Raw genomic sequence first — 288,358 nt, 5'->3', positions numbered from 1 at the left:
ATCATATACTACAGTTTATTCAGCCATTCCCCAGTTGATAAGCATCCCCTAGATTTCCAATTCTTTGTTAACACAAAAGGAGCTGCTATAAATACGTTTGCTTTTATATGTCTTGTTACTTTTTCTTTGATCTCTTTGGGATACAGACCTAGTAGTGGTATTGTTAAGTCAAAGGATATGCACAGTTTTACAGCCCTTTGGGCTTATTCTCAAATTTTTCTCCACATTGGTTGAACTACTTTACTATTCCACCAACAGTTCATTAGTATGCCTAGTATACCTTATCTCTTCACATTTGTCATTTGTTATAGAAGTGAATTGGTACCCAAGAATTGTTTTAATTTGCCTTTCTTAATTAAAAGTGATTTAGAGCATTTTTTCTGACTATAGAGAGCATTGATTTCTTCTCAAAACTGCCTGTTTGTATCCTTTCATCATCTATCAATAGGGGAATGGCTCTTTTTTAAATAAATTTTACTCATTACTTTTTTTCTTTTTAAATTTATTTTAGCTTTCAACATTCAATTCCACAAGATTTTATGTTCCAAATTTTCTCCCCCTCTCTCCCCTCTCCCACCTCGAAACCATGCCTGCTGAATACCCCTCCCTTCTATCACACCCCTCCCTTCCCTTCTCCCCATGTTCCCTCTTTTCTTGCAGGGGAAAATACATTTCTATATCACATTACCTATATTTCTTATTTTCCAGTTGCATACAAAAACAATTCTCAACATTCATTCCTAAAATTTTGAGTTCCAACTTCTCTACCTGCCTCCCTCCTCATACATCCCCACTATGAAGGTAAGCAATTCAATATAAGGCACACATTTATGCTTATGCAAAAGACTTCCACAATAATGTTGTGAAAGACCAACTATATTTCCCTCCATCCTATCCTGTCCCCTGTTTATTCTATTCTCTCTTTTGACCTTGCCCCTCCCCAAAAGTGTTTACTTCTAATTACTCCCTCTTCCCATTTGCCCTCCCTTCTTTCATCCCCCTATACCCCATTTATCTCGTTCACCCCTACTTTCCTATAGTGTAAGATAGATTTTCATACCAAATTGAGTGTGCATTTTATTCCCTCCTTAAGCCAAATGTGATGAGAGTAAGCCTCACCTTTTCCCTCTCACTTCCTCCCTTTTCCCCTCCACTGAAAAAGCTTTTCTTACCTCTTTTATGAGAGATAATTTGCCCCATTACATTTCTCCCTTTCTCCTCCCAATATATTCCTCTCTCACCCCTTAATTTTATTTTATTTAGATATCATCTCTTCCTATTCAACTCACCCTGTGCCCTCTGTCTATATTTATAATCCCTCTAACTACTCAAATACTGAGAAAAGTCTCCAGAGCTACAAATATTATCTTTCCATGTAGGAATGTAAACAGTTCAACTTTAATAAGTGCCTTAGGATTTCTCTTTCTTATTTACCTTTCCATGCTTCTCTTGATTCCTGTGTTTGAAAGTCAAATTTTCTATTCAGCTCTGGTCTTTTCATCAAAAATGTTTGAAAGTCCTCTATTTCATTGAATGACCTTTATACTCAGTTTTGCTGGGTAGGTGATTCTTGGTTTTAACCATAATTCCTTTGACTTCTAGAACATTATATTCCAAGCCCTCTGATTTCTTAATGTAGAAGCTGCTAGGTCTTGTGTTATCCTGAATGTATTTCCACAATACTCAAATTGTTTTTTCTGGCTGCTTGCAATATTTTTTCCTTGACCTGGGAATTCTGGAATCTGGTTACAATAGTCCTAGGAATTTTTCTTTTCAGATCTCTCAGGAGGTGATCTGTGGATTCTTTCAGTATTTATTTTGCCCTCTGACTCTAGAATATCAGGGCAGTTTTCCTTGATAATTTCATGAAAGATGATATCTAGGCTGTTTTTTTCATCATGAATTTCAGGTAGCCCCATGATTTTTAAATTGTCTCTCCTGGATCTATTTTCCAGGTCAGTTGTTTTTCCAATGAGATATTTCACATTGTCTTCAATTTTTTTATTCTCTTCATTTTGTTATGTAATTTCTTGGTTTCTCACAAAGTCATTAGCTTCCATCTACTCCTTTCTAATTTTTAAAGATCTGTTTTCTTCAGTGAGTTTTTGAACCTCTTTTTCCATTTGGCTAATTCTACTTTTTAAAGCATTCTTCTCCTCGTTGTCTTTTTGGACCTCTTTTGCCATTTGGGTTAGTCTATTTTTAAAGGTGTTATTTTCTTCAGTATCTTTTTGGTTCTCCTTTAGCAAACTGTTGACTAGTTTTTCATGATTTTCTTGCATCACTGTCATTTCTCTTCCCAATTTTTCCTGCATCTCTCTTATTTGATTTTCAAAATCTTTTTTGAATTCTTCCATGGCCTGAGACCATTGCAAATTTATTTTGGAGGTTTTGGATGAATAAGTCTTGACTTTGATGTTTTCCTCTAATGATATGTTTAGTTCTTTCTCATCCAAAAGGATGGAGGAAATTACTTGTTCACCAAGAAAGTAACCTTCTCTAGTCTTATTTCTTTCCCTTTTTGTGGCATTTTCCCAGTCAGTTACTTGACTTTTGAGTCCTTTGTCAAGTGGAGGGTATACTTTAGAGACCTGTAAATTCTCAGTTCCTTCAAGATGGCACAATCAAGGGAGAGGAGTTTATTCCATTGCTGGCCTTCACTCTGGTCTGGGAGCAACCACAAACTTTTCTGCCCAGGATCTGCAAGTAGGGTTCCCTCTCCACAATTGCCTCCAACTCTACCACTCCAGTGCTGTTTCTCACCCCAGGGCAGCCACGCAGGGCTGAGATCCAGATCAGCAGCTCAATTCCCCCAAGGTCTTTAGGGCTCCTAAAATTGAGGCTGTACTACAGTGATTTCTGCCACCTTGGCCCAAAGCTAGGGCCAAATCCTGTTCCCTTCTCTCCTTTCTCACTGACCTTTGAGGCTGTCTTTGGCATTTGTGAGGTGAGAAATCTGGGAACCACAGCTGCTGCCTGAGATTTCACCTGCTCCCATCCTGTCCCTGCCATGCAGCATGGCCAAGGCTGGGCTGTGCTCTGCTCTGTGGGCTGCACTCCACTCTGAGCCCAGGTGTGATAGACCTTTCTGGTCAGCATTCCAAGCTATCTTGGGCTGGAAATCTCTTTCACTCCATCGTTTTGTGGCTTCTGTTGCTCTAAAATTTGTTTAGAGTCATTTTTTACAGATATTTTATGGGCTTTGAGGGTAGAGCTAAGAGCAGATCTGTCTTTCTACTCCACCATCTTGGCTCTGCTCTCCTCCCCCCAATTTGACTCATTTCTATACTTAGTATATATTTGAGAAATGAGGCCTTTATCAGACAAACTTGCTATAATTTTTTTGAATATTGCTTCATCATCTATAATACCTTTAACAAACTGTAGTTCTCTTGATTATTCCTTTAAAAAAGGCTTATTTTTTTCCTATATATTAGCAACAAAGTTCAACAGCAAGAGATAGAAAGAGATATCCCATTTAAAGTTAGGGTAGACAGTATAAAATACTTAGGAGTCTACCTGCCAAAACAAACCCAGGGACTATATGAACACAATTACAAGACACTTTTTGCACAAATAAACTCAGATTTAAGTAAGTGGAAAAACATTAGTTGCTCATGGGTAGGCCATGCTAATATAATAAAAATGACAATTCTACCCAAATTAATATACTTATTTAGTGCCATACCAATTAAACTATCAGACAATTACTTTCTAGAGCTGGATAAAATAATATCAAAATTCATTTGGAAAAACAAAAGGTCCAGAATATCAAAGGGACTAATGAAAAGTGGAAGGTGGCCTAGCACTACCAGACCTTAAACTGTACTATAAAGCAGCAATTATCAAAACCACTTGGTATTGGCTAAGAAACAGAGAGGTAGACAAGTGGAATAGACTTGGCACTCAAGATGCAGTAGGCAAGGAATATAGCAACCTTCTGTTTGATAAACCCAAGGACCCCAGCTTCTGGGATAAGAACCCATTGTTTGACAAAAATTGCTGGGAAAACTGGATAACAGTGTGGCGGAAATTAGGCATAGACCCATACCTGACACCGTACACAAGAATAAAGTCCAAATGGGTACATGATTTAGGTATAAAGATTGATACCATGAACAAACTGGAGAAGCAAGGAATAGTGTATTTATCAGATCTATGGAGAAGGAAAGAATTCTTTACTAAAGGAGAGATAGAATGCATTATGAAATGCAAAATGGATAACTTTGAGTACATTAAACTGAGAAGTTTTTGCACAACCAAACCCAATGCAACCAAAATCCGGAGGGATGTAGTAAATTGGGAAAAAATTTTTACAGCTAAGCTCGGGGATAAAGGCCTCATTTCTAGAATATATAGAGAACTGACCCAAATGTATAATCATACAAGTCATTCCCCAATTGATAAATGGTCAAAGGATATGAACAGGCAATTTTCAGAGGAAGAAATTAAAACTATCTATAATCATATGAAAAAATGCTCTAAATCACTATTGGTTAGAGAGATGCAAATCAATACAACTCTGAGGTACCACATCACACCTATAAGATTGGCAAACATGACAGAACAAGAAAATGATAAATGCTGGAGAGGATGTGGGAGAGTTGGAACACTAATTCATTGTTGGTGGAGCTGTGAGCGCATCCAACCATTCTGGAGAGCAATTTGGAACTATGCCCAAAGGGCTACAAAAATGTGCATACCCTTTGACCCAGCAATATCGCTACTAGGACTATATCCCCAAGATATCATAAAAATGGGAAAGGGTCCCACATGTACAAAAATATTTATAGCAGCACTCTATGTAGTTGCCAAAAACTGGAAGTCAAGGGGATGTCCATCAATTGGGGAATGGCTGAATAAATTATGGTATATGAATGTAATGGAGTACTATTGTGCCATAAGAAATGATGAACAAGAAGACTTCAGAGAGGCCTGGAAGGACTTATATGACCTGATGCTGAGTGAAAGGAGCAGAACCAGGAGAACTTTATGCACAGCAACAACCACAGTGTGTGAGAGTTTTTTCTGGTAGACTTAGATTTTTGTAATAACACAAGAACTTCTGAAAAAAAAAAAAATCCCAATGGTGGACCTCAAGGCAAAATGCCTTCCACACTCAGAGAGAGAAATATGGAAGTCACTCACATAATGTAGCAGATCATGTTTGTGTATGTGTATCTGTTTGTGTATCATGTTCTGATTTGTTATACGGATTCTTTCATTTATCTTAGTCTGACTACATAGCATGACTATAGTGAAAATATACTCAATAGGAAAGTATATGTAGAATCTATACAGAATTGTATGCAGTCGTGGGGAGGGAGGGAGGTAGTGGGGGGTGGGTGGGGAGGGATAAAATCTCAATTGTATGGCAGTGATTGTTAAACATTAAAAAAATAAAAAAAAGAAAAAAAAAAAAAGAAAATTAAAAAAAAAAAGGCTTATTTTTGTTTCTACTTTATCTGAGATCATGATTGCTACCCTTACTTTTTTTGTTTGTTTACCTGAAGCATATTAGATTTTGCTCCTGCCCTTTGTTGTAACTCTGTGTGTCTTTCTGTTTCAAATATGTCTCTTGTAAACAATATACTGTTGAGTTCTGATTCTAATCCATTCTTTTATCTGCTTCTGTTTTATAGGTGAGCTGTTCCTATTCACATCTGCAGTTATGATTACTGATCATGTATTTCCTTCTATTTCATTTTCTTCTGGTTCTTCTCTTTCTCTTTTTATCCTTTCCCTTCTCAAAAGTTTAGTTTGCTCCTAACTACTGTCTCTCTTAGTCTGTTTTTCCTTTTGTCATTCCCCTTTCTGTTATCCCCTTTCCCTCCCATTGTCCTATTGGGAAAGTTACATTTTATATACCACTGAATGTATATATGTATACACATGAGTGCATGGATGTGTGTGTGTTTAGTCTTTCTTTGAATCAGTTCCCATGAGAGTGAGGTTCAGTATTGCCCACCATCCCTCTTCTTCACAGATCTTTCTTGTACACTTCATTTATATGAGAAAATTTCCTTTATTCTTCCTCTCCCTTCCACCTTCTCCTAGTACATTCCTCTTTCTCACTCTTCTAGTTTTTTGAGATCATTCCAATATAATAGACTCATTCCATGCCTTCTACCTATGCAAGGTCATTTTAACTTCCCTAATAAAGTTGTTAGGAGTTACATAGATTACCTTCCCATATAGGAATGTAAGCATTGTAGCTCCATGGAGTTATGATTACTCTTTCATGTTTACCTTTTTATGGTTCTCTTAAGCCTTCTTTTTGAATGCCAAATTTTCTATTCAGGCCTGGTCTGTTCATCAGAAATGCTTGGGAGTCATCTATTTCATTGAAAGCCTATTTTTTCTCAAAACAATTACACTCAGTTTTCCTACATAGGTTATTTTGGTTATAATCCTAGTTCTTTTGCCTTCCAGAATATCATATTCCAAGTCCTCCATTTCTTCAACATTAAAGCTACTAAATCTTATGTGATCCTGACTGTGGCTTGTTGGGGGTGGAAGCTCAATTCCATGTGGACAGTCTTGGGCGGGTAAAGGTGGGAACTTCTAAATCTTAGAGTTCTCATAAGGCCCCCCAGAAAACAGCAGGGAATCGAGGAGTGAGACCGAGCAATCTCGTGTATTTCCGCCTCTTCCCGTGAGAAACGTGATGGGAGGAGCATCCCCCTCGAGACTGTCCCGGATCTGGGCACACCTATTGTTATCTAACAGGCACAGTATTCAGGTGCAAACTATGCGGCCAGAGAGCTTAATTAGGATCAGGAAAGCCTGAAGGCTCTCTTAGCGCGGAGGGGCCCTGACAGGACAGAAGGCCCCGTTTTCCCTCTCTTCGCTCTCCCCTCCCCCTCTCTCCCCACTTACACTTCTGCTTCCAATCTCTTATTATAAGATCTTTGCCTCCTTGGGAGATTTTCTCTCTCCCTCCTAAGGAAGAATTCCCCCTGCACTTGTAACCAGGACCCTGAATAAAGCTTAACCCTTGTTCGACTCCGGGAAGTCTCTTCTCTCATACGTTTATCCGGTTTGGCCAGCCGAAGACCTGCGATAGAGGTAAGGTAAGACTCGGGTAGCCCTCAGGCCTCTAGGCCTGGCAGTGACTCTACAATATTTGATATTTTTTTTGCTTTCTGACTGCCTGAAGGGTCCCATCATATGCACCCCAGGAATCAACTATTCTTTTTCAGTGAGTATCAAGTTCAAAACAGAAGTTCCTTTTACTGATTTCTCTACTTAGGAGAACAAAATTACTATTAAAATAAGTCCAAAATTTCTCAGCTGTTCTTTTTTTGACACAGAAGAAGTTCTACTAGATACACCAAGAGTTGAAGTTCCACTTCAGTACAATATCCTATATGTACACTAGGCTTGTGACCTGATTCCCAAATTTCTCATCTAAATAATTCTGTCCAGGAATAATCCAAGTATAGTAGTATAATCCTATAGTAACATCACTTCTCTTTCATGTGCAATTGATCTTCACTCAAATATCCTCCACCATATCCTGTCTCACTTTTCTAGTCCCTGAGATCCTCACATGAATATTCTTATTATATAATCCTATTCCTCTACCCTTTCCTGTCCCTTTTATATTAGATATACATTTACCAAATATATTTACCAAATTAACCAGCATCAACTAGTTACTAACTGCCACATGCTTTAGGATTTGAAGAGAATTTTACAAAGACTATCTCATTTTATCTTTACAACTCTAGGAGGGAGATGGCATTATTATTCTCATTTTACAGATGAGGAAACTGATACAAAGAGAAGTTAAGTGATTTTCCCAGGTTCACATAACTGTTAAATAAAATCTGAAGTCAGATTTGAACTGAAGCTTTCCTGAATCCAGCTCCAATATTCTACCTACTGCACTATCTGACCTATATATTTTTTTTGGTTTCACCTGTTGTGTGCTTTATACATAGTTGTGGTTTAATCATGTTTGTTAAATGATTATATCACTATTTTGGATATTCTTCTCTAGAGTAAACTTGGGGAAGTTATTTCCTTTCTGAGTTTATTCACCCATTAAATGAGGTGTTGGGCTAGATGACCTCAAAGATTCCTTCCATTTTTAACCCCTTATAATTTCTAATAATCATTTCTAATCTTAGTTTTCTCAGAGAGAGAGAAGAGGGTTTTTTCCCATAAAGTTCCTTCTTTTTCTATTTCTATGTTACTGTAAAGATTTGTATTGTCCACTTTAAAAATGAAAGAAAAATCACATTCTTTATCCAGTCTTTTAGTGAAGTCTCTTAGTAGCTTTTTTTTTTCATTTTCAGAGTGAATGTGGCTAAAAAGATAGTAAGAATAATCAGTTGAAACATACAGATGAATCAAGGCAAGAGGTATTATAGAGGAGGCCAATGAAACCAGAGAGGAAAAATGCACACTCCTTTGGAATCTTTGTTGTATATGAAGATGACCCCATTATTAACTCTGCTTTCTGTGGACATGGAGATCTAAAATGAATAAAATATTTTTACTTTTTATACTGGTGATGAATGTAGATAATTCTTTCATTGGCAGTTGTACTGATTTTTGGAACTTAACCTTTGTTTCCTCATGGACCCTAAGCCTTGCAGCCAGCCTTGGTTCAAAAGCTGTCACTGGATTCCAAATTGTTCAATAACATCAGTCTACAGCAGTTATTTGAAGATTATCTTCAGAGTGACTTTGAGCACATTTTTCTCATTTCAGCTGGTTCCAAGAATTTTTTTGGAAGCCTTTGTACCATTCATTCTCCCTCATAATTCCCAAGTACAGAGCTTTTTGTTAAAATGAACATTCCTCTTTCAAGTAGTGTAGGATATATTCTAGGGCTTTTGAATCATAGCTTTTTAGCTAGAATTGACCTTACAGTCATTTAGTCCAATTCCACTTCATAGATTAGGAAGAGGGCCATACTTTCAGAGATAGACATAATCCTAGAGGTCATCTAGATCAACCAGCTCATTTACTAGATGAGGAAAACTGAAGTCCAAAGAGTGTCAATGATTTGCTCAAGCTTATAAGGCTGACAAATGACAGGGGCAAGATTCAAGCCCACATCCTCTGATTCCAAATTCAATGTTTGTTGATATTAGTGAAATTTCTAATTTGGAAAAGACTTCAGTGACCACCCAGTACAAGTCTTACCAATAAAAAGATTGACCTTGGCCATATGCCAAAGAGTTGTTATTCAGCCATTGCTTGAAGACCTCCAGGGAGGTTACTGCTGACCTAGTGAGCCCAGTGCACCTTTGAATGGTATTCATTACCTAGGAATTTTTCATTACATTAAGAAGCAAAAGAATGTTTTCACAACCACTGGATGAATGAATTTATAAAGTATTTATTAAATGCTTAGTGTGTATTAAGCACTGGGGATGCAAAGACAGATGGAGCTCACATTCTCAAGGATAACAATTAAAGCTATCAAACTTAAAAGAATTGTGTTGGGAGTTACTGGGCTCCCCCACACTACAGGTCTTCAATGAAAGATCACATGACTTCTAGTCTCTTTTGTCAGACATGAATGAAGGAATGAATGAATGAAAACAATGTATACTAAGTGCCTACTATGTGCCTGTTACTAATTTAGATACTAGGAATACAAATAAAAAGCATTCAATAGTTCCTACTTTTAAGGAATTTACATTCTACTGTGAGTATGCAAAATACAAACAGATAAGTGAAGACAAAATAGATGGTAATCATATGAAGTAATTTCAAGGGAATGGGATCATGCCAATAGCTGATAGGAAGGACCAAAAAAGTCATCGTGCAGAAGATGGTACCTGAGCTATGAATTATCCGGGGCTGAAATCAAAAGTAATTGTATTCCAGATGTAGGAGATGACATGTACAAAGTCATAGAGGCGGAGAATGGGATACAGGCCTTTTGACTCACCTCTGTCCTCTCTCTCAGAGTTTCCTCATCTGAAGTTGAGAGGTAGAGCAAGAGGCTGATTTAAGAGCCCTTTCAGCCTCTAATATTTGGTTTGCACTATATCATCCTTCAACCTGAAGGGAGAGATTTAGAGGGAAAGCTTGGCTATGACAGGGAGCAGAGAGAAGCCCTGATAGTGTTGGAATCATGTTGCCTATTCATCTTGAAGAAAGTCATAAATGTAGCAGTCAAGAAGGTCACAAACAGAAGATGAGGAAAGTTTGACTTGATAGAAGTTTGAAAAATCTAGTCATTGTGGTAGATAGGAAGTAAAATTGAATGAAACCCCCCTTGAGGGCAGGGCCTATGCTACTTCTATAGTCCTCTCCCTAGTACAGGGTCTGGCATATAGAAGGAATTTAATAAATGCTTATTGATAAGCTGATAGCTCTGAGCTTGTAGAGTGATATGGCAGCCAGAAATCTAATGCAATAGTGAACTTCACTACATAGCTCACAGGCATAAAGAAATCCTAATCCTGCAGTCTTTTGTCCTAATCAGACCACGCATCTTGAGCACTATGTTTCATTTGGGGCAATAGAAAATAGGAAGACCATTTATAAGCCTCTCAGTCAGAGTCAGAGTCAACAAACATTTAGTAAAGACCTACAATGTGCCAAGATCCCTGCTAAGTCTTGGAGATAAGTCCCTGCCCTCTAGGAGTTCTCAATTTAGCAGAATTACCCTGGGCTCTAATTGGTGAGTTTACATCGTATCTTATCATGGAGCAGGCCTCCATGTCACTTTCTAGCCAGACTTCTAAGTCAAGACTCCATGTGCATGATATATGTACACCAATCTGGTTCCCCTCTATATACTTTTTCACTCCCATTTGAATATAAGATCCTTTGAGAGTAAGGTCTCTCTTATTTGCTTGTGATAATACAATACCTGACACATGTTAAGTACCTAATAAATTATGCATCTCTCTATCTACTACCTACTTACCTACCTACTCATCCTCCTGCCTATGTAGTTATCATTTGGAGAGCATGCAAAAAAGGAGGGAGTAAATGAGGTAATCACTGTAAAGCACTTAGCACAATGCCTGGCACATAGTAGGTGCTTAAAAAGTGTTTGGAAAAATACCAGGATTTTGAAGGACCTTGAGTCCATGATATATGAGAATAGACTGAAGCAGTGGTTCCAGAAAAGGGAAGAAACAATGAGGACAGCCCTAGCACAGCGTCCTACCCAAAGCAGGCATTTGACTGATTAATGTGATAGTTGCCTTCACATATTTGAAAGGATGCCATGTGAAAGAGGGACTAGACTCATTTTGTTGGGCTGCAGATGAGAAAACAAGAAACAATTAGTAAAAGTTGGAAAGGAGCAAATTTAGGCTCAATGAGAAGAAGAAATTTCCTAATAACTGAGGCAATCCCCAAATGGAGCAAAATTCCCTCCTTCGAGAAGAGGCCAAATGACTGCTAGTCTAGCCCCATATAAAAGGAATACTTTTCCAGTCATGAACTGAAAGGTGAGGAAACTGAGGTCAAGAGAAATTAAACGACTTTACCATTCCTTGCCTTCAAGGAGCCTGCATGCTATTTATCTTACAGTCCAGTGAATTTCCTAGATGCTTCCCCCATCATCTACTTACTCTAATATTTGTGTGACCTTCTTCACTGTTCTGACTATTTCTTTTATCAAAAAGAATGAGCAAAAAGATTCCAGCTGTACTGGGGCCTCTCTCTGCTCTCTGGTGCTGGCAAAATATCCATTGACATTTCTATGTGGATTGCAGAGTAACCCAGTGCTCACAAAATGTTAAGACAGAAAGGTCCCTCAACATTATCTCCTTTCCCCCAGCTCTGTTTTCTGGAATGAGGACTCTGTCACAGGGATGTCACCAAGGACCCTTCCAACTCTAATATCTAGCAAAGTATTTACATGAAATTATAATTTATTAGATAATATCCTATCAGACATTTTCCTTTACCCCACCAATGCTGGTTTAAAGATCTGGACAGATTTCCAGGAAATTTCCACCTTTCCCTTGAAAAAAAATGCCTGTTGTTAAATATCATTCCAGTGGAGAGTGAGAGGAAATGGAGAGTCTGCCTCCCAGCTTGCTTGTCTCTCATCTGGCAGAGACAATTCATGAGCCAGTGCCCTCCCCCTGAGAAACTTGAGGCAAAGTAATAGGGCAGGAATCATTAAAACGCAAGACATTTCTTTACTCTCAGTTGTTATTGCTTCCACACTGATCTCATTCTCAGGCTTCGTGACATTTCAGAATACCAATAATTTACAGTAATAAATATGAAATATCACTGGGACTGCCTGGAAGGGTAGTGAGTAAATCCTCAGCAATGAGCATTAAATATTTTTTCCTCCCACATACCAACTGATACAAAGAGAAGTAATAAGTTAGGAAACTGCAAAAAAAATCATTCCTTCTCCTCTTCTATCTTTGCTTTTGCTAAGGTTATTTCTTTCATTACTTATGAGATCAGAGACAGCTAGAAAGTACTTCAGAAACCAACCTGTCCACCTACCTCATTTTACATATAAGGAAACTGAGGCTCTTGGGGGTTAAGTTACTTACCCAACATCACACAAGTAAGTGTTAGATACAGGATTTGAACTCACATTCTCTAACTCTAGAGTCAGTGCTGGTTCCATTGCCTTATGCTATGTCCCCTGAAACCACATTCTATCATTTGTACAGTGTTTGACTTTTAGATTATATTAGCTCATTTAATTAAATATGTAAAGTGCTACACAAACTTTTAAGCACTATCATTATTATTATTATTATTTATTACTGCCTTGATACCTGAGGGAAATGTTTCATCAAAGGTCCTAAGATTTCATTAGATGCTAAGAGTAGAATCATATTTTAAGAATTGGAAGGGGCCTTCTGGTCTGATCTATCCATTAAAGGAATCCCCACTGTACCTTACCCAACAAATGACCATCTACCCTTTGCTTAAAGAACTCCAATAGGAATAGCCCACCATGACCTAAGGCAACTTAGCCCACATCAGAAGAGTTCTAATGGCGGAGAAAGGGTTTTTTTCCCCTTTCCTGACACCAAGCCTAATTTTGATTCCTATTGGAAAGATTCAAGGCAAAAGGAAAAGGGGAAGACATACGATGAGATGGATAGAGAGTGTTATGAAAACAAAAAACATGAGCTTGGACAAACTTTTAAAGACAGTGGAGGATAAAAGAGACTGGTATGCTATGGTATGTGAGGTCAGAAAGAGTCAAACAGGACTCAATAACTGACGAACAGCAGCAAAGCAAGAAAACTCCCATTCGTTGCCTTCTAGGGAAAAATGGACCAAAGCCAGTCCCTATTCCATGTGACAGCCTTGCCAATACTAAATCCCAGCATTTGTTGCCTCCCAGAGTTTTCTCTTCTCCAGGCTAAATATTTCCAATATCTGAGTCAATTTCCACATAGCATGAACCTGAGACTCTTCTTGAGCTTTGTTTCTTTGACTCTCAGATGATCTACTTCTTCTTTTCAGCCCATACTCTGAATTTACTTCTATCATCCATGGCTAGCCATCTTCTTTATGATATTTAATTTAATTTTTGACAGATCTAATGAACACTGAAAGCTCAAAAATATCCTTCCCACCAAATGAAAAAAGCAAGGTAAAACAAGGGAATATGACTCAAAATTCTGTAACTTTTGAAAACCAAAGACTTTTCCTTCAGGACTCTCACAGACCCTTTGAATTACAGTGCAGCATCTTTTCATTTACTTCTCTGATCATGATTAATGCCTCTCACATACCTAATTACCCTGTGACAAGGTTCATTGTATTATCTGGGAAACAATGCCACTTGGGTGATGGCCTTCCAATTTAGAGAATGCTCTCCTCACAACAGCACTATGAAGAAGGTAATGCAAATATTGTCAGTTCTATTTCATAAATGTTTAATATGTAATTAAGAAAGGTTAAGTGAATTTTTCACAGTAATAGTTATCACAAGATCTTGAATCTCTGCTCATTTTCTGACACATTTCCCAACAGCCTGTAACTTTTCAATCACTATTCTATCTGCTTCCTCAATTAGTACAAGAATGCCCATGAGGACCCATATCATTTTCAGTGCTCTCCATTAGAGACCACTCCTCCTATTCTTAGACCTGCACCTCTGCTGCAGTCTCCCTTGACTCAGAGAGTCAAGAGGAGAGAGGGTCATATATACTGTATCACCTTTGCTTTCATTCATTCTTATTTGATGATTTTATCTCTTATGAGGTACATTAAATCCATTTATGTTAACTCCTAACCTCATTGCTGCTATCTAACAATTCAGTTAGCTTTTTCAATTACTTCATTCCCAGGTTAATGGACTTCCTATATCTCTTGTCCACTGACAATATCCTCAGTGTCATTAAAATTCATTTTGAGGAAAATTCTTATAAACTATCTGCATAATGTCTCAACGTCCTTAATTTTTTGGCTAATTTAAGTGAAAAGAGTACTGGAGTCAAAGGACCTGGATTCACATCCAAGAATTGATTTGTGTTACTTGAGTGAACTTGGATAAGTCTTTTCATGCCCTTAAGCTACAGTTTCCTAATCAGTAAAATTAGTTTCTTCAGGGTAGCCTGAAGTCTCCTCCAGGCCTAGATTAAGATTCTATAAACATGGTCATATCTTACATCTCACTGTATCTTGGAGAAGTACAGTCTCCCAGATCTGTAACTTTTCAAATCTACTCTCTAAACCTCAGGAATACCATTCTCTTTGCCCCACCACAAGGGCAACTTAGATCCCACAGGATAGGGATGAGGGAGATAGCAATGTGACTGGACACATTGCATGGATCATCTGGTTATTAACTATTCTAACCTTTCTGGTACGAGGGAGGACAGTCAGCTCTTAACATTTCCTCTCCAAATAGGTCTTAAAGTCCTCTGGGCTTTATCATTACTCTTGACACTAGGTCCTCCAGACCCATAGGCACCTTCATCCATCATGATGAGGTAACTTAAGAACTCAGGGCCTTTCCATTTACCTTGTTTAGGAACCCTTAGGGCTTCTTGGCTTTCCCATCTATCTTTCAGATAAACTCTCTTACATACTATCTCCTCTAATTAGAGAATAAACTCCTTAAAAGCAGGGACTGTCTCACTTTTCTTTTTGTATCTCTAGTATTTTGGAATGTGTTTTACACATTGCAAATGCTTCACAAATACGTTTTATTCATCCATTCATTTCTTCCTATTGTATTTCTCACCTTCTCTAATGGATTATTTTCTCCTTTACTGTGACCTTAACTTATCTCTATTCTCCCATTCCCATCTTCTACCACATCTTCAAACCCAGACTTGGCCCCATGGCCTTCCACCTTTGAGTATCTTTTCTTTTTAAATTTTTCACCACTCTATCTATCCAGTCTTGGTTCCAATTACTCTCTCCTACACGTATTCTACACTTTAGTAAAAATGCCTAAACTTACTGTACTGTTTTTGTCACTTTCACAGAAGTAATCATTGCTGATTATCTTCCCCCTTGAAATTTACAAAGCATTTTGTTTTATAACTCATTAATAAACTGTTTTAAATTTCTTTTTATTAAATAGGAACATGTTCTAATGTTTAGAGAACCAACTTTGAATCCAAGAATACTTGTGTTCAGATTCTATTTCTGTTCAACTCTAGCTATGTGTTACTGAGCAAATGACTTAATATTGCAGGGCTCTAGATAACTCTCTAAGGCCTTAAATTTGAAAAAAAAAAGAAGTAAAAATTTACATTAGTAAGAGTTTCCTCCTCTGCAAGTCCCTTATATCAATGAAATAATAGGTTTTGGTTTTGTCCTTTTATTGTAAATAATATTCATTTATGTCTAATAAACATTTTAGTTATAACTACCTGCGTCACTGCTTCTCATTGTGTGACCAAAACAAAACAATTTCTCTCTATTTAACTGTCTTCTTATCTATTTATCTGTCTATAAGTGCATGTATGTATATACACTCATATTCACATATATGAATGTGATACAAAACATTAATTAAAATATTTTTAAATTAAAATCTCAATAGAAATAAAATAAATTTTTAAAATGTTGGGTAGAGTAGTGCATGCTTATAACCTTCTCCCCTTGTAGGGAAGGTTGAGGCTGGGGCATCCTTTGAGTTTAAATGTTCTGACCTTCAGTAAAGTAAATCAGGTATCCACACTAAGACTGGTACCAATATGATACATCTCTAGGAAAAGGGGGACATCAAGCTGCCTAAGGAGGTTGGCAAAGCAACATGTTAAAACTTCTGTACCAATGAGCAATGGATTTGAACTCTTGAGGGGCTGTTGCATTGTTAGCCTGAGAGAAATAGGGAGAACCAGGCTCAAAAATAAATAGTAAGATAATACATAGAGATAGACAGACAGACAAATAGATAGATAGATAGACAGATAGACAGATAGAAAGAGACAGATAGATAATAGATGGTATTTATAGAGAGTGTTAAGGTTTACAAAGCACTTTATAAATGTTATCTCATTTAACCTTCACAACAACCATGTGATGTAGGTGCTATTATTTTCCCCTTTTGCACATGAAGAAACAGAGGCTGTTAGAGACTTAGTGACTTGCTCAGTCACACAGCTAGCAAGTAATTGAGGCAGGATTTGAATTCAGGTCTAACTGTGACATCCTCTAGTATTTTATGACATCACCTACCTAGTCAATTTCAATTTTTTTTATTTTATGCTTTTCTAAATTTATTTTAAGTTTTATTTACACAAAGTGTTGAGTTCCAAATTTTCGCCCCATCTCTCCTCTCCCACCCAAAACCCCGAGCATTTTAATTACCCCTATCACCAGTGTGCCCTCCTTTCTAATGCCCCTCCCTTCCCTTATCCCCATCTTCTCTCTTGTCCCGTAGGTCAAAATAAATTTCTATACCCCATTACCTGTATTTCTTATTTCCCAGTTGTACATAAAAACAATTCTCAACATTTGTTCCTAAAACTTTGAGTTTCAACTTTCTTCATTTGTCCCTCCCCAACCATCCCTACTGAGAAGGCAAGCAATTCAATGTAGGCTATATATGTGTAGTTTTGCAAGTGACTTTCCATAATAGTCATGTTGTGTAAGATTAACTATATTTCCCTCCATCCTATCCTGCCCCCATTTATCCTATTCTCTCTCTTGACCTTGTCCCTCCCCAAGAGTGTTTACTTCTAATTGCTCCCTCCTCCCATTTGCCCTCCCTTCCATCATCTCTCCTCCACCTTGCTTATCCTCTTCTCCCCTATTTTCCTGTAGTGTAAGATAGATTTTCATACCAAATTTAGTGTGCATGTTATTCCTTCCTTGAGCCAAATATGATGAGAGTAAGCTTCACTTTTTCCCTCTCTCATCTCCCCCTTTTTCCCCTCCATTGAAAAAGCTTTTTCCTGCCTCTTCTATGACAGATAATTTGCCTCATTCTAATTCTCCCTTTCACCTCCCAATATATTCCCTTCTTACTCCTTAATTTTATTTTTTTAGACATGATCCTTTCCAATTCAACTCACCTATGCTCTCTGTGTGTGTGTATGTTTGTGTGTGTGTGTGTGTGTGTGTGTGTGTGTGTGTGTGTGTAATCCCTCCAACTACCCAGATACTGGGAAAAGTTTCAAGAGTTACAAATATTATCTTTCCACGTAGGAATGCAAACAGTTCAACTTTAGTAAGTCCCTTATGATTTCTCCTTCCTTTTTACCTTTTCATGCTTCTCTTGATTCTTGTGTTTGAAAGTCAGATTTTCTATTCAGTTCTGGTCTTTTCATCAAGAATTCTTGACAGTCCACTATTTCATTGAATGACAATTTTTCCCCCTGAAGTATTATGCTCAGTTTTGCTGGGTAGGTGATTCTTGGTTTTAATCCTAGTTCCTTTGACTTCTGGAATATCATATTCCAAGCCCTTCAATCCCTTAATGTAGAAGCTGCCAGATTCTGTGTTATCCTGATTCTATTTCCACAATACTCAAATTGTTTCTTTCTAGCTGTTTGCAACATTTTCTCCTTGACCTGGGAACACTGGAATTTGGCCACAATATTCCTAGGAGTTTCTCTTTTTGGAACTCTTTCAGGAGGTGATCAGTGGATTTTTTCAATATTTATTTTGCCCTCTGGTTCTAGAATATCAAGGCAGTTTCCCTTGATAATTTCATGAAAGACGATGTCTAGGCTCTTCTTTTGGTCACGGTTTTCAGGTAGTACCATAATTTTTAAATTGGATCTATTAATTTAAATTGGATCTATTTTCTAGGTCAGTTGCTTTTCCAGTGACACATTTCACATTATCTTCTATTTTTTCATTCTTTTGATTTTGTTTTGTAATTTTTTGTTCTCATAAAGTCATTAGCTTCCATCTATTCCATTCAAATTTTTAAAAAACTATTTTCTTCAGTGAACTTTTGAACTTTCTTTTCCATTTGGCTAATTCTGTTTTATAAAGCATTCTTCTCCTCATTGACTTTTTGGACCCCTTTTGCCAATTGAGCTAGCCTATTTTTAAAGGTACTATTTTCTTCAGCATCTTTTTGGTTCTCCTTTAGCAAGCTGTTGATTCGGTTTTCATGATTTTCTTGCATTGCTCTCATTTCTCTTCCAAATTTTTCCACCGCCTCTTTTACTGGGACAATTGCATATTTATTTTGGAGGGTTTGGAAGCAGAAGCCTTGACTTTTATGTCTTCCCCTGATGGTAAACATTGTTCTTCCTCATCTGAAAGGGTGGGAGAGAATATCTGTTCACAAGAAAGTAACGTTCTGTAGTCTTAATTTTTTCCCCTTTTTTGGGCATTTTCCCAAGCAGTTACTTGACATTGGGTCCTTTGTCAAGAGTAGCTTTACTCTGGGACCTGTAAGGTCTCAGTCCCTCCAAGGTGGAACAATCAAGGGAGGGGAGCTTACTCCCCAGCTAGACTCAGGGCTGAGATTCAGGCCAGCTGCTCCATTCTCCCAGGGGCTTTATGCTGAGCACTCCAACAATAGAACAATGGATGCTGGCAGCCACCACAGCTGCTGTTGCTGCTGCTGCTACGTGGGGCCAGAGTTGCAGGGGGGACCTTGCTCCCTTGTCACGGAGGTGAAAAAGAGCTCTCATTGACCTTTGAAGTGTCTTTGGTGCCTGTGGGTAGGGGGATCTGTGAATCTGCCCCAGAGGCCTGTTCAAGTCCTCCTCCTCCCAGTGCCATGCAGACAATGCTAGGCTGAGGTCCACTCTGTGGCTGGTGCAACAGACTTTTCCAATCAGCCTTCCAGGTCACCCTGGGCTGGAAATCTCCTCCACTCTGTCATTCTGTGGCTTCTGCTGCTCTAGAATTTGTTGAGAGTCTTTCTTTATAGATATTTTATGGCCTGTGGGGGAAGAGTTAGAGTATATGCATCTTTCTACTCTGCCATCTTGGCTCCTCCCTCTCAATTTCATTTTTTAACATAATTTGATGCTTGTCATGTGCAGCAAATATTTTCTTGAGGAAAGTATCAACAATCCATTCTAATGTAAAATTGCAGAGCTTTTCAAGCTCTTCCTAAAATTTCTCTGCATCTTCATCTTGGGAAATAAATGTTGATACCCAAACTCTACTTATATTCTTGATGACTTCCTTTTTGTGGTCATTATAAATATAATAAAGTTAGATACTCCAATGCCACCATGAAATGAGGTTTTTTTACTTGTTTTGCAAAATATATTCAATTCTACTACCTGTTTTATTCACCTTTCAGAGAAGAACCTTTGTAACATACATTTAACTGGAATTTCTTTATGTCCCTTGGTACTGTATAAGCTAAGAATATTTTAAAATGAGTGTATTTCTGTTCCTGATAACATGGGAAAATTCACTGATAACTGGACAGAAAATATGCATTTTAACTAACTACCATTAAATAAATATTTAAAGGAAACTGAGAAAGTGTGGGAGAAAAGACCTACAGAGACATTGTGGTGACCTCATTGTTGTATGCCTGTGAAACCTATGCAGTATATCAGGGTTCAACTCCAATCAGCTGACCACATTGTTTAAATGCCAAAAGTATATTTGCCTAGAAGACTATTTTATGGAGAACTCACAGAAGGCAAACAGAAGAAATATTACAGGGACACTCTCAAGGTCTCTCAAGAACTTTTAAATGAATTATGAGACATGAGAGACACTGGCATAAGATTGTCCAGCATGGCATGCCTGCATCAAAAAAGACTTATACTTTGTGAAGAAAGCAGAATTGCAAAAGGTTAAAAGAAATGTGAGATGCACAAATTTAGAGACATCTCTGTTCCAAATATTCATAGAGACATTTTGTGCCTGACTTGTGGTATCTTCTGAGCTTGTATTAGTCTGATCAGTCACAGTTGGATGGACACATTTTACCTTGACCCCAACATAGTGATGCCATTTTGATCTTCTTCAGGAATAAAGGACAATAACCAAGGGAAAATGCATTATCCTCAGAGTCTTCTATCATCAATAACAATGGAGGTGGAAGAGTATTGCCCATTTCTGAAGAATATTTTGTATTATCAGTTTTCTAGTCAAAAATTAACGACCTACTGGGGTCTCTCATGATCAACTTCTCTGCCCTTATTTAGGTCGGGCTTTAGACTACAGACATAGTCTGTCTCTTATCTTGTACTCATAATCAAGCTAATATTTTGTTGTTGTTGTTGAGTCATTTCAGTTATGTCTGACTCTTCATGACCTAATGTGGGGTGTCTCAGGTCAGATTTGAGCTCAGGAAGATGATTCTTCCTGACTCCAGGCCCAGTACTCTATCCACTGTGCTACCTTACTTCCTCTAGTTATCATTATTCATTATATATTAATGTTTTGTTGTCTGTGTTTTTGTCTAAACACAATTTCATCACTATAAGGAACTCCCAAGGAGGAAATTCTCTCTCACAAGGCAGTTCCGCACATTCCCTACAACTTATAGCTTTAGAGAATTGTCTGGGGGTACTGAGAGGTTAAACAAATTGTCCAGAGTCTACGTGTCAGAAGTAAGACTTGAATCTTGGTCTTCCAGACTCCATGTTCAGTGTTCTATTCATTATGCCATATTTACATACACACACACACACACACACACAACTGGGCAATGCACAACTTTTTTTTTTTTTTACTAAGATCAAATATGGCTGTTGGCAAAATAATAAATGAAAGAAAGCTTCCCAAAATCTGATAAACAGAACATATTCCAACTTCAATGTAAGTGGGCTCACCAAGCTAATGTTACTTCATTCATTCTTCTATACTGCTTTTTCTCCCTACTGCTGAATTGTAGCTCCTCCTTCCTTGGCAAGGTTCTAAACTCTCATCCTTTGCCTGACTTCAGACATACATTTCTATCACTGTGACACTAAGCCTAAATACTTTTAAGAAAGGCGCTCTAAACACATATATACCCCTTTAATCTATTGCTCATATATTCCACTGGAGAACACCTAGTAATAACTCCCAATTATTTTGTACTTTAAAGTTTTCATAGCAATTGCTTTATAGAGTTACTGTGAGATAGATAATGCAGGTAATCTTAGTTTCATTTTACAGACTATCTCCCCAGAAACTAGGAAATAATCTATTGTCTTATACATGCTGCTGCCCAAATATTCTGCTGCTCCTATCAAGGCTTTTCTCTGTTACCCTTCAACAAATTATATACACTTTTAGTTAAAGCTAGGTTCCTTTGTCTGACATGTTACTTTATTCTAAGTCTTTGCTGTATTTGCCTCACAGTTATGGGAGTTTTGTATTTCTATGTCAGTAAGATATTCATTGTCCTGCTTCTTCAGACTGTTCATATTACTGACTTTGATGAATGACTAATGACATATTGAGATCACTGATACTAATGGCCACTCATTTGAAGTAAAATGGATGTGATTAGGAGGGATACAAGACCCCCTGAATATACACTGAGAGTACACTTCTCTCTTCTTTTAAGAAAATAATTTGTTATGAAGAATTTGGGAATATGACAATCTCTGGTGAATCAAAATGCAATAGACAAGGGAGCAATCTGTGAAGGTCAAAAATAGACTGCAGCATGCTACCAAAGATGGCCTATATCCAAAAAAAGGAGAAGGGAAGGAAGATATCACCCAAAGATGTATAAATGTAAAAGAAGTGGGGCCAGACATAGTAAAAGTTAGAGAAAACAGCTGGTTTCATTAGAAACCATGAAATTTGAAAATCCCTATGGACAGTCTTGAGTACTTTGGATTGGTGTTGTTTATCCTTCATTCTCAAAGAGGACCATGACATCAGGAAGACGACACCATGATTGCAAGTGAATTAGATTTAAGTGAGGAGGGGCTGTGCAAAGGTACCAGCCTCACCCACTTCTCTGGAGCCATCTGGGTTGAGTGGCAAGACATTGATCAGAATGACTAGAGATGGCCCCAGACATAGTGAAAGACTATAGCTTTATAAGCTAAGGTTTTCCCAGGTCTCAGTTTGCATAAGGCAATGATCATTCAGAGATTAAGGCCAGGTAAGAAATGAGGCAAAGAAAGGCCTCTTTTACCTAGTCAAAAAAAATCAATCTTGGAGGGGAAAACCCCCCAGGGTCTCTGACCAAAACAGAAACAATCACTATTTACACTCACTCTAAGCCATCAGGACCCAAATAATGACCAAGTGAGGTTTTAGGCAGCTTCCTAAGGAAGTGTGTAATGTTTCTTTCATAGCTCCTTCACTGATTTCCTCTAGCCCTGGAAGTTAAATCCCCCAATGATTCCTAACTATGCTCTCAAGGTCCTAGTTGTAACTATGGAGGCTTGGAATTTCTAGTACTGTCACTCATAAAACTCCACCAGATGTTTTTCCCAAAATCAAGCAGGTGATATCAATTAACTTTTACAAAAAAATTGATATTTACTTAGAAAGTATAGCAAGAAGAGTAGTTATAAAACAGTCCTCTATCCCAAATCAGAAGGATACTTTCTCTACCTAGGAAAAGTGGGATAAAATAGCATCTGGTTACTGGCAGTCTTTTTCTTCCTTTTTGAAAGTCTCATGAAATTTTCTTTATGTTTAACTCTTTGCTAAGCTCTAGAGGTTTGTGAACATGTAGATTCCTGAAAGCTGCATTTCCTCAGGTGCCTAATTTACCTTTGGTGTGCCTCTCAGATTCTAATTTGTATGCTGACATCAGCCACTATTGCTCCAGGGACCCTACCACAGGTTCAGATAGATACTGCCACAAACACAATGGAATTGCCTGGTCTAACTTTTTTAAAGTTCACAAGGTCATCATCTGGTCAATAGAGGCAAGGGAAGGAAAGAAAATGAAACCTCTCCTTGCCCAAGGGCAATCCTTTGGTCCATCATTCAACATTTCTACTGTTTTAATCATGAAGCTCCAGTTCTGACTTACTATTTTATCCAAATTCCTATGGGGAATCAGTGATTCTCATCATTCTCATCATATATTTCCTATGATGTACCTGTTTTCCCATAGTTCCACAATGACCTATTTTACCTTTTCTCATATTTTCCACTTTGATAGTTGGAAAAATGAAATTTCAGAGTTATTTTAATTTGTATTTCTCTTATTAATCATGCTATTAAACATTTTTAATATAGTTGACAACTTGAATTTTTTCTTTGGAAAATTGATTATATCCTTTGCCAACCTATCCAACAGTAAAAGGTTCTCACATGGACATCAGAAGAAATGATCTCAGGGTCTATCTGAAGAACTTTGGAATTGATTGGAAGACATGGGAGACACTGAAATAGAACCACCCAGAATGGCATGCCTGCATCAAAGAAAGCGCTGTGATCTGCGAGTAGAGTTGCAGTAGCTCAAAAGAAACATGAAATGCCTAAGTTAAGAGACATCTCTACTCAATACTCATGTGGACTATTTGTGACCAGCCTGTGGTAGAGCTTTCTGAGCTCCTTTTGATCTGATCAGCCACAGTCAGATACACTGTACATTGACCTAACGTAGTGATGTCATTTTGGTCTTCTTTGAGAACAAAGGACAACCGTCATACTCTCCTATTAAGTCTTACATTGTATCATCTACCTTTTCCAATAATTAAAGCACCTCACTCTTTACAAACTGAACAAGGATTTTGTTTTTACATTTTTGATGGATTTATTGATGCAATTGAAAAGGTTGGACCTTTTTGATGGATTTTACATTTTTGATGGATTTATTGATTCACTTGAAAAGGTTGGACCTTCTCTGTTTACACTGATTAATGTTGAGGTGGAAACTGCAAACTTTATAAATAGAAAACTATCATAAAGGGTCATATCAGATGAAAAGTCATGGGCATTGTCCTGACTGAGACAGAAATACTGTAGTGATGTCTCTGTATAAAAAGCTTTTTTCTGAACCTATCAATGTAATCATATAATTATATCATTGTTATTAATATTATTAAACATATTAGTTTTCCCAATAATCCTTGCAATTAGACCTATCATCCCAATCTCTGTTGTCAGTAAATGTGGGAGATTGCTTGAGATCAGTTCTTTGCACCATGGATGGAAACATACACATAAATAGCACAAAATTGACATGAGAATGGACAAGAGAAAACCCATAGATACTTTAGTCAATGAAAATTCTTCACCCCAAAACACATCTGTAACCCACAGAATTTGACAGTGCAATATATTCTGAGTGTATTTAATACACTCAGAATGTATTCAATTGGTAGGGAACATGGTTATGACACTTTCACTCCCATCTTTTCTCTTATTTTCCTTCCATGAGGAATCAGGTAGATACCACAGGAAAGGCTTTTGTATTACCACAGTTGGCAAGCCATGAGTGGCAAGTGTGAAGTACAAAGGTCTTGGTTCCTACAGTGGCATCAATCCAAGCAGAAATGATAAACAGCTTACAGAAGAGGTAACAGGTCTTAATGGGTAACATGCACACGACTAACATGACAAGCAAAGTGAAAATAGCTGAATAAAGAAACTCAACATGGAAGTAGCTTTAAGAGTGTCAAGACTTTTTGCAGCATCCACGATCTTCAGAAGTCTAGTAAGAAATTCCTGTGCATCTCTCAAACTGTTGCATATGGATCAGGACAGGTCTGTGGAAGTTGGGCCTCAGGTATCTCCAGGTTTCACATTATTTGCAGTGGTTCTCAAGATAATATTTCTAGGTCCTGCTAGTGACAAGTCTTTGCATAATTTAGTAAATTGCAACAAAATCTATTCAGATTGGTTTCTGAGTAATTAGTTCACATGGGATAAGAGCTAAGTCAAATTGCATGATCTAACTCTATTAACAACAGAGCTATAAGAAGAACAGCGAAGTAGGACCCCATAATTCACCTGAAACTTCAAAGAATTTCAGTTTTTGCATATCACTGACTCTTTATATCCTTACCCAAACCATGTACCCAATATGGACAATGTCATCCACAGGCAGAAGGGAAAGGGCCTGATTTGGAAAATGATCCCTTCTGTTCCTTAATATTATCCCACAAAAACCTGAAAATAAGAGAAAAAGACATGGTTTAAAATTTTTTTAATTATTCATACATATTGTACATATAAAATTGTACATATAAAAAATTTTAATCTAATTTTGAGAACTTAATACCCAAACGTACTCAAACCTGTATTTCCCATTAGACACTTTTGGAAGTTAATGATATAACTGTGTACACGTATGAGTGTGTGTGTATACATACACAGTATCTGTCTATACAGTATGTGTGTGCATATGTGTATATACACATACATACAGTATACATATATGTATACACACACATATAGTACATATGTATGCACATATCTATGTATATGTGTATATATACACACACGTATACAGTATATATATGTATATCTTAGTTATATACGTGTAGATTTAGTAGTAGTGCATTAATTGCAAAAATTACTGTTAGGTTTTTGTCTTATCCCTCCTTTTGATGACATACACACACACACACACACACACACACATATATATAATATAAGCATACATGCATATGTTTGTGCATGTAATCTTCATATTGTCTCAAAGGACCTGACCTTATACACCAATATATAACCATGAACCAAGGGATGGCAAGCCTAAGAAGTCATTTGCCTAGTGACATAGCATATGCAGTTGACCACAAATACAGATTTACAGTAATGAGCTCTCTCATATTTGTGTCCTATTATGGTAAATCAGATGTCTTAGCATTAATCTAGTAATTAATAGATTTCGTACTGCAGTGACAAATATCCATTGTTTTACTGCCCTGATTATAACAATTTTTGCAATGGAAAGTTAAAGGAGGAACACAGTTATGACAGTATCAAGACCATTCCTTCAAGGACACAGACTGATCTGACATAAGCTATAAAACTCTCTTAGCTCTGTTTAGTTCCAGGCAAGAGTCATATTTAACAGCCAATCACATGGTAAAGTCACTGAAAATATACCCTATTCTTAGTTTCTCATTTTATAAATAAAGATGATATGAACATTGTAGAAGGATATCTTTTTTCTCTTTTAAAAAAATCCCTAACCTATAATCTTATGTAATAGATAATTGGGATATATAAAACTACACTGGTTTTGTAACTCTAATTAAATAAGAGCTGACATTTATATACGACTTTAAGGTCTGCAAAGTACTTTTGTATCTGCATGTATATACATATATGTATGTGCATATGTACATAAATATATGCATATATAGAATCTCACTGGACTATCATAGCAGCCTTATGAGATAAATATCATAGGTATTATTGCTGGTATCTTTGTTTGTATTAGTATCATCATCTTCATCATCCCCATTAAGTAAGTAGCCATGGCTACACTACTATTACGCATCCAAGAAAGGATTGAATCCTGGATCTCCCCTGACTCTAGCCCAAGATCCTTTGCAGTGTATCACATGCTTAGCAAAAAGATTACAAGAATTCCTATCTCCACCATGAGAGCAATAGTCTTCCAGTCTCTACTACAACTTTGCCAACTTTAAATGTGATCATTTTAAACTATTTTTGACAAGTTGGTGGGTGTAAGGTGGCACCTAAGAGTTGTTTTATTTCTGTTCAGTTTTGAGAGTTTGAACAGTTATTCACATGTTTCTTGAGTTGAGCTATCTGTCCATAGACTTTTTTCATTCATCTGATAATAAATGGGTATATTTCTTATAATTGGGGGTTAATGACCTCATGTATTCTTCTAATTGGATTTGTATCAGCTAGGTTTACCATAAATGTTTTTCCCCAATCAGTTTCTTCCTTCTTATTTTAGATTCATTGACTTTTTTGTTTACTGGGCAAACCCATTTATGTCATCAAACCTATAGATTTCACCTCCAAAAATCTTCTTTAGTCATTCAGTACATAAGAATTTTTGTTCTCCTATGTTGGATTGCTTGCTTTTTGGGGAGGGAGGGAGAAAAACCTGAGGGAGACTTCAGTAGAATGAAATATAAATATAAAGAAAAAATATATTATTAAGTGGGGAGAAAGAATGTATCTTCCCACTAACACTAAAATATATGATTCCTTTCCCTCCTATTTTTTGATGGTTTATTAAAATGTATTTAGATGGCTGATCCTTTCCAAATTTATTCCAGTATGTGGTGTACAGTGGATCTAACCACAATTTTGTTTCACTATTATCCTTTTGTCCAAATAATTTAGCTAAAAACTCATTTGCTTCAAATTTTGAAAACTTAGGTTTATCAAACATTCATCTGGTTTATGACCTGAGTTCTAACTCTGGATCTTTCGTTCTATGCCATTGACCAATTTTTCTGCTCTGTCTTATTGTGTTTCGCTTAAATCTGGTACCAGAAAGGATGACTATTTCTTAAAGATATATGTTAAGATTTGGTGGTGTAGACACCCCATTTTCTATTTCTCTCATAATTTCTCTGGCTATTCTTATTTGATCTTCACTTCATATATCTGTGTATGCATAAATGTATGTGTGAATATGTATGTATTGTACACATACGCACTCATGTATGTGGGTTTCCGTGAGTGCAGGAAGTCATGAAAGTGTATGTTTGGGTGTATGTTCACACAATCTGCAATTTTATTGCCATGGAGAATTCCCAGAGAAAAAGTTCTGTCAAACAATGCATTTGCTCTGAAAATTGTAGCCTTTGAGATTCATTGGGGGCCTGGAGAGGTTAAGTCAGTGTCCCATGGTGACAGAGCCAGCAAGCATTGGAGGAAGCAATTAAACATAGCTCTTCCTGACCCCAAAGCCAGCACTCTATGTGTTACTCCATGCTGCCTGCTTCTTTTTTTTCATTACTCCTCCCCCTGGCTTTCATTTGAACAAATTGGCATTTTCATGGAATCATAGAGTTAGAAAATACCTCAGTGACCACCAGGTCCAGACCATTCCTGGCAAATAATTCCTACTAGAGCATACCCAACAAGGAGTCATCCAGTCTTATTCTAGAAGATGGCCAGAACATTTTAGAAGTTTTCTACTTTCTTCTTGAAGGCAATTGGAGTTTGGTGACTTGCCCAGGGTCACACAGCTAGTAGTATCTGAGGGTAGGATTTGAACTCAGGAGCTTCAGGGCTGATGCTATATCCACTGCATCACCTCATTGTTGTACGTCTGTGAAACCTGGACAGTATACCAGTGTCACGCCAGGAAACTGAATTGCTTCCATCTGAATTCTTAGGAAGACTCTGAAGATCACCTGGCAGGATAAGGTACCAGATACTGAGGTCTTTTCTCAAACTAAACTGCCAAGGAATCAAACTCAACTGCAGAGAGCACAACTCCGATGAACTGGCCACATTGTTCAAGTGCAGTATGTGTGTTTGCCAAAAAGGCTATTCTAAGGAGAACTCCCACAGGGCAAGTGCTCATATAGAGGTCAGGAGAAGTGATACAAGGACACTCCTAATGTCCCTCTTAAGAAGTTTGGTGTTGATTGTGTGACATGGGAGACACTGGCACAGGACTGCTCAGCATGGTATGCCTTCATCAGAGAAGGTGCTATGTTCTAGGAGCAAAGTAGAATTGAAGTAGCTCAAAAGAAACATAAGGTGCACAAATTTACAAAGTCTACCCAAAATATTCACATGTATTGTCTGTGTCTGACCTATGAAACATTCCAAGCTCATATTTATCTGATCAGTCACAGAGACGCATGGCAACTTCTCTGTAGCATAGTGATGCCATTTTGGTCCTCTTCAAGAACGAAGGACAACAACCAACCAAGTGGATTGCTAATGTGAGAGCGATGCGCCCCTCCATCTTAGGGGGAAGCCTATTCACTTTTAACTTGCTTTAGTTGTTAGAACCGATTTTCGCTAACATTAAGTCAGAATTTTCCTCTTTATTACCTCTGTTTATTCCTCTGAGTTTTGCCTTTTGGGACCAAACAATAAAAAGCTAATCTCTCTTCCATGCAATGGTCCTTCAAATGTGTGATTGCCTAATTAATATGAAACTGGATGTCTCATAAGCCTGTCAAACCCAGTACATCAAAAACTGAACTCATTTTTTTAACCACTAAAGCCACCTTTCATCCAAATATTTCTATGTATGACAAGAGCAACACTTTTTTTCTAGTCTTCATGGTTCACAGATTCAACTTCACCATGAAGTTCAAAATTAACTCTCAATCCACATATTGGATTGATTACCAAATCTTGTCAATTTTAATTCCGTAACATTTCTCACTTATGGCCTCTTCTCTCAATTTGCATAAGAAAGAATGAAGGGAAGGAAGGGGACACGCATTTATTAAGTGGTTATTATGAGGCAGTCACTGTATTAAGTGTTTTACAAATGTCTCATTTGACTTTCCAAAAATTCTGACCCACAATACTTCTCACTTGAATTATTTCAAGAGCCTCCTAACTGAGGGCCCTGCCTCGTCTCTGCTCTCTTAATCCACACAGCTGCCCAATTAATATTTTTCACTTTTTTATTTTTTTTGTTTATTTTAAACATTCTTTTTTTTAGAATTTTGAGTTCCAGATACTCTCCCTCCCTCTAATCTCTTCCTCACCAACTGAGAAGGCAAACAATATGATATCAATTATACATGTGAAATCATGAAAACATATCTCCATATTAACCATATTACAAAAAGTAAAGTGAGAAAATTATGTTTCATTTTGCTCTGAGTTCATCAGTTCTCTCTCTGGAAGTGGATAGCATAGTTGCATTGTGAATCCTTTGGAATTATCTTGGATCATTTTAATTCATCACTGTAGCAACACCATTCACCACTGGTCATCACTACCACATGGCTGTTACTGCGCACAGTGATCTCCTGGTTCTTCTCACTTCATTTTACATCAATTCATATGGTCTTCTTATTTTTGGGAACCACCCCCTTGCCATTTCTTATAGTATTACATCACAATCCCAAAACAAATATTGTTGGGTAATTTTCCAGTTGATGAGCATCATCTCAGTTTCTGACACTTTACCACCAAAAAAAGAGCTGTTATAATTGTTTTTGTACATATAGATCCTTTTCCTTTTTCTTTGATCTCCTTAGGGAACAGACCAAGCAATGGCATTGTAGGATAAAAGAGTGTATTTTACAGCCTTTGGGCATAGTTCCACATTGTTCTCCAGAATGGTTGGACCAGTTCACTACTCTAACTGCAGTTCACTAATGCACCTATTTTCTATCATCCCCTACGGCATTTGTCATTTCTGATAGGTATGAGATAGTACCGCAGAGTTGTTTTAATTTACCTTTCTCTAATCAATTGTGATTTAAAGCATTTTTCATGTGATTTTAGATAGCTTTGATTTCTTCATCTGAAAACTGCTTGTTCATAACCACTTATAAATTGAGGAATGTCTCTTATTTTTTTTTATAAATTTGATTCAGTTGCCCTAATAGCTGAGAAATGAGGTCTTTATCAGAGAAATTTGTTGCAAATTTTTATATTACTTAATTGTCCTTGGTCCCCCTTAGAAAAATGTAGTTTCCCTGATTATCTCTTCCAATGAAGTCTATATTTTACTTTGTCTGAGATCATGATTGCCAAGCCTGCTCTCTTCACTTCCCCTGAAGCATGATAGACTCTGATCCAGTTCTTTGTTTCTGTGTGTCTTTCTGTCCCAAATGGGTCTCTTGTACACAACTTATGGTTACATTCTGGTTTCTAATCCATTTTTCTCTCTGTTCCCATTCTTATGTGGTAGCTCATCCCATTCTCATTCATAGTTATGATTACTATGCATTTCCCTCCACCCTGTTTTCCTCTGTTTATCCTATCTAAGAAGAGCCAGAAAGAAAAATAACTGTCTGATGAGGCTTTATAAATAGCTGAAGAAAGAAGGAAAGGGAAAGGAGAAAGACATGCCCGACTGCATGCAGAACTCCAGAAAATATCAAGGAGAAATGAGGTTTCTTAAATGAGCAATGCAAAGCAGAAGAAAATAACAGAATGGGAAAGATAAGAGATCTCTTCCAAAAAATGAGATACCAAGGGAATATTTCATGCAAAAATGGGCATGATAAGACAATAATAGCAGATATTTAATAGAAGTAGAAGAAATTAAGAAGATTTGGCAAGAATATACAAAAGAACTGTACAAGAAAGATCTTCACATTACCAATAACCACAAGGTGTGGTTACTGATCTAGTCAGGATCCTGGAGAATAAAATCAATGGACCATAGGAAACATTGCTAACAATAAAACTAGTGGATGTGATGGAATTCCAGCTGAGCTATTTAAAACCCTAAAAGATCAAGCTGTTAAAGTGCTGCACTTAATATGCTGGCAAATATGGAAAACTCATAGTGGCCACTGGACTGGAAAAGATCAGTTTATGTCCTGGTACTGAAGAAGGGCAATGTCAAGGAATGTTCACAATTGTACTCATCTCACACACCAACATGCTTAAGATTCCGTAAGCTATGTTTTAGTAATATGTGACCCAAGAATTACCAGAAGAGCAAGCTGGTTTTTGAAGAGGCAGAGGAACAAGAGATCAAATTGCCAACTTTCACTGGATTATAGAGAAAGCAAGGGATCACAAAGATTCAGACATGACTGAACAATTGATCAACATAGCAACAATCCTTCTTTCTCTCGTTTTATCCTATACCTCATTAAAAGTTTGTTTTGCTTCTGACCATTCAAACTGTGGTGCTGGAGAAGACTTTTGAGAGTCCTTTGGATAGCAAGTTGATAAATCATTCAATTTTTAAAAAATTAATTCAAACTATTCACTGGAAGATCAAATACTGAATCTGAAGCTTAAATACTTTGGTAACATAATGAGAAGATCAGACTCATTGGAAAAGACCTTGACATTGGGAAAGAATGAAGGTAAAAGGAATGACAGACGATGAGATGGATAGTGTCATGTAAACAATGAACATGAACTTTGAAAGACACTGAATGTAGGATAGAATGGCCTAGCATGTTATGATCCCAGTGGTTACAAAGATTCAGAGGTGTCTGAACAATTGAGCAACAAAAACAACAATGATATTCCAATCTCTTTTTATCCTATCCCTCATGAAAAATTTGTTTTGCTTCTAACCATTGCCTCCCCAAATCTGACTCCTCTTACCATTCCCTTATCTTTTAATCTTTTATCCCCCTTACTCTTTTATCTCCCTAATGGGTAAGATAGAGTTCTGTACTCAATTCTGTGTGTATGTGTATTCCTCTCCCTTTGTACAAATTTCAACGACAATGAGGTTCAAGCACTGCCTATGACCCCCATTTTCTTCTACACTATAAAAACTTTCTTATGTGCCTCCTTTATGTGAGAAATTTTTCCCCATTCTATTCCTCCCTTCCCTTCTCCCAGTGCATCCCTCTTTTTCCTCATTGCATTGTTTTGGAGATAATTCCAACATAATCAAATCACATCCATGCCCTCTGTGTATGTAAACTTTTAACTGCCCTAATAATGATAAAGTTCTTAGGAGTTACATGTATTATCTTCACCTACAGGAAGGTAAACAGTTTAACTGCATTTAAGTCCTTATGATTACTCTTTCAGGTTTACCCTTTTATATTTCTCTTGAATATTCTGTTTGGATGCTAAATTTTCTATTCAGCTAGTATTTTCATCAGAAATGCTTGGAAGTGGCAGTTGGGGCAGCCCAGAGGTCAGAGCAGAAGTCGCACCACAAGCTGCCCTGCTGTGCATGAATGCCAGGGCTCCCAGAGCTCTCTGACTAAAGTCCTCCCTATGCTTTCTCCACTTCAAGCTGTTGCTGTCCTGCACCAGCAGTTTAGGCCAACAGCTCCAGGGAGAGGAATAATACTTTGCTGTCATCTCCTTGTGAGTGGGACTGGCAACCCAGCTGTACCTCCAGGCACAGATGCTCTACAAAATATCATAGACATGTGCCAATTGACAGACTGCCTTACCAGAGCAGCAGAAGCCACAGAACGACAGTGGAGGAGATTTCCAGCCTATAGTGACCTGGAAGGCCAACAGGAAAGGTCTGTTGCACCTGATGCAGAGTGGATTGCAGCCCAGCCTTGACCACGTGGCACTGAGAGGAGCAGAACCAAAGCAGGCCTTGGGGGCAGAATCCCCAGCAGCAGTGGAAGTTTACAGATCCTTCAACCCACAGGCACCAAAGGCAGCTTCAAAAATCAGTGAGAGGGCTTTTTCAGCTGGGCAAGAAGAGAACAGAGTCTCCCCCAAGCTCCACCCCAGGCAGCAGAGGCAGCAGGGGGCAGCAGTGGCTGTTGTGGGCACAGCAGGCAGCAGCTAGTGTCCATTGTTGGAGCCCTCAGCTTAAAGTCCCTAGGGGAATTGAGCAGCTGATCTGAATCTCAGCCCTCAGTCCTGGCATGGCAGAACTGCAGGTGGTTGTGAAGAGGAAATTCTACTACTTGCAGATTCTGAGCAGAAAAGTTTCTGGTTGCTCCCAGACCAGTGTGCAGCTTTGATTGTGCCACTGGGAGGAAGTGAGATCTTACAGGTTCCCAGAGTATACCATACTCTTGACAAAGGACTCAAAAGTCAAGCAACAGACTGGGAAAATGCCCCAAAAAGGGGAAAAAATAAGACCATAGAAGGTTACTTTCTTGGTTACTTTCTATCATCCTTTCAGATGAGGAAGAACAATGCTTACCATCAGGGAAAGACAAAAAAGTTATAGCTTCTGCATCCTGAACATCCAAAATAAATATGCAATGGTCTCAGACCATGGAAGAGCTCAAAAAGTATTTTGAAAGTCAAGTAAGAGAGATGGAGGAAAAATTGGGAAGAGAAATGAGAGCAATGCAAGAAAATCATGAAAAGCAAATCAAGAGCTTGCTAAAGGAGACCCAAAAAAATGCTGAAGAGAATAACATCTTTAAAAACAGGCTAACTCAATTGACAAAGAGGTTCAAAGAACCAAAGAGGAGAAGAATGCTTTCAAAAGCAGAATTAGCCAAATGAAAAAGGAGGTTCAAAAGCTCACTGAAGAAAATAGTTCTTTTAAAATTATAACGGAACAGATGGAAGCTAATGACTTTATGAGAAACCAAGAAATTACAAAACAAAACCAAAAGAATGAAAAAATGGAAGATAATGTGGAATATCTCATTGTAAAAACAACTGACCTGGAAAATCGATCCAGGAGAGACAATTTAAAAATTATGTGACTTCCCAAAAGCCATGATCAAAAAAAGAGCCTAGACATCATCTTTCCTGATATTATCAAGGAAAACTGCCCTGATATTCCAAAACCAGAAGGCAAAATAAATACTGAAAGAATCTACTGATCACTTAAAGATCCAAAAAGAGAAAGTCCTGGGAATATTGTAGCCAAATTCCAGAGTTCCCACGTCAAGGAGAAAATATCGCAAGCAACTAGAAAGAAACAATTTGAGTATTGTGGAAATACAATCACGATAACATAAGATCTAGCATCTTCTACATTAAAGAATTTAAGGGCTTGGAATATGATGTTCCAGAAGTCAAAGGAACTAGGATTAAAACCAAGAATCACCTACCCAGCAAAATTGAGTATAATACTTCAAGGGAAAAAATGGTCATTCAATGAAATAGAGGACTTTCAAGCATTCTTGATGAAAAGACCAGAGATGAAAAGAAAATTTGACTTTCAAACAGAAGAATCAAGAGAAGCATGAAAAGGTAAACAGGAAAGAGAAATCATAAGGGATTTATTAAAGTTGAACTATTTAACATTCCTACATGGAAAGATAATATTTGTAACTCTTGAAACTTTTCTCAGTATCTGGCTAGTGGGAGGGATTACACACACACACACACACACACACACACACAAACACACACACACACAAACACACACATATGTATATACAGACAGAGAGCACAGGGTGAGTTGAATAAGAATGGATGACATCTAAAAAAATAAAATTAAGTTGTGAGAGAGGAATATATTGGGAGGAGAAAGGGAGAAATGGAATGGGGCAAATTATCTCTCATAAAAGAGGCAAGAAAAAGTTTTTTCAATGGAGGGGAAAAGGGGGGTAGTTTAGAGGGAAAAAATGAGGCTTACTCTCATTACATTTGGCTCAAGGAAGGAATAACATGCACACTCAATTTGGTATGAAAACCTACCTTACACTACAGGAAAGTAGGGGAGAAGGGGACAAGCAAGGTGGGAGGGGAGTGATGGAAGGGAGTGCAAATGGGAGGAGAGTGTAATTAGAAGTAAACATTCTTGGGTAGGGATGAGGTCATAAGAGATAATAGAAGAAATGAGGGATAGGATAGGATGGAGGGAAATATAGTTAGTCTTTCACAACGTGACTATTATGGAAGTCTTTAGCAAAACTACACATATATCGCCTATATTGAATTGCTTGCCTTCTCAGTGGGGATGCATGGAGAGCGAGGAAGAAAGAGTAGTTGGAACCCAAAGTTTTAGTGGGAAATAAGAAATACAGGTAATGGGATATAGAAATTTATCTTGCCCTACAGGACAAAAGAAAAGAAGGGGATAAGGGAAGGGAGGGGCGAGGGGTGTTAGAAGGGAGAGTAGATTGGTGGAAGGGGTAATCAGAATGCTTGGTATTTTGGGGTGAGGAGAGTGGAGAGATGGGGAGAAAATTTGGAACTCAAAATTTTGTGGAAGTGAATGTTGAAAACAAAAGACATAAATAAAATGCAAAAATAAATAAAAATTAAGAAAAGAAATGGTTGGAAGTTCTCTATTTCATTAAATATTCATTTGTCCCAGAAAAATTATATTCGGTTTTGCTGGGTAAATTATTATTGGTAGTAATCCTAGCTCCTTTGTCCTCTGGAATATCATGTTCCAATTCCTCCATGAAAGCTGCTAAATCTTATATAATCTTGCACATGGCTCCACAATGTTTGATTTTTTTTCTTTCTGAATGCATGAAGTATTTTTTCTTTGACCTAGGCACTCTGAAATTTAACCATTATATTCCTGGAAGTTTTAATTTTGTGATCTCTTTCAGAAGATGATCAGCAGACTTTTCAATTTTTATCTTACCCTTTTTGTCTAAGACATCGGGACAGTACCCCTTGATAATTCGTTGAAATATGAAATCTAAGCTCTTTTTTATTGTGGCTTTCAAGTAATCCAATAATTTTTAATCATCTATCCTCAGACTGTTTTATAGTCCAGATGTTTTTCTGTTATGATATGTTACTTTTCTTCTACATCTTCATTGTTTTGACTTTGATTGTTCCTTAATATCTCATGGAGTCATTAGCTTCCACTTTCCCAATTCTAAAATGAATTCTTTTCTTCAGTGAACTTTTGGGTCTCTCTTACCAGTAGGCCAATTTTGTTTTTTATGGTGACATTATCTTCAGTATTTGTTATTCCTCTTTTGTCAAGTTTTTAATTCTCTTTTCCATAATGTTATTGCCTCACTCTCATTCCTTTTCAAATTTTTATCTACTACTCTTAATTCTTCTTTAAAGCTTCTAGAAATTCTTGTTGGTTTTGGCTCCTGTTTACATTTTTCTTTGAGATTTTTGATAGCTGTTTTCACATTGTTGTCTTTTCCATTTTTATCTTGCTCTTCCCTGCCACTGTAGTAACTTTGTATGGTCAAATTCTTTTGTTTTTGTTGTTATTTGCTAATTTTTCCAGTCTGGTCTTTAAATTTTGAATTTATGTTAAAGTTGAACTCTGCTCCCCTAAAGGTGGGGAGGCACTGTGCCAAGTTTCAGGCTTTTTTGTGTCACTATTTTCAGAGTTAATTTAGAGGAGTCTGCAAATTTTCAGTGCCTTTGTGGTGGTGTGATCTAAGCAGAGATATGATCACTGTTGTCCTGGTCTGTTCTCCAATCTTTATCAAAAATGAACTGCTGTTCCCCTAAGCCACAATTACTATTGTTATGGAACTGAGACCAGGTCCCCTGTTCCCCTATGACTGAAGAAAAGTACTCCTCTGTCCTGGCATTGTGATCCAGAACTGCTTATGGGCAATAGAGTTGCCAATCAGTACCAACTTCATCCAGTGCCAGCAAAGGATCCTCTATAATCTCTTTTTCAGTAGCTTCCCTTACTATCTTTGAACTCAGAGCTCCAAGCTGCTGCTGCTGTTGCTACAGCTACCTCCAAGACCCATCACTGGTGTTCCTTCTCCTCTCCAGGTATAAATCCACCTATGTTACAGACCTCTCCAGTGGACCTCTGAAGGTGTTTTGGAAAATGTCTCCTCTGAATTTTTGTTGGCTCAGCTGGTCCAAAATTTTATTTGAGATTTGTTTTGTTTTAGGATGGTTAGAGGGGAATGCTTGGAGAGTTGAGTTGGGTCTCCACCTGTACTTGGCCACCTTTGACTACCCCCTTCAACTTATATTTTTGTAGAGTATATTCATCATATCACATCCATGTCCAAAGAGTTCTAATGGATGCCTATGTTCAGAAGTGAATAGAAATGTCTCATTTAAGTATTTAAATCCTTTCACAACTTAATTGACCTTTAGAGTCTTTTTGCTATGCTTCACATATTTCTCTCATTTTCCCCTCTCTATACTTTTGCAGAAAATTTAAATCTTCTTTATTATCTCTTCCTCTTAGAATCTCTAGGTTTCCTCAAAGCAGAATCAACTCAAATACCATGTCCTACATGAGACTTTCTTGATTTCTTCAGCTGCTAGTGCCTCCCCACTCTAAATGACACTGACTCATTTTATATTTGCAAATAAAATCTTCTCACCTTGTACCTACATCCTCTCACAGGCCAACTTGTAGGTGAGGAGGCTTCCTCTTTAGGCCATCACCCTCTTTTTCTATCCATGCCCACTTATTTATCTCTTTTGTGAATGGACAGAGCCAGGAGGTGATAAACTTCAGGACCACATTATTCATTCTTCTGTGGTGGGGGGAGGGAGGGAAGAGAAGAAAAATCCTGAATTCATTTTAAAGTTCCGTGAGATTTTTGTTCAAATTTTTTATAAATTAGTATTACACTTTATCATACCCCCCAATTTGAAATCTTCTAATAATAATAAAGAGACTGGAATCTCTGCCTTAATCTAGAAAGGAACTTGTTGAGAAGCTCCATTTTATGAAATCAAAGATTGAAGCTTGCCCTGATTTCATTATTGGACAAAATTCAAAGCATGTAGAATTGTTTTTTTCATGACCTGTTATACTTTTACCCATCTGTTGTTCACTTTATGCAACCAGTGCAAGACCATCTTCAAAAAGAGGGATTTGGAGAACTTCAGCATCATAAAGACTCCGTCTTCTATTTCAATTATACACTGGGAGGAAGCATGGTAGAGTAGAAAGAATCCCATTTCTGAAGTTAGGAGAAATGGATTCAAGTCCTGCCTCCGATATTAACTGTATGACCTTGAGAAAATCACTTCAATTCACTGGGCCTCAGTTTCCTCAATTGTAAAATAAGTGCTTGATCAGATAGTCTCTGAGGTCCATTCCATAATGCTCCATGACAGTGGCAAACCCCTTTGGTAAGTACATATTTCTTTATTTTGTGGCTGCCATGTTATCAATGAACATAATGATACTGAACAAGGTTACCTTGGTTAATATATCTTTCAAGAAATCTTGCATAATTTTGATCTATGCAGGAGACATCTTGTTGGAAGAAAAGAACATGCTTAATTATCTTTGGGAACTCATCATTCCTTCAATAATTTCATCTCTCCCCCTGAAACGAAAGTTCACCTTTAAGAACAATGTTACTGGTTTTATTGTACTACTATAAATCATTAAAAAAATTGTATGATAGCTAAATAATTAAAGATGAATATCCCTCAGAAAGCCAGTGGAAAGAAGCATAGTGAGAGTCTGAGCAGGCTGCAACACCTATTAAGTAAGGGATGATGAAGAAAAACCAATATATAGGATGTTTCCCCCCCAAAAAAAAAGTATGAGCAAAAAAAGACCAAAACACTGGTCTGTTCACATGGGGAGAGTGAGGGAGTGACCACTTAACTGCCTATGCAACTCACTGATATCCTTCTAATGTGAAGAGAAAACAAAGAGGTCCCCAGAATGTTTGAGGGACCCCTGGTGGCAAATTTGGGTAGAAAAATGGACAAATCTGAACAAAAATAGACATGGATGGATCACGAGGTGTATGTTTGGGGAAAAAAAAACATTTATATCAGTGACATCACTGATCCATCTAGCTATTTTTGTCTATTGAGTATCTATCTGTACTTTTAGTTATATATGCCCTTTAACTATTCTTTCTCATTATTTATCTCCCAAAGCTCAAATGTATCAGCCAACAATTAATGAATAGAGTAGAACAATCATTTCTGTAACCTAGTGATTAGTCAATAAACTTTTATTAAGCACCATATGGCAGGCACTGTGCTAAGCATAGGAGATACAAATATGACAAAGAAAGACAGTCATATATTTCAAGGAGTTTCCTTAAAATATAGAAAGACAACATGCAAAAGAAACCTGAAAGGACAGAAAGAGGTCCTAACCTAGGGGAAATGGTGGAGAAGCCACAAAAGTTCCAAATGAGCAGCCAGCAGGGAAATGAGGAGCTGTCTAAGATGATAGTCTGTTCTCTTCCTTAAATGGAGCCACTCTCCAATCAGAGCATCTCAGGATACTGATGATGTGTGAGTATCAAGGCTGATAGGATCTTGTGAGATGATAACAGTTCCCAAAGATACTGGGTTCAGCATGCAGAAGCCAAAGAAGTCCACAATGCAGTCGGATGGCTACCTGAGCTCAGATTCACTAAATGTAGGCAAAGTTGACTGTGGATGATGCAGTTGTCAGCTATGGATTCCAATTGTTTAGCTTTTAAGATATATCTTGAGGGTTGCTCTAAGTTTCGTGGCTTCCTTTCCTTTTTGCCCTCATTCTTTTAAATTTAATTGATTTTATCATAGAATTCCCAAGTATCCACTTACGCTATAATCCAAAATTTCTTTTCTGTATGAGTTTTTCGAAGTTTTCTTGATTTTCCAACACCCACTTTTGTTTCAACATGCATTTTCAGATTTACTAGGAAACTCATTCTGGTGTTGCTATCTTTTTTTTTAATCTTATATGTGACATCCCAGCTGCTGATGTCATTTCTCATTCCTATAGAAAAATACAACATTCAAAAAATGATTTTTTAAAATAACTCCTATCTTTTCTTCTGGCAGTTTGAAGAAAGTTTTTAGCTGTCATGGTGGTTTTCAAGCTTGATAATGATGTGTCTGGGTGAGTGAATTTTAAAATTCTCCCTTGCCTAGAGAGTTTGATTTCCATTGTTGACATATGCCTTCTGTTTGTATCATGCCACTCATTTTTAAATACTTAGAAAGTTTTCTTATATAGCTTTCTTAAATATAGTGATCTGATCCTTTTCTTCAATATTTTCAAGAATCTCAATAATTCTGAGGCTCCTGCTTCCTAATTTGCAAAGCCACCACATCCATCTGTATTATTCTTCCATTCCTTTCCCAAATGTGTCATTGTCTGAGTTTGCTTTTTCTGTTTTGACTTGCTAGACAAAGTCTAGCACTAGCCAGTTCAAACCTCCCTATTGTTGCTTTGGTGCTTTTAAAAGCTTGTACTTATATCTGGAAGAGCTAAGTTAGAATCCTTTCCTTACTAGCTACTTAGTTGTGTAACCTTGGGCAACTCATTTAACTTCTGAACTTCTGTCTCCTCACCCATAAAATAGGGCTAATAATATGTCCTCTCAGTGCTCCTGGGAGGATCAAATGAGATATTTTCAAGTGCTTTATAAACAGTAAAACACTGTACAGATGCCAGTTGTTGTTGTTAATGCTAATTACCCAAATGTTGAGTTTTATCATTATGCTAACCCATAGTGCCTTGGATACACCCATTTTCTTTCAAACTCTATTGAATTTTGTTTGGTTATTTTGTTGATTGGATTTCCTCCTCTTAGCTGTAACAATGTTCTATGATCCAGTTTAGGGTGCCTTTAAGCAGTTCTTGTTTGTTTCTGATATAACTGTTAAAGTTTTGTTTTTGCATAGATTTCCTCTGATGATTTCGCTTCTGATTCTTTATTCCATAATTTTTTTCATTTTATTAGTGTTCATCTTCATTTTGCTTACTCATTTGTTGTTTTAAAATTTTTCTGGTAAGTTTTCCTGAATGGTTTTTATTTTTGTCATTTCTATTCCTATTGTTAGGAGGGATTTGAGATTATCCATTCCAATGAAACATGTCGCTGAGCCATCCTTTTTTGTAAGGCTGATTCATTAGCCTTCCATCAAAGGACAAGGAATTATTGTCAATGGAACTGATATTGCACGATGTGTGTTTTTCTTTTCTAGTACTTTTATTCATATGCTTTCTGTTAACATCTTAAGCATTTTCCAATTCCACCCCCTTCCCTCTTCCACAGACCCGCCTCATATCAAAAAACTAAAAATGGGAAAGTTCCCCCAAATTAGCCAACACATCAACAGAACACAATGATGTATATAGTGATCCACATCTATTTTGCCCATCAATGCAAAGAAGGAAAAGAGCAAATTCTCATGCCTTTCCTTGGGAGCCAAGTTTGATTATTATAATCTCACAGCATTCAGTCTCCATTATTTCTTCTTGTGTTTGTTTTTAACTATTTATATTCTTGTAGTCATTATGAATCTTATTTCCTGGTTCGGAAGGCTTCGTGTCAGTTCACATGTATTTTTCCATACTTCTCTGGACTCATTGCATTCATCATTTATTAGAGAATGGTTATATTATGTTCAGTTCATGTATTACAATATTTTTAGCTATTCCTCAGTCAATGGGCTTTTATTTTGTTTCCTGTTCTTTGCTGCCACAAAAGGTGCTGCTGCCTTCTGTCATGTATAAAGTTTTTAAATTATTTAATAACCTAATATGGAATTTTAAAGAAGGTCTTAAACCCAGAGTGTTCCCTAGGAAATAATAGGATACTTAGAAGTAGTGAGAAAAGGAAGCCTGAGGTCACATTACTCTATGAGGAAAGTCTGTTGATTTTGCTGAAACGGATGTATGTGAGTAGACAATTAGCTTCAATTAACTTCAATTAAGGGACTATCTATTTGAACAACAGATAAGACGATGTGTGCTGAATTCTACTGAGCTTGAGGGAAGCATCAAAGCGTAACTGGAGGATGCTATGTATCTGCTTGTCTGTATTTACTGAATGAAGGAGAGGAAAACGCATCTGTCTTATGTCTGATTGTTGCGGCACGAAATCCTTGGGGAAGAGCAGAAAAAATGTAGTGCCTGTGGACAAATGACATCTTTGTCCTTTGTACAAATGGTGCTCAGTGCTCCAGGGCATGGGTCACCATCCTTCTACCCCCAAAATGTCTTGAAGAAGCGGGTGGGATGGGAATGGACTCCCCTCAGTCCTCAAGGACCTTGACTGTGATGGGAGCTTCCACCTAGTAAGCAACCACATTGAGTTTCCTGATGAATCCCTTTAACTCTTCTGGGGCAAAGGATGGTGACTTTCCTCTAGAACTGAGTACTTCCTCTTATAGCAACCCCACCCAGATATGGTCATCAGGGAGAAGGGGTTGGAAAGATGGAGGGAAAAAAGGAAAGAAGAGATGGGAGAGAGGTGGGAAAGGAGCAAGAAAAATAATCCCTTATGGACTCGTAAATTTAATTCAATTGAATGAATAAATGAATGAAAAAAAGTATTAAACCCTTACAAAGTGCAAAGTACTTTAGAAGTAATATAGGCACTGATAAGAAACTAGCTTAGTGAAGATCAATGACCTTTATTATAATAATACTTGCTAAGGAGAAGTAGCATGGTATAATGCCCTGAGAGTCAACCTTGGAATTAGAAAGTCTCGAGTTCAAGTTCAGTCTGTGATACCTGCTAACTATGGGTCCTGGACAAGGAGCTTGATTTTCTTCCAGTGCACCACACAACTTTCCAAGACTAATCTGCATTGGTAAAGAAAGTTTCCTTATTGAGAGTTCCTTGCACCAATGATGTCATAGGTATAGTAAATAGATGTAGACATTATAGTGCTTTGTAGTAGAGAGATCTTCTTGGATCCCATTTCAGAGGAAGGCCCAAAGGATCTTATTATAAAGGGAAATCTGGTGCAATTAATAAGCATTCATTAAGGACTACGACAAGTATATAAAAACGCGAACCTCCAAGATATCAAGAACCTTCGGTAGCCCTGAATGTCATCAGATGAGGTTCATGGTTCAATGAGGCCCAACACTTAAAGGCCCCAATCTGTCATAATTTGGAAATGCAGTTATGAAGCATGGGATGGGCTCACGATGGTATTTCTGGTTGGAGAGAGAAAAATCTCCAACAAAGGGCTGGGAATGGGAATCCAGGATGGGGATCTCTCATGCAGGGCTCCCAGACCTGTTCTAATCCTTCATGCCTTTGTTCATGGGAACACAAGAAAATGTAGAGGGTTGACCACAGGGGCTGTGAGGAGTAAGATTAGATCAGTCGGATGGGTCTGTAACAAAATAAAAGGACCCAAGAAGCATCAGTTGACCCCTCACCAGGTCTTTCTCCACTACATTCCTCAATTCTCTAGCCACAGTTTAAAAGTAGGCTCACACCTTACCCCTTTTCTCCCTTAGTTTTTTTTTTTTTACTTCTTCAGGGTTTCAGGAGAAAATGTGCATTTAAGGAGGAAGGCTGCTGATGTCCCTGTAACTCTGATGCTTTCCATGTCTCAGGTGGAATAAGGTAGGGTGGGCAGAGGGAAGTATTTCTATCCCATCATCTCTCCTCTCAAGAATAAGATCTTTTAATAACTCCTCTGTAGAGAAAACAACTCCACCCCCAACTTGTGATCTCATGTTCCCTTCTTCTCTTCTGAGCTGGGAAGAATTCCCAGGGTCTTTATCAACTAAGTACCCCCTTTCTTTGCATGGAAGACAGTTCAATCTTGCCAGGCAGACTGGAGCAGTCACTGCCTAATGTGGGAGAGAGAGACAAGATGTACTCAGAAAGATAAATATAAAATATAGGCAAATTATATGTGCAGTAATTGGGGGAAGGAGCAGTAGCAGCTATGGGGATCTGGTAAGCCTTCCCCTGCAGGAGGTGGAAAGAGGTAAGCTCTGAAGGAACAAGGACTTCTGAGAGACAGAGATGAGGAAGGGTGGCATCCCAGGCATAGGAAGCACTAGAAAAAGGAAGGGAGATGGGAGATACAGTGAGAATGAGAGCAAATAGGTCATTTCAACTGGACTAGAGTGAATTAGAGTAGTGCCTAGTATATCTAAAAAGGTAGACAGGAGCCAGAGGTATGCTGGGAAATGTTTAACAACCACCTTCTTGGGGAAAACACTTTTTTCAAGACATTTTTAAATTGTATCATGATTATCAAGTACTTTCTTAAGTCCAACAATCAGCAAAACAGTGCATCCTAATTTGTGGCTTTGCCAATTTCTGGGGTACAAATGCTCCCACTGAAAACTTCACAACCTCATCTCAGGAGTTGGTTCGAGTTGGCTCCAGCACTTACTAGGTGGAATCAAGGCATGAATAATTTTAATGCCAAGGAAATAAAGAGCCACTGGAACATTTTTAAACAAAGTAATGTTGGTTGAGTAGTGAGAGGGTCTGGGTTCAAATCTTGGCTCTGCCATTTCTATACATGTGTTAAACACATGTTAGACACATGAAGTAGAGAAGATCAAAATAAATCTGAAAATTCAAGGAAGGGATAAATAGTAAAAGCTATTTCTTACAATAATATGTAAATATGCAAAACCTAGGCTCCAAGTGAGAGGAGGCAATGTAGTAAAGTGGAAACATTCTGGACTATATAGAGTCGTGGGCTATATAGGACCTGGGTTCAAATTCCAGAAGGAAGGAAAGAAGGAAAGAGGGAGGGAGGGAGGAAGGAAGAAAAGGAAGGAACAAATGAAAGAAAGAGAGAGAGAAAAATAAAGAGAGAGAAGGAACAAATGAAGGAAGAAAGGAAGGACAAGAAAGTCCACTACAAAACTTTGATGCACTCATATATGGGGGGAAAGGCACAGCAAATCTTGAGAGGTAGGATTGGAAGCCAGCTTCTCTGACATTAAAGTCAGTACTGTCTCCACTGTACCACACTGCCTCTTATTGTTTATTACCTAAGCTTTATGGTCAGAAAAGAGAGAAGGGACATGGCTGCTGATCCTGCAAAGAAGACTGAGAAGGATTAGTCATATAGGTACAGAAAAACCAAGAGAGGGTAGTTTGATGAATTTTGCCAAATACTGAGGTAAATGAGATGGATGAGGACTCTTTAGCAACAAAGAGATCACTGATGAGCTGATGAAAACTATGGAGAGAGAGGTTATTTACAGAGGATGCTCTTGGAGATGATAAGATAATAGGTGATCAAGGGCACAAATGGACTGAGTGGCAATGGCAAGAAGAAGGACCACCTCTTCTGAAACTAGAGCAAAGGAGGAGAGAATGGGAGTCATACTGAGTATATCAGAGACACATCACTGGGGAGAGGAGAAAAGTCATGATGGATGGCCTCATGTTTCTCAATAAAAAAACAAAAAGCAGAAAGAGGGAGGAATGATGGAGATGAATATAGAAGAGATTAGGAACAGCTGCTGTGGAGAGGGTGATAGAGATTACATCAAGAGTCAAAGGACTGATGAGAAACAGTGAAGCACCAACTGAAATTAGATCATAAAATGTTGTGTCAGTCCCCAGTAGCACAGTTATGACTTTTCCCAATGAATTTCAGCAGCATCAGTGGTAGAGCAGAGTGGGAGCTTGGAAAGAAAGAGGTAGGGATAAGACAGAGGGGCAAGAGACCTGAGAATCAAGGACTGTGAAAAGTGGAACTGCTGAACCCTAGGATCAAGAGTTGAAGGGAGAAAAAGTTGAGTTCCAAGAAAATTGAGGTGATGACCTGAGAAAACCAGTTAGAGATGGAGTGACTGAAGGTTGCAGTGACAATGGATAATGAGGGTTAGAGGGATAAGAAACGGAGAAAAGAGAATAAAAGGTCAAAGTCAGATAAAGGAACATCCACATTACCAATTGTAGAGGTAAAACACTTGTGGAGGATAATGAGATCTATGGCATAACTATCCCTGTGAGGAGCCAAGATGGGATGAAGGTACAAATCATGGGAATTAAGCGTGTTGTGAACTGAGAAGGAACAGTATTTTAAACAATAGCAATTATTTAAAAGAAAGCAGATGGGTAAATAATGATGGGTGGAAGCATTATATATTAAGAAGGTATATTCATGAGAATAAACCTAGGAAACAGGAGGAGCAAATACATTAGAAAACATTGGGGTGAAGGACAAAGGAGATCAAAACAGAAGTGATTTAATCAGAGTGTGCTATGAATAACCAGGAGAGAATGAGAAACGAGATGACGTGTTCAGGAAACATGTCACAAGTATGGTATAGAGGCATGATGTGACAGTGGGGAGGGAGGGACTTTTAATCTATCTCAAATGTGAGATCAGTAATGACTACAGTAGATAATAAGATTACACAATAAATGCGCTGAGCTGTTATCCAGAAATCTTGGGAAATCTAATTAATCTGTAATATTTCTTCACACAGAAAGTCTGAAATGGACATTTCTAAAGGAACACTAACAAGTCTTCTATTGAAATTTCTAAAATGCTTTGAACAAACAGATTACACAGACTTGCTGACATTTATAAAATAAATCCTGTCAAAACATGTTTGTCTTTTTAACGATTTATGTCAGCTAATAACAAGGGTAGGCTGACCCATCATAATTGTTAAAGATAGCATATATTTCTCTACATAAGTAAGAGACCTTTTCCCTAAGATTTTTACTTGTCAGTTTCTTACCTATTATTCTTGGGAAAACAGGAAGTTTTGAACAGAATGTACATAACAGGACACAGTGTGAATCTCACAATCTGTGCTCTTTTCTGTCAAATGCTGCCTTACTTTCTTTGTTTTTCTACCTCTTTCATGGTTTTAAAGAGCTACATAGCCAATGAGTCACTGAGGGATTGATTGTAGGCCAGGCCTCCGGATTCTATTTGCTGCTGTTGTTTAGCTATTTTGGTCATGTCTGACTCTTAGCCACCCCATTTGGTGTTGTCTTCACAAAGAGGTTGGAGTGGGTTTGCTGTTTCCTTTTCCAGCTCATTTTACAGAGAAGGAACCTGAGGAAAACGGTGTTAAGTGACTTGCTCAGGGTCACACAGCTAGTAGGTGCCCGAGGCCAGATTTGAACGCAAGATGAGTCTTCCTGACTCCAGACCCAACCCTCTATTCACTGTGCCACCTAGCTGCCCTCCACCCTTAGCTTCCATTAACTTACTTAAATAGCTCCTACTAAAAAAGTCAGTTCTATTTGCAATATTTAATGCTCTTAGTTTTGCTTGAGTCCATTCTGATTTGCAAATTGTTTTTAAAAAAATTATATTGATAAGCTCGAGAACATCCAGGGGACAGCAAATTCATTTGAATTCATGACACATGAGCATCTGTTGAAGGAGTTACTAATGGTTAGCACGGAGAAAATAAGAAACTAAGGAAAGAAGATAGCTATCTTCACATTCTTTGAAGGGCTGTCCAAGAGAGGGCTTCATGAAGGCATAGAGGTACAAGTTGCAAAGGGTAAATTTAAGTTCTATGCACGAAAAACTTATTAGTAAGTTAATTTTTCAAATTTAGAATGGGCCTCCTCAGGAGGGAGTAGGTCCCACCTCCTTTCAGTCTTCAAGAAATGGACAGATGGCTACTTGGGGCTGTGGGCAGATGCCATTCTTTCCTAGGTATGGGTTGAGCTGCATGGCTGCTGAAATCCCTGACCATGCTGAAGTTGGGATGAGATATTTATAAAGGTTTTATTTAACACAGTGCCTAGGACATAGTAGAGGCTCAATAAATTCTTGTTCTTTTGCCTTACTTCACCTTCATAAGTTCTTCTAACCTTAAGTTTCATCTTCTGTAAAATGACAGATGAGACCTAAGAACCTCTGAGATCCATTTGAGCTCTAAAGGGTGGTGGTGATGGATGAAAGTTGTGATGATGGTGGTGGTAATTGACAAAAGTGGTGATAGTGATGGTGGTGGAGTGGTGATAACATATATAGTCAGATCCCACTTCCTCAGATAACATTCTGAAGCACATGACTTCTGGCGGAGTGATCTCATTCCTCTTGAGATGGTTCTCAAAACATGAGAAGGTCATGTACATTCCCTCTTGGTTAGAAATGCATTGCCTATCACCATGCTCCTCCTGCTTTGTGTTCTGCTACATTTCCTAAAGCTTATATGTCTCTTTTGTTATGGAGGAAACACACCAATATTTTGTGATATACTTTGTGAATTGTTCTGATTCAGTGCAAATTTTCACTAAATATTTCTTCTTTTATTCTTAAAACCTCATTGTTTGAGAAGGAAAATTCTTACCATGAAGAAAAAACAGGTCCTATCTCTCTCATCATGAAGAGGCAGAATGCAAATAGTGATTGCTTAAAAATAAATCATGTGGTCATTGTTTAATTCATTTAAGGAAGACTTGTGGTACACAATGCTGATAATTGTTTCTACAGAGAAAAAACACTAGCGAATGAATGATTTACCAGTTTCTCAATTTTTGGTCTTTTTTTAACCTAAATAAATAGTAAAGCTGAATGCAATTCTTAAAAAAAAAAAGGCTCATAAAGAATAGTAAAGTATTAGGACAGGATAGTCAGTAATAACAGTAAGAACTTGGACTTCTATTAATATAGAATGTTATCAGGGAAACATGTTTTGGCAGTAAAAAGAAGAATAGTCAAAGATATGAAATACAGCTTTGTGATTTGGACAAATAAAACCACCTCTCTGATCCAGATGGGTAGCAACATGACTGCTCCCATCATCTGGATGAGCTGAGAGTCCCTGAGTGTGGTCAGGCGGACATTTTACCATCTGTCCTCCCGTTGGGTCTTAAGGTCCTCGAAGTCTTACTATCTTCCCAACATCTTTGTCCTCCCATTTTCCAGGCACTAGACAATGCACCCTTGGGGTGTTTATTGACCTTTATCCTACACTCTGAGGATTTAGGAAACTTTACATCTGCCTTGCAGCTGAACATTCATCTAAATATTGTCTACTCCAATTATAGTATTAAGAATAGAAATTCCATTTCTGGGTCTGTTTTTCTCTCCAAAGCTCACCACTTGTTGGCACAAGAGAGACACTTGACACATAGACATCAATGCCTTTTCCTTCATTCATTCAGTATAGGAACTTTAATCTCTTTCTTTCCTCTGGAGAAAGTATATAAGGATTCATAAAAGGTTACACAAACAGCTCACAAGCCTTTCTTTGATACATTAGCCTCATTTAAGACCCTCAGCGAGGTCTCAAAGAGATTAGAGTGAGAGAGCACAAGCTCTCATTAATTACACCAATTTGGCAGATTGTGTCTAATCTGAAAACCAGTCCAGGTATATATAGAGAGGTTCTCTGCTGGCAGGTTGGAAATTGATAATAAATTCTTTGACTAAAGCCACCCATGACACCAATAAAAATAGAGAATGCCCTTCATTCCTATGCAGCACTTGTCATTTCCATAATAATGGGAATAGAGTGGTAGAAGGGGGTGAAGAAAGTACTGTCATACCCTTACTGAGTTTGTAGATGTAGACCATTTACCAGCAAATGTTTCTAATAACTAACAAATTCTTATCAATTAACAATAATTAATTAAGCACCTACTATGTACCACTCACTCTGTCAGGTATTGAAGATACAAGAATAATGAACAAAAAAGACCTTTCTCTCATGGATACTATATTCTAATGAGAGAAACAGCAAGGACAAATAGAATTATATGTGGAATATAAAGAGAAAAACACAAATAATTAAATACAAATTGTTTTCAATCAAGCCAAGATGGTCATGGCTTCACAAACTCATATATAAGTGCAAATCAAGAAACGCAACCATCATGATTATGTAACCACTATGTTGTGATTACATAACATTTGCTATCAATAAAATATCAAAAGGCTCAGAGGTGCGCCTCCAGCACACCTTGGCAGTCCTCTGTAGAGGATTTAGAGGGAACACACAAATATTCAAAAGGCTCTATGATCTATTGAGAACCTAGAAAGTTTGGTTATTTGAGGAAGCATCTACGTGTAAACTGAAGTCTTCCGATATTAGGGAAGGAGGTGGGGAAAAGAAAAAGACTGTGAGTAGGCACTAAACTCACTGAGGAACAAAAGAGGATGTTCTGAGGGTCCATGTAAAATGGTCACCAGGATTTTGTTTGAGTGGCAATTTTGGATAATGCAAAACTCAAAAGAAGATGATAAGTTGATAATTGATGATGGTAAATGGAGACTCTGGAAATGGCAGAGGGATCAAAGAATATTCTGACTCCTCAACTATGAAAAGACAGTCTGGGGGTATGAGAAAAAGTATAGCCAATACTGGAAAGGGTAGCTGGGGCAACTGTGCCGTCAGGAGGGGGACGAGTCTACATGAGCTTCAGAAGATGGAGGAGTGAAAAATGTAACAGTTTAAAAAGAAAAGCAGCTTATTAATTATGGAATAGGCATTCCACAAGGAATAGTGTAAAAGAAGGAGTATCTTGAATGGAATATGGAGAGGGAGGATTGAGGTGAATGGGAACAGGTATGAGAAATGAAATCTGTATGGCTACAGTCATGAGTTTGTAATCACTGGGATGGGGAGAATAGAAGAGGTAGAAGTGTGTTATTCATTGAGCAGTACATACAAGCACAGTATTCGTAGTTATGGAGATGTCAAATGGACAATTCCCTTTTCTAGATGGCAGTCTTGCTTATGGTGTGAAAATAGTAAAATGACATCTAAGGGTGCCATGGCCAATCGTTCCAAAAGGTCAGTACAGACATCTCTGGTGGATTGCAGAGACATTGCCATGGCACTGGCTAGCCCAAGTGCCTAAATAAGTATTCAGAGTGTCTGAACCAAGCACAGAGAGCCATCTGCCACTTATCCCTACTGCTACTATTTGTGAGAATGAAAGCCCCTCCTGCCCTTCAATCCAGCTGAGCACACTCTGGCCCCCTGAATTCTTATCAGGATGCCTCTGAAAGAAGGGACAAAAGGCAGCATGGGATCATTATATTTCTGAGTCCTCTGTCTTCGGTACAGAATCACATCTCTTCTTTCCCCTATCTCACCTTTCTGGCTCAGATTCCAATACAGGGTGCCTCTGATGCTCATCACAGTGACACAGCCTCAGCTGAGTTTCTCCAAACTCTCTCTCATGGACAATAAGCTCATGCTGTCCTCATTTCCAGTGCACCAGCCCAGCTGGGCTCTCCCATTCCATGTTCATCACTAACAGTGCTCTCTGTTACCCATCGCTAACTGAACTTTAGGTAGGTACATTGCAGAGTAGGTAGTCACATAGCATGGGGTAGAGAGTGCTCCACTTGAAGTCAGAAATCAGATCTCAGACACTAGCTATAGGGCCCTGGGTGAACAGTTTCTTAATTGATTTTAGCTTCAGATTCCTCATCTGCAAAGGGGCTGGGGGAATGGGGTAATGATATCTCTCAGGGTTGTTGTGAGGATAAAATGAAGTGCTATTTCTAAAGCACATTGCAAACCTTCAAGTGCCATGTGAATGGTAGCTATTGCCACAATCATTACCATCCCAGTTTTTGCTTCTTATCGACCCCTCTGGGTCTCAGGTCTCACATGTATAGAATGCAAGAGTCAGACTGGAGAATGTCACTGGTTCCTTCTAGCTCTGAATCTATGAGACAAGACTGATAAAACAGCAAAGGGTCAAGATAACCCCTAAACTGGATGGAAACTAATAATTAACTAGATTCAGCTTCTAGATCATGTACAGATATATTGAGAAGATACTGAACACAAAAAGAATTGTGTCATTTGCAGGGAGTAAACACATCACAATCTATGACGCAACCTTGAGTATTAAATTATTGTAGAACCTGACAGTTGCTGCTGGACTCCTCAGGCAGGCTTGCTGATGGCAGAACTTGTTAGAAATTTGTTTCTTACAAATGGATTTTGTGTTTTCATATATCAACACATTTTGAAAGGGATTAAAAAGTATGTTTTTCCCCAAATAAGTGACATTCTTGCAATACTCTTTAAAGTAATGCTCATTTGTTTTTCTGTAAAATAGTTAAAATACAAGAAGGAATAATTCTATTATCTCCCTTTTTAAAAATATCATCATAGGATCATAGAATGAAAGCTGAAAGGGACCTTAGAGACAATTTAGTCTGACCTCTCATTTGACAAATAAGTAAACTGAGTCACAGGGTGCTTAAGTGACTTAGGGTCATAAGATCATACATACCCTAGAACAGGAAGATACCTCAGAGGCCATTTACTCTGAACCTTTCATTTTACACATAAAGAAACTGAGACCTCCCTTTGACATATATAAGTCTATAATTCAGATTATGTAACCTAGACCAAGACAATACCACTATCTAAAATATACTAACCGGGTTCAGTTCTTTGATTTAAAACTCCTCTCAAGCGATGATCTTGAAGATGGATACCCAAGCCAATAAAATGATGATGAATATCCCCTTTAGATACATATTTCAAACATATTACCTTCTGTCCTCCAAACATATTTCTGTATTACCTTCTACAAACACATTTCCTTCTGTCAGTCCATCTGTCCCAGAAAACACAAAACTAGATTATTCCATAGCTTAAGCTACATTTAAGGAGTAAATACGGCACTTTGAGAAAGCTAACATCCATTCAAGAACTAGAGTTTTGATGGTAAATTATGTGTCTGTAAGGGAATTCAAATACATAGGGGAAAAGCCTATATATACAGAAATATTGACCCCAGGATTTTGTTTTTATGTAGGCAACTGGAAACAAGATAGGAATCAATTGGTTGGGAAGTAGAAAAACAAATTGTGGTATATGGATGCAATGAAACATTATTGTACCATTTAAAAAAATAAAAAGAATTCAGAGAAACTTTGGGAGACAGCCAGCAATAGTGGCTTCAGTGCTGGTATTAGAGGCAAGAAGACCTGACTCCCATTCCAAGATTGACAGTGTCTGCATGATCTTGGGAAAGTCACTGGATCTTTTGTGCCTCACTTTCCTTATATGTAAAATGAGGGTGCTGGATTCAACGGCCTCTAAACTTTCAGCTTGAAATCCGTGATTCTGTACTATTTTGAACTGCAGTAGAAAGAAACATTCAATAGCCTCTAAACTTTCAGCTTGAAATCGGTGATTCTGTACTATTTTGAACTGCAGTAGAAAGAAACATAACTAGGGCGACAGTTTGTACAATCACTATAACGATGCAAAAGCAACAACTTTGAAAAGCTCCTGAAGATGAAGAACGCAGTGATGCACATTGACATTGGAGTGCTGAGGATGAAGGACATCTTTCTCAGTACTGATGGACGATAAGCGAGTAAGGAGGCATACATTGCTAGACATGGACAGTGGGCTGGCTTGTTTTATTCAAATATAATTATTGGTTACAAGAGAAGTTTGGTGGTAGAAGGATCATTGGCCAGTGATAATATCAAAAAAATCAGTAAATTATCTATTTTTCAATAAATTCCTGGTACACGGGGTAGAAGACAGAAAAAAATAAAAGAGAATTCTAGTATACCAAGGGGCAAGATAGTAAATTACAAATCATCTTTGCTCCTACAAGTGATAAATGACTATTTCTGAAAGCCCTGACATACTTTTAGAAAGTAATTTAAGTACTTGATGACTATACCTTATCAAATAGAAAATAGTGAGAGGTTCAGGGAGATTAAGCATTTGTATTAATTACCCAGTGAAGACCCTCCAATATTTAACTGGGACGCATTTATACTAAGATGATAACCTCTCATTGAGAATTTTAGGAAGATCCATCAAAATGAAAGTCACTTTAAAGCCTAACATTTAAATAAACTTCTCATATTCCCTTTACTTGAGCTCTGTACTGAAAGCTCATTTGACAGTCTGGGCTCCACCTTTGTCTTTTGCCATCTTATCCAAAGAAAGTCTCAGTTTATGTGGCTTCTTCATCAGTCTATGAGGCATCCTTATTATCTGAGTGCATCATGGAGTGACCAGTTAACACTGCCTGCACTGTCAAATGGGATATATACTACACAACAGCTAGAACATAAACTTTCAGTAGAATAAGCCAAACAACTAATTTATGTGAGTCTTGGGGGAAATAAAGTAAATAGTTCTCCAGGGTAGAACTGTTTAAAGTGGGAAATAAATCTGTGAGTTTGGAGTAAACATTATAATAAATCCTAAAGTCAACCCCCATCCCTCAACAAGTGTGGGATAAAGGCACTTAGCACTTAAGGCCTTGGCTAAGTCTAACTGAAGCACCTTCTGTCAAATTACATTCATTTCAGATGTCAATGTCTATTCTGCAGGCTAACAGGTACAGCCTGCCCCCTTGGAGGACTATAACTCTGGGTCACAAAACAAAGCTACATTAATGAACATAAAACCTAAAGAAGTGTCAACATGGGAGAGAAATGTGGCCAATTATTTTTGGCTGGATTTAGGAGGTTGACCAACATTCAATAGATTTAGGAAGGAATTAAAATAGATGAAATACTTGTCTTAACATCATTTTTACACAGTTCACTTTATTAGTTTATTAGTTTAGGAATGAAAACATGAAATATGCATAGTCTGATTCCCTCATAAAATGATCATCTTGCACATTTTTTTGAGATATAAAGACTTGTTTGGAAATAGAAGGGAAAAGCTATAGGGTGGTGTGTGTGTGTGTGTGTGAGCGCGCGCGTATGTGTGTGTGTTTTATTCCTTCTATCTGATGAAAACAAAAATAGAATAAAAATAAAAAGTTCTCAGAAGCAAGAATTTTTGAAATTATTTTCTTTTTTTATAATTAATTTGTTTTCAGTTTTCAACAATCACTTCTATAAGTTTTAAATTTTCCCCCCCTTTTCCCATGATGGACAATCTTAATGGGTTCTACATATATATTCTTATTAAACACGTTTTCACATTAGTTATGTTGCATAGAAGAATTAAAACGAATGGGAGAAACCATGAGAAAAACCAAACCAAACCAAAAGAGGAATAGTCTGCTTCATTCTGTGTTCTGACTCTATGGTTCTTACTCTAAAACAAAATAACTTTGCACCTTATTGAAATTTTGATTTAGGATTTATTCACCTTGAATCTATGTATATGAGCTCATATCACAGATTAGAACATTTTTTCAGACTCAAAATAAAAATAACATATCTTGATTCTACCAGTATTATTTGCGTAAATTATTAACATGTACAACTTTTTACATTTAATATTCTTGTGATTAATTCTTACAAGAGTGTGAGCTCTTTGAGTTTTTGATTCTGCTTTCACCTGTCAAAGAAGCTCATGGACATTATAAGTTTGAAAAAGAATGTTAGGTGATCTTGACAAAAAGGAAAACATATTAGAAAAAAGTGAAGTCCTTCAGAAAAATCTGGAAAGATTTATATGAACTGATGCTGAGTAAAGTGAGCAGAACCAGGAGAACATTATACACAGTAAGAGCCACAGTGGGCGAGACTGTATCTGATAAACTTAGCTCTTCACAGCAAGGCAAGAACCTAAAACATTTCCAAAGGACTCATGATGCAAAATGTCACCTACTTCAGAGACAGAACTATAGAGTCAGAACACAGAATGAAGCAGTCTAAATTATTTTCTAATTTGCATAGAGCATCACAATCCCCTCTCTAAAAATAAATCAGATAAGTATTTACTAAGTGTTTGCTATGTCTCAGGCTCTGCGCTAAACACTTTACAAATATTTCATTTAGCCTTCACAAAAGCACTCCAAGGTTGGTGCTATTATGCTCGCCATTTGACAATTGAAGAAACTGAGGCAGATGCAGGTTAAGTTATTTGCTCCAGGTCACAGAGTTGTGTCTAAGACTGGCTTGGAACTCGGGTCTTCTGGACCCCAGGACTAGACCTTTATCCACTGAGTCACCTAGTACAGGCTGGATGACCACAGAGGTCCTTAACATTTACAATTCCATAAGTTCCACGGCATTCTTTCTAGCTATAACACTTTTTAAACCCATGATTCTCTTCTTTTATCTTGTCCATGATCATAGTAACGATGTTTGAACTGACCTCCTTCTTTCTCCTCCCCCAAAACACTTCGAAATCTATATTGTCAGTGTCCTAAATACGCTCAACGCTCTTCTCCTTTAATTCCTAAAAAGGGGGAAATTTTCACGGAAGGGCAACAATTACAGAAGCATAGAATGTCACAATTGGACTATATCCCTAACTGAGAATTCTTTGCATACCATCCCTGGCAAGCAGTCATCCAGGCTTCTCTTTAGGACCTCCAACAAAGGTGAACCTCTTGAGGCAGTCCACTCCACTCATGGATAGTTTTAAGGAAGTTTTCTTTCTATTGGACTAGAATCTACTTCTTAGAAACATATCTTAAAAAATAAACAAGAGAAATACACTGAGGCAATTCAGGGGTTGTAGAGAGCCCAGAAATCTAGAAGGGATAGGGAGACATTTGGAGATAGTAGCAAGAGGAAATAAGGTAATGAATTGAATTTGATCACTGGATTTTTTTTTGTGGATGGACACCTGGGGATTCACAGGAATATGCCAGCTCAAAATGAAAGTGAGACAAACATATTTTTGTCTCATCACAAGGAAATGTGAGAAGTCCATCCAAAATAAAATATGCTTCACTCTGAAACTCCCAGTGAACAAATACAGTAAACAAGCAGAACACACAGGCAGTTTTCTCCCAGAATTAGCCACAAGGGACAGCCAAGGAGCTATCAAAAAGAAGACAATATATAAAAGATCTATCTTCAAACAAGTCTTGAAGGAAAAAGAATGTTCAAGTAAGCAGGATAGACAATGTCATGTTCTTATATCTGCCTATCAATCAAATGAGTATTTATTAAGCACCTATTGTGTACCAAGCACAGAGATCAAGGGAATGAAAATATGGCAAATAAAATTATCTCTACTCTCTTTTTTATTTTTAACATTATATTGACTTATTTTAATTTTGCTTTCCAAACACTTCCCACTTCCTGAGAAGGATCTTGCAACAAAGCAAAATAACTAAAGAAAATGAATAATATACTGTGATCTGATCTGTGCCTTGTACTATTTAACATTCTTATCAGTGATAAAAGCATAGATGGTATGTTAAGCCAAGTGGCAAATGACACAAAGCTGGGAGAGACAACTAACATACTGGCTGACAGAGGAACTTGATGGGCTAGAGCACTGACTGGAATCTAATAACATGAAAATACTCAAGAAGTTTTGAATCATGAGGAAAAACATGTGGGTGGATTTTTTCTGTTATAGATATTTAACAGTGATAAATGTAAAGCATTCCACTTTGATTCAGAAATTAGCTTCCCAAGTAGAAGAAGTAGGGTTAGACAGCAGTTCTTATAAATACCTGGGGCGGGGGGAGAGGAGTGGAAATCAAGCTCAATACCAATCATCAGTGTCATGTGGGAGCCAAAAAAAGCTAGTGTGATTTTATCCTGCTTTGGGAAGGGCAAAGTTTCCAGGAACAGAGAGATGATCATGTCACTCTACTCTACCCTAGTAAGACCTCAACTGACCATGCTTATTTCTGGGTTCAAAAGATCATTGAAATATCCCAAGAAGGACAACAAAGATGAGAAGAGACCCTGAGTCTATGTCTTAGTGGAATCAGCTGAAGGGATGGAACGTTTAATGTAGTGATATGACAGTTGTCTTCAAGTACTTGAAGAACTGTCATGTGAAGGAGTGAGTCTATTTCACCTGGGTCTGTTTCGCCCTAGAAGGTGGAACCAAGAACAATGGGAGGAAGTGGTAAAGAAGCAAATTTGGACTTGATACGGAAAAGAACTGGGCACTGGACCCAGAGTCAGAAAAACCCAAGTTCAAATTTGACCTCAGATGTAATGCCTGTGTGATCCTGGACAAGTCACTTAACTTGTTTGCCTCAAGGTTTTTTTTCATCTGTAAAATGAGGATGATAATAGTACCTATATCCCAGGTTGTTATGAGAATCAAATGAGGTAACTGTAAAGCACTTTGCATAGTGCCTGACACAGATATAAATGTTAGTTATTGTTACTGTTATTGTTGTCTTATATTATAGCTGTCAAAAAATAAATGACATACCTTAAGATGGACAGAATTCCATATCCTTGAAAGTCTTCAACTTGAGGCTGGTCAAGCACTTGTCAGATGTGTGATAGTAGGAATTCATTTTGAGTATGGGTTGAACCACATGGCCACTGAGGTCCCTTCTAACACATAAATTTGTTTATTATAATTCTTTACTTGATCAGAAACATTTAAGAACTAGGTTCCAAATATGCATAAACCATTTGTTGTCCATGTCATGATAATGTCCTGACAATCTCCTGTAGCCTTGGATGTTGGCAGTGCTAGGGGTGGAAGTAAATCACTACTAAAGGACTTTTACACATAGAAACTATATCTTCTATCTTCTATAGCATCTTTTATTCATGTCCTTTCTTCCCCTACACTCAGCAACAGGGATGTCCAAAAGGGAATTAATATGATCCTCCACTCATACCTAATGCTTTCTCCAGTACTCTAATGGCTATTTTTGGCTTTCATCAAGAGTTTAAAAAGATGCAGTGACTGAGGCCAGCCAAACTTTACTATCTCAGAACAGCAAGAATAAGCAAATAAAGGAAAAGAAAAACAAAAATGAATGGAAAGGAAACCTCTACAGGAAAACTACCAGAGAGATGAAAGAAAAAGCAAGAAGAAAACCCGATACAACAGTATCAGGGTTTTGCTTGTGTGACACAAAGGAGATATTTTGATAGCACTTTTTCTCCTTAAATTGCTTTGTATTTTTCTCCATACTTATCTATGTACAAACTGTTTCCCCAACATAATGTAAGCTTCTTGAGGAAGACTGCTTCATTTTTTTTTACTTTGTTCTTAGAACATTAGCTTCCACATTTTAGAGCTTAATAAGTGTTTGTTTACTTGATGAAATAGTGCAGGGTGAAATATATATATGTGTGTGTGTGTGTGTGTGTGTGTGTGCATGCACGTATGATACATACACACACACACACACACACACACACAGAAGAAAGGAATAATCATGCAAAATCCACAAAAAAAAAGAGCCATACAGGAGAATGGAATAGCCACAAGAAAGTATGAAGTGATTGAAAAATTAAATAAAATGACTGAAGAGAGAGATATGGAACTTTCAAACAAAAGCATGGATCGTAGAGTTTTTTAAAGAGCAAAGTCAGTAGACAGAAAAATTGGAGCAACATATGTAGAAGATAAAGTTAAGGACTTAAAGCAATCTAATACTTATTGATAAAACAAAAAAAATCATATGTTGTATTTTATAAAATTGCAAGATAGATTTGCCCAGTGCTGGTACTTAAGAACAAATTTGTAGGGCAAAAGAATCTATAAGACACTAATAGTAACGAACTTTACATTTGTTTCTTTGAGAAATGTAGTCACCAAGATCCAGAAGTTCTACATGAAAGATAAAGCTGTTGCTTATCCCTAGTTTTCAAAGAGGACCTATTACATCTCAGGGTGATGGATTAGATTTAAGTGACGTAGAGTTACACAAAGTTGTCACTCTCACTCTGTCTTCCAGAGTCATGTAAGTCCAGTGGCAAGACAATAGTCAAGATGACTGATGCCATTGCCAAAGAGAAAATATTACAAGTTGGCATACACACGTTCATATACCAAGTAATTCCAGTCCATATCCAGCAAGTCTTCTCAATTAAGAAAAAAATGAAAAGAAGTCCTGGAATGTAATACACAGAACAAAACAAACAAGAAAGAAAAATGGTTTGCATACAACTTTACCTGGGGTGTGCTCCCTTCCTCTAAAGCCAATTTGAAAAGTTTACAGTGCCCTAGGGATCCCATAATTCCCCCAGTGGTTATGTTACTATCTCTTGCTCCCTTTCCTCAGAAACCTAGAAAGAGTAAAACTTTATCCCAGGGTTTCCTCACTCCAACAGAAACACTCCAGAACAACCCAATTCTATTGGCCATCCATTTGGCCTAGGGGCTACATTTCTGGTTAAGCTTGGGTGGGGACAGAAGGGAGGAAAAATGAATCAAGCTGTAGATATATAACACATTGTCTTCCTTTTTTTCTTCCTTCGTTTTTTCTTTCCTTCCTTCCTTTCTTCCTTCCCTTCTCTTTCTTTTTTCCTTCTTTTTGTCTCACATATTCTATCATTCTTACTTTCTTTTTGTTCTTGTGTTTATTTTATTTTCTTATTCTTTCATTCATGTTAAAATAAAATATATCAACAAATATTTATTTTAAAATGTATTAAATGAGATCGACCAAAGAACAAGTCCAACATTTTTTTTTCGTCTTCTAGAATTTAGCAGGACACTGTTTACAAAGTATCCTCTCTTAACACAGTCTTTGGCCCATAGTAAGGATTTAATAAATGCTAATTGACTCTACAGTAATTTCTGGTCCTGAACATGTATAATATTTCTCTATATTGTTTTTCCTCTCAACAACTAGCCTGCTTGGGAAGAAAAACAAGTAGTGAGCTATATGGTCAAATATATTGTCAAAGCAACTATGAATAATTGGTTTCATGATCAACAGATATGTGGTGATTTTTCATTTTATTACCAAGCTAAACATGAGTGGAGAGAGAAATAAAAGTACAGAAGGTCAAGAAGATACATATACAGGAAAAAAATTTTGGTATATTTCTGTGGTGAGGAAAATTCATTCATTATGTATGGACTATAGATGGTATATAGAAAGGCAGAATGATGTAGTGGACAAAAGACTAGCCTTGGAGTGAAGTCCAAGGCCTGTCTTTGAAACCCAAAGGTTGTGTGTCTGAAGACCCCCATGTCACCTCTCAATGAGCTAGGTTCTCCCATCATAAATTAAAGAGTAGTGTGGATTTTCATTGGTAGAAGGAATTGCCCTATTTCAGGTCTAGACCAAAAACTGCAGCAACAAGAACAAAAAGTACTGAAATGCCATTTGGAAACGTTGGTTGAACTGCTTAGAGTCTCGAACTTCTACTTTCTCAACCTTGCGTAAGCCCAAGGTAACAAGAGGAGGTTTCTGTTAATAAACTCAGCTCCGTGGCACTGTATTGGAAGATGAAATCTTCCAATTGCAATTCTCTTCATCCCAGGAAAGGGAAGTATACATGAGGATGGAGGCACTGTAGACCTCTGTTGAAGTTGCACTGAGCTTCAATAGACCAGAGAATGAGGCATAAGGGGCCACACTTGAATCTGAAGATGATTTACCAAAGGGCCCTTCCTACTCTCTGAGCTGGTGGGAAACTATTTATCAGCCAAAAAAAGTTTTCCTCAACCCTATCTCATTTGCAGTAAGATTTCAGAGTGGGTCAAAGGTTTTGGAGTCAGAAGGATTGAGGTCCCTGTGATCCTTTGATAGCATCATAAAACTAAATGCAGAAGGAACATTGTTCTTCAGTCAAGTTCTCCACTCTTCATGACCCCAATTGGGGTCTTCTTAGCAATGATACTGGAGTGATTTGCCATTTCCTTCTCCAGTTCATTTTACAGATGAGGAAACTCAAGCAAACATGGTTAAGCTACTTGCCAAGGGTCACATAGGTATTAAGTGTCTGTGGCCATATTTGAATTTGGGAAGATGAGTTTTCTCTATCCATTGTGACAACTAGCTGCCCTGGAAGGAACATTAGAAGTCCTCTAATCCAATTTCTTCATCCTAAAAATGAGAAAGCTAATTAAGTGACTTTCTTATTATCTAGTCCAAATCCAGTTTCTTTCTCCAGTGGATTAAGGCTGACAGAGATTAAGTGACTTGCCCAGGGTCATATAGCTAGTAAGTGTCTGAAGACACATTTAAATTCAGATCTTCCTAACTACAGGTCCAAAGTATATAGGGTGTTCAAGGAGTACTAGCATCTCTGGTACAAGGGCTTGCTGAACCCCTTTCAGGATTGCTCATCTACCTTTGGTGTCCACCTAGCTATGTCTTCAAAATGCTATAGCAAATAGGCTTAACCAGGTTGGGGGTAACCAATAGGTGTCAAACCCATTGATGAGTTGTAGGATGTTGACCCTAAGCATGTAAAGACTTCCCCAGGCAGAACGGGAAGCTGAGAACTATTTGTACAAATAGCCATGAAAGTGGCTAAAGCAGGGGCTGTGGAGTGCTTAGAACTTGGTCAGACATGGAAGACACCAAGGTCATCCACCGCATCCTGGGTTTTCGCCAGGCATCTTGACTTTTGTCTTGCCACTAGACTTCAATGGCTCTGGAAGAGAGGGTGAGGCTGATGCTTCATTTAAATCCAATCACCCATGAGTCAAGGCATCACCATGTGATATCATTGGTCCTCTTAGAAAACGAATGACAAAACAAGTTCAAATTCATCATTTAAATGAGCAATAAAAGTGAAACTGAGGTCACAGTGTAGTGAATAACAGTGCTATAATGTAGCTTTATACATGACACTTTAAGTGATGCATAATGCTTTCAAATATTATTTGTATATCCCAACATCTCTGGGAAGTAGATGTTATTATTATCCCTATTTTATACATGAGGAAACTGAGGCAGATAATTTAGTGCCCGCCCAGGGTCACACAGCTAAGAAGCATCTGAGGCAGAATTTGAACTTAAGAGAAGAAGGAGGAGGAGGAGAAAGAAGAGGAGAAAATATTATTATCATAAACATCGATATAGAGCTTTAAGTTTTGCAAAGTACTATACATACTATCTTATTTGAACCTCACAACAACCTTATGAGTCAAGTACTATTATTATCCTGGTTTTACAGATGAAGAAAGTGAGGCTAAAAGAGATTAAATGACTTACCCAAGGTCCCAATAATTATTTTTTAAGGTGGGATCTGAACTCATTATTTTTACCATTTTCTATAGTAAGTGGGCTTGCCTTCACTATAGGTCTTTACACAAGAGGTAGCTGACCACTCACTACATGATGTAGAGGGGATTCTCGTTCCTGGAGATTTGGTACAGCTAATTTCTGAGATTCTTCACAAACCTAAGAATTAGTGACTATGGTTAGAAAACTGTTTATCACAATTCATCAGATTTGAGTTAGTTTGTGATGACCCTTGAACTTTCCTTTAGAATACCTGCCAACCAGAAGGCTAGGAAACAGTGCTAAGTACTTACTTCCTGGCCCTTCTCTTTCATTTCCTGCCCTGACTCCTCCCTTTCCTTCTCAATCAACCACTTCTGTCTAATAAATTGCCAAGGTCAATTCTAAATCAACACATGTCTTTCATCCTCCCCCTCCATTAATTCACATAACCACTCAGTTATTTGACAGTAATAATGATGTTTCCTTACTTTTGATGTTCTTATGATGGCATTAGATTGGTCAGCATTCAAATTGTCTTCTGTCTTATCTTGTAGAAATTCATGATTTTCTGTAAACATCCAATGAGAGTCTAGCCAAAATGCTAGACAACTTCCTCTCACTTTTTTCATATTTCACAGAAAGGAATGAAGCACTTGGTCTGTCCATCTGTCATCTTCCACTTTTGAAATCTGGATGGCCTATTCATCTTGCCAATTGCACATGCCCTTGATAATGTCCTTTCTCTACTTGTCCTATATAAGTCATTATTGATCACATACTGACCTGGTACAAATGTATCTAAAAAATGCCTCTGCTCAGAAAACTTCATTTATCCCCCAGTGCTTGCCTAACAAAGTTCAAAGTCATCTACCTTGCATTCAAAGCCCTCCACAATCCTGGGCCACCTCAAATATACAGTTAGGGTCTACTTTAGGGAGAGGACTTAACTAGTGGCTGTCATGTGTAGGGATGTATATGTGTATATATTATAAACCTGAGTAGAGTAGTTCACAGTGGTAAGTCTGAAAGTGATTCACATTGACATGAATAAATATCTCTAGAATCTCCTCTGCCTACCCTTCTCCAAAAGATACTTGGATTATCAGGAGGGAAGTGGATATTGATGTCAAAAAGCTGGCCACTCTACTCTTCTCAGAGAAAAGGTGCTGGGCTAGAATTTTATATATACCCATACCCATTTATACATCTACACATACACATATATACACACATGCATATATACATACACACATATACATATACACATGTACATAATTAGAATTTGTGTGTGTGTTCATCCTTCATTGCCAAAGAAGACCATGCCATCAGAGAAATAATGACATGACTTGCACTTGACTTTGTTTTGAGTGAGGGAGGGCTGTGCAGGTCACCAGCCTCACTTCTCCTCCAGAGCCATCTGAATCCAGTGACCAGATATTCATCAGGATGACTGGAGATGAACCAGGATGAGGCAAGTGGGGTTAAGTGACTTGTCCAAAGTCACACAGCTAGTGAGTGTCAAGTGTCCGAGGTGAGATCTGAACTCAGATCCTCCTGACTCCTGCACTGCTCTATCCACTGTACCACCTAGCTGCCCAAGTAGAATTTATTTACACCCACATACATATACATATTGAGTCCCTGAGTATTATTAGCCTAGCTCACATAATTTTTAGATTTAAGCTGAGCTCCTGATTGCTGTCTCTTAGTGGGGAAGAAATGCCCCTAAGCTGTAAGCCTTGTTTCTCTTCTCACCAAACACCAGTTATACAAAGATGAATGTTAAGTAAACTCATTTATCAAAACTAATAGGAAACAGGAATAAGAGAAACTGTACACAGGAGACTATGGCAGACAATATACAGAGTGAGTGAGTTCTTCCAATAGGAGTGCAATATCTTAGTTCAAACAAGATATACAATCCCAGACCTCACTAAAAGAGAAATTACCTCAAGTCTTTAGAGAAGTAAGCTGTGGACAGAGACCACATGGAGGGGCTAGCTCCTCTGAATGTCGATCTAATTTTCCAGGGACCTGTGTACTGAGTAGGATGTTAGTAGTGAAGAGTATTTGGAGAATATTGATTTCAAGAGGGAATTTTTTAAATTGGCCTTTATATAGAATGTTCAAGATCCAAAGAAAGAGTCTAGGGCAGCAATTTTTAAAAACATCAGATTGACCATAATGATGGGTTTAGTTCTTTTCCTTTTTTTTCTTTTTTCATAAAAAAGACAAAAAATAATCTAATAGTTCTTTGACTTCTTTATCCCTTCCCACTTTCACAGTGATGGTGGTGAAGTGATAGAAATTCTTATTTCATAATCACTTGTAAATTGCTGTGTGTGTGTCTGTGTGTGTTTCCCTCCATTGGTTAGAGACAAGTTCTCAAAAGATGAAGAGATCCATCATTCCTGGGACTAGGGAGATCATCCTCCTACTTCGCTTGAACTTGGTAAAGTCCAATCTGCTCTATGATACTCAATTCTGGAGGACACATTTTAGTGAAGACATTAGTATGCTAGAAAGCACTCAGGGTAGGGATATCAGGATTGTGAAGGGCATCAGTAGAATACAAAGCAAAATAAGCTCCAAGTGAAAATAAACATTAATAACTGGGAATAGGAGGAAAAGCTTTTGGAAGGAGGTTGTTTTTAAAGTTGCAACCTGACCTGAAAGACAGATATTAATTCAACTAAAGAGGAAGAAGATGGAAGGAACACTGGAATGTTCAAGTGATGTACATAAATACTGGGAGTTTAGAGGAGAGAGGTCATTGTGCATTCCTGAATGAATTCAGATTTGAGCCTCATTCAGTTTCAATAGCGCAGAAGTGAACAGGCTATGGAATGACCTCTTGCCACCAGGATACGTCAGCAATGGATGAGGCTGACTCAGTCAGTACTTGGATGCTTCCCCTATCTGTCATCATTTCCTCAGTTTGAAAAACACCCATGCCTCTTCTTTCTGGGGGTCTTGACCAAAATCTGGGTAATCCTGAGTACTCACTGCCTCCCTATCTACCACCTTCTCAGTAGAAGGAAGCAGTGTGGTCTAGTGGGAAAAGCACCCAATTTAGATTTAAGAAAACCTAGACCTGGGTTTGAATCCTGACTCAGTCACTTACCTCATATATGACTATGGGCAAGTCACTTTATTTCTTCTACAAAGTGATGAATTTGGACTAAATGGCCTCTGAGGTCCTTTCCATTTTAAATCTTTGATTCTACAAAGTAGAAGGAGATCCATGAAGGATTGAAGGTTATTTTTCATCCTTTCATCATCTGCCATGGTCCTTTGACCCATCATCACCTCCTAACCTTGATTTTCAACATTCTGTATAAAGGACAATTCAAAGAATTCCCTCTTGAAATCAATGTCTCCTCAAGGCAAGACCATAATCTCACAGATTTAGAGGTAGCAGTCATGGCAGAATTTAAGTAGTACAATGCTCTCCTTTATAGAAGAGGAAATTGAGGCCAGGAGAGGCTACATTTCTTATCCAAGTTCTCCAAGAGATCAGAAGAGTGAAGGTCCAACTTCATTCTTCTTGGAGATCGTCTCTTCCTGTGACTTCTATGACATGCCCTCTCCTCTTCTCTTATCTGTCTGGTTCCTTCTTTTCAGTCTCCTTTGCAGGATCAATCCCCATTCTGCCTTGGATCAGCATGGCAATGCTCAATACTCCATAGGGATCATTTTTTTCCCTCTGTACTCTGCTTAGGGTGTCTCCTGACCAATTCTAAGGAATAAAAGCTACCAATTACATAGCAATTTAAAGTTTCCAAAGTACTTTACATTTGTAATCTCCTTTGATCCTGACAACAGGAAAACATGTTGAAGGCAGACAGGCTAAACCAGCTTGAGGGTAACTGATAGACCTCAAACTTATCAGTGAGTCAGGAAGATACCTACCACAAGCATGTGAAGACTTCCCACGCAGAATGGGCAGATGAAAACAATTTGTTCCAACAGTCATGAAGGCAGGTAAAGCAGGTGCTATGAGAAAGCTTAGAACTGGGTCTAAAATCATCCACTGCATTCCAGTGGATTTTGAGGATAACTCTAGAGGAAAGAGTGAGACTGATGACTTCGTGCAACTCTGCTTCAATTAAATCCAAAGGATATGCAAAAGTCACATGACTAATACTCATTGAGATGTAGCATTGTATAAAGAGGTTATGTTAGTCATTCTGTGAGAGTTCAGAGCTAGGTTGTGACTGGGTAAATATACAAATACACACCACCCTAGACATTGAGTTCACTGCTTTCTAGTGAAAGGTAAAGCTGAGAAATGGAAAGTTATAGACTCACTGGTAACCAAAAAGAACATGACACTCAGCTATCTGTCTATCAGTGAGATAGATGTTCACAACTCACTGGAGTAAGTAAATCAGGGATTCTCATTGCTACTCAGTTGTTACAACTCCTGTGAGCCTTTTTCCTTCTCCATTGTAGCAAAATCTTTTATTATTATTATTTTTTTATTTCCTCACAATCTATGTATGTTCTGGGCATTAGCATACTTGAAATATATTTTCATAAGATGCTATTTTATATTTTACATAAATTTTATGTTTATGTTCCATTTCCTTTTATGCATTTTCTGATTATGCCTTTGTCAAAATATTTTGGAGACATTCTGCTTCCCAGAGCTAAGACTCAGCAAGTAGGCTGTGCCCTGAGCTTGGCATAACAACAATCCTCTGCACTCTGGGTGAAAAGTGTATTGCTTTTATTAGGTGTTCACTGAGGAATTTATGTTTGGAGCTCCCTCTATTTACCAGGGACCTGAGAAGCATTCATGATGCCTTTTGGCATGCTCGCAATCCCTGCTTCTTATAGCAGTTAAGTGAACTGAACCAGGTACTACACTCCTGTTACCACCACACTAATTCCAGTTCTGTACCCTGCTGAGACAATCAACTTGGATACGGTTCCCACAGGAATCAACAATGCCTGCATTGTCCATGTGTGAGCCTGCCATGAGAACAGCTAAAAATGATTTTGTCATGGTCCAGCCCACTCATGGTATTTTATGTGTATAAAGCATTGCTGTGCCCCAGCATGTTCAGCCTTCCTCAGGATATATTTTTCTTCTTGGGAATTGTTTCCACTGTGCTTTTAGAATTTCATTTTCATTACATATTCAATTCCCTTGAAGAATTTTAAACTGTGGGATATTATTTATCCTTTCTTGAACATTTTCATATCTGTTCTTCTAAATCTTTAGTATATCCTACATTCTGCCCAGCTTCTTCTCTTTCTCTGTCACACCATCTAAGGTAGAGTTCTCATCTACCCCCAAGTTTTCCATCATTCTACTCCAGTGAGATTAAGGACCATAATAATGTTTCACCTCATTAGTTTCTCTACATTTTCAAGTATAAGACCCTCTCTGGGCTACTTCTTAATTTACATTAACATGCACAGGCTGGGCCCCTAGAGGCATGACTACTACCTTAAATTCCAGGAGTAACCATGTAGATGACTACCCTACTATTGTAGGTCACAAGCTCTCACAGGCATACTTCTCATTAAAAATCAGCCCATAGATTCAATCAAACTCTTAACAAAGTTATACATGAATAGAGTTTTTTAAAAGTACAAGTCATTACCAGATGAACCAAGGGATATAACTTTATTCACTCTCAGTAAGTGCCTATTGAGTGATTTAATTTGACTTTCCCACAAATATACAGTGTCCATGGAAAGAATGGGCTCCAAGTGAAGCACCTATGTAAAGAATACATGTAGCAAAATGTAACTCACAATTCCTGGCACTGGAAGTCCTTTCTAAAGGGTCCTCCTACAAATCTCCTTGGGTATTGCTCTTTGGTAATAGAGTAGCTCATCTGGGCTCCAAGAACTGGCTTCTTTCTTGAAATCGTAGCTGGTATTTTTAACCATCACAAGAGGTCAAGTGTCTTGAAACTTTCTCTCTCGGGTATGAGGTATCTTTGGTGTGTCTCTCTGCTACCTGCTAGTTATCCTGTCTTAGTCATCCAGTCTCTCTGACAGTGTATGGTCAATGGGAAAAGAGTCAGAGAGGTATGATAACACCCCTTCTGAGCTTATCTCCCCCCCCCTTCTTGCTCCCCTTTGGAATAGGTGCAAGGGTCTGTGGCCACAAACATGTGGAATCTTCCACCGCTAGAAGGGTAAACTGCCAAAAATATAGCTTATTTGCTCGTCCAATCAGCTGTTTACTTCTTGAAGCAATCAAAAAAGTTCATACCTAAAAGTTATCACAAGGCATAGACAAATCCTGCTTACAGATTAAAACTACACCATGTGTTATTATACTGTTTTAGGGATATAAGAAAATGCCTTAACCCCTACTACTCTGCTGATTGATTGAATTAAGATACCTGCACCTTCTGAGCTTATGTTACTACAAGTGAAAGCCAGACAACACCTCCTTTCCAGATTGACAGAAAGATGAAATTATAACTATTATTATTATGGAATAAACAATTCCATGGCACCTACTGTATATGCCAAACCTGCTACATGCTTTACAGATATCTCATTTGATCCTCACAACAATTCTTCAATATAGGTACTATTATTATTCCCACTTTCCAGTAGAGGAAACTGAGGTGAACAAATCTAGCAACTTACACAAAATCACATAGCTAGTAATTATCTGAGGATGGACTTGAAATCAGGTCTCCCTGCCCTCTCCACTGTGCCATCTACTTGCCATGGTTATTATTATTCATACTAATGAGAATCAGCATGGCTTAATGGGAAGAGTGCTGTTCTTTTAGTCAGGAATATAGGAGTTCAAATCCTGCCTTTAACACTGAGCAAGTCATTTAAGCTCTCAGTGCCTCAGGTAATTTTCTAAGACCAGAAGTTCAATAACAGTTGACTCACTGCTCTAGTAGAGTGAGAACCCAGTTCATTACACCAGTGAAATCACATATGTGAACCAAAACTAGTAGTATGATTAGCACCATTACAGCATGGTATTTATATCACACTTCAACATTTTCAAAGCATCTTCCATAACTCATGTGACTTGAGCCTCCCAACAAATCTACAATTGATTCTTGTTGTTGTTCAGATGTTTCAGTTGTGTGCAACTCTTTATGATCCCATTTAGGGTTTTCTTGGCAAAGGTACTGTAGTGGTTGCCATTTCCTTCTCCAGCACATTCTACATACGAAAAACTGAAGCAAACAGAGTAAAGTGAGTTGCTCAGGGTGACACAGCCATTAAGTGTCTGGGGCCACTGGGTAATGCTACAAATATTACTTCCTTCATGAAAAAACTCAAGTTTAGAGAATTTCAGTGAGTGTCTCATGGGACTATGCAGTAGCAGAGGGAAAATTTGAACCTTGATTCTTGTGTCTGCAAGTCTAGCACTGTTTACTCTCTATCACACTGCTAAGAAATTCCTTCCTACTTTGAAATAAACTGTTTCTGTTTTCTGAATCTTGGCAACAAAACAGCTGAGAGCTATTTTCTCTCTTTTATTTATCCTAAGGGTCTCTGAACCAATAAATTAATCACAGTTAAGTGTCCATTGAACTATGTAAACCTCAGGGGAATGGGGCAGCAGCTGAGCTCTGTTGACAGCACATTAGGAAATATTTTTTTTAAACGTTATCAAGGTCTTTAGCTAATAAGTCTTTCAGTTGTATAATAAAAGTATCTTGAAAAATTATTATTGCTTAAAGATATTCCCTGTATCTCATGCAGGGACTTAGTGGGAAAGAAGTTCTATTCCAGGGATGGGGAGCCTGTGGTCTCAAAGCCACATGCAGCCTTCTAAATTCTTAAGTGCGTCCTGTTGACTGAATTCAAATTTTACATTATGTTTGTACAATGCAACATTTTACAAACATTCTGTAAAATTTGGATTCAGTCAAAAGGCCACACTTAAGAATCTAGAAGATCACATGTGGTCTTAAAGCTGCGGGTTCCCCACCCCTATAGACCCTGGTGGACCCATAAAACATGCCCCCTTTTCAAGACTATTCCTCTGACCAATACGGAAATTCATAGACCAATGGCTATGTTTCATCCACCACACCTGGACTTTCACAGATACTCCACGCTGTCTTCATCAGCAATGTCTCCTATCCCCATGTCTGAGGCCTCTATGTGGTTAAATGGTAAGATAGGCTCTATGGCAAGGCAGGCCTGGACCACTGAGCCAGTCATGAAGTATGGCTGCTCTCATTGCAAGTTCAGTGGGCTGGAAAATTCATTTTCTCCAAGCTACTACTGGATTTGGAGCTAAAACAGGCTGCCACAAGAACCGAAGGAAACAAAAATAATATCAGCATTCCCTGGAGTACAACTCAACAAACACTCACTCTGGATGGCCCACTAAGAAGCAGTTCCGAAGATGTCTCAAGCAGAATACCTCTTTTGGAACAAAAGCTCTGAGTCCAAGGAGTGTAGTAGTGAACCAAACATGGGGCTACAAACAATGACTTCTCTCCCCTTCCCTCCAGTTAATCTGCCATGCTGCCTGTCCATAATACACAGGAACTTGGAGTGAGGAAGACCTTCATTCTAATCTGCCCAATCCTGGGCAAATTCTTTAGTTCCTTAGCCTTTCATCTGTAAAATGAAAATAATAATAACAGCTATTCCAAAGGGCTGTTGTGGGGATCAAAAGATATTACAAATGCAAAGCACTCTGCAAACCTTAACACACTATATAAGCCGTAGCTATCTTTATTGGGAGTCAGTTTGGAGACCCTCTACAAGAAGAGTGTAGAGAAGAGAAATCACCTCAGAGTACAGAGTTTTGTCATGGTGATCCGAGGGCAAATGGGGAATGATCCTGCCAAGGAGACTGAAAGGGAAGGACCAGGCAGATAGGAGAACCAGGAGAGGGCAGTGTCTTAGAAACTACAGGAAAAGAAGGTTTTCAAGAAGAAAGAAGTTGAACCTTGGCTCTTCTGATCTCTTGGTGACCTTGGATAAAAATTTAGCCTCTCTAGGTCTCAATTTCCTTTTTTTGTAAAGAAGGCCATTGGACAAAATGGTCTCTATGGTCACTTCAAGCTCTAACTCTATGACATTATAATCTCACCTTGAAGAGAGAATGGCCTCTAGGTAATGACTGATCAAAGGACCATCACACACCATGAAATCAAGAAAAAATAGTCCTTGATCCTTCATGGGTCTCCATCTACTTCATAGAATCAAAGTTTTAGAAATGGAAAGCACCTTGAAGGCCATTTAATCCAAATCTATCACTTTACAGATGAGGTAAAGTGAATGATTGTCTCAGTGACTGAGCCAGGTTTCAAATTCACACCCACAGTGCCATACTACCTCCTTCTGTTGAGATGGTGGCACAAAAAAAAGGCAGTGGGTATTCAGGATTACATAATTTTGGGACCAGAGACCTATAGGAAGAAGGCTCCTGGATGTTTTACTAACCTGAAGCTTTGGAGGAATTGCCATCAAAATTCAACTCACAGATCCATGGTAGAATCCAAGTGTTACTTGTGATGATGTGTGTGATGAGATTAAAGGTAGAATGGTCAGCTTATTGCCTTGCCAAAACAGCACAGAGTATTTCTTCTGCCTTTAATAATGATTGGTTTGGCCTCATCCAGTACTGATGCAGCCTGTGGTTCTGCCATAGCCTGTCTGGTCAATTCTATGTTATTGAAATTAAATGAATACCAAAATTAAATTTACTAAAGAGCACACAGTTATCTCGATCCTTTACACTCTCATTATTTACCTAAAAATGCCACTTTGCAATCGATCATTTTGGATATTCTATTTTGTCATTCATTATGCTATTATCACACTTTTCATAGGCACTTGCCATGTCTCCTCAACTAGACTGTAAGCTCCTTGGGCTATCCTCCTATGGATTCTGCCAACCCCTGCAGCCTCTTTCACTATACCCTGTACCCAGCAGCTGTTCAATAAATGCGTGCTGATTGATTTTCTGTTTACGGGAACAGTGTGTTGCAATTCAAAACAACAATTATTTATTGAGTGTCTATTATGTGATCTGAATTGCAGGGCATAGAAAAAGAAGTTTGAAACACAGCCTCTGTCTTAAGAGGAATTTAAAGGCACAAAATTACATAATCAGAGAACCTCTGAACTGGAACAATCCTCAGAGACCACTTAGTCCAACCAGTACCCAAACAAGGATCCCATCTCCAACCCATACAACCAGGTTCAAACTTGATCATCCAGGCTTTGTTCAAGTGAGAGCAAGGTCACTCTTCCAAGGTTGTCTCTTTCCTTTTGGGATAGGCCTAATTGTTGTAAGGATTTTTCTTACTTCAAGTATAAATTTGAATTTTTACAACTTCCACCCATTATCCCTAGTAATACTGCCTAAAGTCAATCACAAATGGCAATCTAACAAAAAAGGTCATATTTGAATTCCTCATGATAGCCCTGAAAACAGCTCTCATGCCTTCTCCTCCAAGCCTTTTCTTCTGTAGACAGAGCATCTCTAGTTCCAATAGATAACAGATATAGCATGATGTTAAAGTCCTTCATTTTCCCAATATCCCTACCCTGATTGTTGCTTTCTTTTTAATTTTTTGGTTATTTCTAACATTTGAGTTTTTTTTTAATTTTTGAATTTCAAATTCTCTTTCTTCATCCTACCTCTATCCCACCCATTGTGAAGGTAGGAAATGTGATATCAATAATATGTAGCTCCAAATTGCTCTCCAGAATGGTTGGAGCAGTTCATAATTCCGCCAAGCATGAATTAGTGTCTCAATTTTCCCATATCCCTTCTAACATTTATCATTTTCCTTTTCTGTCATATTAAACAATCTGAAAGGCATAAGGTAGTACCTCAGAACTGTTTTAATTTACATTTCTCTAATCAGTAGTGATTTAGACCATTTTCCCATATAACTAAAGATAGTTTCAATTTCTTCTGAAAACTGACTCTTCATATCCTTTGGTCGTTTATCAATTAAGGAATGAGTCACTTTCTCAGTTTTCTACATATTTGAGAAATCAGAGAAATTTGTGTAAACTTTTCCCAGTTTCATGCTTTCCTTCTAATCTTGACTGCATTAGTTTTGTTTATGACAAAGCTTTTTAATTTCATGCAATCAGAATTATGTATTTTACTTCCTATGATCCTCTCTATCTCTTGTTTGATCACAAATTTTTCTCTTAGCCACAGATCTGACAGGAGAAATTTTCCATGTTCTCCCAATTTGCTCATCATATCACCCTTAATGTCTTTATTCACGTACCCATTTTGATTTTTATCTTGGCATGTGTTGTAAGATGGCGGCCTATATCTAGTTTCTACCAAACTGATATCCAGTTTCTCGAGAAATTTTTTTTTTCAAATAGTGAGTTCTTGTTCCAAATGTTTGGATCTTTGGGTTTGTCAAATATGAGATTACTATGGTAATTTACTACTATTTATTGTGCACTTAATCTATTCCATGAATCCAGACCTCTACTTCTTAGCCAGTACCAGATTGTTTTGATAATTACTATGTTGTAATACAGTTTGAGATCTAGTACTTCTAGGCTACCATCCTTCACATTTTTTTCCACTTATTCCCTTAATATTCTGGTCCTTTTCTTTGTCCAGATGAATTTTGAATTTTTTGACTCTATAAAATAATTTCTGGTAATTTGATTGGTAGTGTACAGAATAAGTAAACCAGTTTAGCTAGAATTGTCATTTTGATTATATCCGTTCAGTCTATCTATGAGCAATTGATATTTCTCCAATTGTTTAGATGTGACTTTGTTTGTGTGAAAAGTATTTTGTATTTGTGTTCATATAGTTCCTAGGTTTGTCTTGGCAAATAGAGGCCTAGGTATTTTATATTGTCTAAGTTGTTTTAAATGAATTTTCTCATTCTATCTTTTCCTGCTGAACTTTGTTGGTAACGTACAGAAATGCTGATGATTTCTGTGGATTTATTTTATATCCTGCAACTTTGCAAATATTGTTAATTAATTCAACTAGGTGTGTGGTTAATTCTATATAATTCTCTCATTATATCATCTACAAAGAGTGATGGTTTTATTATTTCATTGCCTTTTCTATTTCTTTCCATTTCTTTTTCTTCTACTATTGCTATCGCCAGAATTTCTAGTACAGTGTTCAACAATAGTGGTGATAATGGGCATCTGTGCATCAGCCTTGATGTTAATGGGCAGGCTTCTAGCTTATCTCCATTATAGATAATGTTTCTGATGGTTATAGATAATTGCTATTTATCATTTTAAGAAAAGTTCCAGAGAGACAGAGTCAAGATGGTGGAGAGAAACCAGGAAATTGCCTGAGCTCTCCCCACTTTCCCTTGGAAGCAATATTAAATCAGAACTCTAAAAGAATTCTGGGGTGACAAAATCCACAAAGAAAGACACAGTGAAACAATTTCCAGAGCAACATAATCATTTGGTTAAAAGAGGAAGGGAGTCCTGTACTGGCAGTGTCTGGGCAAGCCAGTAAGAGTCTCTTAGCCATGGCACAGATCAACAATCAAGGTCCTGAAGTCCTGCAGGCCAGTAGCACACCAGGTCACCTGTGAAGACTCTAGTCCCAGTTCAGGAGGAGAACTGCCAACCTTGGAACTCAGGGCAAAGTAGACATGACAAGGCCTGGCCACCCTAGTGAAGTGGGAAAGCCAAGAGGCCCTGTGGTAGAAAGCCAGTGTAACAGTAAGCACCCCAACATACATAGCGGGAATTGTTATCACAAGTTCTTAGATCTGCATTCATAAAAGGAAAGCAACTCTCAAGGGGTCAAGAATCACTTTAATCAAGCACAAGTATCAGAGAAAATCAAAATCAATCAAAATTTCAGAGAAAATACAGAGAAATCAAAAGTCAACAGACGTGCTTCCAAAATGTCTGACCATTGCATACATTCCGAGTTACCAGAGAGGGAAGCATCAACTTTTGGGGTTTAGCCTGGGGGCTCCTTAGCAGCTTCCCAGAGTCTCTCTAGCCAAAGAAATACTTCCACTCAGTAAGCCCCAAAGTAAAATCTCAAAGTATTTATACACTTTTTAGAGCCAGAGGGCATAATCCTCTGACCCAGTGCCTCAATAGAAAAAAAAAGGTACTTGGAACCCTCCTATAAAACATCTCCCCTAATCAAACTTCCCACAATGGGCAGATCCATCAATGGGTGAGAAAGCTCTTCCTTAATCACATTATTCAATCAGAGGTACTTTTAGTAAAATAAAAACAGCAGAAGATCCTATTTTACTTGCCATAACACCAGACCACTGGCCCCCAGTGCAAGAAGCTTAACCTATTGCACCCCAGAAGCAGAGCTCAACTTTTAAAAATTAACAAAAACCAAATACCCCTGACCATAGAAAGCTTGCAAATGCAGAAGAGGAAAATAATGTCAAAATGCCAACATACAAAGTCTCAAAAGAGAATTGATCTCAAGTCCAAAAAGTCCTCTAGGAAGAGCTCAAAAAAGGATTTTAAAAATCAAGTAAGAGGTGGAAGAAAAATCAGGAAAACAAATGAGAGTTATGCAAAAGAATTATGGAATAAAGAGTCAAAAGCATGGGAAAGGAAGCATAGAAATTGACTGAAGAAAACAATTCCTTAAAAAATAGATTTGGTCAGATAGGAAAAAAGTACACTGAAGAAGACAACTCCTTTAAAAGTAGAATTGGACCAATGGAAAAAGAGGTACAAAAGCTGAAGAAAAAAATCGCTTAAAAGCTAGAATTGGGCAAGCCTGGACAACGTTGTTCAAGAAATTATTAAGGAAAACTGCCCTGAAATCCTAGAACCAGATTAATTGCAATAAATTGCAATAAAAATAGTAATTACAAGAATCCCCCAATCATCCCAAATGAAAACTGCAAGGAATATGGTAGCCAAATTCCAGAACTATGAGGTCAAGGAGAAAATAATTGAAAGAAGAAACAATTCAAACAACAAGGAACACAGTCAGGATGACACAGGAGTTAGCAACTTCTACATTAAAAGATCGGAGGGCTTGGAATGCGATAGCCTAGAAGGAAAAGGAGCTTGGATTACAACTAAGAATCAACTACCCAGCAAAACTGAGCATAATCTTTTTAGGGGAAAATCATTTTGCTAAATCATTTTGCTATTCACTTCTGTTTCATGGGCAAGTTCATCATATTCACATTTTCACATTTATGATTACTCATTATGTATTTCCCTCCATCCTATTTTCCTTTGTTTATCCACTTTTCTCTTTTTATCCTTCCTTTCCTCCAAAGTTAGTTTTGCTTCCAACCACTGCTTTTGCTTCCAACCATAATCTTCCGTCCCTTCTATCAGCTTCACCTCCAACTTCTTTTATCTTCTTTCCCTCCTAGTTCCCTGTTGGGTAAGATAGATGTCTATACCCAGTTGAAATGTATATATTATCCCATCACTGAACAACTGTGAGGAGGGCTAGGTTCAAACATTGCCTGCCACATAACCCCCTATTTTCCCTTCCACTGTAAAATCTCTTCCTTGTGTACCTCTTTAATGGTTGAAAATTTTCTCCATTTTTCTCCTTTTTCCCCCTTCTCCCAGTTCATCCTTTGTTCTTAGTCCATTTTTTGGAGATTTATCTCACCAGAGTTAACTTACACTGGTGTCCTCTACGTAAATTCTTCTAGCTGCCTGAATAATGATAAAGTTCTTAGAAATTACAAGTACCATATTCCTATATAGGAACGTAAACAGTTTAAGCCTAGTGAGGTACTTATGATTTCTCTTCAATGTTTACATTTTTATGCTTTTCTTGAATCTTGCATTTGAAATTCAAATTTTCTATGCAGCTCTGATCTTTTCATTAGAAATACCTAAAAGCCTTCTATTTCATTAAATACCCAATTTTCCCCTGAAGGATTTTATTCAGTTTTGCTGAATAGTTGATTCTTGGCTGTAGCCCTAGCTCCTTTGCCTTCCAGAGTATCATATTCCAAGTCCTCCAATTCTTTAATATAGAAATTGTTTAATCTTGTGGTATTCTTATTGTTGTTTCATGATATTTGAATTGTTCCTTTCTGGCTTCCTGCAATATTTTCTCCTGGAGATCAGAGCTCTGGAATTTGGATATAATATTCTAGGAGTTTTCATTTGGGGTTCATTTTCAGGAGGTTATCATTGAAGTCTTTTGATTTCTATTTTACCCTCTGCATCTAGAATATCAATGAAGTTTTCTTAATGATTTCTTGAAAGATGATGTCTAGGCTCTTTTTTGGATCATGGCTTTTAGGTAGTCCAATAATTTATCTGTCCTTGATCTATTTTCCAGGTTAGTCATTTTTTCCAATGAAATATTTCACATTTCCTTCTAATTTTTTCATTCTTTTGAATTTGTTTGATTGTTTCTTGATGTCTGATGGAGTCATTAGCTTTCATTTGCTCAATTCTAATTTTGGAGGAATTATTTTCTTCAGTGATCTTTCAAACTTCTTTTTTCTATTTGGTCAATTCTTTTTAAGGAGCTCTCTTCAGTGGATTTTTGTTCCTCTTTTATCATTTGGCCAATTTTAGTTTTTAAATGTTATTTTCTTCTATACGTTGTGGCTCTTTGATCAAGTTATTAATTCTCTTCTCACATTTTTTTGCATTGCTCTCAGTTTTTCCCTAATTTTCCTACCTCTTATATTTGATTTTTAAAATCCTTTTGAAGCTCTTCCAGGAATTATTGTTTTGCTTGTGTCCAATTCATGTTTTTCTCTGAGGCTTGTTTATAGCTATTTTGACATTCATATAATCTGAGTTTTTGTCTTAATCTCCCCTGTCATCATAGTAGCTTTTTACAGTCAGGTTCTTTTTTGTTGTTTGCTTGTTTTTCCAGTCAATTCTTGATTTTTACCTTTATGTTAAAGTTGGGCTATGTTCCTGGGATAGAGGGAGCACTATCTTAAGCTTTAAGGTTTTCATGCTGGTATTTTCAAGGCTAGTTCTATGTGTCTGCAAGTTTTCAGTACTTCTAAAGTGATATGATCTAAGGAAAGATGTGGTCATTTCTCTGCTGGCCTTAGCTTTGATCTTTACCCAGAAAGTAACCTTTCTCCCTTATTGCCACAATCACTAGTGTTCCTCTTCACCTTGGAACTGCAACCCAAAACTTCCTATAAGCAATGCAACAGGGTCCTATATCCAGTGTCAGCAAATGGTCCTGTAATCTCTTTCGGACCCCATTCCCATATGCAAGCTGACAGTTCCTGAAGTTGCTGCTGCTGTTGCAGATGCCCTCAATGCCTGATGTTGGTAATGTTGCGATATGGGCTGTACTATAATCAGAGCTCCACACCAGTGTCACAGACCTTCCTGTCAACCTTCTAATTTATCGAAGGAGGGAAAAATGCCTCACCTGAACTTTTGTTGGCTCTGGTTCTCCAGAATTTGATTTGAAGTGTTATTTTAAAGTTGTTTGGAGGGGAATGTTGGGAGAGTTCAACTGATTTACTGCCTGTATACCAATATCTTCCTCTTAATGCTTTCTGCCATACCAATGGCTTTTCTGGGACAGCCAGGAGGTCCAGTGGGAGTGCTAGGCCTGGAGTTAGGAAAACTTGAGTTCAAATCTGACCTCAGACACTCACTAGCTCTGTGACCCTGGGAAAGACGCTTAAAACTGTTTGCCTCAATTTCCTCAAATTGCCTCATCTGTAAAATGAGCTGGAGAAGGAAATGACATACCACTCCAGTATTTTTCCAAGAAAATCCCAAATGGAGTCATGAAGAGTCAGACAACTGAAACAACTATACAACAATAATAACAACAATGACTTTCCTATGATGTAACACCTAGAAATAAAATAACACTTTTTTGAAGGCAATTTTCCAAGTTATCTCTCTCGTCCTAGAAACTAGTCTTCTCTTCATTGTTTTGGATTCTGATTTAATATTTTAGCAATTCCACATCCCTCAATGGATGAAGAGAAAGGAAAAAAACCAATATTTGGAGAATACAATAAAGGATACTCAATCAGAAGATGGAAGTAGATACTGAAGGCAAGAAATAGACCTTATCCCTACTACATAGGCATAACAGAGCATTTTGGAGGAAATTCAACTATTTACATATCTTCTAGAAATCCATGTTAAAAGTAGAGTGGCTGATAAATTATTGACATGCTTTAACGAAAAATTAAGTCATCAAAAAGTGAAGGAAATAACATGAGAAATGCAATTCTGATTCTGATGGTAACCAAAGAGGAAGGAAGGAATCGAGCATTTATTAAGTGCCTACTACATTCCAGGCATTGTGGTAAGGGTTTTATAAATATTGTCTCATTATTTGATCCTTATAACAATCCTGAGAGGTAGATGTTATTATTATTCTCTTTTTACAACTGAGGAAACTGAGGAAGACAGAGTCTAAATGACCTACCCAGGGTCACACAGTGTCATTGCATGCTACACAGTCAGCTCTAAGAAACAGTAGGGTAGAAAGGCAACCCTTGGTTTTCCTGCTCACATGAAATTGTATTTCTTTTCATAAACACATGCTGTTTTTTTGGTTTAGTTTCCTTTGGTTTCACATTATACACATGCTTTACCCTGCGTCTCCACAGAATTCTGGCCATTAACGAAGTTATCAGTCATTGTTCAGTCATTTTAGTCTTATCTAACTCTGCATGAGCGCATTTGGGGTTTTCTTAGCAAATATATTTGAGCAGTTTATCATTTTCTTCTCCAGCTCATTTTATAGCTGAGGAACTGAGACAAACAGGGTTACATGAGTTGCCTATAGTCACATAGTTAGTAAGTGTCTGAGACCAGATTTGAAAGCACAACAATGCGTCTTCTTGACTCCAGGCCCAGCAGTCTATCCACTATACCACCTAGCTGCCCAAGGAGTTAGCCACTTGTATCCAATCTGCAGGCTAGAATTAGGGGATAGATACTCTTGTGCCTGCATGCTTAAATAAATACTAATTGTTGAATGCATTGCTTAAGCACCTACAGTATACAGAGTCCTCCCTGTGCTTAGTATTAAGGAAATACAAAGTTTAGGGAAGAGTCAGACCATGTTTGCAAGGAGCTTCTGCTCTCATTCACTGAGAGGCATCCTCCACAGATGTCTCACTTATACAGTGTCACAAACAAAACAGCCTTTGGGCCAAGATGGAAGGTTGGCACCAATCAAAATTATCAAGGGAAGATTCCTGGAGAGAGAGCATTTCAGTTACTTTTTTAAGGCTTGGGAGTTCATCAGGTTAAAAAAGGAAAAGGAACAGCATGAGTAAAGACACTGGTATGAGAGCTCAGGGTTTAGAGAGTTGGATTCAGTATGGTCAGAGTGCGAAACATACAGAGGGAGTAATGCAAGATCAGGTTTGGAAAGGAAGGGTGGTAATGGTCTATGAAGGCCTTGAAAAGCACATTTTAAGATAGGATAGGTGTTATTAGCAACTACACTAGCACACAGGGTGGGCTGCTAGCACAGGCTCTTTGATTTGCTTTTATAAAGGAAAGATAGCTTTGAAGAGATCAACAGTCTTACTTTAATTAACAGATAGATAAGTAGAAAGAAGTGAGTATGGGAAATATAAGCAGAGAAATTAGCATAGATATTCAACAGACAGGGCTCTAACTGTCTAAACAAAGTAATACAATCATCTACATACACCATCAGACTGGGAGAACACCAACATCTGAGTAGTGGGGAGGGGGGGGCTTTTAACAAATGGTCACTCAGAGTCCCTTCCAGGGAATCAAAAGGTCCTCACAGGCGAACCCCCAAACCAAAATACTAACCTCCCTTGTATATATAGCTTTCAACTAATAGGCTCAGAGCCAGAAGGTCTCACAACTCACATGTCTCAGCACAGCTGGGAATTACCAAGGTTATCCTTCAGATGTTTACAATTTAGCCTGAGTATAGGAAACAACTCCAGATAAAAAATCTCACTTTATGCTTACAACGGGATGTAGACAGGAAGACCTACAATATCCTATACAGGACTCATGCACACATTCTTCACTGGCCTGTTAGCCCAGACCTAGTGTAGAATCTCCCTTTTCCAAGGGAGATCAACCCCTGCTGTGCCACTTAGAGTCTTACAGAGTTGCCTGGGGCATGGAGAGTTTTATGTGGCTTGTCTGGGATCCCACAGTCTGGATTATTAGAGGAAAGTCTTAAGCATATTCCTTCCTGACGACAAGGCTATTTGTCTATGCATGACACTATGCTCCTCTCTAATGTGAGTAAATTTCATTCATTATGGTCCTGTTTGTAGTAAGAAACTACTAATGACTGATTGGGTGTAAGGAAATTTTGGGACAAGGGAGCCCCTACAATTCACCTGCCCCTATTGGCTTTCCAAGTCAGTACTGCCTGGCTGTCCCACAAAGAGCACAACAGCACATTCTAACTCTTCCTAATAATGAGAATTAAGTGGAACAAGCTGCCTACAGAAGTAGTGAGCTCCCCATCACTGAAAGTTTTCAAGCAAAGGCCACATAACAATTGAGTATAATGTTGAGGGGATTTTTGTTCAAAGAGCTGCTGGATCAGTTGGTTTCTGATATCATAGGACCATAGATTTAAGCTGGAAAGAATCTCAGATGCCACCAAGTCCAACTCCCTCACTTTACACATGAGGAAACTGAGAGTTAAATGACTTGGCCAGGATCACACAAGTAGTAAGTACTGTAGCAGAGCTGGCATTTGAACTCAGGTGTTCTGATTCCACATCCTGCTTTCCTTCTATTGTACCCTGCAATTCATCCTGAATTAAGAGTTTTTAATTCTCTGAGAATGGCCTTTAAGGTAAAATCTAGACTGAATCAGGGCAGCAATATGGTATAGGGAATAAAATTTGGGGTCTGAAGTCAGAAAGACTCACCTTCCTGAGTTCGAATCTAACCTCAGATATTACTAGCTTTGTGACCCTGGGCAAGTCACTTCACCCTATTTGTCTCATTTTCCTCAGCTGTAAAATGAGCTGAAAAAGGAAATCGAAAACCACTCCAGTATCTCTGCCAAGAAAACCCCAAATGGGATCATGACAAGTTGGTCATGACTAAAGTGACTGAACAACAGTAGACTGAATTCCTCCTTCTCACTTCTAGTCTCACTCCCAAAACACCTGTGTCTACTGTTCATGGATTTGTGACATCTCAGATCCAGGTCTGACACTGGGTAGCAAACTTCACTCAGACCCCAGCTCAAAGAAATATATGATGCTAGTTGATATGAAGAGCTTAAGGAAGACACTGATCCCTGTTCCTTCCAAAATCCCAATTCTGATGATGTCTGCAAAGTCTGGGGAGGGACAGTGACCAGTTCTGAAGTCAGAAAATAGATCAGTGACCCAAGACTCTCCCTAGAAGAGAGACCTGTGCCTTGTCATGTCCCAGTCTCCAGGTGAATGAGGGCTAAAAGCATTGTCTGAGATGAGAGGACCAGGAGAAAAAGGGAGTGAGTGAGTAGAATAGCTGGGTTTCTGAAGAACTGGCAGAAGCACATCAGCCCCCAACTCCATGGCAGCAGAGCGCCCCCCCCCCCCCCCCCCAATGAGAAGGTAGGTGCCTGCAGAAAGGTTTCTCTCCAGCTCTGCCTCTGCTCACTCGCCTCTGCTGAAGCCCTGTCTGCCTCTGCTAGGCAGTGGAGGCAACGCTGAGCTCGAATGTACAACTGTGCTCTTCAGGGAAGAGGCAGGCAGTACTGACTTGGCCACAGCCCCCGGCAAGCCAGGAGGGGCAGGGTGGATTGACAAGATGCAAGTCAATGTCACAGAGGGCAGCTGGACTGTCAATGGGACCATGGAACCACAGGATTCCAGCCCCCTAGCAAGTTGTGCAGAGACTGTGACTTTTCCTGAAGTGGTGGAGGAGGAGGAGTGGGGTTCGTTCTACTACTCCTTTAAGGTAGGTGGGTTGCTTTCTCATCATCTTCATCTTCATGCCCATCTGACTGTCTTTTGAGAGTAATTCACAGCACAAAGAAAATGGTTGAATATTTAGCAAGGATTTCTCAAACCCTAACAACCCTAAAGTTCAGGAATCAGCCAGGGGATTCCCAAAGATCAGGGACCTGCAGGTCCTAAATAATATAGAGGAACCTGGATAGGGCTTCCTGGGAGGAGAGACAGGCAAGATTGTACTCTTGTCCCATAGTCAAAAATGAATTAGGAGTCATCTTAGTCATTGATGTCTTTGCTTCTTCTCCCTCAAACAAACTAACAAAAATATAGTTTTCCTTTCCTTTATGGTAGTGCTGTGGATGTCAGCCTTAATGGGGAATTGAGTTTCCCTAAGTTTAAAGTAGGGATTAGAGAGATGTGAGGGTTAGTTTCACCCAAGTGAAAGGATAGAGGAAGGGGCAAAGGTAGACCTTTGAATTCAGGGCAGTCTTTTTGGATCTTTAATTAAGCCTTTGTGGTGATGGTTTGGGGTCATGACTTTGACTGGAAAGTCTGAGAATTAGCACAAGGCAGGGAGCTCTGGTCCTAGCTGCCCCACTATAAGCTGGGTGACGTGGGGTGAGTCACTACAACTCTTGGAGTTTCAGTTTCTTGATCTAAAAAGATGAGATTATAACACCTATCCAGTCTTATTCACATAATAATTCACAGAGGAAAAACCTCTGCAAAGTGACAAGGCACTGGAGAAAAGCAAGAATCATGTTTACTAACAACAAAGGATGTTAAGGTGCTGTATGTGTGCTCTTAGAGAGATCTGCATGTAAAGTACCTGAAAATAGCCCCAGATGTGCTTTGTATATGGACACTCCTTTATTGAACTGAGCTGAATGGATATTGACAAAACAAATCTTCACAATGAGTTCTGTGGCCATTGGACAACAACAGAATCTTTGCATAGGCAAACATCAAAAACTTCAGGACATCTCTGTGTCTCTCTCTGTCTCTCTCTGTCTCTCTCTAGCTAGCTATCTCCCCTCTCTTTTTCCTCTGTTTCTGTCTTTGTCTCCCTCTGTCTCTGTCTTTTTCTCTCTATCTCTGTTTCTTTGCTCTGTCTCTCCAGCTCTGTATGTCTCCTTTTTCTGTCTCTCTACTCTTTTTCTCCTCTCTCTCTCTCCATCTCCCTCTCTGTCTCTCATCTCTCATACATACACACACACACACACACACACACACACACACACACACACACACACTGGATTCATCAGAACCTGCAGAAATTCCAAAGAATCACAAGATCATAGATTTAGAGCTGGAAAGTCCAACCCTCATTTTACAGACGAGGAAACTGAAGTTTGGGGGTTTGCCCAAGGGGGGTTTCCCAAAGTCACACCTAGAATCATAGATCTCAAGGTGCAAAGAACTTTGAGACAATCCAACCCAACATCTTCATTTTACAAATGGGAAAACTGGGGCTTTGAAGAGGGAAAGGGACTTGTACAAGGTGACATATCCACTAAGTGGAAAAGGAAGATTTGAAGTCATATTTTTTGACTGCAGTCAATCCATTATCCCAACACCGCCGATTGGAATTATGATTTCCTTCTCCAAAAAGGGGAGTGTGAAGAAGGAAGGGAGATGCTTTCAAAGTTTTTGACTCCCTACCCATTCCAGAAGCAACTTTTTAATACCTGTTCTATACCTCTTATGAGACGTTCAGCTTGTGTGATATTTACTCTGTACTTCCTCCCAGGCTCAGCTTGCAATCCTCTCCAGTCAGCAAACCCCAGGGAAAGAGAAACTGTGAGATTAAAACAGTTCTCTCTCTAATGACTCATGAATATGAAGGGAGTGCAGTTTGGCCACTGGGAAGCACCCCTCTGCTCTGGAGTATCTCAGTGTACATACATGATCACCCCAGCAGCAGTTCCCAGGAAAGGAAAAGTGAATTACAATTCAGCTTTGTTGCCCTACTCTGGTAACTGAGGAATTGTGTCCTTAAGACAATCACTGGTTACAAATGATGAGCATCTGGCTCAAAGAACAGGAGGCATGCAACCTAAAAGTATATTTCTGGCCATTTTCCTCCCCCCTGTCTTCCCCTCCCTCCAGTGAAGCCTGCCAGTGCAGAATCCCCTGTGATATTTACGGAACATGATAGCAAATAGAATGAAGAAACGCTGGTCCTTGTAAATGCAGCATTAATGAAGGAAAAACCAGGCCTTCAAAGATGTGTGTAATCATCACTCTAAATGCAAAATCCCATTTCCCTGTTTCTAGAAAATGAGGGAGGAAACAATGCTGGGGGGCAGTGGGGGAAGGGGGGGCAGTGGTTAATATCAGAATAAACTAGCAAATGCCTGCAGGCTCTTCAGGTGGCAGAATCTCTGGTTACTCCCGTAAGCCTCATCCCCTTCCCACAGCCTCCTCCCCAAGCACAGGAACTGGGGCTCAAAATAATGGAGGTGGGAGGAAGCACAGATCACATCCTACCCCTGAGGCTCTGAGCCCACATTAATCTTTGAAATTATGATCCTCAATTACTAAAGAGCACCAAGGCTACCTGAGAGTTCCACAGCAAGCAGTGGCCAGGAGACATGGTAATATAGATTTCAATGAACTCAGACTTTTCCCTTCCTTTGTTAATGGCAAAAGTTCCCCCCAACTACCTTTAAAGGGGAGGAAGGATGCTGGAAACCCTGCGCCCAGGGGACATGTATGTATCTTAAAAAAAGTATATTCAAAGTGGTATCCCTAGGTACTCACCTTGTCTTTCACTGAACAAGCTGCTAGGACCAGGAATAAAGACTTTCCATTTTATTAGAGAGTTTGGAATAAAGGACTTCTGGTTCACTGAAACTTAGCACAGGTGCCTCATGGGATACTTCTCAGTCAGTTTTTTTCTAGTTCTGTCTTTGGTGAGTATTTTAGGAGAGAGCATGCTCTCCATTTAGCCTTGTCCTATGGACTTAAAGGGTCAGTCATCCTCCCTTAGTACTTGCTGCAAGTGACGTTAGCCTCAGAGAAGAGGTGGCCCTCCATCTCCTGTTGCCACACTTCTGCCTTACCTTTAAGGATGCAGGGTGATCATGGAAGAGAAAGGAAATGTGTTGGTTGGTGAGAGAAACAAGGCAAGCACTTTACTTTTGGTAATTGCAAGAGACTGTATGGTCCTAGTGGTCCCTAAGAGCATGACTTATGAAACTCTTAGATAATACGTCCATGGGTTGGTCATGTGTTAGCGAGGAAGACAGAAAATAATCAAGTGCCAAGAAAGATTTGGGTTTGGAAGGGGAGGAGAAGGACCAGGCAGTGGATGCAGCTCTAGCTAATATCCCCAATGCCCGTGATGGTGAAATTTGTCAGTGTGAGGACATCCAAAGGAGTCCTAACTCTTGCATTCCTTGGACCGACCTCCTCAGTGCCAAACTACATCATTTTCCCCTGGTCAAGGATGAGGGTGTGGTTTTTTCTCATGAAACAAACAGTCCCAAGGATAGCAGACCTAAAGGGCAGTAATCCAGGGAATTACAGGGGCGGTCCCTTACTCTCCCCAGGGCACCTTTCACAATCAGATGCTGTTCTTTTGTTTTAATCCTTCATCTCTGGTGGGGCACGAGAAACATATTTAACTTTACACAAAGGGTTTCCCAGGTTGCAACAAAGAATGATTTTGTAAAAAAGAAATGTTTCAAACAAGTCAGTGCTCTGCTCTCCTCCCCTGGCCACACAGAAAACCAGGCAGAAAATGTCCCCATCATGCCTCTACTGACCCCTGGGGTGGATGGTTCGAAGCATGGAAATCAGTGCATCGCAGGGAGCAGGGAGGGGATTAGGTGAGAAAATCTCTTCTTTGATTTTCTTTTCATCGTGAAGGAGGGACGCATGAGGAGGAAAATATATGAGTGAATGAATATAGTTATTCCCACAAGGAGCAATCTCAGAGGGCAGATGGAGACCCAAAACAGAAAGATCCTCCCACTGCTCAAACATTATCATCTCAGTTAGGAATATCTCTGGCTATAATTTCAAACTACCTCTGAATGGAGGGGCCATTTACCATTTTCCATAAAGAAGCTTGAGGCAAACAAAAAAATGTGAACACAGAGCTCTAGCTTCATCATTCCTCCGACCAAGATAGAGGTCTTTTGTAGAAGAAGGTAGCAGCTTGCTGTAGAGAGCAAAGAGTGGTCCAGTAAGAGGCAGGTTATTTATTATCATCCTGGACAAGTCCCTTACTTCTCTGAGACTCAGTTTCCACATCTATAAAATGAATGGTTCAACTAAGTAACTTTAAGGTTTCTTCCAGCTCTTAATTTACAAACGTTTTACTTCTAACAGTCCAAAATATATCTTTTATGAAATGTTGATTATTATTCTTTATTAACTTGATAGAAGTTAACATTATATCTACAATTCATTCTCATGGCTGCAGTATTTGAAATAACCTTGGGAAATTCACAAAATTATAGACTTAGAGCTGCAAGTTACCTTAGATACTATCTAATTCAGACCTGTCATTTTATTAATGTGGCAATCAAGTCCCTGAGGAAATTAGCCAGCAAGCTCTCCGTTCTGTGGCTCAAGTAGTTTCTTCAGTGGCTCTAACAACTGTCACTGTTTAGCTAACTGAGAGAATCTCCAGACAAGCCTAGGGCCAGTCTTACCTCTTGCCTCTTCTTTGTCCTTTCAATAACCCCCAAACCCAAATGGGGCTCTTTGACCTGGACTGTACAAGTAGGACTCTGGAGGGCATGGTAATCCATTTGAGCACAGAGATAGGAATCTCCTTTTCCCCACAGTCTCACTCAAGTCCCTGGCCCTATCTCATCGACCAGAAAACTAGATCATTATCAAAGCCTTAAGAAAAGCTATGAAAGGTAGTAAGGTGTGGTGGATAAGGAGATAAGTTGCAGAAGACATGGGTTCAAAGCTTATCTCCAAGACAAATTAGCTATGTGATCCTGAGAAAGGCATTTAGATTCTCAGCACCTTGGGTCACTCTCTAAAATGAGAAAGTGATCATTTGCTTTGGTTAAGGGAGCTTCAATGATGATGAAATTGCTGGTCTGGATTAAAAAAAGGTGGGGTAGAAGGCATCTGCTCTTACCTCATGGAAGTTGAGCACTAGAAGGAACTTCAGAAGTTATTCAATCCAGCCTGTAACCCAAAGTAATTCCCTCTATCACATGGCCAAAAGGTCATCTTCCAAATACTGTTTGAAGACATCTACTATGACATGTTAAAACTTCAAGAGATATAGTTTCTGGGAAATTAATTATTTTATTTATAATGTCAACATTTTATTAATGAAAGGGTCAGCAACACTCTTGAATGCCAAAGACCAATCATGGAGGTGGGATCAGAGTTTATATACTCTTGCAAGAGTAGGTGTTCTAGAGAGTGGCAATCAATTCAGATATCAGAGAGCTACAATCAGGATTCCACAGGACTTAGCAGCTGCAACATTAAAGTATCAGAAGTCAAGGAACATGATATTCCAGAAGGCAAGGGAGCTAAGACTACAATCAAGAATCAGCTATCCAATGAAATTAAGCATAATACTTCAAAGAGAAAAAAATGGTAATTCAATGAAACAGAATGATTTCAAGCTTTCATAAAGAAAATAACAGAATTGAACAAAATATTTGAACTCCAATATCAAGATCCAAGAGAAGCTTAAAAAGATAAAAAGTGATCAAGAGAACATAAAGGATTCAATGGAGCTGAACTGTTTACATCCCTACATGGGAAGATGACACTTGTAACTCTTTAAAATTGTACTACCAACAGTACAGCTAAAAGGAACATAAATGGACAGAGGATATGGGTAAAAGATGAATTAGAGGAAATGACATAAAAAATGATTAAAGGATGTGAAAGAGTAGTACACTGGGTGCAAAAGGAAGGCAGAGGTAGAATTGGGTAAAATATTTCACATGAAGAGGCACAAAAAAAATTATTGTGGAGGGAAAGATGGGAGGGTGGGTGATGGACATCACTTGAACTTTACTGTTATCAGTATTGGCTCAAAGAGGGAATAATACATACACAATCATTTGAATATAGAAATCTATCTTATCCAATAGGAAAGTAGGAAAAGAGGAGATTAAGTCAAGGATGGGGTGGACTAACAGAAAGGAGGGCAAATCAAAGGAGGTTGCAGACAGAATTAAAACACTGTGGATAAGGGAAAGGGTGAAAGGATACAGGAAACAAACAGGAGGAAAAATAGGATGGAGGGAAATATATAATGGGAATGTGAATGAGATGAGCTCTCCCATAAAACAGAAGTGGATAGCCAAATGGATCAAAAATAAAAATCCTACAATATGCTGTCTATAAGAAACACACTTGAACCACAGAGTTACACACAGAGTAAAGGTAAGGGGCTGGAGAAGTATCTATTGTGCTTCAACTGAAGTAAAAAAAATAAAAAGCAGTGGTAGCAATCCTGATCTCAGACAAAGCAAAAGCAAAAAAGACCTAATTAAAAGAGATAAGGAAGGAAACCACATCTTGCTAAAAGATACCCTAGACAATGAAGTAATGTCAATACTAAACTTATATACACCAAGTGGTATAGTATCCAAATTCTTAAAAGAAAAGTTAAATGAAGTTACAGGTTCATGACCAAACAACAGATAAAAGCATTCCAAAATGTAAAATAGATCAGTTTGATGATATTAAATTAAAAAGCTTTTGCACAAACAAAGCTAATGCAACCAAGATGAGAATAAAAAGAAAAAGCTGGGAAACAATCTTTACAGCAAGTATCTTTGATAAAAGCATCATTTCTCAAATACATAAAGAACTAAGTCAAATTTATAAGAATATGAGCCATTCCCTAATGTGAGAAAAGGGGGACACTCATGCATTGCTGGCAGAGTTGTGAAGTGGTACAATACTCTAAATCACTTTTGATTAGAGAAATGCAAATCAAAACAGCTCTGAGGTACCACTTCACACCTATCATATTGACTAATAGGACAAAAGAAAAAGGAAAAAGATAAATATTGGAGAAGACATGGGGAAAGGGAGACACAAATGCACTGTTGGTGGACTTGTGAACTGACCTAATCGTTCTGAAGAGAAATTTGGAACTGTGCCTAAAGGGCAACCAAACTGTATATAGCCTTTGATCTAGCAATACCAGTACTAGGTCTGCATCCTAAAACGATAGGAAAAAAGAGAAAAGGACCTAAATGTGCAAAAATATTTATAGCAGCCCTTTTTGTGGTGGCAAAATATTGGAAATTGAGGAAATGCCTATCCATTGGGGAATAGCTGAAGAAGCTGTGGTGTATAGATGCAATGGAATATTACTGTGCAATAAGAAATTATGAACAGGAAGATTTCAGAAAAACTTGGAAAGAATTGTATGAACTGATGCAATGTGAAATGAACAGAATGAAGAGAACATTGTACACAGTATCAGCAACATTGTGCGATGGTCTTGAATTACTCAGCTCTTCTCAGTAACACAATAATCCAAGACAAGTATAAAGGACTCACAAAGGAAAATGCCTTCTGCATCCAGATAAAGAACTGATGAGACTCTGAATGTAGATCAAATCATTCCTTTTTTTTCATTCTGTTGTGTGTGTGTTTTCCTTTTAATCTGTTTCTTCTTTCACAGCTGTGATTAATATGGAAATGTTTTATATGATAGCACATATATAATCTATATCAAATTGCCTGCCTTTTCAAAAGAAGGGAGGGAGGAAGGGAGAAAAATTTGGAACTCAAAATCTTGTAAAAAATGAATACTAAAAATTGTCTTGACGTGTAATTGGGGAAAAAATGAAACACTATTTAGAAAGGAATGGATGTAATTTTTAAAGGAGAAAAAAAGCATAGAGTAGAAAGTTAACATAATGCAGTAGAAAGAGCAATCAATTTGTTATGATAGAACACAGGTTAGAATCCTGGAACTGGCACTTAAATTTGTGTGATCTTGGGAAATTCAATTTATTTCTATGAGTCTTAGTTTTCTCATCTATAATAGGAGGCTGCCAGATAAAATGATTTACAAAGTTCCTTCTAGCAGTAAATCCTATCATGCTCAGAGTTTAAAAAAAAAAAAAAAGAGGCCTCAAATCTGAATTTAGGGTATGCCTACATTTCAGGATGGAAATTTTATGAGAAAGCAATGGTTTTTTTTCTCCACTGGCTATAATACACAATTTTAACAAAAATTATAACTTTATGAAATACACATTATGAAATTATGATGCCAAAACTGAGGGTCAGGGTCTAAGGGCATTATTTCTGGTTTTGGATCACTAGGCATGGTGGCTTGTAGTCTTTGGCTATGATTAAGGCACTATCAAACTGCACGTACCATGGAGGGGCTTTATGATCACCACACTCCGTTAGATTGGAGCTGAGATAATCAACAGGTGACACTAAAAAGATCAAGGCCAGAAACTGATAGCAGGGATCAATGACAAACTGCCACCACAAGACTAGTGGAGTGGTGAAACTAATGGAGGAAGTCCAGGAAGTTGAGAATGACAGAAGGAGAAGAGACAAGACATCAAGTAGGGAGAAGCTAAAATGGAAAGCACAAGGGAAGCCCAGGCTGGGAACAATACCAAACATGCTAACAGTAGGTTAATGACATCATCCTATGACAACAGCTGGGATACAAGTTAACAAAGAAGGCAATAGCCAGGGATGTGGTGGGGTGAATTTGAAAGGGATTAAAAGAGCCAATTGCTAAGTATTCAATATGAACATTTGGAAATCAGTAAGTGCTACAAATCAGGGCTTAATTTATTGTTTTGCCAACTGTCCAGACTTAAGAAACCAGTAGAGAAATGTTAATAAAGCAGATTAAATTCTGAACGCAGTGTGTATTCTTTTCCAAAGAACCAATTATTAAAAATTTGCCAGCACCATGCTAATTGGGGCTTCTGAACCCTCTACTCTTTATGTAGAGAAGAAATCTCTCTCTTTGAGCTCTGATTCACCTAATAGTTTTCTCCACTCCAAGCTATACAGACACAGGAGTCAGGAGGTGAGGTATCAAATTAAAATTCTACTTTATAATTATTCTTTGCTTTCAAAGAACTTGGACTTGAGTTTTTGGGGAAATATTCATATCCACTTCTTGTCATGGACAATGGGAAGGCTTCTAAATGAAGATGGTCTTGTTTATGCACCCATAACTTTTGTGGATGGGGACGGTCCCTTAACCTTAGGAATAAAAGGTAAATGAGTCCTTAAAATACTTTGCCCTTTATCTCCCTCGTAAATGACCTATGGCTCAATTTCAACAGACTTGGGCAGTGCATTTGTTAATTGATAGAAAGTCTGAATAATGAATCATCGGAGGCCTCTAGACAGAGCCAAGATGGCAGAGTATAGACAACAACTCAGCTGAACTCTCCCAATATTCCCCTCCAAACTATTTTAAAATAATGCCTCAAATCAAAGTCTTGGGTGGCAGAGTCAACCAGAAATCCACATGAGCCAATTTTCCAGCCCAAGACAATTTAAGAGGTTGGCAAGAAAGTCTCACAGGGTGGCACTGGGCCTGGAGCACTGTGCACACAGAAGCAACATGCCTTAGAGGCAGTTGCGTCAGTTGTAGCACCAACTTCAGGAGCTCTCAAGCCAGAGACAACAGTAAGGTGGTTTGACAATCGATCAGGAGATTACAGGGGAACTTTTGTTGGCACTGGGTGCAGGACCCTGTTGCTTTGCCCATACACTGTTCCAGGTTGCAGTCCTAGGGCAAAGAGGAGTACTAGCACTTGTGGCTTCAGGGAAGCAGAGGCCCTGATCACAGTTGGGACCCTGGTCACAGTTCCAGGGTAGAGAAGAGTGTTTGTGTTTGCTTACAAGAGAGCAAGGGCCCTGATATTTGGTGCAAGGCAGAAACAGCTGCAGGAGAACAGGAGACCTGGTCATAGTGCCAGGGTCAAGAGGAACTCTAGAGTTTACAGATGCAGGTTAATAAAGTCACTCTGTCTGGATAAAAACCAGAGCACAGGCCGTGACCACAGGCTCTAACCCTAACCCCAACCCTATTACCCTAACTTTAACTTTAATTAAAGGTATGAATATTGATGACTGACTCTGTCTCTCTTTCTTTCTCTGTCTCTGTCTCTCTCTCTCTCTCTCTCCCCCTTTCTGTGTGTGTGTGTGCCTAAATAAAAATATCCTAAATTGATGAACTCAGGAAAAAGGAGAGGATGGCCTTCTTCTACTGGACCCCAGTGAGCAGCACTAGAAGTAGTGGGGATAGTAAGGGGATGAGGGTGAAGGGGGTGGGGTCAGCAAGATACATTTACACTTGACCTAAAGAAAAAGGGTTTCTGAAGAACTAGGAGCTGTCCAAAACTGGAATGACTTGTCCTAAGGAAGCAGTAGGCGAAGTCTTCAAGCAAAGGATGAATGATTAATTATCAGGAATAGTCTAATGTGGTAAAGGGAATTCTTATTCTGTGAATTCTTGTGAATTCACTTGACTTATTATTTAATAATCCAACCTCAAGCAGAGATTCTTTTTGTTTCTTTTTCCTCCTTCTTCCCTCCCTCCCTTCTTCCTTCCTTTTCCTTCTTTCCTTCTTTCTTTCATTCCTTCTTTCTTTCTTTCTCAGTTGCACAATGAATAGACGAGTGAGATGAGTCAGGAAGACAAGTTCGAATCCAGCTTCAGATACTCATTAGTTGTATGTTGCTAGGCAACTCATTTAACCTCTCTCAGCCTCAGTTTCCTCATCTGTAAAATGTGAATAATGATAGCACCTACCTCCCAGGTAGAGTTATAGTGAAGGACAAATGAGATATTCATAAAGTACTTTGCATTAGTGCTTGACACATAGTAGCTATGTAGTAAATCCTTGTTTCTTTCCTTCCATTTCAAGTTCAGTGAAATCTATAGACCTTCTTCAGAATAATGTTTTAAACGCATAGAATAAAATACATAGGCTTACAAAAGAAACCAAAGGTGTGTGAAAATAAAGTTACATATATTGTTTTTCATCCAAATTTACAAACCCCTTGAAATCTATCTACAGATTCCTTTGGATGTCTGTGGACCCCTACTCTACAGCATAGTTTTACTTTCTTTTTTAATTTTTTTAGATTTCAAGTACATTTATTTATTTTTACATTTTGAGTTCTCAGTTTTCTCCCTCCTTTCCAACCCCACATTAGAGAAGGTCAACATTTTATATATGTGTTTATATAATATATATGTGTATATATAATATATAATGCATGTATGCACATATATACATATATATTTAACACTGTACAGTACCTACTTCCATATATCAGTTTTTCTCTGGAGGTGGATAACACTTTCCTTCATAAGTCCTTTGTAGTTGATTTGAACAATCATATTATTCAAGACAGCTAGTCATTCACAGTTACTCTTTGAACAATGTCAGTCTTCCTATATATAACATTTTCTGTTCTGTGTGTTTCACTCTGCATTATGTTATCCAAGTCTTTCCATGTTTTTCTATAACCAACTTGATCATCATTTATTATAATACAACAATATTTCATCACAATCGTATACCACAAGTTATTCAGCCATTCTCCATTGGTATCTCCTTACTTTCCAATTCTTTGCCACTGCAAAGAGAGTTGCTATAAATACTATAGAACATTTAAGTTCTTTCCCTTTTTCTCTGATCATCTTGGGAAGTAGACCTAATCGTGCTATTGATAGGTTTTACAACCAGTGTTACCTCACACAGATTTACAACTCTTTGGGAATAAATCCAAATCACTCTCCAAAATCTTTCAATTGGTTCACAATTCTACCAAAAGCATTTTAGTATCCCAATTTCTCAACATTCCCACCAACATTTGTCATTTTCCCCTTCTATCATTTTAGCCAATCTGATAGGTGTGAGATGATACCTCAGAGTTGTTTTAATTTGACTTTCTCTAATCAATAATGACAGAGCATTTTTTCATGAGTTTAATGTGGATTTCCTTTCAATAATTATAAATGAAACTTGCAGGTGAGCAGCATCTGTTAAGTGTCAAAATATAAATCCATTTGGAAAAACAAGCTAATGGCTAAAGAAAATTTGCAAAACACTTACTGTCAATTTCCTTCCCCTGGAAGTAAGTGCTCATATTTATAGCACTTTCCAGAAGAACAACAACGATAATAATAGTAACTTAATGAATAGAGCATTGAGACCATAAGTCTGTGAATTAAGGTTGTAGCGAACATAAGATGCCTCTTTTCCTTTTATGTGGTTGCTTGTTTGGAGCCCAGTAAAAGGCAATAAATGCTCTGTCTATAGGTGACAAGACTGATCACTTTGAATAAAACCTTATAGAACAGCTTTGATAGATTTTTGGGCACATCTGAAATCAGTTACCTCATATTCTCAAAATAAGTCCTGAAATTGTAGAAGGTTCATCTAATAACTTATATCAGCTTAGCATCTTGCTAGCTACCACTGATAAATTAAATACTTTGGTGAGAGGGAAACAAAGTGACCTTTAAATTATTGCTGTACAATATAGACAGTGTTGACAAATATGTAATCGGAAAGAACAAAAAAAATGGAACAGAACAATGAGTAAGTACATTGATCAAGCTTGGTCCTAGAGAAAAGCTTAGAATATGCCCCCTCCTCTTTCTTTGCAGAGGTGGGGGACAATGGTGGTAAAATGTCACATTTGTACCTCCATATAATTGATGTCATAAATGCTTTTTTTCAGTTGCTTCCATTTTCTTCTTTTTAAAATGTTATAAAACATGGAAGGAGATGTGGGAGGGATAGATTCAGAAACAAAGGTGAAAAACAAAAGACCAATAAAATAGGGTTTAAAATAATTTTCTAAGTGACAAACCTCCACTAACTGTGTCATAGTACAGTGGAAGTGACTCTGGTTCTCAAAAGCTCTGCTGGCAAAGCACAGGTTCTGTCAGATCCTGCTGCAGTGGGGAGGTGGGGTCCTTACCCTTACCTCAATGAATGTCATTATCAGTCCATAAACATTTACTGAGTGCTTCTATTTGCCAGGCACTATTGTGGGGATACAAAGACAAAAGATAGTCCCTGTCCTTGAGAAGTTCACTATCTAATAAGGGATACCTCACTTGTGAAAGTGCTATAGACAGGATAAATATAAAATAATGCACAGTGGAAAGGTACTGGAATTAAGAAAGATTGGGAAAGGCTTTTTGTAGAAGGTGGGATTTTAGTTGGTACTTAAAGGAAGCCAGGGAAGTCAGGCAGCAGATTTGGGAGACAGAAAATGCCCAGAGTCAGGAGATAAAATATCTTATTCAAGGAATAACAAGGAAGCTGATATGACTGGATACTCTGTAATATTATTAGATGTTCATGATAGGTAATGTATAGTATAGTGTCATTAAATATAATCAGTTATAGAGCATAACAAAGATTTCAATTTTTAAACAACATAATTCAAGTCCTGTGATCCATTTATGAAGTGAGGGGTCATGCCCTGTCATTCTTATTTACATGTGGTCACTGGACCCAGATGGCTCCAAAAGAGACAGTGAGGCTGATGACCTTGCACAGGTCTCCCTCACTTAAATCCAATTCATTTGCAAGTCATGGCATCATCTTCCTGATAAATGAAGAACAAACAACAACAATGAAGTGAGAAACTCTTTGGGTCAAGAAAGGTGTGGCTGATTGACTATCCAAACATGCTAACCATGTCTCTGGGAGCTTCCAGTAGGTGGATGGATGTCAGCAGGTGTGAGTCACAAAGTGAAATATTGTAGTGGTGGAAGAGTTTGGGTCATAATTTCTGCAACCATAGTTTAATCATCTATTTAAGCTAAGATCTTAATCTTTTTCTGGTTCAGTGCCTAACTGGCAGATTCTAATGATGCCTGGCTTCTGTGATTCTACTATGGCAGGTCCAGGATCATTGAAGGGATGAATAAGGGAATCTTGGAAATACATGAGTATTCAAGGTTTACTCAATCCTGCATTTAAGACTGAAAGGAAAGTTAGTGGTCATTGGGGCCAACTCCTTCTATAAGTGAAGACATTGAAGCAGAGAAAGGCTAAGTGACTTGGCCAGGATCACAAAGCTAGTAAATATCTGAGGTAAGACTTGAACCCAGTCTTTCCCCACTTCAAAGCCCATACTTTCTTCACTACACCAGGCTGTCTGTTCTCCAAGTCACCTAACCCCCTCTTCAGTCATGAACCCTACAAGAGTCCTAGAAGCCCCACTTAAACATCTCTGGTGACAAGACACTAGCCATTCTCCCTTTGCTCATTGCAAATGGTGCAGGATCTTTTCCTTATGTTAAACTAATGACTTACTCCATGTAACTTTCTGCCATAAGTCCCAGCTCTTTCTCCCCCTTTCCCTAAGGGCAAGACAAACAGAACAAGTTTAATCCCTTATTCACAGATAGCCCTTCCTAAAAACAACTGTCTCATCCCACTCCTTATCCCCCAAGAGTTCTCTTTTCCGAGCTTAAATGTCATGGCATAGTGGAAAGAGCTTTAGCCTGGAGTCAAAGACCCTGGGTTCAAATCCCACTCTTGCTATTTCTTGCCTGTGTGATGCTCAGCAATTTGCAAGACCTTTCTGGGCCTTTGTTTCCTTCTCTGTACAATGAGAGAACTGGACTAGATAGTTTCTGAGTAACTTCCAGCTCTAAATCTGCGATCCTAGGAACATTATCAGCTTTGTGGTTCAGTGAACAGAGCACTAAGTCTCGAGTCCATAAGACCTAAATTCAAATCCAGACTCAGACACTGACTAACTGTGTGACCTTGGGCAAGTCATTTAAACTCTCTTTGCTTCAATTTCCTCATCTGTGAAAGGGGAGTGATAATAGTAGTTGTCATTATCAAATGAAATAATATTTGTGAGTCACTTTGCAAACCTTTAAAGCTACATATAAATACTAGTTATTATTACCTATGACACCCACATGCTTCAATGGATCCTTCACACTGTCTTGTAGCAGATAAAATCAAGACTGAGTCAGGAACACTTGGATTTGAATTTTGCTTCTGATATTTACTAGCTATATGGCTATTAAAGTCTTCACTGATTCTCAAATAACTTCCTTGTAATATGATGATTATGATAATGGAGATGCTAGTGGTGATGATGAAGATGAAGATAATGATGGCATCTGTAGGCCCCACTGCACAGAGTTGTTGTGAGACTCAAATGATGTTATGCATATAAAGCATTTTGCAAGCTTGAGTGGCCCAGGGGAATACTAGCTGTTGGTAGTGCTTCCTGGTTTTCCCTGTTCACCCTTTTTGAGGAGAAAGCTTTGACAGGGTCATGATTGACAGCTCAAAGCCTGAGCTTTAGGGAAAGATCCAGTGCTTTTCAGGACAGCTCTATAATGGGATTCTAAAATCAAAATAAAGACTGAAAATAAGATTCTCCTGACTCAAGTGAAATAAGCATTTCACTAATAATCTGTACTGGATGCAAATGAACAAACTCCATAATCCCCTGTGTCTGAAAGAAATTGAACCTACCTAAGAGAAAGTAAGCTGAGGATAATCAAAGTTTTAAGCAAATCTTAACTCTAGACCTACAGCATTGGTGCTGAGCTGCTTCAGGCTGTTGGCAAATCCCATCTATAAAATTAGTCAGTGTAGAGAGAGAAGATGTACTCTTTAAGTCTATCTTCTAGGCTGGTCTGAAAAATATATTAAAGAGGTGATTTAGTGTCCTCCTTTAGACACAGCACTAGAAATAATCTCTGGTCTCCAACTATGGGAGATCACGCCAACACATGAAGATGAAGTTGTTTAATAAAAAAACATGTTGAGCTCTTTCCGTGGTCCTCAGAACCTTTGCTTTCTAGGTGCAGGACAAATTCCATTTCAATAGACTTACAAATGTGGTTGTATTGAATATTCTTCCAAAATAGGGGTGGGGCTTAGACATCTCAGGCATATATCATGGTGCTAATAAGATTTGTTGCAGTGGCATTTGGCCTAGAGTCAAGCAGGCAACACCTGTTCCACAGGCCTTGGATGAAGAGCAATTACAGATGACATCTCATCTTTTAGGAATCCCGAGATGATCATAGGATAGGAGCTTTAAGACCAAAAAGATGGATATTAAATTCCTTCTAGTTCAACCCCATCTTGTTACTTATGAGGAAACTAAGGCCCAGAGAAAGGAAATGACTTAGCAAGTGTGTAGCAGAGCCAGCCTTTGCATCCAGATCCTATGATGCAAAGTCTGGGATATTTTATTTGGTAGCTAAAAAGGTACTCTAATGGTTCACAGAGAAAACTATCTTTACTTTGGGTCTGGTGAAAGTTTTGTTCTCATGTGAAAGTCAGAACCATAACTATCCTGGCTCTGGACTGGGCCCAGCTGCAAAGGTGGGAGCCAGCAGACTCTCTGGCTTCAAAGGGATTCTTGTTGGCTCTGGGGCACATCAGCAATTAGATTCGGGTCAAGGGAGAGAACATGCAGGGGCTGCTTTCCTTGGAAATCCAGCCTCATTATTTGGCATGATGGGGATTTGGATAGCCTGCTTTGGGGAGATTATCTACTACCAATAATGGAAAAGAAAGCCTTTAATGCATTTGTATATTCCAGGATCCCCAAACATAATTAGCTCAGGGTCTGCCGAAGCAAAGAGCCAGAATTTACTGGATCTGATGTGCTAAAAAGCTGCTGGCACTGTGCTGAGCACTGAGGATACAAGGAAAAAGAACTTGACTTTAAGAAGTTTACATTCTAATGAAGGAAGGAGGGGAGTACAACGTATACATCAAAAAGTAAACACAAGGTAATAATAGCAATTACAACAATAAGAATGTGGTGGTTTAAGTCATTTCAGACTTTTTGTGACCCCACTTGGGACTGTTTTCACAAAGATACTGAAAGGGATTGCCATTTCTTTCTCTAGCTCACTTTATAGATGAAGAAACTGAGGCAAACAGGATGAAACGACTTCTCCAAGTCCACCCAGCTAGTGCCCTGAGGCCAGATTTGAACACAAGATAGGTGAATCTTCCTAATTCCAGATTCAGTGGTCTACCCATTGCACCACCCAGCTGCCCCAAGTAGCACTTACTGAGAAGATAAAAGTTTTCCAAATAATGTACACATTTTATCTTAACAAAATCTCAGAAAATCTCAGTGTAGTAGGCATTAAATTCATTTTCTCTATTTTTACAGATTAGGACACTAGGATTTGGAAATGTGAAATGATTTGCTCATGTTCATTTGGATGGTGTCAGAGGCAGGATTTAAATCCAGGACTTGTCAATTCCAAGTTTTCTTGAGGAGAGGAGTTAGGTCTCGTTCATCTTTATGTCTTTCCTAGTACCTATTCATGTAACTGGTATTTAATCAAGCACTATTGAGCTTAAGAATTATTATTATATGTAATAATAATATTTGAGTTTAATAAATAGCTCTTGGGTATAATGATAATAATTGAGCATAATAATATCTGTTTAATAAATACCTATGGAGGAAATGGATGAATTGGTGCATAGCCATTGTGAGGTGGAGAGAATCCTGGAGCTAGATCGGGGTCCTGACTTAAAATCCAGATTACGCCTCTGACTTCCCATATGACCTAGGGTCAGTTACTTAATTTCTTTAAGCTTCCATTTTCTCACATGTAAACAAAATAAATGCAACGAAAAATAAAAATAAAAAAACACTGATGAAGTACTTCCTATGTGCCAAATGTGGAGGTTGGAACAGATGATCTCTAAAGTTCCTTCCAGCTTGAATTGGATAATTAATCACAGAATAGAACTATAGTACCAACATTTCTTTTGTGGAATATTTAAAGGGGCATATTTTTGAAACACATAAGGCTGAAACCACATCTTAGAAGAAATGCTGTGGTTGAAATGTATTCCAAATAAACCAATGTTACTATTCATTGAATCCATCTGTTTGCTTAGTCAGTAATAAGAAAGGTTTTCAAGTTCTATGGTCCCATGGCCAACTTGCATTCTGTCTTTTTGGTCATAAGTGGCTGAGGATCTTCTTACCACTCTTAGCCTTAACTGAAGATTGTTCCACCTTCAGTCAATTTCCCTTATGTTCCTGGATGCATTCACCTCTCCTTGTTGTATCTCTTGCAGACAGAGCAATTGGTGACCCTTTGGGTCCTCTTTGTCTTCACTGTTGTGGGGAATGCCTTCGTACTGTTCTCCACCTGGAAGAAGAAGAGGAAGTCACGAATGACTTTCTTTGTGACCCAATTAGCAATCACAGGTAAGCCATCAGGAGGGTGGGAATGGAGAAATACTGGATGGGGAATTCCACTGGTTTCCAATTTTACCTTGTCTGCACCAGTGGAGGGAGACAGTGGCATTAATGACCCAAGATAGCACATAATTCAAAAGTAATTGTTGTTCCATTTTATCTCCCTTTCCTGGTCCTCCATAATCCAAGTTCAACTTGCCCAACTTTATTTTACATGATCCTTCATGTGAGTTATTCACAGGAATTAATTTACACTGAATTATTCATCCTTCCCTATTCTCTCCAGCTGTTAATATACCCTTTCAACTGCCTGCTGTTACTGTTTTCTCCCTGATCAAACATTCTTGTTCCTCTCACTCCCTCCCATGTGCTATCCTTATTTATATCTAAGATATATTACCTCAGTAGAATATAAGTGCTTTGAAGACAGAGAATGTTTCATTAGGAAAACAACTGCCTTCTCACTATCACCACTTATAATCCCGTGTTTCCTTCAAAATTCTGCTCAGTTCACATTCTTTATAATTCAGGGATTCTTAACTTTTTGTGTCATGGGGCTTTCCCCTTTTGCAAGTCCGCAGAAGCTTATGAATCACTTCTTAGAATAATGTTTTTAAATGCATTAAATAAAATCAGATAAATTGAAATAAAAATATATTTTCCCCTATCCAGCTTCACAGACTCTCCGAAATCTATTTGTGGACTCCTTGGGAACTCACAGATCCCCAGGTTAAGAACCCTGTACTATACTAAGGCTTCACGAAAGATGTGTGCTGTGACTCACTAGTATTCTGAGAGTTTCACCATTCACCCATGAAATTTTATACCAACCTCCTTTGGTGGAGTTTCTTCAAAAATGAGTCCTCTATTCTCATTAAATCACAGGTCCAACTCATAGCTCCTTATTAAGTGATTACCCTTAAGGCTTTGGCAATATAAATGAACTGGAGTCCTCTGCTTTCCTCAGAATTCTAAGAAAAAACAGTTGCTCTGTCCAATAGTTACCAAGGGTTGAATCTGGCTCAACTGAGTTCCAAGATAAACTATTGATTCTTTTGAATATGACAAGTTGTTGTATACTTAAGAAATATGGACACCAGAACTGTTGTTTATTTATAGAGAAATGCAAGTTAGCTGCTTATAGACAGGTAAGAATATAATTAAGCATATGCTAAGGTGAAATCACTTGCAGAGAGGATCAAAAGACTAAAACTAGGAAGACAAGAGAAGCAAAAGAGTGGAGATGTTGAAAGTGTACACTCCAGAACTGCATCAGCTAAGCTTGAAGGTGAAAGTGATAGATGCTACAATTGCTGTTGAGGAGTAAGTCTAGCTCATCAGAGGAACAGTTGAGGAGAGAAAACATTCAGTAGGCTAATTAGTTTAACTAAGATGTCCAATGAGGTATTAGTCAAGCACATCGTGGATCAATTTAGATTAGCGGTGGAAAGATTTATTCAACCCGGAAAATATATTCATCAAGGAACCTTCCTGGACAATTTCTGAGACAGAAAGAGGACAACAAAGTTAATTTAAATTACCTTAATAGGTTTTCCTCACTCATTTGCTTCATTGGCAAATTTCTAAAAGTGTGTCCACTCTCTCCTATGTACTCCGTGCATTAGTTGAAGAGTGGTCCAGGATTATGTGTAGATTGTGAGGCTTTTATTATTCATCCATTTGTTTTAATATATGAATATCTGTCATATTAACATTATTTCCTTTGCCCTGTGGCTAAATAAATGCTTATTTTTAAAATCTAAAAGTGTCACAACTGCAAATAACTAGTTGTATAAATAAACCTTGTCACTGGGGACTGAAGAGCAAGTGTGGTGATTAAGGTAAGAGGATTTTCCTAAAATAGTATTATCACTAGACCCTGAGAAAGTTTGAGGATAGCCATGTGATCGTGGTGATTCTCTAGGAGCCAAGATCTTCCAGTGTGATGACAGACCGGAATGAGTGAGTCAATCAAGAGAATAAGTAAAATGTTTACATACCAGCATAAGAAGTCTGAGGCACTATAGTGTGAGTGGCACAAAATAAAAACATAAACTCTAGAATCTAGCTTACAATCTAGCAGGACAAATGTGATCTATAAAAAATATGACAAGCTGGTATGTAATAAAGAGAAGGGTGAGATCTAGAGAAAATTAGAATGAAAATATTCAGTTAGTCAATTAGAGTTTATTAAGCATCTTCTCCAAGCACTGTGCTAGGCACTGGGGATACAAAGGGGATGGGGATACAAAGATACAATACAAAGGGGATTGTATTGGGGATACAAAGAAGTGTAAAAGTAAGTACAGTCCTTGATCTCAAAGAACTCACAGTCTAATCAGTAGACAACATGCAGACAACTATAAACAAGCAAGTTATATACCCAGTAAATTGAGGATGATCTCCTTAATCCTAAGATTAAGGAGGAAAAGGAAAGACTTTGTGTATAAGGTGGGACTTTGGCTGAGACTCAGATGATTCCAAGTCATCCAGCAGGGGGGCATGAGGAGGGAGAATATTCCAGGCATGGAGGACAACCAATGAAATGGAGTGTCCTGTTTCAGGAACAACAAGGAGGCTAATGTCAGTGGGACCAAGAATATGTTAAAGGGCATAAGGCATAAGAAGGCTGGAAAAATCGGCTATGGAGAGCTTTAAGAACTCAAACGAAATTTTATGTTTGATCGTAAAGGTGATTATGAGGCATTGTAATTTGTCAAATAAGGGATGACAGAGTGAGATGAGCTAAATTTGGGAAGATCAATTTGACATGTGAGTGGAGGATGACCTAGAGTGGGGGATAACTTGAAGCAGAGAGACTAATCAGCAGTTTATTGCAATAGTCCAAGCAAGAGATGATAAGGGACTGTAATAGGTTGGTGGCAGTGCCAGAGGAGACATGTACAAGGGGGCATATACAAGAGATGCCATGAAGGTGGAAATGACATAAATTAACCACTGATTAGATATAGTGGGCAAGAGTGAGGATAACATCCAAGGTGTGAGACCAGGTGCTTTGGACAATGGAAATATCCTCCATCCAAATAGGGAAGGTGGAAAGAGTGCAGAGTTTGGGGGTACAGGATTAACAAATTCACTTTGGGATATTTTGAGTTTAAGGTGTCTATAATATATCCACTTCTATATGGGTAATAATCAGATAACTGGAGATGTGAGAATAGAAATTGGGAGAAGTGAGGACACAACAAGTAGATCTGAGAGTCATCTTCATAGAGATGATAATTGAAACCTGGGACATGATGAGACCACCATGTGACATAGTGGAATGATGGGAGGGAAAGAGGGCTTCAGGGCAGAGTAATCAATAATTGCTACCTCCCTCCCCTTGTTGACCTTGAAGAGTCCAGAGAAGAGTGGAAGAGTGGGAACAGTAGAAGGGGTAAACAGTCTCTTAGCCTGTGAGGATAGGAAAATAGCTAAGAAGGGTCCCTCTTTCTGTGACTGAAGGGGACCAGTGCAGGATCAGAGCTGTCCCAGACAGCCCCACCTCAGCAAACTAGGAGAAGATCTTGATTCCCAGTGGAGTGAAGCTCTCAACCACCAACACCAGGACACCAGGCATGCCTCAGCACCCCAGGTGAATTGGGAAGACACTAGCGCAGATGGGATCACCAACTGCTGAGCTTGCCTATGCTCTAGTTCAGGAATACAAAGAGGTCAGCATTGAGACACTACTGCCATCGAAACGTCAGAAAGGAATATGAACTGATCAGAAGCACAAAGAGCATTCATAGAAGAGCTCAGGAAGGACTTTAAAAGCCAAATTAGAGAAATAGAAGAAAAACTGACCAATGATTTTAAAAATATGAAAAAAAGAAATCACAGAAGAATTTAAAAGGAAAATTGAACAATTAGAAAAGGAAGTACAAAACCTAACTGGAGAAAATAACTCCCTAAAAGGAGCGATTGGATAGATGAAAAAGAAGATGCAAAAGTTAACTGAAGAAAACAATTTGATAAAAATTAAAACCAGGCAAGTAGAAGCTAATGACTCTATGAGACACCAAGAATGAGTCAAACAGAATCTAAAGAATGAAAAGATAGAATAAAATGCAAAATATCGAACTGGAAAAATAACTGACCTGGAAAATAGATCTAGGAGAGAAAAATGTAAGGATTATTGGTCTACCAGAAAGTCATGAGAAAAAGAGCTAGGATAATGTCTTCCAAGAAATTATCAAGGCAAACTGCCCAGAAATTCTAGATCCAGAGAGCAAAACAGTCATCGAAAGAATTCACCATTCACCTCCTGAAAGGGATCCCAAACTAAAAACACCAAGGAATATTGTTGCCAAATTCCAAACTATCAGGTGAAGGAGAAAATATTGCAAGCAGCCAGAAAGAAATCATTCAAATATTGAGGAGTTACAGTCAGGATCACACAGGACCTTGCAGCTTATACATTTAAAGATCAGAGGGATTGGAATACGATATTCCATAATGCAAAGGAACTGGGACTGCAACCAAGGATTAATTACCCAGCAAAGTTCAGCATAACATTTCAGGCAAGGAAATTACCATTCAATGAAATAAGGAATTTCCAGACCTTCGTGATGAAAAGGCCAGAACTCAATAGAAAATTCGATCTTCAAATGTAGGTCTCAAGAGAGGCATAAAAAGGTAGACAGGGAATAAAATTGTTATTCAATATGGGCAAACTGTTTACATCCCCGTAAGAGAAGATGATACTGGTTGATCTTGAGAATTGTATATTTATTATGATAAATAAAAGGGATATACATAGATAGAAGGAGTGGTATAAAGTAAATGATGTCATGATAAAAATGTGATTTAAGAGTGCAAAGGATTGTAAAGGGAGATGTGAAAAGGAGGAGTCAGAAAAGGTAAATTACATCACAGGAAGAGGCACAAAAATATATTACAATAAAAGGAAAGAGAGGATGGAAGTGAGCATTGTTTGAGAGTTACTTTTATCTGATTGGGTTCAAGGAGGGAACAACAAACTCAGTTATGTGTAGAAATACAACTAGTTCTATAGGGAGTAGGAGGGGAAGAGGGAAAGAAAAGGGAGGGGAGGCTAAAAGGGAAGAAAGGAGTAATAAGCGAAAGGGGGATAAAAAGGGAGAGGGCTGAAAGAAAGGAGGGAAGACTGAGGAAGGTAGTCATCAAAAATTAAAACTATTGTGGAGGGGAAGGGAGAAGGGAGAACTAAAAGTATAAATGGGGGTAATAGAATGGAAAGAAACTGATAGTGATCATAACTGTCAATGTGGATGGGATGGCCTCTCCCATAAGATGAAGACAGATAGTAGAATGGATTAAAAACCAACAATATGTTGTTTACAAGAAACACACATGAAATGGGGGCAAACACACAGGGTAAAGGTAAAATGTTGGAGCAGAATATATTGTACTTCAGCTGATGTAAAAAAAGCAGGGGTAGCAATCCTAATCTCAGACAAAGCAAAAGCAGAAACAGATGCAATCAAAAGAGATAAGGAAAGAAATTATATCCTGCTAAAAGGCACCATAGACAATGAAGCAATTTCATTACTAAACATATATGCTCCAAGTGGTATAGCATTCAAGTTCTTAAAGGAGAATTTAAGGGATTTACAGGAAGAAATAGACAGCAAAACTGTACTAGTGGGAGACCTCAACCTCCCCCTCTCTGAACTTGATAAATCTAACCTCAAAATAAACAAAAAAGTAGTTAAGGAGGTGAATTAAACTCTGGATAAGGTAGATATGATAGATCTCTGGAGAAAATTGAATGGGAATAGAAAGGAATATACTTTTTTCTCAGTGGTACATGACACATATACAAAAATTAACCATGTACTAGGCCATAAAAACCTTACAATCCAGTGTGGAAAGGCAGACAGAGTCAATGCATACTTCTCAGATCATAATGCAATAAAAATTATATGCAACAAAAGGCCATGGAAAGATAAAAATATTAATTGGAAACTAAACAATCTAATCCTAAAGAATGAGTGGGTTAAACAACAAATTATAGAAACAATCAATAACTTCATTCAAGAATGACAATAATAAGACAACCTACTAAATCTTATGGGATACTGCAAAAGCAGTTCTTAAAGGAAGTTTTATATCTTTGAATGCCTACATGAATAAAATAGAGAAAGAAGAGATCAATGAATTGGGCATGAAGCTGAAAAAGCTAGAAAAAGAACAAATTTAAAATCTCCAAGTAAATACAAAATTAGAAATAATGAAAACCAAAAGAGATATTAATAAAATTGAAATTAAGAAAATTATTGAACTAATAAATACAACTAAGAGTTGTTTTTTTGGAAAATCAATAAAATTGATAAACCTTTGGTCAATTTAATTAAAAAAGGAAGGAGAAAACCAAATTAGCAATATCAAAAATGAAAAGAGTGAGCTCACCTCCAATGAGGAGGAAATCACAACAATAATTAGAAATTACTTTGCCTAACTATATGCACATAAATTCGACTATCTAAATAAGATGATTATTTTAAAAAATATAAATTGCCCAGATGAACAGAAGAGGAAGTTGAATATTTAAATAACCCCATTTGAGAAAAAGAGTTATGAACAAGCCATCAATGAAATCCCTAGGTAAAAATCTCCAGGGTCAGATGGATTTACAAGTGAATTCTATCAAACATTTAAAGAACATTTAATTCCAATACTACATGGGAAAACTGGGGAAGAAGGAGTTCTCCCAAATTCTTCCTATGATACAAATATGGTTCTGATACCTAAACCAGGCAGAGCCAAAACAGAGAAAGAAAATTTTAGACCAATTTCTGTACTGAATACATGTGCAAAAAGTTTAAATAAGATTTTAGCAAAAAGAATACAGCAACTTATCATGAGAATAATACATTATGATCAGGTAGGATTTATACCAGAAATGCAGGACTGGTTCAATATTAGGAAAACTATTAGTATTATTGATCATATCAATAACAAAACTAACAGAAACCACATGATTATCTCAACAGACGCAGAAAAAGCTTTTGACAATATACAACACCCATTCCTATTGAAAACACTGAAAAGCATGGGAATAAATGGAGCCTTCCGTAAAATAATAAGCAGTATCTACCTAAAACCATCAGCAAGCATTATATGCAATGGGGATAAGCTAGATCATTTCCAATAAGATAAGGGGTGAAACAAGGATGTCCATCATCACCACTCTTATTCAATAGGGTATTAGAAATGCCAGCTGTAGCAATAAGAGAAGAAAAAGAAATTGAAGGAATTAGAATAAGTGAAGAAGAAACTAAGTTTTCACTCTTTGCAGATGACATGATGATATACTTAGAGAATCCCAGAGAATCCAGTAAAAGACTACTTGAAATAATACATAACTTTGGCAAAGTTGCAGGTTACAAAATAAACCCAGATAAAACATCTGCATTTCTATGTATTACAAACAAAGTCCAACAGCAAGAGAGAGATAGAGAAATCCCATTTAAAGCTATGGTAGACACTATAAAATATCTGGGAGTCTACCTGCCAAAACAAACCCAGGGACTACATGAACACAATTACAAAACACTTTTTACACAAATGAAGTCAGATCTAAGTAAGTGGGAAAACATCAGTTGCTCGTGGGTGGGCCAAGCCAATATAATAAAAATGACAATTCTACCTAAATTAATTTACTTATTCAGTGCCATACCAATCAAAGTATCAGATAATTATTTTCTAGAGCTAGAAAAAATAATATCAAAATTCATCTGGAAGAACAAAAGGTCCAGAATATCAAGGGAATGAATGAAAAGAAATGCTAGGGAAGGTAGCCTAGCCCTACCAGATCTCAAATTGTGTTATGAAGCAGCAATCATCAAAACCACTTGATACTGGCTAAGAAATAGAGGGGTAGATCAGTGGAATATGTTAGGTACTCAAGACACAGTAGTCAATGCATATAGCAATCTACTCATTGATAAACTCAAGGACCCCAATCTCTGGGATAAAACCTCATTGTTTGACAAAAATTTCTGGGAAAATGGGATAACAGTGTGGTGGAAACTGGGCATAGACCAATACCTGACATCCTACACAAGAATAAAGTCCAAATGGATACATGATCTAGGTATAAAGATTGATATTATAAACAAATTAAGGGAAAAAAGGATAGTGTATTTGTCAGATTTATGGACAATAGAGAAGTTTATGACCAAACAAGAGAGAATATTATGAAGCACAAAATGGATAACTCTGATTACATTAAATTGAAAAGTTTTTGCACAAACAAACCCAATGTAACCAAGGTTAGGAGAGAAGCAGAAAACTGGGAAAGAATTTTTGCAATTAGTGTCTGTGATAAAAGCCTCATTTCTAAAATATATAGAGAACTGAGTCAAATGTACAATAATACAAGTCATTTCCAAATTGATAAATGGTTAAAGGATATGAACAAGGAGTTTTCAGAGGAAGAAATTAAAGCTATCTATAATCATATGAAAAAATGCCCTAAATCACTATTGATTAGAGAGAAGCAAATCAAAACAACTCTGAGGTACCACATCACATCTATCAGATTGTCTAACATGACAAAGCAGGAAGATGACAAATGTTGGAGAAGATGTGGGAGAATTGGAACATTAATTCATTGTTGGTGGAGCTGTGAACTGATCCAACCATTCTGGAGAGCAATTTGGAACTATGTGCAAAGGGCTACAAAAATGTGTGTACCCTTTGACCCAGAATGACTGCTTCTAGGACTGTATGCCCCAGAGATCATGAAAATAGGAAAGGGTCCCACATGTACAAAAATGTTTATGGCAGCTCTCTTCAGGGTGTCCAAAAACTGGAAATCAAGGGGATGCCCATCAATTGGGGAATGACTGAACAAGTTGTGGTAGAGATTGCTGAAATACAGCTGCTGAAAATTCAGAAACACTCTTTTTGTGGATATAAGAGATTGTCATTTCATTAACATCAAACTTGGGTCCATCAGTAGTTGCACAAAGTTTGTCTGATACCTTGATTTTCTCATTAAGCTCCATTACTGATTTTGCATGCCTAAGTTTAGAGTCCAAATACTTACACTGGGCTTTGGGGGCATAATTACAACAGGAAACTCTCCCTTCCTCCTAGACACAATCATCCTTCCAGTGCCTCAAGTTCCTAATCTCAACATTACCCTCAACTCTTCACTCTCCCTCAGCCCACGCATCCAATCAGTTGCCAGATCTTGTCATTTTTAACTTCCTAATTCTCACATTTCATTCTTTCTGTCTTGTCACCCAGCTAACACCTTAGTTTAGCCCTCATCACTTTTTACACAAGCTATTTCAACATCCTCCTAACTGGTATCCCTGCCTTGTCTCCCTCCCAGCTCCATCCTGTGCTATATACTGCTGCCAAAGTAATATTTTTATTCAAAGATCTGACTATGTGATTCAATAACCCTAATGGTTCCCTATTGCCTCTAGAAAAATATATAAATTGTCTCATGCAGTTTTAAAAACTGTATACAAACTGGTCCTAGCTCTCATTCTGTTCTCCAGTCAAACTAGCCCTCTCTGCGTTCCTTATTCATAACACTATGTGTCCCATCTCTAACCTTTGTACTGCCCATTCCCCATGCCTAGAATATACTCACAGAGACCTATATTTTTAAGGTATAAATCTAGATGGTGCAATGGATCAAGTGCTAGGCATTCATTCAAAAAGGAATGAGTTCAAATCTGATATTGGTACTTACTAGCTATGTGATCCTGGGCAAGTCACTTGACATCTCTTTGCCTCAGTTCCCTCATTTGTAAGATAGGGACAATAGTAGCACTTACATTCCATGGTCATTGTAAGGATGAGAAGAGATAATATTTGTAAAGCACTTAGTGCTTAGGCATGTAGTAGGTATTACATAAATGCTTTATTTCTTTTCCTTCCCTTTAAGATATAGCTCAGCACCATCTTAAGCATGAAGCTTTTCCCAACCACTAATGCTGTCCCTCCTATGCTATCTAGTATATAAAAGTTTTGGTTTTTTAAAATATATATCCTCTTCTTTTTAAATTTTGCATTCCAGATTCTCTCCCTCCTCGTCCTTCCCTTACCCTCTGAGAAGGGAAGCAATATGGTATCAATTATACATGTGAAATCATGGAAGTCATATGGCCATATTAGCCATAATGCAAAAAAATAAATAAATAAAGTGAGAAAATTATCCTCCAGTTTACACAGAGTTCATCTCAGTTCTCTCTCCAGAGGTGGATGGCTTTTTTTTTTATCATGAGTCCTCTGGAATTGTCTTGGATCATATTGTATTGATCACTGACCTCCAGGTTCTTCTCACTTCAATTTGAATCAGTTCGCATAGGTCTTGCCATGGTTTTTTTCCTGACCCCCCCCCCCCACATCATTTCTTATAGTACAACAGTACTCCTTCACAATCATATGCCACAATTTATTCAACCATTACCAAATTTATGAATCTCTCCTCAATTTACAATTCTTTCCTACCACAAAAGCTGCTATAAATATTTTTGTATATATAGGTCATTTTTCCCCTTAGACCTAGTAGTGGTATTGCTGGGTCAAATGGTATATTTTCTAACCCTTTGAACATATTTCCAGATTGCTTTCCACAATGGTTAGACCATTTTATTACTCTACCAACGGGTCATTAATATACCTTTTTTCCCTCATCCTCTGCAGCATTTTCATTTCTGTTAGGTGTGAGATGGTACCTCTGAGTTGTTTTAATTGGAATTTCTCTAATCAATAGTAACTAAGAGCATCTTTTTCATACAACTATAAATAGTTTTCATTTCTTCTTTTGAAAATTACTTGTTGACACCCTTTTACCAGTTAGGGAATGGCTCTTTTTTTTTTTTTTTTATAAATTTGACTCAATTCTCTATATAATTGAGAAATAAGTTCCTTATCAGAGAAACTTCTCGTAAAAAAATTTTTATATTACTTAATCATCCCAGGTACCTGTTAGTAAAATATTGTTTCACTGATTACCTCTTTTAATTATGTCTATTTTTACTTTTGCTTTGTCTGAGATCATGATTGCTACCCATTTTTTTACCTCAGCAGAAGCAAATGAGATTCTGCTTTAGCCCTTTATTTTAACTATGTGTGTTTTTATACTTCAGTTGTGTCTCTTGTAAAGAACATATTTTTGGATTCTTGTTTCTAATACACTCTACTAGCCACTTCCTTTTTATGTGGAAATTGATCCCATTTACATTCATAGGTGTGCTTACTAACTGTGCATTTCCCTCCATCCCATTTTCTTCACTTTTTATCCTGTCTCTCCTCAAGTCTATTTTGTGTCTAACCACTGTCTCTCTTAACACTCTTTTTCTTTTATCATCCTCCTTCCCTTTGTTTTATCCCCTTCCCCTCCTATTTCTATATTGGGTAAGATATATGTCTATACCACATTGTGTATGTGTGTGTATTCTTCCCTCTTTATAAATTTTAAATGAAAATGAGATTCAAGCACTGCCTACTACCACCACCTCATTTTCCCTTCCAATATAAAAATTCTTCCTCGTGCATTTTTTTATCTGAGAAAAATTTCCCCATTCTACCTTCCTTCTTCTCCCAGTTCATATCTTTGTCATCATTTCATGTTTTTTTGGAGATTATTCCAATATAATCACACTCATGTCCTTTGTCTATGAAAACTCCTTTTAATTGCCTTAATATTGATTAGTTACATGAATCATCTTGCCATATAGAAATATAAACCATTTTATCTTATTTAGTTCCTTATGATTTCTCTTTCATGTTTACCTTTTTATGTTTCTCTTGAGTCTTCTATTTGAATACTGAATTATCTACTCATCTCTGGTCTTTTCATCAGGAATGCTTGGAAGTCTTCTGTTCATTAAATATCCATTTTCTTCCCTGAAAGATTATACTGTTTTGCTGGATAGATTATTCTTGATTGTAAGCCTATTTACCATGCACTCTGAAATATCGTATTCCAAGCCCTTGATTCTTTTAACATGGAAGCCACTAGATCTGGTGTGATCTTGAATGTGGCTTAATGAGATCTGAATTGTTTCTTTCTGACTTCTTGAAATAGATTATCCTTAACTTGGGAGCTCTGGAATTTACCTATTGTATTCCTATATTTACTTATAGTATTCCTATAGTATACCTACAGTATTTCATCTTGGGATCTCTTGTAGAAGGTAATCAGTATATTCTTTCAATTTCTTTTTTACCGTCTGGTTCTAAAATATCAGGGAAGTTTTCCTTAACATTTTCTTAAAATACCATGTCTAGGTTCCTTTTTTGATCATGGCTTTCAGTTAATTCAATAATTCTCATCTGTCCTTTTTAGATCAGTTTTGTAAAAGAGATAGTTCACATTTTTCCTATTTTTTTTCATTCTTTTGACTTTGTTTTGTTGTTTCTTGATATCTCATGGAGGAATTAGCTTCCACTTGGACAATTCTATTTATTTTCTTCAGTGATTTTTCTTGTATCTCCATTCAGCCAACTCTGCTTTTTAAGGATTTCTTTCCTTCAGTGAATTTTGTGCCTCTTTTATCATTAGGCCAATTCTATTTTCAAGGTATTCATTTTCTTCAATATAATTTGCCATGCTGTTAATTCTCTTTTATCAATATTGTTGTATCACTCATTTTTTTTTAAATTTTTCTTCTACCACTCTTATCTATATCTTTAATGCTTCCAGGAATTCTTGTTAGGCTTGTGAACATTTTGAATTTTTCTTTGAGGCTTTTGAGATGTTTTTGTTTTATTATCTTCCTCTGAGTTTGTGTCCTGGTCTTCTCTGCCAGTGTAGGGTGTTCAAGGAGGAATAACACTTCAGGTGTAAGGGCTTTCTGAGCCTTTTCAGCTCATCATCCACCTTTGTTGTCCATCTGTATTCAACTCTCATCTGTGGTTCCAAGAAGTTGTAACATGTACAGTTGGTCACATGCCAATAAACTGTATTAACATATGGGCTAAACTAGTTTGAGGGTAACCAAGAAGACACAAGCCCATTGGTAAGTTAGAGAAGTATCTACAAAGCATGTGAAGACTTCCCTAGTGGAATGGATAATAAGAGAAATATATTCCAGTGGCCATGAAGATGACTGAAGCAGGCACTGCAGAGTGCTTAGAGTTTGGTCAGACATCAAAGATGCCAAGGTCATCTACTGCATCCTGAGTCATTACTAGTCATCCTGACTTTTGACTTGCCATTGAACTTCAATGATTCAGGAAGAGAGAGTAAGACTGACTCGTTTAAATTCAATTCATATGAGTTAAGGCATCACCCCATGATGTCATTGATTTTCTTCCAAAACAAAGAACAAACATCAAAAGTAGCTTTTATGGTCAATTTTTTTCTGTTATTTGTTATTTTTCTAGCCTACTTAATGACTTTGAACTTCATGTTAAAGTTGGACTCTGATCACCTGGAGATGTCAAGTCACTGTCCCAACCTTCTGGCTTTTTCATGCTGCTGTTTTCAGAGCTAGGTCTGGGGGTCTGCAAGTTTAAGGTATTTCCAAGATGGTGTGATCCAGGGAAAGGTGTGATCCTAGTCTGTGCCCTAGTCTTTACCCAGGAAGGGCCATTGCTCCTCTGCTGCTCCAAGCACTAGCATTCCTTTTGGTCTTGGAAATGTGAACAAGTTTTGTGCTCCCTTGAGACCAGCTACAAATGTAACTGTAATCCAGAACTGCTATGTGTAATAGAATTGCCAATCAGTGCCAGCTATAGCTCATCCCACCAACGACTTGCCTGTAATTCCTTTCTGACCAGTTGTCTTAACCCCTTCCCTTATTCTGGGATGAGAGCTCCTAAAGGTGCAGGTGCCTTTTGCCACCATGGCATGTGTATACTCTGAACAGACTTAAACCCCAAACCTCTTCCCACAGACCTCCTAAACTTTCTTACGCCAGAAAAATGTCTCACCTTGACCTCTTTTTTTTGACTCTGCCACTCCAAAATTTGATTTGAAGCATCATTTTAAAGTTGTTTAGAGGGGAACATTAAGAAAATTTAACTAGGTTGCTGCCTAATCCACCATCTTGGTTTAGACGCTATTTAACTACTTTGTAAGTGTTTAATAAATACTTGTCAATTGATACTTTCAGCCCCACTTTCCTTATCTATAAAATGGGAATGATAATAGCACCTCCTTCCAAAGTTGTTCAAATGAGATGACATATGTAAGGCACTTTACACACCTATATTAGTACTAGATTTAGTAGTATATGTGATGATGGTAGCAGTAGTACTAGTTGTCATGGTAGTACTAATGGTTGTATTAGTAGTAGTGGTGTTAGTAGTTGTGGTAGTGGTAGAGGTGGTGGTAGTCATAGTATTAAGAGGAGGAGGAGGAGGAAGATAGCTTTTGAACTGAATTTGAGGGACTTAAAAGTCAGATGATTTAATTAGGGTCTCATATTTCTTTTCAAAAAGAAAGGAAGACTTTCAGTTCTTAATAATTTTTTTCATTACATTTCTGAAATTTATATTTATTTCCAACATAATTTTTTTACTCCTTTCATTCACTCATTCATTCATTCATTTCATAGTAAATATGAAACTGCAAAAACAAGGAAGATTGCCAAAGCCACCCACCAACTGAGTGAAACAATTGGGTGACATGTTACTGTAATTGAGTTTGAAAATAAAAAGCAAATATTAATAATAGTGTTTTACTAAAATGTGTAAAACGTAAATCAAAACATCTTAATTCAGGGAAGGACTACAGAGATCTTATGACTTAGTCATAAGAAGTCAAAAAAGGACTTAGTCCTTTTTTAATTCAATAAAATGAATTTTAAATAATAAGAACATTTATCAAAAGGAAGAAAAAGCTCAAAGTATACTTAAAAGTAAAAGGGGAAAGGGAACAAGCATTTATTAAGTACCTACTTTTGCCAAGCACCGTGCTAACTGCTTTAAAATTAGCATCTCATTTTGATCCTCATAACAACCTTGGGAAACCAGGACACACAGAAGGGAAGTGGTTTGCGGACAGCCACACAGCCAGTAAGTGCCTTATGCCTGATTTGAACTATCACCATCCTGACTAGCTTTTCAATTCTATCTAGTCTATTCCAACCTTACTCTAAAGAACTCCATGCTATAACATACCCACCAAGTGGCCTTCTACTATCTCTATAAAGGCCTCCAAAGAGGGAGCCCGTTCCATTTGGGGAAAGCTCTGAGTGTTTGGCAATTTTTTCTGACATGCAGCCTCAGTGTGCCTTTATGCAACTTCCATTCATTGCTCCTAGTTCTGTCCTTCAGGAAATAAAACAGAGTAATGAGTTCCTCTTCCCCATAACAAACACTTGAAGATGACCATCATGCTGCTCCTGAATTGTCTCTTCTCCAAAGCAAACATCTCCAGTTTCACCAACTGATCATTACCTCTGGGATCACATCGAGGTAGATAACCCTTCCAGGGAGGTAGATGAGAGTTCATTCATGACTTCTCTGTGTCCTCACAGAGCTGGGACACATAAGTTTTTCATATGGGTTTGCCAGGTGAAAACATGGCTAGGGGCCTTCTTTTCAGTTACATCCTATCATGAGGATGCTGATAGAACAGTCCATCAACTAACACTTCTTCTTGCCATGTGACCTTCCTGTTTAGTGTTTCTTTGAAAATTTTCTTTCATATCTTGTCTACTTGGATGACACATGTGGAAGTTTAATCACAATACCTGTGTGACGACATTATATGTTTTGTGATGCTCAACTTTAATTTCTTGGAAGATACGTTGTTACATGACTCATAGAGAATACTTGGGTTCATTTAAAGATTGTTACAATTTCCCTAAGGAAAACTTCATCCTCCTCTTAATTATAGGCTTAAGTTCAGTTGAAGTTCCTATTCTCTCTGTCTCTATCTCTGTTTCTGTCTCTGTCTCTGTCTCTGTCTCTCTGTCTCTCTCTCTCTCTTCCTCCCTCCCTCCCTGTCTCTCTCCTTCATGCCATCCTTTTCTCCCTCCCTTCCTCCATCCCTCTCTTCCTCTTCCCCTCCTTCCCTCTCCCTTCTCTCTGTCTCTGTCTCTCTCCTTCTCTCTCTGAACTTACTATGGGTAGGTGCTATCTTTTGTTTACTTTTTTTAGTATAACCCAGTGCTTAACCAAACAGAGCGTTCTGTATTATCAAATACAGTAAAATTTCTTTGCCTCGAGGCACTAAGAAGACATTGGAATTTATTGGGTGGGTGGGAGAGTTGATATGAGCTGCACTTTAGGAAAATCACTTTAGTGGCTGAGTGGGGAATGGATTGGCAAAGGATGAGACTTGTGTCTGGCAGACCCAGTAGGCTATTGCACCAATCCAGGAATGAGGCAATGTCGGAAGAGAGAAGGAAGCACATTCCAAATATGTTGCAGTGGTGAAATTGATAGGTTTTGGCAATAACCTGGAAATGGGGGAGAGAGAGTGAGAAATCTATGGGGTGAGCCTAGGGAGGATGGGAGAATGGTATTGACCTCTACAGTAACGGGGAAAGCAGAAGTTGGGGACAGTTCAGAGGGGAAGGTGATGAGTTTGATTTTGAACTTATTGAATTTAAGATGTCTGCTGGAATCCAGTCCAAGATGTCTGAAAGATGGTTGGAGTTGCCAGACTGGACATCAGCAGAGAGACTGGGGCAAGGTAGGTAGATATGATGACCAGGCATAAAAATATAAATATGTGACTAAATGGGGAATGAAAATTTTAATTTGACAAATCTCAGTAGAGTAAATCTGCGAAGCCATTAATGAGACCACTAATGAGATGACTTTTAGTCGAGTTCTGGTTCTTAAGAAATTATAACATCCTCTGATCTAATTATAACGTTCAACAGCTTACAAACCACAGATGAAACGCTGACTCATAAGAAAGAATACAAGAAGACACATGCTCCCACCTCACTACCACCTTTGAGTTCCAGTCTTGTTTGGGTTCTGGGAAATGAACTTGCATGTGTAAATACAATCCAGGAGAACGTCTCTGTCTAGTACTAATACTGCCATTATCAGTGCCCTGATGCTGCGAAGGGTAGTTTTATAATGAGGTAATGCAAAGAAATTGAAGCTTCTTACAAGTGCACTAATCTAGATAAGGATAAATACAGGAGTAGGTACAATTTCTTTGGCTCCAGGGGTTTCACTTTTGGGTACATTAGTCATTTCAGAAATTTCTATCTGCCCCTTCACCTTTCTATTGTAGGAAGGGGCCTACTCTAACCAATCTGCATCTGGTGTAGAAGATAAAAATCACTACTACCAAGCAGATTCACAAGAGATTTTCCCCCACAAGGTCAAAAACATAATCCTTATATTACACAGAAATACATTCCTACATATAGAGAAAAATGGTGCACAACGCTTTTCCTGCAGAAGATATGGTTTTCATCACCAATATGAAAAAATAAGGATCAAAAAAGAAAATTACAATGAATAAATGAATATCAGTGCAAAAGTTTTTGCGAATATACTGGCAAATAAAATACAGCCATAAGCTTAATACTTAAATGAGTCTTTGATCTCACTGGGGTCTCTCCATCAGTCTCCATCTTACAACCATACGGCATAGGATGTAGAGCTTGAGAGGACCTAGCAAATCATCTAGCTTAACCCTCTCAGTGTTCATATGATAAAAGGAGACTCCCTCAAAATTAAACAATTTGCCCAAGATTTCAAAGGAAATAGGTAGCAAAGCTCATATTTGCACACAAGTTTTCTGTCTCCAATTCCGGTGTTGCCTCCATTACACCATTCTGTCAGCAATCTTAATAGTTCTATGTTTGAACTGAGATAATACTTGCAAGGTGCTTTTCATACCTTAAAGTGCTATGTATAAATGTTAATGATGATGATAATTATCTCATGAATAGTCCATGCATGAATTGCACCCCATAAATTCTTTAGATTATCTACCTTGTGTTGAGCCTTAGATAAATGTGGAGTGGAGTCTACCTAGGACTTCTTATCCTGGGCAATTGCCAATTTTCTTGCATAAATTCTCCTTTGAGCAACCACATACTGGTCCTTCTTGGAGCATTCTAATATTTTCAGATACTGGCTCAGTATTTAAATTGTCCATATGTTTTCCCTTGCTCTGGAAATGTAACTCATCCATCTCCTTTTCCAGCTATATGACTCTTTGGTATTGTCTGCAATACAGTGGAAAGAGCATTGTTTTTAGAAAAGAGTCTCAACCTGTGGTCTATGTACCTCCAAAGAATCTGTGGCTAGGTTTCAGGGGGTCTTGAATGGGAAAAAAATATATTTTTACTTTCAGTAACCTATTCTCCATCACATATAATGAGATATAGAAACTCTATCCCATTTACAGGAACACATCTTTATGAATGAGAGTTGTCACCACTTGTAACCATCAAAACAAAAACATTGAAATAGATTGAATGTCAAACTTTGCCTTGTTAGAGACCATCCTACATTTTAATATTCTTATTCAAGCTTAGTAACAGCTGCTTTCAAACTGATTTCTTTTTAATAATAAAATCTAACTTGTGGGTGTTTTCAAATATTTCTTGTTATAAAATATGAATAAAGAATCATATACAAAATAAATTCAGATTTTATATTGTGATAATTACCTAAATACAAATGGTTTCCTTTGTAATCCTATGAATTTTATTTTATATATACTTGCAAGGGATTCCCAAGATTTCCCAGACTGTCAAAAGAATTCATGACACATAAGAGGGTGAAGAACCTTTGTTCTACAGTCATTAGAATAAGGTTCACATCCTGAATCTCATAGGTACTACCTGTATGACCTTGAGCAAACTGATTAATCTCCCAGGTCATCAATTTCCTCATCAGTAAAATGAAAGTGTTGAATTAGGTGGCTTTGAGAGCACCTTCCAGCTTTAACACTATGATCATACTGTCTATATATTTGATACCAGTCATTCTAGATAAGTTATTGTTGGCAATATGTTGTAGTTTATTTATACCCAGGACATGTCCGTAACAAAACTATCAATATATGTCATATATCTGTTATCTTACACTCTTGAAACATGACTGATCCACCTCCTTTTCCAGTCTGTGTCCATGGACTCAAGGATCTTATCAACATGGATCCTCTAGATACAAATGACCGCGTACCCCAATCTTTTCATCCTGCACCAATTCTTGGCCATTTCCTTCTATAAATCTTTAAACAGGAGGCTCCTTCTTACCTTTCCAGTCTCCTTAGACTTTACTCCCTTGTATATACTCCAGTATCTAGCAATACTGGACTCCTTGCTATTTCTTGCGCACCTTAGCCTTTTTGACTCTGTTCCCTCTCATTGGCTGTCCCTCATAATTGAAATACTCTCCCTTCATTCTATCTGCTGACTTTCCTAGTTTTCCTCAAGACTCAAGCCCCACTTTATGTGAGAAATGTTTTCTATTAATGAGTTAAGCATTATTTTTTTAAAAACTTGGAACAATAATTTTAAAAATCCCCAACTAAATAACAAACTAAAAATTCTGAAAACTACGGAAGAGATTAATAAAATTAAAAAGCAAAAAGATATTTAATTGATAAAAACTTGGCTTTAGGAGAAAATCAATAAAATAAGTAAATGTCTAACCTTATTTTTTTAAAGAGGGGAAATAATCAAATTGCTTAGATTAAAAAAAAATAGAAAGTCCATAGCAATTGAGGAGTAAATGAAATAATTATAATTATTTGCCCAATTATAGGCTCACAAAACTGACATCTTAGAGAAATTATTCATAAAAATATATAATATCCACATTAACAAAAGAATATATAGATTATTTAAGTAACTTAGATTTAAACAGCTAAGTATCAGAAAAATTGAACAAGATACAGATGAAATCACAAAAGAAAAATACTTCCAGAACCAGATGGATTCACAAGGGAATGCTACCAAACATCCAAAAAAATTCCAGTATTACCAAACATATTTGCAACAATAACAAAAGAAAACACCCTTCTAATCTCTTTATATGATACAAATATGATCTTGATACCTAAATTACGGAGAAAGTAGAGAAAGAAAAGCACAGACCAGTATTCCTAAAGGAACATAAATGCAAAATTTATAAATAGAATATTTATAATTTAAATAGAGTATCAAATAGAATGCTAGAAATAGAATAAATAAGATTAATTTATATTAAGAATAAAGAATTTGTATAAGTTGCAGAAGACTATGAATATAATAAATAATCTTAATAATGTGAGTAATAAAAATCATATGATTGCATTCATAGATGTTGAAACTTTAGGACACAATCCTACTTCAATTTCTATTTAAAAACTCTGGAAAACAAAATGCTTTACTTATTCAGTGCCACACTGATAAAATTACCAAATAAATATTTTATAGAGCTGAAAAAAATAGTGAAATTATTGTAGAAGAAGACAAGGTCAAGAATCTCAATAATAATAAAGAAAAAAGTAGGAAGGAAGGGGATCTATTAGTTCCAAATATGAAACTGTACTAATAAGCAGTAATCATTAAAATTACTTTATTTATTTTAAGGAGGTAGATCAGTGGGAAAAAAATAGGTACTCAATATGCAGACAGAAATAAACATGATAATATAGTGTTTGATAAACCCAAATACCCCAAAGTAAATGACAGAAAGACCTAGAATCACCTACCCAGCAAAACTGAGTATAATACTTCATGGGAAAAAATGATCATTCAATGAAATAGAGGACTTTCAACAATTCTTGTTGAAAAGACCAGAGCTGAAAAGAAAATTTGTCTTTCAAATACAAGAACCAAGAAAAGAGTTAAAAGGTAATCAGGAAAGAGAAATCATAAGAGACTTTCTAAAGTTAAACTGTTTACATTCCTATGTGGAAAGATAATATTAGTAACTCTTGAAGCTTTTCTCAGCATTTGGGTAGTTGAAGTGATTATACACATACAAACACACACAAACATATATGTGTATTTAGACAGAGAGCACAGGATGACTTGAATAGGAAGGATGATATCTAAAAAATAAAATTAAGGGGTGAGAGAGGAATATATTGGGAGGATAAAGGAAGAAACTGAATGGGGCAAATTATCTCTCATAAAAGAGGCAACCAAAAGTTTTTTCAATACAGGAGAAAAGGAAAGGGGTGAGAAGGAAAAAGTAGAGCTCACTCTCTTCACATATGGCTTAAGGGCAGAATAATATGCTCACTCAATTTGATATGAAAATCCATCCTACACTACGGGAAAGTAGGGGAGAAGGGGATAAGTGGGGTGGGGGATGATAGAAGGGAGGGCAAATGGAGGGAGAGAGTAATTAGAAATAAACATTTTTGGGGAGGGACAAAGTCAAAAGAGAGAATAGAATAAATGGGGAGGCAGGATAGGATGGAGGGAAATATAGTTAGTCTTACACAACATGACTATTACGGAAGTCTTTTGCAAGACTACACATATAAAGCGTACATTGAATTGCTTGCCTTCTTAGTGGGGATGTGTGGGGAGCGAGAAAGGGAGAGAAGGTAGAACTCAAAGATTTAGGAATGAATGTTGAAAATTGTTTTTGCATACAACTAGGAAATAAGAAATACAGATAATGGGGTATAAAAATTTATCTTGCCCTACAGGACAAGAGAGAAGATGGGGATAAGGGAAAGGAGGGGTGTGATAGAAGAGAGGGCAGATTGAGGGAAGGGGTAATCAGAATGCAAGGCATTATGGGGTGGGAGGAGGGGAGAGATGGGGAGAAAATTTGGAACTCAAAATTTTGTGGAAATGAATGTTGAAAACTAAAAATAAACAAATAAACAAAAAAAAGAAATAATGAAATTAATCATATCATAGACAAGAAATAATTCATGACTAATGTGGGAACTGTTTCCAAAATAACTATGTTCAGCTAGCTAGACTATCAAACTGTTCAGAGCAAAGGTAAAATCAAAACCAAGTTAGACAAAACAATGAAAAGAAGATGCCAATACTACATGTCACTATAGCAAATTGAACATAACATTTGAAGTATGTGTTGGCAATTTTTTTAAATGGAATAGGGGAAATACATGGCTTTTGCTCATTACTATTTCTCAAATAAAAGTAAATGTAAGAAATCTCTTTAGCCAGCAAACATGTAATCTCTCAGCCAAGTAGAGAGATGGAGCATCCAAAGTCAATGCCTGTTTCTGTAACACATTCATTTTTTGTTTGTTTTGAGAATATAGTTGGTTTTATCAATTTAATTTATTTTTAACTTATGGAATAAATAAAACAAGCATTTCCATTTCATAGTATATTTTTTTTTGAAAAGATAGTTGTACATGAAACTGCAAGTCTGTTATGTACAACTTGCTATTCCTTTTGACCATATAATAAAGTTATCAGGTAAATTTCTTTTTTGTTCTTTTTATACTTTTTTCTTACCTTTCCCTCTACCCTAGATATGGGTATCAAATGGGTAAATATATATGTATGTATGTATGTGTATATATATATATATATATCATGTATAATTATTCTATACATACTTCTATTGATTGGTTCTTCCTCTGGATGCAAGAATCCTCTTTCTTCATTTGTCCTGTATAGTAAACTTAGGTATTTATAACAGTCAAAATGACATGTTCATTCAAAGTCATTCCTAGAAAACTATTGCTATTACTATATACAGTATTCTCTTGACTCTGCTCATTTCACTATTCATTATTTTGTGCAAATATTTCCAAGTTTTTCTAAAATCATTGAGCTCATCATGTCTAACACACTCATAAAACATTCCAGAGATGAATGGTAGAAGGCTACAAGAAATGCAACCTCACAAAATAACAAAGTTCAGTGGAGGGATAGACAAGTCTGTGAAAAGTTTGGCACAAGACTTCCTTAAGCTATGTTATCCCAAGAACATACAGATTAAGTTAGAAGAACACCAAAGAGATGGCTAAGTAAATGCATTTGTCAACTTTTCAACGGTAACCAGTTTCGTCATCAGTAACAGTGGAACTAATACTTCTCTATTCACTTGAATGCCTGATGTGGTATGAGGAAATGGCAATGATGCTTAAGAAGTCAGGTGGTATGGTTGGACATGGTGAAGGAGTACAAACATAACTTGGTGCTGTAATGGAGAGAATATTGAAAGCCCGGGCACAACGTGTCACTTACTAAATTCTATAGATTAGCTTGGATTAGACTGATTACTGTCTTGCTCAGAGTCCAAATGAAAAAAGGTTTCTCTCTAGGTCTATGCAGAGATAATTATTATAGAAGTTAAGGAATAACTAGACAAATGAGTAAATATCCCCTACCCATTCTTAGACTCATTCAATATAGTAAAAATGTCAATGCCTCCCAAATTAACTCACAGATGAAATGCAATGGCAATCAGAATTCCAACAGGCAAGTTGATGGTGTTAGGGAAAGTCATTAAATTTAATATGGAATTAATTAAAAAGAACAGGAAAGAATCTCAATAAGATCTATAAAAAAAATTAATGAAGGACTTGACCTGCCAGCTCTGAAAATATATTACAAAACAAATAATTGTAACGACTCTCTGTTACTAGGGGGAAAACAGATCAATAGAAACATTGAGTTATGGAGAGGAGAGCACTAGTCTCACTGTTAGACAAAGGTGGCTTCTAATGTGATCCTGAGGAAAGCATTTGACCTCTCAGAGACTCAGTTTCTTCATCTGCAAAATGAGGGTTTGACTTCTAAAGTACCTTCCAACTTGAAATCTGCAATCCTGTGAGCTCAAGAACATACTTTATGAGATTAGTGTTTGATAAACTCAAGAAAAAAGATTATACATTCAAAAAGCTATTATTAGTTATTGACAATTTTCAGTCTAAAACTTTTATCCAGCTTCTCATAATTTCATGGAGATGACCATGGATTCTCAAAGGTGATGTCCATGAACAACAAGCTCTTGTAGGTCCCATCCCTTGGAAAGGCTTTGAGTATGGACTCAAAACTAAAGAATATGTGTGGATGAAGCCTTGCTGATGTCAGAAGAGATCATTTCAGGATCGGCGATGGAGGCTAAAGGTTACAGTCCCAACAGCTCTCAGAGACTTTCTCCCAAGCTGTAGCAAGATTGTTAGCAGCATCAATGGAGGGAAGAGTCACTAGAGACTTATCAAGTGCCTACTGTGTGCCAGGTAATATACTAAGCTTTGGGGATAGAAATAAGAAAAAAAGAGAGCTCCTGCTCTCAAAGGGCTTATATATCCAGGAAGTTGAAGAGAGTGGGGCTTAAAGGGTATGATCAGGTATAATGTTCATGGAGTCAAAAACAGGTGGAGCTGCCAGAGGGAAATGAGTTGGCTGGAAAGTCTGCACTCTCTATAAAGGGAAGAATTCGTTGCTCTGCTCTCCAGCTCTCCAATCAAAGGAGAAAGGCAACTGAGGGTCCTGAGGAGGGGGAGCACAAAAGCTGAAGCAATCTCCATGATCCAGAGATTTCTGGTGATGAATCCATCCTATGGGAAGCATAATATTCAAAAAGTCAGAGCTGAGCAGAGAATTTGGTAGGAAATGAAAAGGAATATGTCAAGGCATGGGTCTTTGAAATATTCAAGTATTGTTATTTTTAGAAAATTTGACAGGTTGACTTGGACTTAGGAAGATTTGAGTTTTGAATCCTGCCTCAGCCATTCCATGGCTGTATGACCCTGAGCATGACATTTAACCTCTCAGCCTCAGTTTGCTTCTCTATCAAATGGGGATAATATCACCTACCCTCCCAGGGTTCCTGTGAGGATAACGAGAAAGAACTTTGCAAACCCTAAAGTGTCATTTAAGTCTTAGCTATTGTTGCTTCTGTCATTATTGACTTCTCCCTCTGACTCTCCTCTTACATCCAGAGGGTTGTCAAGTCTTGTCGATCCTTTCTCTAAGGCATCTTTTATATCTGTCCCCTTCTGTGCACACACTCAACCAAAGCCCTACTTCAGGCCCTTACGACCTCTGTCCCAAACTACTGCAGCAGCCTTCTGATTTGTTACCTTGCCTCAGGTCTCCCCTGACTCCAATCCATCCTCTAATCACCTTCCCCAGTATTTTTCCTAAAGTGAAGATTTAAATGTGTAACCCCTCTCCCAATAAATTCCAGCGACTCCCTATTATCTCCAGGATCAGATATAAAATCTCCTGTTCACACTGAAAGGTCTTCATGATCTTCCCCCTTGTATCCTTCCAGTCTTCTTACAAATTATTCTTCTTCAGGCACTCAGGGATCAGTTAAAATGGCTTATTTGCTGTTCTTCCCACAGAATAATCAATCTCTCATCTCTTTTTTAGTGGCTGTCCTCCATACCTAAAATATTGTCCTTTGCCTCTTCCGTTTGGATCTCCTGGCTTCCTTTGGAAGTCAACTCAGGTACCACCCCCTCCAGGAGGCTTTTCCTGCCCCTCCCTCCAACCAGTAATTCATTCTCATCTGCTTTGTGTTAACATATATGTACTTATATGAGTGTGTATATTTACACACATATGTATAAATACATATATACATATATGTGATATGTATATAATAAAAATATATATGTACATATGTATGCATTTATATATGGGAAAAAGCAAAAACATGCTCTCAGAGAACTTACATTTTAACCAGAGAGACAACATAGATAGAAATATATGTAACATATGTATGTATTTATACATATATTTCTCTGTGGGGGGGGGGGGGAGAGATTAGCCAAAGCAGCCAGTATATAATAAGTGCTTAATACATGTTTGCTGGCTGATTGAGGTTATTGACAAGGGGAAAAAGCCCTCTTTACATGTAATAATCATAAACATTTTATTTCTAATATTAAACATCATAGGCCTAGTGCCAATATCCTCTAGGAAGGATACTGATGAACTTGAGAAGACATGGTAGTTGAACAAACCTGGGTTCTCTATCTTGGAAAAGACAAGAGGCAAAGAAGACATGACTTCTTTCTTCAAATATGTAAAGGCTGTATGGTGGAGGGATTAGACATGTCCTGTTTGGTCCTACAGGAGCAAAGGATGGAAGTTTCTGATTTACCTTAATCCAAGGAGGAAAAAAGCTTCTTAATAATTCGAGTGAATGACCTGCCTTGAGAACTAGTGAGTTCCTCATTGGTGGAGACCTACAAACATAGTGGATGACCACTTGCTGAGTACACTGTAGATAAGATTCTCATTTCACAGAGTTCAAAGCTGATGGCTCTGAGGTCCTTTCTGACTCGATTACTGCATCAGACAGAAAACTTCCTGGCAGAAAATCAATCTCCTGGCCTACAAAAGGAAGGTTCCAACTTCCTTAAGAGCATCTATCTATAAAACCTCTTGCCCCTGCTTCTTGGCATGTAATTATCTCTGAGGTTGTCCTCTCTGCCTGTAACAGATCTATGGCCATGATGTATGGCCAAAGTCGACTGTCACTGCTTGGACAGAGTGGGAGGCCAGTTTGAATACATAAAAAGGCTGAATTAGTGAATGTTGCTTAAAGTCCTACAGTTCTGTTACAGTCAAGTATTTACAGTAATTGTAATGAGGCTAATAACCATTGAATCAAGGGTTTGGGGAAATTACTTCAATTAAAAGATAAGAATAATTTGTAATTTGCCTATCATTACAAGTAAATAGACACTTCAGAAGTACTGAAGGGTTCTTGAAACAATTTGTTCCTCAAGTCTTTCAACAGTTTCCTCCAAAATCTTGTTTATACTCATTTATTTTGCTTTTAAAAAAGACACTTCTTTTCATAGATGATCCAAGGAATGCATTTGTTTTCTGCATCTCTGCTTTGCTAATATCTCTGCTTTTTCTATCACGTTCCTTTCCAAATCATTCCTGCCCCACCCCCTGCCCAGGGAGACATTACAAGAGATAAATTTCAAAAAAGTCACTGATATATGAGATCACTTTGAAAATGCTGAAGTTACACTTAAAACTCTCCATGAGGAAAGCTTTTATAAATATAATCTCCTTTGATCCTTACAATAACTTGGGAATGTATGTGCTATCATTATTTCCATTGTACAGATGAAGAAACTGGGTCAAAGAAAGGTTAAGTGACATACTCAGGGCCATATAACCAATAAGTATTTAAGGCTAGATTTGGACTCCACTCTATCCACTGCACTACCTAGCTACCTCTGAGATTCAGTAGCAAATGGGGTCTCCATGAATTAGGGATAGAATTTGTTGGGTGAGAAGGTCATCATATGATTTTTAACTCCTTCTCTGTCCCCTCAACCACCAGCATTTCACTGATGCCTAACATTTCCACCTTCAGAATTAATGTCTTTGACTTGGAGCTCTATCTCCCATATTAAAGTGCAAATAGCTTTGCTACTAAGTATGAGTGAATTTCCCAGACACTGTTCTCTGCTATGGTTTTGGTAGACATGAGCAGAATGTGTTTACGGAGGCCTTAAGTCCCTAAGGGGGGAGAATCAGTCAGTAAATAAATATTTATTAAACACTTGCTGTCTTCCAGGGACTGAGCGAAGCGCTGAGAATACAGATATTTAAAAAAAAAAAAATAAGTCTCTGACCTCAAAGAATATGTAATCTAATGGGGAAGCTGAAAAGGGGGAAAGGGTAGGAAAGGTACCCAACTGGGGCATGATAGAAGGCAGAGAAGTCCCAATGTAGAGCAGCCAGTTAAGAAATGAGAGATACTGACCTGGATTCTTTCCGTAAATGGAGATTGGAAAGTTCATGACGCCACCCTCCAATCAGAGGCACTGAGGCTAATGGGATCTTGCAGGAGCAGGAGGGGGGATCAGGGTTGACCTCAAAGTAGGGATACTTTTGTATCCCAGTTCTAGAGCAGGAAGGGACCTTCAAGGTCACTGTATCCCACTTCCTCATTTGTCAGAAATATTAAATGATAAGTCTAGGGTCACTCAGTTCCAAAGTGTCTGAGGCAGGATTCACACCCAGACCTTCCTGATCCCAACTCCTACCCTCTAACTACTACAGCACCCTAGGGAGGAGAAAGAGGGAGGAGGAAAGGAAAGGGGAGAGATAAAAGGAGAGTTGGGGAGGAGAGAGAAAGTATTGTGAAGGAGGAGAGAGAAAGTGAAATTGCTGGGCAGGGCAAGTGCATACAGAGCAGAAACTACCAACATCTGTGCACTTACCAGATGTTCATAACTGGTCATGTGTCACAAGATTCCTCATACTTCTCAGCCCCTAGCAGTGCAGAGAAACACATAATAGGCTAGGAGTCCAAAGTCTAGTTTGGCTGCTTATTATAAATGAGGTCCCAAGGAAGCACTTCAGCTCCACAAGCCTCAGTTGACTCATCTGCAAAGGAGGATTGGACTCAGTGGCCCTGAGGTCTCTTCCATCTCCACAGCTAGGACTGTATGAGCTTTAACCAGCTCTTTTAAAGCATCCAAGCTTCCCCCCACCCCTCATCCTGAGTTGGTTCCTTCAATGAACAGGAACTTTCCCACTAAATATCCATCTTTTCAGAAATTTCTCCAGAAATGACATTATTCCAGAGGAGGAATCACCTGCTAAAGAGCCCAGGCTGGTTCCCAAGTCTGGGATCTCCCCAGCTTCATGATTGTTTCAGGGGGAATTAGAATCTATCCTATTCATAGTATTAAGCTGATCTCCAGTGTCACAACAGAGTATGTGACTCCCCCAGAGCTCCCAGGCCCCTCCCACATAACCTTTGGCTCTTTGTTCAGGTGATGATGTCATCTGCTTCATAAGACTCTGGGAGACAAAGATTTAAAATGAAAAAGTAAATAGAGAGGGAGAGGAGCAGTGGGCTGCCTCTTGTGTGCAAAGGTCTTCATACCATGAGACTCTGGAGCATCAGTGTCTAGGAAATGAATCACTTTGGGAGACACTTTGGAGCCTTTGATGAGCAGTCAATGGGCATCACCAGGAATGTCAGTGTCACTTGGGCCTTTTCTCTCAGGTGAATATTTTTCTGTGGCTCTGTCTTAGGCAGTCCAAAAGAGTTTCCAGCTTGCTGACTCAGACTCTGATTGATTGTTCAAGGTGCATAGGTGTTTTCCTTTTTTAGCTTTTCACTCATTGATCCAGCTATTTCTCTCCCACACAGTTCAGTCCTATGCTTGAGACATTGTTAGACTATTAATCACCTCCCTACAGACCATTCTCCTGCACTGCATTTGCTTCCTTACCCCATTTATTCTGTCTCTCTCTCTCTTTCTCTCTCTGTCTCTCTCTCTCTTTCTCTCTCTCTCTCCCTCTCTTTCTCTCTCTCTGTCTCTCTCTCTCTTTCTCTCTCTCTCCCTCTCTCTCTCTCTCTCTGTCTCTCTCTCTCTCTCTCTGTCTCTCTCTCTCTCTCTCTCCTTCCCTCTCCTCCCTCTGACCCCCTTCTCTCTCTCCCCCATCTCCGTCTTCACATCTCTCTTTCTCCCTCCCCCAAATTTCTCCCTCACTTCTCTTCCCCCTCTCCACCTCCTCCATCCCCAGATTTCTAATCCAATCAAGCATCCACCATGTTTGCTTATAGAATCCAATAAGATATTTGTAAATTTTTTTGCACTTGAAGGCAATATTCATATTTATTCAAATATTTGTATCTGCATGCATATGTGTGTATGTATACATATTAAAGTTATTTTTATTGTTCTCATCTTCTTGTCCTTGGAGTTTTGCTAAAGACTGTCTAGGGAAAAATCATTCTCTTAGGATTATTCTTTTCTATTTAATGTTTGGCAAGACAATATTACATAGGTGGATAAGTCATCTTTTCCCTCTTGATAAGAGAGGCAGTACAGAGTAGGAGACAGACAACTGACTTCCAAACCCAGGAGAACCAGCCTTCAAGTTCTATCACTCATACAGACTGGCTTCACCTCCATGAGCTAGTCAATCAGCCTCTCTGCTCTAAGAAATCCTCTACAGCTAGAGGAGAATAAAGTGGTCATTTGTCAGTTAATTCTTCATCGGTTACAGACAGAAAATTCAAAACAATTTGGTACAGTGTCTGGAGCATAGTAGATATTTAATAAATATTGTTGATTGACTGATAGACAACTCCCATAGCATATTGGAGGATGATACGTACCTCATCTTCTTCCCATGCCATGTTGATTTCCCCAGCTAGGTCTCTATATTTTTTAAGTTTTTCATTCCATGTAGCTTGGAGATTACAAGTTTAGGGAATGATATTTTCTAATAAAAATGTTGTTCCTAAGTTTTTATGAATCATTATTATGTGCTGATAAGGGTAGGTAGGCACCAGTTAGGTTGGTGATAATGTCCTGGCTCCAGCACAATTTATTGGTTGTGTTGGATGGAATTTTGTGAGGACTGTACTTACAGTATAAGGAATTTGTCTCTGTCAAAATATTTCACATAGCCAGCTTCTGATATGTAATTCTAGCTGCCAGTTCATGTCTTGCTAGCTTGTCAGGTACTAAATTTTTGAAGGCTACAGTAATGTGTTGTTCAGTTACTAGCATTTCCTTGTAGAATCCACCTTGATCATTGTAGGCATTATAAAGATAAACTCTTGGTAATTTCTGGTGTTGGTGACCTGAGGCATCATAAGCCTTTCTGTTTGCATAAACAAATCTGCATGAATGAGTGAATTATTCCTTAAGAGCCTTAATTTGGGGGTCAGTCAAAGAATGAAAGCTCTCATACTATATTTTTTCTAGGAAATCACATTTACTGGGAATCATTAAAATGCACAAGAGTCAGGGACACATGATGAAAAGCCAGACTCAAGACCAAGTGCGGTTGCTGGCAGGCCCACCCAGAGAGATGAAGCAACTTGCTCATCACCTCAGGAGGAAATGGTCAGGTTGGGATTCAAACTCAGTAGTTTTCTGGATTCTCAAGCCGGTGTTCTTTCCAGTGTCTTCTGTTTAGGAAAGAAGAATGAAACGGTCACAGGGTGTTCTTACTATCAGGGAATTCCATGATTAAATACAGTTCTGTATCACTCTGCCATCCTTTCATTACTCCTTTCCTTCCTTCCATCCAAGCTGTTGCCAAGGAATGTTCATTTCACCTCTGCATCATCTCTAGAAGGTATCCCTTTCTCTCTTCTGACTCTAGGGCAGTCCCCCTTCACCTCGCAGGTGGGTAATTGCAATAACTTGCTGGTAGGTCTCCTTGCTCCAAGGCTCTCCTCATTCCAGCTCATCTTTTATTCAGGTACCAAAGTGATTTTCAAAAAAGTACAGGTCTAACCATGCCATTTCTCCTCCCCTGCTCAATAAATTACAGATTCCCTATTGCCTCCAGGATCAGATACAAAATACTCTGGCTTTCCTCCATATTGGGTGTTGTTTTTTTTTCAGTTGTGTCTGATGCTCAGTGACCCCATTTGGGATTTTCTTGGCAAAGATACTGGAATGGTTTGCCATTTTCTTCTCTAGCTCATTTTATAGATGAGGAAACTAAGGCAAACAGAGTTAAGTGACTTACCGAGGATCACACAGTTAGTAAGTGTCTGAGGACAGATTTGAACTCGGCAAGACGAGTCTTCCTGATTCCAAGTCTAGTGTTCTATTTACTGTGCCACCTAGCTGGCCCCCTTTATAACCTGGATCTCTCCTACCTTCCCAGTCTTCTTATAACTTCCTTACTCACTGACACATACTCTTGGAACCAGTGGCACTGACCTTCTTTCTGGCATTTTAACAAACAAGACACTTGATCTCTGAGCTCTGGGCATTTTCTCTGGCTGCCCCTCCCTCCCCTAACTGGAACTCTTTAACCTCCTTCACACTAACCACTGCCCTACCTGGCTTCCTTTACTTCCCAAATAGAATCCCACCTTGTACAGGAAGCCTTCCCCAAACCCTTTTAATTCTAGTGCCTTCCCTCTCGTCCTCATTTCCTATTTATCCTGCTTGTTTGTACTTATTTGTTTGCATGTGGTCTCCCCCATCAGATTGTGAGCTCCTTGAGGGCAGGGACTGTCACCAATCAGTTAACCTCTCAGTGTCCTAGGCTACTCTCTAGCCTTCCAGGGTGCAAACCAAGTCCTGACCTGCATTTCAGTAGAGGGAATCTCAAACCAGGAATTCCCTCTTACCAACAAAATCACAAGTCACAATCCATAAAAAAAATGACAAAAACTGTGCTTGTAAAATAGAGCCTGTACAAATAATAATACACAGCTTCTCCTGATGAGATTAGGCAGAGATGAGGAAAGCAGGGTTACATAAAGGTGGATGGGGAATGCAATTGCATTAGTGAGCATGTCAGAGTCAATGTCTCCGAATTTTAAAGGCTCTAAATGGGAATGAAGATAAATGTTGATTTCTAAGCCTCTGGGGAATTCTAACATAATACCACCTTTTAATTTCACAATATCCATAATTCCTCTTCAGAAATAAAATCTTTATAAGCATATATTTATTTTTTTAATTAAAATTCACTTAGTTTTGAGACTATTCAGATAATTTGTGACACAGGGTGAATCATGGAGCCAGGAAAGGAAATCACAAAAGGAAATCACAAAAGAGGTGCATGATAAGCTATTCTTAATATCTCTTTTCAATTGAGAGAATGTTTTACACCTTCAAATGCCTGCCAATTAAGTCAGCATTGGCACAATGCTAGGATTCTCTATGGCAAATTGAATTAATTACCCTTGAGGGAAAATTCTATGACTTAATAACCTCTACAGCTGGTTCATTGCATAACCAGTGTTATACACTCACTTACGCTCATACCAGTCTCCAATAACTCCACACTCTTGAGTCTTGCTAATGCTCCACTGTTACTCTGTTTTTATTTTCCTGGAAAGACATTACCTGGGGCTCATCACTGTACGATTGAGATACAGAGATGCCCTCAACCCTCCCCACCTGCTGATATTGCCAGACAGAAGGATATCAGGACCCTGAGTTGCAAACATTCTTAAGACTTGAAACCTAAACCAGCTTTTTCATATTCCAGGAAATCAAAAATAATTAAGAAGGAAAATTCAATCCCCTTCGGAATTACACTCAGTCTACTCACAAAACTGCCTAGGATACACTCTGGATGTGTCCAAAAACCACCCTTGCTGACTCCCAATCATGCTACATCATCTCTCCCCTTCTCACACTAATCACTCCAAGCGCAACATGAAAACGTTGTTGACCTTTCCTTCCTTGCACATTCTTAAGTCCCCTCTTGATACACTCTAGGGGACTTCACACAGAAACACACAGAGATAAATTTCATTGGCTATTCCAGACAGCTATAACAGCTTTCTAGATGCCCTTCCATAACCTGGATAGTAATTCATGATTGAGGGAAACTGCCTCCTCGCAGAGCTGTCTGGTTTCCCCAAGATTCTTATCCTCAGCACACAGACAAAAAACAAAGGCACTGAATTATACAATCGAATACAGTCACATATTGGTGTAATGTGATCTCTTACTTGCCTATCCCTGCAGCCCCACATTAGGCTTGTCAAATTAAGATCATTCAGTTCCTGGATCCATAAAGGAAGTGGGAAGGAAAATAAGAGGACGAAAGTTGCGACTCCAACAGGCTTAGTGGACGCCTGGCCACTGCTGGTTTGCTGTTCAGAAATCAAAAGGGAGAAATACCTCCTGCCCAGAAATCAAGTATTTTGTTGGTATTTCTCCACCTGTTGGTTAATATTTATATTTACTCTAGTAAATAGAGTAGATTACCCAATTTGTAATAGATGACTATATTTGTATAGTAGTAGGCCACTGTAGTCCATGATGATGATGACGGTAGCCTTCTTAGAGGGCTCTAAAATTTTCAAAGTGTTGGACATTTATCAATTCATTTGATCCTCAAAAATACTCTGTGAGATAGGCACTATTATTATCCCCTTTTTACAGATAAAGAAACTGAGACACAGAGAGATTGTGACTTCCATGGAATCAAAGAGTTGATGAGAATCTGAGGCAGGATCCATACCCAGGTCTTCTTGACTCCAAGGATAGCGACTTGTCCCAGAACTATTTCCTTCTGAACCCCATGGAGAATGAAATGACTTTTGCAGGGTCACAAAGACAATAAGATCTGAATTGTCCTTAAATAACTGTGTTAGCTCTCTTACAAAAGTGTTGATAAGTTATTTTACTCCATCACCTTCTATAGTGTTTCAACAAATGGTAGCACTTAATCATTATTTTTGAATGATCAAAATCTCTCTGATAATTATTTTTTTATGATTTTCTTTGACCCATTCATTACTTACTACAGGACTTTTTAGTCCTTGTTTCAGTCTGTATCATTTGTTTATATCCATTATTGTTCATAATTGTGTGGTTTATAAAGTGTGTTTCGTATGCCTCCCTGCTGTATTTCTATTCTCACTCATATCATGATTTTTTTTCTTCAGGTACTTGTGTGATCCCGAAACATAAATTATTTTAGATGCCTCTGTAATCATCACCAGAGGTCCACCAATTCAAATTTTTCCAACGTTTTCTAAAGATTTGTAATTTTCTTCATTTCTATCTTTCCATTAAATTGCTGAGTTCTAAAAGAAGGTTAAAAATCTTGTCCGATTGTTACCTGTGTACACAATTTTCCACTTCAGTTAGCTCTTCATTTAAATCCTTACACACTATGAACTGCAGTCTATATATTTAATACTGAGAATGTGGTGCTTTTTTTGCTGTTTTTGAGAGCAAGGCTTGTGTAGTAGATAAAGTAATGACCTTGGCATCTGGACAGGCCCAAGTACAAGTCTTGTCCCTGAAGCCTGTGTTGTATTATGACCACAGTCATGCTACGGATCAAATGAGAATCTTAATGTTTTAGTCCACTTGAAATGAATTTTGTAGGATTTAGTTAGGAATTTCAGGGGATGATTTGCCCAGTGTATCCACAAAAAACAGGCAAGCCTATCCATCTCTCCAACCCTTGAATTTTTATATCTTTTCCAACTACATGTAAAAACAATTTTAAACCTTTGGTTTTCTAATTTTGATCTCCAAATTCTCTCCCTTCTTCCTTTTCCTACCCCTTCATTGAAAAGGTAATCAATTTGATATAGACTATATATGTGCAGTCATACAAAATATATTTCCATATTAACCATCTTGCACAAGAGAACACACAAAAAAAGATGGAGGAGGAAGAAGAGGAAAATGGGGAGTGTAAAAATTATACCTTGATCTGCACTCAGACTCCATCAGTTTGTTCTCTGGAGGTGGATAGCATTTTTCATTACAAGTCCTTCAAAATTGTCTTGGATCATTATGTTGCTGAGAACAGCTAAGTCATTAACAATCATTGCATAATATTGCTGTTACTGCGTAGAGTTCTTTCTCATTTTATTCTTCATCAGTTCATATAAATCTTCCCAGGTTTTTTTCTGAAACCATCCCCCGCATCATTTCTTTACAGCACAATCATCTTCCATAACAACATATACCACAACTCTTTCAGCCATTCCTCAATTGTTAAACATCATCCTCAATTTCCAGTTCTTTGCCACTACAAAAACAACTACTATAAGTATTTTAACATACAGATCCTTTTCCTTTTTTCTATCTCTGGGATAGAGGCCTGATAGCAATATTGTTGGGTGAGAGATTGGTATGCACATTTGGCTAGCCCATGGGAAATAGTTCCAAATTGCTCTCCAGAATGGTTGGATCAGTTCACAATTCTACCAAGAATGCATTTTGTTGTTTTTAGTTTAGTCATTTTTCAGTTATGTCTGACTCTTTGTGACCCCATTTGGGGGTTTCTTGGCAGACATGGTGGAATGGTTTGTCGTTTCCTTCTCTAGCTCATTTTACAGATGGGAACTGAGGCAAACGGTTAGATGATTTGCCTACAGTCACAGAGCTATACTAGTCTGAGGCAAGATTTGAACTCACAAAAATGAGTCTTCCTGGATCCACCTCTGGCATTCTATCCAGTGTGCCACCTAGCTGCCAACAATGTATTAGTAACCCAATTTTTCCACCTCCCCTCCAGTATTTGTCATTTTTCTTTTCTGTCATGTTAACCAATCTGATAGGTGTGAAGCAGTACCTCAGTTGTTTGAATTTGCATTTTTCTAATCAATAGTGGTTTAGAGCATTTTTTCATATGATTAGAGATAACTTAGATTTCTTCTTCTGAAAACTGCCTATTAATATCCTTTGACCATTTGTGAATTGGGAAAGGATTTATTCTCTTATAAATTTAAATCAGTTTTCCATATATTTGAGATCTGGGACCTTAATCAGAGAAATGTGATATAAAACTCTTCTGTTTTCTGTTTCCCCTCAAATCTTGGCCACATTGGAATTGTTTGTACACATTTTTAATGTAATCAAAATTATCCAGTTTACATCCTATAATGCTCAATTCTTCTCTTACTCCTAGATCTGATTGTTAAGATATGCCTTGCTCCTCTAATATGCTGGTGAGATCACCATTTATGTTTAAATCATGTACCCATTTTACTTTGTCTTGGCATACAGTGTGAGGTATTAGCTGCTACTTAGTTTTTGACAAACTGCTTTCTAATTTTCCCAACAATTTTTGTCAAATAGAGAGTTTTTATTACAAAACCTTGGATCTTTGGGTTTGTCAAATGCTAGATTACTAGGATCATTTACTACTGTGTATTGTGTACCTTATCTATTTCACTGGTATATCACTCTATTTCTTAGCCAGTACCAAATTGTTTTGATGATTACCACTTTGTAACACAGGTTGAGATCTGGTATAACTAGGCCATCTTCCCTCATTGATTTTTATTGATTCCCCTGATGTTCTTGAAATTTTGTGCTTCCAGATGAATTTTGTTATTTTTTCTAGCTTTATAAAATAATTTTGGTAGTTTGATTAGTATAGCACTAAATAAGTAAATTAATTTAGGTAGAATTATCATATTTATTATATTGGCTTGGCCCATCTATGAACAATTAACATTTCTCCAGTTGTTTAGATATGACTTTATTTTTGTGAAAATTATTTTATAATGGCATTCATATAGTTTCTGGGTTTGTCTTGGCAGATAGAATCCCATGTATTTTATATTGTCTACAATTATTTTAAATGGAATTTCTATTTCTATCTCTTGGTGGGACTTTGTTGGTAATATGTAGAAATTCTGGTGATTTATGCAGGTTTATTTTATAACCCGTAACTTTTCTGAAGTTGTTAATTATTTCAACTAGTTTTTTGGTTGATTCTCTAGATTCTATACCATAATGATACCATCATATCATCTGCAAAGAGTGAAAGTTTCATTTCCTCATTACCTGTTCTAATTCCTCCAATTTCTTTTTGTTCTTTTATTGCTGTAGTTAGCATTTCTAGTACAATATTGATAATAGTAGTGATAATGGACATTCTTTTTTCACCCTTGATCTTGTTGAAAAGTCTTCTAGCTTATCCCCATTATAGATAATGCTTGCTAATGGTTTTAGATAGAAGATACTTATCATTTTGAGAAAGGTTTCATTTATTCCTATGCCTTCCAGTGTTTTTAATAGGAATGAGTGTTGTATTTTGTCAAAAGTTTTTTTTTTTTTCTGGGCAGAGTAACAGCACTAACTTTTTGGAGTGTTCCCACCAAGCCCAGCCAAATACCTGTAAAAAATGGCTCTAAACAAATTCTGGAGCTGCAGAACCCACAGCTTGACAGAGTGAAACAAATCTCCAGCCCAAGATAGCCTGGAAGGTCTCCAGGAAGTGTCTATAACACCATGCTGGGAGCAGAACACAGTCCAGCTTGGGTCACACCAGCACAGATGGGTCCTGAGCAAGCCTTGGGGAGACTAAATTTCTCACACCTGTGGCAGTTTCCAGACTTCAGGACCCCAAAATACCAAGGACAAATTGGAAGATCAGTGGAAAAATCCTGTGGACCAGTACAGGAGAGTGGAGTGATCTGGCCCTAGCCCCAGGGCAGCAGAGTGGGGAGGGGGCAGAGGAACACAAGGCAGCCACACCAGCAGCAAGGGCAGCTGCAGCCACTGTTCCTGGAGATCTAGACCCACAGATTGGGGGGGGAGGGGAATCAAGTGGCTGAAAGTACACCACCCCACCCCCACTGGAAACAGAGAGCTATCTTGACAAAGAGTTCAAAAGTTAAGTAAATGACTGGGGAAATGGACAAAAATCAGAAAAAGAATCAGACTATAGAATCTTACTTTGGTGACAAGGGAGACCAAAGCATGCAAACAGAAGAAAACAAAGTCAAAGCTCCTCTATCCAAAGCCTCCAAGAAAAATATGAATTGGTCTTAGGCCATGGAAGAGTTAAAAAAGGATTTTCAAAATCAAGTCAGAAAAATATAGCAAATATTGAAAAGAGAAATGAGAGTGATGCAAGAAAATCATGAAAAATGAGTCAACTGCTTGGTAACAGAGACCCAAAAAAATGCTGAAGAGAATAACACTTTAAAAAATAAACTAACCCAAATGGCAAAAGAGAACCAAAAGGCCAATGAGAAGAATGCCCTAAAAAAAAGAATTGGCCAGATGGAAAAGGAGATCCAAAAGCTCACTGAAGAAAATAATTCCTTAAAGATTAGAATGGAGCAGATGGAAGCTAATGACTTTACAAAAAATCAAGAAATGAGGTTATTTAAATATTTTACTTCCTTTTCTGTTAATCTGGGTAATTTATATTTTCATAAATATTCACCCATTCTACTTAGATTGTCAGATTTATTGGCATACAATTGGGCAAAATAATTTCTAATAATTGTTTTAACTTCCTTTTTATTGGCACTGAATTCACTCTCCTCTCATACCCCTTGAAGTGGACCAATCATAATTCACCTTTCTAGTAATAATAGTTAGGATTCTCTGATAATGAACAATAGGTGCTGACTTCTACAGTAAAGAAAATGTTTGGAGTTTTCCAGCCCCTGCCCTCAGAGTCCCTTTAGTTTACAGTATTCCCCAAACATGAGCACCGTGCTTTTAGATTGCTGTTTCAGGAGGTGTATTCATTGACCAATTGATTTCATCCAAAGCGAACTAAGCAATAGGTGCTTATGTTGAGTGCTAGATCAGGCTACAATTCTGCAGTATCCTTTTTCTGACTTTCCTAGTGGGAGAAATTTTCACAGCTTCATATGATTAATTAAAGTCCATCATTTTTTTAGACTGCAAAAGTGCGGTAGTTACTTTGTAGTAACAGCTAAACTGGATTTATTAGTATCGTCCCTAGACTGTATTACCAGTGTTCTCTTTCATTCTTGGTGTAATGGATAGAATACTGGACTTGGAATCATGAGAGAACTGGGTTCAAATCGTACCTCCAACACTTATTGCTTGTGTGACCATGGAAAATTCAATTAGCCCCTTTAACTCCCACTTACCTCATATGTAAAATGAGGACAATAATGCCTGTTGTACTTCACAGGATTGGGAAGATGAGTAAATGACTAATGTATGTAAAATGCAATGTAAACCAAGAAAGCACTGCAAAATGTCAACTACGGGCCACAAATCATAGATACTCATCTCTTTTTGGTTCACAAGAACAAATTCAGAAATCAACATCAGCATTTAAAGCTTAAACATATTGCATGACTTTAGGTCAATTCAATGAGAGCATTAAATTCTATTTAGCCATTACGTGCTATAATCATTAAAAGTCCTAACAGGTGGAGCAATTTGGATTTTTCCACAGGTTGCCAAAATTTGGAGGATCTAAATCTCACTAATAGTCTTTCAAATAGCTGGATCGAATATGTAACAAGAAAAATTAAAGTAGAAACGTATCAGATGATTTCACTCCCTCCCCACCAGAGCTCCTCCATACTACCCTTCATTGACATAGAAAGAATAACAATGGGGCATCACAGAAAGAGCCCTGGCACTAGAATCAGAGGCCTTGGGTTCAAACTGTACCTCTAACACTGTGATTTTGGGCAAGTTGCCTTATTTCCTTAGGCTTCAGTTTTCTCATCTGTAAAATGGTTGTTGAGGGGGCTAGATGAGTTCTTAGATCCCTTTCAGCTTCATATACATGGACCCTGACCCTGTTCCTTCCCCTAGCAGGAACCTCTCCATAGTTCAGTGTCTGAGAGTGGTGTTCCAGGAGATCTCTCCCAAGAAGCCTTGTGTCTTCAGTGCCAAGTTCTTGTCTTGGAGTATCCTTTCTGCAAACTGACCTTATCTCAGAGAGTTGATTTGAGATTTTTTTTTTGTGCTGCTTTCCCAGGGCAAAGCAATTCTAGTATCATGTCTTCTGATAATATGCTAAGCATTGTGAATGATGCAAAAAAAGTATATGACTCAGAGACCACAATGAAGGCTTTATAATCTCATCAGAAAGACAAGAGAGATTCATGGAAATAATTAGACAAACAGTATCTCAGCATATAATCAAGTGACTAGATGATCAGTCCAGTAAATATTATAAGAATATGAAAAGAAAAAGACCAGGTGAATAAAGACCCATAGAGGAGACAAGAGTTGATTGAACCTTAAAGGATAAGCTGATTGTAGATCTTGGGAGAAGAAAAAGGAAGGACTCTCATGTATAGGAAAATAATAGGAACAAAGGCTCAATGTTGAGAAGACATGGTTTGAATCAAGCTGTTCTTGCTCAAGAAACAGTTAGCAGAGTTTGCTTGACTCAGTTGAAGTTGGATGCCGTGGTCTCATTCATGAACCAAGATTCTGGGGATAGTGAGGAGGTTTACCTGACTGCACTAGCAGTATGAAGAGAGGCAGGTGGATGGGGCAGAAGGGAAGAAAAGATTGAAAAGCTAGAGTCTGTCTCTCTGGGATAGATACTAACAAACTCTTTGAAAATTAGGATCATAAATGTGGAAGTGGAAGGGAATTCAGAGGCTCTCCAGTCCAATCCCTTCATTTTACAAATAAGGAGATTAAAATTCAGAGGGTTTGAGTGGCATTTGAGTTTCCCAAGACCACACTGGCATTAAGAGTCAAAGGTGGCATTTGAATTCAAGCCTTCTGAGTCTAGAGCTGGTGCTCTCTCTGTGCTAAGTCTAGTGTTAATTTAGCTTTCTCACTTAGAGCTGCTACAAACAGCTCTGGAACCCCATTCCCAGTTCTTTCTTCCCTTTGCTCTTCCCTTTTGTTCATTACCAAATAAGGTAATGTGTTGAGCTGGTGGCAATATGCCTACTGTGAGAGAAGCTAAGACTAGTGGATTGCCTGAGTTCAGGAGTTTTGAGCAGCAGCCATGCTAAAGCTGACCAAGTGCCTGCGCTAAGTGTAGTACCAATAAGGTAGGCTCCCAGGAATGGGTGAAAGGGTAAAAGATGAAAGGTTTAAGTGGCCTAAGGAGAGGCAAAGCATCTCAGGTCCAAAAATGAGCTAGTGAAAACTTCTGTACCAGTCAGTAGAGTAAAAAGGCCCATGAGTGGTCATTGAAATTCCAATCTGGGTAGGATAGGGAGATACAGTCTCAAACAACAACAAAAGTGAAAATAAAATGTTTTGTGACCATAAAATGCTATGTAACTATAAGGTAGCATCATTGCTGCAGTTGTTATTGTATCATGGAAAATTCCCAGATGAATGGTGATTAACTTTTTGGATCCATCATAATGTACCTACTCTGACATGTTGAAAGAAAAAACAGGGGAGAAATCTTTGCAGGAATAAAAGTCTATGAAAGAACTGGAGACCCATACAGATTACTATTCCAAAAATGAAAGAGACCCCCCTGAGATCATCCAAAACCCCTCCCTTTACAGATAATGAAACTAAGACCTAAAGAAGGGAATTGACTTGCCCAAGGTCACACAGTTCATAGGTGGCAGAGTGGGCCCCTGAACTTGGACCCTCTGATGCCAAATCCAGGGTCAATTCCATCACCTCTGAATGAATCAGCCCTTTTCTTATGGAGACCAACTGAGAGCATCTACCATGAAGAGAAAATGTCTTAGCTTTCTTTGAGTACTTGAATACCTGTCAGATGAAGGAACGATTAGAATTGTTCAGTCTGGTCCAAGCAGGCAAAACCAGGAGCTATTAAATGGATGTTGTAAAGAGGCAGCTTTAGACTGGAGATAAGGAAAAACTGGCTAACCATTTTTGGAGGGGAAGGAGGACCAGAACTGTGGTTTCATTAGTTTAGGGTTTCTTCACTTGGGGATCTGCACACTTGTTTTTAAAATATTTTTATCACTGTATTTCAATAAATTGATTTCCTTTGAAATCCTCTGTATATTATTTTATGCATTTAAGACATTATTCTGAAAAGGGATTCATAGTCTTCATCAGACTGTCTGCCAAAGGGCTCCATCACACACACACAAACATAAACACACACACACACACACATACACACAACACACACACACACACACACACACTCACTCAAGAACACATAGCTTAGAGAAATCTCAATGAGTAAACTCCTTCAGCCCAGACAGATCAGCATCTACTCTGCAACTTACAGTCTTACAGAAAATCTGGTGCCATGGAGAGCTTCAGTGACTTTCTCAGGGTCACACCTCAGCATGCATCAGAGGTGAGATTTGAATGTGGGGCTTCTTCACTCTGATGGCAATGCTGTATCCACCAACCATACTGCCTCTCCTGAAAGGGTCCCCCAAAAATGGAGTGGATGTACCCACAAGTGACTGATTTCTCCTCATGCAAGGTAGATTCTCATTCAGCTGGACTGAGTGGCTGCTGAGATCCCTCCCAGCTCTGAGTTTCCGAGAGGAGCCATACCTGCATACAGTAGCTTCTTAGCCAATGCTTATTAAATGAGTGAGTTCTGTGATTCCACAAAATTATTGCAAATTGTAAACTAATGGGGCCCATAATAATGAGGTTTTGCTCTCAATTATGAAACCCACAGACACACATAAGCCTAATGAGATTACCCAGAACCAGGCAGCTTAATCTCCTGTGGAGCCCAGGTGAATGACCTTCTTAACTGGAGACACTTCAGTCTTGAGTAATGAGCCCTGATGTGTGTTCAGATTTTTAAAAGTGGTCATTTCCTTTACGCTCCTCACATCTTTTAGAAATAGAGAAAAGAATAATTGCTCTAAAGTCAGAGGACCTAGATTCCAGTCTTGCTTTAAGTGTTTGCCACTTGTGTGGCCTGAACAAGTCAATCAATTTCCCTGGACCTCAGTTTCCTAATCTAGAAAACAAGGGGTTGCGATTAGTTGGCTTCTAAGGCCTCTCTTAGCTCTAGATCTATGATCTTATGATCTAACTTACATGATAAAGGAGTTGGACTGAATAGTCTCTGAATTAATTTCTAGATCCAGATTTGTGATCCTATGTGTGACCTTAGGCAAGTCATTTAACCTAGTCTGGCTTCAGTTTCCTCCTCTACAAAATGAAGGTCTCATTTGCCTCTAGCATTGCAATCCTGTGTTTGCTCAGGAAGGCTGCTTGAGATAAGTGAACTTGATTTCCCATCTACGTTAGGGCCATCGTGAAACAAAGGTTGTAGAAAAGCTTTTCCTCGGCAACATCTCACGGAACAAAGGTAGCACACATTAAGATCTTGTAACCTGGGCTGTATGTAGGAGAAATCTATTCATTTCAATGAAGCAAAAACAGGAACAGATTATAAAAATACTCCCATTCCAAAGGGAAGCGACATCTGGCAGAAGTAGGTGTGGTTATTACGGGAAACCTCCAGAGACAGAACAAATCCCAGCAGGTTTCTCTGCAGAAAAAGTCACATCTGAAAAGTTTCCAAAGAAAGTTAGAAAGTCTCCTTGAGTTAAACAAGTCAGAAAATGGACTGGACCACTAATCCAATGGGGAAAAGGCAAAAGGTGTTAGCACACCATTTCTTCTGAAATGTCCTTATTCAAAAGATCAGAGATTTAGAGCTAAAAGCATCCTGAGAAGTCAACTAGTCCAATTGTTTCATTTTGCAAATGAGGAAACTGAGGCCAAGAATGGTTAAGCCAAATTAGCCTTGTCCAAATGGCTTATCCATTGCTTGTCTTTACGCTGGACATCCACCATACCTGTAATGCTCTTCCTCCATCTCATAGAAGCAAAGGAATCTGGGAGAAAGCAGTCAGGTAGGAGGAGAAGCTGAAAAGAATGTAGAAAGAAAAACACTTCAATGATTGACCCAGGGTCAGGAAGCCGGTGAGGGTCATTTCTATCCACTGCACCAGAGGGGTGAAACACAAAGCTGACAGTACTGGAGAGTGCTGTCCAAATCCAATTAAAATGTAACTAGAACATATTTAACAAGGTAAATAAAAACAAATAAAGCCTAGATAATGTTCATATGTGGTTATCAAAGTCATCATGTGGCTAACAGGGATTCTTATGCAGTTTAATGACTCTCATTTTTATTTGAGGTTGACACCACTGTGTTATACTGCCTTGTTGTTCAGTTGGTTCAATCATGTCCAACTCCTCATGACCCTATTTGGGGTTTTCTTGGCAGAAACTGGAGTGGTTTGCCATTTCCTTCTCCAGCTCATTTTACAGATGAGGAAACTGAGATGAAAAAAGGTTAAGTGACTTGCCCAGGGTCACATAGCTAGTAAGTGTCTGAAACCAGATTTGAACTCAGAAAGATGAGTCATCCTGACTTCAGGCCTGGCACTCTCTCCACTATACTATCTAGCTGGAGAAGTCTGGAAGATCTGGTTTTAAATCCAGCCTCAGATATTTACTAGTTGTGTGACCCTAGATATGTCACTTAATCCTATTTACCTCAGTTTCTTCATCTATAAAATGAACTAGAGAAGAAAATGGCAAACCACTCCAGCATCTTTGACAAGAAGATAGGGTCATAAAGAGTCAGATATGACCAAAACAATTGGACAACAAAGCCAAATAAACAAGAGTGAATCCAGCCTTTATCAGAGAGTTGGAAGTTTTCGAAGGCAACAGAGAAGAAAGACAATGAACCTTTGGAACTAGGGAGCAGAGCTCAGACTGGCCAAAGAGCAGGACTAGACCCTTGAACAGGGAAGAGCTTTTCCTACTCTAAGAAATGATGAGGGAAAAAACCACGTGTCACCAGAAGGCAGACCTTCCAGTTCTGGCAAGAGAAGAAAAGACTTTAAAGTAGCTACTGGTAACTGCTAACATTTACACAGTACTTTAAGGGTTGAAAGTACTTTACAAATATATCATCTGATCCTCATAAGGACCTTTGGAGAGAGATATTATTATTATCCCCATTTTATAGATATGAAAACTGATACTGAGACAAATTAAGTGATTGATCCAGGGTCACACAACTGGTTAAATGTCTGAGATATGGTTTGAACTAAGGTTTTCCTGATTCTGGTTCCAGTGCTCTGTCCACTGTGCCACCCTGCTTCATGAAACTACATGGAGAGGAGGAATGTTACATAAATGATAAGCCAATCCATACATACCCCGTGAAGAGTAACCAGCACAGCATGCCGAGAAGTCTATCCAGGGAGAATCCCAGTAATTATAATAGAACACTTTATGAATGTTATTGTTTGATCCTCACAGCGACTCTGGACCCACTTACAGATGGGGAAACTGAGACAGAGTTAAATGATTTGCCTGGGTCACATAACTATTAAGGGCTTGAAGCAAGATTTGTGCTCTGGTCTTCTCTACCAAATCCAGCTGCCTTTACATTTCTTATCTGCTGTAATTCAGAGGAGACAATACAGAAAAAGAGGAAGGATATTAAAACTGACATTTTTATGTCTCTACACAAATATGTGGGTTGTAAAATGACAAATAATAACAGTCTGTTGCTCATGCTTGGAATGTACTCCCTCCTTATCTCGACTCTCAGAGGGCAAGTTTCCTTAGAAACCCAGCTCATGTCCAAATCTTCCATGAGACGCTTTCTGATACAGCTGGCTGCTAGTGCCCTCTCCCAAATAGCCTAGATTTAGGTATTTAAAAAAAAATTCTTGCATGTGTTTTATTTTAATGTATGTTGTTTCCTTGAGGGAATGCATCTCATGAAAGCAGAGGCTGTTTCTTTTTTGTCTTAATATCCCTGGTGCCCACCCAGGTGCTTAGCACAAAATGGGAAAGGCAGAAATATCTGTTGATTGATTAAAAGTTGGTTGGTGCCAGGTTGTGGAAAGCCCTGGATGTCGGACATTGACAATTGATTGAGTCATAACAGATAAACAGGACAGAGTGGATTTCAAAGACATTAAAGAGAGAATTCAGAAGGAAGGAAGGAAAGAAAGGAGGGAAGGAGGGAGGGAGGGAGATGATTAACAAGGAACTGAGGCCCAAAGAAAATGAGGTGATAGAAATATGGCACTGAACTGGCTTCCATGAATTAAAATCACCAGGCATAGGCAAACTCCATTCCAATATACTGACTAGCAGGTATGGTTGTCCATAGTCTCTAAAGAAATGTGGTGACTAGAAGAGGTATCCCAGTAACAGAGATGAGCTGATGTTATCTCAGTTTTCAGAGAGAGAAGAATGGTGTGACAAATTCTTGGAGAAAATTCAGGAGCATAGTAGACACTAAAATGTGGATTGATTGTAAGTACTTAGGGAAAAATTATCACAAAGAGCCAGAATGGTTTCGTAAAGGTCATACCAGGCTAATGTCATTTTGTTTTGTGACAAATAGACAAAGAAAATGAGAAAAATATAATTTTCCCAACTTTCTGCCAGGCCAAGTCATTCACTCATAGTGGCTTTTCTTGGGGAATGAGAGGACAAAATGAGGGGCTCTTGAGTGGATTCCAGACTGGTTGAATGAGAAAGCTTTATCAGTTATTAACACCTCAGTGGGAATGAGTTCCTTAGATCCTTCCTCCAAAATAATTTTGTTTCTGATCAGCTGGGAAAGGGCAGAGAATATGACTGGACTAGGTATGTGAGAGGAGGTAGAGATTCCCAAGAGAAAATCATAAAACATGGCAAGCTGGAGGAACAAATGATAAAATATGCCTCCTTGTCAACAAATGTAACAAAACGGACACTGGCTCTGGAGTCAGAGACCTCAATTCAAATCCTGCCTCTGATATTTATTGGGGATGTGACCTTGGGTAAGTCCTTTAACCTGTCACCACTCTAGGGGCCGGACCCTAAATGGCCTTTCCAGCTCTTATTCTTCTATCTCCTTCCTCTCAATAATGCCAGCATCTATCGGGAATCCATAGCATTCAGTGGGACAGTAAAACCCTACATTTGTGGAGAATCCACCTCAGTAACTCTGTTTACAAAGTTTCCTCAATAACTGGAGGATTATGATAATTGAAGTGTCCAGGTATTCCTCACTGGATAATAGATCATCACCGTGTGCTGTGTAACAGGCATGGTAATTCAGAAAAAGATTTTAGTAAAGATTCATTTTGCACTCACCATTAGAATGTTGCTGAACACTTTTAACGGGCATCCTCCAACTCGAACAAAGGGACTTGATTGCATTTATTTGAAAATTGTCACACCCACAGCAGATCAGGGAGTCCATTAAAGAGCATTAATGGGTATGCATGTGGATGAATAAACACAAAGGAGGGTGCCTATCTACAGAATATACTTTCAGCCCACTTCAAGCTCCTGTTTTCAGAGGTAACAAAAGGGCCTGAACATTCTTAATCAAGCCTTATTGATAATCACTAATTCCATAAAATGAATGACTATGGTGAATCTGAGTCAACAAACACATATTAAGTGATTAGTATACATGTGCATGTATGTGTGTGTGTGTATGTGTGCCACTTATGTGGGCTAGACTGGGGTGGGAGGAATGTAGAAAGACAAGACGGTAAGTAGGGTGAATAAGTGGAACATATGCAGTAGATAGATTGCTGGGAACCAGGCAAAAAGTATCTATTAGGGATCTGCTATGTGCTGGGCCCTAGCACAGAGTCACATAGAAGGCATGTACTCAATCAATCAATCAACAGTTACTAAACACCTTCCATGTGCCAAGGGTCAGCTATGCGGTACGGTGGATAGAGTGCTGGGTCTAGAGTTAGGAAGATTCATCCTCCTGAGTTTAAATATGACCTCAGATACTTCCTAGCTGTGTAACCTTGGATTATTCACTTCACGGTGTTTGCCTCAGTTTCCTTGTAAAATGAGTTGGAGAAAGAAATGGCAAGTCCCTCCAGTATCTCTGCCAAGAAAACCCCAAATGCAGTCACAGAGAATCAGACACAACTGAAAACAACTGAACAACATGTGCCAGATCCTGGGCCTAGGGTTTAGCACAGTGCCTGTCACATAGCAAACGTAATCAATCAATCGATAAGCACCTACTATGTTCCAGGCACTGTGCTAAGTATTAGGGATACAAAAGGGCAAAAAACAGTCCCTACCCTCAAGGGTAAGTCTAGTAGAGGAGACAACACGCAAACAAATATATATAAAGGAAGCTACATACAGGATAACTAGAATATAGCTAACAGAGGGAAGGCATTGGAATCTTGGTGACTGCCTGGCTCTACCAGGCAATAGGTACTTGAGGAGCTTATCTTTCAATAGGGGCTTGCATTTGAATATTACCTGGGATGCTTCCGTGCTTTGTGACCCCAGGGAACATCATAACCTCTCCCAGGCCCAGTTGCCTCACTGTAAAAATCACAGATAATACTAGCACCTTTCTACCAAAGGCTTTGTGAAACTGCAATTACATGTACATACGTAAAGTCTTTGCAAACCTTACTGTTCTCTCTGCACCTGGCATGTGTTTCTTCCTCACCATAGCCTCCTAGAATCCCATGCTCCCTTCAAAGCTCAAATCAAGGATGTGAATCCTCCTACTTGAAACCTTTCTGAACACCCCCCAACCCCACCCACACCCCCCGATTAACACCCCCTTCCATCAAATGAAATTGCGTGTCGTTGGCAAAGATTTTATAAATATAGCATAGAATGTCAGTTTTTTGAGGGTGCATGTGGTTTCGTTCAAGTCTTTATATCCCCCAGCAGCACCCTGAAACAACAAATGACTGTTGATTTCTTGACTGATATATATCCATATGCAGATAAGATTTCTCTCCCAAATCCAAGGTAAGTTCCTTGAGGGCAGGTACTATTTCAGTTGCAATTAGGGGAAAATAAAATTCTAAATAAATAATTTTAAAAAATAAAAAAACCCTTTAGAACCCCTCCCCCTATCTCTGCAGTCTTGTTACCTCTTCCTCACCCCTATGTGGCCTATAATCTAGTGCCAATGAATGGCCTTGCTGTTCCTCACATTCAACATTCCATCTCCTGGCTCTGGGCATTTTCACTGGCTTCCCCCCATGCCTAGAATCTCTTACTTCTCACCTCCACCTCCTGGCTTCCCTGAATTCCTTCAAGTTGTGGCTAAAATCCAGCCTTGTACCAGCGGCCTTTCCAAGTCTCCTTTATTAATATTGGTGCCTTCCCTCCATGATTATCTCCAATTTATCATATATATTATACACACACATATATGTGGATATATATATATATCTTCTTTGTACATAAAATTGCTAGCATTTACATATCCCTTTAAGATTCGTAAAAAATGTTATAGATATTATCTCAGGTTCTCCTTACAAGAAAAGGAGATATTTTTATTATCCAAATCTTACAGATGAGGAAAGAAAGGCAAATAGAAGTTAAGTGACCTGCCTTTCTTTGTATTCTCATAAATGAATGATTCATGGATGTATTCATAGTGTCTGGCATAGAGTGATTAATAAATGTTCGTTAATTTGAGGAGACTTGAATTATTGGTTAAGTGATGCCAGATAGTATAATTGTTATCACTGCATCCTATTGGGCTTGATGAAATTCTGGCTTGATTCAGTTATGATCTCAAGTCCTTACATGATTTGACAGCTCTACACCTCCTAGAGAGAGGGTAACTGATGTCAGATTTTACTCAGTTTCCATCTTAATTTGGTAGATGGTGCTTGGAATTGGTTTCACTATTCCAACTCTACCAATTTACATATAATAAGGCCTAGAGATATAAGTAATTTCCTAAAGTTACACAGGTAATGTAGAGTTGAGGTTGGAATTCGGTTCCCCAGGTCCAAAATTCAATACATTTGCCAGTGCACCAGCTGTCCCTTAGTCCATGAATTTCATTACCTCAGTAATGTTTATGCAAACATTGTACCAAAGCTACTGCTCATTACCCTGGGATAAATTCAATGTTGTTTTTTTCTTAAACAGTTCTCAGGCAGGGGAATCTAGAGTCCCAAATGAAATATGGTCATAGATCTTGCCTTCCAATTCATCTGGGCATTTTCATGCCCTCTGCTTTCATCAGCTACTTCCTTGACAGAAAGGCATTTGCTACTCACACCAACAGTGTTAGCTGGGAGGGAGAGGGCTTCTAAGCCAAAACAATTAACTCTGTCCCTCATGATGGCGTGGATCAGCAAGTTTTTGTAGGTGAATTCCCAAGTTTAGACTTTTTATTCTATCTTAACCAGTAGAGAGTAAGATAGGAAACGAATGCTAATGTAGAAGGAGAGAGTCAGAATGGGTATTCACACCCTGCTGAGAGAATTTCATTACATTATTGGAGGCACTGTTAGCTCTGAGAACTTCAAACACACTTTTGCTAAAATAGAAATGCAGAATCTTATTTCTCTCTGGGCCAGTTATGGGGCAGCTGCAGCTGATCCAGGAGAGAACTTGGCTAACCCCAGACTGCCAGGAAGGGATGCTGAGACTTGGGTCCTGACAGTCTATCCATTTCTCCATTGCTTTCTGTCCTCTCTTTCCAGGGTGTAATGTTGATCTTGATCTATACAGCGGGGCAGTTTGTTAAATCATGTGTTGGACTTGGAGGTAGGAAGACCTAGGTTCAAATCCTGCCTCAGACACTTCCAGTATGCCCATGGGCAAGCCATTTAGCCATTCTCAGACTGTATTCTCATCTATAAAATGAAATTATTAATAATACCTACCTCCCAGTGCTATTATAAGGATAAAATAAGGTAATATTTGTAAAGCACATTGCAAATCTAAAAGTAATCTATACATCCTGGCCAAAAAAGAAATTATTGAGGCTTACCATATTGGTTTTGATCTGAGTAGCTTTGTTCCCCCTTAGATACCTGACTTGTACAAAGCTTGAACATGACCTGTAATCATTTCCTTAGGAAGCATCTCAGAATTTGGAGAGAGCACAGAAACTATCCGATCCAAGCTGGAGTTGATCAAAAATCTTTTGTGCATCATATTCAACAAGTGCTTTTCCAGCCTTGCTTGAAGACCTCCAGTCAGGCATGACCTCCCAAGAAGATCCATTTCATTTGCGGACAGCTCCAATTTTCATGGAGTTTTTTCCTCTTTAGCAAACCTTAATATAACTCTTGGCAAACTTTCATAAAACCACAATGGCATAGAACTAAGTCTAGAAAGGACTTCAGATTCCATCTGATCCAACATCCTCCTATTACAGAGGAGGAAACCAAAGTAATTTTCCCAACAGATACTGATGAAAATGAGGAAGATGGAAAGAATAATAATAAGTATGTGTAAAACGTCTCAGGTGAGGTCTTCAAGCAAAGGATAGATAGCCCCTTATCAAGTGTATTGTACTAGTGATTTTCTTCAGGCATAAGAAAACTAGAGAGTCAATGAGATCCCTTCCAACTTTGAGGTTCTGATTTTCTTTCTACTTGAAAGAAATATTTTAAAAAAGAAGTCACAGTAAATACATTTTTATAGCTCTTTATTTAGAGTGAGAATTTCAGAAACCATCAGGTCTAGTGCTGTTATTTTACAAAAGACCTTTCCTTGGTCTCCTTTGCTAGATAAACCATAATGTCAAAACCTGTAACTCTGGAAGTCTCCCAAGGTTCTTCACTGTTTCCTCCTCTCCTTCTTTCTCTATACTTTTTCTACTGTGGATTTCATCAAGTTCCATGGGGTCACTTATTAACTCCATTCAAATGATCCCCAGAACCATACCCAACCCTAATCTCTCTCTTGAGCTTTAGCTCTCTATCATCAAATTTCTTTGCACATTTTAATCTAGATGGCCCGTGGTTATCTCCACATTCAACTTGTCTAATATTGAGCTCATTCTTATCCCCTAATCAATCTGTCTTTTTTCCTATTTCTGCTGAGGGAGCTACCATTTTTCTAATTTCTCAGGATTTCAGTGCCAGAATCTCTTCTTATCCTTCCATATGCAATTGTATGTCAAGTTATGTCATTTCTATCCCCACTCTGTGTGTGCGTGTGTCTATCATAGCTACCTTCTTCTTTCCACTCACTCACCACCTGCTCCAATCCAGGCCCTAATAACTTCTCTCCTGGACAATTGCAACAGCCTTTTCATTGGGTTCTCCGCCTCAAGACTCTTTCCTCTCCAAGGAGAACAGTCAGAGGTCTTAGAGACCTATGCTACCATTCCTCTCCAAAGCGTTCTTCAGTCAAGTCAACCCTTTTATACATCAGTAGTCCTGCCCCTCCCTGACTGGAATACAGTCCAGAAGGAAGTCAAATGTTCTGATTCAGGGGATACCCAGAAGTTCCTAACAATTTGAACTGTACTAAAGTGGAATAGGCTTTCTCAGGAGGTAGAGATTCCCTCTTTCCTTGGGTTCTCCTAGCAGAGGCTAGGCAGCCACTCATCGAAATAACTCACAAAGTCACCGAATCTCAGCCATCATTAAGTCCATTTTATTTGTGACCAAGAATTCAATGATGTTGTGGATCAGAATACACTGGAAGTTCACTAATATTCTGAATGACTAATCCATAGCCCACTCCCAAGATACCAGGGCTCCTAGGGGTATGTATGATCATTGACTTGAAGCATGAACAATTTTTCAAATGTTTTATTAGTTTTAAATGTTTATTATTAAGTAACTATGTAGAAAAAGTTATAAACAGGATGAATAAAATGTAATTAACTGACAGAAAGTACCAGGACTAAGAAGGATTGAGAAAGACTTCCTGTAGGAGGTAGGATTTAGGCTGGGACTTGAGGGAAACCAGGAAAGTCAAGAGAAAGAGATAAGGAGGGAGAGCATTCCAGGCATGAGAAACTGTTGGTGAAAGACAAGAGTCTAGGGATCTAGTGTCTTGCCCAGTGGCACTACATTGCAGAGTACAGGGGCAAAATATTTTAAATGTTTTATTCATTTAAATGCTTTTTTAATCAGTTTTAAATGTTTTATTTTTATTTTAAATTTGATTTAATATATTTAGGTTAAGAAACATCTATTTTCTCTCCCTCCCACCTACCCCACTGGGAAAGGAAAAAAGAAAAACAAAACCCTTATAACAAATATGCATAGTCCAGCAAAATGCCTTCTGCTTTTATATCACAGTCTCTCCAGGTTATAGCCTCCACTTACCTCTAACTATGCTCTCATCTCTGAATTGAATCTTTCCTTGTAACAAATAAAAATAGTCAGAAGCAACCAATACTGAGATTGAGTCTGACAATGTATGCCACATTCTGACTCTGTAATAGCTCTCTGCCAAGAGGGGAAAAGTATAGTTTCACTGCCTGCTTTCCAGGACCATGACTGGTCATTAGAGTTTCTCTCAGGTCAGGAACTAACAAGAATTCAGAGTTTCTCATTGGTGTTCTTTTCACTGACATCGTTTTCACCATTCGATGTATTATCGTCCTGTTTCTGACTTACTTTGCGTGACTCTGAATCACTCTGTATCAGTTCACACAAGTCTTCCCATGCTTCTCTGAATCTGTGGACATCTTTTTTTAAAAAAAGGTATTTACCTGAATGGATGGACATTCTCTTTATGGAGTCAGAGTGGCAACATCAAATACGTTTGCAAAGGGAGCTAGTGATATTTGTTTCAATACCTTGGTGTAACAGGAGGGAGGACATTCCCTCCCTTTTCATCTGGATGAATATGTTTGACATAATTCCTTCAAAGGTTTTTTCTTCTTGCTTTCTTGTTAGGAGAATGGAGGCAGTGACTTGGAATACTAAATAGCTTTTGACTTTCAGTGAAACAGCAGTGCAGCTAGAAAGGAGCTTATCTAAGAAGGGAAGAAAAATGCCAACGAATCCTCCAGTAATACTTAAGAAACATCAGAAATGTCACAAGTTAAAAAAAGGAGTTTTCTTTAACCTTATCAATACCATCATTACTGTTGTTCAGTTTTTTCAGTCATGTCCAGCTCTTTGTGATCCAATTTAGGTTGGGTTTTTTTTTTTTTTTTGCAAAGATGCTGGAGTAGATTGACATTTTTTTCCTCCAACTCATTTTACAGATGAAGCAACTGAGATAAACAGGGATAAGTGACTTGCTCAGGGTCACATAGCTAGTAAGTGCCTGAGGCTAGATTTGAACTCTGACTTCAGGTGTAGCACTGTGGCACCTAGCTGCCCACCATCATTAAGGTGTCTCATATGTGTGCTGATAGCATCATGGAGTAAAGGAGGGAAGACCAATCTCATAGTCATGAAAATCTGGGTTCCAGTCCTGCCTTTGACTCTTACTGATAGGTGATTCCAGGCAAGACACTTGATCTCTCAGTGGCAAAAACAGTTCTCTATGAGGGGCTCTTGAACTGGGGTCCATGGACCCATGGATTTATTTCAACAATCTGAGAACCTGGATTAAGGAGAAATCTAATCTCTAACTGAAATTTGGAGTCTCCTTCAATTACTTCAAAATAGTAATCTAAGAAAGAGTTCATAGGCTACGCAAGATTGCCAAATCTTGACACATGACACAGAAAAAGTTAAGAATCCTTGCTCAAAAACCATAAGTTACAGAAAAACTGTCAAACTGTATCAGTGGAGAGAGTTTACATTCTGGAAATTCCCTCATACCATCGGAATCACAGAGATGAACAAATATAAATTATGGGGTTGGAAAATATTTCCTTTTTCATGGGAAAAGGGGCAAATAATCCCTGAATTCTAACAACGAAATTGTAAACCAGGGTGTGCCCAAGCAATGGACAAGTCATTTGACCTCTGCTAGCCTCAGTTTTCCCATCTGTAAAATTGAGATGACAGTATTTTCACTTTGTACCTCATGAGGTTTATCATTGGAAGCTGAAAATGTTCAAGCTATAGATATCTTTAGAGGTCATCACCACAGACAATAATCAAGCATGTGCATAGTGATTTAAGGTTTTCAAAGCACTTTACAAATATCATCTCATTTTATCCTCACAACAACCATGGAAGGTCGCTACTATTGCTATTTTCTCCATTTTACAGATAAGGAAACTGAGACAAGCAGAAGTCAAATGACTTGCCCATGATCAGTCAGCAGATCATCACTTATTAATTACCTACTATATGCTAGGCATTATACTAAACACATTATACAGAAAAAGACACAAAACAGTTCTCAAGGAACTCACAATCTTTGTGGGAGATGTCATGCAAATAACTATACGATATATACAAAAATGTACACACAAATTATAAACAGGATAAATAAAATATAATTAACAGACAGAAGATGCCAGAATTAAGAGGGATTGGGAAAGGCTTTATGTAGTAGGCAAGATTTTAGCTGGGACTTAAGGGAAGCCAGGGAAGCTGGGAGATTGAGGTGAAGAGTGAGAGCATTCCAGGCACAGGAGACCACCAGTGAAGTTTGGAGTCTAGAGATGGAGTGTCTTGTTTGAGAAGGCCAGTGTCACAGAACACATGGTAAGGAGCAGCAGAGTCTAAGGTGTAAAAGAATGGAAAGATGAGGTAGGCCAAGTTATGAAGGGTTTTGAATGACAGAGGAGTTTATATTTGATTCTACATGTGATAGGAAGCCCCTGGAGTTGGTTGTATAGAAAGAAGATGTAGTCCAACCTGCATTTTGGGAAAATCATTTTGGTGACTAAATGATGAAGGGATTGGAGTAAGGAGTAAGGCACCAGCAAGCCATTGCAATTGTCCAGGCATGAGGTGATAAGGGCCTGCACTAGAACACTGGCAATGTCAGAGGAAAGGAGGCACATTTGAAAGATGTTGCAAAGGGGAAATTAACAGGCTTGGCAACGGGTTAGTTATTGGGGGAGTGAGGGAGAGTGAGAAGTTGAGGATAACTCTTAAGTTGTGAGCCCAGGTGACTGGGAGGATCATGGTACCTTCAACAGTAATAGGGATAGTTGGAAGAGGGGAGAGTTTGGAGAGATAGATATCGAGTTCAGTTTGAGACGTGTTAAAGTTAAGATGTCTACAATGATGCTGAATTCAAATAGAACAAGGACCACTAATTTGTATGGAGGGATCCCTTTAGGACACATGTTGATTTAGTTTTTAAATGTGATATTATCTATGTTTTATTGTACTTTTAGTTATTTTGTTAAATATTTACCAGTCAGTGTTTTAATTTGGTTTGGGCCATGCTGCCACGTCTTTGACAACTCTGGTCCACAGTTCATCCAGTTTGACACATAGTTGGAGATGCAGGACGAGACATCAGGAGAGAGGTTAGGACTGAATATAAGTAGATTTGAGATTCATCCATAGAAATGAATCCATGGGAACTGATGAGATGACCAACTGAAATAATCTAGAGGGAGAGTAGCCTAAAGCTGTGGGACACGTATGGTTAGTGGGCATGACCTCGAAGAACATCCAACAAAGGAGACTGAGAAGGGGTGGTCAGACCTAGAAATGGTGAGCCAGAGGTGAGTAATGCCATGAAAGCCTAGAGAGAAGCGGATCGAGGAAAAGAGGGTGATCAGCTATCAAAGGTTGAGGAGGTCCTGAAAGATGAAGATTGAGAAAGGCCAGTAGATATGGCTATTAGGAGATTATTAGTGACTTTAGAGAGAGCAACTTTGGTTGGTTGAGGAGGTTAGAAGCTTAGAGGTTAGAGAGGTTAAGAGAGTGAGAGGAGAGGAAGTAGAGGTGCTTGTTATAAATTACTTTCTCAAGGAATTTGCCACAAAAGGCAGATGAGATATGAAAAAATAGTTAGCAGGAATGGATGGATCAAGTAAGGAGTTTTTGAAAATAAGGGAAACAAGAACATGTTTGTGAGCAGTAAGGAAGCAGCCAGTGGAGAGGAAGAGGCTGAATTTAAATGAGAGAGTAGGGATGATGGTAAATGTCTGAGGCCATATTTGAACTCGGGACTTTCTGCCACCTCATTGTCTGACAATGTGATGCCTGTGCCCCAAGCCAGCCCCATTCTTGGATTGTGCTCTCTTCTCATCACCACCATCCAGAGTACTTATCTTCCTCCACATCAGTGGGGCCCAGTGGAAGCAGGGTTGGTCTGGAAGTCTGGAAGACCTGACTTGATATCTTATGTCAGTCACTGGCTAACTTTTTGACCCAGGGCAGGTCATTTAACATCTCTGTTGAGCCTCAGTTCCTTATCTATAGACAAATGGCAATATGGATAGCGACCACCCCACAGGGCCATTGTGAGGACCAAGTGAGATAACAGGTGTAAAAGAACGTTTTAGAGGACAACGTAAATGCTAGCTGTCACTATTGCTGTGGCTGCTGTAACATTTTGGACCACAACTTCATTGTGCCAAGACTAAAGACTCTCTTGCAGGTCAGGATCCCTCCTTTTCCAGGAGAGATAACTGAGTCGCCCCTGATGGAAGTTCTGAGCCATACCACTAAACTCCTTGCATAATCAAACCTCTCCTGTGGCAGCCTGTTTTTCTCCCTGTTGTGTAGTTTGTATAGACATATTTACACAAATGACTTTAGCAGGTCAACCTGGAATTTAAATCAGGCCTCTAATGAATTGGACTTGGCCGCTGAGATGTTTCTGCTAAAGCTATTCACGTGTACAATAGATCTTTACTCAAGTGTGTTACCATAAAAACCTGGTACCTTTCAGATGATGGGTTGTTTTTTTTTTTTTCCGCTGAGCCATTTGGGACCAAATTATTAGCATATAAAAGCATCTTTGGCCCTGTAGCACTACAAAGAACTGGGCTGCCATATCAGAAGGATCTCCCATTATATGTATTATATTTGGGAAACAATTTTCTCCTTGAAACATAAAGGAAAAAAAGAAAATCACTCCGAAATGGGGAAAATAGATGAGTTATGAGTACCCTACCCCACAAACAACCTAGCATTCATTCTGTATATACTGACTATACTGTATCCCTGTAAATGTTGTCTCCCCTAGCAGAATGCAAACTCTGAGAGCTTTTGCTACATGCAAACACAAAGCAATGCAAACACCATTCAGCTGGTACAGTGGCTAGAACACTGGACCTGAAGTCAGAAGGATCTGAGTTCGAATTTGACTTCAGATATTTACTACCTGTATGATCATGGGCAGGTCACTTAAGCTCTGCTGCCTCGGTTCCTCAAGTGTAAAATGGAGTTAATACTAGCAAGTATTTCCAAGGTTGTTGCAAGAAGCCAATGAGATAATATTTTTAAGGTACTCAGCACAGTGTCTGGCATATTACTAGGCTCTACATAAATGCTAGCTGTTATTATTGTTTCATATTTGCCTTTGCAAACACTGGCACCTAGCAAAGCAATTGACATACAGTAGAAACTTGCTAAATGCCTGTTGATGGTGTGACTGTTTGAAAAGGAGTTCCATCTGGGGCAAGTTTAGTTGGACATTTCTGAGGGTCATTGTGGCACAGTGGTCAGAGAGCCAGGAACATCTAAGTTCAAGGCTCACCTGGTAGAATAACCCTAGACAATCTCCCAGTGTTCTAGGTAATTCTGGAATATCATTAACGATGTAGAAAGTGCTGATCTACAATTATCAAAGGAGTCTGCTCACCATCATACACACAACTTCAGAACTCTGCTCTGGATTTTCTTCTTTTCTCCTCAGACACTGTGCTCTATCTAATTCATCCCAAATCAATATATCTAGTTTCTAGTTTCTCTCTCTTTCTTTCTCTCTCTCTCTCTCTCTCTCTCTCTCTCTCTCTCTCTCTCTCTCTCTCTCTCTTTATTTCTCTCTCTCTCTCTCATTTTTAGCTATCTTTGTGTTGGAAAAGACCCCTCAACTTGAAAATGACTGACCACGTTATGGTGTATGGTTGTGATGGAATACCACAGTACTATAACAAATGATGATCTCAGTGACCTTACAGACGCATGGAAACACTTGCATGAAATGATGAAGAGTGAAATGAGCAGAGCCAAGAGAATTTTGTATACAGTAAAAGCAATATTGTTTTAAGAATGACTTTGAGAAACCAAGTTATTTTGATTATTTTAAATCACACACATTAAAACTGATTATTATAAATTGATTATTACAAATCAAGCACATTAAAAATCAAGGATATATGAAGAAAGACACTATCTGTATCCAGAAGAAAAAAACTGGTAGACAGGACTATGTATAGAATAATTTTTCATATATACACCTATTTGTGTCTAATAGTAGCCCATTACTAGTAATAATAGTAATATTAATCTATTAATAGTAGTCTATTAATCTTATAAATCTAGTAATACTAATAGTAGTCTAATCTAAGGCAGGGGAAGGGAAGAAAAAAGGAAAAAAGTTTCCATGATAACTGTTATATATTTGCAATGAATAGCAAGTTGTACACAATAGATTGGCAGTTTCTTGTGCAATCATCTTTTTATTGTACTGGGTTATGGAAATGCCTGTTTTGCTCCATGAATTGAAAATAAAATAAATAAAAAAAATAAGAAGCTCTAGCTCCTCATCTGAGAATATAAAAAGAGCAATAAATTGGGGAAATGTTGGGAAGTTCTAAGAGGAAAATAAGGGAGAAGAGGAAGCCCACAATGGATGACCGCAATTTTCTCAGTCAAGAAGGCAAGGTCTTCTGCTAAGCTTTCTCTGATTTTGGCCCTTCCCTCCCCACGCCAGGAAATAGTAAGCTTCCTCTTCAAATATCAAATAATTATCCAATTTGTAATTCTCTAATGAACATGTTACATGATATTGTAATATTATAGTTCTATGTATTTATCTCATCCTGCTTCTACCATGTAAGTTCCATAAGGGCAAAGACTGTATCCTATCCAAATTTTATGTCTCCTCTAGGGCTCACCATGGTTCTAAATCCAGTGGATCTTTAACAGTTATTTAGATGAAAAGTCAAATGAATGATTTGAGGGATGGAAGTTGGAGGGGAGGTGGGTCAGGTCTGCGATTTACCCAGTAGAGAACTCACTATAAGAAAAATCCTTCCACTGATGCTTATCATTAACTCCTCCACAACTTATAGACTGAGAGAACTGTCTGGGCACCAAGAGATGGTGCCATGCCCAGAGTCACACAGCTATTAGGAGCAAAACTTGAACCCAGGCCTTCCTAATATCAAGGTCCACTCACTCTCCACTGTACCATATTGCTTCTTGAAGAAATGCTTGACTCTGGTGGGACAAATAAGGGTATGGTAGGAAGGATGCTTTCAGAGACATTAGTACCTAATCAAGACTAAGTCACAGAGAATTAGAACCATCAAAAGGAGAAAAAGAACCTCTCTCTTCCACCCCAGATGCTGGTCTAAATTCTGTAAACTAAAAGTCCACATTGAAAAATACTTGAAGTCAAGAAGACTGAAGTCCAAATTCCTTTCTCTGTGCTATGTGACTCTAGGCAAGTTCCTTAACCTCACTCAACTTCTTTTTCCCAACCTATAAAAAGAAAGGCAGCATTTTGTATTGAACAGAAAACCTTCATTGGAATTAGAAAGGCCTGGGTTCAGATTCCAAAACTTATCCGTTGTGGGGTTCTGACTGAGTCACTTAAGATGACAGCCTGAGTTTCCTCATCTATAAGAGAAACACTACATGAGGAGAGAAAGAGGGACTTAGGTTTCATGTCCCAACTCAGACATTAACTAGTTTTGGAACTGTGGTCAAGTCACATGAACGTAGCCCCATTTGCTTCAACTCTAAGAGAGGCATCCTAGCATAGTGGATGGAGAGAAAAACTCAACCTCATGAAGACCTGCGCTGAGATCCTGCCTCTTCCACTTACTGGCTCTGTGACCCTGGACCTCAGTACCCCTCTAAGTCTAAACTGCAGATCAGGTGTCAATGTGCATTGGAAGGGGTGGGGCTATGCAAATAAAATCAGAAATCTAGTCCAAAAAGGAACACCAACACCAACCTCCCAAATGAGATAGTGCAGACTTTGAGGCTTTTTCAGCATGAGCTATCAATTATAATAAATGGAAGAGAATAAGTCATGTCCAGTCTTCTTCCTCTTAATTCTACCTGAGTTGGCAGGCCTAGAGTTTCCTATTTCTTGTAAAATTGTCAACTCACTCACCAAATCCCAGCTCAGATTTCCAAATTAAAAAAAAAAAAAAACAAGAGTTATTTCCTTTGGGATTTGGGGGAAGTTTTCTTAAATTTACTTTAAGACATGTATGACTTTGACCTTGGCTGTGGAGAAAAAGATTGCTCTATAGGCCTGAGCTACATGTCTCATACAGGCAACTCTTATCAGTCTCATTGAGCAAGCACCACTGGGAATTTCTGGGTGAGCTCAGTCTAAAACTACCCCTAGTTTAAAAGCTTTCTTCTGGCACCAATGGCGTGGAACCATTCAGTGACATTTCACTGTCTGGCAATAACCAGAGTTGACCTTTGGAGGGGACACAGTAAAGGCTTCCCCAGAGAACCTCTCCAAAATATCATATGGAAAACAAGTGCTTGTGTTAAAATAAGAAGATTTATCAAGGTGACAAAGATTTGCCCTGGGGATTTAGTCCTACTGAATTAGCACAGAGTGTCCTTTTTAGTAAGGAGTAGAAGGAAAGTAAAGATTTCAAAGGAATAGAATTTCAAAACACGTCTGTTGCTAGCCTATCTCCAGCAAATATTTTCAGGAAGAATAATTCATTGCCTCTGGCCATAGGACACAGCTGTTTCATTGGCCTGGGGAAAATTCAATCACCTCAATGAAATTCTTCATCAAAATAGTTTTTTGCAATTGGTCTGACATAGTGAGAAGTGCTTTGCAACCAAAGTTTTCATTGGCTGCAGTGAAGATAGATGGTTCATTGGACTGGACCAAAGACCTTATCTATATCTTCTACTGAAAAGTTAGTCTTTTTCCCCAACTCAAAGAGTAATTTCTATCCCATATTTTCCTATGGTTCTCTGAGCCTGTGAACTGGAGAATGGTGATATTAGCAGTACTGACTGCTCAGGTTTGGGGAGTCTCTGATGAAAAGAGAGACTTTCAAGTGCCATTTAAATGTCAGCCATCACCAGTATCATCATCATTATCTGACATCAGTGAGCTATTAGAGCTATGTCTCCCTTTCCTTTCATCTTCCTCACTAAGCCTCTTGGGTCTTGGTCTCCACTAGGTTCTTTCTAAATATTAGTGTGTACAGTGTCACTAAGGTTTTCAATTACTTAGAGAAGTACTATGCCTTCTCTATAATGATCTCCCCTCACACCCCAATGGAGATAGCCCATGACTCTTGGACAGTCAAAGAGTCCAGGGAATAGCAGTGGACCCTCCCCTCAGTCCAGAAGTCCTGCTTTGATCTCAGCCCACACAGCCATCATACTGGGGTCAGTCTTTGTGGAGATTTGACCTGTCAGTGAGCACCACAAGGTACTACATCTCTCATTTACCACTTCCTCAACACCCTTAGCTGCTGAAGACCCAGGGAACAAAAGGTCCTCACTGCCAATGTCCTTGCTACTTGCTCAACATCAGAAGGAAACCAGAAAGAGATCTGGTTTTATCAATGGAAAAAAACACTAGAGAAGATTCATTATCATTTGCTTTGCAGATCCAGCCACTTTTCATCTGACTTAGCCATATTTCACCACATAATCATTGCAGATTTTATGTCATTTTTTTTTTGCAAAAAAGGAAGGTGTAACCATTTGTGCTTTTTTAAAAAAATGTGCCAGTATTACTTTAAAATCATTTATCACTAAACTATCTTTGGTACTAGATTAAGATTCATGGAATACTTGTGAATATACATCAAAATGAGCATGTGCTGAGAATTGTAGACTCATGGCTCGAAATATGTGAAAGATAAATGCATATCCACATGCCAGTGGTGAATATACTGCTGTTCTGTTTACTTTTTAAGGGGCATGACCAACAGAATTATGCCATGTGACAATTATGTGATGAAAGGTTATAAACAAATTTTTGGACTGAAAAAATAGAGGGGAACAATTTTGCATTGGTGATGATTATGTGGTGAAGAGTATAGATGAAGCTTTCTATGTTCGCTGTCTCCCTTTATGAAATTGGGATGTCCTTAAAAATCAGGGTCTGAATCCTGTTTTCTCTTTGTATGCCCAATATTTAGAATGGTGCTTTAAATATCATAAGTGTTTGATAATTATTTAAATTTCACTTATTCATCTACAAAATACAGTATTTTAACAACATTATCTTTAAGGTCTCTTTTAACTTTAACCCTATATTATCAATGAAAAATTAAAAAGAGGCAATAAAGGAAGCTTTGAAAGATATTAGTGTATGTAAATGAGATGAATTAACATAACAAAGGTTGAGTAGCCCTGTTAGTAAACCTAGGGCAAGAATTTGTGGAGAAAACAATTCCATACTGAATCTCTTCTCGATCCCAAGTCTTGATTGCCCTTGTCCATCCCTTGAGCAGAGTGAAAGTGAGATCCATCGAGTCAGCCCCCCTTCACGCAGTGGTATCCCTATTGGTGGGCTTTGCAGATGCCCTTGCCTTTAGAACACTGCAGCTTAAAAGCAAATAACCCAAGAAATGGGAAGAGGACCAAGGAAGTCAAGAAGAAAGGAAAAGCAAAGTAGAGTGGAGCAGCTAAGAAAAGAAAGGAGAGTTTAAAAAAAAAAGGAATCTTTTGGTTTTCCTCCAAGTTCCCCATCTTTCTATTTCTATATCATCCATCAAAAATAAACACTATGCTTAGAACCTTAACAATCCTGTTAGGGTAAATTCAATTCAAAATTAAATTAAATCCTCATTTTTTTCCCTCCAAACAGAGAATTTAAATGATGTTATGAGCAAAGTATTTGCTATTACTCCTCCAGTCTTTTGAATAAGACAATTCTTATTCAATTAATTCAATTCTTATGAATAAGACATTCCATTATTACTGATTTTTAAGATATAAAAATGAAAATCTTATGTAAGGTATGAAAAATGAAAGGTCTAACTATTAATCCCTGGCAATAAAATGGAATCACAAGTCCCTGGGCGATGGATTGTCAGTAGGGCTCTCAAGCATTCCCATCTTCATGACTCCCTCAAGAAAAGTAGAAATGATCAGATCTCACATTTCTATAGCACTTCAAGTTCTATAAAGCACTTTGTTCACAACAACCATACAAGCTAAATGATGCATTTATGGTTATCTTTATCTTGCAAATAAAGAAACTGAGGTTCTGAGAGGTTATAGGGCTTACCCAGGATTACGGATCTAGTAAATATAGTAGGTACAAATCAAAACCATGTTATAGAATCATAGAAAAATAGGATTGTAAAAGACCTCGATGGCCACATAGTCCAAGGGTTGCCAACCTGGACCTCACTTACAAATTTTTTGTGGGGGTGTAATGAACTTATTTTTTAATATTTTGGTAACTGTCTTTTAATAATCATTTTCCTTTGTAATTCTATGCATTTTATTTTATATTTTATTTTGAGAAGAGATGCACAGGCTTCAGAAAACTGTCCAAGGAGTTCAAGTGAAGAACCCCTGATTCAGATTAATCTATAACCTTAAAAATGTGCAATCTACCCAAGAAGCTGTCATCCAGACTTTGCTTGAAGACATTAAGTAAATGGAAATACACCACTTCTATAATCATCCCACTCTATGCTCATTCAGAGTGGTAGGAAAGTTTTCTTATATCAGCTTTGAATTGGCCTCTTTTCCTTTTTTACCTCTTGTTCCCAGTTCTGCCTTCTGGGGCAAAGCACAATGAGTCTAATTCTTTTTCCAAATGAATACCCATCACATGCTTGAATACATCTAGCGAGTCCCTTCTAAGCCTTCCTTTCTCCTAACATTCCTAATTTCCCCAATCAATCCTCTCATGGCCTGGACTCAAAGTTCTTCTTCATCATGGTTGTCTGCACTTTGAATACCCTCCTGCTTGTGAATGCCCTTCCTCCTTAAACAATAGTTTGCCACTATTCTGAGACAAACAATCCACTATGACATTCTGATTCTCAAAAAGAAACAATGAAAAATGAAAAAGTCAAACATGTCTCTACTCCCAAAAATATGGATCTAGAATTGTTTCATATTCAAGTCAGAAGATTCTCTTGCTGTGCTGGCTTAGCTCTCCCCTTCTTCATTCTTTAATATTTCATAGTCTGCAGTGAATCAGCTCTCTTAGGCTACTGGAAACCCAGAAGGGGGTTTGAAAGAAGTGGCTTCTGAATAAGTTTATTTCACACACTCAGAAGTGACATTGTCATCATGAAACAGATGACTTAAAACATCTGAGAGCAAGGGGTTGCCTCTGGAACAAATGCTCTGCCCCATCTTTTACATAGGTAGAAGTTGAGGCCCAGAATAAAGCCACTTCACCATGAGCCATCACAAAAAATCCAGCACCATGGATAGAGGCTGGAGGAGCATTTCAGTCTGAAGTCACATTTCTCTTACCAGGCAGAAATTGTAGCGGAGTGATTAGAATTAGTGTTCCCTAAACCAAGCATCCAGTCTCTCAAGAATGAGCCACAGTGGTGTCTTCTCTCTCTCTCTCTCTCTCTCTCTCTCTCTCTCTCTCTCTCTCTCTCTCTCTCTCTCTCTCTCTCTCTCTCTCTCTCTCCATATATATATATCTATATATGTACATATATAGGTATATATATATATTTACCTATATATGTACATATATAGGTATATATATATATGTATATATATATATACCTATTCATATCATTCAGTAGGCTTAGAAAATACCTAAATTTCTTTCCATAGAATTCTCAGAGATTCACAGATTCAGAGCCAAAGATAGCTCTCATCAACTTGAGGGAGTTTTAAACAGATGAAGAGGGTTTATAGAGAGGACAAGAAGGAGATATCATATTTTTAAGTTTTACAAGTTGTGGGAGCTAAGGACTTCTGCAGTAATTATTTTGTAGGTTCATATAAATTTTCTGCACACCACTTCTTAGGAACGTGACTCACTCAAAAAACAGAATTGGAGAGCTCCAAATGTAGCTGTCCACTGTCATCAAAGGCCCCACCCACTCACTCATCAGAGGAGCCCAAGGAAAAACTAGGAACTCAATGCATTTTTTTCCTGCTTCCCTTCTCTCCAGCTTCTCAAGCTTCCCTCTAGCTCCTAAAGATTCCACATGACAGTTTCCAGCCCAAAGCCCTGTTCTGAAAAGCAGAATGGAGTGCCAGAAAGCAATCTGGACTTTGAGTGAGAAGACTCTGAGACTGAATCCTACCTTAGACACTTGCAGGCTGTGTAATCATGAGCAAGTAGAAAACTCAGTTCTGTTTCTGTATGATGGGAATAATACTGACACACCCTCTCTCATGGAGTCGTTGTGAGGGAAATATTCCACAGATCTTAAAGAACTCAAGAAAAGTGAGCTTTTATCCTTCCTTGTTCTTAACTACCTTTCCTGTCTTTTCTCCCATCTGAATTTGCTGGTCTCTCAGAGAGGCAGCTAAGTGGTTCAGTGGATAGAGCATTAGTCCTGAAGTTAGAAAGGCCTGAGTTCAAATCAGGCCCTAGACACTAGGTAACTGTGTGACCTTGGGCAAGTCCCCTAATCTCTGCCTTATTCCACTAGAGAAGGAAATGGCAAACCATTGCAGTATATTTGCCAAGAAAACTCCATAATGAGGTCAGAAAAGAGTCAGACATGACTGAACAAAGGCAAAAACAGACAGTAGAGCCTTTAGGAGCCAACAAAAAGCAGTTCATCCTACGTATGGCTCTTTGTTCAAGGGAGCATGCATCTTTCCCTCTAGTTAATGTGATGATGCCTTGACCAATTAAAATTTAGCTGTTTCTATAAGAATCTTAATAATCAACTTTCTTGATAGAAATTTGAAATGCTTAGAAGTCCCAGAGGGGATTCTTAGGGACAGTGGGAGCCTCTCCATTCCACACAATTGACACTAGTCTTGTGTCAATTCTAACATATAGATGGTGATGAGACAGTGACCTCATAAGCAGCCACAAGGAACTCTTGATAGATATAGGGAGAGAGCCCAAATACATATATGGATGCAAAGCCATGGGGAAGATACAAAGAATGCACAAGAGGCAGGCCTTCAAAGATCTCTCAGTCAAATCAGGGAGAATATATGGAATATGGTAACTGGGTCTAGTAGAATGAAGACTACATTTAGAATGAGATGACCTGGCTCCAGTGGGGTATTCTGGATTCTCTTCATTGGAGCAGGGTAACCAAAATCTAGTATCCATGTTCAAAACTCCATAGAAGGTGGGAGAATTAGGTGTATAGAGCTATGGATTGAAGGGCTGGTGCCTTCATAGGATCCAGTTCCCAAGAAGTTTCCAATTCAGGCCTTGGTTTTCAGTGAGGAAATCTCCTTAAAGAAAATGTGTTGGTATAAACAGCTAGACCAGGTAGTGAGCTGAGACTTTGCCTTTCCCATGACCCTGAGCAGTGACAGAGAAGGATAGCAGAAAAAAAGGGTCCAAACACCACTGACTTGGGGGATAGGGATGAAAGACGAGAAGAACAGCCTGGGGGTTAATGAGTTTATTTATACTGAAAGAGCAGCAAACTTAAGGAATCTAATAAGCAAACGAAATTACATGCTTACTGCCCATTTCAATTCCGAAATGAAGCACGCATAATGGCTTGGGTTTTGAGCAGAGGCTCGTTTCTAACACAATGAAGCCAATTACTATCATTCTGGAGGGAAAGAAAAACGTCCCTGGGCTTTGATTCAGAATGAAGTTAGCTCACACTTTCTATGTGTATTTCCTGTAGATGTCAGTCAGACCCTCTTTGCTTTCTGGCAAACCAGGAGAAAATGAAGCTGTCTGCATCAAGACAAGCTTCTTTTAGGGCTGTTAAATCAATAATGGGGTAGAATTCCTTTGTCTTCCTCACATAGAATATCTGAGGATCTGGTCCCCTGTGCTTTCTTGTTCACTGGCATTTAAGCTATGCCTCAGATAGATTATCTTTCTGTTCTTTCTTCACCACCATCAGGGTTGGCCTTAAATAAAAGTGAAGTAGCGACTCAGTCACAAACATGACCTGATTTGGAAGACACTAGAAGAATCCCTCAATCCCAAATTTAGATACTATCTGGTGTTAAAAACCCTAGGCTGGATGAATGTATATGTAGAGCCTGTACCAAATTTCATGATGTCTTGGGGTGAGGGAGGGGGAGATAAGGAGAAAATTTGGAATCAAAAATCTTATGGAAATGAATGTTGAAAACTAAAAATAAATAAATTATTTTTTTAAAATAAAAGAAAAGTACTTTCTTATATTGTACCAAAGAAAAAAACCTTAGGCTGGGAAATAAGAAAATTGGGATCCAATTCCAACCTTACCACCATCCACATAACATAGGATAAGTATTTTAATCACTCTGTGTCTCAGTTTCCTCAAGTCTTCATATTTGGAATGAGAGAATCAGAACAAGTAATCATAAAAATCTTGTCAGATTCTGAAATCCTATCCTTCTGTTCCATTCCATTCTATTTCATCCAGTAGGATTGCATTTCATTCATTGCGTCCCAGGCAATTCGAATCTATCCTGCTATTCTATTCTGAATCATTCTATTTCATATCATTCTCCTTGATTCTATTTCATTCCATTATCTTCTATCTCACTCATTCTTTTCCATCCCATTCTATCCTATCTAACCTGATTTTTTTCTGTTGTATTCTAATTCCAACCTATTCCATTTTATTCTACCCTATCCCATTAAATTCTATTCTAAATCGCACTAATCTGTGGCACTTGATAGGAGCTAGAGGATGAGGTGGGAGGCAGAGGTCCAAAGCAAGGAGGTGGGACATAAAAAGAGTGTGATATTGAGTAGGGAGAATTGTAAATTTCTTGGATTAAAAAAAATAAACTTCATGAATACAGGATGATGCAGATATATCTAAGCAACATTTCATATAAGAAAACTGGAGATAGACTACATGATAAGAATGTGATTCACTGTTGACTCATTCTCAAAAGCTAATGTATTCTTAAGGATAGAGACTGACAGAGGAAAATTCCTGGGTAAAGAAACTCCCTTTGAGTATTGAGAGGTTAAATGACTTGCCCAGGGTAAATAGGCAGTAAATGTCAACAACTAGACTGGAACGTAGGCATTCCAGGTTCCAAGGTCTACTCTCTATCCATTATGTAATAGAAACATGGTACTCAGAATTCCCAGTCCTACTGCCCTCTGCCCCATGAAGCATCTCATGAAATATTGAGTTCAGTTCTGGGCATCACAGCATAGGAAGGATTTAACAAGCTTTAGTATATGCTAAGGATGAAAATCAGGACATACCATATAAAGATCGATTAAAGAAATTAGAAATATTTTGCCTAGACAAGACTATACTTCTCCAGAGTTAGACTAGGTGGCCTCTAATATCTTTTCCAATTCAAGAAGATATCTTTCCTGACTTGAGGTGGTAGTCTTCAATCAGTCTCATGAAGGAAATGATATTTAATTAGACCATAAAGAATTCTAACAGGTACAGATGAAGAAAAATATATGGCAGAGTTAGAGGATGTCATGAACAAGGCCTTAGGTTTTAAAAAATAGCAGATCTTAAGGGAATGGAGAGATGTTCAGTTTGACTGGTGAGGAGAGGGTGGGATGAAGTTGGGAACACATTGAAAACAGTCTTCATTGCCAAGTCAAGGATTTGGGACTTAATGTGGAAGGCAAATCTCTAATAAAAGAATGATTTAAAAGTGCTGGTCTATGGCAGATGGACTCTCCTCCCAGAAAGGACTGGTCTGCTTATTTGTCCTATCCTCCAACAACAAAGCAACAAAAATGTTTTATGCTTCCTGGTTTTTCTTTCACTTTGTTACTCTGTCTGACATTTCAATTAAGGAATTCAGTTGGGTTAGGAAACCACCTTTTTTAAGTGACAGGTTAAGGATTGCTACTGTTGTTTCAAAGAGTCAAAGGGATATCAATCATTTATACCTCAGAGGGAGATTGGCTAATCAGCTTTCTTTCCTACTAATACTACCTGAAATCAGCTCTACTAATGGAATGAGAGATTTTATATTGTTGGTGGGGAAGACTTCAGTAGGATGTCACAATTCAGGCAGGGGCAGGAAGGACATACTAGTATAGCACTGGATACCAGTGGATCTGGGGAGAGGGAAACTTTCCAGTAAGATTTAAAACTGAAAAGTCAATTAAGTTTGTCTTCAGAATCCTTAGCTTTCCAGCTCTGAGCTCTTTGACTCACTCCCTCAGTAAGACCCAAAATCATATTCCTCTCCTATCAATTCATCCTAGTCCTAAACCTGATGCCACACACAAGGCCTAATCAATCCCTCATTTTGCTCATCTCCAGTAGAATGTTAAATTCATTAAAACTGGGAATCATTACCTTTCTGTTTTTATCCCCAGTGCCAAGCATAATGCCCAGCTTGTGAGATATATTTAACAAATCCTTGCACCTCTAGCTTCATCCTCTTTCTCTCTTCATCTTCATGTAAAACTCCTTGAAGCCATCTACACTTGGTGTCACCATTTCCTCTCATCTTATTCTCTTAGTCCTCTGCAGTCTGGCTTCCGACCTCATCATAATGTCAAAATTGAACGCCTCCAAATTTCCACTGATCTCTTCATCCATCATCCTTCTTCATATCTCTATAGTAAAACACTATTGAACTCCTTCTGGGTTACCAGTGTATACATCCCTGGGAAGTATACTATCAAGATAAATGAACTGACCCACAACATTCAGAACTTCTCCATTTGCTGTGACCGATGTTTTCCACATATGCATGATGTGGTAGTGTTTTCTTGAAGTCAATTGTCAGGCCAAAATTAGCATCAGCAGAAGAGAATTGATCCATACTTAGTTGCATCTCAGCTTCTGAGGCTGCATTGAGTGTACAGTCATCTGCAAACAGAAAATCATGCCCCAATACTGCCTCCACTTTGGTCTTGACTTGGAACATTTCCAACTTGAAGAATTTACCATCATTGTGGTCACTGACCTTGACACCATGTTCATCTTCATTGAAAGCATATGACAACATGGCTAAAAATATCATGCTAAGAAACAGCAGAGTTTCTTTAAGTTTTCATGACCCTGCTCTCCCCTGTTCTTCAATCTGTCTGATCTCTGACCTTTACTTCATTGTGTCCTTTGCTCCAAGACTTTGTCCTGTATCATCTTCTCCTTTTGTGCTATATTATCTTACCTGGTGAAATCATTAGGTCACATATGTTCAATTAGTGTTTCTAAGCAGATAATTCTAAGATCTACATGGTCAATCCTAGACCTTCTGTTGAGCTCCAGTCCCACATCATCAACTGCCTTTTGGACAGCTCATACTGGATGTCCTGTAAGCATTTCACGCCTAAATGGAACTAAAATGGAATTCATTATTTTTCCTCAAAAACCCTCCCCTCTTCAGGTCTTTCCTATTACTGTTGAGGATACCACCATCCTCCCTGGGCTCAAAACCTAGGTGTCCTCCTTGACTTCTCACTGTCACTTAGTCCATATATCCAACCCATTGCGAAGTATTGTCATTTCTACCTTGAAAACATCCCTAACATATATACTTCCTTTTATCCATTCATATAGTCACCACTATTCTACATGTTGGTTCTCATAACTTTTTTCCTAGAGTATTGCAATAACCTTTTAATTGATCTCCCTGTCTCAGGTTGCCATCCTTCACTCAGCTGTGAAAGGAATTTACCTGCAACACAAATCTGCCAGTGTCATACCCCCATACATCCTCAGTAAAGCTCCAGTGGTTCCATATTACCCTGAGGGAAAAAAAATACAAAATCTTCTGTTTGTCATTTAAAGCTGTCATAGATTAACCCCTTCCTACCTTTCCAGTATTCTTGTCCATTATGGTTCTCCACACATGCTAAAATCCAGCAACATTGGCCTGCTTCTTATTTTTCACAGATGATCATGTACCTCTTATCTCTGGGCCTTTATATTGACTGTCTTATGCCTTGGGATGCTCTCCTTCCTCACTCTTACCTCTCCCCTTCCTTGAGTCCCTTCAATACTTATCTCAAATCACCTCTAGGAGGTCATTCCTGGTTCTTCCGACTCCTGGAGCCTTCCCCTGTGAGAGTAACTTTCATATACTCTATACATATCTTTACTTAGTTATCTCCATGTTGTCTTTTCCACTAGAATATGCAATCCTTCACAGCAGGCACAATTTCTGCCTTCCTCATCACTATAAATAGTGGCTGGCACATAGTAAGCATGTACTAACTTCTTTCTGCCTGCCTTGAATGAATCATCAACATAATAGATGATGATGATGGTGGTGGTGGTGGTGGTAATGTTATTGTTGACTCTACGTGATCCCATTTTGGAGTTTTCTTGGCAAAGATACTGTAATGGTTTGCCATTTCCTTTTCCAGTTCATTTTTACAAACGAAGAAATAAGGCAAATAGGATTAAGTGACTTGCCCAGGATCACACAGCTAGTAAGTGTCTGAGGTTGGATTTGAACTCAGAAAGATGTGTCTTCCTGATTCCAAGTCCAGGGCTCTATCCACTGTGCCACCTGGCTGCCCTAGATAGGTGGATGAATAGATGATGGATTAATGCAAAGCTGGAGGTGTCCTTCCTGGATGCTTCTCCATCTTCTTCTGAGATCATTTCCACCAAATTCACTTGCTTACCACTCTTAAAATGGCATAGAAGAACATTGGGTCCCTTTGTCTTCTTGGAGAAAATGAGGTTCAGGGCCTCCTTTCCCTCTAAACTCAGACAGCAGAGGGGAGAACTGATCCCCTTACATGTGAGTGGGTGATGTCAACGCCAGGCAAACTTCACGGATTCTGAGATTTCTGAGTCTACACACCCTTGAGAGTCATGTGACTATAAAGTTCAAGTAGATATTAATTCTGCTCTAATGAACTGAATTTCATTTGAAAACTTGTCCCTAAAGAATATGGAATAAGTGAGAATTTTTCTGAGAAAAAAAGCAACTATGAATATCTAGCCTAACCCAGAGATAGAATCTTGCCTTAAGAGAACAATGGTAGGTTAGAACAAGGTTAGTCCTAGATAGCATTGAAAAATTCAAATTTGTGCAAAGATTACACTTTTTCTTCTTTGTAGCTCTCCACTCCTTTTTTCAAGGTACCTCTCCTCTCTTGACAAATACGAGGAGGAGTCCACACTTCATGGCTATGTCCTGCCCCTCTCACTGTGAAATCTCCATCAGGTCTGTCCTTGCCCGCCAATGTCCCATACTTCAAAATTTCCCAGGCCCTAAGCCAGCCACTAAAATTTGTTTATCCTGCTTTCCAATCTCTCAAGGAATTGCTTTCCAAATTGACAGTCCTGGTAGATTCATAGTTTAATTTGCAATTCTCCTTTTCTCTTTTTTTTTTTTCGTATCTGGAAATGCTTTTGGTGCTGATAGCTGTCAGGTTAATAATAAAAAATATTTACTTAATAATAAAAATGAAAAGAATGAGGAACTTTGAAATACTGTGCCACATTACATATGCTCCATTGTAAACATTGTAGCATCACGGCTAGGTTGAGAGAAATCTCATCTAAAAATATGGATGTTATATATAGTCAATACAAAATATGCATATATTATAACATGTGTATGTACAAGTATATGCATATGTACAGTAAGGTAGGGTGGAGTCAAGAGAGAATACAATGAGACAAATAGAGGCCTGGAAAGGACATCATGCTAGCATCCCTGCAGCTAAGGTATTTTTATTTCATTTCTATTTATTGTAAACATGAAAAACATCAGCAAACATGAACATTTCCCATACAAAGATCCAAAGGACAAGACTGAATATGAAACTATGAATCTTCACCACATACAGGGGTTGGGTTTTTCTTTCTTTTGGGGGGGGGCAATCCAAAGCAAAGGTAAGAATAATTTAGTCATCAAGATAAGTTGTGAGTTAATCATAAAAAAGAAATTAACATACAACCAGGAAAGTGACACAATGGATAAAATACTGGGTCTGGAGTCAGGAGACCTGAGTTCAAATCCAGCCTCAGATACTTACTAGCTGTGTGACCTTAGGCAAGTCACTTAACTCTGTTTTCCTCAGTTTCTTCATTTGTAAAATAAGCAGAAGAAGGAAATGACAAAACATTCCAGTATCTTTGCCAAGAAAATCTCAAAAGGGGTCATGAGAGTTAAACAGGATTGAAAATGATGAAGTAACAACATACTTGGGAATACAATACATGCTTGGGTTGTGTCAATCCTGGTAGAAATAAAGTCTGGAAAAGTAATTCTGTCTCAAACTGACTATGGAATAAGGGAAATGGCTAGGTCGCAGTGCCACTTGTTCCTTAGTTCAGACCAATTTCTAATTCTACTCCAGCCCTAGTCTTTCTAGTTCTTAGCAGTGATCTCAGATCTCTTAAGGAATGTGTTGATCTTTTTTTTTTTCATAGATACAGGAACCCTTAAGTTGAAAGGGGTGAGTTGAACCATCAGATGAAAAAGTAATCATTCAATATTACTTTGAATAATACTGGCTTTGAAAGTCGGATGTGGTATGATGGATAGGGAATTAGTCTTGGAATCAGGAAGCTTTTATTTCAAGACTCACCGTTGACAAATACTGGTTGTGTGACCCTGGGCAAGTCATTTTATGTCTCAGTACCTTCCACACTTGCCTAGAAATTCCTTTAAGATTATAAACTGCAGAGCAGTTGTTGATCTGATCAGTGGATGAAGCCTCCTCACTAGAAATTCCCCCACAGACTTCAATCAAAGATTCAGGACAAAAAAGAATCAATCTGAATCTAGCAGATTTGCCTAGGGATCTCCCCTTGCCTTTATGCTGTTTGATGCTTTTATTAATGACTTGGATGAAGACATGGAAAGAATGCTTGCTAAATTTACAAGTGACATGGAGATAGGTGGGGGGAGCTGGGGGAGTAGCACTGCATGACAATTCTGCTTCTTACAGTCAGAACTGCATCTATTTTGCGCTTTAACATTTGCAAAATGTTTTCATGCACATTACCTCTAGTCGTCCTGGGAATCCTGGGAGAGGTGTTTGCAGCAGTTATTTACCACGTTTTACAGTTAAGAAAACTGCACCTCAGAGCGTTTAGGTGACTGGTTCATATTCATACAGCTAGTCAGTGTCTGCCAGTCAAAATCAGGGCTTGGATGACAGAGACAGGGTCCACTCTCCACACCTGTGCACAAGCCACTCCCCTCTTTACTTGTACCTCCCAGAATTCTTTTCTTCTTTTAAGGTTCAGCTCAGGAAACACTTCCCCTAAGAAACCTTACCCAGTAGCTAATGCTTTCTCCCACAAAGTTAGTGCTTAATAAAGGCTTGTGTACTGTTGACTGACTTCAAATTATTTGAATGTGCTTAACTGTCATTATGTATCTCAGGGAGATGTAAGCTCCTTGAAGATAGGGACTGTTTCCCTTTTCTCTGTATCCCAGTGCCTTAGCACAATACCTGCTACATAGTAGGGGTATAAGAAATATTTCTTTGACTGAATTCTCTTTTCCATAGCACACATTCCATTTTTCTCTCAGATTATTCCAAGTAAATTTCTCTCACTAAGTTAAAAGAAAATCTCATTAAAAGAAGAGAAATCATGTCCACTCTCCAGGTATGAGCTCCAAGTCTATATGAATTTCATGCAGTGAAAGCACTCTTTAGAGTCTACTGTGAGTTGAGTTATCTGCCCTCCTGCTGGAGTAGGGAGGGGAAATTGCAGCAGCTTATGTCCTTTATCTTTTCCTGGTTGAAGAAAACATCAGATCCTTATGTACTCAGTGTTACATTGTGTGGAAGGAGCATTTTTCCTCATTACCTAGCAACTCCCTGGGTACATCAAGACAGGCAGATGCCCCTATGGCCCCAGTGAAACTTCAGAGCAAGCAGCTTTTAAGTGGACCTGGCCATTTCCTTGAATACACCTATTGCTTTTATTTATCTGGGGGACTTAAAAAAGGGAACACTAGTGAAATCTGTGACACATTAAGGCTAATTGAAAGGACCTTTCTGGGAAGAGGCTCTTTGTAAAGTGGAGGGCTCTAATGAGAATTAACCCGATTAGTGTTTACCTAATTCATCAATAATGACTAAGGTGAAGGGCATCTCCTTGGGATTAATAAAGAGCCAAGAGAGTTGATGGATTAGCCCATTAAACCCAGATTGGGGCAGGGGGAGTTAATTTTCAACAATGGCTCCTTGCCAAGCTGATAGAGCTTACTAAAAGGAAACCCAAGAACACAGATGGAAGAATTTTCCCCTTTGAGACAAGGTTTTAATTGCTATCTAAGTACATGACATTGGCTAGGAATGGGAGCCCAGCCAGCTCACGAAATTGCTCCAATTCAATCTTAATATTTCATCCCATTTGGAATGTCCTCTGGTGCATTGATGTAAACAGAAAAAGAGTGAGTGTCTGTGCTGTGATCAGTAATAGCTTGGTATGTCACCTCAGGCACTAGAGAAATGAAAGGAACCTAGGTAAGCTAGCATTTGAAAATATTATTAGGAAGACCTTCAAATCACCCCCACAGAGCAAATAATTCTTTCCTCACAATACCCTTAGGGAAAAGGCTGGAGCCTTCTTCAAAGCTTCTTGAAGTCATAGATGAAGTTACTACTAAAGGAGCCTTAGCAAAGTTGGGGGAGCTTAAGGGATCATAAAATAGATTCTTTCTGAGTCCACAGGAGATTCATAGGATGTTACCAGAAATAGTGACTTCAGATAGACTCATTTTAGCTCACTCTCTAGGTTGTTCCCCTTGGCCCCAGCTCTCCTTAGGAGTAGCCAGAAAATTCAGCTAATAGCCTTCCAAGGAGAAGGTGGTAATATTAGCCAGGAAGCCTGGTCTTAGACAGTGATGCACTAGTTCTGGCCATGAGGGACCAGAGTTAAGTAGAGGAGAAGATGAAGTGGTAAGTGTGCAGATGAAAAAAAGCACAAAGTATGCTCAAGATTTGGAAATATGCATAAAAATGAAGAATGACAAGAGGATTATGACCATTGGGATGTGTATATTACTTTAACATCTTTTTGGTACTTTCAAACTTGCAGCATGCTTTGTGTGCTGGAAAGTAAGGTGACAGAGAAGAATGAGCATCTACTGTAGAGTCAATGGACCTGGCTTCAAAATTCCTAAAGCCCAGATCTGGTCATGTCACCCAGAGTTTCAGTGGCTCCCTAACACCTTCAGGATCGAATATAAAATCTTCTGTTTGGCATTCAAAGCCCTTTATAACTTCTCTTCACACACACACACACACACACACACACACACACACACACACACACACACACACACACACACACACACACACACACCCTTTCCAGTCTTCTTCACACCTTATACCTCTACTCTTATGATACTCTTTGATCCAGTGACACTAGTCTCCTGGCTCTTCCTGAAAGGAGCTGTCTCTCAGCTCGGGGCATTTTCATTGGCTAGCCCTCATGTCAGGAATGCTTCTACTCCTCTGCTCTACCCCCTGCATTCTATCTTTCTTCAAGTTCCAGCTCAAATCCCACCTTTCCCAATCTCTCTTAATTCTACTGCTTTCATATCTGTCATTTCCCATTTAGACTGCCTATATATATATTATATTGTATATTATTATTTACATATAGCTATTTGCAAATCATCTTTCCTATTAGATTATGAGCTCCTCAAGAGAATTGTCTTTTGCTTTTCTTTATATAACACTTACTGACTGACTCTTCTGATAATTACTACCTATATAATCCTGAGGAAATCATTTAACCTCCCTCAGCCTTCATTTTATTTTTTAAGTAAAATGATTCCCTTACATGGCTTTGATGTTCCTTCTAGCTCCATCCAGTTCTATGATCCTTTATTCACTATCTCATTTGAGCATTGCAGCAGTCCCATAAGGCAGGGAACCATTATTATTGTACCCATTTCCTAGAGAGGAAATTGAGGCTGAGAGACATTAAGTGATTTGTCCTTGGTCACGTAAGTTAGGGAGTATTAGAAGTCAAATATGAACGCAGGTCCTCCTGCTTCCAAGGCCAACACTCTATGCTGAGATAGGCTAAGATAAGACAAAAGTCTAAAGAACCAAGTGTAAAAATAGGTTTACACTTATGTAACAAATGTATTTCCTAATGTGCCTCACTTTCATGGAAATTTTGCCTCAGCTGTTATGAACCTATCCCCATCCATTCCTCCCTCCTTGATCTTGCCCCTGAGATTCAGCTGTGGACAGCTCCCCACCAACCCTGAGTATCTTCCACATCCAAAATAGCCTAACTCCAACAAGCAGGAGTGGTCACTCTCAGAAGTCACAGGCAGAAACCACTTGCTCAAAATCTGTCATTCAGCTCGTCACTTAGCAACTCTGCAACAGATAAGCAGCACACACTCAGTGAAGCAGCTTGCCTTTGGCATATGCCAAAGACATTAGAGTGAATAAACCCTATGTGGACTTCACTGTTCCCTTAAACAGACCTAGCACATATCATTTATTCAGGATACCAGGTAGGGAAAGGTTATGACACTGGTTCCACATTAAACCTAAAGCAAAGACTCTTTCTTGGGGGAAGTGAAATTAACTGTGAAGAGAATTGGTAAAGAGAAATAGTACTTTAATGAATATTAATTAACAAAGTCTGGTGGAAAATGTATTTGCCTAGTGTCTTGTAAAATTAATACAAAGGGATTTAAACTAAAAAGGATTTAGGAGGGAGAAAATCTCTATGCATGTCCATCAAGACAACACAGAGAGGAGCTGTAATGAAAGAAGAAGATGAGCAGTTAAGACTCAACAAGTCACAGGAGAGGAAAAAATGCAAATATAAAATTCATGACTTCAAATGTCTAGACAGAAACATGCAAAGTTTTAACTGCAAAAAAAAAAAGAGAAACTGAGGACTCAGCTCAGAGGAGTGAGTCTGACTCCATGAATTTCTCTAAAACAGGACAATCTCACCTACTTGTCTCCTGGATCACTGTCAGTCAACTTGACTTTTGTCCTGCCATTGGACTTTGATGACTCTGGAGAAGAGAAAGAGGGTAATGATTTTGTGCAGCTCTGCCTCACATAAATCCAAGTCAAGCAGAAGTCAAGTCATCACCCTCATAATGCCATTGGTTTTCTTTGAGAATGATGGATGAGTAACACAAGAAACTTTGGTGAGATAAAATCCATCACTTCAATGTGACCCTAGATGCATATGTCTTATTTAAAACTGGGTCAATATTGAATATCATTAGACTTAAGTAAAGAAATTCATGAACAAGAGAGGAACACAGCAATGGATGTTTTGGCAAAAACTGAATGAATGAATGAATGAATGAATGAATGAATGAATGAATGAAGAAAAAGAAGCCCCTTCCTTTCAGTACTTTCTTCTTCCTTGCCTTCAGAGATACCATTCTTGCCTGGTTCTCTTTTCAACACCTACACCCATCCCTCTTATTATTTCCTTAAAGAGAATATTACCCAAGGTTCTGTCTTTAACCTCCTTCTCTCTCCCTTTCATATTCTCTCTGTTGGCAGTCTGTCACTGACAGACTTCATGTAGTTAATAAAGGCAGAAGATGCCTTTATCAATGTCTGCAATCCTCGTATCTCTCCTATATTTCAGACTTGTATTTTCCATTACTCCTAGGACCTTTGGTCCTCTTTAATATAGAATGGTCTGTTTTTTTCTCTACTGAATTGGCAGAATGAACCAGTTGTTTCCATATCAGATAGACCTGGGCAGCCTTGAAGTATGAATCAGAAATTACACTCAGCCCTGAACACATTTGGAATTAATTTTTAGGCACTAAGGAAATCTATACCAATCAGTTCTTAAGGGAGCTGCTCTGATGGATCTGAGGAAGACTGGCCATTACTGGCAGATGAAATCAGGGAAGGCTTCAGTGAGGAAGCGCCCTTTTAGCTGCAGTTTACAGCTTTGTAAGACATTTTAAAGGGGAGAGAGGAGAATTTTCAAAGCATAATAAAGAACATGAATAACCATTTGAGGAAGGGTGTAATGTATGATCAGGGGCTAGAGAGATGTCCATTTGGGATAGAGTATTGAGTGCAAAGGAAAGCATGACATGAAATTACTAGAAACATAAAGTAGTACCAGATTTTAAAGAGTTCTGAATGGTCAGGAAATACCTTTGATAGTTAATAGGGAGTCTCTAAGTTCTTTTTATTTTGCTTCACTCCTGGAACCCCTCTAGGCTCTGATATGCCAGCTTCCAAGGCTCAACCACTATTTCCCAATCATTTCTACCACTTCACCCACCCATCCATCCTCATCCATGCTTTCCAGTTCCTTTTTATGTGCTGACTTCTCTCCCCACCCCCACCCCACATATCCATTATAATGGAACTCCTTTAAGACAGGGATTGTTTTATTTTGTTTTATTTCTATTCCCAGATCTTAGAATAGTGCCTGGAATATAGTAAATGCTTTGAAAATTATCCATCTATCTATTGACAAAAGAATTTTACATATAGTCTAGAATCTCTAACCTGTAGATGGTCAGAGTCAAACAAAGCAGGCCAGAAACAGGTGATTCAGCGCAGCTTAATTTCAAAGTGAGGAAAATGCTTGCAAGTAAAGTCCACCTTAGAGGACTTACTTGCTTATGGCCGTGGTAGGGGTTTTAAGCATGAAAACCACAAAGGGCTAGACCACAACACAGTCCTTCTTAGGTCTTGAATAAACATTTCCCATAGCAGGCCCATGCATGTTGGCATTTTTGAGAGCAGAGCAGGAGAGGAGGAACCAGCACATGCCCAGAGAGTACAGAAGCAGCCGGGCAGGGCGCTGCTGGCTATGGGCACTTACAGGAGGCTGGAGTTTAAAGGGGGAGAACTGAAGAGGATAAAAACTAAATTATCAGAAAAAAATGCACAAAGGAGAAAGAATCCAACCACAGGGAGCTATTATAGGGATAGAGAATACCGGGGTTCATCTTCAGAGGAGGAAGCAAAGAAAGCCTCTTCTGCCCCCAAAAATAATGTCAAATGGTCACCTGCCCAGAAACAATTTACTGAAGAACTTTAAAAAAGAATTTAAAAATCAAATAAGAGAAATTAAAGAGTATGTTAAAAAAAAAATCTGAACACAATAAAAGATTTGACATACAAGAGCCAAGAGAAATGTAAGGTCCATACCAAGGATCAATTCCAAGGGACTAAATAAGGATGGAACCTTTTACATATGGAAAATGTAAAGCCTAAGTCTAAGATTGTTACTAGTAATCAGGTAGCTTCTAAGAAAGATTGGGGCAGACCCGAGTATGATATGACTTTAACAAGTAAAACCATTCAGCTAAAAGAATAATTATCTTACACCAGTGAGGTGCAATACAGAGAAATTAGATATGGGAAGAAGGCTAGTAGTTCTGGTAACCTACTTTCATTGGGAATGGCTTTAAGAGAGGGAAATACATATGCAAATATACATATGCAAATACATATACAGTATAAAAGTCTTCTAAATTTAAAAAGAAATAAAACTCTAAGGGGTTAAGGAGGGGCAGAGAATAAAGGAGGGGTCTTTAGAGGGGAGAGTTAGGGTATAGGTTAAAAGGGGATATAGAACGATGTCTAGATTTAGGGAAATGGGAAAATAAGGGGGGGGATTGCTGGAATGGTGATAGGTTAAGTAATAATAGGAGGGCAAGGTAGCAAGTAGAAGTAAAGTAGAGAAGTTAGGAGAAATGGAAAAAAAGAGATATGCACAAACATAAAAATAAGATTAGGAGTAGACTCCCTTAGGGAAAGTGTATGTTTATGTATGCATATATAATGTTGTGTTCGTCCTTTGTTTTTGAAGACGACCACGCCATCAGAGAAATGATGCCATGACTTGCACTTGACTTTGTTTTGGCTGAGGGAGAGCTGTGCAGGTCTCCAGCCTCACTTTCTCCCCCAGAGCCATCTGAATCCAATGACAGATATTCATGAGGATGGACCAGGATGCAATAAGAGACCTTGGCCTTTTAGGCTAAGGCCTGTTCAGGTACTCACTTAAAGTGAGGCAATGCCCATTCGGTGAATGGGCCTCTTTAAGAAATAGTCATGGGATGGCCCCTTTAATAGAAAAGAAAAAAAAATAAATAAATGTAAAGGAGAAATAGGTTCATAGACACCATTTCAGTCAAATTATCCTATTCTCTATCCCCTGGTTTCCTCCCAGAGAGTACTGGGAAACCCCGTGCAAATAACAATGAATTACATAGAGAATTGGTGACTATATGGACTACACTACAGTACTGAACAAAGAGGACTAGATGTGGAGTGCCAGCACCTTGGTAAAATCTGGTTTCTGTTACTTACCACTCATGTGACTCCCCCAGTCTCAGTTTCTTCCCTGGTAAAATAAAGGGTTTGTCCTGTATTATCTTCCAACTTCCTTACAGATCCCTAGCTTATGTCTCTATTTTACCTTTTCTATGTATTATTACTATTCTTTCCCTGGGGCTGCTATAGGAGAGCTAATTATAAAAAGCTGAAGCTTTCCATCATGGTTCTTAAACCTCTGCCATGCACCTTTTGTTCCTGCACTCCTGTTAGTACCTTACAGGAAACTGTTTATGTCCAAGTCAATGACTCAGGAAACCAAAAGCATTTTACAAATGTTCAAAAAGACTATTTTTCTTTTAATAGAATAGGCAAAGCTAGAACACAGGTCACTCACTCTACTGGTGGTATGATATGTCTAGAGACAGCCTAATTCAAGAAAGGAAATTTGGCTCTAGGGAAGACATAAAAATCCCAAGAACAAATCATAATCTCCAAAAATACAGTTAGAATTAAAGAACTAAGGTTTTGTTGTATCCTGTTACATTTTGGTTTGAAAAAATGTGAGAGAAGCCACGTGCAAAATGGAAAATGTACTTGCTTTTCAACCTAACTATAGAACTGTACAGTTACCTTGACTAAATTCCATCCCATTAAATTTTTCCAGTCAGATGAAGTCTATTGGGATCCTGATGGTGTTTGTTTACATATTAGCTATTCCTCCCAGGTCTTTTTGTTATCCAAAATTTCATCTAAGTCATGAAAAAGTGTTTGATGGATGAAGCCTGAGCTATGTCTACACAGGCCTTCCTCCAAGTTGACATCAACCCATTAACCAAAATTCTCAAAAGCTACAAATCCACAATTGTATCATGAAGCTTTATTAAGTGTCTTGATGAAATCCAGATACGCTGTGTTTCCAGAACTTTCCCTGATCCACCCAGCCTTGTAACTGCATTAAAAGAGCAAGTTGTATTAATTTGGTATAACTTGTTCTTGGCAAAGCCATACTAAATCCCAGAGGTTACCATTTCCTTTTCTAAATGCTCATAAGTCATCCATTTAATAATGTTTAAGAATTTTGCCAATGACAATCATTAATTTCACTATTTTATAATTTCAATTATCTCATATTACCCCATTTTGAAAATTAGAATGTGTCAGCTTCTAGTCTTTCAGCACTTTGCCCATTCTCAGAAAATCTGCCAAGTTCAATCGTTCTTTAATTGCTTATGCATGTTGTCAGGAGGTCATTTGTTTAAGCCTTAAGTCTCTAGCCTCAGAATAATTCCTGCTTTAATCTGAACTTCTTGAAATCTACTTTTCTGAAGTTTGGGGAACTTACTGAACTATCCTCTCTACTGTCTATGTTCGTATGAGTTTTAGAATAGCACCATTACTTTCACCAAAGACTGCCATCACCAAATAGATGGTCAGAATGCAGAACCGAGCAGCATTTCCCCTTCAATGCTTTTTACTGTCTCTTAAGAAAGGAAATTATCAGGAAAATAAGAATTTTTTAAATACTTTCTGTAATCAAAATGAGACTTCTGACAGATAACAGAAATCCTCAGTACATCACCTAACTTGCCAAATTCCCTCTGTGACCACTTGTCATCTAGAGCAGGAAGGCATCATCCATATCCTTCACTTGTGTGGGTAATTTGTAATATTCTGTGGTACTGGTGTTATTCCTTTTCTTTTCTCTTTTTATCCTTTAGACTATAACTAGATTATAAACTTTTTGATTGGAATCTCTTTAAAAATATTATCCTAGCATTCAGTACAATTTCTTGAAAATATCAGTTGCTTAATAAAGCATAGTATCCCAGAGTTGGATGGGGTTTCTGAGGTCACCTACTATAATAATGATAATGATGATGATAAACAATAATAATAGGATTTATATAGTTCATTAAAGTTAGCAGAGCACTTTATAAGTATCATCTAATTTTCATAACATCTCTAGAAAGCAGATTCTATTATTATCCCTATTTAGTGGATGAGGAAATTGAGCATTCATAAGTGAAGTGACTGGCCAACAGTCACACAGCTAGTGAATGTCTGAGGCTAGATTTGAACTCTGGTTTTTCTGACTCTAGGTCTAGCACTCTATCCACTGCATAGACTATCTACCCCAGAATGATAATTCCTTCTTTATCCTCCCTTCAAGTGGTAATTCAGCCATTGCTTAAAGACATTCAGAAAGGGGGAACCCACTATTTCCCAACACGGCTTATTGACCATTAGATGGTTCTCCTGTAGAGAGCATTTCCTGAGTCCATGTAAATGACCTAAATTTATCTCCATTACATTTCATCTTCTCAGATATGACCTATTATTCTAACCTTTTCAGATCTTTTTGAATCTTGACTTTAACTTTATTAGCTCTCCCTCCCAGTTTCATGCCATCTGAAAATTTCCTAAATATGCCCCCTATGCCCTTATCCACCTCATTGCCAGAAGAACTGAAGACATCTCACTGGGCGCTACAGGACAGAATTCCTTCCAAGTTGACAGATGACCCCTTAATGACTGCTGTTTGAGTCCAGTCCTTCGTTAGTTTCAAATCTACTTAACCTCATCATTAAATCAGTAGTTCTCTATTTGTCCACAAGTATAGCATAAAAGAATTTATCAGATCCCTTGCTGAAATTCCAACATACTGCTATGTCCTCAGCATTCCCTTGGTCTACCACCCTACAGTAGCACCCCAAAAAATTAAATTAGCATGGTCCTAGCATTGGGGCATGAACTCTTCTCAATAGAGCCATGTTAGAGTTTGGTGATCACTGTGAAAGATACGCTCTGTCTTAAAGAACTTCATGATGAAAAGGACAGAAAATGTTTTTGTGTAAAGGAATATACATATTTATTCTCAAAGATGTATTATATCACCACTGTCATGAATGAACATTTTGATATCTAATATGAGTAGAAAAAGAATGTTGTTTCACTATAAACTGATAAAATATGTACATGAAGAAACAGCTTTCAGATGGGATCTGGATGGCTTTGGAAAGAAAATGATCTGCGGTACAGATCTGAGGACTTGGATCTCCTCTAATAACATAGAATGATGTCTTACTTGTGTGGGAAGAATTTGATATTAAAATGAGACAGAGGAAAAAAGCACTTTATTTATTGGAAACTGTAGAAATGTAAGTGTGAAAAAACATAGTTTGAAGGGCACCAAAGAAAAACATGGAGCAGCTGGGTGGCTCAGTGGATAGAGTGCTGGGCCTGGGGTCAGCAACTCATCTTCTTGACTGTCAGTCTGGCCTAGGACACTTACTAACTATATGACCCTGAACAAGTCACTTAACCCAGTTTGCCTCAGTTTTCTCATCTGTAAAATGAGCTGGAGAAGGAAGTACCAAACCATTCCAGTATCTCTTCGAATAAAACCCTAAATGGTGTCATGAAGACTCAGACATGACTGAAAACAACTGAGCAACAACAAAAGATTTCAGAGCTGAGGCATGATGGGTGCCTTTCCACAACTGTATAAGCATATTTTCTGACACAGAGGAAAAAACTAAGAAAACAAGGAATGACATAAACATTTGTAGGCTGAACTATGATTTTTGAAAAGATTCTAATTCTATAAAGGTAATTTGTAGAACTGTGATGCTTTAAGGGAAAAATGAGCCTCTGAGAGTCAAGAGATTCTCTTTTCAGCTATGAAAGAGGGGGGATGGAGGGAAGGAAAGAAAGAAGGAAGGAAGGAAGGAAGGAAGGAAGGAAGGAAGGAAGGAAGGAAGGAAGGAAGGAAGGAAGGAAGGAAGGAAGGAAGGAAGAGAAGCAGCAGCAGGAGAGGGGCAAGAGAATTCACAAGAGAGCAAAACAGGGATTGGCAGTGGGCTGAAGGGAAAGGACCTTGAAAAAAGTTGAAGACATAGCAAAGGGGGTTGGAAACTGCTCCTCTAGAGGGTTTGCATTAAGTCAGCTCAGAGAAGGCTTAAGCTGAACAATTCCTGATTGTCTGGAGAGAATGATGGTATTGTCCAAGAGTACCTATGACAGCAATTGCTGTCATCTATTCTATTACTTACAATCGGCAGGTAGAGCACTAACTTTTTTATGAGGGCTTGTTGCTCTCTGCTGCCACCTATGGCTTAAGAAGGAAAAGTGGGGAAAGAGAGTGGGGTTGTAATTAAGATGGCATTCTAGTGAGCTGGATCAAAGAGTGAAGTGATTGGGAAATCACAGCAAGTCATTTTTCCAGCCCAGGGCAGCTTTGAGAGACAGAAAGAAAGGTATGTGGAAACTGGGGAAGGGATCTGGCCAGGTGAACTGTGGCACTGAGCATTCTACTACCTAGGGACTGAAAAAGGATCAAGAAACTGTGCCCAAAGGGTTATAAAGCTTTGTATAACCTTTGATTCAGCAATATCTCTATTAGGTCTATCTCCCAAATAGATTTTAAAAGGGGGGGGAAGGTCCAAAAATATTTATAGCAGCTCTTTTTGTGGTGGCTAAGAATTAGAAATTGAGGAGTTGCCCATTAACTGGGGAATGGCCAAACAAACTGTGGTATATGATTGTAATGGAATATTATTGTCCTATGAGAAATGACAAGCAGGATGATGTGAGAAAAAACTGGAAAAACTTACATGTATTGGTATGAAGTGAAGTGAACAGAACCAGGAGAACATTATACACAGAAACAGCAATATTGTACAATGAAGAATCATGAATGACTTAGCCATTCTCAGCAATATAATGTTCCAAAACAATCCCAAAGAACTCATGATGAAAAACACTCTCCACCTCCAGAGAAAGAACTGATGTGTCTGAATACAGATCAAAACATCCTATTTTCACTTTCTTTTTTGCTTCTTTGTTTGAGTGTTCTTACACAAAATAACTAATATGGAAACGTTTTACATGACTGCATATGTATAGTATTGCCAGAAGGCAAAGGATATAGTCTCCTAGCTCTGCCCTTCTTGGCCAAACTGAACAAGTCTAATGCCTCTGTTATACAATGACCCTTCAAATTTTAACTATACCTCCTTTATAAGATTATCCACTCTTCGTTATTCATTCACCATTGGCATCCTTCGTTCCCATATTCTATAAATGTCTTTTTAACCTCCCGATTGAGTGATAATCTGACTTTGTGTCCAAAATCTCTTATGTATCAAATACTGATGAACTGATTCCTTACATACTACATTTGCTACTTGGATTTACTGGTACATGAGAAAACTTGAGCTAAACTGCTCTCTGATGTAAACCTTCCCTCAAGCAAAGGACTCATTCAGACTGGATTCTATTTATACTCTAAACAGAAATCTGGTTTCCCAATTGGATGGGGTCCCATCCAATCTAACCAGTCATACAACTCAGTCATGCCCTTCAGAAGTGATTAACCTTTTCAGGAGTGGAATCTTAACAAAAATAGGAGGGAAAGGATGTATCACAAATTAATAATTAGTTATTAGTATAATAGTATAATATTATTTTTTCTTATTCTTTTCCAGCCACTTACATAGCCACCTTCCCTCTCAGTCCCAATCCTCATAATTTCTTGCCTCAACTATTGAAATAATCTCTTAATAGATCTCCTAGATTTCTCTTTCTTCTCTCTCCAAGCTATTCTCCATCCAGCTGCCAAATGAACTACTTGAGTCACAGTCACAGATGTTACTATGGTACTCTATCTATTTACCTCTGTTCAACAAACTTCATTGGCTCCTCATCCCTGACAGGTTAAAGCTCAGACTCTTAATCTAACTCTCCAGACTTTGTTCACAGTGCTTTTCTCCATGGGTATTGTATTTTCACCAAACTGGACCATTAAACTGTTTCCTAAATATGATACACTCTCTCCATGCATTTTCACAAGCTGCTTCTCCTGTCTGGAATGTCCTCTCTCCTCATTTCTATCTCTTATATTTCTTTTCTTCCTTCAAAAATCCCATTGGATACCATCTTCTATATGAAACCTTACTTGATTTCCTTAGGTGCTAGTGCTCTCCCTTCCCTTCTGTACAACATACACATACATTGCATACATATTTTATCCACTAATAGAATATAAGCTCCCTGAGAGCAGGGACTAGTTTCTTTGTCTTTGTAGCCACATAATCTAACACAGTACTTCACACGTAGCATTTATATTTGTGGAATTCATTCTTACAGCAAGGCAACCCCAGTCCTGGAAAGAAAAGAGTGGATATTAGAGTCATTGTGGATGAATTTTTTCCTTTTCAGCATTTTCCTGTTTACAAAGACCCCTAGGGTTAAGGCTAGTTACACCACTTTCCAAACATTAATCCCTTTCAAGAACTCCAAATAATATGAACAAACCACCTTGTCAAGAATTTGGAATACAAACTGCCTCTATATTACCTGATTGTCTGTTCTTATTACTGTCATTTATCTGAAAGAAGTGTTGTGAGACAAAGCAAAAGTCTTTAGAAAGGAAAGCAGATGGATTCTTTCCTAATTTCATTATAAAGCAATACCTTCAAAAGACACATATGTCCCTGCCAAAATCCAGCAGGAAACTGGAAATATCCATTCCATTAAATTCAACCTTGAATTAAAGAGGGGAAAATTGTAGCTCTAAATTGAACTGGGTTAGCCAGACCACCCATTTTCTCTACCAATTATCTGTTTAAAAGCTCTCTGAAAGAAGAAGTACCCATATTTTCCCACTAATTATCTGCACTAAGGTGCATGGGTCTTAGATGCTAGGAAGATTTACCATATCATGCTCTTCAAACAAGGAAAGAATTTGTAATAGCATCTGAAAAAGGAAGAGATTCTAAAGGAATTCTAGCTCTTCATCCCCCACCAGAAACACTTAATGAGGCTATCATACGTCCAGTTGGTCAAAGGTCAGTATTCTTTCCACCTAGGACTTTCTTTCAAAGTACAATAGAGTACCTGACTCATTGAATCCCATTAGATAAACATCATTTTGCTCCAGAGAAGTTATTTAATGAAAATTATTGAGCATGTAGAAACAGAATCTTAGAGTTGGAAGGACTACAAAGGTCATCTGGTCTAACCTATCTTCTAAAAAGAATACCCATTACAATATACCAGTAAATAGTCATCCAATCTCTCCTTGAAATCCTCCAAGGAGGGGGAATCTATCACCTCACAAGTAAGGAAGACTTTTCTACTTTGAGACATATCTCATGGTTAGGAAGGGTTGTTGTTTGGTTGTTTTCTAACACCAAGCCTAAAGGTGTTTCTTTTCTTTGCTTCTGGTTCATCCCTATGGAAACAAATAGAACAATCCTAATCCTTAAATAGTCATTCAAAAACTTGAAGATAGCTATCGTGTTCTTACAGGCAAGTCTTCTTCAGGGTAAATGTCCCCAGTTATTTCAATTGATCCTCATATTGCTTGAACTTGAATCCCTTCACTAGTTCAGTGATGCTCCTCTGCACATTCACCAATTTGTCAATGTCCTTTCTAATATGTGGTTGCCAGAATTAAGCACAATATTCCATATATGTTCTGACCATTAGAGAATATAGAAGGGCTATTCCCTTAAATCTATAATAAGGACTTCCCTATTCCTGGAAGCTAGGTTTGTCTTAATGAAGCTCAAGATTGTAAGAGGTTATTTTTTTAACTAGCATATCATATTCCTTACTCATATAAAACCTTGTAGTCTCCTGAGACCCCAAAACTATTTCAAACAAATTGCTATCTATTCTTACCTCCTGATTCATACTGGTGGAGTTTATTTTTTTCAATCTAGGCAAGAGTCAAAAAGTCATGATCCAGAGTAACTAGGTGGTACAATAGAGTCAGGAGGATCCGAGTTCAAATGTGACCTCAAAACATTTACTAGCTATATGACCCTGGGCAAGTCCCTTAACCCCAGTTGTCTCAAAAAAAAAAGAAATCAAAAAAAGCAATGATCAAGTTAGCAGCTAGGTGGGGAGTACTGGACTTAGAGCCATAAAGATGCAAGTTTGAATCCTGCCTTAGATACGTACAAGCTGTGTAACTGACACAATTTCTGTGAAGCTCAGCTTTGTCATTTGTAAAATGAGGATAATAATAGCCCCTACCTCACAGGGGTGTTGGAAGGCTCAAATGAGACGATACACATGAAGCACATTGCACACTACAAAGTACTGTAAAAATTTTAATAGCAGTTAGCCTTTATATAGCACTCTAGTGTTCACTAAGCACTTTATATATAGCATCTCATTTAACCCTTATAAAGCCCATAAAGTAGGTGCAATTGTTATCTGTTTTACAGATGAGGGAACAAGTAAGAGAAACAAAGTGACTTGCCCCAGGTCACATGGCTTATAAGTGTCTGAGAGAGGATTTGAACTCATCTTCTCAATTCCAAGTCCAGCGCTCTAGCCACTGTACCCCCTAATTGCCTCATTATGCTAACCAGAAGATGAAGAATATTAATAGGACCAAAGACTCAGCAGTTGAAGACTGTCCAAATTGGTCCATGGCCTTCAAGTGATGATACAAACTGATCATTTCTGGTTGACCCTTCTTCGAATTCCTCCATCCCTGCTGACCTGCATTTGATCTAAAGGTGTGACTGAGATCCTTGCCTCTCTCCTGATCTGATCTATGTACTTTTCTATCACCAAGATTAGAAGCTTCTGAAGAAAGGACAGTAGCATTTTTCATGTTCACATCCTTAATACCTACCCTAGGTTCTTTACACTGGAAAGCTTGATAAATATTTGCAGAATCGAACTTCATTGAATCAAGTCAAACTGAACTGAAATGAACTAAATTAAATCAATAGGACAGTCAAGGCTGCCTTTATCATGGCTCTGCCACCTATTAGCCATGTGAACAAGTCAATCGGGCTTCAATTTCTTCCTCTGTAGAACGGGAAGTGACCTCTTGGGATGATCCTAGGACTCGCATGGTTTCCCTTGGGGTTCACTGCAGATATTCATGACATAGTCGACCAGGATAAGAATGTATACAGATTGGGGCCATATAGACCAATGATAACTAGCTCTTACAAAATCAAACCCATTGTACTGGCCTCACTGGCTCCGTAGTCTAATCAACCAAAGTTAAATAACATGATCATCTCATAAGTCCTATTTCCATTTCCTGCATGACTCATCCAGGACTTGAGTAATATTGGATACCTCCAGCGCGCTCCAGTGTCATCCTTATAGGAGGCAGCTACCTACTCTGTGTGACTTTAGAGGCACAAGAAAGTCTTCTTTCTGTCCTTCCAAAATGTCCCTTTAGATGAAATTACATTTATAAAAGACAGCCTTTCCTTACTCAATTAGCTATCTTCAGGTAATCAACAAACATTTATTGACTACCTGTACTTGTTTATGTATCCAAGGTCCTTGGAGATTTCAATTAAAAGAGTAATTTCCTAAGGCATGGATAGCACTTAACTTAGGTATAATTCAGGTATAAAATTCTAAGAGGAAAGGGGAGAAAAGATGGCAGACATTAACACCTGAAGACCACGTAGGAACAATAGGGAGAAGGGGAAGAGGTCCAAATGAAGGCATGCAAAGATGCATTCAAATATTTGAAGGAGTGCCCTGTGGGAGAAGAATTAGGCTTGGTTGGTTGGTTGGTTGGTTGGTTGGTTGGTTGGTTGGTTGGTTTTGTTTTTGATGCAAGGGTAAGGGAAAATTTCCTAACAATTAGAGTTATCTAAGAGTGTAATGGCTTTCTCAGGAGACAGACAGGCAGATAAATAAGTAGATAGTGTGGTGTTGAAAAAAGGCTTGAGACACAATTTCTGGGTAATTAAATCACTTTATTAATAAGGTCAGAAAGGTTATTAATAAAAGGATGGTCATTTGGCCATTTCTCTTAGACCAAAGAACCTTAATAGCAGTGGGGCTCATAGTTTATATGCCCTTGGAAGATCAGGTGTTCCTCAGGGTGGTGATCAACACTAATTGGTTAATAATTAATGAGAAAATAAATATTACAATAAGAGGATGGGCTATATTACCATAAGGGTCTTGCAGTCCCTTTGGTCACCTAAATCTTGGTCAGAGAGACATCCATTTCCACATCTGACAAAAGGGAAGATCCACATTTTCCCAGAACTGTCTGAGCAAACATAATGAACAGGAATGTGCCCAAATTTAGTATTTCTTTTGCTGTCTGATTAGATCTTGGTCTGGGTTTCTGGACGAGGAAGTAGAAAAAGGGAAAAACCTTGGCTCTGATTCAATAATTAGTTATTAAATACAAGAGAGAAATAATCATTTCTCACAATAGATAGATAAGAATATTCATTAAGCGACTGCTATGGGTCAGTCACTACACTAAGCACTAGGAATAAAAATACAAGAGAGCAAGACAGTCTTTCCATCAAGGAAATTACATTTGAAGAGGGGAAGACAATACAGAAGGGGTTATGGAAATAGACAACATGCCTTGGTTGGGGCCACATGGAAAAGACTGCAGGAAGTTTGGGAGCAGCCCAGACCTACTCAGGATATGGCAAAAACCACACTTACCTGAGCTAGGGGAGGCAGGGATGAAGTCCAAGTTTCTGGTGGGGTAGAGATAATTGGAAAGTAGGACCCCAGTGAGGTTGTTAGGGACAATTGTTGCACTGGTAGAGTTATATTAAATAGCCTTCAAGATTCCTTCAAAATGGAATTTTGGAGGATTATGTGAAAAATGGAAGCTAGGCTCCTTGAAGCTCTAGTCCTAATACACCCAATGACATCCTGCAAATTAGATTCACAACATTCAATAATGGTACAGAGCAGAGGCATCAAACTCACAGCTGACTTACAAAATCCTAGGATGTAGCTCAAACTAGATTAAAATGCAATTGAGAAATGCTGAACAAAATAAATAAAAATACAGTGTAATACATATAATGTTACATATAATTGTGGTTTTCTAACTTAATATGCCAGGGATCCTTTTTATTTGAGTTTAACACCACTGAGAGATTAAGGCAAATAGGATTCTCTCCTATAACTTGTGGGCAACCCAACTCACTCTTTTTTTACGTGTGTGCGCGCATGTGTGTGTGTGTGTGTGTGTGTGTGTGTGTGTGTGTGTGTGTGTGTGTGTGTGGCAATCAGGATTAAGTGACTTTCTCAGAATCACACAGCAACTCAACTCAGTCTTATGTACCTCAGTTTCCTCATATGCAAGATTAAAAGATTGGACTACGTGATGGCTAAAATCCCACCCAGATCTAATAATCTGAATTTAAGAGATTAGAATGATTCATTTCTTCCACCATCCTGGCCCACATAAGTGAGAAATCTTGGAGGTAGGATGACAGATCAATTAATAATGTAATCCTTACTAGCTGCCTGAAATCCAGAGTGATTAATAAGCTTTGATGATAAAATACAAGGACCTCTTGCCTTCCCTTTGGTTCCCATGGCTACAGTAGTATTTGGTTGTGGGAACCTTTGATTTCCTCTTGTTGAAAGCTAACAGCCCAGAAGAGGCATATAATTCTCTTTGAAAAAGTAAAAAAAAAGCTCCCTTTGGCAGAGAAGGAAGGCAGAAAGCATTCCTTTTGTGATGGAACCTAGCTGCTCACTTTAGCAGGGATTCGGCCCAATTAAATCAAACTGGCAAACTGGGTCTTCCATCTCAGAATACGCTGACAGCAACCCAGGGTTCATTTCACTGGCGCAGAAGGTCATCTGCCTTCTGATGTGCACCAAGTCTTGTGTCTGTCTTCACTGACACCGAGGACAAAAGAATCAAGAGGGGCTTTGAACACTGATATGAAGTCCAAAGCCACGCAAATGCTCGGGGATCTCTTGGGGACAGAAGATACTGAACAAAGGTAGTAAGTTATCTTTAGGGGAAATCAATTTAGTCCAAGCTGAAAATCCCTTTATGAGTCAATCTGTTCTTAATCACGTTTTCTCAAAGGAACCAGTAAAAGCTAAAGTTCTTGCACCCCTAAATATCAGAAAAATATTAGTTGACACATTTTGTCTACCAGATTACCTAAAACTTTCTTAGCATTAGATAGATCTAATGTAGTTGTTCAAGGCTAATAAATCTAACAGGAGAGGAAAATAATATCATGCCAGGAACATGTAGTAAACCTGAGCATAGAACTATACTGGAGTGTGCTTTGATAATAATAAGAGAGCACAGAAGTTATTTTGCTATGAGAATAAACTATAGAACGCCCATGCAGACAGAAGGTATGGATGATACATTCCCAAATTAGATCATAAAAGTAACACAGAGGCACTGTAGTAGTGGAAATGAGATGTGTGTTGAAGCTTTATTCTTTAAAAAAAAAATCAAAGCACCTGATAAATATTATTAAAGTAAAATCTCTTTGAGATAAAAATTATGTATTATTTATCTTTGCATTTCCCTCAGCACCTAACATGACTGGTATGCAGTAAATGTTCAATAAATATTTCAATAACTGAATTCTTAGCTTCTTCTTGTCAACAATTTCCTCTATCATAAAGCAGAAGTACCAATGAACAAAATTGTTCTCCTGCTTAATTCTGACCAACCAAGAAGAAGGCATTGGTGAAGTAGCAGTGACCATTACATGACAGTCAAATAATAACCAAGCTTTTGATCAGAGATTACAAAGTCAGTTTTCAAAAAATTCAGAAAACAGTAATAGGCATGGTCACACGACCAAAGACTAAAATGGAAGATCATTCCAGAGGATGAGAATGTGTACTCCTTGAGGGCAAGGACTATCTCATGCTTATTTTTGCATTCCCAAGGCCTCCCAATTAGTGGATGCTTAACAAATCCATTCCTACAAAGCTATAAAATGAATGGGTTAGTAAATGGATCTTTTAAAAAGACTTGCTAAGGGAATTGTTGATTTCTAGGAGCCTGCATGGATTAAGAATGTTAACTGAGCGCAAGGTGAACAGGCATAGCAAGCAGACTGTTCCCCATAAGAATTGGCCACAAAAATGACAAGGATCTAGACTTAGAATTCCAGAGAAGAGCAGGTTTCACTTTCAATGACTATAAAGAGTAAGAGGAATTCCTTAGTGAACTGCAAGGATCATGCTACATTTGTGTCTTTGCCATTGACAAGCCCCAGCAGCGCAAACCCCAAATTCCAGATGGACCTCCTTCCTACAAGAGGAAGAGATGGGAGGGCTAGAGAGAAGCTATTCCAGCTCATAAGGCAGAATGGAGTGCTTCTTAAAAGGGTGGCATACGGGCTTATAAAGAAAAAGGAAGATGAGAACTGAAGGAACCAGAGGAAAACGCTAAATCATGTAAGGATGTTAGAGGGTAAAGAAAAATAGGAAAGACCATGAACCTTCTGAGCTATGAGCTATATGTGTGAGGGGTAGAGGGTAAACGTGTGCCTTCTGGGGAGAAGTAACTTGTGCTCCCAGTCCTGAAGATTGTAACTCAGGGTTGTCACCAGAAATAGTTGCTGATCTCCAAGAAATAGAAGAAGGTACAGCTATTAATGGCTAGTGACTTCTTACTAAAGTGAATTATGATAGTCATATGTTGACCTAACATAAACAGAAGGTCTGCTGTCTTACCTAGATGTATTTCTGGCAGCTGACAAAGAAATTCCCAATACTAATCAACCTTAACATAATAAAAACTACCTACATAAGTACTATTGGTGATTTACTTGGGGGAAAACAAGCTTATCAAAAAGAACTTAGAAAATAGGACTAGGGATCATGAAGTCCTGCCAAGAAAGTGGCAACAGGGGCACAGGTGGCATTTACATTCCAAATGCCTAATTTCTCAAGTTCCCTCCAATAAGGCCAATTTTGGCTTACTCATACCTGCTCATCCTGTGCTCCTGGTGTCTATACCATAGCATCCATTAAACAAAGGAAGTCCTGCTGTCATTTGATGGTAGAAAATAACCTATTGATTAAGAAGATGAATCTAAAAATGGGGTTTCAATGGTTGGGCCACGGATTAAAATCTAATATATTTGTCTGAAGTCATGTAAATCCAATCAAGAGCACTATGAAATGAAATGAGTTGAAGACTGACCAAGCATATGTTCCAAGTCAGATATCACAGGAAAATGAATACACAAGTAGATGGAACTAATAATTCAGAGATGATCTCTTATTGGGGATTGCAAAGTGGATTCTTCTTTATAAACTCTCTAGGGACTATGGTTTATTTTATTTTTTGTCTTTGTATCCTTGACATTTGACACAGTATCTGGCATATAGAAGTTACTTAATAAATACTTGCTGATTGACTGAACAATGCTTAGACCAAATGGCCTCGAAGGACCCGACTCCAATACTAAAAACTTCTGATTTGATAGAATCTTTTGATATTAACCTAATTTCCCTTTTCTTCTATAGACACTATTTATCCATTTTACTTAGAACATTTGAACATGGAATCAAGGGCTAGAAGGAAACTTAGAAGCCATTTGGTCCAATCTCTTCATTTAAAAGAATAGGAAACAGAGAAATTCAGTTAGTTACTTGATACTACACAGGGATTTAATGAAAGAACGGGATTTTAATCCTAGATCCTCATTCAAAATCCACTTCTGCTGCCACTGTACCTTAGATGTACCTCATTGTGGGGTAGGGGGAAGTTCATGGATCTACTAACATGCTGTACGAACTTCATCTAGCTTTTCATCTGTGTGAGCCTAGTTTCCTCTTATATATAAAACAGACTTTGAAAAGTGATGATTTTAATGTCCCTTGTAGTTCTAACATGCAGTGACCATACACTACTCTTTCTTCCATGTCTCAGTATATCTAGCCCATTACTCATTCTTTCTCCTTTCCCTCTTGTCTGAGAAAGAGAGAAAATCTTATTTTCCAAGACTAATGCTTTTCCAAGAAAAGGGGGGGGGGGGTCTAAGAGACTGATTAGAATGTACAAAGAGCTCGTTTACCATCTGGAATTTTTTAAAGACACTGTAGAACATGAAGAAAAATTACCTGCAAAGGTAGGTAATTATAAATGATGACAAAGTAATGGCACAGTCGTGCAAGAATAATTTCAAAACTCCAAGTTATCTGAAGTGGAAATGAATTCTAAGGACATGAAAAAAGAGCTTTAAAAAGTTGGAATCAAGTGGATACTTTCTAACACTAAATACAATAACAGCAAATTTCATTTTGAGAAAGAAAAGATTGAGAATCACCAAGAAAATAATGAAAAAGTAAGAATGAAAGGGTAGTGGTACTAACAATTTCAAATTACATTACAAAGAAGGTATCATCCACACAGTTTGGTATTGATTAAAAATAGAAATGTAGATAAATGAAATAGACTAGGTAAAAATAATTAGAAAGAATTTAACTCAGTAACTGTTTTTGATAAGTCTGAGAATATAAACTCTGTGGTGAAGAGGCCACCCGTTAATGAAAATGGCTGGGAAAACTGGGCAGCAACATGGAAGAAATTAGATTTAGACCAACATACTACAGAAGATGTCAAAATAAATGCAAAATGAATATTGAAGTTCAGACTATTTAAAATGTGAAGATAATCCAAAAAATGCTTTTTACACACCTAAGGCAAAGAGGATAATTTGTAATCAAAACAGGGTCAGAGGCAAACACAAAAAAAATAAAATAAATGATTTTCATAAAATGAAACTGAACATTTTTTTAATTAATTAAATCAATGCAACTAGACTACGAAATAGAGCGGTTGAATGGGGGAAATCTGATAAGTGTCTGATATTTAAGCTACAGAGAGTAAATTAAAATAATTTTGCTGAAGTATAAATGGTTAAAGCATATGAATAAATTTTAAGAGATAAAATGGAAACTATTAACAAACATGCTCCAAATCACAACAATAAGATAAATACACATCAAAACAATTATAGATTTCACTTTACATCCAGAAAATTTACAGAAATAATAAAAGGTGGAAATAGCTGATGTTGGAAGGACCATACAAGATAGCACACTAATACACTTTTAGGAGACCTGTGCATTTACCCAACCATCTTAGAATGCACGTTGGAGTTATGCTCAAAAAGAGACCAAACCATCAATGATCTTTGACACAGGGCTTCTGCTGCTAGGCGTGTGTGTATACATATCAGAAACAGATCAAAGGATTTCCTATATGACAAAGATATTCAGAGCAGCACTTATTCTGGTAAGGAAAAACTGGATACAAAGTAAGGTTGGGGAATGACTAAGTCAATTATGGTGCATGAACATAATAATAGGATTTTACTATATTGTAAGAAACATTTAATGTGAAAAATTCAGAGATATATGAGGAAATTTCTATGAATTGATTCAAAGTAAAGTAATCAAAGTCAGGAAAATAATATACATGACTACCAAAAAAAGTAAATGAGAAGCAAAACAACCACAAAACTGAATTGTTTTTAATTGCAGTGACCAAATCGCCTCAAAAATGAGATGACAAAAATGCATCTTTCCCTCCTTTGTGTTTAGAGGAGAACTATTCACGTGGAACCTTCCTTACACTATTAGACTCTGTTGATATATTTGGGTTACTTGTCTGAATTGATTTTTTTTTCTCTTTCTTTTTTAGTCTTTGTTACAAAGCATAGCTCATCGGGTGGGGGAGGGGACATGTTCAAAAATGAAGGTAATGTAAAAGTAGATTATATCAACAGAAAATTTGTTTAATATAATATAAATTAAATTGGGGACAAAGTGGGACCAAATAAAGGAATGGACCCATCAATATTAAGGGGAAATGGGAAGATGATACAAAGCAGAGAAAGGGGCATGGGGTGGGTAAAAGTAAAGAGGAAGGAAGCTTTCCTGAACAGGAATATTCAGAGCTCCAGGATCCCAAGGTACATCAAGTCAACAAGCATTTTGGCCAACTATGTGACAGATGCTGTGAAATACCCTAGAATAACTCATGGCCATTGATGCACACAAATGCATCTGACCACTTATTACTTATGTGTTTTTCCTTCAGATTCTTTTACAGGTGTCATCAACATAATGACAGATATTATTTGGCGATTCACAGGGGATTTCATGGCACCAGATTTGGTCTGCCGAGTGATTCGCTACTTACAGGTATATAAATAAGTCAAATTGAGAGATTAAATTTGTGTTCTGCATGTTCAAATGCTCACCAGGAGATCTGTGAAAGGGAATTTAGATGTATCACTACAATTCATCAAAGCATTTCTATGAATTCACAAAATTGTCATTCTAACTAAAGGACTTGTACTTTGGATACATACTGATGTGGTAGAACAAGAGATTCACAGAATCACAGATCAGGATTGAAATAGACATCAGAACACCATCTCTTGCCACTGCTACCATACAGAAAAATATATGTACGCTTGTATGTATGTATATTGTGTATAGGTATGCATATATGCACACATTTATATACACACAAATATACATTATATCTACACTTATAAAATTAACATAGCTGTATTTGCATATCAATATCTATTATACATATATGTGTGTCTATATGCACATACATACACATACCCCTAAACTTACATACACACATAGGTGTAGATCTGTAAATACATAATGTAAAGTTTATATTATTCAGAATAATGATAGTATATATAGTTACATAATACATTTAATATATCATACAATGTTCATATATGGCACATACATATAAACATTAAGTTTATATTATATATACAACTATATACATATATATGGATTACTAACTATATGTTCATTGCACCTGTAGGTATGTATATATAGCATATGTAATGTATATGTATGAATGCATGTGTGTGTATATATAGAGAGAGAGATATATACATACACATGTATGTATATACATATATAAAAATCCTCCCCTATATAATATAAGCTCCTTGAGAGCAGGGTTCATCTTTTGTTTACATAATTTCCATGCCCAGTGTTTAGCAAAGTAATCAAATAATCAATCAATAAACATTTATTAAGCACCTACTATGCTCCAGACACCGTGCTAAGCACTGGGTACTTTAACAGCACTTTGAAAATGCTGTTTTCTTCTTTCTCGTTTATTTACTCATGAGCATGAATACCCAACATTGCTGACAAGGGATCCTCCAGCTTTTGCATGGAAATCTCCAACAAGGGAGGGATGGGGGGCCACTGCCTCACAGTTCAGGACCTTTCCTTTAAAATAACATATGAAATCAAATTTGGTTAGGCAACTGGAAAGAATGATATTACAAGGGTCCATGAACTGGCATTGGCTGCAGGACCCTGTTGCATCGCCAATATAGAGTTCCATGTTATAGTTCAAGGGCATAAAGGTGCACCAGGGCTTGCATCCAGAAAGCAGAAGAGATTTATGGAAAAAGACCAGAGTGCATACCAGGAGAGCAGTGACCACCCATCTTCCAAGATCAAACCACCTTAGAAGCACTGAAAACTTGCAGCCAGAGGGCCTAAAGACAACAATGTAAAAACAGCTACATGTAAAACATGAGAGAAAAATACAAATTGGAAACAAGCCCAACAAGAATTATTGGATGAGCAAAAGAAAAATACTATGGTCATAGAGGAATAATGGGAAAGAAATGAGAGCAGCACAAAAACAAATTATGAAAAGGGAATTAACAGCTTGGTAAAAGAGAAACAAAAAAAACTAAAGAAAATGATATCTTTAAAAGCAGAATTAACAAAATGGGAAAAGAGGTACAAAGATTCGTTTAAGACAGAATTTCTTAAAAATTAGAATTGGGCAAGTGGAAATTAATGACTCCATGAGACATTAAGGAATAATAAAACCAAGTCAAAAGAATGAGAAAGTAGAAGAAAAGGTGAAACATCACACCAGAAAAAGAACTGCCTGGAAAAATAGAATGAGGAGAAATAATTTAGGAATTATTGGATTACCTGAAAGTCACAAAAAAGACTAAACATCATATTTCAAGAAGTTAGCAGGAAAAAGTGCCCCAATATTTTGGAACCAGAGGTTAAAAGAGAAATTGAAAGAAAACACTGATCAGTTCCTGAAACAGATTCCAAAATGAAACCTCCCAGGAATATTATGGACAAATTCCAGTCAAGGAGAAAATACTGTAACAGCTAGAAAGAAGGCTTTCAGATAACAGGGAGACAAAGTCAAGATCACTCAAGATTTAGCAGTTTCAACAATAACGAAGCAATGGGTTTGAAGTATGATATTTTGGAAGGTTTACAAATAATTAGGATTACAAATTATAATAACCTGCCCAGCAAAAGAGTGTAATCCTTCAGGGGGTTGGATATTTAATGAAATAGAACTTTCAAACTTTAGTGATAAAAAAGACCAAAGCTGGAAAGAAATTTTGAAACCAAATACGAAACTCAACAGAAGCATAAAGAGGGAAGCAAGAAAAAGAAATTATAATGGACTTAATAAGGTTAAACTGTTTACACTCATACAGAAAGATGATACCTATAACTCAAAAGCTTTATCATTATTAGAGCAACTAAAAATAATCTACATAGAGAGTACTGGTTTAAGTCAGTTATGTTGGGATGATCTCAAAAAGATGAAGGGATGAGAAAGAATTATGCACTAGGAGAAGGAGGAGAGGGAAGAATGGAGAAGTTTATCTATCTCACATAAAAGAAGTACACAAGTTTTTACATTGGAGGGGGAAATGGGCCAGTGATCTTGAGCACTATTTGAACCTCACTCTCAGAAACTGATTCAAAGAGGGAAGAATGTGTGTACACACACACACACACACACACACACACACACGGAGTCAACTGAGTTATAGAAATCTGTCTTAACCAACAGAAAAGGAGGGAAAGGGCACACGAGAAGGTAGGAGCATTAAAAAAATGACAGTGATCACAAGCAAAACAGACTTTAAGGAGGTACAGGAGCAGGGGAGATAAGCTGAAAAAAATGGGATGGAGGGTAATGCACCATTAGTAGTCTTAACTGGAAATGGGAATGGGATGAATTCACCTATAAAACAGAAGCAGATAGAAGAATGAATTTAAAAAATGAAATCTAATAATATATTTTTTTTACAAAATGCACTTGAAATAGAGAAATATACAAAGTAAAAAATAAGAGGCTGGAGCAAAATCTACTTCAGCTGAACTTAAAAAAAAGCAGAGGTAGCAACCATGACATCAGACAAAGATAAAGAAAAAATAGACCTAATTAAAAGAGATAAGCAAGGGAACTACATTTTGCTTAAACCTAACATAGACAATGAAGTAATATTAGTACTAAATATATATGCACCAAATAGCACAGTATAGAAATTCTTAAAGAAAATGTTAAATGAGTTGCAGGAGGAAATACTAAGATTATACAAGTAGGGGATACATCACTAGACTAGAAGATAACATTAACAAAAACAGCTGGCACTCCTAGAGTCTCAGTGCAAGGGCGTTGTGTGTCTCCAACAAGATCATGGATGTAAAGCACTCTGTAAACCTTAAATAGCTTCCCATCCATGATCTTGTTTGAAACACGTAACAACTCTGCATATCAACTATGTAATCATGCCCAAGTCATTTGATCTCTCAGTTCCCCCATGAAGTTACTGAGTCTAGAAGCTGAAGAGCAGTTGCTGATGTGCATCAGTAGAAGGGGCTGCCTCATCTGTCATTCTCTGTACCATCATAAGCACAGGGTCACAAGTCTGGTTAAAATAATAATCAAAGCCTTGACTTCACTGTGATAATTCACAAGAATATTAGCTTCATCTGTGAAAGTCACTTGCAGTTCAATGTGTCCTATAGATACAGAAATCAATAAAAAGAAGCGACTTTGTAGGGACCCATGAGAAATAATCACCCAGAAATGCTAGGACAAATGTCACTACCCACCCAGCTCTGTGTCCTGATACATAGATAGCATCCATCCCAGCTCTTGCAGTGCATGGCATCTGGAGTGATGCCCATTCTACCCCAAGGTGATATAAGCTTCCAATCAGCACCAGACATGGCTACTTTTTGCCAGGTAGCTTTCCTTCCACCTTGAACATTGAAACATTCCATCCCCTTTTCTGTCTTCAGGTGGTGCTTCTATATGCCTCAACCTATGTCCTGGTGTCCCTCAGCATTGACAGGTACCATGCCATCGTTCACCCTCTGAAGATTCTTCAAGGAGGTGAGTTGGTCTGTTGCTGCTAAAACGTGGCCAATGGAACGAGTCACTGGGCACTATTGAGAGGGGAGAAAATACAGCAAGACGGGAAAGAATGGTGTATTTTAAGTTTAGGAACCTGGATTTATATCTGAACTTTGCTCTTTCTTCCCTGTGTGATGCTCCCAAAGACAAACCATTTTCCCTTTGGGGTCTCAGTTTATCTTTATGTAAAATGAGGAGGTTAGACTTAGATTATCCCTTAGGTGATTTTCAGCTCTCATGGATACTATGATGAAATTTTTGACTGAGTTATTTTGGGACTCCCCTTCCCCCAAAAAATGAATCTATAGCCAAAGGGATACATAAACTGAGCCCATGTGAAAATGGGCACAGGATGGGGAGAAGAGGAGGAGACCAATATCTTGATAGGGACTGAAGTTAAAGGTTAAAACTCAAGATTTAGACCCAGTCATCCAACAGAGGTACAGAAGACATCTTCCTCAACAAAACAATTGGTTAGGTGGATCAAAAGAGTAGATTCAACAGCTGTTAAACTGAGAATGATTGATTTTGAAGAACTCTTCCTGTTTTCTTAGCCTTACTCACCCTATTCAAGAAACAAGGATTGAGTATCCTCTCTAAGCCACTGAGCTCACTAAAGATTGTAGGAAGAACTAAGGCAAATAGAAGATAGTCCCGTACCTTTGAGCTATTTAGGAAAGCAGCACTAAGGTGAAAATGGTTTCAGAACATTTTCAGTGCAGTACACCAATACTGGCAAGTTGGTATGGTCCCAAGTGCTGATGAGATTTTGAATACAGGCTCATTAGAGGTAGGCAGAGTTAATCTTGGAGGGTTATTGAAAGAGGTCTCTTTAAACTTTTAAAGTGTCAAAGAATTAGCAGAGAATAAATGGAGAATTTTTAGGCACAAAGAATGTTATCTATGGGGACAACAATGTGGTCTAATGGGAAAAAGCATCATCTCTGAAGTCAGACTATTTTTAGTCAATTCCCATCTCTTACACTTAAAATTTGTATGACTTTGAGTGAATCACTCAACTTCTGTAGGCCTCAAATGTAAAATGAAAGAACTGGACTACATGGCTTCAGGGTTCCTTTCCGATTATATATGAAAGACTCCTTCATAGAAAGAGCCATCGAAGGGGAATAGTTAATTACATGCAATGTAAAAACAGCTAACCCTTGTATAGAGCTTTAAAGTTTGCAAAGAACTTGACATAATTTCATTTGAGTCTCCCTGAAACCCTATGAAATAGGCTCCACCGAAAAAGTAGGGAAAGGGACTAGATTTGGAATTCAGACTTGAGGTTGTCCTTTGGTTGGCGCTCACCCTTGTTACATGGCCAACTTATCTTCTTTCCAAGCAAGCCTTTGGAAAATGACATCCCACTATCTCCATGAATCTGAGCATGAATCTGATTTCTCCTCTGGAACTCAGTTTCCTCATCTGTAAAATGAGGGGGTTTGCCTAAAGGACCTTGACATTTCCTTCTATACTCTATAAGGAAACAGAAAATTCGATGAGTTAAATGACCTATAGCATCATATATTAGAACAAGAAGGGAATTCAGAGGTTATCTAGTCAAGCCCTCACATTGTATAGGCCATTGAGAGTACAGATTATAGAACTGAAAGAGATTAGAGGTCATCTAATCCAACACCATTATTATACAAAGGAGGAAAGTGAGGTCCAGGGAGTTTCAATGACTTGCCCATGTAACATTAGAGGCAAAATTTTAGGCCGGGTCTTCTAAAGCCCTATATATTCTGTCACATTGCCTCCTAAAAGATAGCAAGCAAAATGAAATACTAAATTCTAGAACATTTGACCTGGAAGAGACCTTGAAGATTATCAAGCCCAGTGCTGGCTATAATGTGAGATCTTTGTTGGAAGCTAATGGAGAATAAGTTGGAAATGCTGCTTTGGGGAATATTATTGATGGTGAGGTTGATCTTTTAGGAAATGTGGGGAGATAGGCATGGCTTTGAAGCTGGAACACAACACAGTCACTTAGATCCGACTTTCCCACATGATGTGACGATGACTTGATTAGATTTCGTAAAGGGTTTGAAGGTAAAAGTTCAGCAGAAGAGGCCAGTCATAACAAATCACCATACCTACAGACTACATACAATAGACATTAAACTCAACAAGACAAGTCATTTTAACATGTATCAATTAATTACTTACGGTGGGATAAACATAAGAGATGCTACATGAATTTCATGGAGTTGTGATCTTTTATGAGGGCTCTTCCTCAGTGATTTAGATATCCTGCTGTGTGCCACAACATTCATACATCTGTCCCCCTCTGATTGCTTCAAGGGGCCCACCCAGAATTCTAGGAGCCTTTCCTGAGTTCTCTTGACCTTCAAAGAAACCAATTCAACATCTAGAAGCATGCTGCAAAGGAAACAATGTAACATTTGGACTCAGAGGTTCTAGATTCAAATTTCAGGTCTACTATTTATGCCTGACATGATCTAAGGCAAGATCCTTCACCTCAATTTCTTCATTTGTAAAATACTTTGGACCAGATGATTTTTGGGGTCTCTTCCCACTCTAAAGCTATACCCCAATGATCCATCAGTGATGATCCCTTGTTCTCACTCAATGACCAGCCCACCTTCACTTTTGGTCAAATATTTCTTTATTGGCATCCTTTGATGAAATACTGCAAACACAAAGACAAAAAATGGCAAAGGCCCGCAAGGATCTTACATTTTAGATTTAGTTCCCTGTGTAGGTTTCAATTTACAAACTTCTTGTTTTCAGCATTTCTGACTTTTTGTAAGGAGAGGGGAAGGAGGACTGAAGCCAGTGATCCACATATTTCTCACTGACTAATTCTTTGGTTTCCTTAAACAGAAAAGCAGGCAAAAGTTCTGATTTTCATTGCCTGGAGCCTCTCTTTCCTGTTTTCCATTCCCACTCTGATCATCTTTGGGAAAAGGAAACTAGCCAACGGAGAAATACAATGCTGGGCTCTGTGGCCTGACGACTCCTACTGGATCCCATACATGACCATTGTAGCCTTCCTGGTGTACTTCATTCCCCTCATCATTATCAGGTAAGAATACTGTCCAGACCACCACAAACACTGCTGGCCATCTTCTCAGACATGGCTGACGTAGAGAAGAGAGGCCACCTGTCAGCATCATGCAGGGGGCTATGGGAAGTGCAGATGAAATCTAAGCCAGATTAGAGCAGGAACAATGAACATTACTAAAGCCATTTAATGTATCTTATCTTGTACATTTTTCATAGGAGATGATGAGCACACACTAAAGGCAGCAAATGTAGAAAGATGGGTACCATTTGCTGATCCAGACATTCCTTTGAGGTAGGCAGGAGGGGCTTAATGAAGAGGGATGGACTTGAGACTCACCTCAAATCTCATTTTCTCCAGGAGACCTTACCTACACCCTGCCCCTTGTGGTGGGAAGAACCCTTCCTCTGAGATTACCATCCATTAATACTACAGATAGATGGTAGATAGATAGATAGATAGATAGATAGATAGATAGATAGATAGATAGGTAGATAGATAGATAGTAGATAGTAGATAAATAGTAGATAGTAGGTAGGAAGATAGACAGACAGACAGACAGATAGGTAGATAGATGTACATACACGCATATACATATATACATACACACACACATAGGTCTTGTATATACGTAGTTATTTGTATGTTGTCTTTTCCTATACAAGCTACATTATTGGAGGGCAGGGACTATGTATTTACCTTTCTTTATTTGTATCCTCAGTACTTAGCACAGGACCTGGAACATAGTAAGTGATTATGCTTTCTTGTTGATTTTGAAGACTAGGTAAGATTTGGATTCAAAGTATGGTCAATAATGGTTTGATGCTAATTTGAAAGAAGATCTCTAGGGATATGCCCAGGGAATCTATGCTCAACTCTGAGATATTTATTGTCCTCATCCATGACTTAGGTAAAGGCACAAAAGTCACAATTACCAAGTTTTCAAATGACCTTAAGTCAGGAGGGAAGGTCAAAGGGAACTTGACAAGGTAGACCATTGGGCTGAATCTAAGATGAACTTTAACTTGGGTTCAAAGACATCAGTTTCCTAAGTACAAGGTCAAGAAGGCATGTTAGGCTCAGTCTTATGAAAAAAAGCTGTGGGTTTTAATGGGTTGTTTGCTCAACAGAATTCAGGGGTGTGGTCTGGCACTCCTAAATACTAATGAGATCATTCTGAGATACAGAGCTTTCGGAAATGGGCCAGTGATCATCCCATCATCACTGGCCCTGGTCAGACCTCAGCTGAAGAATTAGATTCAGTCCTAAGAGTCTCAGTTTAGGAAGGCCATTGGTAACCTAGAAAATAGCCAAAGGAAGGAAACTAGAAAGGCAAAGGCTCTTGGCCATGCCACACAAAGATCAATTGAAAGGAATTGAGGTATTTCTTCTGGAAAAGAGAAGACTCAGGAGAAAAAGGATAACTGTACGAATTTGAAGGGCTATCAATCTGAAAGTAAAATCAATCAATCACATTTATTAGGCATCTACAATGTGCCAAGCGCTGTACTAGACATTGGATAAACAAAGACAAAAATGGAATGGTCCCTATCCTCAAGCATACATTCTATTGGAGAAGAGAAAAAAAGATAGATAGATAGATAGATAGACAGACAGATAGATAGATATATGTGTGTTCGTCCTTCATTGCTGAAGAAGACCATGCCATTGGAGAAATATTGACATAACTCGCACTTGACTTTGTTTTTTGAGTGAGGGCGGGCTGTGCAGATCACCAGCCTCACTTCTCCTCCAGAGTCATCTAAATCCAGTGACCAGCTATTCATCAGGATGACTGGAGAAGACCCAGGATAAGGCAATTGGGGTTAAGTGACTTGCCCAAGGTCATACAGCTAGTGTGTGTCAAGTGTCTGAGGTGAGATTTGAACCCAGGTTCTCCTGACTCCTGTATTGGTGCTCTATCCACTGCACCACCTAGCTGCCCCAGATAGATTAGATAGATAGATATAGATGATAATGTGTATATTATATATGTACTTATGTGTGTATCTACATACACGTGTTGTGGATTTCTGTGTATGAAGAATATATTTATAATAAATATATTGCTGAGAGGTCACTAACATATTCTTGGATCAGGAAAGGCTTCCAGTAGTTGAAGCTTGAGTTGAATTTTAAAGCAAATAAAGATTCTACTGGGTGGAGAATGGAATAAGCATTTATACAATGCCTGCTGTGTACCAGGCACTATGCAGTGCTTTTACAAATATTATCTCACTCGATCCTCACAACAACTCTGGGAGACAGGTTCAGTTCTTAGCCCCATTTTATAGTTCTGGAAACTGAGGTAAATAGAAGTTGAATAATTTGCCTAGAGTCACACAGCTAGAGTGTGACTGAGACAAGGTTTGAACTCAGGACATCCTAAGTACTGGTGCATGCCTTCTTTGCTGCACCACCAACAGCCTATAGGGCAGGAGGAAATGTATTCTAGGCACTGAGGACATCCAGTTCAAAGCCACAGATATGGGAGAGGAATACTATACATGAGGAAGAGAAAGAGGCAAGAAATGTCTAATAAGTCTGGACCAGTGGGTTGTGGTTAAGCTGTAAGGGGTTTTAAAAGTCAAATGGAAGACTTTATTTTTACAAATGTGTTTTGTCCTAGAAGAAACATGGAGGTACTGAGGTTTCCTAAGCAAAAGAGGGAATGACATGATCAGATCTACATGTAATGAAAATCACTTTGGTATCTGTACAGAAGATGGATAGGAATAAGGAGAGCCTCGAAGCAAGGAGACCAATTAGGAAGGAAGCTACTGAAATAGTCTGAGCAGGAACTAAAGAGGATCTGAACTAAGGCGGTAGGGGTGTGAGAAGAAAAAAGAGGATGGGTGGCAAGTATTAGGCTGGTTCTATCTGACCCTAGGAGAGACACGAACTGTAAAAGTGGGTGGAAGTTAGGAAAGGGGAATTTAGGTTTAATGTCAGGAAAAATTTCCTAACAATCCAACCTGTACAAAAACTGAAGGAGTTTTCTTGAAGAAACTGTTGGGAGTCTTTAATCAAATGCTGGGTGACCACTTGTCGTGGGTGTTGCAGTGGAGATCTGGGATGAGGGATACATTAAACTGGAAGGCTACTAAGCCTTCGGAAATCCTGTCATTCAATATGGATCAAAGAAGGGAGCACATCTTAGAAAACAGTTTTTCTAAATCATATAAAAATGTAAAAAGTATATAAATAGGAAAATGGAAATTATAGAAAACGTTTTTAAAATCAAGGCTGCTGGAGCAGAGTGTTGATAGGGAAGTGAGTAAGTTCTCCCAACTAGCATGAAGGGTATTCATCAGAGACTAGTGCAGCCTGTGAATCCTCAAAGCCTAGCATAGCTCTTAGCACTAATGGAAGCTTAAGAACTACTTTCTGCACATCACTGCCATACTTACTTTCCTAATCACCACCTGACTCCCTACTGAATCAATCTGTATCTGCCACTCTCAGTATTCTCTGAGGCTCCTACATCATCACTCACCTAGAAAGTCCTGCTCTGCTCAGGTAGTGTACTTTTAATGGTTCTTTCCCTCTGAATCCATTCATTAGCCAGCCTTTGTCTTCATTTCTGACAGTCAGTCCTGGCTCAGTACCCTGGACAGCAGCATTTCCATCTACCTCTCTACCATTGGACCCCTGCAACCAGCTGGGACTAGGATCAACTTTAATCCCAGGTTTAGGCAGGCTAGAGAGGGCTGGCAGGGGCTCCCCTGGCCACAGCCCAAGCTTAGGGAATAACTGTCAACATTTTAGCTGCCTTACATCTTGCCAGCTTTGCTGAGCATAATTTACCATTGAGCAGATGTTGTGCTTTGGTTCAGGAGAAGGTGTGGGGAGCACTGGAGGAGGAGGGGGAATTGTCTTTGTTTTCAATATAGAAAACCTTTCATATGTGCTGCTCTTGATGGCTTGAGAGCATTTCTGAAAGGTAAGAGAAGGCTTGGGACCTTGAGTCAAGTAGGAAACAGGGGCAGCAATGCCAGGGTTTGGTTTGTCTAATCGTTCTCCTCTTCATCCTCTTAAAAGTCACAGAAAAAACTATATATACATATATATGTATGTATGTATATATATACATACATATTCATACACACATATATGTGTACATGTCTATGTCTATATATCTATTTATATACACGTGTGTGTGTGTGGTGATGGTACTGGAATGAGGGGAGACAAGTCAGAAGAGATAGATATATAGATGGATAGATATGAAGGAAATTGGCATTTCTTAAGCACCTACTGTATGGTGCCAGACACTGTGTTAAGGCTTTATAGATATTATCTCATTCAATCCTCACAACTCTGTGAGGTAAGTGCTGTTATGACGCCCATTTTAGAAATGGGAAAACAGGCCAAGATTGTCACTTACCCAGGATCATGCAACTAGCAAGTGTCTGAGGCAGGATTGGAACTTGAGTGTTCCTGACTCCAGGACTAACACTCCATTCACTTTGTTACAGAAAGAAAGAGGGAGAAAGGGAGGGAGGAAAGAAGGAAGGAAGGAAGAAAATATAATATAACTAGCATTCTTGTGAGGGCAGCCAGGGTGGATAGAGTGCTGGACCTGGAATCAGGAAGACCTGAGTTCAACTCTGACCTCAGACACTTTCTATGTGACCCTAGGCAAGTCACTTAACTCTGTTTGCCTCAGTTTCCCCATTTGTAAAATGAGCTGGAGAAGGAAATGGAAAATCACTCCATTATCTTTGCCTTAAAATTTCCAAAGCCAAACCACAAAGAATTGGACACAATTGAAACAACTGAACAAAAAATTACATAGCACTTCAAAGTTTTCAAAATACTTTACAAATATTATTCCATTTTATCCTCACAACAATCCTGGGAAGTAGATGCTGCTACTGTCCCCCATATTACAGATGAGAAAACTGAGACAGATAGAGGCTAACAATCAGTCTTTTTTCAGTCATTCCTATCACATGCCAGGCACCATGCTGGCCATCGGGGGCACAAAGAGAAAAGTGAAATGATAGTCCCTACCCTCAAGGAGCTCACAGTCCTCAGGAGCAGACTGACACTGACAGGTCCATCTATGTCTACACAACAACAGCATAAGAACATTGTGAAGGGGAGGCCCTGGCATCTGCAAGATCAGGAAACAATTGGTGTCCATGTGATTGATGGTGGGACAGGAATTTTGTATGTATGCACACTCATGTGCATGCACACACACACACACACACACACACACACAATTTAAATCCCCAGTCTGGTTTGGAAAATCATTTTTTGTTTGGTCTGCTTGGTGCTGTCCTCTGTCTGCTGCCCTGCTCTCCCTCCCTCCCACCCTCCCTAATCTTAGCTCTCATTTAATACAACACAGTCTGGTTTGGTTTGGCTTGGGTTTTTTTTTTTTTCTGAAATCACAAATTGATGTCATCTGACAAGCTTGCTTTCCTTTTCCCTCTTATTAATTCTCAATTGTTGGCCCAAGGTGCCTCATGCCTCGGCTGCTGCCTCCCCAGGATCCAAGCTATGGGAGAACGAGAAATCAATTAGGTACCAAGAAAACAGCCAAGACTGAAGTCAAGCAATTACACCAGGTACTCACTCCAGAAGTAATTAAAGAGCTCTGCCAAGGAGATTCAGGAGAGACTGGGGGATGATGGTGACCCAGAAAAACAACTAATCACCATTATTGCGCATGAATGGACACAGCGCACGTGGGACCAGCTGCTTAGTTTCCCCTGGGGAGCCAGGAAGTGATCAATCAAAAAGTTTGCTGAAAATAGCTCCATAGCACCGGGCCCAATTCTAACTTCTATGGATGGAGCTACTTTCTAGACAAAAACCATACACTCCTCCACAGGGGACTGGGATTGCATGAGTCCTCTTACTACACAAATGATCACCAAACCCTGCCAGTTGGTCTCTACCTCCTGAAGGATTCCAGGATCACAGATTTCAGGCCAGAAGGGACTTTGGAAAGTATGGAGTCGGACTGCACAGCAGGATTTCAACCCAGGATCTACAATGCAGAATCCAGGGCTCTTTCTACCCACATCTTCACCAGATTCATTTTTTTTTTCACTAGAGCAACTAAAAAGTATCTCCACCAAAGTTATCCTCTGATGGCCAACCCCTTGGTGGCAGGGAGGGCACCAGTTGCTTTCCAGGGCTTTAACAGTGGGATGCAAGCTGTGACTTATTCTGCAATCAGAGAAGGCTTAAATTCAGGGCCCATCATGGGCCTCTTCTGAGGACTAGTCAGCGAAAGGTGCAGAGATGTTTCCACCTTCAATGTGGTCACTGGGGAAGGAAGCACCAGTGGACCACAATCTTCAGCAGAGGGCTTAGCATCTGTCGCTTGGGGGAGGTTGGGGCAATGATGAAATCACTGTTTTTCTGGAGGCTCCAAGACTAAAGTCACCAAAAAGCATCAAAATGGCCTTACCACAACTCTACATAATTGTTAATGATGATATTAATAATAATACGTAGTATAATAATTAATATTAATAACTCATATAGTACTTCAAGGTTTTAAGGTTTGCAAAGGACTTTATACACATGGTCTCATTTGATCCTTTTTTTAATCTCATTTGATTTTTACAATGACCCTGGGGAATGGGTGCTATTACCATTTTACAGATGAGAAAACTAAGGTAGGCAGAGGTCAAGTGACTTGCCCAAGATTATACAGCTAATAAGTGTATGGAGCAAGTTTTAAACTCAAGTCTGCTAGACCCCAGGTCTAGCACTGTGTCCCCTGTTTTCAAAGCTGACACTGCTTTCAAATCCCTTGAGAAGATGCTAGCGGACTTTAAAATCCTTGGAAGATGGGAGAGAAGTAGAAGGAAGGAAGGAACAAGGAAGGATCTAATGAGATGCAATTGAGCACAAAGTACCTGGAAAAAACTTCTCCAACTTAGAGCACTACACAGATCTGAACTGTTAGGATGTTATAAAAGTATTGAATAAATGAATGAATGAATGAGAGAATGAGGGAATGAATGAATGAGCATTTAATGATTGCTTATTATGGGAACAATACTGTGCTAAGCCCTGGTGACAGAAAAAGGAGACAGTCCCTGCTCTAAAGCATCTCATATACCAACGAAGGAGTTAAAACATGAAGGAGTTTCAGCCTTGGAAAAGCCTCATGGTCCCTGGGGCACAACACCAAAGCAGATGGTCAGGCCTCTTCTTTAGTGACATTTGCACTGATAAAAACATCAGTTTCTGTAGTTGAAACACTGGAAGGTACCTTTGTCCATGAGAACATTCTTTGGGGGGTCTGCACTAGCTATGGCTGTGGTACCCAAAGGAGTTGCCAGGCTGCATCTCCACAAGGCTCTCACCCCAGCATGATGCCTGGAGGGGCCAGAAACAGAGTATTCTGGGAGATGCACTCCCAAGGCTCTTCAGTTAGTCAGCTGCTGGTGGTGCTGGTGGGGGTGAAGGAATGTTGTCCTCCCAAGAAATGACCCCTTCGAGGAACCTACTAAAGCATCTGTTCTGGAGGCAGGCAGGGTCAGGGGTCTAGAGGAAAAGACTATTTCTAAGGTTCTTGGGCTCAGAGTCCTGGAGGGTTTGCCATCAGAGTATGAGGGGACGTGATGACTGAAGTGGCGGCAGTAGTCTGACATGCCTGTCTCCTTTTCCCATCCAGCTGGGCTAACTTGCCTGCCCCCTAGGTGGCAGTTGCTAGTGATCCTTCTCTAAAGGACTTGGGGGGGGTGGGGAGGAAGGGGATAGTACACAAGTAGAATCGATCCTCTGAGTGGGGGAGGGGAGGATGCCTCTTCCAAGACTAATGAACTTAACAGTCAGTGGGTGGCAGTTGCCCAGCTGTTGCTGTTGATGGAGGCAAGGAAGGTGAGCCTCTTCTCCAAAGACCAGGTTACAGTGAGATTGTGAAGGGCGTTGTCCACTTCCTTCTTGTGTTCGAACTTCCTTGAATTGTTTGAGACATTTTGCAAAACCAAAGAAGGGCAGGCAAGTCCTGGCGGACTTGTGGCATCCACCTAAGTGAGGTGCACACCCACTTCTTTTATCATCAAATATTATGGACTTCTCTTTTTGTATTTTCTTCTCTTTTCCAAATGTCTTCCAGAAGCTGCGGAAGAAAGTGCGGCAGCACTTGTAGTTTTTGTTAGTGACTTCCCTTGCGTATGGCATCCATTTTCTCTTCATTTTGCTGCATCCCAGATCTAGGCCTGACTCTGAAAGGGTATGCATCTAGGAGCAGCAGGCCATGGCAAGGCAATTCTGATGGCACTGATCAGGGGCAGCCTTGGAAAATGGGGCAGAGCTGTGCCCAGGACCTGAGATTCAAGGCCCCAAGGGTCAGGTGGAAAGAAAACCATCTTGATAAGAAATGGATGGTGACCAAGTCTCAAAAGAAATCTTTATATCTGAGGGGCCATATGAGTTTTATTGATAAATGGTTCAAACTATACAGTATTTTTTTTAAAACTCAGTTCCCAAGTTGACAGTAAAGAATAGTAGAAGGGCCACTAGGCTTGGGTTTTATTTGCATTTTTCCAGAAAATCTTGGGTATTACAGGGTCAGATAGAAAGTTCAAGGCTCACATGTTAAGATACCCAGGGACTAGGTGATCTGAAAGGTCATTTTCTATTATAAAAGGTCCCTATTCCTAACGAACATTTGTCAAACACAAGTACTCAGCACTGTGCTAAGGGATAAAGGAGAGATGAGGGAACAGTACAAGACACCAGTTGTGCCTTCAGGGAGATCACAGTCTTGAGGGAACCATTTGTCTGTTCTTTGTGATAGGAGCAGAGCCTTTGCTTGGTACAGCTCAGAACCTGGATTCTGAGAAGCTAAAGCATTGATTGTGAAGAGATGGGCCCCCACAGCTGTCTGGTCCAGCCTATACCTGAAAAAGAATCCCCTCTATCACACACCTGCTTGACATATGGTCCTTTGGCCCTTGCCCCATGACCCTCTATTGGGGGACCCTTCTTCCCTGGGGCCTCTCCGAGGTAGATGGCAGTACTCTCACCTCACAGAATGGAAATTCCAGAGGACAAGGACTGCTTCGTCTTTGTCTTTGTATCCCCAGTGCCCAGCTCAGGTGGAGGCACACAGTAGGTGCTTTAATGAATGCTTGTGGAATGACTGGTTAAAGACCTCTCTAGTTAGGTAGTTTTTCCTGGTATCAACACCAATATACCTCTTCATGGCTTCCACCCATCCCTCCTGTTTCTGCCCTCGGAGGCTAGGTAGAACATGTCTTCCACAAACCTTTCACACAGATGAAGATAGCTCTCCTGTCCCCAAGGGAAACAGTCTCAGTTCCTTCAGTGGATCCTCATATGGCATGGACCTATTGATACAATAGCAACTGTATTCTCCTGGAAGTCTGCCAGTTAATCTAGGTTCTTAGACTACGGTGCCCAGAAACAATCCAGTTATTCCCACGATGGCTGACTGGGACAGTGTGCAGGAGGACTCCAGCATCACAGCCTCCAAGTTGGAAGGGCCCTTGGAGGTCATTTAGTCCAACCCATAAACCAAAGGAATCCTTATAACTGACCTGATGAGTGACAATCCAGTGTCTACTTGAAGACCTCCACAGACTACCTCTCCAGCAAAGCCTTCCCACTTAGGGTCAGCTTTAATTGTGAAGAAGTTTTATCAAACCTAAATGGATCTCCTTCTAACCTCCACCATTGCTCCTGGTTCTGACTCAGGGGGCAGGGAAACAAGTCTAATCCTTTGAGATACTTGAAGATAGCTGTCATGTTCCCCAAGTCACCTCTTCCCCAAGTTAAACATTCTCCATTTCTCCATATGGGACTCTTACGTAAGGGATTCAAGACACTTCCCTAACTTGGTCACCCCTTTTGGACCTTCTCTAGCCCACTGGTGTCCTTCCTGACTTGTGGTGGCTACAACTGAAAATAATACTTTAGCCAAGATCTGACAAGACCTTTGGGCAATGTGACCATCACCTCACTGTTCCTAGAGTTATGTCCCTCCTATTTCAGCTGGAAGGAAGCAATTATCACTGAGGTAAGTCAGAAAATGATTACTTGCTCTGCTCTTGACAGAAAGAGGGAGAATTCCACTACTACTACTACTACTACTACTACTACTACTACTACTACTACTACTACTACTACTACTACTACTACTACTACTACTACTACTCTATTACTACTGCTGCTGCTACTACTACTACTACTACACTACTGAATAATAATAAAATCTCTAACAACCCTATAGCTAGGCACTGTGCCAAATACTTCACAGATATAATCTCATTTGATAATTTAGCAGATTCGTGCCCTACTGGAGTGATTGAAATATCCTTGGGACCACATCCATCCCATGAGCCAGAGGTTTTTCATCTTTTCCTTAGAAAATGAAGGGGAGTTTTTGTTTACTACCAATTCCTTTTGAGATGACAGCTGAACAGCTGGTCCCTAGAGCCAGGATAGTGGAGACAGAGCAACCACCTGACAAACTCTCCCATGGTCCATTCCCTTTTGGACGTTCTTCTGGATTAACAGGACATAGGTCATTATGCCCTGTCTTCTGTACATTTATTTGCCAAGGCCTAGTTTGGCTTCTCTCTTCCCTAGAGATGTGAAGACCTGAGTGAGGAGAGAATAGAAAACTTCTGGAGAAAAAAAATGCTTTTCTATCATTCCCACAAAGCAAAAAAATGTTTGTTTCCACCCACTCCACCATGCATGACAAGATTTTACATGATCTTTCCTTTTTATCTTTTAAAGAAGCATGAATAACATTTTTGTGAATAGACATTGAAGTGGAGGCACCAATGCAGGAGACAGAACCTTGGTCCCAGAGTAAGAACACTTTATCAGATTCCAGCTCTACCATTTACTGTCCCTTACATGGCCCTTCATGAATCTGGGCCTCGGTTTCCTCAGACACTGAAAAGAGATCTGACTTGGGAATCAGAGGATCAGGGTCTGAATCCTGCCTCTGGGGTTTCCATTTCAGTGATCTTAAGCAAATCCCAAGGCTTCAGTTCAGATGTCCTCTGAGGACCCTTTCCAGCTCCAGATCTCTTGTTCTGGGCAGCAACAGGGGCAGTGGAAAGAATGCCAAATTGAGAGTCAGTAGCCTTTACCAGTTCTTACCTGTGGGACTTGGAACAAGTCATCATTTTGCCTCAGTTTTCTCATCTGTAAAATGAGGGAATTTGAAGTGGGCAACTTCTGAGGTCCCTCCTATCTCCAGATCTATGATCCTAAAAGTTGGCATATGGCTAATCGACCTTAACTTTCCCAAAATAAGCTGTCCAAATAAAACAAGAGAATTGTTTGTAAAATTGTCGATAGCGTGGCATCACTCCACTTGCAGATAAGCAGGAGACTTAGTTGTCTTTAGCGATAGCACGAAGCGCGTGGGCCTCCAGGGAGCATTGTCTGTGTTCTGAAGAGAATGAAAGGCAGCTCCGGTGCCTCCTATGGGCTTCTTCATAGTGATGTTTCACCTCAGAGCTAACAGAAAATATTCCCATCCCATAGATCAGCTCTCACAAAAAGTCTCCATGTAGCAGAGCTTGGCAGAAGCATCTATTTTCACAAAGACTGAAGAGACTTGTCAGCTTCACCCCCTGAAACTCGGGCAAAGAGGAAAATCAAGTTTGCTGATTGGCCAAGGTCCCTTCCAGCTCTCGGAATCGTATGATTCCATGACATTGCAGACTTTTCCTATCAGACCTGCGACCTAGAACTCCTCCAAGAAGAGGAAGCAAGCCGGTTTCCCCATTCAGAGGGAAGCATTTCAATTCGTTTGCATTTCTGACTTTTGCACAGGCCGGGCAGGTCCCCAGGGCTCCCCCTTCTCCCCTCCACCTCTTAGGACCCTGGGTTTCCATCCCAGCTTGCTCCAATGCCTCTGCCTCCATGAGGCCCTGCCCAGTCCCACCAGCTGCACAGACCCCCTTGCCCCTTACGATTTGTGATGGTGGTGTTCAGTTGCTTTCAGACATATCGACTCTGTGACCCCATTTGGAGTTTTCTTGGCAAAGATACAGGAGTGGTTTGCCATTTCCTTCTCCAACTTATTTTACAGATGAGGAAACTGAGGCAAACAGGGTGAAGTGACTTGCCCAGGCTCATACCATTAGTAAGTGACTGAGGCCACCTTTAAAACCATGATTATTTAATAGGTTCTAAGACAGAGAGAGAAAGGAGAGAAGGGTGGAGAGCTAGATGGAGAGACAAAGGGTATGAGTCACATCTTTTTAGAGCAGTAACATAAACAGAAAATCGTGGATTGGTAAATTCGCTGAACTGGAAGAAAATTCAGAGGCTATGGAGTCCCACCCCCTCATTTCAATCCTAAGAAAACTGAGACAGACAAAGGCTAAGTAACTTGCCCAGAATCACAAGCAAGGAAGTGGCTGAAGCAGGATTCAAACTCAGGTCTCCCTAGCTCCAAGTCCAATTGTCATCTATAAATGACTTTATACTTAGTGGTATCGTTGAAAGGTAAATTCCTAGAGGTCACAAAGGCACTATTTCTGTCTTCCTGTACCCCTCCCCACCATGGTCTATATTACATAATTCCTAGGACTCTGTCCACACTCAACTTATTGGGTACATGGTTCAGCCTGGCCACCCCCAATCTGTACTGCCACATTGCCTTATGGGTGACTTTTATACTTCATTCTCCAGAGACCCTGGCATTCTGTGTCCAATGCCATACTATGGGTAGAATGTTGGCATTAAATAAATGGGCTTTGACTTTCATGGGAAGCATGGAACCACCCCAGAGGCCCAGCTCACTCCTTCCTACTCGTCAGCTCTGGGCCCAACACTGTTGCCGACAATTTTCAAATGCTCATTAGAGCTGCCAGTATCTCATGGTGCAGGGGAAGGAGGCTGGAAATGGAGCCAGAGGTTGTGGAGATGGATCTTGGATTTGTTCTGTTACCTCTGTGTCCTTGGGCAAGTCACTGCACTTTTCTGGGCCTCATATGTAAAATAAGAAGGTTGGAATAGATAACCCCAAAGAGTCAAGACTGGACCATCTCCCTGGTCCCTCCTGACTCTAATCCTGTGACTCTTGACTCCATTTGTCTGGAAATAAAGTCTTCAGCCTTGAGGAAGACTGATGCAGAGCTGAGAATCATAGAAACTGCTGCATGTTTTCTCAGTCTTGAACTGTGGAGGGATTTTAGAACGGCCAGACTCAGAGTAATGGAGCAGGAACTCTTAAAAGAGACAAGCCAGGGGTCTTAGGGAGTCTCTGTTTGAGGCCCCTGACTCCCTCCCAAAGAAAAGAGAGCAGAAGCTCAAAAGCACAGCCTTTGAGAGAATTGTGCATTTTGAGGCTGGGTCAAAACCTTTAGAAACTGTTAGTACCCTGTCAGCCCCAGTCAACACAAGCCCTGCTTCCATGGAGCTCTTCCATCAGCTCCATATGAGACAGTGAATGCGGAAGGTGGTCCTAGAAATGATTGTGGGGGATAGAGCTTTTAACTTCAGATGCAGCAGTTTCAAAGCCTAGAACTCACCCAAAATACTCAGAGACACTCACTATGTTTTGCTTTTTCTCTCCCTTACCCTTCTCTCCCCTCCTCCTTCTTTTCTCCCAATCTTGTCTCTCTCTGTTTCTGTCTCTCCTCCTCTTCTCTGTCTCTGTCTGTCTCCCCTTTTCTCTGTTTGTCTCTCTCTCCCTCCTTCTTTCTCTTTTTCTCTCTGTCTCTCTGTCTCTGTCTCTCTGTCTCTCTGTGTGTCTCTCTCTCTGTCTCTCTCTCTCTCCAGTGTTATTTACTTCATCGTGATTCGAACCATCTGGATAAAGAGCAAAGCCCATGATAGGATCATCTCTGATTGTTCTGGTAAGTCTCCAGTCCTAGCACCACATTCAAAATTCTCAATTTCTTTTATTTGTTTGATAAGTTTTCCTGTAGGATGTGGGAAATTGGGCATCTCTGAAGTCAAAGACACTTCAGTGATGTCATCAGTCAGCGAAGCCACTTCTTTCTACAGATGACTTCCCCTTAAAGAGACAGCATAGGAAGGCCTGACTTCAGATCTTGCCTGTAATGTTAGCTGTGAGACCCTGGGAAAGTCATTTACCTTCTCAAGATCCTGCACTTCTCTAGGTCTCTTAAGTCACAGCTGATCTCCTTAGGTGAAAGGTGTTTCTCCATCTGGAGATCAATGAGATCACATCTCCTTCAAGGCAAGCATGGCTCAGTGAGAGTTGAGCCAAGGAAAGGGACCTTGTGCTGGAAACAAACAAACAAATGAACAAACAACCTTGCCTTATTTGGACCCCCAGACAATAAAATATCCACATCAACCCTCCCTGCAGCACTCTAGAAGGCAGTCCTTGGCCCTCCCTCTGCTGCTGCCTATACAAGGAGGCTGGGGAATGAAGGAGACCTGCCATCTAATGCCATCAGTGTCTGTCTTCTGTCCACCCCCTGCTCCTCGCCCCATGAAGCAAGGTGCTCTGGGATCAAAAGGTTTGTGAACCTGTCAAACATTGCTGTGGGCAGGCAGCAAACACAACATTCTGCTTTTCCTCCTCAGAGGAAGATCTCTCCTTAAGAATGGATTTTCAAGAACACCTCCACATAATTATATCCTATTTTTATCCTACATTAAGGCTATTTTAGCCTTGATTCCACTAGTCCTTTCCATCAGTGACACAACATTGATCAAGGGAGGGCTCATCTAGCTTAAACATTGATTGGGAGGCAGAACTTGGAAGTTGGCAAAGAGCTCAGCAAGTCCTTGTTTGAGGCTCACAATCGGCCCCATGAGGTAGGAATTGTAGATGTTATCACCATCCCCATATTACAGATGAGAAAACTGAGTTTAACCTGGAAGAGAGAAGGCTTGGTGGGGGCTGGTATGGTTGATAGTCATTTAATGGAAGAGCATGTTGTCATTCTACATGTCTCCAGAGGGCAGAGCCAAGAGGAGTAAATAAAAGCTAGTGAGAAGTACATTTATGATTGAAGTAAGAAAAAGACCCTGAGACAGGAGTTCTCCCACAGTGGGATGGGCTTTCCCTAAAGGTAGTAGGTGTGGGTGTGTGTTTGGTATTGTGTAAAGGAGATTCCTTGGAGACTAGGAGTTGACCTGAGTGATGGCTGAGGTTCTGTCTCTGAAACTCTTTGGTTAAGTGACTTACTATTGCTATCCATATATTAAGTGTCCAAGCAGGATGTGAACCAAAGTCTTAGAATCGTAGATTTAACCCTAGAAGAGACCTTAGGAACCATCGAGTCCTCATTCTTCAAATGAGGAAACTGAGGCACAAAGCAATGACTTCGTAGTAGATGTCTGAGATAGGGTTTCAGTCCAGATTTTTCTGATTCCAAGTATTGATTTTCTGGTAAGAGGTAGACACCTGGGGGACCTCAAAGGAGAAATTATAGGGAAACCAATGGTTTTCAAGTCCCAAAGAATTTTTGCCAACCTAATAGCATAGTGTAGCAGTGGGAATGCTGGGTTTAGAACTGTCTTTCACCTCTCTATCCCCAGTGGTTAGCACAGTGACTGGCACATAGTGGGTGCTTGAGAAGTGCTTACTGACTGATTTGGGATTCAGAAAGATCTGAATCCACATTCTCCCTCTGATGCTGCTGTATGACTGTAGTTCAGTAACTTTAACTCTCTGGACCCATTTCCACCACTGTACAATAGACGGATTGAATTGGCTGGCTCCTGGGTCCTTTCTAGCTTCAATCTGTGATCCTATGACTCTCTGAGGGCCTACATTTATACAGTATAAACATTTCACTTATACTACTTAATTTAATCCATGTCACAACCCTGCAAAGCAAGTACTATTTCTCTTACCGGTCCTGATCTCCATCTCAACTCTTGGCCCGGATGGCTCCAGAGGAGATAGTGAGGCTGGTGACTGCATAGCCCTCCCTCACTTTAATCCAACTCACTTGTATGTCATGGTTCCTTTTGAGAATAAAGGACAGACAAGCGAAAGAATGAATAATTTCTCTTACCATTTTCCCAGGAAGGATAAATAAATGACTTGCCCAGGACCACCCAGCTAATAATTGTCTGGGGCAAGAATTAAACCCTTCCTCCAAAACTGCAACACTGTATTCTCTATGCCCCACTATCTTGTGCTGAACCCATGGTACCAGCTCTGGAACCATGTCTGAATGCATTCAGGAGGGATCAGGCCTTGAGAAGGCAGTGCCAACAATAGGTCCTTTGATGGTTCACTCTCTTTCAAGGTTCAGACTCAAATGATCTCCCATGTTGGGCAGCACCTTCTTGAAAAAGGAGCCAGGAGCATGTGATAGCTTAGGGCCCTGAGTTGCCAAGGCAGCCTGGCCAAAGGGGAAAGCATCTCTGCATTAAAGCCAGTGACCAGACTTAAGCTCTCCACCAGGAGGCCAGTGCCCAGGAAGCCTCTGGTCCCTCCAGGGTGCTAATGCACTGTGACAGCTACTTTTACTGCTGATCAACCAGCTCAGTCCCCATGGGGAGAGGGCATAATCTCTTTGCTCGCCCAATAACAGAGAACTGCTGGCTTATGAGTCTCTGTCTTATGAAGAAACTTCTTTCAATGCCAAAGGCATTTCTTTCTAGGCAGGGGTCCTGCTGAATGGGATCTTCCAGGGGCTAGTATCTGATGAAATCACCCCCAGTGTTGGTGTGGAAAGAGATGCCAGTTTTCATTTTAAACGGATTTCAATCCACCCCTGTCATTTTGATAAATCCACCCTCTATCACTCTAAAAGACAAACTAAGCCACAGTGAGTCTCAGGGTTTAAGAACTCGCCTGTTCTCATGGGCCAATCAGAGCACAGCCTCCCAAGAGAGCTCCTTAGGCAGCTGCCTTCTTGCCCCCAAAGGGAAGATGCTGCCATTTTTCTGAGCATTCATGATTCCTACCCAGGTAACAGCTGTGCTCCACAGGCTTTGTGATTACCTCCAGACTCTTCACTCTTTTGTGCTTTGGATCCCTGGGGCTGTAGTTTGGGGAAAACCTATGGATCTCTTCTCAGAATCAAGGTTTTTAATGCATAAAATAAAATATAAGGGACTAGAAAGGGAACTGATTATATTGAAATACAGTGATTGAAAAACTTTCTTAAAACTAAGTTCACAGCCCCACCATGACAAAACCCTGCATGGAAGCATGTTCTTTTCATTTCACCCAGACAGTCATTACTCCTCCACTCACCCTGGTTAGGTAGAGAGAAAGCAGATCTGCTGCCTGGTTTGGGATTTGAGATGGTTTGTAAAGAAATCCAGTTTACCTTCAAATCAATCAAATGGAGATTCTACAAGTGGGGACTCTGTTGACGAATCCAGATTACAAACGAGTACAAGGAAATTTCGTAATCCCAGAAAGGTTCTCTGCCCATAACTACCCAGTGAGTAAATGGCAGAGGCAGGAATGGAACCCTGTTTCTTTGATTCCAAGTCTTCCATTCCAGCTCCCACCTCCCTGGGGCATTTCCTGATCATCCTCCCAGATGCTAGTGATCTCCCTTAAAATTAGATACCTGGTTTAGCAGCAAAATGGTGTAGTGGGTAGAGAAGAGGTTGTGAAATAGGAATGCTTAGGTTTCATTTGTATTCCATCTGGGGCTGTGTGACCCTGGACAAGTCACTCCACCTTCTCAACAGCCCAGGCAACTCACTAAGACTGCTTTTCAGATCAAGTACTGCACTGGTAGAAGGAGTTCCTTCTATCACTGAAATGACAGGAGGACAAGTCCCTTTCCTACTTACTGAGGTGTAAGTGTATGTGTGTGTGCATGCATATATACATATTTATGTTACATACCCCACATTTCATGTATATGAGTATATTTATGTGTGTACATACATACACATGCATGTTAAAAAATTGGGAAACACTTCTAGACATACTCACACATGTTTCTCCTATTGAACGTAAGCTGCCTGAAGGCAGGAAATATTTTATCTTTGTATCCCTAGCACCCAGACTAAAACCCTGTACACAGCAGGGGCTTAATAAGTACTGGATAAATTGAGTTTAACTGAGGACAGCTAATTCTTTATGGTTTAAAAAGTACTTTCCATGCTTTGGCTTCTAGTTCTTACAACTGCCCTTTGACATGAGTAACACAGATGAAGTAAAAACTTAGAACAGTCATGTGACTCCCTCAAAGTCACCAGCTAAATGTCTTTGCTCCCATAAGCAATCCTCATTCCCATAGCAGCTGGTCTGGTGCCTCCCTCGGAGAGGTCCTGCTTGGGGAGAAAGTGTCTCTCTCCAGGTCGGGGCTCTCAGGGGGCACCCAGGACGATCTTCATTTGAATCAATGAGTAAACAGAACTTTTATTAAGAGCCAACGGATGCAACTTTTGGGTACATAGTAGGTGTTAAATAATTGTTTGTTGAATTCAGTTCAATTGAACAATCATTTATGAAGGATCTACTTTGGACCCAGCACTGAACTAGATACTAGGGATACAAAAACTAAGAGGAAAAAAAAGGAACCCTGATCTTAAGGAACTTACATTGTACTGGGGCAAAGCAACACGTGCACAGATAAGCAAACAGAAAATAAGTGGAAAGAAATTGCTTAATTGTAGGGGGTTTGTGGTTCAGCTGTTTCAGCCACTGCCAATTCTTTGTGATCCCATTTGGGGTTTTCTTGACAGAGATATTGGAGTAGTTTGCAATTCCTTCTCCAGCTTATTTTAGAGATGAAGAAACTGAGGCAAATGGGGTTAAGTGACCTGCCCAGGGTAACACAACTAGTGAGTATCTGAAGATGAGTCTTTTTGGCTGCAGGTCAGATGCTCTGTGCACCCATGGCACCATCTGGCTGCCCCAGCTGTAGATGGTAGAACACAGAAATGGGGATGTCAGCGAAGTCCTCTCATAGGAAGTGGGTCATTTTAGAAGAGGCAAAGGGGAGGAAGGAAAATATTTCCTGGTAGGGGGTACAACCTGAGCAAATGCGAGGAGGTGGGAGATGAAGTCATGCTCAGGAAACCTCAGGGTGGCCAGTGTGACAGCAATGCTGCATATTTGGGTGAAGGATGGTGTAATCCTTCTAGGCAGATGAGCAACTGGTAGACTTTGAAGACTGAAGTACCAGACAGGAGCGTTTGTGTTGTATCATAGCAGGGATCAAAAACCATGAAAAGTCTCGATGCAGAGCACTAACATGGTCAGGCCCATGCTTTAGGAAGACGAACTCGGCAGCCAGGGGTTGGATAGGTTCAACAGGAAATTGAACTGATTTTATTGAATTGAACAAGAAGAGTTATGGAATTTGATTCCACGTATGGTCCCCTGGGCCTAGACTTAACCTATCTGCCTTTCAGATACTGAAACTATTTCATCTCAGGTTTGATTTTCGCTTTTCCCCTTCTCCTATACAGAGGAAAAACTACGTTCCAGCTACAACCGAGGACTCATCTCAAGGGCAAAAATCAAGGCCATCAAATATAGCATCGTCATCATTTTTGGTAAGTAAACCACCACGAGCAGGGCATTTGGAATCTGTTGTTCAGGAGTTTCACTTGTGTCTAACTCTTCATGACCCTATGTCACAAAAATACTTGGCAAGGATACTGGAGTGGTTTGACATTTGCTTCTCCAGCTCCTTTTACAGATGAGGAAACTGAGGCAAACAGTGTTAAGTGCCTTGCCAGTCATATAGTTAGGAGGTGGCTGGATTTGAATTCAGGTCCTGACTCCAGGCTCTGTCTTCTATCCTCTGCCCTACGTAGCTGCCCAATTTGGAAACTACTCCATGAAAATTCCAAACCTGGTAAAGGTGGGAATGGAGAAAGACCTCCCAGTGAAGAGTGTTGCACAATGGACCATGCAGCTTTGTTTGAGATGAGGAGAAGAGATCATCCAAACATCTCCCCCACTGCCTCAGGACTGCAAAATGTACTTTTACTGGGAAGCATGTTTCAAGGTTAGGGTAATAAAGGGAGAGTTGCCTATTAGATTTGAATTCTTAATACATGGTCAGATTTTTAGATAATTCAAGTAGAATATTAGTCCCATTAACTTGCATTTATGAAGTGCTGGAAATACATACACAAGCAGGAAGGTTTCCCCTGCCCTCCAGGAGCTTATGTTCCAATGGCAGAAGACAATGCAAAAAAAGGCAGTTGCACAAACTTGGGGGAAGGGGATGGAATAAGAGGTGAAACCCCTGGAGCAGGAGCAGAATAAAGTCCAGGAGAGATAAGTCAGGAGGACAGGAAGCCCTGGTTGGCCTGGGTGGGCCTCCTCCTTCAAATGAGGGGTCTGGGAAGAACTAGCCAATCCAGGAGAGGTCAAAGTGGGGGCCCACGGGAAGGGCCAATGTGAGGGGGAGTCCAGGAGAGGATGGAGGGAGCTTCCAGGGTACAGAGGTGTCAGTGGAGATGAGTCAGCAGAGTAGCCTGGCACAATAGATTCTGGAAGATCTAGGTTCCAAGCCTGCCCCTAATGGCCTTCTCTGACGCTAGACCTAGCTGCCTAGAGCCCCACATGATGAAGTGATCGCCCTGGGTCACACAGCCAGTATCCATCCTCCTGGCTTCCAGGTCTCCTCTCTTTCATCCCCTTTCCAATCCCACCACCTTTCCTCTTTCTCAGCTACCCTCCCATCTCTGGGTACACTTCATGCCCACCCTTTTCTCCCAACAGAACATAAAGATCACCTTTATGGCAAATACAGTCCTAAATTTGGGTGAAGATAGTTTTGGGCCAGGACACTGGGAGGGGATCACCTCTGTCCTGTGATCACCATTCTGTCACCTGGACAGGTGGCGCTGTCCCTGGTCCTAGAGTCCTCTGGGCCTCAACCTCTTCCCCCTCACAAAATTCCTCATTATGGTCCTGACTGAAAACATTTATTGAGCCTCTACTGTGTGTAAGCAGCTAAGCTAGGCTTTTGGAGCTCTCCAACCCTAATGTGAGCCAAATAGGTAAGGGAACCAGGACTCTAAGCCTGGGGCATGGAGGAAAGGGGGAAGCAATACTCTGGGTCCCTTTGCCACCTCATGTCCAGGCTCTTCTCCATTTTGATTTGATTCTTAAAGCACTTGGATCCTAGAGGCTTCTAGCATGCTCCCCTCTTGGCATTAGACCCTGTGAAAACTTTAGAGTAAAGAGAATGGGCAAATGCTTACTGGACCACATAGTGGAGGGGGGAGGAATGGAAGTGGGGGATCCAAAGCAGAAAAAACAGAGAAGAGAGGGAGAAATATGACCCAATTCCAAAAGCTGATCTGGAGGAGCAAACATTTATTTTCTTCCAAGGTTTCAAGGCTTTTTATCAGAGGTCCCTGCAGTACATAAAAGACATTCACAGACCTGAATCCAGCTTCCCTGGGAATTGAGTAAAAAATGTACAGGCTTCTAAGCACTGTTCCAGAGCAGGGAGAATTCTTCTAATCTGAAACTGCACCCAGGGTCCTTTGGTCAGAAGGCAGGGCTTGAGATGGAGGAGGATGACGCAGCTTGGACATTCTAAACCAAAAGCAAGCCACACGTGTAGAAGTGGATTAAGGAATGGTAGCCTACCTCACATTTAAATAGGGATGTAGGGCGTGTGCTGGGCTTTCTCGCTGACAGAACCATGAAATTGCATCCATTAGCGTTTCCATTTTACAGATGAGGAAACTGGGGATCAGAGAGAAGAAGTTACTTGCCCAAGGTCACAAATAGGAGCAGAGTCAGCACTTGATCCAGGGTCTCCTAACTCCAAGGCCAAAGCTCTTCATCAACCCATCCCTGAAAGAGCATTGAGTAAGCCAGACCTGTTATCTCTACCCCTGGGAAGGCTGAGACTGATGAGCTCCAGAGTTCTGAGCAGCAGTAAGGCTAACGCAGATCAGGCATGTGTCCCAAAGTCTTAGACCAATATGGCAAGCCCTTAAGAATGAGGGGGCCACAAGGCTCCTGAAGGAGTGGACTGGCCCAAGCTAGAAACAGAAGCTGGGAACTTTCAACAAGATCAGTATTGGGATTGGGGCCATAAATGCCTGAGTAAGACAGGGAGAGTCAATCGAAAACCAAGAAACAGTGCTTACCCTCAGGCTGGTTACATTCTTTACAAGGAGAACACCTTGTCAAGAGAGACAGAGACAGAGAGAGACAGAAACAGAGGCAGAGAGACAGAGATTATATTTATACACACACACCACAAGATAATGAGCAAGAGGGAAGTAGGCACTTTAGGAGCCAGAGAGTTGGGAGGGACCTTAGGAGCCACACAATCCCAGTCCTTTCATTTTAGAGAGAGGGTATCCCAGGGAAGTCCGATGATGTGCCTAAGGTCCCACAGATAGTATGTGTCAGAGACATAATTCAAAAATCTGTCTTTTGACCCCAAATCCAGGAAACCACAACCCTCCTGATGATGTGGAAGGATCTGTTACTTTATTCTTCTGATGTTTTGCAATGTTGTGGGGAAAGAAAGCACAACATGCCAGAGGAAAAAGTCTATAAGGAACACATCATCCTGAGAGCAAACAATCTGGTGTATATAACATGTCTGCTTTTTGAGGTGAAATTGGGGAAGTTCCCTGAGTCCCAGAAAGACCACTGAAAGCTGTTATTGGGTTTGGGGAAGGGTTGCTATTTGCTGGTGATTCAGCAAGCATTGGTCCTGGGGATAGAATCTTAATTGGTAGCCATCTGAGATCAGGTGGGGGTTTGCACCAAAATCCAAGGGACTAAGATGAACAGGAAAATCAACTGTGGGCCAGGAAAGTTGAGGCTACACAGTCAGCACTAGACTAGAAGGCAAGGTACAGAAAGAATTGGGGAGCTGATCATTTGTTTGACTCTACCTGCTCTCTTGACTAGGGGCTGGTTTGAAAGCCCGCCCCACTTTTGGTGACACATCGTCATGAGCAGGCTGGGCTCCAGCATGCCCTTTCCTGCCTCAGTTACATCAATGTGACCTTACCCCAGAAGGATGCAAAGACTTCTGCCTACTAACTTATTCCAAAGCAGCTCCATGCTAGGGCATGTTCCATTGCTTTAATCAGCAAGAGAAATTAGAATGTAAAAACTACCCCTTCTCTTTCCTTCTCTCCCTCTTACTCCCCTCTCTGTCCTCCCTCTCTCCCTCTTTCACTCTCACACACACACTGAATGCAGTGTCGTGGGTGTATTCAAAGGACTGGGACACTTTCTGTAGCACTTTGGAGAGTGTGAGAAATGAGGACCCTTTTAGAAGGCAGGACGCGGTGTCCTAAAAGCATCCACCAACCCTGGAACAAGCACATTGTCAAAAGACTTGACTGTACTCTGAAAGTCGTGGTTCTGTGACCCTGTTTCCCCTCTCCCACCCTCCATACACACATAGACACTGTAGCAACAATCTGAAGGTGAGAAGTAAGGATGTATCTCTATAGAGCTTCTCCTCTGAGACTCCCAGAAGAGCTTTATCATCGTTATACTTAGAGCTACATTTTATGTGTATCTACATTGATCTAGCCACAAAGCCATAACTAAGGTGAGGCAATCTGGTCTTTGGCCAGAGTACTGAAACTTAGAGGGTGCTTATGGCACTTGCAATCCTTCACCAATCTGGAAACAAGTGATCCTAGTATGCACTTAATAAGAATTAAAATAGGTGTCTGTATCCCAAGTGAACTCTGTACCAGTCTGATGGTCCTCATTTTGCATAAATAAATAAAAATAGGGTTAAACCAAACCTCATTAATACAGAATACCTGAGAGTCAGAAAGCAGTACAACTATCCTAATCTAGTGAAAAAATTTAAATAACAAATGTTATTTACATAGATCTATGAGCTCATTGATACAGCAACTCCCCGGTGGTACAGACAGGCCCCTCTCTATGTGCCGGTCCTACAACTCTTTTCTTCATCTCTTCCCGTAAATGGGCCGTGGGGAGTTTGTGCTGGTCTATCTCTTGTCACTGCATAGATATCAGTGGAACATATGGGCTGTCCATCTGCTCTCCCTAGCTCTCACTGTGTAAGTAATATTGGTTATATTTTTTCATGTATTTTTATTTTGTTTAAGTGTAAACCAGACCAAAAACGTTTCTGCCCTATCAAAGATTTTAGGGGGTTGGCTTCATGGATAAGTAGTCAGTCTTTATGGCTAGAAGATCGTTTGTTTATAAGTAAGGACTTGAGATTTTTAAAACATACACACAATTTTAATCTTTGTAAGTAAGATCCTCAAGGAGGATTTGAATGGAGGTGAGGAAGCCATAACTGTGTTATGTTTTAAATGAGCGTTTACACTCTTATTTACTCATGTGGAGAGATTGGTTTTAAGCCTCTGAAACAATCCAAGGCTTTAGGGGAGCACATTTACTGAAAACAAATTCCTCCTAGTGCTTTCTGTTTCACTCTTCTTCTTCCAAAGTCCTTCATTTCTCACCCCCACACCTTTGTACAGGAAGGAATGGCATGCTGCTTCACTCCCTGTCTCTTAGAATTCTTAACTGCCTTCAAAGCCCATCTGCAGTGAAGCTTCCTCCATGAATCCTTCCTTTATCCCTACAGATATTAATTCCCTCTACCCCCAAATGAACACACATATTGTATACATGCACAGAAAATGTTATACATACATATACACACATGAATGCATATATGTGTGTGTTGTATTATATGTCTAGCTATAATTAGGTATAGAGATATAAATTCCTGTGTGTCTGTTTCCATGATAGAATATAAGATCCCCTAGAACAGAGACTTTGGTTGTCATGTCTGTACCACCACTCAGCCAGCTGTGTCTACTCACAGGATTGTGTTTGTCCTTCATTGATGAAGATCATGTCAAAAGAGAAGTGATGACATGACTTGTACTTGACTTTGTTTTGAGTGAGGGAGGGCTGTGCAGGTCACCAGCCTCACTTCTCCTCCAGAGCCATCTGAATCCAGTGACCAGATATTCATCAGGATGACTGGAGATGACCCAGGATGCACTGGGTAACTCAACTCCTCCTCTCCTGTCTGCCTACCCCTCCCCTTCCTTCTCTCCAAAGGAAGGTAAATTTGGACAGCCAAAAGATGCCCAGTTGACTTGGGTTTTACTGGCTCCTTCCCTTCCCTTTCCCTTTCCCTTCCTTTCCCCTGTCCTGTCCTATCCTGTCCTCTCCCCAAACCTCCTACCTACTGCACTCTGAAACTGGGACGCCAATGGGCCCCTCCCTGAGGGCTCCTCTGGACCCTCCTAGATTTAGAGTGATTATCAATAGTAACTGTTGCTGTTTCCCACCCAGTCTTTCTTTTTCTTGCCCTCATTAAAGGGGCCATGCCCTGGCTACTTCTTAAACAGGCCTATTCAATCAATGAATGGGCGTTGCCTCACTCTGAGTACCTGCAAAGACCTTGGCCTAAAGGATCCAAGGTCTCCCAGTGCATCCTGGGTCATCTCCAGTCATCCTGATGAATATCTGGTCACTGGATTCAGATGGCTCTGGAGGAGAAGTGAGGCTGGTGACCTGCACAGCCCTTCCTCCTTCAAAACAAAGTCAAGTGCAAGTCATGTCATCACTTCTCTTTTGCCATGGTCTTCTTCATCAACAAAGGATTAACACAATCCTGTACCACCACTCCCTAGCACAATGCCTGACATGTTAAGCAATGATTTAAGTAAATGCTCACTGATGGATTGATTGATTTGGATCCAGATGATTTGGGTTCAAATGTCAGTTTTGCCACCTCTGTGACCTTGGGCAAGTCCCTCACTAGCTCAGTTTCCTCCTCTATGAAAGGAGGAGATTGGACAATGTGACATCTATGCTCCCTTCCATTCTAAATCTGTTATTTATGGAGACCTCCTAGTCCAAATATGAGGAGCTAAACCCTCAATTTCTTTCATATTTCAGTCAAATTTTGTCCTCAGACAAGTCAGTTCTTACTAAGTATTTGCTACCTGACTGATTTTGATGAGTTTCAGAACCTGGACTTGTAAGCCCAAGGCAATCTGTATGACTAGAGAAAAGGCTGATCATATGGATCATTACAAAGTTTCTTCAAATTAAAAAATTAAAATTAAAGTTTGTTGCCCAGAGGAAGAAGCCATTCAAAACGTTAAGGCAGTAGTCAGGCCATGAAGAGTGGAGTAGCTGGCTGGAGATCCGCATGCTAAGGTTAAGTACTCATTCCATTTTTACAACTTAATTCTCTCTCCTTTTAGCATTTGTGATCTGCTGGAGTCCCTACTTCCTCTTTGATATTCTGGACAACTTCAGTCTCCTCCCCAAGACTAAAGAGCGCTTCTATGCCTCTGTGATCATCCAAAACCTGCCAGCCCTGAACAGTGCCATCAACCCCCTGATCTACTGCCTCTTCAGCAACAGCCTCTGCTACCCCTGCAGGTCAGAACAATGGCGCCTTGGCTTCCTGGGCACAGATGGTTTCTTTAGCCCTATCATCTAGGCATTGCCTGATTGGAGCTCCCCTATATGATTAGGGCATCTGCACTTTACATCTGAGGAAACGCAGGCTCAGAGGAATAAGTGGCATGATTTAGGGGCAAGTACGAAGGACTGCAGCCACCTGGGTCCCTTCAACTACTGGTCCTAGGGATTTCCCATCAAAGATGCTGCTGCCAGCCCTCTGATCACTGGGAAATCAGAATGAGTTGAGGGGAAAATATGGTTTAGAATAAAGCCCTGGATTCAAATCCTGACACTGGCACTTGATGCTGTCTTAGAATCCCTTGCTTCCCTCGAGACTAGGCTCAAGTACCACTTTCTTTCTGAGTAAGGCCTATTTTGACTCCCATAGTGGCCAGTGACCCGCCTTTGGAATACTCTGCTTTTTTTAATATATTTGGTTATGTGCAGTAGAATGTAAGTCCCTCGTGGTCATGGGAACAGAGGATCCCAGTTTCTGAGCTAGAAGGGAACTTGAAGTTAAGTCCAATTGCCTCCTTTTACAGAAAGGGAAACTAAGGATCCCATATCTAGTATCTGAGACAAGAATCAAACCCAGAACTTCCTGACTTAGCCCCAAGGACCTGAAGGCCTTAATTTTATCCCTAAGCTAGGAGGGAGCTCACTGTTGGAATAGGGTATGGCTAAATAAATCTCCAGCTTGTGGCATGAGAAAGGAAAGAGGACACAATGGCCACAGACCAGGCTGAGATGACCCAGACAAGGCTTGGTGAAACCTTGGCGATCCTGGGTGTAGCCCTTCCAAAATCAAAGGGAGAGCAGAAAGGATCCAGAGTCACCCCTGAGGATATGAGGACCAAGGATTGCCTGATTTGGGTCACTGTATCCCCTCATGCCCAGTATATAGTAAGTGCTTAATAAGTGCTCATTGAATGAATGAATTTGTGTCATCTTGGTCATGGCCTCATCACTCTGGGCCTCGCTTACCCTGTGGAGTCAGACTGTGTAGGTTTAAAGCACATCTTTGGCATTTACCACCTGTGTGACCTTGGATAGGTTGATTTACTTCCCAACTCTCATTGGCTCCTCTGTAGGATGAGGCAGTGGGACTACAGCAGGGTCTCTGAGGGTTCTTCCAGCTCTAAGACCCTGATCCATAAGTGAGAGGGAGCTTTCTTCTGGCTCTGCATGCCTGATTTCAGTATGTCTACCTGACCCATGGACAAAATTAATGTTTGTTTTCTCACTTTGCTTTCTCTAGGGAAAGAAGGGATATACGAGGGACTTTCCAGGAGAAAACAGAGAGGCATGAGATGCACATCAGACCCAAGCCAGAATTTGTTTAGCAGGGAGGCTGGAGGGACTGCAGCTGCTAAAAACCTGGGCTCAGTAAAGAACCTGGTCATTCCCGCCATCAGCAGGGCAGGAATTGGCAAAGGCCCCAGCCATCCCTCCACTTTCCCTTCCATCTTCCAAAGGAACACTGCCTCGGATCTGGAGAAGCCTTGTCGATCCAGGCAGGCCAGCAACCTGGCCAGATCAACAAGGCTTCTATTCAAACACAGATCTGTGGCCTGGTCACTGGCCTGGGACAGAGCACAGGACTTCTGTGGATCCCCGGGTCACCCTTTATTGGCCTTTCTACCATCATTCTCTCTCATCAACAGAGTGAGGGCTGGGCAGAGAGAAGAGAAAAAAGGTGGGGAAGTAGGAGAGATGAGGCAAAGAAGGGAAGAAGGCAGGCTGGGAATGGATCAGGGCATGGGCAATTTGTTATTTCACGAAGCCTTTACAGATATCGTTTAACAGCTATGGCCTCAGAAAGGTCTGTCTTCTAAATACTGGCCTTGGTCCATTTCCATTGAAAGACTGTCAGTATCTCCTCTCCTAGAGAACGTTGGTTTGTGAGTGGGTTTGTAGGCAGCAGCCTGGCTACTTAGTGAGGGACCTAAGACCATGCATGTGACCAACTAAGAACCAGGACCACACTTGCCAGAGGAGAAAAGCCAAAAGCCAGAGAGGACTGTGGGAAAGGAGTATTAAAAGGCAATGGGACCTTGTCAGAGCTGGAAAAGAAGCAGAATTCAGAGTGTGCCTCTCCCCATCTCCATTCTCCAGAAAGAACATTCCCACTGCTCTGGGTCCCTTCTCTCCAATGTCTCAGGGAAGTTTCTCCATCCAGACTAAAGGGAGGTTTCCCTTGGCCCCTGACTGTCAGCACTTCCTCTACCCTCTCCAATCTGCATGCTCCAGGACCTTATCTACTGAAGTCCATGCATCATTCTGCAGTACATTGCTTGGCATTTCACTTGTTCTAGCCATCCGAGACATTTCCTCTTATCACCTTGATCCAACTGGGACATGGTTAAGTTTTGGGGAAAAGTTGTGATCCTTTGTCAGATTCCTTCCCTTTGGAAATGGAGCAAATGTCACTCAGTTATGAAGACTACCTCTGGGCACAAGGATAAGCATTTTATTTTTAGCATTGCATGGATTCCTGACATTAAAGTGTCCTTGGCACAACCCTCCTCCCCAGGATTCAGCACTTAAATCTCCTTCTGCTGCCGCAAGAGTGGAGTCATTAAAATGTTGGACATATTTTAATAGCACTCTGGCCCTTATTACGGTGTCAGCCCAGGGGTGGCATAGTTAAGGTCATGGTGGTATTTCTACCATGAACTCCTCTTGTCCCATCTGTGCATGAGGGAAAACATCCTTTTAGTCTAAAATTGGAGTCATCAGCCACCATCTGCCCAGTGGGGTTTTGTTAAATTTGAAAAATCTGAGGCTGGTTTTCAGGTTTAAAAACTCATGGAAACCACTTGGATGGACTTGGATGACCCCACTGGCAGGGAGTGGCTTTTGTTTATTAATGAGCACTGCCCATCCTTTGGCTGGAGATCACAGCTTTCCATAACAGATGCACAAAGTCATTTTCAAAACCTTTGCATGAATCTGGGCCAATTAACAATCAAGGTCTGGAACATACTCTAGACTGGCAAGTCAGAGATCTGCTTACTCTGCCTCGGTCCCAACTGCACAAGTCCCACCACTCAATATTCTGCAAATGGCCTTTGCTGCCTACTTCAGTGATTGCTGGGCTCTGCAAGTTAATGAGTTTTCCAAGCATGTTGTACACAGCAGATAAATTCGACCATTGTTATGGCTGCTGTTCCTAAGACATCGTAGCTGCTATCACTTCAGAACAAGCAGTAGAGAATAAGACAAGCACATGGGATGATGTGATAAGCTGCCTGGTTCAAATGGGAAAGCCTTTGTATGAACCTGGATTGTGGGAATCCAGTGTGTTTGCGGAACTGATGATGGAAATAAGTGTACCTTAAGAGTCATGATTCTTGGGGACTCCAAGACAATTCACAACCAACCTATGACTTAGTGGACTCAGTGGGTCAAATGATTGTATTTTTAAGGGGGAAGTGAGCCTAGCCTCATTTTACAGATGGGGAAATTGAGACATAGAGAAATTGCCCACAGTCACACAGAAAATAATGGGAAAGCTGGGAAATAGACTCCATAGCTCCAACCCCAAATCCAGGACTCTTCCCATGGTATCATGGGAAATCATAAAGCTTCTCAAGATGCAGAGACTTTCCCAAGGTCAGAAAGGCCGTACAGAGAGACAGGATTGGAATGCTGGTCATGCCAACTCCAAGCCTGGCACTTGATTCACTACATCACACAAGCTGTTTGTTTTAAAACCTGAACCTGCAATCTTAACTTGTATAAGGAGCTTCGTCTATCAATCAGAATTTTCTCAACTCCTCTGCAGCTTATTGTGCCCAAGAATTACCTGAGAACCTAGAGATGCCTAGAGTGCTGCAGTCAGTCTGTGTCAGAGCTCAGAACAGAACCTAAGTCTTCCTGGCTTCCAAGAAAGCTTTCTCCCCACTGTCCCACATTGCCTCTCCCCAAGATAATTATGGAAATGATTTGAATTTTATTCTATGAGAAGACACGGATCCCTCTGCTGCTCACCAGCTGTAGCAAGTCATGTAACCTCTCATGGGGCTCAGCTCCCTCATCTGTAAAACAAGGATATCAGCTTCTCTGCCTCCAACCAGAGGTCAGACCAAGATCTCTAGTTCTCAGCACTAAGATTTATCATTTGATTGGCTAAAGGTGTGTCTTGAGAATAAGAAATCCTGAGATCTTTTCTGAGGACCTTGTTCAAATTACATTCCATTTAGACTCAGTTCAACCTACTTAAAGCACTAGTTAGTACCTACTGTATGCAGAGAGATGTCTCGCTACAAATTTCAAAGAAGAAAAAGCTAACTGGCAGATTCAAGAAAAATCTTTTGTAGCTGTGATGCCCAAACCCAATCCTGCAGAAAGCTTGGGATTCTAATGAGTGACCCTGAGGAGCCATTTTAAGGTGGGAAATAATGTGCCAAATTCCGTGTCTTTTCCTTCCATGACTATGGTCTCTGAGATGAGGATATGATTTACGATCTTGAACATACTTTGAGTCTTGGGAGAAAATGAGTGTCCACTCGGGCAATGCTCCAAGAAGAAGGAGAGGGTTGGGGAGGGTCATGCCAAGCTCTTCAGCAACACAAAGGCATTGGCTTCCTGCATCAGGGACACCTACAGGGCTTTCACAACAGCTCCCCATTTCAGGGCTAGAAGGAACATCTGTCTAACAAAAGCAGGCGGATTTAATCGAGTCAAGCTCACAAAAGAAATGTGTGCTTTTCCTCCACTGAAGCAAATTAAGGGAAAAATGGAAAAAATCTATTCAGCTTATCAGGCATATGTTGGACATAATTTAATTGAATTCTACTTTTACCAAGTGTCCCACACTATTTTTTTCCCCAAATACCTTTAATTTGTGGTTATTTAAAGGGAAAGAAAACCTAAAAATAGAGCCTTGAAGTATCGAGTTTTATTTTGACAAATATTCTCAAATACTGTAAACAATCTGTGTTTTCCTTATTCCAGGCCTTTTCTGTATCTGTGGGGCTTAGTAACAGAAGGATAGGGTGTGGAGTCAGAAGACCTGAGTTCAAGGCCAAGCCCAAATCTTTCCTAGCTGTGTGACCTTAGTTTTCTCATCTGTGACATGGGAGAAATAACTTCCACATAAGTAAAGCACAGCGCTTTCCCACTTTTCATGTCCCAGGCAGGAGGAGCCAGGTACCAAACTACCGTGGAGCATGGGACGTGCAGGCTTTTCAACATTGTTAATCTTAGCAGGGTTTGTGATTACAAAAACACCCTTGAAGAGCTTAGAGTCACCTCCCCACCATGAAAAGGTACTTGAAGGGAATTTTAATGGAGAATGCATGTATTGTCAGTGCATATTATATTTAGACCTTTATGTACACAGATGTGTATGTGTATCTAAAAGTACATATTTATGTGCATGTATACATATATACTTATATAGCACTTGAAGGTTCACTTTGCAAATATGATCTCAACACCCCTGACTGAGAGGGACAGGTGCATTTTACAGATGAAGAAACTGAGGCAGAGAGAGGTTAAGAGGTATGCGCAGAGTGACACAGCCAATCTGTGTGTGAGACCACATTTGAACTCAGGTCTCCCTGACTCCAGCTCCAGCACCCTGTCCTCTCTGTCACCTGGATGCCTCTGAGTAAGCCACTCTGAACCATGGTCCCTCTTCTTTAAAACAAGTCTGGTAAGGACCTATGTCACAGGTTTGTTGTGAGATTCCAAGGAGATAATACAGGTAGAGCACTTCTCAAACCTTAAAATGTTATGCAAATATCAGTCATTGCTAGAGAAACTCCCTTCACTTGTGTAGATAACCATGCTGTCCCTTTGTCCTGCATAGCTACTGTCCACGTCCTTTTAACAGACTTGCCTAGGATCCATACTCCACACCAGAGATCTTCCTTTAGTTCTTTTAATATTCTGTGGCTACAGATTGGTGCCATCCATAAGTAGTCTCTCTCTCCCTCCTTTCATTTCGTTTCTCCCACCCAGGTCATTGGTGGGCCTGTGCCACAGTCTGCTGCCACCCACCAGATACCGTCCTGCAGACGCTTGGGTCACCCACAACTCTAATTCTTCTGAGATGGTGATGTTGCACAACTTGCAACCATATGGCATCTTTCCATCAACAAAATCCTTTACTAAAATGTTTTAAAAATCAAGCTTATCTTCCTTAGGCCCTGCTCTCTTTCAGAAGGGTTCTATTGGGCTAGGATGTACACTCCCATCAGATCAAATGCTAGAAGAGGAAAGAAACAGATTGGGAATAAGCTCTCGACAATCATTCTTTGCATAAGAACAAACAAATGAGTTAGTGAAGAGAGACATCCCCATTCAGAGAGTAAAAGATATGAATCAGGTTTTATTAGAGCCACAGTCATTCAAAGGCACTGGATAGATAGGTGTCTGCTAACAAGGTTCCTTCTAATAAAGCCATGCATGGTGGGTACCAAACCTGCTACCTGAGCTGCCAGGGACACTGAGGCTGAAGAGTTGTATGCAGCAGGGTCCTCTCTGCCAAGGGATCCACACTGAGCTTTCAGTCAGATGAAGAGCCCTCAGGAGTGAGAGGTTCCCAGGCTGCCTGAAAAATGCATGAACTAGCTCAGATTGCCAACAGACAGGGTGAAATCAACCCGTGAGCAGTCCCTGACCAGGGGCAACATAGGGAGACCCAGACTTCAAAAAAAAGAAAGTAATTGAGATTCAAAGACATGAGAAAGTGCTGAATTAGGGTCGGGTATGGGACTCAAACCCCACTTTGCTGCTTTACTCCATGTCTGACTTTGGGCAAGTCACTGACCCTCCCTGGGCCTCAGTTTCCTTTTCTATCAAGTCAAGGGGCTGGGTCCCTTACAGCTCTAAATCTCAGATTCCAGAGACTGAAGGTCAAACTGACTCAGCACCCCCAGGACCTGGCGCCACGAGATGGAATTAAGACTATTGGTGAATCTGGCCATCTAGAAGAGCAATAAATCACCTCTAGGAAAGATGAGCTTCAAAAGCCCAAAATGGAATTGGCGCCTTTTCAGTTAGACAGCCTAAAGGAGGAAAGGAGAGGGGATTTAGCACAGGAGGCACTTTGGAGGCAGTCTCCCCACCCTTTCATTTTCCGAGTTAGGTACTGGAGGCCTGGGTCTTTAAGTAACCTATAAAGGGTCATGGGATGAGAACAGGCATTTTTGGAAGCCATGTTCACTGACTTCCAATCCAACCCTTTTCTTGCAAAGCTGCTCTTCCACCTTCAGTCAGCAAGCACTCTGGTCCCACTGGAAGGGAAGAGAGGGCATCCCACTAGAGACGAGTGGCAAGCCACTCCCTCCTCCACCAGGCCCTGTTGGGCTATTTCTGCTGCATCCATATCATCTGTGCCTCTCTGGGTGTCTATCCCTAGCCCTTCTCTCCCTTCCTCTTTGCCTTCTTCCTTCTCTCCCTCTCTCCTCCTTTTTCCAGTCACTGAAATGGAGCCCTGATCAGTGTCTGTTGAGTGTACCATGAACAAAGAGAAGTAAAAAGAGTGGCAAAGGTCATAGCAGGATGGCATCATAGATGTAGAGTTAGAAGGGACCTTAGGAGCCCTCGAATCCAAATTCCCTCATTTAACAGATGGGAAAGTTGAGAGTAAGTGACTTGTTTAAGGTCACATGGTTAATAAGTGTCAGAGTCAGGATTCAGACCTAGGTCCAAATCCAGTTCTTAACCCCTGCGCCATACAGCCTCCTGAAAAGACTGAGGAAGGAGCAGACTGGGGGCAGTCACAGCAATATTCAGAATAATAAAAATAATTCAAGAAAACAATGGGTCAGGGACCATCGAGTACACTCTGTACCCTCTCTGTATTTCTGCCCAGATCTTGGCTCCCTGGTGTCCCCTTCAACTTGCTACCATCTCTCTGGGCTGACTTCCCCAAAGCCAGGCCACCTGAAGGAAGACTGAAGGCTCTTTTTTCTACGTCCTATTCAACTCTTAGTCATTCTCAAGACAGCATTCCATGGAAGGTGGGGGAAACTAGGCATATACTAACCAAGGGAAAGGATTAATTGTCAGTAATTTACAGACTAGATGGCCCTCCTGTATCAGCAAGCAGAGGCCGGGATTGTGGATTTCACAGGAAGTGGAGAGAGTGACATGCACAGGTCCATTTAGGGGTGGGCTTGCTGCCATTCCAGATATCTCATGACAGATGATTGTTATATTTTCATTGTGAGCCTTCTATCTCAAAAATCAGAAAATGTTAAAAAAAAATTTAAGCTGTTTTATTGTTTTGTTGATAATGTAGAATTAAAGTGATAGAGTCAGCAAGGTGGTACAATAAAGAATGGACCTGAAGTCAAGAAGACCCGAGTCAAAGCTAGCCTCCCATATTTACTAGCTGTGTGACCTTGGGCAAGTCAATTCAGTAAACCTTTATTGAATGCCTACTATGTGCCAGGCACTGTGTAAAATGGGGATAACAACCCCTACCTCCCAGGGTTGTTTTGAGGATCAAATGAGATAATACTTACAAAGCCCTGAGTTAGTACAATGCCTGGCACATAGTAGGTGTTATTGAAATGCTTACTCCCTAATAGAGAAAATGGAACAGATTAAATTTTTAAATGAGTAGCATATACTTTTCTTTAAGCAGCTAGTTTTTAAGCACTTACTGACACAACCCTGGATGAACCCAACTGGTTTTCCACCTCTGATGTCACCTAAGCAGATAGCTGCCAGTTATCAAGGCTGCATGAGGCACGGGTGTTTAACTCATGAACTGAAGGTTACGGGTATAAAAGATTCCAGAGAAGGGTGGGGGTGCCAAGTAGAAAGAGGAATGAGTCTAAAATAAGAGTAATGTGTCCCACACAAGCTTCATATCTCAAAGGTTCCCCCAAGAGTAGGGTTTTGTCTTTTTTCTGACCACCACACATGGGCAAGGCATATCACCTCTCAGAGCCTCAGTTCCGTCTTCAGTAAAATAGGTGTAGGTAGCACCCCACACAAGTGGGCTTGCATGGTCCCTTGAAGGACAGTATGTGATCCAATATGCTGCAAGTGTACACAGAGGGAGCCATGACTCCTGGGTCAAAGGGGAGACTTCCAAGAAGAAATGGAGAAAGGAGGGTTGAGGAGACAAGGGTTAGCTTTGAAGGGCAGTCAAGAAGCCTCAGAGCCCCGGGCACATAAGGAGGGATGTCACCACAATATGCCCCATGATTCTCAGTCCTTGTATCCCCAGAGAACCCCAAGTGCAAACATGTGAAACAAATTTGTGTCGTCCTTGGTTAAGCTGCGATTTCATCTTGTTTCCCAGTTGAAGAGCTCCTGACTCTGGTGTATTCTATAGCTAACCCGATCTGTATAACTTCCCTGATTATGGTATTACTGCTTGCTTCAATAAATATGTTTGCTTGCTATGGGGAATTGCCTTTTGTTGGGGAGAAGAGGAGCCCATCTGATCAGGATGAAGCTAACTCTTACAATCTAGGTTGGGGTGGGGGGAGACATCTTCCCATCCCAAGAGACCGATTTTACCCTGAACCCCAAAGAGCATCATATCCCTAGAATATAAATATTTGGCATGAAATGGATATAATTTTAGCCCCATGTTTCCCTTGAAGACATAGGCACAAAAAAAATGATCATCTAATCACAAGCATTCTTATACTCTCCTCAAAAGAGGAACTCCAGTCTCCTCAGAGGGAACATCTGATCCCCCACATCAGATCTATCCATGCTGCCACCTCCTGGGCCCTTGTGATCCAGTTTAAATGCCTACATACATGTGGAGGGCTGTTGGGAGGTTCAAGTGAGACAATACGTCGCATCCATCTAGCTATGGAAACGAACTTTCATTTGAGGGACTGTGTTTTTCTGGAGGGCTTCTGGGGGGAGGAGGCAGAAAATTACAATGAGCAGTCATTCTTACTGATATTTACCATGTGGACAAAAAGACAGAAGGATCTCTTGTGGCAGCCCAACCTCCGGAAGCTGCTTCCCTTTCTCCTTCCTCTTCCAGACCAAGAACTTTTTGAGCAGAAGGTACTTTTCCCACTTGCGAATCAATGAGCCACACCTTGGTGAGTCTTGAGGGTTGGGGGGAAGGGAACTGCATTTTCCTTCATTGGCCTACTAAAGAGGGACTGACTGGCTCAAAGCTTGCATCTCCCTTAAAGATGATTTCCTTTCCCTTTAAGAGAAAGTGGTGCTCCCAGGAAGTAGCTGACTTGGCTTCTATAATCAGCAGCCCTGACTGATTCCTGTCTTAACTGTTCACCTACCATTACTCACTGCTCTTTCCTTTCTACTGTTTCCCTCCCTATTAAATATATATCAAGAAAACCTGGCAGGCACTAATCCTTGTTATATGTCTAACACCTGTTGAGGTAGAGATTTGGAGGAAGACTTGGATTTGAGCAGAAGGAGAAACATTGCCAGTCTCAGTCACAGGGTCAAAGAGTGATTCCATACAAAAGTCACAAAGGCAACAGAGGTATATCAAGATCGACCACCCCACCCAGAGCCAGCACTTGTTCAAAAACAAGTAACCCCTTGGACCTAGGAGAGATAAGCTCTTGAATAAAGGCATGGAAAGATAGGGAAAGGGGAATCTATATTACTGTCTATATCTCATCTTACCCTTAGATTCTTTACAGATTGACCGTCCCCCCTCCATTAAACCCAGCACATGAAAGGGGACCCCTCCCTCTGTCATATGTCTATCTTTACCTGCTGAACTGGGCACAGTCTTCCCTTGTAAAATGCCATGCTCAGAGATGCCTCTCCTCACCGCCTACAGTGGTTACAGGTTGACAGCCCAGTCATCTGCTTTTCATCATATATAAAGCATTCTGCAAAGCTGATGGCATTTCCTAAATGTCATATTAAGTATGATTATTATTTGAAGAATATGGCAAAAACAGTTACAGGAATGGTTGGGGAAGGATTCCTGAATAAGGTGGAAAGTGACCTCTGAAGGATGGGTGGTATTAGGGAGTGGGTGATGGAGAAGAGGTCTGATGTTCCAGACGAGATACAGGACACAGCATAAGCAAAGGCATGGAGATAGGAATGAGCATAAGATCTACAGCAGGACAGAAAGAAGAAACTTCTCCCATTGGAAAGTTGGGACATACCAGAAGACATGGACGCTGGTCCAGAGACAGGGGACCTGAATTCATACTTCACCTCCAACTTGTACTATAGGACTGACCTTTTGTAATCATTCAATTAACCAGCCTTCACTCAGCCCCTCTGGCCTGGAGCACTGATAGGGTAAATGACTTGCAAAGGGGTCATCAGGCCAGACTGTGTTAGAGATAGGATTTGAACTCAGGTCTTTTTGGTTCCAACACTGACTTCCTATCCCCCTCTACTTCACTTCCTGGTCTAGGTCAGCTTTCTTCCCATTCAACTTCTTTGTTAAAACAAACTCTCTCCATCCTACTGGACTGCTCTAAACTCAGTCCAGCTCCTGCCAGATCCTCCTCCACTTTTTTTTTGTTCTTAAATCCCTTCAAGCCAGGTTTGTCTATTCTGCCACTGGGAATTCTCTCAAGATAATGTCAATTCCCAAATGACTCATAATTAATAATAATTATTATTATCCAAGAGACAACACAGAATAGGAAGAAGGGTAGAGGGCTAGCCTGAGAATCACAAAGACCTGGGTTTGAAGCCTCGGTCAAGCACTGACCCAAACTAGCTGCAAGAACCTGAGCAATGTTTCCCCAAGCAACATTCTCAGATGATGAACCACAGGGCTGTGCTGGCAAAGGCAGTTTCCTGATTGGAGGCAGGGGTGACTATCATGAAATCACTAATCCAGTCCAATAATCATAATAGCTCACATCTACATGGCAGCTAGCAAGGATCTGAGGCAGGCTTTGAAGTCAGATCTATCCAGCTCTGGAAACCTCTCTAGCAAACCCTAGAATTTTGTGTTTAAATAGCTAAAGGCCTGGAATTTGAAGTGTCAGTGCTGTGCTACTAAGGAGGTATGTTTCTGAGAGTGCTCACATTCTAGGTCCTTGATTCTCCGGCACCCAGGCCTGGCTGCCACTAATAGCTCATTAGAGAAGTGAGACTAATGCTGAGCCTTCAGATCTTGCACTGGCTAGTCCTTCAAACGGCTTGGTGGCTGGCACACAGGATTATGGGGTGGGTGAGAGCCACTGATAAAGCAGCCTGTGAAATCCTGGTCATTACCTCCTTGAATGTGTCCACCTGAGGTCCTGGAGCCTGCCCAGGGGCTCTTGGCAGCCTCAGCTTGATTAAAAGAGGCTGTGGGTGTAGTAAGGCTCCACTTCACTAGCACTTAGCAGAAAGGAAGGCCCTATTAGGTATTTGGAACGAGAGGCTGGTTTTTCTTTTAGGAAAGGCACCACCAAGACAATTTACCCACTCAGTCCCTGCAGGGTCGTGACGCCTCTGCTCTATTTCTATCCAAATTCATCCAAAGGGATGAAAGTAAAGATAACAATGGTGATGATGATGATATGAATCTATAATAAATCCTCACAATCTCTGAACTGTTTGGAATCGAAAGTTCCCAAAATAGACACATAACAGAAGAAATCAAAACCATGTGGGAACAGGATGAGACAAAGATGATCTTTGTCATCCTATACCACTGGAATTGCTCCAAGGATGCTTTCAGTGAATCCGTAGAAGACACATTCGTATCCCAATACTCTTATTCACCTACAAAAAAAATCAATCAATATATTTAATTAAGCAAGAGGCCATTAAACATAAAAGACTAATGACAGAATACTGACTTACCTTGGGATCATCCCTGTCTTACCTCCACTGAATATCAAGGATGAAGGCAACAACAATATTGATGATGATGACGATGACGATGATGATGACTGACTTTTATGTTAAACCACAGAGTGTTTCTGACAAGGCTTAATTGTCCTTCTTTAAGGATGCACTGGGAGAAGGGAGAGGGAAATGGGGCAAATTATCTCACACAAAAGAGGTAAATAAGGAAGAGTTTTACAGTGGAGGGGAAAATGGCAGCATGGCAGGCAAGGCTTGAACCTCACTCTCACCAAAATTGATCAAAGAGGGAAGAATACAAGCTCAATTGAGCAAAAAAATTGAGGGAAGTAGGTGGGGAAGACAGTAAGAGAAAAAGAGTGGGGCTTGATAAAAGGGAGGGCAGACTAAGGGAGGTTATGATTAGGAGCAAAACAGACTTGAGGAGAGACAGAGCAGAAAGAGAAGGATAAGCAGAAGAAAATAGGATGGAGGAAAGTATGCAGTTAGTAATCATAACTGTAAATGTGAATGGAATGAACTCACCCATAAAACAAAAGTGGATAGCAGAATGGGTTAGAAACCAGAATCCAATAATATCTTGTCTACAAGAGGCATACTTGAAACATCAAGACACACAAAGAATTAAGATAAAGAGGCTGGAGTTGAATTTGATGTGCTTCAGCTACAATTAAAAAGGCAGGGGTAGCTATCATGATTTCAGACAAAGAAAAAGCAAAAGTAGACCTAATTAAAAGAGATCCTCAGGGAAACTACATTTCCCTAAAAGGTACCAAAGACAATGAAGTATCAAAGAAATTTACAGCAAGTTTCTCTGACAAAGACCTCATTTCTCAGATAGGGAACTGGGTTAGATTTATGAAAATAAAAGTTGTTTTCCAATTATAAATGGTTAAAGGATATGAACAAGCAATTTTCAGAAGAAGAAATCAAAGCCATCTATAGTCATATGAAAAAAATGCTCCAAATCACTATTGATTAGAGAAATGCAAATTAAAACTATCCTGAGGTAGCACCTCACACCTATCAGATTGGCTAATATGACACAAAAAGAAAAAGACAAAGGCTAGAGGGAGCATGGGAAAATAGGGACAGTAATGTGCTGTTGGTGGAGTTGTCAATAGTCCAACCATTCTGGAGAACAGTTTGGAACTATGCCCAAGAGGCCATAAACCTAAACATAACCTTTGACACAACAACACAACTACTAGGTCTATGTCCCAGAGAGATAAAGGAAAAAGAGCTCCATGTACAAAAATATTTATATCAATTCTTTTTGTAATGGCAAAGAATTGGAAATTGAGGAGATGCCCATCAGATGGGGGATGGTTAAACAAGTTGTAGTATATGATTGTGATGGAACACTGTAGTGCTATAAGAAATGATGAGGTGGATTGTTTCAGAAAAATCTGAGAAAATTTATAAGAACTGATGAAAAGGGAAGTGAGCAGAACCAGGAAAACATTGTACAAAATAACAGCAACATTGTACAAGGGTCAACTGTGAATGACTTAGCTATTTTCAGCAATACTGTGATCTAGGACAATTCCCAAATACTCATAATGAAAAAGCTGTTCACCTCCAGAGAGAGAACTGATGAATTCTGTGGGCAAATTGAAATATCATTTTTCATCTTCTGTATTTTTCTTCCTTTTTTGCAACATGGCTAATATGGAAATATGTTTTGCATGATTTCACATTATAATTGCTTGCCCTCTCAGTGGGTGGGGAAGGAGCTGGAAGAAGAAGGGAATTTGAAACTCAATTTTTTTTTAATGTTGAAAATAAATAAATAATGAATTAAGGGGAATGACTTTCTTTTTAGGGCTTGAAGTTAATAAGAAATTCTGAAAGAGCCAGCAATTTTGAGGACTCAAAGGAATACATCCCTAATGTGGGATTTTAGTAAATGGAAGGGATATTTAGGATCTAGGGCCCAGTCTGGCACCTATCCTAATTATATTATATCAAGGGCTGCCTTCTCTGAGAGCTTATAGGGCTGATCAGTCCTGACTACAGAGCATGGAATACTATATTGTGCTTTGTATAGACTATCTCATTGAGCCCAATAACCACCCTATGAAATAGGGACTTTGAGTTGTAATATACCCAGTTAATATATGAGAAAACTGAGGCACGCCATGGTGAAACAAGTTGCCCATGATCCACATCTAGTCAGTGTCAGAGAAAGAATTCAAACCCAAATCTCACTTGAATCTGGTTCTAGTATCCTCTTCATTACCAAATAACATTATAAAATTTCCATGCAGTTGGGAAGGATCACAAAATCCCAGTATAAAGTGGGAGTAGGAGACTGGAGTCAATCACTGCATCTCAATGCAAGTAATTAGAGTAAAGCAATTCTTATCTGGTTAAAATGAGAATGCCTCTATTAAACAAATCTGTCAACTGAAGACTTCAGGCTAGGTATGGAAAAGTCCCTGAACAATTTATAAATCTTTGAAGTCATTGAATGAAATGGAATGATACTGTCAAGGAAGTGTGTAAGATTGGTTCAGGGTACTTGGTCCATCCCCTGTGGTGTTCAAAATGGTAAGCTAGTTTGGAATTCAGTGCTTGAGCATCTGGAAGCTTAGTGGCAGAAACCTTACGGACAAGCACCAGAGGAGAAAATTCTTAAGAGAAGAAAGAGGCTCTTGGCTCCCCCATCCTCCCTGCCCTTGACCAGAGGGGGACCTTGTGAACTTTGAAGGGTCAGAGAACTTTAAGACATCTGAGTCCTAGTCCTAGCTACATCCCAGAACAGTAGGCACTGTTGTCTGCATTGAGAGTCAAGAACAAACTAGGCATATTGAGGGAAGGAAGCTTCAAAACTCTACCAAAATCCCAGCAAAAAAGAGCTATGACATGACTAAGGAGAAATTCATAAATACTCCCCACAAAGGGAAGGAAAGCGCTTCTAACAACCAGGACCTGAGTCTCCACTTTGTCCCATCTACTTCCTAAGCTTGAACCCACTTTTCCCTGAATTCTGATAGAGTATGTCACAGTCTTTTTTCTTTGATAGTGGGGTATGGGGTACATCAATTGTCCTTACCATATCATCTTAGTAAAATATTCTTTTCTGAAAGCTAATCAATTCCAGACAACTAACTGATATCAATTGATAATCATAGTATGTGAGAATATACCAAGCAGGCTTGTGAGCTCTCTGATTAGAGATATCCTAATCCCTCAGGGCTACCCGTAGCATCCTGGGGGAAAGGTAGCAGTCACTCTCTGGGCAACTGATTTGTCAGTGTTTGTGGCCATTGGGAAAATAGCCACAAAGTATATGTTACAACAATATCATAAACTTAGAGTCAAAGGGACCTTAGAGGCTGTCTAGGCAAATACCCTCAATTTCCAGAAGAGGAACAAGGGCTGAGAGAGATTAATTGACTTTCCTAGGGTCACCCAGGAGATATGGAGCAGAGCGGGTGTTTGAAACAAGTCCTCTGATTCAAAACCTAGTAAATTTTCCATTGTACTACCTCCCTGCCCCTTTCCTGGGAGGCCTTGCTGAGAATAGCTTATTTGCAAAACATTAAAGAAAGATAAAGGAATATTATAAGCAGCATCACCTCACAAGAATAGCAAAAAGCCAAAAGTGGGGCAAGGAAAATGAGAATGCAGAAATCTTCAGTGTCTATTGAATTGAGTCTAATCTGAAGAACTGGCATAAGACTCAGCAAAATCAGATTATTGAGATAGTTTATACACAGATAAATACAGCCATAATGCTTGTAATCTTCCTTTATCCTCTTCTACATTTTATAAATAAGTTCATATTCTCTGCATCTACATCCCCAACAACCCCCATTCCTTCCAAGATATGAAATGATAAAGGCTTAACCTTATTCTCCTCTAGGGCATTTTCCTTTTAATAGGGGACTCCAAGAGAGCACAAAGTCTTCAGGTTTTAGAAAACTGCATTTCAAACACCAGATACCATGACAAGGACCAGGAGGGCCATTTTGCAGCAAGGGGCCCTGCCTGGCATACAAGCACAGATCACAGAGGGGCTTCCTTCCTTGCCAACACATTGGTCCAGATTTGGTTGCCAAGAGGGTATGGAGAAGCCAGGAAGTTGACTAAGCTCTCCCCAGTTTCCCTCAGAATCAAATTAAATCAAGCCTCTAAAAGAATTCACAAGTTCACAAAAAAATGGAGTGAAAAATTTTCCAACTGAAGATAACTTAGAAGGACTTCAGGAAAGGTCTGTCTCATTTGGTAAAAGGAGAGTGACAGTATCCCCTTTACCTCAGGAAGAGAGTTCAGTTTTTTTAAATGTGCAAAAAAAGAGAGCCCTGACTACAGAAAGCTACTATGGTGACAGAAAAGATTAAAACAACTGGCCTGGGAAATAAATCCAGGAGAGATAATTTAAGAATTATTGGACTACCTGAAAGCCATGTTCAGACATTGTAGGTATACATTGACTTTGAGGGGATGATAAAAAAGTAAGAGGTGAAAAAAGGATTTTACTGAGAGAAGAGGAAAGGGGGAAATGGGATAAATTATATCACATGAAGAGGCATGAAAGACCTATTACAAATAGAGGGAAAAAAGGGAGAGGTTAGCATTGTTTGAACCTTACTGTCATTGGATTTGGCTCAAAGAGGGAATAATATATGCACTCAGTTGGGTAGAGAAATCTATCTTACCCCATAGGGAAGTAGAAGGGGAAAGAAAAAGGAGGGGGACTGATAGAAGGGAGGGTAGATTGGGGGAGGCAGTGATTGGAAGTTAAACACTGGTGAGGAAGACAGGGTGAAATGAGAGAGAAAAGAATAAATGGGGAAATATAGGATGTAAGGGAATACATAGTTAGTAATCATAACTGTGAATATGAATGGGATGAACTCTCCCATAAAACAAAAATGAATAGCAGGGTGAATTAAAAACCAGAATCCTACAATATGTTGTTGAGAAGAAACACATTAGAAGTAAAGAGATATACACAGGGTAAAGGTAAAAGACTATGCTTCAACTGAAGTAAAAAAAAAAAAAAAAAAGGTGTTGCAATCCTGATCTCAGACAAAGCAAAAGAAAAAAATAGATCTAATTAAAAGAGATAAGGAAGTAAGTTATATCTTGCTAAAAGGCACCATGGACAATGAAACAGTATCAATACTAAACATATATGTGCCAAGTGGTATAGAATCCAAATTATTAGATGACAAGTCAAGTGAGTTACAGGAAGATATAGCAAAACCATACTGGTGGGGGACCTCAAGCTTCCGCTCTCAGAACCAAATGAATCTAACTACAATACAAATAAGAAAGAAGTTAAGGAGGAAAATAGAATATTTTAAAAGTTAGACATGGTAGATCTCTGGAGATTAAACAAGGATAGAAAGGAATATACCTTTTCCTCAGTGGTACATGGCACCTACATAAAAACTGACCATATATTAGGGCATAAAAACCTCAAAATCAATTGCAGAAAGGCAGAAATATTAAATATATCCTTTACAGATCATGATGTGATAAAAATTACATGTAATAGAGGGCCATGGAAAGATAGACTAAAAATAAATTGGAAACTAAACAATATAATCCTAAAGAATGAGCGAGTCAAGCAACAAATTATAGAAACAATCAATAACTTCAACAAGAATGACAATAATGAAACAACACAACGCAGTCAAAGCAGTGTTTAAGGGAAATTTTATATCTCTAAATGCTTACATGAATAAATTGGAGAAACAGGAGATCCGTGAATTGGGTGTGCAACTAAAAAAGCTAGAAAAAGAACAAATTAAAAATCCTCAATTAAATATCAAATTAAAAATCCTGAAAATCAAAGGAGGGATTAATAAAACTGAAAGTAAGAAAATATTGAATTAATAAAACCATGAGCTGGCTTTAGGAATAAACAATAAAATAGATAAACCTTTGATTAATTTGATTACCAGTATCAAAATTACCAGTATCAAAAATGAAAAAGATGAATTCACCATCAAAGAAGAGGAAACTAAAGCAACAATTAGGAGCTATTTTGTTGAACTATATGCCAATAAATCTGTCAATCAAAGGAAAATAGATAAATATTTACAAAAATACAAATTGTCTGGATTAACAGAAGAGGAAATAAAATATTTAAATAACCCCATTTTAGAAAAAGAAATTAATCTAGCCATCAATGAACTCCCTAAGAAAAAGGTCTACGGAACCAGATGAATTTACAAATAAATTCTACCAAGCATTTAAAAAACAGTTAATTCCAGAACTACATAAACTATTTGGAAAAATAGGTGAAGGAGTTCTACCAAATTCATTTTATTACACAAATATGGTGCTAATACCTAAGTCAGGAAGAGCCAAGATGGGAAAAAAAAATTATAGACCAATTTCCCTAATGAATAGTGATGCATAATTTTTAAATGAAATATTAGCAAAGAGATTACAGCAATTTATCATGAAGATAATACACTATAGCTAGGTAGAATGTATATCAAGAATGCAGGGCTAGTTCTATATTAGGAAAACTATCAGGATAACTGACCATACCAATAACAACCAACAGAAATCACGATTATCTCAATAGATGCAGAAAAAGCTTTTGACAAAATGTAACACCCATTTCTATTAAAAACATCAAAGAGCATAGGAATAAATGGAGCTCTCCTTAAAATGATAAGTAGTATCTATCTAAAACCATCAGCAAGCATTATACATAATGGGGATAATCCAGAAACTTAACCAATAAGATCAGGGTGAAACAATGATATCACTATCATTCAATGTTGTACTAGAAATGTTAGCTTTAGCAATAAGAGAATTAAAAGAATTTGAAGGAATTGGACTAGGTGTAATGGCAATTTAAAAGGAAAGATCTTTCCCATTTATTAATAGACCCATGTGACCTGCTTAAATCACCTGGAAGCCTAAGTCACATGTGATGGGAGGAGCTTGCTGAACAGGTGGTACAGAAAAGATGGAACAGAGCCAGGAGGAAGTAAGTGAGAGTGGTTGGGGTGGGAGAGAAAGGATGCAGGCCAGCAGGCACAGCAAGACTTGTGAGTGTTTGCTTGTGAGAAGATCCTGGCAAGGATGGGGGGGAGGCTTGAGGATGCCTTGTCTCTAGTAGTATTAATGTGTATTGACTTCTTGGCTACTATGTCTGATTTGACTTTCTGGTATCTGAATAAATGTTCTTCTTCTGCCTTCTATATGGAGAGTCTTTTATACTTTGTGATTCAGAACTATACCAGAATATTCATAGTCATCCTCAGTGCTGTGGATATTGCCTGGGTGATACACTAGGCAATGAGGGAAAAAAACTATCCCTCTTTGCAGATGATATGATGGTACACTTAGAGAATCCTAGTGAATCAACTAAAAATATACTTGAAATAATTAACAACTTTAGCAGAGTTGCAGGATATAAAACAAACCCATATAAATCACTGGCATTTCTATATATTACCAACAAAACTCAGCAAGAAGAGATAGATAAGAGAAATTCTATTTAAAATAACTATGCACAATATAAAATATTTGGAAATTTACTTGCCAAGACAAACCCAGGAACTATATGAACACATTTACAAAACAGGTTTCACACCAATAAAGTCAGGTCTAAACAATTGGGAAAATATCAATTGCTCATAGGTAGGCCAAGCTAATATCATAAAACTGACAATTCTACCTAAATTAATTTACTTATTCAGTGACATAGCAATCAAAGTACCAAAAAAAAAAAACCTAACTTTTTACAGAGCTAGAAAAATAATAACAAAATTCATCTGGAAGAGCAAAAGCTCAAGAATATCAATGGAATTAATGGAAAAAATGCAAAGGAAGGTGACCTAGCCATATCAGATCTAAAACTATGTTATAAAGCAACAATCATCAAAACTATTTGGTACTGGCTAAAAAGTAGAGTGCTGGATCAGTAAAATAGATTAGGTACATGAGACACAAGTCAATGATTTTAATAACGTAATAAATATGGTAATCTACTGTTTGCTAAACCCAACGACTCCAGCTTCTAGGATAAGAAATCACTATTTGACAAAAATTGTAGAGAAAATTGGAAAATAATATCTCAGAAACTACACATAGACCATCACCTTATACCATATGCCAAGATAAGGTCAAAACGGGTGCATGCTTAGACATAAAAGGTGATACCATCAGCAAGTTGGAGAACAAAGAATAGTTTATCTGTCAGAACTATGGAAAAGGGAAAATTTTCTGACCACACAGAGAGAGAGAACATTATGAAATGCAAATTTTGATCACATTAAATTACAAAGGTTTTGCATGAACACAACCAACATAACCAAGATAAAAAGGAAAGCAGAAAGATGGGAAACAGCCAGTGTTTCAGATAAAGGTCTAATTTTTCAAATATATAGAGAACTGAGTCAAATTTATAAAAATACAAGTCATTCCCCAATTGATAAATGATCAAAGGATATGAACAGGCAGTTTTAGATGAAGAAATGAAAACTATTTGTAGTCATATTAAAAAATGCTCTAAATCACTATTGATTAGAGAAATGCAAATTAAAACAACTCTGAGACCTCACTCAGACACCATACAACTGTGAGACACCTATCAGATTGACTAATGTGACAGAAAAGGAAAATGATAAATATTGGAGAAGATGTAGAAACACTAATGCATTGTTGTTGGCGTTGTGAACTGACACAACCATTGTGAAGAGCATTGAAACTATGACAAAAGGGCAATCAAACTGGGCATACTCTTTGACCCAGCAATACCACTATTATGTCTTGGGATATAGAAATAAAAAGGGAAAAGCATCTGCATGTCTGAAAATATTTATAGCAGCTCTTTTTGTGGTGGCCAAGAATTAGAAATTAAGGGCATGCCTATCAACTGGGGAATGGCTGAACAAGTTGTGGTATATGAATGTAATAGAATACTATTGTGCTATAAGAAATGATGAGCAGGAGGATTTCAGAAAAGCCTAGAAAGACTTAACCTGAACTGATGCTGAGTGAAATGAGCAGAACCAGAAGAACACTGTACACAGTAACTGCAATATTGTGCAATGATCAGCTATGATAGACTTAGATCTTCTCAGCAATGCAGTGATCTAAGACAATTCCAAAAGACTCATGATGGAAAACATTATTCACATCCAGAGATAGAACTACGGAGTCTGAATGCAGATTGAAGCATACTATTTACACTTGTGTGTGTGTGTGTATGTTTGTATTGTGTGGCTTTTCCCTTTTGCTCTGTTTCTTCTTTCACAGCATGACTAATGTGGAAATATGTTTGCACGATTGCATATGTATAACCTATATCAGATTTCTTGCCTTTTTGGGGAGAGAGGATGGCAGGGAGGGAGAAAAAATTTGAAACTCAAAATCTTATTAAAAATGAATGTTGAAAACTACCTCTACATGTAATAGGAAAAAAAAAACATTACTTACCAAAAAATGATGTGGATACAAGAATAACACTTGGAGTTGTATGTGTATTACCCTGTTATGACTGAAAAAGAGATGGGATGGCCATACAGTAAGATCTCATCAGTAGAAAGTGAGCTGAAATTAGAGTAGAAGCCCTGGGTTAAAATCCTCTATTACTGCTTTGTAAATCACTTGTTGGTCGAGTCACTTGTTCCATGGGCTTCAGTTTCCTCTCCTATAAAATGAGAAGGTTGGGCTAAGGTGGCTTTTAAAAAAAATTGACTTTAAATCTGCAGTCTCTCAATCATTTGTTTGTAAACTGAAAGTAATATAAAAGATTTTATGAAGAGAATAAATGATTGAGAGACCATCTCATTTCTGACCACACCCTTCAATAAATCCCATTCTCTCTCTGTGACCTCCAGGATCAAATATAAAAATCCCCTGTTTGGCCCTTCACAACATGGCCCCTTCTTACCTTCCTAGTCTTCTTACAACTCACTTCCCTCCAAGTACTCTGTGATTTAGTGACACTCTCCCCTTTACTGTTCCACTCACAAGACACATACAACCCACTTTACAGATGAGAAAACTGCAGATCTAAGAACTTAAGTGAAAGTAGTAAACGTTTATGCTGGTATGCAAACCTGAGTCATAGATGTAGAGCTGGTAGAGAACCCAAAGGCTGTTGAATATAATCTCATTTTACAGTTGAAAAAACTAAGACCTGGAGAAGGAAAATGACTTGTCCAAAGTCACGCCAGTAATAAGTGGCATCTCCTTGAGTTTGTCCATTGGTGCAGACATCTTAGCTAGTACTACAAATGGACAATGGACTAGGCCTAGAATATAATAAAAAAAGAAAATCCTAAGAGCTCCCTGGCTCTGCCATCTGCCCTGTATATGGAGTCTCCAATATCCATTGTCTTCCCCACTGAGAATATCAGCACCTTGAGAGCAGGAAGTGTCTTCTTTCATCTTCATAGCCATGCACTTAACACATTGCTTTGCACATAGTAAGTGTTTGATCAATATTTTTCATTTGTTCATCACATTTGGGAAATTTCAAGGTGTCTTAAGTGATGCCAGGCCAAAGTCCATCTTTCTCACATTGTTTTTCTCCTGGTGATGATACATGGACCTGAATCATGGAAAGGCAGATGAGTACAGCAGGCATAATATAGCTTGTTACCAACAGGGATTTACAGGCAAGAAATACCCCGAAGTCAAACATGACTGAAAATGCAGGATGGTTGGTCCTGGAGTGAAGGAGGGACAATGGATAGATTCCAGCTCCCCTAACTGAAATACTTGTAATATCATATCACATCACATCACATTATTATAAAAAAAAAACTCAGAGAAATATGGCATCCAATATACTATATGAACCCTTTATGGAAGATCTATTGAAAGATATAGAAGATAATTGTACTGCATTAGTAATCTGTGTAGGCTAATGTCATACCCAAACTTAGGAAAGGTAGCCTGACTTATCGGGTAGAGTACGAGTCTGAGAATTAGAGACCTTGATTTGAATACTTGAAAGCCTATAGGCACTTAGTAGCTAGTAGGTTCTCAGTAGCTAGTGGGAACTTCATAATTATTGGCTGACTGAGAAATTCTAGACAAAATTCTAGACACATAACTTTACTCATCTTCAGTTACCTTTTCATAAAATATATAGATTGGACTAGAAGTTGAGCTCTAGATCCAGGATCCATATAAACGTCAGTTAGCATTATTATTACTTCTTGAGGGTCAGAGTGTATTCTATTATAGCCTTCAGGATAAAAGGCAAACTCCTAAACTTGGCATTTAAAGATTTTTTGCTGTCAGGTTCTAGCTTGGCTTCCCAGGCTGATTACGCATCACCCCCCTGGGTGTGCTTTATATTTCAGTCAAACTAGCTTCCTGCTGTTCCCAGTACATGAAAGGCCATCTCCCACCTCCACTCTATTGCAACGGCTGTCTTCTGTGCCTAGAGTGCCTCCCTGATGACCTCCACCTCTTTGGTTTCCTTCAAGACTCAGCTTAGATGTCACTAATCCATTCTGAAATTATTTAACATATGTATACATGTGTGTATATAGATATACATATGTTAACATATGCATGTACATTTAATTCACTTATTCTATACCTCCCCACCACCACCACCAGCTCAATGAAAAACAAATTCCTTAAGGACTGCTGATAGTTTCACAAAAATCTGGAAAAATTTAGATGAACTGATGCAAAGTGAAGCAAGCAGAACCAGGAGAACATGATAACATTGTAACAGCAACATTGCAACAATGATCAAATTGAAAGATTGAGCTACTCCAAGCACGGTAATGATTCAGGCAATTCCAAAGAACTCATGATGAAAATTGCTATCACCTCCAGAGAGAGAACTGATGAATGCATTTGAAAAGTCATGATGAACTCTAAGAGCAGATTGAAGCAGACTTTTTTTACTTTCTTTATTTTCATTGTTCTAATTAAGATTTTCTTTTGCAATATGGCTAATAGGAAAATATGTTTTGCATGACTTCAGATGTATAATTAAAATCAAAGTGCTTGCCTTCTCAAGGAGGATGGAAAGATGGGAGGGGGGAGAATTTCGAACTCGAAATTTTTAAAAATAATTTTTAAAAAATTTTATGTGTAATTGGGAAATATTTAATGAAATAAATTAGAAAATATTTTTTAAAAAGAAGTCCTGCTTCATTTTTGCGTTAGTAACTCAGCACAATGCTTGGCATATAGCAAATGCCAAGTAGGTATATGACCAATGAATGAATGAATGAATGAGTGAATGAATGAATGAAGTCTTGAAAAAGTTTGAAAAGCCCTACAGACAAAGAATTCAAGTTGTCTCCTCTTCCCAGGCCAAAACAAGGGTTTGTGCTGCAACCCAAGCTGAAGTGTTTCCAGAGCACAAAACTGGATATGAAAAGCCTTGACATTAATATGCCTCAGGGCATAATCTTCCTCTTGTCTCCACAACCCTCCTTGTAGTGAAGCCCATACTGAGTTTCCAAAAACCCAGGGTAAATACTGGAAGTATTTTCAAATACAAGTAAGGAAAGGAGCTGTTTATCTTAGCTGTTGAAATGCAGCCACTCCAGGCCAGGGCCAGTCCTGGGTAAACTTGAGACAAGAGAGCAAAGACAAAGTTCATAATCCTTGGATTTCCTCTTCCCAAATCAAGCTCTGCTTCTCTCTGCTTCCCAGAGGGCCTAGAGCTCCTTGGCTGCCTGAGCTGCCTGGGCTGTGGAATTCAGGTCTGCTCTTCCAAGTCATCTCCATCTGTTTTATCAGATCTCCATCCATGACCTGCCCTCTATGTGGGTGTCTTCTCAAGGCTCCCTACTAGTCAGTTCCTTTTCTCTGCTCTGTCTCTGTCTCTCTCTGTCTCTGTTTCTCTGTGTCTCTGCCTCTCTCTGTCTCTCTCATCTCATCACCTCATGGGCTCCACTACCATCTCTATGGTAATGATTCCAGGTGTCAAACTCAAATAGAAACAAGGACCTATGGTTAATCTGTCCCTAATCATCCTGCCTAAGTCTAACATGCCATGTTATCTATGTTTTTTATTTTTATTTTGCTCAGTATCTCCCAGCCCCATTTTCATCTGGTTCTGCAGCTCTGGAGGAGCATGTTTGATCCATGAGCCATGGCCTGGGGTTCAATTGCCTTATCCTGGGTCATCTCCAGTCATCCTGATGAATATCTGGTCACTGGATTTAGATGGCTCTGGAGGAGAAGTGAGGCTGATGACCTGCACAGCCCTCCCTCATTCAAAACAGAGTCAAGTGTAAGTCATGTCATTATTTCTGATGGCGTGGTCTTTTTAGGCAACAAAGGATGAACACACACACAGTGGATGGAGTAATAGGCTTGGAGGCAGCAAAGCTGCCATCCCTAAGTAAGTCCTTTAGCCTCCCTCAGCTTCAGTTTCCCCATTTGTTAAAAAGAAAGTGTCTGACTCCATCTCCTCTAAGGTCTCTTCTGTCACTAAATCTTTTAACTTCTGCAGCCCTCATCTCTCACCTGGAATCCAGGTTCACATCTCTAGCTTTGCTGGACAAAACCCTCTCCTCTTCCTCCTTTTTCTATTACTGTGGGAAGCTCACCACCATATTCTTCCAAACCCTCAGGTTGGCGACCTCAGAGTAGTAGTAAAAATAATAGTGATAATTGGCATTTATATCACACTTCAAAGTGTGCAAAGTACTTTCTAAATAATTTCTTAATTTCATCCTCAAAACAACTCTGAGGAAGAGGTGTTATTATCTCCATTTTACAGATGAAGAAACCAAGGCAGGCACAGACTCCCACTGCTAGTAAAGGTCTGAGACTGGATTTAAACACAAATCTTCCTGACTCCAGGCCTAGTGCTCTTTCCACTAATCCACCTGGCTGCCTGTCTCTTCAGACCTATCTCGTCATTCTCTCCCCTCCTCAAGATTGTCCGTGTGGGCAGTTTTTCACCACATCCCTCTGCGTGGCTGTGTCTGTCTGTCTCTCTCTGTGTCTGTCTGTCTCTGTTACATCTTCCTCCTTCACATCCTAGTGAGCCTACTTCTAACTCCCGGCGCCTCTTGAAGACATTCCTAAAGCAGAATTGTGACTCTCCCTGAAGGAGCTGTGCTCCCAGCAGGGCTCCCTGGGGGCCACTAGACTAAAATATAAGCTTGTCATTTGGCATGTGAAGCCTCCACAGTGGGACTCCATCCTCTCTTTCCCACTTCTCCATCTCTCCTTTTCCTCTGCCAGCCAACAGGTCTCCTTGCTGTTCCTGTACTTGACATTCCATTTTCCTTCTCTTTTGCAAGTCGGTCAATAACCATTTATTAAGCCCCTACTATGTGCCAGGCACCAAACTAAGCGCTTCAGATACCAGAAAGTGGTTCCCTATGCTTCCTCATCTCCTCTCAGAGTCTCTTCCTCCTTTCAAGGCCCAGCTCAGACATCACCTCCTACAAAACACCTTTCCTGAATGTCTGCTTGTGAGAGGCAGCTAGGCCATTCAGTGAACAGAGCTTTGCATCAGGAAGACCTGAATTCAAATCCAGCCTCAGAGCTTTTGAGCTATGTGACTTCACCACTGCCTGCCTCAGTTTCCTCAGCTGTAAAATCGGTATAATAACAGCTTCCAACACTTTCTCGTGAGGATTAAATGAGATACTAGTAAAAAGCACTGATCATAATTCCTGTCACATAGTAGGCCTTTCCTTGTTCTCCTATCCCCCTGGAAATTGGTTTGTATCCTATTTTGTGTTCAGTTATCTGGGCAGTATTGTCCACTCCCAGGAGAACATAGGTTTCTTGAGGGCTGGGACCACTGTATGTTTGGTTTTGTGTCCCCAAAGACTGGGGAATTGTGGCCAAATTCTGATGTCTTCATACACAGTGGAACAAGCTCCAAGAATCATAGATCTACAGGTGCAAGGGATGACAAGAGGTCCAGTGCTCTCATGTTACAGATGGGCCCAGGGGAGACAAGGACTTATCCAAGGACATTATTGAATAGAATAGAAAGGAAACAGGAAAGCTAGAACATGCTAAATTAAAGATCAGAACATGCATATTGATTATGAATATATAAGTAATAATTGTATAAAAAAACCTAACAGTACCAAATCAATCACAACAGACCTGGGGAAGGAACACAGAGAAGATAAGTGGCTGTTATTTTTGTTGAAGTGTATAGTTTTTCGTGTCTTCAAATGTAAATAGCGTGAAATATTTGGTTCTATTTGGGATGCCGGTCGTCTTTTGTTTTTTATATTTATCGATGTCATCCTTCCCAGGACTCAGTTTCCCCTACCAGCTGGAAATCTAGGCTCCTTTAAAATGAGAGGCACTATCTAAGAAATAATTCTATTAGAAAGAAAGAAAGAGAAGGGTCAGGCCTTCTCCCCTCACCTTTGCAAACAATTCAGAACCCAATAGAAGCCTTTACTTTGGAAAGCTGTAGCCTGGGATCAAATGCCTCCAGCTGATGTACAACATCTATGCCTTCAGTCCTCTGGGATACTTTAATTCCCATCTGTTCAAACAGGCTTCTTCCCACTGAGACTAGAGTGATCTGCCAATAACCCCCTAAGAGAGCGTCCAGCCCAGAAGTTGGGCCCCCCCACCGTATTCATGAGTTCTCAGCTGGGGCTTTCAGTCCTCAATGCAGGCTGCTTCCTCTCTCTCCCAGGCATGAAGCTTTGTTCTCTGGCAGCCCAGAGAGGGGACATCCTCAGGCTGGGGGAGGGGAGCTTACCGAGCCCCCTTAATATTGACTATTAGATTCTGAGATAAACAAAGTCATTCATACTAACTTGTGAATGAAGCCTAAACCAACTCCCCTCTCAGAGGAGTTTAGTTTTTGAAGAGGAGCTCATTAACCCCAATAAATTTTACAAGTGTTGGAACGAGAGACCAGAATCTCTTTAAGCAGAAGGCCCCAAGGGCTCTCCTCAGCTTTGGATGGAACCACTGTGTATCCACTTTTTTTCCTCCCTTTCATCCTATGCAACCAAACATCTTCCCCATGTTCCTCTGCTTAAAAATTTACTGGGATTAATGAACTCTTCTTTTGAAATACAAATTTGCCATGGAAATCCTAAATCACTGTTCCCAACCTCCCTCACTCTCTTGCAATCCCAAAGCAGACCCTTCTCCATGCACACAGAGGAGGGAGCTTGATTCTCCTGCTCCACTAATAAGAGGGGATAAGAGAGGTCATTCAACCTGATTGAGTTACAACTCAACCCCATTAGAATGTAAACCTCTTGAGAAGCTATTTTCTTCTCTCTCTGTCTCTGTCTCTCTGTCTCTCTCCCCCCACTAATTTATTAATACATTCTGTATTTCCATCACAAACATTCACAGATAACTCCCACTTCCTTGGTTCCTTGGAACCAAGAAAAATATTTCAGACTTCATCTGAAAGTGAACATGATGTCTCACACGTGTCCTAGCTCCTGTTGCCCCAGTTCTTAAAATGAACAGAAATCTGTTTATTTTCTCTCCATTCAACCCTCCATCTCATTAAAAAAATGAAATAAAATAAAATTATTGTAACAGATATTTGTAGTCAACCAAAACAAAATTCCCCAGTGGATGTTCACAAATACACACATACACACACATTTATTTATTATAGATCTAGATACATATAACATATATACACACATATGTGTATACATTCACATATGTATGTATATTTATATATGGGTCTGATTAGGGTACAGAATGATTATATACATATATACGCATACTTTAATATATCTATATGCATATAGCACATATACACAGATGTGTACATTCACATATGTGATATGTGTGTCTATACTTTTATATATGTAATTAGGATACAGAATAATTATATACATACATATGATTATATCTACATATTATGTGATCATATGGAGAATCATTCTGCACCCTAAATCTATCACCACTTTGTACCAGGTAGCATCTCTGATCATCGGTTTTCTAGAATCATGAATGGTCATTGCATTGATCATAGCTTATAGCTGTTATAACTGTTAAAGATGTGTGTTTCTATGTTGCTGTGGCATAACTTATATTCCTGGTTTTGTTCGTTTCATTGTTCAAAAGTTTATTTTAAAAAGCTTCAACTCTTTATTTTTTACATTATTGATGATCTGTAGTATAAATTATTCTTCCTCTTACCTCACTCTGCATCACTTCATCTAAGCCTTTCCTTGTATCTTTGAAGCATCTATTTCCTGATTTCCTACAGCACAATGTTTGTCCATCACGTGCCTTTACCATAATAAATTCAGTAATTCCTCAATTGCTAGACCTCTTGGTTTCCAAACAGAACTTCTATAAATATTTTCAAACATGTAAGACCTTTTCTCTTCCTTTAACCTTTTTGGGGTAGAGGTCTAGCCATGGTGTGGCTGGGTCAGAGGACACATACTGTTCAATAAGTTTTTGTGCATAATTTCAAATGGTTTTCCTTGCACCCATTCCCAACTCTCCCAACAGTGCACCGATGGCCCTGTTTCCCCATAGTCCCTCTAACATTTACCATGTTCCTTTTTTGTCATCTTCTCCATTCTGACGGGTGTTAGGTGGAATCTCAAAATTGCTTTAATTTGCATTTCTCTAATTAGTAGTATCTTGGAGCTTTTTTTTTCCCATGTGGCTATAAATAGCCTGGGTTTCTTCCTTGGAGAGCAAGCTGCCTATTCACATCTTTAGACCACTTATAAATTGGTGAGTGAGTCTTTTTGTATATCCTGGAAAAAAACCTTTATCAGAGAAACTTGCTGCAAATATTTTCCCAGTTAATTGATTCCCTTTAAATCTTAGTTTTATTATATTTGCCTATACAAATTTCATATGTATAATATATTATATTTGCTTTTAATTTTATACAATCAAACTTAACCTTTTTATCTTCCATGATCTCCCCCATCCCTTGTTTGATCATGCACTTCCCTCCTTTGTATAGATCTGACAGGTGCTTTTTCCCATAGTTCTCTATTTTGTTTATGATCAATAATGTATTATCTATACACCTGTGAGGTCCTTGCCTCCACACGCTTCTCATCTTCATTCTTCTCAGGTCTGCAACACCTGGACTCCAATCCTGCCTCTGACACATACTGGCTGGGAGACCTTGGGAAAATCACTTAATCTCTCAGTAGTGTCCCGTTCCGTAAGGCTGTATATTTGCATCAGCAGAAGGACTTTCCCATACATATGAAATCTCTGATCTGAACCCCAAAAAGAAAATACACCTTCCTGGGCTCAAATAACCCAATGGATATGCAATCACATTGAAGTGGTCATTCCCAACAACGAGATAATATTGTAATTGACTCATTCTGGGCAACCCTTATCCATGCCTTCCAATAATTTTGACTCCAGGGCCATAGCAAAGGTTCTGGAAATATTTCTCCCTTTCTTCTGGCCAGTCAATACTTATAGAAAGATGGCTTCTGAGACAAAAGCTCCCTTCAGTGGTAGGAGGAGTTGAGTTCTGCCGCACAGTGAATGCTGGCTCTGGAGAACCTGCATTCAAAGCCTACCCTGACACTTGCACGTGGGATTTGGGACAAGTCACAGTTTCCTTCAGCATCATTTGCCTAATCCATAAAATGGGAAAGTTTAACAAGATAGCACCTCTGAGGTCCCTTTGAACAGAGCTGGGATACTAGGTGTGCCAGAGTGAGTCCTTTGTCCCATGGATACTCACATTCTCTCTTTTATCACCATGTTTTCTAGTTGGAATTCTCTTTATTTTCCATTAACAGCTGTGCTGGTAATAAGAAGTGAATTTGGAATTATTCCAAGCACATGTGCTTTATGAAATCATGACTGGGGCAAAGTTCATCTTGGAAGTCTCTTACTTAAGGACCCTCTTTCACTGCCCTTTGTGATCTCTCATTCTTCCTCCTAATTGGACAGTGGGGGATGGCATAGAAGAAGGAGCTCTAGATTTGACATTGGGGTGGGGAAGGGGTGTGCTCTTTGAGCCTCCCTGATTGCCAGCTTCCTCATCCCTAAGGTGATGGCCCCCAAGGTCTCTCCCAGATCTAAATCTACCCTGCCATCCTTCTGGCACCTGTGATTTTGTCTGTGTGGAAATTCCTTCTATCAATGCACAACTTATCTTATGATCTTGGGCTTCAAAGAGATCAAGCAACTTGCCCATGCTCACTTGGCAAGTTGAGAGACAAGGCTTGAACTCCTTCACTCCTGTCTCCATGGGTCCTGTGCCTGTGATATTGGGTTATTTTACGAAGTAATGGCTTGTATTTATCGCCTTTAGGGTCACAAAGGAGATATAAGATTATCCTTCCTGATGCTCACAGCATTTGGGGTCACTGAGAGGATAGAGAAGCATCAATCTTGTGTTGGTACCCGATGCCCAGGCTTGGTCCTCTAACCCCATTTGGAGCAGGAATGGGCAGGCACGAGGCCAGCATTCATACAAACTAGTCTGCTCCAGCTATCCCAGCTGCTCCCACTTGTCCCCAAGTGGCTTTCCACATCACTGAGGAGCTTGTACTAGATGATAGCGTCGGAGACCATGAGCAGCAGCTGAGCAGTTCTCTGACTGTGGGCCTCCATCCAGCCTCATCTCCTTTATGTACAGTTTTGATCCCTGATTAAATACAAAGGGCTGTGTGACCCTCCCATCACAAACCCTCCCATCTCCTGACCTTTCTTTCCCCATCTGTCAAACATAGACTTTTGAATCATAAAACTCTTCTCAGAATAATGTTTTAAATGGAATATAAATAGGATTGCAAAAGAAACCAATTATACTGAAATAAAATCATCAAAATACTAAAAAAAACCCAAAAAACCAAGCTCCCAACATTCAGGGTGAGAACTCTCTTAGATCTCAAAGCTACCTTCTATCTTGGCCATTTAGCAAAATATGGAAAACCAAAGCTCTGCAAAGGGAAAAAAATAAACTTAGTTATTTACACTGTAGTGTGAGTGGAAGGGTATGAACAAGGAGCTGTGTTCTTGAAGGGAGAGGAACAAGGATTAAGAGTGGCTTATCATGGTGACATTTACCTAGCAGGACCTGAGAAAAGGAAACTAGACAGAAACAAGGTTATTTGTGGAATGATGGAGAAGGAGTTCAACATTTGACTCAGATGCCTTACTTGCAGCTGCAGAAAATTTTAATGAATGTAACCAGTTTTTAGAGGGATTGTGGGTAATGCCCCTTTCCTGTTACTTGACTTAGGTTCTGGATTTGAGTTACTCTGTATTGGCTCATTTGTCCTTGTGCATTGGCAACTCTTTCTTAGAGACAGCTTGTATTAACAGACCAAACATCAGCCAGAGGAGACATGACAGACAGGAACTTTCTATCTCTTTATGGCTCTTCATCTTCCTTCCTTTTTTCCAACTGTGTGGGATTACCCCCTTAATAAAATTAGAGTCTTGACCAAAGGAGTAAAAAAGAAAGATATTTATTCAGCTTTCTTGAGAAAGGGCACTCCCACCTGTGCTCAAGATGGCGATGGCTGAGGAGGGCAAGGGTGTGCCCTGCACAGTGGTTTTTATAGTCATATCACAGTAAAGCAAGATGGTGGATAAGTTGGATAAGGAAACATTCATTAATCAGCACAGGGGTGTACCCAATTACACAGTTATCTCAGACCCCCTAACCACACCCCCAGAATGTACTGACTCCTGACCACAGGTCATGAACAAGGACAGAATCCTAGAGAAGTTAGGCCCAGAGGAAGTTCAGTTCCTATCGAGCTTCTGACACCAGCTGTGTGACCCTGGGCAAATCACTTAACGTCTGTCAGCCTCAGTTTGTTCAACTGTAAAATGGAGAATAGAACAGCAGCTAACTCTGAGGGCTATTATGAGGATAAAATGAGATAATATTTGTAAAGCACTTTTTAAACCTGAAAGCTACCATAAAGGCTTCTTTGTATTGTCAGTATTATTAACCTAGAGCTGGGAGGGGTCTCATGGTCCATCTAATTCAACAGTCTTTTTATAGATGAGAAAACTGAGGCCCAGGATAGTTCAAGACTTTTTTTAGATTTCTCTCTTTTTAAAAAATTTTTTATTCATCTTAAACTTAAATACAAAAAGGCAAAAAAGAGGAATGTTACTATGTACATAAAAGGAGGATTCAGTGTAAAACCATGAATTTCCATTTCATACTATTTACTTTCAAAGAAAACCTATGGAATAAATAAATGAAAACTACACATAATTTTCAAAGCTACCCTGCTTTTCTGTGCTTCTTTCTAAGTTTTCTTTGGTTTTCTGCTGCGTACTTTTTTTCTTTTTCCTTCCTCTCTCCCCACCCCACCCCACCCTATAGAAGGCTAATGGTTAAAGGCCTTGCCAAGGCTCTCACAAGTTTGAATCATCAGAAGTAGATTTGAGTCTCCAGGTCCTCTGATTGCAGACTCAGGGTTCTTTCCAGAAGAATTCAGAAAGAAGTTATGTCCCAAAGTCCAGGTTGCCATGCTAACTCCTATGAATTCAAGATTCATCTCAGGTCACCATGAAGATCACTGAAATGAGGATCAGATGACCTTGCTCCAGTGGGACAGGCAGGTAGAAGCAATACTTTCCTCAAGGAAGGCAAACATCAGCCAGAGGAGACATGACAGACAGGAACTTTCTATCTCTTTATGGCTCTTCATCTTCCTTCCTTTTTTCCAACTATGTGGGATGACCCTCTTAATAAAATTAGAGTCTTGACCAAAGGAGTAAAAAGGAAAGATATTTTTTCAGCTTTCTCGAGAAAGGGCACTCCCACCTGTGCTCAAGAGGGCGATGGCTGAGGAGGGTGAGGGTGTGCCCTGCACAGTGGTTTTTATAGACCCTGACCACAATACCCCCACCCTAACCCCCTCCTCTTAGCCCATTGGCTGAGCCTTGAGGGTACAATCTATCCATGGAAAATCTACCCCAACAACAAAGAATAAGTGTACAAGAGTACTTTTTAGGAAAAGGGGGGATATGGGAGTGAGAAACTCCTATTCAAGGACTGTCACAAAACATGGAGTAATTGTCTAGGAAAGAAGAGGGAGTGAGGAAAGGCAGTCTCTGTCAAGGACTATCTCGTAGCACAAAAAGAATTTTAAGAAAAACAGAATCTCTATTGCTTGGTCTCTCAGGGCTGGGTGAGACAAACAGAGTTGACACAAGGGGTCCCTGAGGGGTCCTCACTCAGTATACCTGTTGCACTCACTTCTTCCTTATCTCCTTTCTGCCTGCCTTCCTTCCCTCCCTCTCACCTCTCTGTCTCTGTCTCTCTCTCTTTTCTCTCTCTCAGTCTCTCTTTCTCTGTGTCTCTGTGTGTGTGTCTCTCTGTCTCTCTCTCTCTCTCTTTCTCTCTCACTCACTCCCTCCTTCTCTAGGTGTAGGAAAAATATCTAAGAAGTTTGACATGCCAGGGATGTGCTGGAGTCAACTGTGATTGGCTTGTGAGCCTTTACATTGTAAGCATGAGCATGTAACAATAATGAAAGCTATATCACCTGCTATGTACCATGTGCTTTACAAATATTATCTTGATTCTCACAACAGCCCTGTGAGGTAGGTATACTTTTGATCTCCATTTTACACTTGAGGAAATTGAGGCAAACAGAGTTTAAGTGACTTGCCCAGGGTCACACAGCTAGGGTCTGAGGCTGGGTTTAAACTCAGATCTTCCTGACTTCTAGCCCAGCTCTCTATAGGCTAGGCTGTCTCAATGTACATCTCAGAAATCAGCAATCTCCATAAATCAAGACTTGGTTTATGACTTTGCCGATTATCTGGAATTAAGAAAGTGTTACTAATGCGGATTAAACTGCCTCTCTCCACAGCAGCCCAGCCCAGTGGCTGTGAAACATCCCCCAGCACCTCTCAGTAATAGCTCGGTAAACTTGGCTTGCTCAGCAGGAGTGTAGTGGAAAGTGAAGGGAATGCAGTCAGCCCCAGACTGGAGGCGAAACACAACAGTCATAGCTGGCATTTACACAGTGTTTGAAGGTTTACAAAGTACTTAATTACCATTATCTCTTTTGAGCCTCAAGACCCCTCCCTACTTCCCTTGGGGCTCCTTGGAGAGTTCACCAGTATTCTCAGATCCTGAAATATTTGAGAAGGCCATGGGAAAATGGCAAAATCAGGAGCAGATAACTAAGGACTAATCCAAAAAAGGGGCATGATAATATCTGAATATCCTGGGAAGCACGAAGTCCCAGTTTTCAAAAAGAATTGCTATTTAGGTTGAAGGTAAAAATTGTTCAGTTCTGTCAGCAAAAAGAAAAAAATGATTTGAATCATTGAAACTAACATTTATTCATTGCCTGCTATTTATAAGACCCTGTGTTACATGGTAAGGACCTGGGACAAAAGAGTTCCTGCCTTCATGGAGCTTTTATTTTTATTCTACAGGAGAACAAGGAAAGGAGAAAACTGCCAGTGGGGAAGATTTTGGCTTGGCCTTAATGATGTTTTAATTTCTTAGTACTTGGAAGAAGTAACAAGGAGAACAGCTCTTCCTAACCTAATTCTGAACAAGTTGCTGATGTAGAAATAATGTGAACTTTGGTGAAGTGACCATACTCACGATCAAGGAAGGAAAAGACAGATATGGCCAGATAAGCACCTTAGAGTTAGGGGGAGCCGATCTGGAAGAGTTCAGGGAAAGGGAAATTCAGCCTCCAGGGACTAACATTTTATGGAGGAAGTCAATATAGGAGAGATGAGAAGTTCCCAAGAATGGACACATAACAACAACAAAAAAGATAGATGATATGACAATATATATGTATATACATGTGTGTATTTGTATATGTACATATATGTATTGTGGATATGTATGTATATATATATACATTTATATATTATACATATTGTATTTGATGCTCGTTTTCATAGACATGATAAGTGACCCCATAGGAGCTGACACAGAATCAACAAGAGAAATGGCGAAGAAAGAGAAGGGAGCTCAGGATAGACTCTCCTTCAGGGATGTCCACAGTTGGAGAGCAGGACCCAACAGAGGCAGCTAAGAAGGCATTGGCAGAGGAGAAGATGCCCAAAGAGAGGAGTGCACAAGAGAATTACCTAGAAGGAGAATTTGGTCTACAACAATGGGATCAAACTCGAATAGAAATGGGGACCGCTAATCCATACGCTTAGTTTTAGAATGTAATGTTATCTGTTTTATTGTATTTTTTATTTCTTTTGTTAAACATTTCTCAGTTACCCTACACTGCAGTGCTGTGGATCCACTATGTGATATGATGCAGGAAACTCAAGAAAAATGAAGAATTAGAAAAAAGTTACATCAAATAAAGCAATTTAAAAATCATTGACAATGTTGAAGAGGGTAGATTCCGTTGATTGGTGGGGTGTGGAGCCCCCTTACAAGGTTGAAAAGTGGGTAGAGGTAGAGGACATCGAGACCCAGATTGTGCTAGCTTTTTCTAGGAGATTGGCTGCAAAAGGAAAGGGGGAAATGGGGCTAGTTCTAGGTAGGAAGGATGGAAAGGTGAAGTGAGGGCTTCTAAAGAATGGGGGAGGATGGAGGGTGGCACAAGCAGGCTACAGTTATTTTTCACAAAATTCTAGAATGTCTTTTTAAACGGATCATTCATGACCATCTAGAAAAGAAAGCAGTGACTATAAGAGTTGGCAGGTTTGTCAGGTCAGAATAACATCATTTCCTCAATTTTGACAAGGTGAATAAACTGACAGATCAAGCTAATGCTGTTAATAGTTTACTTGGATTTCAGCGAAGCATTTAACAAAGTCTCATACCCCCTTATGGACAAGAGGGAAAGAGGTGGGCTGGGTTAGTTAAATGACTGAATCAAAGGTGTGGTCTTTAGTGAGTTAATGTCAACCTGGAGAGAAGTTTCCAGGAGAGTACTCCAGGAAGTAGTCATTAACCCCTTGCTGTTTAACATTATTGTCAAAAATCTTGATAAAAGTATTATTTTCCCTTTATTTTCTTATTATTGCCTTCTTTTTTTCTTTTGTACATGTTTACGAGTGACATGAGCTTGACACAATTATTATTACTCCAAAGAGCTAGGAGCTTTAAATTGTAATAAATTCATTGATTCATTCATTCATTGAGCTGTTAGACTTGTTCTCCTCATCCCCAGAAGGACAGAAGTAGGAGCAATGGGTAGAAGTTTCAGAGCGTTCAGTTCAATCTTAGGAATGGGCTTTACAACAGGCTGCCTTCAGATTTAGTGGGTTCTCCTTCACTAAAGGTCTTCAAGCAAAAGGTAGATGGTCATATATAAAGGGCTGGGAGTTCCCTGTCAATGGAAGTTTTAGATCAGAAGGAAGATGACTCCCTTTTGTGGTTGTAAAGAGGATTCATGCCTCAGGTACACATAGAACTCAATTGTTCCAGTTCAATTAGACTAAGGTTAAAAAGAAAGATATTGCCCACCCTTGCAGAACTCAACTGTCTATTACCCCTTGACCCCAAAAGAAAGGATCCACCAATGATACATGTAAATATCTACAACATAACCATCCTGAGTTCCAGCCTTCAGTTCTGATCCTGGAATTTGCTATGGCAAAATAAGGTCTAGGTACTAGACAGACATTGATTTCTAAAACTGAAAACTGATAAATGATGCTCTCCAACCCTTGATCAAGTATATATTACTTTAATAAATAACATATTCAGGCACACTGAATATTCAGACCCTATGAATATTCTAATCATAAGAAAGTCAGAAAAAGACAAGAATGCATGGCTGACTTGGTGCAATTCCTTTGGTGTCTGGTGGTGTCACAACAAGCACTCTAGCATATCCAGGATGACCTGCTAGTACAGGGCCTTAGATCTACTTTTCTAAGGAAAGCAACTTTTAAGGGGTTGTCCATTGATAATATTTAATATAAATTTTAGACTTCAATAAGGGTCAAAGTTTGAATTAAGAAGAGCCTGGACCTAATAGTCCCCTTTGTTTAACTTAGAGAACACCTTTTGATGTCAGGCAAACAAATGGGACCTCCTTACCAGACCCTCCTTCTGGCATCTTAGTGATACGGAAAAACACAGATACCTTGAGTTGTAACTTCAGCTTTGTCAACTCTGTTAAGATACCACAACCTCAAAGGCCTGTTTAGGACAGGATATCTGTTATCTGGGTGATGGGACTTTTTCCTTATCTTAAATCACAGAGATATGCTATGGAAAGAAGCTGCCCATAGCTTGGGATCATAAAACCCAACTGACGCCACTTGGTTTACAATGTGTTTATCTAAGAAAACTCCTTCCTCATGGCAAAAAGTACTTAAGACAGTCAATTTCTGTACTAAGCCAGCCAGTTCTGATTCTGGCTCCATAGCGCTATGTAATTGCTATCTTTATGGGGAATTGATTAATTAATTAAATCATAAAATGCTTGCATTTAGCCTGTTGCCTTTTCTCTAACCAAGTTTTCAGGTCAATACCATCTTACTTTAATCAAACATGTACATCATTCATTTAGTTCAGGGGGAAAAGTCAGCACCCTGAACTTCAGACAAAATACAAACAGAAATCACAAGCAGAAATTACAAACAAAGAAAATAGTATAAAGACCAGCAGCCAGGGCTTCTAACCGTCTGACCATAAGCAATACATACATCACAGATCAACAGACAGATCCAACTGTCTGACCATTACATACATAAGTAGTTACTAGAGAGAGAAGCATCAACATCTGGGTTTTCAAAGCCGGGAGCTCCTTAACAGCTACGCAGAATCTCACCTGGCCAAAGCACATGAACACTCTTCCAATGAGTGAAGCAAAGTGCGAACCTCAGGATATAGAGAGAGCCAGGAGGCATCACAACCCAGGTGCTTCAGGGCCTGATTACCAAAAGGTGTGAAAGCCTTCAAGCAAGCAAACCTCCCCTAAGCAAGCTTTCCTTAATGGGCTTCACCTGAGGCCTATTAATGGGTGGGGAAAATCTTCAGCTACCATTAACATTACAGGTGGCTACACCTTAGATTCCTCAAGAACCCTGGCTGTTTCTGCTTATGAGTTACTTCCTTTTCCTAGAGGGATAGGGATGGGAAGAGGACAATGTCTAATCTGTCCTCATCACTACATGATCTCAAAGGTCCTTTTTGATTCTATATTTCTGTGACCAACTACTTCAAGGTCAACATAAACAGTTTTGGGAAGGAACCAATACTCCCTTGTCAGAAGGGTTATTTCTTTATCAAATAATTTACAATAATATTCCTTAAATAAGTAGCCATCACCTTGGGAATACGTAGAAATATGATTTGATTTATTCTGCCAACTGCGAGGCCTAGTTAGTCCAATGGACCAGCTGTCATCCTGGAAGGTCCAAAGAGAATAAGATAAGGTAAGTTCCAGGGAACTGGAGTAAGTAAGGACAATCCTTGGATTGGGGGCAAAGTAAAGCATGATGATGCCCAGCTCAGAAAAGAAATTCTGGCATTTATACTGGAGACAGAACATGGAAGCAAAGGCTAGAGAAGCAGTGTGATACAATGGGAAAAAGATCAGGTAACCTCCATCTTCATCCCAGTTCTGCCACTAATTCATGGAGTTCCCTGGGGCATGTTACTTATCTCCATATTTCAGCTTCCACATCTATATATTGAGGTAATTTGGGAGGAACAATCTAAGGTGTCTCAGATTGTGTTCTGTGGTTTCATGACTCATTACAGCCTCTCTTGTCTACCTTCTGTACAACTGAGGCACACTCACAGCCACTCCTCTCCCAGATCCACTCCTTATTCCCTAAACTTTGCCCCCATTCATCAGCTGCCTTCTCACCTTGGAAGATGGCTCTACCCTTGCAGGTCTTCTCAACCTGGAAATCTCTTCACTTTGGTTGCCCCCTCATTCCACTGTTCTTCCCATAACCCACATTTGAAGGAAGTGTCCAGTCCAACCATTCTTCACTCTTCTCCAAGCTCTACTTCTTACTGTCTGGACTTCACCACCCTGCCCCCATAGGAGCAGAGCCTTTTCCTCCTTACCCTGTCTCTGGACTTCACCACCCTGCCCCCATAGAAGCAGAGCCTTTTCCTCCTTACCCTGTCTCTGGACTTCACCACCCTGCCCCCATAGGAGCAGAGCCTTTTCCTCCTTACCCTGTCTCTGGACTTCACCACCCTGCCCCCATAGGAGCAGAGCCTTTTCCTCCTTACCCTGTCTCTGGACTTTACCACCCTGCCCCCATAGGAGCAGAGCCTTTTCCTCCTTACCCTGTCTCTGGACTTCACCACCCTGCCCCCACAGAAGCAGAGCCTTTTCCTCCTTACCCTGTCTCTCCAGCTATCTTTTATCTGTCATCTTCCTTCATTAGAATACAAGCTTCTTGAGGGCAGGCAATATCTTGCCTTCTGCTTATATTTATATCCCTAGAACTTAAGTGCTTAATAGATTATTGTTGAGTTGAATCAACCTCTTTTCACTGACTTCTATATCTAGTTTGAAAAAGAAAAGTTATATTTGTGGATGCCCATTCCTGGACCATTAGATTGGAGGTCATTCCAGAAGAGATCTTAGAGGGCACCTAATCCAAATCCTTTATTTTACAGGTGAGGAAAATAAAGCCTATGGAACTTAAATGACTTGTTCAAGGCCATCCAGTAAACATCAGAAGTGGGATTTGAACCCACATCCCATGACTCCAGAGTCAATGCTCTTTCCATTGTACCATGCTGTCTGCCTTCTCAGTGCTAAGTGTGCCATGACAGGGAAACTTTGACCTGAACTGCACCAGGTATGTGGGTATAGGGAGCCTGGTACAGCACAAACAAATTCTACTGATACTGCTTCAGGTCTGTCATTTGCTTTGGAAGAAATAATTTCTGTTGGAATAATATGACTTATTTGGGAAATCTATAATGAGCATGTACTTCAAATAACAGAACTAGACAGCTCCAGCTGAAGAGCTCAGGCTTGTCACAGCTAATGGAGGGAAAGGGAGGGCTCTCCAATGGCCCTTATTGAAGAAAGGAGACAGACACAGAAAGCAAAAGGCCCTCATGACAGCTCTCCCATTTTTCCACCTTCAATTTACAGGTTTCAGGGAAGCCAATTACCAGTCTGCTCAGACCGTGTCAGGTAGATAGGACAGATATTGGGCCCTGGGACTGCTAGATGTGGAGGCACAGAATCTGAGTTTGAGTGACAGACTCTGCCATTTACTCAATATATGATCTAGGAGAAGTCACTCACCCTCTCTGGGTCTCAATTTCTATATCTGCAAAATGAGGCAGTTGAACTAGAGACCTCTTTGGTTCCTTTAGGCTCTGGATCTCTTATCCTAAATAACCTTTCTTCCTGGAAGTTTTCAGCAAATCTAACTTTTTTCAGTATTGACAATACTGTGCTGGGGTGACCACAGAAAGGGAGAAGCAGTTACTCATGGTGCTAACCTGGTGGGGCATGGCAAAGGGTATATACAGCAATGTATCATGTGGGAAATGTGTGTATGTATGTGTGTGTGTTTGAGTGTGTAAAATGAAAGGTTTTTGTTAGATCACCATCTTTATAATTATCAATAGCTCCTTTTATATAGAGCTTCAGAGTATAGAAAGGGTTTTTCACACAAAAGCCATGCATAGTAAGTGGTATAAGTATTACTATTCTCATTGATAATGAAACTGAGGTTCATGAAGTAAAATGACTCACCTATTGGTCATACAGTTAGTAATTGACAGAAGGGGGAGAGACTTGAACCCAGGTCTTCTGGCTTCAAGTCTGAGTTCTTTTTACACTGGCAGGCTGAGATAAAAAAGAACTCTTGTTACCAGGTAGCCAGAGCTATGGAAAAGCAAAAATAGGCAGACAGAAGCATTTCCTTAAAAACAGAGTGACTTTTCTAGTTTGGGTGAGAGAGATAAAAGCTCCTGAACATTCCGTCTCCTCAAAACCTCAACCACCTTGAAGTACAGCACACATGACCACAGTTGGGTCGTCCCAACACTCCCCACCCCCTGACAATGTATACGCTTGACAGGAGCAATATTGACTGCAATTATGGGTTTGCATACATCAAATAGATGTGAGGTAGAATAATGGTAATGGCACCAAAGAGAGAATTCTGAGATAAGAAAATATGAACAAGGATCTGAATGGGATGGCTCTGCCAGAAATGGGAAGTGGTTATGTAGAAGGGCCAAGAAAACTGTTTGCAGAAATGGGGTAGGGGAGGGGGAATGAGATGAGTTAATCCATAGCAAAGTTGCTGAAAGGGAGGGGCAATTTATACAAGTCTTAAGAATAGAAAGTAACTCAGGGAAAGTAAATGGGAAGTCAGTCATGTGCCCAAGGAAAGGTGAGGTCAGTTCAGATAGACTTCTGTAAGTTAGAAACTTAGAAGAGCATTAAGATTGGGAATTAATCTGAAAATGAGGATAAGACCTCAAACTAGAAAAATGAGGCAGGAAGAACTGTGCTTCTTCAGTGACCAGGCTGGGGGTAGGGGTGGGGGTGGGTAGAGGGACAGAGATGAGGAGAAAACAATGCAGTGACAAAACAATAAAATCCCAATTGGAATGTCAAGACATGTCAACCTGAATTGAATAGCTGTGCCTTAAGTTTCTCACTTATATGGTATGTTAGTTTTGTAAGATACTTTTCCATTCTAGACAGTTGACTGGGGGAGGGGGGGTGGGTTGTACAGATAATTTAACACATAAATGGTATCTTAGAATAAAGAAAAGTGGAAAGTCAGTGGTCTAATGTCATGATTTAATGTCATGAACCCTTGGGTCAGCCATCAAATGCATCTATCAATCAATTAATCTATCAGCATTTGTATCAATCAGAACATTTATTAAACATAGGTGCCAAATACTATGCTAAGCACTGAGAATAGAAAAACTATAATGAAATGGTCCCTGAATACAAGGAGTTTATATTCCGTTGGTAGAGATAACATGTATATAAATCAGCATATATAAAATATACTTATGCAAAACCCACCACCATAAGAATTCCCAGGAAACACACCTCTAATGTATTGTGCTCAGAGTATACATACCCAAGGATTTCTCTGAGAAGGCTACCAAGCTAGAAAATGGCCTTGTATCAGATAACCAACAGAGCAGCTCACTTTTTAATGGCCTTTGATAGTTTTGTTAGCTCCTTCATAGAGTGGGGTTGAAGGTTCATTAATATGCCAGACTGTAAGTACCTGGTAAGTTCAGAAGCTGGACAGCTCCCTTTGAGTCAGCCTGTACTGATAGGAAAGAATCCCTTAATTGCTAACAATCAGTTTGAAGGTCTTTTGAAAGACTCCTTCATTCATTTCTTAGTTTGAAAAGCTAATTTTAGAATTGATTATGTTGCCTATAAGCCTGGCCATTTTCAAAGGTAGAAATCATTTCCAGTTTTTCTGAATGGCAGTCTCAATGAATTAATTATCATGTGAATTAAGTAGATTAAGATGATTTTACTCTATTACACATATACTATATGTTTGTTATCAATTACCTCTCCTCTTTGGGTCCCGAAATCCAGATGCCCTACATATTTTTGCAGCTGCCTTACATTGCTAGATGCTGACATAATCTTTCCTTTTCCCTAAATGTGAGGGTAGTCCCTAGGGTCAACTGCTCCAGGATCCAAGAGGAGAGGAATGGGAAGCAAGGCTTTAGTCTTCTTCAAGGCACTTGAATTCTGCTCCTCAATTTCTGAATGACTCTGAATTACCCTATGCCTTCTTAATCCCCTTTTCTCTCTCTTTCTCTTTTCTTTTTTTTTAAATAAAAGATTTGTTTTTCACAATTACAAAAACAACTCCTAAAAAGCTCTCTTTCCCAGGAAATTGTTGGCATACAACAAGGCATTCCATCTATCATGTTAGTATGTGCACTAGAACTATAATTAAAAAAAACTATAACATGCATCACTATTGTTCAATAATCTGGGGGAAATGGAAATGTCTATAGAACAACATCGTTGATCAAAAAGAGGTTGTTAATTTCAAACACTACCCCTTCCCCAAAGATAATTGACTAAGTCTTCCACTTCCATACAATAAGATAACCCTTTGGTACTAAAAATAACTTCAGATTAACATGGATGGTAACAGTACAGTGTCCAAAGGAATGGAACCCCCATAAATAGAAGTTAGTTTGTCAACTTTAAATTAATCCATCAGTGAAAAATTTATTAAACATCAGCTGTGTGTCAGTCACTGAGCCAGGCACTCTTTCAAGTATTCAATGAAAGATTTTATGCCACATGTCCTTGTCTTTATCTATTCCAACATACAATGATATCAACCCTGGAATGATAGAGGGATTGAATCATCCCTTTCCACTTTCAGTTTTAAACAAAATAAACATCAAAGGCAACTTTAAGTGCATCATTCTTGCAAGACAGGGTCTAAGTAAAACACATTCACAGAGATCCATAAATAACTGTGCCAGATTCCCATACATATCTGATGATACTCGAGAGGCAGCCTCATAGGAACTAAATAAAGTCAGAGAATTCCTTGCTATTGGAAGACATCATATAAAAAGCTTAACAGTAAAATCAAATTCTTTTATGCAGAGATGTATGAGGCAGGTTGGCTCCAATTCATGTAATTAACAATATTTCTTATGGTATTGGATAGTGCTGTGAGGGCGAGACTTCAAATGATCTGCCAGGATCCTAATGACCTCCAGATCATACCATAGATTCAACTGAGAATCAGTTGAGTGTTTTGCATGAAAAAGAGAAGACTCTTGGAGGACTCAAATTTTTGAAGGGCTATCACTTGGGAGACGGGTTAGGTTGATTTCCCTTGACCAAGGAGCTAATGCATTAAGAAGAAAGGATGGATGTTTTGAAAAGGTAAATTGAAACCTCTTAGTGGGACAAATTTTGGCTAGTAATAAAAGCAGAATAGTCTGTCTGGGAAAGTGATAGATGACTCCCATTGCTCGTCATCTAAGCTCATTCTGCATGATCACTAGCCAGTATTGCTGCAGAGGAGATACTCACTCAGGTATCATCTAAAATAGATGGCCTCTGAGTTTCTTTCCAACTCAGAGGATGTATAAATCTGTGATTTGAGCATCCAATGGCCTCTCAGATTCAAAGAAGAGTTGAATGCTTAACAGCACATTGAAGTAGCCCTTGATTCCTGCTATGAATTCATTAACAGCATAATCAGTTAGGGTTTGCTTCTCCATATCCTTTCTTATAACTTTCATACTGCTCCTAAATTGAGTCTACAACCTTCTTGGCAAGAAAAAAAGCCAGGTAGCTTTGTCTGGTGATCAAGTTCCAACCATCCAGAAGCCATGATTCCAGCTCTTCCAGAACCTTCCCTTGAGCTACAGTTCTGTTTGTAGATGTTCCCTCTCTCAACAGCCTTGTACATCTCAAATCTTTTCTTCAGAAGTGGCTCTCGGGGCGGAGCCAAGATGGCGGAGTGAAAGCAACGACTCACCTAAGCTCCTGGAAAAACTCCTCTGGATATCTCTGGGGGGAGAGTCTGACCAGACTTTGGAGGTGTAGAATCCAGTGGGTGACGGACTTTGACGGATTCGGAGCCCAGGCTGGACCGGAGGGTCCACGGGAGGGATCTGTTCCGCGGGGGTAAGACCCCGGCGCACAGTGCAGCATGGTCAGCACAGCAGGGCGGAGGGGACCAGAGGAGCCCGAGAGTGGTGGGCAAGACCAGCGGAGCAGGAGATAAGCCAGGCCGAGCCGGTGAGAGCCGCTGAGTGCCAGACATCAGCGCAGCAGCCCTTGAAATCTTCAGCCTGAAGACGGACTTCGGTGGGTCACTACTTGAACTTCCAGGAACTGGGATGGCAGAGTGATCAGTAAGTGCTCTCTCCTCCCCCCTGATGACCGTGAGGGAACCATAAATTCTTCCCCAGATTAATCCTGGATCAGCGGGAACAGCAGAAGGGGGCGGGTGGTCTCATAACACCAGAGGCTAGAAAAATAGCAAAGGGGGATTCTTCCTACTGTGGCAGAGGCGATCTAGAAGGACAGACGACCCAGGGCAGAGAAAATTCGCACTGAGACCCAGGCAAGCCTCAGCGCTGGGAGACAAGCCCCAGGAGGGGCGGGAACATGCGTTAGCTTCTAGGCGTGCCCCAGCCCTCCAGGGGAAAAGGGAAGACAATAGGGAAGCTGGGATCACCATCCCCTGACCTTGCCTTTGCCTCAAGTCAGCTGAGGAGATATCCTGAGACCAGACCACCCCTCCCACACACCTATCAAGCTAAACCCAGGGTTGATCGGGGAAACAAAAAACAAAAGCCTGCTTTTAGCCTAGACACACATCAGCTCACCTTAAAGATCTGTACCTTCTGACTGAAAGAACCAAAACTACAACACTCATGAATCAGAAAAATCAGACGAAAAGTGAAAAAACCATAGAATCTTTCTATGGAGATAAGGACCAAAACACAAACACCAAAGAGGTTAGAGCTGAGACTGTACTTCCATCTGAAAACTCAGATGGGACTATGAATTTCTCGCAAGCACAACTAGATTACCTGGAACGTCTGAAGAAGGATATAAAAGAAAAACTGGCCAATGATTTTAAAACTATAAAAAAAGAATTCACTGATGAGAACATCACCCTGAAAAAGAAAATTGAAGAAATGGAAAAGGAAGTTCAAAAATTAACTGGAGAGAATAATTCCCTAAAAGGAAGAGCTAATCAAATGGAAAAGGAAACCCAAAACCTAATTGGGAAAATTGATCAGATGGAAAAGGAAACCCAAAACCTAACTGGGAAAATTGGTCGAATGGAAAAAGAAGTACAAAAATTAAATGGAGAAAATAGCTCCTTAAAGGGAAAAATTGGTCAGATGGAAAAGGAGATGGAAAAGCTAACTGAAGAAAACACTACGATGAAGATTAGAATTGGGCAAGTAGAAACTAATGACTCAATGAGGCAACAAGAATCAGTCAAACAAAATCTAAAGAATGAAAAGATAGAATAAAATGTAAAATATTTAATTGGAAAAACAACTGACCTGGAAAATAGATCCAGGAGAGAAAATCTAAGAATTATTGGCCTGCCAGAAACCCATGATGAAGAAAAGAGTCTGGACAATATCTTCCAGGAAATCATCAAGGAAAACTGTCCAGAAGTACTAGACTCAGAGGGCAAAATAGTCATCGAAAGAATCCACCGTTCCCCTCCCGAAAGGGATCCCAAACTCAAAACCCCAAGAAATATAGTTGCCAAATTCCAGAGCTATCAAGTGAAGGAGAAAATACTACAAGCAGCCAGAAAGAAACAATTCAAATATCAAGGACACACAGTCAGGATCACACAGGACCTTGCAGCTTCTACATTAAAAGATTGAAAGAATTGAAACCCAATATTCCGTAAGGCAAAGGAGTTGGGACTTCAACCAAGGATCAACTACCCAGCAAAGTTCAGAATAACATTTCAGGCAAGGAGAAAGTCATTCAACGAAATAAGGGATTTCCAGAGCTTCCTGACCAAAACACCAGAACTCAATAGACAATTTGATCTTCAAATGCAGGTCTCCAGAGAATCATAAAAAGGTAAACAGAGGGGAAAAAACAAAAACAAAAACTTGCTACTCAATTAGGGCAAACTGTTTACCTCCCTATAAGGGAAGATGATACCTGTTAATCTTGAGAACTGTGCAGCTATTATGATAAAAGGGATATATGTAGAGGGAACGGGCATAAAGTAAATGATGTCATGTCAAAAATATGATTTAAGTATGAGAAGGGAATGTAATAGGAGGTGTGGAAAGGGGGAAACAGAAAATGGCAAATTATATCACAGGAAGAAGTACAAAACTATAGTAGAGGGAAGGAGGGGAGGGAGATGAGCATTGTTTGAGAGGTACTCTCATCTGATTTGTTCAAAGGAGGGAACAATAATCTTAAGTAGATAAGCCTAACTAGCTCTATAGGTAGTAGGAGGGGAAGGGGGAAGAAAGGGGAGGGTGGCTAAAAGGGAGGAAAGAAGCAATAAGAGTAAAGGGGACTAAAAGGGAGGGGGGTCAAAAGAAGGAGGGGAAGGCTGCAGGAGGAGGGGGAGAAAAGTGAATACTATTGAGGAGGGGAAGGGAGATGGGAGAACTAAAAGCACAAATGGTGGGAAAGAGGTTGGAGGGAAATACACAGATTGTAATCATAACTGTGAATGTGAATGGAATGAACTCTCCCATGAAATGGAGACGGATAGCAGAATGGATTAAAAGCCATAATCCAACAATATGCTGCTTACAAGAAACACATTTGAAACAGGGGGATACACATAGGATAAAGGTCAAAGGATGGAGCAGAATATATTGTGCTTCAGCTCATGTAAGAAAGGCAGGAGTAGCAATCCTAATCTCAGACAAAGCAAAAGCAGAAATAGATCTAATCAAAAGGGATGAGGATGGAAACTATATCCTGCTAAAAGGCACCATAGACAATGAAGCAATATCATTACTAAACATGTATGCTCCAAGTGGTATAGCATCCAGATTCTTAGAGGAGAGGTTGGGGGAGTTGAAGGAAGAAATTGATAGCAAAACTATACTAGTGGGGGACCTCAACCTCCCCCTCTCTGAACTCGATAAATCCAACCTCAAAATAAACAAGAAAGAGGTTAAGGAGGTAAATAAAACTCTGGATAAGGTAGATATGATAGATCTTTGGAGAAAATTAAATGGGAATAGAAAGGAATATACTTTTTTCTCAGCGGTACATGGAACATTTACAAAAATTGACCATGTACTAGGACATAAAAATCTCACAATCCAGTGCAGAAAGGTAGAGATAATCAATGCATCCTTTTCAGATCATAATGCATTAAAAATTACATGTAATAAAAGGCCATGGAAAGAGAAACCAAAAATCAATTGGAAACTAAATAATCTAATTCTAAAGAAGGGTTGGGTTAAAGAAGAAATCATAGAAACAATCAACAATTTCATTCGAGAGAATGACAATAGTGAGACAACATACCAAAACTTATGGGATACTGCAAAAGCAGTTATTAGGGGAAGTTTTATATCTCTGAATGCTTACATAAATAAAATAGAGAAAGAGGAGATCAATGACTTAGGCTTGCAGTTGAAAAAGCTAGAAAAAGAACAAATTGAAAATCCCCAAGTAAATACCAAATTAGAAATACTGAAAACCAAAGGAGAGATTAATAAAATTGATATTAAGAAAACTATTGAATTAATAAATAAAACCAATAGTTGGTTTTATGAAAAAACTAATAAAATTGATAAACCTTTGGTCAATCTGATTTAAAAAAAGAAAGAAGAAAACCAAATTACTAATATTAAAAATGAAAGGGGTGAACTCACCTCCAATGAGGAGGAAATTAAAACAATAATTAGAAACTACTTTGCCCAACTTTATGCCCACAAATTCGATAATCTAAACGAGATGGATGAATATTTTAAAAAATACAAATTGCCCAGATTAACAGAAGAGGAAGTTGAATACTTAAACAACCCCATCTCAGAAAAAGAAATTGAACAAGCCATCAATGAACTCCCTAGGAAAAAATCTCCAGGGCCAGATGGATTCACAAGTGAATTCTATCAAACATTTAAAGAACAGTTAATTCCAATACTACATACACTATTCTTGAAAATTGGGGAAGAAGGAGTCCTCCCAAATTCTTTCTATGATACAAATATGGTTTTGATACCCAAACCAGGAAGAGACAAAACAGAGAAAGAAAATTATTGACCAATTTCCCTAATGAATATAGATGCAAAAATTTTAAATAAGATTCTAGCAAAACGAATACAGCATCTTATCACGAGATTAATACATTATGATCAGGTAGGATTCATACCAGGACTACAGGGCTGGTTCAGTATAGGAAAACTATTAGCATTATCGATCACATCAACAACAAAGCTAACAAAAACCACATGATTATCTCAATAGATGCAGAAAAAGCTTTTGACAAAATACAACATCCATTCCTACTAAAAATATTGGAGAATGTAGGAATAAAGGGAACTTTCCATAAAATAATAAGCAGTATCTATCTAAAACCTTCAGCAAGCATTATATGCAATGGGGATAAGCTAGATGCATTCCCAATAAGATCAGGGGTGAAACAAGGTTGTCCATTATCACCACTATTATTTAATATGGTACTAGAAATGTTAGCTGTAGCAATTAGACAAGATAAAGATATCCAAGGAATTAAAATAGCCAAAGAAGAAACTAAGTTATCACTCTTTGCAGATGATATGATGATTTACCTAGAGAATCCCAGAGATTCAAGTAAAAAATTACTAGAATTAATAAACAACTTTGGCAAAGTTGCAGGGTACAAAATAAACCCACACAAATCTTCTGCATTCCTATATAGTAGCAACAAAGTCCAACAGCAAGAGATAGAAAGAGAAATCCCATTTAAAGTTAGGGTAGACAGTATAAAATACTTAGGAGTCTACCTGCCAAAACAAACCCAGGGATTATATGAACACAATTACAAGACACTTTTTGCACAAATAAAGTCAGATTTAAGTAAGTGGAAAAACATTAGTTGCTCATGGGTAGGCCACGCTAATATAATAAAAATGACAATTCTACCCAAATTAATATACTTGTTTAGTGCCATACCAATTAAACTATCAGACAATTACTTTCTAGAGCTGGACAAAATAATATCAAAATTCATTTGGAAAAATAAAAGGTCCAGAATATCAAAGGGACTAATGAAAAGAAATGCTTGGGAAGGTGGCCTAGCGCTACCAGACCTCAAACTGTACTATAAAGCAGCAATTATCAAAACCACTTGGTATTGGCTAAGAAACAGAGAGGTAGACAAGTGGAATAGACTTGGCACTCAAGATGCAGTAGGCAAGGAATATAGCAACCTTCTGTTTGATAAACCCAAGGACCCCAGCTTCTGGGATAAGAACTCATTGTTTGACAAAATTTGCTGGGAAAACTGGATAACAGTGTGGCGGAAATTAGGCATAGACCCATACCTGACACCGTACACAAGAATAAAGTCCAAATGGGTACATGATTTAGGTATAAAGATTGATACCATGAATAAACTGGAGAAGCAAGGAATAGTGTATTTATCAGATCTATGGAGAAGGGAAGAATTCTTTACTAAAGGAGAGATAGAATGCATTATGAAATGCAAAATGGATAACTTTGATTACATTAAACTGAGAAGTTTTTGCACAACCAAACCTAATGCAACCAAAATCCCGAGGGATGTAGTAAATTGGGAAAGAATTTTTACAGCTAAGCTCAGGGATAAAGGCCTCATTTCTAGAATATATAGAGAACTGATCCAAATGTATAATCATACAAGTCATTCCCCAATTGATAAATGGTCAAAGGATATGAACAGGCAATTTTCAGAGGAAGAAATTAAAGCTATCTATAATCATATGAAAAAATGCTCTAAATCACTATTGGTTAGAGAGATGCAAATCAAAACAACTCTGAGGTACCACATCACACCTATAAGATTGGCAAACATGACAGAACAAGAAAATGATAAATGCTGGAGAGGATGTGGGAAAGTTGGAACACTAATTCATTGTTGGTGGAGCTGCGAGCGCATCCAACCATTCTGGAGAGCAATTTGGAACTATGCCCAAAGGGCTACAAAAATGTGCATACCCTTTGACCCAGCAATATCTCTACTAGGACTATATCCCCAAGAGATCATAAAAATGGGAAAGGGTCCCACATGTACAAAAATATTTATAGCAGCACTCTATGTAGTTGCCAAAAACTGGAAGTCAAGGGGATGTCCATCAATTGGGGAATGGCTGAATAAATTATGGTATATGAATGTAATGGAGTACTATTGTGCCATAAGAAATGATGAACAAGAAGACTTCAGAGAGGCCTGGAAGGACTTATATGACCTGATGCTGAGTGAAAGGAGCAGAACCAGGAGAACTTTATGCACAGCAACAACCACAGTGTGTGAGAGTTTTTTCTGGTAGACTTAGATTTTTGTAATAACACAAGAACTTCTTACCAAAAAAAAAAAAAAATCCCAATGGAGGATCTCAAGGCAAAATGCCTGCCACACTCAGAGAGAGAAATATGGAAGTCACTCACATATTGTAGCAGATCATGTTTGTGTATGTGTATGTGTTTGTGTATCATGTTCTGATTTGTTATACGATTTCTTTCATTTATCTTAGTCTGACTACATAGCATGACTATAGTGAAAATACACTCAATAGGAAAGTATATGTAGAATCTATACAGAATTGTATGCAGTCGTGGGGAGGGAGGGGGGTAGTGGGGAGTAGGTGGGGAGGGATAAAATCGCAATTGTATGGCAGTGATTGTTAAACATTACAAAATAAAAAAAAAAAAAGAAGTGGCTCTAATATCTCACTGGTATTGACACCTTCTCTGATTCCAGGAGTTTTCTGTTGATTCTTTTGAGCATTCCATATTTATAGAGCAGAGGAGAGATACCTTTTATTTTCAGGAAAAAAAAATAATTCAACATTTTTCCATTGTAACCCAGAAGGACAGTTACTTGGTCAAGGGTGGGCTCAACACTTCATGCCTGTTCAACATTGGGCAACTCACATAATTCCTGTGGTTCTCAGTTTATTCACTTGTAAAGAGTTGATGTTGAACTAGATGATTTCTAAGTTCCCTTCTACTTCTAATTACTATTCAATTCAAGAAGAATTTATTAAGTATCCATCATGTATTATGCTATAGACTAGCAATTCAAAGACAAAAGTCTTTATCTTTTAGGAGTCCTCTTGCCTTCCTTGCTGCCTATAGTTCTGATTGGCTTTCTGAAATAAACATTGTTTCTAAAGATAAATTCATTCATCCCACTTCTTATTTTAACCAATGCAATGGATTGAGTATCTTATTTGTCCTTTACGCTGACCTTCACACCTTGCATCATAAATGAAAGGTTAATGAAAACATCAAATCTGCTTACTCTCTTGAGTCCTGCTTTGGTGCCAGGATAAATGATGTCCACCTTTCCCTATCTCCTCCACTCTCAACACATCATCTAGGATCAGATTCCTGAGTGCTGTCACCATTATTGCCAGACCCTCATCATAGACCCACTTTTCCAGTTGCCAGTAAATTCCCTGCATTTAATTCAATTTTCTTCCCTACCCCTGTCTTTCCCCCTTTTCTTTTTTACTTTTCCTTTCTTTCTCCTTCATTCTAAAAAGCAACATGTCTGGTGACCAAGTTGTGATATCTTTTGGGGAGAAGGGGTAATTGACTAGAAGGATCAGCAGGAGGCTT

The 288,358-nt window shown here is 39.2% G+C and overlaps 1 protein-coding gene across 3 annotated transcripts; it reads left to right on the top strand.

Annotated features, from left to right (window-relative positions):
• Positions 1-83,792: 83,792 nt before the first annotated feature.
• On the top strand, positions 83,793-237,113 carry NPSR1 (neuropeptide S receptor 1). 3 transcript variants are annotated; one of them, XM_072598861.1, is made up of 9 exons: positions 83,793-83,942; positions 102,013-102,145; positions 201,025-201,128; positions 205,059-205,152; positions 208,024-208,225; positions 221,957-222,033; positions 227,552-227,638; positions 234,308-234,488; positions 235,771-237,113. In XM_072598861.1, exons 1-9 carry the CDS (start codon positions 83,793-83,795, stop codon positions 235,853-235,855), a joined length of 1,113 nt encoding a protein of 370 aa, XP_072454962.1. In that variant the 3' UTR covers positions 235,856-237,113. The 3 variants fall into 3 exon arrangements, with proteins under 3 accessions (XP_072454962.1, XP_072454963.1, XP_072454964.1); XM_072598862.1 differs by having other exon boundaries at positions 234,308-234,500; position 235,777; XM_072598863.1 differs by lacking the exons at positions 201,025-201,128; positions 205,059-205,152.
• Positions 237,114-288,358: the final 51,245 nt, after the last annotated feature.

This window comes from Notamacropus eugenii, chromosome 3 (assembly GCF_028372415.1).
Source record: "Notamacropus eugenii isolate mMacEug1 chromosome 3, mMacEug1.pri_v2, whole genome shotgun sequence".
Classification (NCBI taxonomy): Eukaryota; Metazoa; Chordata; class Mammalia; order Diprotodontia; family Macropodidae; genus Notamacropus; species Notamacropus eugenii.
The sequence above is the reverse complement of the archived record's forward strand: the minus strand, read 5'-3'. Positions and strand labels throughout refer to the sequence as shown.

What these genes read in the sequence shown, in the direction of transcription:
- NPSR1 (XM_072598861.1), top strand. Translation starts at nt 83,793, where the DNA reads ATGCAAGTCAATGTCACAGAGGGCAGCTGGACTGTCAATGGGACCATG. An exon ending in GACCCAATTAGCAATCACAG is followed by an intron (nt 102,146 to 201,024) that starts GTAAGCCATCAG and finishes TTTTTCCTTCAG; the next exon opens with ATTCTTTTACAGGTGTCATC. An exon ending in TAGCATCGTCATCATTTTTG is followed by an intron (nt 227,639 to 234,307) that starts GTAAGTAAACCA and finishes CTCTCCTTTTAG; the next exon opens with CATTTGTGATCTGCTGGAGT.